At 48.2% G+C, this 288,358-nt stretch overlaps 1 protein-coding gene across 3 annotated transcripts; it reads right to left on the bottom strand.

Annotated features, from left to right (window-relative positions):
- Window positions 1-36,942: 36,942 nt before the first annotated feature.
- CCBE1 (collagen and calcium binding EGF domains 1) lies at window positions 36,943-214,859 on the bottom strand. 3 transcript variants are annotated; one of them, XM_045850311.1, is made up of 12 exons: window positions 214,739-214,859; window positions 212,123-212,608; window positions 211,640-211,720; window positions 63,469-63,521; window positions 58,979-59,113; window positions 56,328-56,480; window positions 47,351-47,454; window positions 46,422-46,542; window positions 43,344-43,483; window positions 43,208-43,243; window positions 42,503-42,538; window positions 36,943-41,069 (listed from the first exon to the last, which is right to left on the bottom strand). In XM_045850311.1, the coding sequence occupies exons 2-12, from the start codon at window positions 212,251-212,253 to the stop codon at window positions 40,836-40,838; spliced, it is 1,224 nt and encodes a 407-aa protein (XP_045706267.1). In that variant the 5' UTR covers window positions 212,254-212,608; window positions 214,739-214,859; the 3' UTR covers window positions 36,943-40,835. The 3 variants fall into 3 exon arrangements, with proteins under 3 accessions (XP_045706267.1, XP_045706269.1, XP_045706266.1); XM_045850313.1 differs by lacking the exon at window positions 214,739-214,859 and having other exon boundaries at window positions 36,943-40,940; window positions 212,123-213,228; XM_045850310.1 differs by lacking the exon at window positions 214,739-214,859 and having other exon boundaries at window positions 212,123-213,228.
- Between the last annotated feature and the right edge of the window lie 73,499 nt (window positions 214,860-288,358).

Below are 288,358 nucleotides of genomic sequence, written 5' to 3' on the forward strand. Positions count from 1 at the left end.
GTATTAGAAAATGCTAGATTATTCAATAAATGGTTCTGGGAAAAATTATCAATTCATTTGAAATAAGAAAATAAAATGGACTCTTACATTCCACCATAAAATTAAATTTCAGATGAATTAATGATCAATATGTAAAAAAGCAAAATTATAAATATTTTAGAAGAAAATATAAGTGAATATATTTATGACTTCAGTGTAGGAAAATATTTCCTTCATACACAAGAAGCTTAACTCATAAGGAAGAAAGATTGATACATTTACCTACTGCAAATTCATAAAAACTTCTATTCAACAAAAGACATATTAAAGAAAATGGAAGAAAATGTTACATACAGGAAGAGTATTAACTTCAGTACATAAACCCAACAAAGGATTAGAATCCAGAGCACAAAAAGAACTCCTTGATATCAATAGGAATAAATAAAATATACAACATAATTAACAAAACAAAACAAAGAATAAGAACATGCCATCCCCAAAAGGAAATTTGAATTGCCAATAAATTAATGTTAAAATATTTATTCCAAGTTAAATGAATTAAATCAGAGAAACTTGAATTTAAAAAATGAGGTACCATTTCCTAGTCATTACACTAGTAAAAATTTAAAAGTATGACAATATGAAATATTGTCTAATATATAGAGGAATGGGAGCTCTCAACACTCCCTTCACCAATGGCACACATGTTTTTTAAAGATTTTATTTATTTTTAGAGAGAGGGGAAGGGAGGAAGAAAGAAGAGGAGAGAAACATTGATCAGCTGCTCCTCATATGCACCCTGGCCAAGACTGAACCTGCAACTTAGGTATGTGCTCCAACTGGGAGTTGAACCTGTGACATTTCTGCTTTGTGGGAGGATGCCCAAGCAACTAAGCCACACTGGTGCAGCACGCGTTCTTGATGCGTGAAGTCAGAGGTAAAATCGATGGTCTGAAAAACACCTCAGTAGCCTTGTAATTGACCCTCATTTTTGCTTAGGCCAGCTGGAAAGGGTTTCACTTAGCTGTAACAAAAAATGTTAAAACTAACGTTGTGTAACAATTCATTGTTTGCATTTGTGGGTTAATTATTATCGAAACCTCATAATGACTTTGAACCAATCATATTTTGTAAGAGTAATGAATGTATCTGCTTGCTCCTTCAGTGTATGACCATTTTTCATTCCTGCAATATACTCTCTGGCATTCACTCATCAAAAAGTCCCGAGTGCTCCACGACCTAAGAAACAAGGCAGTAGAAATACAACCTCCTTGGAGATTTCAGATTTAATCTTAAAAATTAGAAAATTATTATACATATTTTAATAAATGGGATGTTTTAGGCTGCAAGAATAAAAAAAAACCTCAATTCAAAGTGGCTGAAACAATGGGGAAACCTGTTATCTCACAGAACTGTAGGTGAGAGGTAGGACTGGGTGAGGGAGGGTGCCAGCAGGCTCTGCTCTGCATTGTTGAAATGCCCTGCCTCCACCTGGCATGACTCAGTCCTCAGGTTTCTCTCCCAGTTCTAAGACGGCAGTTCCTTCCTCCTGATGAAAGAGAGAGAGAGAGAGAGAGAGAGAGAGAGAGAGAGAGAGAGAGAGAGAGAGAGAGAGAGAGAGAGGGAGAGAGAATATTATCTCTTCCAACCTTGGAATACAAGTTCTACCCTTCATCCCGATGAGGTCACCTTAGGTGACACACCCATCTTTGGAACCTGAAGAGGAGCCGGGAAGGCCACACACTGATCAATGACTGGTAAAGAGCCTAGAATTGCCAGGTGTGGTAAAGAACAGTGGTCCTCAAACCAGTGTGATTCAGAATCCCCTGCAGAGCCCATCCCCCACATCTCCAGTTTGGTAGGTTGAGGATAGTGCCCACAAATTTGCATTGCTAACACGCTGCAGGTGGTGCTAATGCTGCTTGTCCGAGGACAACTCTTTTTGGAGAATCGCTGGCTTAAGACAAATGGGGACGTATCCCAGGAGACGGGGATAGATGCACCTCCCCACTCATGACTCACGTGGGCGTGGTGTGAGAGGGGTGGACATCTGACCGGAGCAGTTCAGGAAGAAGATTGAGATGAAGGACGGAAAGGCAACCAACAGTGTCTCCTACACATGTTTAAGCAGAACACGGGAACGCCTTAGGTTCGTATACATTATTTATTAAGGGTGCAAAACGCAAGAGTGATCTAAGTTAGGAGGGAGGACATGGTAACAGGAGTCCAAGAACAAAGAGTCTTCAGCTCAAGATTACACCACAGTTCAGATAATCAGACATTTTTAATCAACAGAAAACGAGTGTCGGAGGAGGTGAACACGGAGCTGGGTCGAGTCTCCCCGGAGAACAGCCGCTCCCATCTCTGGACCGCCTCTCCTCCCAGCCTAGGGAGCTAAGACGTCTCTGCAAGTCTAGTATGTAGCTGCTGGGGCAGGGCTGCAAGCGATTTGCTGAAACTCATCTCAGAAGGCTTTTCAATAAGGTACCTTTTTATAGGTGAGGACGTGATAACAGAATGCTTGATTCATCAATTTTTTTTTAATCAGTTGTACCTGTACCTAGGAGCCAAAGCAGGATAAGAAAAAGAAAAAATTGTTTCTCGAAGTGTGCTCCTTTAAACTCACGGGTTCCAAAAGCTGCTATGAGGAACCACGAGAGCAAGAATTCTAGAAGCAAATACGTTTGAGACTTGATTTTCCATATGCACGTTGAAGCGTTAGAAGCTCATGGAAGTTCTCCAGTGGGAGAGCCCAGTAAATTTTGTGTTCGTACATTTCCTAAACTCGTTTGGTCACGGAATCCCTTTTTGCACACCGATGAATAGGTCACAGGACTTCTGTTTTGTGGCACACACTTCAGGAAACATGGAACAAAACTACTTCAAAACGCTGTCAAAGAAAATCTCAGTTTCTGTTGGTTACCACCCCAAGGTTTACCAAACTTCTCCTTAAAAGGAATTCACTCTGACAACTAATCTAAGTGTGCCACAGTCCAAGTCAATTTCCTGGTGTTTCACACACATGGGATGGAGCTGTGAGCAAATGCAATAACATGATTTTCATAGGACTTTCCTGCTAATTCTAGCTGTGGTGACTGCAGTTGAACAAAATGAGGGCTGCACGACGTCTTATACACAATAGATGCTTAGATATTTTTAAAGGTGGTACGCAGCTGAAGGATACAATCAGGCACACATGCAGCTTTATATGCAATCAGCCAAGCATTCTGATTGAATAGCACTTTAGCAATTTGTTAACGACTTCTTCTGAAATCTGAATATGTAATTAGAGGTGTTGGGTCACCGATGTTTATTGTTTATTTCTGACACATCCAGGTCACATCAGTTTCCTAAAAACGTTTCAGATGGAAGCCTGTGAGATTCCAGGCTCTGGGCTATTTCTAGTTTGATACTATAATGTTGAGGATTGTTCATAACATTTGAAATGTTATGAGCTTTTTTTTTTCTTAACTTCTGGAACTACATTCTATCATTTCATTATAATCTAGATGAATAAAAAGCCAAGTAACACTAAGTGTAACTTCTGGTAATTCTCCATCAATACCTGCAATGACTCATATTTTACTTATTTGCAAAAACCATTTGAAGAGACACTCATTAGGTGCATTCTAAGAGCCCCTCCCTCCCACTGACCTCCCTCTGAGGCTGTAATGGGTTAGGCAGGACACTCCAGTGCCCAAATCTTTTCTCCTGAAGTGTTTACTTTCTGGTTTTGAAGAGTAGCTTCTTCAGTTCCCCTGTTTGTCCAAAACTGGTACATGAAGCCTTGTAATTGTGTAAATGCAAAGAGCAAAACCCTGCAATTATGATTAGAAAAAAATAGGCCCTTAAATTTAAAGCAGTTATCAAAGACAAGTGGACGCAAGATCTGACCAGAATGAATCTGCTCAATATTGACATAGCGAATTGTCCCGGGAAGATTAAACCGCAGCTAGAAAAGTGGGTGGAGGAATGGTGAATGACAGGGCCTTTATGGGGGGGCAGCACCTCCCGGGGGAGAGTTCATCTTCTTACTCAAAGAGACGCCTTCAGGGATCATGTAACTTGAATTCCTGGTGAATTCAGTGTCATCTTAGCTTGACCAGCTCTGGAAGAACATATTAACCTCTGCTTGTGATTTTCAGAAAACCATTCTAATTTAGCAAGTAATTAAGGGTCACATGGAGGATAAAGAGCTAGATAATCTTGGATTACCCACAGGAAGCTTTGTCTCCAAGGCAACCCCCGATGGAGGGGCTGCTAATGCTAAGGCCAGTCGGTTAATGAACTGGGAGTGGTAACTGCCTCCCAGACCCGTTTGAGCCAGAGAAATGGAAATAGCAATTATATGGCTATTGAATGATTCAGCGATAGAAAATAAACGCTTCAAAAGTCAGGGGAGGTGACACATTTAGAGAAAGGATATAATTGTCACTGTTCTGCTAGACCAAGCCTACAGATCTGAAATGAGCTTATCTTGAACTCCAGCTATGCCAATCCTTATTTCTGAATTTTAGCCCGGTCTCCAGCTGAATCCTCTGGTCTCAGTGTTTCCTATGACCTAATTACTCGACAGCCTCGTTTCTCCAGAGGGACAGCCTCAGCAGCCACACCAGGCTGGGAGATTGGCCCTAGGGACCTTTGGAACAGGAGACAAAAGTGGCATTGTCCATCAGAGCCTTTGATTCCCTTGCTGGGCTGAAAAATAAGATAAGGTTGCACAGATAAGCACGGAAGAGGCGTTTAGACCAGGTTGGTAGAGGTGGAGGAGAAACGTGCAGGGGACCTGATGGGAGAGTATGGAGACCTAGGAGAGGGTGACAAAGGCGGCAGCCCCACACAGAAACCTGGGAGAGGCAGAGCCGAGCGCTCAAGCGCCCCCCACCCCCGGGTTCCTCATCGCCTTCTCCCTCTTTGCTCACCAAAGACCAAGCTTGGGCCTACATGCCCCACGAAGCTTTCCACAGACTCTGGGAGCCCTTATTCCTCCCGTTCTTCGAACACTTCCTGAAGCTCATTTCACACTCACCTGTAGGTTCTTTTTCAGTGTTCGTGAATAGCCTCACCTGGTTTATGTCTCCTGACTTGTAAGGTGTGGTATATGTGTCCCATACTCTGTGAACATTTTCTAAGAGTCGACTGCGAGGTGGGCGGTGGGCTAGGTGCTGGAGACACAAAGATGCATAAAGCGTTGCGTCCGACAGCAGGTGCTCAGTCTAGTGCGAGGCAGGTGAGTGAGCAGAAATGCGCTGGGAACTCTGGGAGAGGAGGAGGCAACCGCCAGAGACACATCTGGTGCTGGACATTCTTGGAGGTTCGGTAACAAGACAGAGAGCTAGTAACATAAAAGATGACTTATCACCACGGCTGATAGCACGGTTGTCGGAAACCCAGCACTAGAAGAAAGATTTTTAGGAACTAGTGGCAGTGAAGATTTTTAGCTCGTGAAGATTTAATCACCAAATCAAGAAACAGATGAATAGCACAGAGCACTGAACTTCTGGGTTAAGGCACAAAAAGGTAAAGAGCAAGGAAGGTAGAGTGGCGAAGGTTTACTACGACCTCCTTACCAGGAAAATAAGCCCAGTGCGATGTTTGCAGCACCCGAGAGGGGCACACCCTTCTGAGCTAATTCTGCCATCAGGACCAATTTGAGTGTGTGAGAGAGGAAAGTGATCCCAAACTGACCAGGGTGAGATGACAGGAAGTGGGAAGAGACAACTTGCTTCGAACCTAACATTAAATCGGAAACGGACTGATTTCACAGTCTAGTTAGGGGACGGGCCTGAAGATTTCCTGAAACAGATGTGAACCCTGGTGGGACTTAGGAAAGTTGGATGTTCATTTAGGAAACTGATTTTAAAGAGAAAGGAATGAACACTCACAGTTGTTACACACACACACACACATACACACACAGAGGGTCCGGCAGGAGTAACACCACTGAGTGTGGTTGGTGGGGTACGTGAATGTCTCACAAGATGGACAGCAGTTTGAACATTTCACCTAAAATGTCACATGGTGTGCTCGAGCATGATATTGTTATGTTACAGATTTACGTGCTTACACTTTTGTAATGAAAGACTTGGTATAGATCAACAGAGGGGCGTTATTTGTGCTGGACCCTGTGTTCCTATGTTTGTGTGTGTGTGTGCATATCAGACAAAAGGAAGCCTCATAGAATAAAGCTCAAAATATTCTGGGAAGTTCGGACCCACATAAGATCACTGACCGAGAAGTAGGGCCCCAGACAAGGTCCAAGCAAATTCAGAGTCTTCAGGTCCAAAGGCAAAAAAAAAATAAATAAAAATAAAAAGAAGAGACCCAGCTCCAAAGGAAGTGAAGAACACTTCCTCGTGCAGCGAGGAAACCGTGCCACGTGGTTAGCTGACCCGAGGGACAATCCTTCTGGAGAGACGACACTCAGCTGAGCTGTTCGTACAGCTGTGGACACGAGATCGCTGTGTCTGGAGAGGTCCTGATTCACGCCACCACCATTTCTTGTGTGTAACGCTGGGCAGATCACGTGACCTTGTGTGCCTGTTTTCCCATCTGTAAAATGGGGACAATGATTCGGCGTTGTGATAATTGAGTCAATACATGAAAAAGGCTCGGAACAATGCCTGGGACCTAGGAACCCCTCGGCCCTGTTAGCTGCAATCGTTGCTACTCAGCGGGGCACTGAGGTCGTGGAGAGAGTGAGGTGTTCTTCCTGCTGTGGCAGAGCCCCCCTCTGGCGGAAACAGGCTGCCACACGTCCTGGCAAACACGAAGGAAGAGGAGGGCACCACGTGCCTTTGTCTCCCGGAAGAGCTTCCATTCTGCCCAGGAGGAAACGGGAGTATGTTACAGAACAGACCCAGGGGTCGGGTGCGAATGACACACTATTCCCGAATGGACCCACCCTTGTGCTCCGGGGGTCCCCCGCCCCGTACTAGGTTTGCCTTGCCTGCAGCCAGGGAAAGACGTCTCTCAGTGGCAGAGACTGGTGCAAAGGACAGGGACTATTTATTTAAAGAGTTACACAAACTTAAGAGTAATAACTTAATGTCTTCACTGAGATCCCAAAGTCCTTTAGAATACACAGTCTTTCCTTCCCCCCTCTGCCCAGTCTGGGGTACTGTATCTCAGAAAAAGAAATTGAAGTCTGGGGTTCTTCTCCGCCCAAGCTGCGTGATCCCAAAAAGATGCCACGTGGCTGCTGCACCCGGGTTTAAACCCCAGCGCCAACCTTCCTCTGACACACAATTTCCGGCTCCTCCCACAACTGGCCACAGCTGCCAGCATTCCCATTTTTTCCCAGCGTTACTGGGCTGCCATAGTAAGTCTGGGCAGGTGTGGAGCCAATCATCTCCAAGCTCCTACACAGGCTCTGTAAGCAGGGGCAGTTGCCTTCCAGTTACATCATGGGTTGAAGCTACTCCCATCCTCCTGGCTCAAAGCAGGGCCACAGCTGTTTAACATACCCATGAAACCAGTTAAAGGTTATAGGTATGTTAAATGACCGTTCTAAAGGTTAGCTGCAAAACCACTGCTATGCAAAACAGGTCTCAATGGCCCTGCTCCCTGCATCCCATCCCCCAGCTCAGACTTGTGGGGGTGACGACATCCTATATATATTTATATATTTTTTCTAATATTTCCTGCACCCTGAGTTCTGGACCCCGTTACAAATCCCTACTGGCCCCCCCCCACCTCCTTGGCTGCACCCTGTTACAAGTAGGCACCTGAGCAGATCAGGGGAAGGATGACAGTCACTGTAGCCAAAGAGGACAGTGTGTGCAAAGGTCAGAGGTGTGCAAGACCTGGCTCCCGCGTGGAGCTTTGGCGCAGCAGGTGCGGGGTGGGAGGGAGGGGCCCTGCTGATGAGCTGGAAAGCATTTTTTGGCTGGTGGCTACGTCATCCCTCAAGTTTCTATCTCTGGGTTCACAGGGTCCTCTTCCCCTTGTGTTTCTGGGTCTGCATCTCTTTCTTCTTCTAAGGACCCCAGTCACTGATTACAGTCTATCCTAATTCAGCATGACCTTGTTTTACCTTGGTCGTATCTGCAAAGGAGGTCACGTTCATAGGTACTGGTAGTTAGCTTTGGGAGGGGAGGGGACACAATTCCACCCACAAAAGGGACTGACCAGTTGGAGCAGAGGACAGAGGCATATAAATATACATTGTATAGGGATCACCCTGGAGGTTTGAGGTGAGGAGGCTTAAAGACCAGAAAATGCTGGCAGATCACTTGGGAGTTTATTGCAAAACAGGAAGAACTGCTAAGGCCTGGATAAAGGCCATGTGGGAGCATGCTGAGCCACCAGAAGCACTGGCCAGCTCCGTCAGAATTTCTGGCAAGAATAGTTCTCATTCTGTGGGGAATGTGTACTTCCTTCAGCCACCACTGACGGTTATTCCCCCAACCCATGATTTCATTAGGTTTGATAAGATGGTAATCTTTTTTTTTTTAAGTTAAACACATTTAAAAAATTCTTACACAAGGACTTTTGTTGTCATTGCTTTTAGAGAGAGAGGAAGGGAGAGAGGAAGGGAGAGAAAGAACCATCGACTGGTTGCCTCCCATACACACTCCAAGTGGGGATTGAACCAGAAACTTAGGTATGTGCTCTGATCAGGAATTGAACCTGCAACCTTTTGGTAATGTGTAAAATGAAACAATTTGTTAGGTTATGTGTTCTGTATTTTAAAATGATTATTAAAAAATATGGTCGCTGATAGTGGCCACATTGATAGACACTTCTGTTTGCTCCTCCAGCAGCTGCAGCCCACTGGCAAGCCGCTCCTCCAGCCTCCTGCCCAACCATCTGCTGAGGCTCTCAGATGGCTGCGGGGGCGGGGGCACCCCCATGCCCAGCCTCTTCACCCTCCGTCTGCAGGAGGCTCATTAACTCATTAGACATCAGAGCTCTCCTGTTCTAATTTGGTTTAATGGGCTGGGGGTGGGGGGGGGGTGTTCTCCTGTCTGCTGATTGCAGCTCAGGGTTTTCAAGGCACCTGCCTCAGTGTGGCTTGGAGACCTTGGCTAATGACTGTCTCCCTGCTCTGACATCGTACCCTGCTTTCCCTCCGGGGCACTGAGCAGAGTATCAGGAACCTTTGCCCCGAGCCTGCCTCCCGCACTGGATGAGAAGCTCCATGAGGGCAGGCTGTGTGGGGCTGTGTCGAAGTGTTGCTCACCTGCAGATCCCCAGCACTCAGCGTAGGGTGTGGTGCATTGCAGGTACCCCAGTGTTTGCTGGATGCTGAATGTGTGGGGGCACCAGTGACCGAAGAGCCACTCAGACATGGAGAGACTTTCCTCTTGGTGTTCAAGTTGTCCATGTGGGTTGAAAGAAGGATTTCCCCCCAAACTGGGGCCAACAAGTAGGTCTAGGTGTTAATGTGTGTGTGCAAATGCGTGTGTGCGCACACAAGGACACCAGAGCCCTCCTGTCCTTATCTAGCATTCTGAGGAGCTTCGGAGCAGGAGGCTGGCCGGTTCCTGGTCCTATGGGGCAACAGAAGCATGGACCGGGGAGGTGCAGACTCGGCCACACTCGGTGACCTACCTGGGTGACTGTGAGCACATCACTTCTTCGTCTACAGAGCAGCAGCACCCACAGGGATCTTTGTAGCATGGTCATCCTCAGATTCGCCACGTGGGGAGCGTGGTCCCCCGTCCCGGAGCTGAGGTACCGGCAGGCTGCCTTCTCAGCCCATTGACGCCATCAATCCTGTCCATTCCAAATATCTCCCTGTAAGCCAACCTCTCCCTTAGATTTACAGTCTTCAAACCAAACGCAGCCACCTTGTCCCTTGCATGTCCTTCTTGCCTTTTAGGGCTCTGTCTGCTTCCCAGGGTCCCCTCTTACTCTCCGTCTCCATGTGTCAGCTCTAAGTCACTGACCCCTAACTCTGCGTGCCAGGCACGGTTCCAAGAACTTGACATGTACCACCTCATTTTGCAAAGGATGAAATGCGATCCCACTGGGGTTTGCATCACGTGCTCGACCGGCAGCCTGTCAATGTCCTATTTCTTTGACTGATGGTCTACAGCATGGCTGCATTTCACATTAGGTAACTTAAGCACTTGAATACTTCAGTGGAGATGGAAACTGCAGGGTCACCACCTAAGGTAAGTTACAATGTGCCAGGAAATTAGCCTTCAGGAAGTGTTTGACAACAATTGGAGGTACTGTATATATAGAAAGAGCTAAATCCCTTGGCACACTGTACAAATCTGCCAAGAGGCCGGGGAGGGCTGAGGGTGCATTGGAGGAGCCCTCGGCTTGGCGCTGATCTCTGCCCATCTGTAGTGTCCTCGCATTCCCCGTGGTCCTGTCACTGTTACTTGGCAGGCTCAAGCAAACCGGCGTGGTGTCCTGCTGCACAGTCCTTCTGACGTCTTTGCTGCGTACACATTTTAAACACAGTTACCTACAGGGGAGATACTAAAATGTTATTTTTCTGGTGCTAAAACTTATCCAGGCTCAAGCTAAAGATTTAGAAAGCAAGAAAAGTATAAAGGAAAAGTCCCCTCCCCCCTACCCGCCCCGAAATTAGAGCACATGCAACGCTCGGAGGCACTGTGGGAAGTTGATGCTGCCCTCTTTCCCCAGCTCTTGGTCTTGAAAGACGGTTTCCTGAGCACGTTTCATTTCGCGCCCATGCGGCAGGGAAGGGTTCTCCACTCTGTGGCCCGAGGAAGTGGGGCACGACATCCAATGAGAAGAACCTCTGCCCGGACAGGAGGGGCAAGGTCGGCACGAAGCGTGCGTGCCTGGCTCCATACCCTCTCTCCTGACAGTTCTGAAAGGGAGCCCGAGAGCTGAGCTGCACATGCTTGAGCCTGAATTCAGGGAATGGCGAGAAGTGATTATGAGGATTAAAAGGAAGAAAGAGCTGGACGAGTCAGAGGATTCCTAGTCTAGCTAATCTGTGATGATGCTTCAGCCAAGATGTGGAAGCAGGCCGAGGGTCCATCGGCAGGTGAGTGGATAAAACAACTGTGGGGCATTTACGCAGTGGAATACTACTCGGCTGTGAAAAAGAAGAGAGTTTTACCCTTTGCGACAGTATGGATGGACCTGGAGAACATTGTGTTAAGTGAAATAAGCCAGTCAGAGAAAGAGAAACACCATATGACTTCACTCGTATGTGGGATCTAACGAACAAACTGAACTAACAAGGAAAATGGGGCAGACTCGTAGATGGAGAGCAGGATGACAGCTGGTGGGGGTGGTTTGGGGGGCAGGGACGGAGCAAAAAGGAAAAAGGACTCACGGGCGTGGACAACACTGTGGTGATTGTGAGAGACGGGTATAAGGGGGATAAATGGTAATGAAAAAATACAATAAAAATTGTTTTTAAAAAAGATGCTTCAGAAAGATCTTTAAATATCTCAGCTGCTCACCTTTCTCTCCCATCAAACCTTCCTCCGTCACCCCTCCTAGACGTGACAAATGACAGCTTTATTTTTGTCCAGCTACACTTTATAGGTTTTCTTTCTTTCTCTCCCCTTGTTTTTTTTTCCTTGTCTCATTAACTCCACTCCCTCAGCCTCCCCAGATTTTCCAACGATTAAAGTAGTGGGCTTTTAAAGAAGGCCTCCAATTAGCGCCTCATCAGCTCCAATTAGGGGAGACAAAAGCCGTGTAAAGATAACTCAATGAGAGAGGCCAGCACAACCTCATGTAATCACTTAAGACAAGCATTGAGCATTCTCTCTGCCGACCACGCTGGGCCCATTCACCTTTCTTTCTTCCTTTTGGATGCATTGAAGACTGTTTTGCTGGGAAGACAGGCCTCCCAGGAATCTCATAATTCCTTATTCAGAGGCTACCTGTTTACGGCTCCCAGGGCTCAAGGGCCTACACAATCCTACATTGTCCGCCCAGCGCTTCCTTAAACCTCCGCCTCCCTAATGGCCGGCTCCCTGTGTGCCGACCGGGTAAAGAGGCTTTCTGCTCACAGAGTGTTCTTGTACTGTCTTCTAATTACACGGGGCGGCCACAATGTATTTTTTTTCCCCCAATGAGAGTTCTTTGGAGCAGTTAATTTGGTGCCTGTCCTAAATGCCCCCAAACATTAATTAGGGTGGAAGGAACCCTAATTTCCTCCACAGCTTTCCCCTCCACTTACTCCCCTCAGTTTTCACATGGGCCTGGATGAGTCTCTGTAATGAAATTACCTCATTAATGCCTTTATTCTTCACAGTGACTCATTCAAAACCAGCCATTTAGCTTTAATTTAATGCTGTCAAAAGGAAAAAGGTGCATTCATGGCTTTGATTAGCAAAAATTCTTCCCCCCCCCAAAGGGGTGGACAGATTTAAATTATGAAGATGGTAAGTAGTGAGTTATAATTGGGCACAAGCAGCACTTTAGGGGGGCTTAACTGCTTTCAAAGCCCTGCCTGGCCGGCCTGCAGACTATTAACTGTGTCCATGGCCTTGTTCTCTCTGTTTGAATTGATGGCAACTTAACTAGGAAAAAGAAAACGGGGTTTAATTTTTGTTTAATACACAGTGGGGTTGTATTTACCCACAGAGCAATAGCTTTTCGATGAGCTCAGTCTTTGTTCTCTTAATAATTTATTATCCGGGCTTTCTAACATGAGTTTTGAAGGGGCGCCTTGCGGGCCCGTGTTTCTAGGGGAAAATAAACCCTTAAGTGCGCAGACTGAGCAAGTGGGTGGCTGACCTAACACCTCGGCCAGCCCCACAACCAGCCATGTGGGCTCTAATATAATATTTCACAGTGATTTTTAAAGTTACAGCCCTTTGGGGATTTAACCTTTAAGAAACACTTCCCCGGCATTTTCTCATTTGATAGAGCGATGCTATAAAGTAAGGGTGAGGAATCGAGGGCCTACGAAGAGAGCAGAGGTTCAGAGCGTCTGAGGGATCTCCTTGAAACTCCTGGTGAATGGCAGGTGCAGGGCCAGAGGCCACACACTGCAGGCTTGGGGATGCACACGGCTCTGATCCAGAGGACAGAACTGCTTCTTTGTAACCAACCCCTGGAGCATCAGGCATGTTTGGATTGGCTCGGTCTCAACTCGTATATAAAGAGTCCATAGTACCAGGTGATATTATCCTAGCTGGGATAAATACACACACACACACACACACACACACACACAAAATCATATAACACATGGTTCATTACATGTCAGTGAATCATGAATGGACGGGGTAGGTCTTTCTGGGTACAGAGTGGCGTTCCATCATTAAGCACAACCAACTCGAGAAAGGGACGGAGAAAGAGGCCCAGATCTGCCATGATGGGACACAGATGTCAAACAATGTCGAGGCTCAATGGAAACAATGTGGAACTTGGGGCCAGATGGGTCTGCTTTAAAGATCCCCCTCTACCACCAGCAGCTTACTTCCAGCTTCTCAGTCTGAGTTGCCCCGTTGGTTTATCGGGGATAATAAAACCCATCTGTGACAATAAGATAACACACGAAAACGGCAAACCTGCGAGCAGTGCCTTGGAGTTTCAGAGAGTGAGTGGTGCTGCAAAGGGAAAACCTATGCTCTGCCCTCTTAGGGTCTGGGCTTGGGGCCTGCAGATCAAACAGACAGAGGGTAGATCACCGGGAGAAAAGCCAGATTTTTATTGGTAGAAAACTGTGACTGAAGGAGAACCCTGGGGTTTTCATTTTAATAGGGGGTGGGGAAGGGCAGGGAGATACTTCTGGGAGAACAGGGGACTTCTTAGAAACAGGGTTGGGGCAGAGGGAGAAAAGGCTCTTCCGAAACACGACATGGCTTTTTGGGAAGATGAACGGGCCATTGGGAGAAGAGGTGGGAGATGCGGTAATTTCACAGTGTCTGGGGGGAATAGAAAATCCTCTCTGGGAAGAGGTTGGCTCTCCTGGGAAGGGGGTTTATGACCATCAAGTTCTTTTAGAAGACTGTCTTTAGGCAGATAAGGGTTGTGGGAACTTCAATGCTTTCAGCCCCAAATCATTTTTATGCCACATGCCCTGGCTAGTATGGCTGGTGTGGATTGAGCGCGGGCCTGCAAACCAAAGGGTGCCGGTTGGATTCCCAGGCAGGGCACATGCCTGGGTTGCAGGCCAGGTCCCCAGTAGGGGGCGTGCGAGAGGCAACCACACATTGATGTTTCTCTTCCTCTCTTTCTCCTTCCCTTCCCCTCTCTCTAAAAATAAATAAAATCTTAAAAAAAATTTTTATGCTACAGTGGCTTAACCATTTCTTGAACCAAGCTAAATGCCTTCCATGCCTTGGAAAAGACCCAGGATGCATTAATTCATGTATTTTTGCATTAATTCATATATTTAATATTTATGAGACAATATTTTAAGTAGAACTATTTATCTATTTATTGAATTAATTGGCATGACATTGATTAATAAAATTACATAGGTTTTGGATGTACAATTCTTTAATACAATATCTGTTTCATTGTATCATGTGTTCACCACCCCAAAGTCAAGTTCCCTTCCATCACCCTTTACTACTTTATATCCAGCAGATATTAAAGCATGGCATTAGAATACTTTATACATTTCTGAGAACTTGAGATTTAGGCAACAAACATCCAACACAAGATTCCTGACCTTGTAGAAAATACCAGGGGAGATGACGTATTTTCCTACATCTAATCAATGTGACTCATTCAGATCATCCACACATATCTAACTTTTTTTGTTGTCACAGTCAAGCATATTCTTTGCAAACCTGTTTCATAATCTAAGCAAGGTATCTCCCTTAATATAATATTAATTGTTTTAGAAAATAATCCATCCTGCCAATGTAAGAACCCACATTTTCCTGGCTTTAGGTTATAATTTGCTAGGCTTGGGCGTTGTTGAAACGGCCACACTGTTCTTGGTCAAGACTCTTCTTTCTGGACTTGAAAACATGAAACACACTCAGGTTTGGGAATAGCTGGGGAATGCCAGATTTTCCAAGGTCACTGGAGAACAGGTGCTACTCTGGGTGGACTTGTGTTCCCTCCAAAAGATATGCTGAAGTCCTCACCCCCAGGATCTGGACTGTGACCTTGCTGGGAAATAGGGTCATTGCAGATGTGATTAGTTAGGATGAGGTCTTCCTGGAATAGTGTGGACCTTAATCCAGTATGGCTGGTGTCCTTATTAGAAGGGGGATTTGGACACGGAGACAGACCCACAGGGAGGACAGGTGACATGGTGGCCCAGGGAGAAGACCACAAGAAGACAGAAGATTGGAGTGATGGATGCCTCTGCAAGCACCAAAGACTGCTGACGCACACCCGGGACCTGGGAGAGAGGCCTGCAGAGGGAGCTCGGCCCTGCCATCTCCCTGACTTTGGGCTTCCAGCCTCCAGCACTGGGAGATCAATTTCTGTTTTGAAGCCACACAGCTTGTGTTTTGGCAGACTGAGGAAATTAGCACAGCTTCAATGCAAATATTTTTAGAATTGATCATTTAACCTTGTGATAAATGCTGGGCCTTGCCTGTATGTTCTGATTATCAGTAATACAGTGATTTATTATATACATCATGTTTGCATGCTTTTCTTAGAACAGCACTTATTTTTTGTTCACGTAGTCTTTGGTTCCCAAAGATCTTTAAGCAGTGACAGTTTGGTCATTGTGAGACATTTATTAAAAAAAAATTATTCCCAAGCCCTGGATGGCGTAGCTCAGTGGATTGAGCGTGGGCTGGGAACTAAAGTGTCCCAGGTTCGATTCCCAGCCAGGGTACATTACTGGGTTGCAGGCCACGGCCCCCAGCAACCGCACATTGATGTTTCTCTCTCTCTCTCTCTCTCTCTCCCTCTCTCTCTCTCTCCCCTACTCCCTTCCCTCCCTAAAAATAAATAAAAATCTTTAAAAAAATTATTCCCGAGGCAGTGCCTGACACCGTCCCCTTCCTCACTCCCCAAACCACACAGCCTGTACACAGGCCCCTCCCCCGTCTTGCCCTCACTCTGTGGGCCGCTTGGCCGTAAATAAGCACCAGATGTCCAGGTGACCTTCTCACTAGCAGGAAGCCATTCCCATTCGTGTTCAATGAAGATAGTATGTACATTTTGAACCTGATAGTAGAAATACTCACAGCATTGACAGAACCGAGAACTGAGGAGTAAATGAAAAGCCTCTCCGTGAATATGTGAGAAACAGAGTCAAAAGTGTCTAGTTCAATGGCTGGTACATGGTAAGCGCTTAAGGGGCGTTCACGTCCCTCCTCCCCGCCCCTCCCTTTCATACACCCTGGCACCGGAACCGCTGTAGCAAAAGCAAAGTTCAGGCAGCAAATTCACTTGTGATACAAGAGGTATGTGGGAGACGAGGGAAGAATTTTGTAAACTCTTTAGACAAAAACATAAGTTAGGCGCGCCCAGGGCGCTTGGATGTGACCTCTTCCAGCTCTGAGTACTCATGTCACCTTGCTGTTCCTTTAAGCACTGCCGGCCTCAGACACTATTTACTCGTGTCCACGAATGAGCTCCTCTAACCTACGGCAAGCTCCTAGAGGGCAGGAGACCTTTTACTCATGTTTTGTTTCAATCAATACTTACCAAATCACTCTGTGTCTCACCCCAGTGTTCTCCTCAAGGGCAAGTGCAGACACACAGGTACATTCTCATTATTTCCTGCTCTTGGCCCCTGGCCAAATTCATGCCCGTTTCAAAAATCACTCTTGTTTCCAGCAAACCCTTCCTGGATCTGCGCTGGCTCCCTTCCATGGGTCAGAGCTGAGAATTCCAACTTATTCCACATGAAGCGTTTCTACAACATAACTCAGTACTGGGTGCCTGGTGGGTCAGTAAATAATTGTACGCATTATGATTTGGCATATCATAGTTACAAATTGTGCAGTCCCGTGACACTTAATCGTCATAAAAGCTCAGCTTGTCTACAGAGAAAAAAGCCACGATTGTATGGCAGTATAGGGAACGGCATTGAGAACAATTAACAAATAAGAAAATAAGGATGCTAGCCAACACTAAAAAAAATACTATTTTCATTTCACAGGGCACAATTTTCTAATGAGTAAATGAGACTCTGAGCCTTCGGCGGGGTGGGGGGGGCACCTCCTTTGATTGCTGGCCTGTTGGATTCATACCAGACCAGGGGCTCGTTTTGGAGAGCAGGGGGGCAACTTTATAATGATGCCTTGGAAAGACACAATTTTCCTTTCCTCACCGTGGCTGCATGGAAGGAAAGCCGAACACAAACCCCTCGTCGCTCCCCTTCCTTCCGTGTTGCCTCTGGTCAGTTCCCAGAAACACCGCTAATGACCAGGCTGTATCGGCATTACCTAGTCAAGTAGCCATTCAGTGCGCTCCAAGGGGCACGGACATAATCGAGCATTTGGCTGAATGCACAATTCACACTGAATAGGGCAAATATTTGGATTCAAGTATAGGTCAGCCACAACCCATTGAAATATTAACCGAGGAAGCCTGTGGGAACGAAGTGGACATAAAGGGAGGACAGGAGGAAAGGAGGTTCTCACAGCGTGAGCCGGGGCCACCGAGTCCGCGGGGGCAGGCTGTCCCTTCCACGGGGCGGTAGGTACCTCCGCTCAGGAGGCGAGCACCGCCAGCCCCGACTGGCTTATTCCGGCCTCAGCAAGCAGTACGTTCAAACCGTTTTGTTTGGTTCCAAAGTGGAGCTCATAATTCGCTATACATGCATCATGAACCTTTCTCATAGGAACCCCCCTGCCTCAGGCACCCAACTTTATTTAAAAAGAGAATCAGGCTGGAGCCCCTGTGTATGTGTATGTGTGTGTGTGTGTGTGTGTGTGTGTGTTTCTATCGTCCTAGTTGGCTGCCAGGTCACGCCAGGGGAGGTCTGACGGGCCTGCAAACCCTCCAGAGCACCGAGAAAGCCCTGGTCACTTCCTTGGCTCCCGCCCCCGTCAGCCACTCACCCGCGACGCTCAGTAAACCCAGACCTCCGCGGCCCAGAGCAAATGTTTGCCACGCTCACAGCTCATTCATAATGCCTTGCTTTATGGATGGTTTAATTCTCAAACACCCACTCTGCATGTGGGCGTCACCGTGCCCCAGTGCCACACTCAGCCACATCCTTTTCCTTCCCACGGGGTCAGAAATCCCGATCTCCGAGTTCGCTGGAACACTTGGCTCTCTTAGCAGCCCCCCACCCTGCCCTGTACCAAGTGACTGTCCCCACTGGCCCCACTCCCGGCTCTTTGAAACCCACCAGGAGCAGTGATTGGAAGGGGCCCCCTGCCCTTGGAATTGTGGTGGCCAGAGAGACACTGCAGCAGTGCGTGCCCCCACTCTGCCCTCGGAGCTGGGCTGAGCTTGCAGGGTTCCGGATCATCAGCGGGCAGCCAGGGCCCTCTCCGTGGAAATGAAGACTCTGCCTCCAGCCTGCCTGCAGCCCTGGCAACGGTGACGCGCTTCAGAGAGGAGGGGGTGTTCCGGGCTTGTTCAGGTTCGTGGGGGACAGGGGGAGGGAAATGACCTTGGCCTCATGCTATTTTTGGAGGAGATATAAAGCTCGAAGCCAATGAAAGACACACCGAAGATACAAATAACCTCCCAGAAATTTCTCCCAAAACCCAGATAGGAAATGCTGGTTACGTGGCACTCTGTTAGTCAGGCCTCTTTATTAAGCCAGCAGTTTTAGCCCTATTGGATGAAGTCAGCTGGTGTTAAGAAAAAGCAGCTATAACACCCTGCAATGTTAAACTGTGCTCAGAATAAAGTGTTTTGTCTAGTTCTCTGATTTTTCCCTTTTTCTGTGCATGTATTTTATCTAATAATCAGGATATTTATCTAAGTAGACCACCTCTTGCTCAGTCATACCCTACAACTTATTGTCCTTGACTTACATGAAATGATTATTTACACGCTAAGTGTCAGTGTCTTACCCCAAACCACAGGTCAGTCAGTGGAGAGGCCCTGAGCGGTTCCTAGAGAACATATACATGGAAGTCTCATGTGGAAGATTCTAGCTCCCTCCCGACCTCCACCTTTGTGTCCTGGGGCTGTTAGAAGCTGGGACAGGAGGCGGTGGGTGACCCAGGAGAACTCACGACCATACCTTGAGAAAGAGGCTACGTCTGAATGGGAGAAGCAGGCCGATGGGGAGGCTCTACCTGCTGTAGTCATGGCTTGGCAAGACTGTTATCATGGTGAGAGGCAGGGCCCCATCACCGAAGAAAGTGGAAAAGGGAGGGTGAGTTATGACAAAGACAAAAGGTGTCTCAGAGCTGGGCCATGCATGGAGGAGAAATCCTGAGGGGCCCTCTTCTCCTCCGCCCCCCACCCCGCCAACTCCTTCTGGGGCAGCACGGTTTACAGCTCCGCCTCCCATGGGGTCTGTGGGTATCCGTGTGATTTCGGAACAGTTACATCATGCTGACTTCATCTGTTCTTTTTAGGAATAGGAAAGTGCCATGCCTTATCCCTTCTGAGATGCCTTAGCTGATAAGACTCAAATCTCACGAAAAAGGCAAAACCACTGCTCCGATACCATTCCAACAACAGTCCTTTGCACAAATTGATGTCATTGGCCCCAATGGCTTTGGCATTTCTTTCATCCACTCTGAGGAACTTGGCCCTTTCTTCTGCCTTCTGTTGTATTTGTTGGAGCCTGATAAGCAATCTTTTCACGTGTATCTCAGTAGACAAAAGGCGACAGAGCTTCACTTGTTTGTGGGTATCTACATTTCTTACACCTTCTAAAGTGCCTTGCAAGAAACTGTAGACTTGTGATCATACTGCCATCGAAGAGTGTTTGCTTTGCTAATAGCAAATCCACGCCTGCTCTTCTAGTTCTGTGCCTTTGTGTGGATGCAATACTCTTTTGTTTCAAACGTGAATCAGACTGGATTTTTTCAAAGCCATCCTACAGGGCACAGGAGTACCAAGAACACAAGTGACTCAGGGGAAGAGATGACGATGGGAACAGCTATGGGTAAGCTGGCAAGTGCACAGGTGATGACAGGTACCTGGTTGACAACGATTGTAAATGTCTTTGCTTTGTAAGAGGCACATGATTTTGTAGATGTTAAAGTGGGAAACAGTGTGTGTGCCATGGAGGAGTTGACAAAATATATTTGCATGTTAGAGGTTGGGAATGGAGGTCTACCCAGGGGACAAAGACCAAGGTTCTTCCAGAACGTAACTGTGCAGCGCTGTGAGGAGTCTGCCAGTGAGGAGGGCGCACCTACCACTGGCGTTCAGAGTGACCCCGGAGCTTTAACAACCGGTCTCTGTGAACCTCAGACTAAGACCTCAAAGTGGCCGTTAGGACCTTTGTTTAGAGTTGAGGCATTGGAGCAGCAGAGAGGCCAAGGGCCCTGCCCCAGTCACACCATCCACCCTGGGGTGGCAGGGACAGGTTGCACAGCTCAGGTCTGCATGGTTCCAGAGTGTGTGCTGTCCCCATGCCACCGGGGCAGCAGGGGCGGGGAGAGTGGGGCACAGTTAAGGGTTTGCAGGCAATTCTGCAGGAATGAATTAACCACAAAAAACAGCTTGGGGCTGGAGGTGGGCCTTCGATAACTCAAATTTTTAAATGAATGCTTCCTTCAGCAGAGAGTAACGTTGGTGGCAGCCTGAACACCCCATCGCATATCTTTGGGTAGAGAAGTGTGAGTAGAGAAACTAAGGCTGATCTCTGTTTTGGGGGTCTTGAAACTTATATGTATATACATACATCTTTTTAAAAAAGATTTTATTTATTTATTTTTAGAGAGGGAAGGGAGGGAAATAGAGAGAGAGAGAGAAACATCAATGTGCGGTTGCTGGGGGCCATGGCCTGCAACCTAGGCATGTGCCCTGACTGGGGATTGAACCTGTGATGGCTGGTTCGCAGCCCATGCTCAATCCACTGAGCTACGCCAGCCAGGGCTTATCTACATATATCTTTGCTGTGGAATCAAAGAAGACCATCTATGATTTTGGCAAGGTCCTAAAACCACTCTTAACAAATATTTATGGAACGAAAGGATCTAACCTTGACCCTAAATTGACCTTCCTGTACTCTTTTGGTCCCAGGGACATCTGGTTTTTTTTTCCTCTCACTATTATCTCATGTGAAAAATAGTGGTAAATGCCATTGTACCGTGTGTAACACACGCAGAAGCCTCCCAGGGTCAGAGCAGTCGGTTGGCTATTGAGAAAGCCCATCAAGTCACAGACTTCTAGAAAAGTAAACACCTTCATTTTGCTTAAAGCATAGATATGCACCCTCACATCGATCTTGTGATGTGAGCCTATCATCTTTGCAAAAGATCCACTGGTTAGAACTCTTTATCATTAGCACATATCATATCCTTAACGTGTTGGCTACCATGTCTGGTTTTGGTTTCTTTAAACTGCAGAGATACTACAACACAATAACAGTGCAGAATTCTACTACATATTAATAAATTTCCCCTAAACTTGATAGCATATCTGACATGATCAAAATATGTCTTAGTGACTACACATTTGTTTTTACCAAGTGTCTTCAAAATGTTCAATTGTTTTCTTTTTTTCACATACTCCTATGTTCACAGATTTGGTTGATATTTAATTAGTTACACAGTGATACGCTTGCACAATGGGCTGACCCCTCTGGACCAGTCCTGGCTCCTTCCTCAGAGTCTCCAAGAGGCCTTTCCCCTAATAGAACCCATGTCCACCGAATTCCTCCTTTGCACCTGCTTCCGGGAAGACCGCCAGCCGACACAGCACACACTACACTCATTGTAGAAAAACGTCCGTGTGGCAGGGACACACATAACAACTGAAACAGAGAATCGATGAAGCTTCCAGGAGATTTCTTGAGATCAGAATCCACACTAAACACACTCTCTGATGCCTCCACAGGCGCCTTCGGCGGTGAGAACTTCGGAAAGAGGAACCTGAATTTCAGTATTCTTAAACTTCATGAAAGCTCAGTGCTCTTGTATGTATTATTCACGAAGCCAAGAAACTGGACGTGGGTGTTCACTACCTGCGTTTCTAATTTAGAAATATTATAACCCCATGATGTGAGACTGGAAGAGAGGAAGGACAGAGGAATCTTACCTTTGGTGCTTTGGTGAAGGGTAAGTTCATGAATTTTACAAGGATCAAAGCAAACAGAATTGTGGATTCACTGTCAAGTGCCCAGAGTGCCCAGTTAGTTAACTAGGGCCCAAAGCAGGAGCGCCCCAGGTTCCCACGTAACTGCAGAGGCTGCTGGAGGCCGGGCCAGCCCTATTCTGAGGGAATGTGCTGCAGGCCCGGCTCCCAGGCCTTGCCTTGGCAGCCTGGCAAGCTGGTGTAGGGTGGATACAGGGGGTGCACCAGGGGATACGCCAGGTGGCCCCTTCACACTGCATTTTCCAGGGTGACTGAGGTGGGCTGCAGTTTCCATGTGAGGTCTGAGATCATAGCTGCGTACAAGGCTCTTGGGCACAACCACCCACGATCGGTCTCCACTCTGCATTGTAATCAAATCCGACACCAGGTGTGCAAACGTGTCAGGTTTTGCGGTTGAGACAGGTGCTAGGTAATTAATTATCTGGCAACGCTGATGCTTTCTAGGAGTTCTGGAAGGCAGCTAATGGCACTCCCTGGCCTCCCACACCAGTGTTCTCAACAGTGGGCAATACTGCCTCCTAGGGGTTGTTGAGGAAATTATGAATGTAGTGTGTGTGTGTGTGTGTGTGTGTGTGTGTGTGTGTAGGAGGAGGAGGGGTTGTTGTCTCTAGGAATGGAAAACTTTTTTACATATACACACAACTTATCTTTATGGCCTTAATCCACAATAACTCTATATAAATTAAGGAAAGATTGTATTTACATTCCATCGGAACTTGACTGGGAGTTATTCACCAGTGCAATGCTGTTCATGGCATTTGGGTCACCCCCACTTTTCTGCGTTGGTGGCTGTCATATTTGCGTGAGTCTGTGAGCAGGCACAGGCCTCAGACTACTTCCTCGTGTCCCCTGCCTATAATCATGCCTCAGCATTTACATACTGAAACAGTATGAATTTATTATAATGACTTTGTGTTTGTTCTTTATAGTGCTGTTAGAATATTAGAGTGAGAAGGATATTACCTGTGCAGGTGAGTTGTATCTGTGCGTTTCATTTTAGGGCACGGTAGGGGAGAGTCATACCGCATCTGCTATGACAGGGGGGCGCTGGGTCTGGCAGGGTGGGGAAGTGCTGTCCCAATGGGACTTACAGCCCCTGCAATTCTGCTGTGCTGGAATAATCTGGAAATCAGCTGTGCTTTAGGCTATTACCGCCAGGGGCTCTGCCCTGGCTCGTGGTAGTGACCATGCATGAACTGGATGGTCTGCAGCTGTTAACACAGGTGTCCCTCACTCCTCAGGTGGGTCCAGCACTTACCCAGCTCCTGGGAGCCGGGCAGACCAGGAGATGTTTTTGGAGCCTGGAAAGGTAGGTGCTGCATTCAAGTGCATGAACTTCTGAGGACTGGCGTGGGAAAGATGGTCCTCTACAATGAGCTGCCTCTCCATGTCGCAGGCTAATCTGTATCCAACTTAGAACATCAACTTCCCCTCACCCAAGTAGACCGAGAAATGGGGAGCCAACATATTCTGCTTGATTCCAAAAGCAAAACCAATCTTCACAAAACCCAGGCAACTAACAGAGTCTTCCTGAGAGACAGAGTAATTATTGGCATGAAGTCGGCTCCCGAAGAAGTGCACCCGTGCCCTGGCAGGTGTGGCTCCGTGGCTTGAGCGCCAGCCTGCAAACCGAAAGTTGACTGGTCCGAGTCCCATTCAGGGCATGTGCCTGGGTTTCAGGCCAGATCCCCAGTTTGGGGTGTGGGAGAGGCAACCGGGTGCTGTATCTCTCATGCATGCATTGACGTTTTTCTCCCTCCCTTCCCCTCTCTCTGCAAATAAATAAAGAAAATCCTTTTTAACGATTAAAGAAGTGCACCTGAGGCTTGCCCGAGAGCCTGCAGAAAAGCAGTAGGTATTTGGCCTAACTGCCGCGGGCAGGGAGAACAGCTGACCTGCATCTGCGGGGGCCTGTGGGTGGCTGGGTGTTTCCTGGAAATGTCAGAATGCGTTTGGACACTGTTCTTCCCACCAGGACAGTTGTCCTCATCAGATGGACATTCGAGAACGGATGTAAATGAACAAAGAGAACAGACACAGACTCCTAGTTACAGAGAACAGACGGACAGTTGCCAGAGGGGAGGAGTTCAGGGGACGGGCGAAAAAGGTGAAGGCATTGGGAAGTACAGATTGGCAGTTACAGCAGAACAGTCACGGGGACGAAAAGTACAGCCTGGGGAATACAGTCAATAATGCTGTAATAACTGTGTGTGGGGCCAGGCGGGGGCTGGAAGTATCAGGGGAGGAACTTTGTCAAGTAGATGGTTGTCTAACCACTATGCTGCACACCTAAAACTAATGCAAAATAATACTGAATGTAAACTGTAATTGAACAGAATTTTTAAAAAGAAATGTATTAAAGTTTATGAGTGACTCTAATATATCCTAAAGTAATAATAAAAAAAAAGGATCGGAGGTTTGGCCCCAGTGAAAGCAGCACAGGGCGGCTGCTGCTAGGCGGGGCCAGCTGTGCGGAGACTCATCCTGCAGTTCAACTGCTCCACCTGCCGCATGAGCCGGGAAATGCAGACGCTGCTGGAGAAAGGAAGCCAGAGACAGGAAGGGCACCGGAATGCCAAGATCACTAATAATACTATGGTCCCATACTGAGTTGTTCACTTACTGTACAGAGAAACCCATATGTAGAAGGAAAATATTGTGATACCCGTTTCACAGATGAAGAAACCGAGACAGAGGTTGAATTACTTTGCTCAAGTTTACACACCTGTTACCCGGCATGCTGGACTTTTCAAGGCCTTCCCCTCACTGTAGTATGATCAGGCACCGGGTTAAATAATTTCACTTTTAATATCTTCTTTAGTACAGCAAGCCTTTGAAGCACGTGTTTTCCTGATTTTGAGAAAGGTGGAAGCTGAAACTTAGAGACACGAGGTAACTTACCCAAGGTCCCGAAGTCACTGAACAGCAGTGTCCTGCCTGGCGCCAAAGCTTGGCCCTCGTGCGTGGAGAGCGGAAGGTGAGTAAAGAGAGACAGAATAACATCACAGCTGCAAATAAGGACCATGCTACTGTATTAATTCTGGGCTTGCTGCCATTCTCACCATTTTTCCATGAGCTGACATGCTTAGCTTCGCGCAGCACACGTAAATGAGAGAAGATGTGTGTGGACAGAATCAGGGCTAGCCGAGTGCTCTGGGAAGAATGCTCGGGACACATAGATTCCATTGCAAACAGTTTTGCTGCAGAAAATACTAGAACTGTAATTTAGCTTCTTGTAAAAAACGGGTTTTTGTGCTTCGCATTTGCTTTCGATTAAAAAATACATTTCACACGCATGCATATGTATGTTTTCTTTATACAAGTGAAAAAAATTACAGGTAAAGCCGCTTGACTCCCGTCCCACAGCACCCCCTCCACGCTGCCCAGGTATCGTCCCCAGAAGGAAATGGTGTGTATCTATGATCTTTTTCTATGCGTTTGCTCCCCAACACTGAAAGTATGTAATTGGATTCTGTGTATCTTTACATAAACAATGCGAAGTCCACACATTGCGGTCTCCCCCTGCGCCCCAACTTAACATGATTCGGAGCCCTGTCCGTACCAGAGCGTACAGGTCAGCCTCACTTTTCTTTCAGCGTGCACGTGCTCTATAGAATGGCTACAGCACAGCACACACAATTGTGTTCCTACCCATGGGCACTGAGTTTGCTTCCAGGTGGTTTTTCCTACTGTGAATGTTGCTGCGTTGAGGGTCATTGTACACACCTCGTAGTGCCCTCGTGCACAGTTCTTGAGGACAAACACAGGATGGACTTGCCAGGCGGTAGGGTGGGCACCTTAAAATACTGACAGAGCGAAACTGCCCTTCCAATCTGCGCACACTGACCAGCAACGCCTGCCTTTCCCGTCACTTTGCCAACTCTCGTTGTTATCGCTTTAAAACTTGGGCATTATTTTGCATGAGATTATCTCAAGTTTTAAAAACAATTTGCATTTCTCCGATTCTTAGTGAGTCTGAGCATATCCTGCTTATCAGCCAGTCCTGTCCTGACTTGCCCTTTATGCCTTTCTTTCCATAAAATTGTCTTCTTTCTTATTGTTATGCATTCGTTTTTTCATTTTAAGGAAAGTATGACATTTAAATATCGTCAAATGAAGCTTTTTCCTCTATGAGTCTTAATTTTTTTATAGGTTGATTAAAAGGCTTCACATACTGTAAGGCCATTACCTATAGCAGGGGTGTCAGACTCATTGTCACCGGGGGCCACGTTAGCCTTGCAGTTGCCTTCAAAGGGCCGATGTAACTTTAGGACTGTACAAATGTAACTACTCCTTAACTAGGGGCAAGAGCTCAGTGTTGCTACTGGGTAGAAACAAGGTGCCAGGCCGGATTCGGCCCGTGGGCCCTGTGTTTGCCACCTGTGCCCTATAGGTACCTATAGACATTATCTTTTAACACTTTCAAGTTAAGTTTATATTTAATCTAATTGGATTTAACTTGTGGTTAGTGATGTGAAGTTAAGGACCAAACCATTCTTCCAAATAGAAAGCCTATATCCTAATAACATATATTAATGGTCTATCCAATGATTTGAAGTGAAATTTCGTTATGGACTAAATTTCAATACAGATGTAAGTCTATTTCTGATACCTATTATATCCTTGATTGATTTTTCTATTTATTCATCTATCGATATAAAAATACTATACCCTTTTCATCATGGTAGCTACATAATATGTTTTCATATTTGATTGGACAAATCTTTTGCTGTTTTGTTTTCAAAATTGCCATGACCAATTTTGTGCTTTCACTTCCCTTTAGAAGTTTTAGGATGAGATTGTCAAGTTTGAAGAAACTTACATTGACATGTTGTTTGACGTTGCTTTGAACTTATATATTAGTTTTGGGAAAACAGGAAACCTTACAATACCGCGTCTTCTTATCCAAGAACATGTATTTATCACCATTTGCCCAGTTTGTTTTTAAATGTTAGGAAAGTTTACAGTTTCTATATAAAGGCCACTTACCTTTCCCCCAAGTCTATTCCTGGATCCTTTATAGTGTGTGTGTTGCTATGGTGAACAGAATCTTTTAAAAATGATCTTATTGCTCATGGCTGGCACATGGCGAATAATAGTGGTTTGGGCAAGTCTTTCCCACATTTGTCGTTTTGAATTTCCTGGAGTTCTTCAATTTTACTATTTATAGGTAGTTTTTCTACATAATTGAATTTTATTTGGCTCCCTGAATCTGAGAAACACTGCCTTTTAACAAGTTAAAAGAATCACAATAACATAGTTAATCCTTAGCTTTCCCCCCAATTTCCCCTTCCCCTGCCCACCCCACTGCCCTGTCCCCAGGACTGTGCCTCTGTCCCTTGGTCATGCCTCCTCAGAGCCTCTTCAAAAGGACCATTTCCTCCCACTCTCAGTACTTGTAAAAATGGGACACACTCTAAAAGATTCTCTTGGTTCACCCTTCTCATCTTCAGTTCTGCTTTTGGGAAGAATACCTTGATTCCTGTTGATTATTTTTGCCTGGTTACACTTCCACTGGTTAATGAGAAAACCGATATTGGAAGGAGCCACCTGTTTGTCATTTCTGTTGATAGTTGAAGGCAGGGGTGCTCGTGGAACTTGTTAGAGATGCAGATGTTCTGGCCCCAGCCCAGACCTGCTGGCTGGCCAGCTCTGGGGGCGGGGTCCGGCAGTCCGTTTTTAAGAAGCTCTTCGGGTGACTAGGGTGCTCACTCAAGTCGGAACCACAAGGCTCCTGTGTCCGTTTTCTCCTTTCCTTCTCTTACTGGGGTGTGTGCAGCCCCTGGGGTGCTGACCAGCACTGGAGCTGCTTCTTCCAAATGCTGGGTCTGGAGAGAGGGAATTCCCAAAGAGCAGCACATAGATGTGTTAGTTTAGCTTCTCCCCACCACCCCTTCCAAGACTAGCCTTTGGATGGGAAGAAGCTCAAACCTGAGAGCAAGCAGCTGTTCAAAGCTACTCCATGCCACCATCAAAGAAAGTGGGGTATGTTCAGTCCCCATCTTTTCAGAATCTATCTCACCAACCCCGGGCAAAAGGCAAGGGTTGACTGACTGTCTCCTCTCCACAGAAACACGCTATGAAACGTTGACCATCCCAGGCCTGAGGCAGGATTTTTGAAGGTCTCCTAACTGGGTCTGAGGGGTTGCTAGTTTACCCTTGCAAAGAATTTGTCTGTTGAGGATTTTATCAGATAAGATTTTTCACTGCATATTACAGACAACTAAAAAATATTAGGAATTCAGTAATTCATGTTTGTTTTCCTCACACATAAGGCCAGAGGCAGGCAGCCAAGGATTAGTGTAATGGCTCCAAGGTTGTCGGGGATTCTGGCTCCATTTCCTTTATGTTTCACAATCCTTAATGGTCCAATTCATGAATAAAATAGCTGCTTAAGTTCTCAAACTTACATCTGTGTTCCAGCCAGCAGGAAGGAGGAAAAAAGCACAGGTTTGGAAGTTAAACATAAGATTTTGCTTACTGGTACTTAGTCATGTGACATCTCTAGTTGCAAGGGAGTCTGGGAAATGTAGTCTTCATTGAGGACGGACAGGAGCCCAGCTACAGACTAGGGTTTCTTACTAAGGAAGAAGGTCAAGGACAATTAACAGTCTCTGTAGAGGTCCAAATGTAAGGGCTGTTGGTCACAACTACATAACTTCTGGCTCTTGCTTGAGTTTTTTCAGACTCGTTCTGCTGATAGACTTATCTCTTGTTTTTCTTACTTCTGATTAGAACCACCAACTGAAAGAAATCATGTGGGTCTTTTGGGTAGTGAGGAAATTCAAAATTGCTTATTAATTCTTTACATTATTCTATGCAACTCACTTTGGAGACTTTCAGGTGTGCAAGGATTATTCTGTGGTTTCCCGGAAAAGAGCACATTGTTCTAGTTTTTCCTGTCAGAACATGAAAGCAAAACAGTCTTTGCTGGGTCACAGATATCCAATCATGAATTTGACATGGATTCCACCCACCGTCAAGTGTGTTCTAGGGAATTAAGACAGTTCTGCTCAAAGCTTCTACGTTCATGCCTTATGTTCAAAAGCAACTCCTAATGCTTAGTATTTGTGAACGTAGCTTAGTATCACCACCCTGTCCCTGAGCCTGTCTATTCTTAAAGTGCCTTTGCACTGTATTCTAACCACTACTCACAGCCTTCGGTCGGGTTCACTATGTATCACAAATATCATGTCTCACACACTTCTCAAATTTCCGATGGCAGCCAGCGCATATTAGAGGCCGCAGGGTCCACTTCACTGTAAGTGCCGCAGCCATGTGGACCCGTTCACGAAGCTCGCTGAGACCCAGGAGAACGTACGTGCTCAGGAAGGAGTCATGACGATACGGCCTCAGCTGTTCTGCAGCAACCACCCACTGCAACAGAAACCCAAGTCACCTACTTCAGGCAGCAGGGGAAATTCCTGGCTCACATAACTAAAGAGCACTGGGGTAGGTCTTCTCACTTTGGGTCTGTTCCAGGTGTTCAAACCATACTGTTTGGTTTCTTCTTTTTTAATCTCTTGGCTCTGCTCCTCTCTATGTTGACTTCATTCCCAAGCAGGCTTCTCCGTGTGGCAGGAAGGACGACTTGCTGCCGTAGTGGTAGTTCTTCTGGGTCCTCAGTTGTAGGTAAAACTACGACAGGTGTCGAGGTGTTCAAGTTCAAGAACTGCTGGGATACATCCTTACTAATTAATCAGTCACTGGAGCCAGGATTTCTTTCACGGACAAGTGTAAGTCTTATCCATCCATTCATTTAATGATGAAAATTCACACATGTGCTCTGTGCACTGCTTGGCATCAGGGATACCATGTAGACAGGCCTGGGTCAAATACGGGTCCCGCTCTGTGCTGCAAGTGGGGGTCGGCCACGCTCCAGCCGTACCAAATGGGTTCTCCAAAGGGAAGCCCATTCTGTGACCCGAGTGGAAGAGCTGCTGGATAATCAACAACGGAGATACACTCTCGCCACCGCAGATACTGTGTTTGTTTACAGAAAACCAAAGTTTCTAATTGGTATAGAATAATTAGAGCTTACTGAGTTGACCAATGGGATGAGAAAAAACAATGGGAAATCTTTGGGATCTTTTCCAATGAGACCCAGAATTTAACGCTACCACGTGCCCTTAGTCCGGGGTCAGCGGGAATGCAGAGAAGCTGCTGCAGACCCGAGGAGCCTGGTCGTGTGGAAAATGGCCCCAAGCAAATTCCAGGTCAACACTTCTAACTTGCTGAGACTTGAGAAATTCTTTTCTCTAGGAACCGAACCTAATCCTGGTGTTTTGCCTGTGGCTAAGGGAAGGTCAGGGAATGACTGTGACCAATCCCCATGTAAATAGATTAGCCCATGAGAAATTCTTAGAGGAAAAACCCTGCCCACAAATGGCAGCAAAAGGTACACAACTCAGCTTCTTCCACAAATGTTGGGCTCATCAGGCAAGAAAACAAGGAGGGAAAACAGAGATGGGACTTCCTTTCATCCAAAGTGGGCGGCTCTGATTTCCCTGGGACAGAGCCAGTTCCGTCAGATGGGGACTGCTCTAAGGAGGGGGAGGGCCCCGAGCTGCCCTCAAGGGACAGGTCCCTGCAGCCCATGTGGATGCCAACCACGATTCTCTACCTTAGGGTAAACGATGCTCCCATTCGTTAACCAACAGTGATTTTCTAAAGCTATGAAGTTTTCATGCAATTTTGAAAGGCCTTTTCTTTGTATAGACATTTTCATTTTCAAACATATACCAAAGCAGAGGGTATATAATAATGAACATCCATGCACCTACCGCCCATGATTATCAACTTGTGGACAATCTGATTTTATCTATATCCCCACCCATTCCCTCTACCCCATGGGATTATTTTAAAGATATGTAACAGACATCATAACACTTAAAATAATTATTTAAAAAATAGTTTTAGCCCTGGCTGGGTGGCTCAGTTGGTTGGAGCACCATCCCATACACCAAGAGGTTGCAGGTTCGATTCCCAGTCAGGGTACACGTGTAGGTTGCAGATTTGATCCCTGAATGGGATTTGTATGGGAGGCAACCAGTTGATGTTTCTTGCTCTCTCTCTCAAATCAGTAAACATATTCTTGGGTGGAGGTTAAAAAATTACAAGTCTTAAAATCATAATATTCATATACGTTTTAACGGTGTCAGGGACTGACCTCCATAAACTCATCAGTCAGAATTAGATAAACCTGGCCAAAGAAATCAATCTGCTTTTCTCCTTCCCACCTCTCCATGCACCTTCCTGCAAAGTGAGTCATCTCGGTCAGGAATAAGTAGGGACCATTTGGACATCCCCTATGTCCAAGTTCCAAGGACTGTGGATCTTTGCAGGCAAATCCACACCAGCACGTGCCCCTCCCATTTGGAAACTGAATAACCTCAACATTTGGTTTCCCGTCCACGTCCTTCCTTGCCACTGCCCAGGCATTGGAAGGACATCTTTGCCCATGTCTGGAATTCCTCACGTGCATCCCTCTGGGCAACATGCATTGTGAAATGCCAGGACAGTTATGGCAGCGATGGCTCTCTCCCGCTGAAAACAGTGCAGAGTTCTGACGGACGGCACCAACGGCGAAAAGATGCTGTGTCTTACACAGATGAAGGGACGTGCCTACATTTGCAGATCCACAGCCTGGTGGGCACTTGTGTTAGATTGTGACTGGACCCTTGCAGACTTCAAAGATGAAACAAGATGGTCTCCAGTAAAAATAACTGGGAAGGCCTTGCAGCTTGCTAAACCCACCTGCAGTAGGTGCTTAGTGGGGGAAGAGGCCGCAGGAGGAGAAGCCTTCTCTTATTGGCCAGCGTGTAAAGGTGGTTCCTTTTCCTTAAAAGGGAGAAAGTCAGAACAGGTGGTGTTATCTAGGATGAAGAATCCAGTTTTGAGTTGTAAAATAAAGATGCTTGAGGAAATTCTGCACAGAGAAAAACTAAAAAGGTGATACAGCTTCAGTTAGTATTGACACAGGCCTGTGACTTTAGTCACCAGACTGTAATGCCATACACACAGGGACTGGTGCTGGTCTTGAGATCTGCGTTATTTCCGGTGCTCATGAAAGTGTATGTCGCATCGGGGCAGTCGGTACATGCTTGCTGGATGATTGAATGAATAGAAGTAATGGGGGCCATTAGTGGCTGTATTCTTAGCAATTGGTTGCCTCCTGAGAACAATTCCTGAACTCTTATTGTGCACTGAGTATTGTCCTAGGTTCCCTAGGAGCCATGAAGGTGGTTAAGTTAAAATTTCAGTCCTTAAGTTTATGGGTAAGGGTAGGAGACAGATTGGCACAACTACCTACCAATAGAGCCTTCCAATTCCATTCAGAAGAAAGTAACGACTCCGTCTCTGAAGCTGGCAAGGGGTGGGAGATGGAGCACCCCCTGCACAGCTCCTCCCTGGACACAGAGTGACCCCAGTGGTTTCAGGTGAGGCTGAATCCTTCCTTCATATTCCTCTCGTGTGACATGGGGTCACCCAGGTAATAATGAAAGTGAGCCGGAAATCCCCAAATCTAAAATGATGATTAGTGGAAAGAACATTCATTGAATTGGAAGAGAAAGTGCATTTGAGATGACAAAGCTCATGGGTTGTTGGCTTGGCTTGTTACAACCCACCCTCCTTCCCTGGAACTAGCAATGCCTGGGTTTAGCTCTCAGGTGGAACCGGTTTCTTTCTCCTCACCTTCTCCCACTAATTCCCACACAACTGCTTTCTATTGGGTCTTAACATGGAGTCATGACCTTCTCCACGGACCCCCTGGTTAAGGGCTAAACCAGTATTCATGGCCAAAAGCTGTAGCCCAAGTGAGTGGTCCCTAGGAAGGGAAGTGAGTGGTGAGAATTGCAGACTTGAGGCAGACTCTTAAGGGGGGCTTGGTATTTTGGGTTGTTAGTTCAGAGTCCCCATGCCCTCAGAGGGTGGTCCTTCCCTTCTGTGCAGATAGAACGGGATCCCCCTCTTAGTTCTGAGTGGTTTTCTGGGGCGGGAGCAGGCAACTCTCCCCTGAGAACAGTCACCAGATTCCTTGGTCTCACTGGGGACTTTGGAATCAAGAAAAAGGCAAAAAAGAGACTAATTGGCCTGTGACCTCTGTGCAAAATGGGTTTTGCACAAAATGGGTTTTGAGGGACATCATGGCTGCAGCCCTCCAGACCTCTCTGACCATGGACAGGTCCCCCAGTGCAGCGACCAGAAGGCCCAGGAGCAACAAAGTGGGTGTCGGTGGTGACAAAGGCTCGCTGAGACAGCGCCCCGCTCCATGGTGCTGAGCTCCACCTTAACTCGGCAGGGAGACGCCCGTGCAGCTGGAACAGCCAACCCTTTCTTTCTTTCTTTTTTTTTTGGAACACTAAAACCAAATCATATCAACCCAGAGGCTTTCCTCCCACCTCGTGTGAATATTTATACATAAAACGTGTCAATCTGGTGGGTGGTGTTGGATCTCAGCCGCCAACAGAGCCATAGAATCAGCCCGGAAAGAAAAATGTACTTGGCTGCCGTCCCGGGCAGCCTGTTTTGAAGAGGCCTCTTTTTGAAATGTTTTCCAGCTGTTGTTTTCTTTCCGAATGATCTGAGCCTAATTCAGTGTGTGGCACCTTTCTCTCTTCCAGCCTGGTTTCAGAAGGCCCATTACCAACCATCCTACAGCTCTCTGCAGTCACCTGTGTGTCCCCTGGTCTGTCCAAGACTTTTACCAAATCTTACATCAGAGACCCCGTCCATACAGAGCAGAAGTATTCCACGTTCTATGGTCTTTCAATTACAGGGCGCGATGGCGGTCTAGCGACGTGCCGTGTGTTACTGCAGGGTGCCAGGGGGAGCAAGGTCGACAGCTGCCCCCGAGCTGACTCAGGGCAGATCCAGCACATTACTGGGTTTCTGTGGGGGAGACAGGCCAGGCAGCGAGAGCCAAGAACGCCCATGGATTTCGGTGAAACTCCCCCCAACCCCCAACACAACAGAACTTGACTTTGGAAAGAGTTCCATCCTCATATATCATAAAAACTACTTATAAAGCAAAGCGGGGCCCCACGGATATGACTTTCCCTCTGGTTTAATCATTTCCCCTCAGCCCCGTTCCCGGGGCGGCTGGCAGTGACATCAGAGACGGAAGGGCATGAAAAGTCACAGAAAGTGGGCTGGCGGAGAAGTGAGAGCTCACCACATAAGCTGTCACCTTGCCAGAAATGGGCCATCGTCAAGAGTCCCTCAGTCGCCCGGGGATGCGGGTGAAGACACCACACCATGCGGGAACAGGAGGCGAATCGAGTTCACCGGACCTGATGGGGTGTGTGGACTTGGTCCCATCCCTGGGAACCAGCCTCTACGGCCACGTGAACCAAGTCCTTAAAATAGCTCCCTCTCAAAAAAAAATAGCTCTCTCTCTGTATGAATAAATCCACACACATCTATATCTATCCATCCACATATAGCAGAAACATATACTCACAGTTGCGTGTGCATGAAACACGGGGTCTGTTCTTGTATGACTGTGTGCTGTTGTGCTCTTTTCCGTATGAACAACTGTCAGCCTACGGTTTCCCCACCCTGTACACAGGCATCCATCCATCCTACTGGCCCCATTTCTCTGGAGAACCCCAACGAATACACGCATTTGTCTGTTTTCCTGGACCAGGACACATACTCTGTGAGAGCAACAACACCCTTGGCCCTCGATACATTTTTATTGAGTGAAGTGAGCAAATACACATTTCAGATGGGAAAACTATCGAAGGAAATAGGCAGGGTGATGAGGGCCACTGGAGAGAGAGAGAACTCCCCTCTGGTACCATGTGGAAGTGCCTACCCCTCCATTCATGGCCGCCTGGAGCCCGAAGATGCGACATTTGGAAATAGGATCTCTGCAGATGTAATTGGTTAAATTGAGATGAAGTCACCCTGGATTAGGGTGACGTGTCAGCAAGAACACCGTGTGAAGTCAGAGACAAACAGATGTGACGGAGGAACAGCACGTGACGTCAGAGGCAAGTGACACCGGGGTGGAGGGCGACCACCAGAAACTGCAGAGAGGCTGGGGAAGGCTCCTCCCCCAGCACCTCCAGGAGTCTAGGCGCTGCTGACACCTCTTGGACTTGCAGCTTCTGTTGTTTGAGCGCCCGGTGGTGGTGCTTTGTGACGGCGGCCCCAGAACACAAACGCATGTCTCTTTCCCACGTGTCAGCGGTCCCTGAGGTCAGCGATATACAACCGATGCGTTGCAAGAATTTTTAAAACACGCAATACGTGACTGTTTAGTCAGGGACACTGACCTCTTTTCCCTTAGAGTGACAAATTAAAAAAGGACTATAGCCAACATGACAGCCACCACCTGTGAATGTATTAGAATTATACCTACCTTTTTGCCAGATCATTGAAGAACATATTTTTTGGTGTGCTGCAGACTTTTAGTGAGTTTACTTGTGCCATGAGACGAAAAAGGTTGAAAAATCACTGCAATTCAATTGCAGTTGCCCCCACATAACCCTCACAGGATTCCTGGTGCTGCTCCCACCTTGTCCTGCCCACCCCCCACCAGTGGCTAAGCTCTGGTTCGCACTTGGCCGCCCTGGAACCTGGTATCTGGACCTGAGCCGGTGGGGACAATCTGCCCTTGGAGGTTTTCGGTGCTGAAAATCCTGAGGGTGTTTCTGAAGCATGGCAAGCTTTGCTCAAAACCGCAGCCTCCCAGGTGGGAAGACACCAGCCTCATATTCTGCTGGGAAGTCACAGCAGAGCCCAGGGGGTCACCAGCCAACCATGCCCACGGCGTGTCCAGAGGCAGTGAGCAGTGTCCACCCAGCTTGGGGCTCATCAAGCCACTTTTTAAATGAAGAAGACTGGAAAAATTACATAGGGAGGGGTCTCCCAGGTTCCTGTCGGCTGCTGTTTTTCCCCCCAGAATTCCGGAAGCTTTTCTCTGCGAGGGCCGAGGCCTCGCGTGGCTGTGGGGGGTGGGTGCTTCGCATGTGACTGGGGAGTGAAGGGCGGGTCCTACTGGCACGAGCTGCTATTGGCTCTTGCAGCACCGACTGCTCTTCACAGCACTTATCAGTTTGTAGTTGCATATTTACATGATTAATTTATTTTGCCTGGAAGGATCCTTGTCTGTTTTGCCAAAAATCCCCAAGAGGACGGGGATGATGACTTTCATGCTCCCCATTGTCTGTAGTGGGTAGCAGAGCGCACAGCTTTCAACAAGCATTTGACAAATGCTGGCTAGAGGAAAGGGAGGCACATAAATATAGGTGAACTTCAGGATGCTAGAGGCACCTGCTAGGGAGCAGAAAGTCCCTTAGGAGGAACCTCCCCTTTAAATATATAACTTCCTCCCACATGACCCAACTGAGGAAAGTTCCCTTCCTCTTACCCTCACATAGGGGACTTCAGCTACCAACGCATAGGGCTCCTACATCCAATTCTATTTATTTTAGCCTTTTTTTAGGCAGTCAATGTTTCCCCCTTCAAAGGAAGCCTTATGAGCAATTCTAATCCCAACCCCACTAAAACTGAGTTGCCCGAGATGCAGTGGAAGTAGGAAGAGGTGGAAGCCCCAACAGCCTTCCATCTGTGAGCTCCTTGGGACCCCTAATGATCCCCTGATTCTTCCTGGTTTGAACAATGCCTCCCCCCAGGGGTCCCAGAGGACGCCCTCACCCTCAGCTGCGGGGTGTGGGCTTCTGAGACTCAGAACTCAGTGGAACCTAGGCCTTCAGCCCTTGGCTCGCACTCGGACGTTGGGACCACACTCCCAGCCCAGGACGTGGCCGGCCCAGAATGCAGTGCTGGCTCCAGGGAGAACTGTCTCCCTCCGTCTCCTTGGATTCACCTTGGAAAAAGAGAATGAGTTCCATGGGACTGGGTATCGGGACAAAACACAGTACCACCACATAAGAAAAATAATTTTGTTATTAAGCATGTACAATCTCGTCAAAAGGACTTCATAGTATCACATTCATCATTATTTGAATACTAGCTCCACTGTTATATGGATCTGTTATAAATAATGAACAAAATGGCTAGAGAAGAATATGGCTAGTCACTGGGAGTAGGAGTCATGACATGCACGACACCCACCAGGGCTCTTGCGCTGGGGACATAACCAAGAACACTGAGCTCCCTGGGGCAGGTGCAAAGGGGTCTTTTTCCCGTGGTTTCCCTGAAGCACTCCTCTTTGCTGGAGGAGCATGCGATCCCAAGATTGTATGCTTTAACAATTATGGTCATGGCTTTTTTTTTTCCAAATAGTAAATCATGGTTTTGATTTGCTGTGAAACACACATGCTGACAGTGCCAGGAAAAACTCATCTATTTCTCTGAATTCATTAATAACGTCAGATGGCTCTATTCTGCTAGCTGTTTGGCCCGGGCTCTTTGCAAATAGATGTCTTTGTCAGGAAGGTTATCTGACAGATGTTCAGTTTGCACAACGAGGCTGCTGTCTCTCTCTGGGATGGGCTGGAGTGGCAGGGGTGGGGCCGGGATGGGGCGTGACACCCAGAGTATGATGAGGGATTTGCTGTCACCCCGGGGAGGTGTCTGGCATGGAGAATACCTCCCCTTGCATGTCTAGAAACAGGCTCACAAAGCCAGAACCATGGAGCATGGCCAGACCTGAGATGCCCTTCACCTAGGATTTGGTGGGGTACACCTCCCCCAAGCTGATGTGCATTTGCTATTGACCCATTCCACTGTGTGCACACCTGAGTGTATACAGTAGACATGACTTCCGTGGGTCTGTCCACTTTGTGGCAGGTGTTGGAGAAAACACAGGAGAGAGAAGACAACATTCCCTCTGTACCCCCATATCCTTTGGGGGTACATAGTTTCTTCTGGAATTGGGAAGGGCGGAGGATATTCTCAAAATAAAATGTGTGCCTTCCCTCCACTATTTTCAATCAGATTTTTATTCCCATTGCTTTCCCGAAATGGAAGCAAACTACTAAGTCCTATTCACGAGTCCCAGTTATCAGGGTGCAAAAACCCGCAGCTGACGTTTCCGCTGCAGGGTTGAAGATGTCTACAAAGACCTTCCCCCCCCACCCCCACGATCCATGGAGGGGCTCAGCAAGAGTCCAGCAAATTTGACCCCCCAAATGGCTTTTCCATTCAGGTTTGAGCAGATGGGCCTGTTTAGACAGTGAAGCTTTGATTTCCTACCCATAACTAAAAGATACATTAGAAACAACAGTGCCTTATAATGTCTTATCTGTGAAAAATACAATTTGGGCATGCAGAATACATAATTTTTAGTCCTGTAGGCCTTGTCCAACTTCTGAAAATCTGAGCCTGAATAATTATTTTATACATTGACCCAACCCAGCAGATTGAGATGATGAAATAGAGGTTATTGTGTGTTTTGCTGGTGAACATTATCTAGAATAGTATCAGGAATCCCAGATATTACCACCATCGGTTCATTCTTTTAATGTATTTATCCTAGCGTCTGCATGTCCAATGTGCAGTTGGCTTGCGTTTCATGAGCACTTAATGATAGAGAAGATTATATTTCTAAACACAGTTTACTGTTAAGGAAAAGAAAAGGTAATATAATTCCTCATAAAAAAAAAATCAAAGACAGGCCCAATCACGTCTCACAGAGCCTGTGCATCATTTCCTTGAGCATTTGCCCACCCACACCCTTCAAATACTGTGTTCCGCAAGCAGGCAGACACTAACTACATTCCAGACGGGAAGCCACAGCTACTCTGTGCATTGGAAACCGTGGCTGGCGAGGCTGGGGAGGGAAGGGACGAGGTGAAAAGAGGAACATTGAGAATGCGATGGCTTTCAGCAGTGACGTTTTGGAGGACAGGCACTGGGGATTTGCCTGAGGAAGGAGGAGGGGCGTGTTGGTGAAAGACTCGGCCGCCAGGCCAACTGACCTGCGCCCTGTGTTTCTATCGTGAACGGAAGGAAGGCGGTTGTCCCTTGAGATCTGCCGGCTCTCTGCAGGAAGATTGAAAAGAGGCAGGCAAACACCAACAGCAGATCTCTTGAAACAAGTGTCCCAGGAGGAATGTGAAATGATGGGAAAAGAAACCTAAACACAAATCTCCCAGAAATATAGGGGGGAATCGTAGGATGGGAAATGGAAACACCAATATAAGCAAACGTGAGTTGTTGCGGGGTAATTGGTGGGGTCCGGTGTAAGGGTGAAGGTCTCCTGCACAGGTGGGTGCAAAGCCATTCCATGTGTCACATGCGAGCGTGTCCTTGAAGAAACCTGCAAGCTGCCCATCAAAGCCAAGAGGTTCCCCAAGAATACTACAAAGGAGGGGATACCTCTGCTCATCTTCTGAGCACAGCCTCTTGCTCCTGACCCTGGGGACGCAGAGGAAGCCTTTTCCAGAATACGCTTCCCTGGGGACGCAGAAGCGCATGAGCACACACAGACCGAATGGGAGGTTCGGCAACATGCCCCTTTCCCGACTGCTTCTCGTGTTTGCTGGGAGAGGGAAGCCACAGAGAAGGCCTGCAAGAACTGGGTCTTGAGTTACATTATGGACAATTAAAGAAAAATGGGACCAGTGGGAAGGAAATTTCTGCCAAACAGGGGAAACTTGTTTTTTTTTTCCCCTCCACATCTCGGCGAACTTTCAATAGTGTATAATTCTCTCTGTTGGCAAGCCTGGCTGGCCCCAGACGAGGACTTCTAATTCCCCACGAGAGCAAACTTACTTGCCTCTGCCTATTAGTGGGGGGTCCCTTCCGGAGGTTCCCCTTCCCCTCGGCCAACAACCCAAGCTGGCCCTTCGGGCTCTGAGCTCCAGTGTGCTCTGCTCCAACCTGGATCACGGCCTAAGGACACCTCTGGGCACCCGGTCCGAGCCTAGGGGTTTCTGCGCCTCTCTAAGGGTCGGCCACCCTCGTCCAACAAAGAATCTGTGACTGACTGAGTAGGCCCACTCATTCGATCAAACGGCTTTAACACGTCCTGGCGAGCCAGGAGCCCACTGTCCTAAGGTGAATCAGGGCACTTGATTCCGTTTTCTCTTTTGAAAAGAGGACTCAGTCCTACACCTGGAGCAACTTCCTTTTCTGAACAGGATACAGATAGACAAGTGTCACCTGACCCCTTACTGGTCGGTTTTGAGTTTAGAGTGTGGCAGCCTCTGTGACAGTACGTATCTTCTCCACCCTTCCCAGTCTCTGCTCCTGCAGGACTCTCTCCTAGCTTAATCGAAACTGGGAAAGGAGGTTGGACAAGAGGCTGAATATTTAAAATCTACTAGATCAACCATGGAAAAGAATCATCTGCCAAAGGACATACACATTGTTGTTCCTCCCTTTTCATTGAAAAGGCCTTACTTTGATACCAAGGAGCAAAAGCCTCTTTGGGACACGTATCTAATTCTTCTTTACAAATAACCTCACATTTCTTTGAGCTCACCTTGCCACGTTTCCCTCTGCTTCTGTCAAATTGAAGATACTGTGAGAATCTTAAGTCAGAAAGCCAAAAGTTCTTAAAAGAAATAAATAAACAGGGGAGAAGTTCCGATGCCGACCAGCTCACCTGCTCTTGGGCGGAGGCACGTGAATCATTCGTTTACTCCCTCATGGCCAGCTCGCCTAGCAGGGAGCCTCTGAAAGCAGTATTTGGAAAACAAGAAGTAGGGAAAAGGCAGGAAAGAGTAAAGAAAATGATGTATCTTGTCCAGGTCTCCAGTGGTGGGGTTTAGTGTTTTTTTTTTTTTTTTGTCTTTTCTTTAGATGATTTGACTGCAGGTGTGAAAACTCTTCTCTTCCTTCTGCACGCAGATGTTGGAACAGCATGACACGTGCTAAGGATAGGAGTCTCTGGGGGTCCCCAGGTCTCTCGCCTCGGTTCTTTCCGCGGAGTCGTCTCCAGAGCTGAAATCCATGGTTTCCGGATAGCTGGAGAATTCCTGTACGAGAGGGAAGTCCTCCGCTGAGGGGCGGGTCTGCGGCCTGAACACCTTCTCCTGTAGCTCTGTGATGTCGTTGCGGATGTCCGCCAGGATCAGCAGCAGGAAGTCGAAAGAACCGGGGGGGCCCTGTGCACACGAGAGGGGTCACAGCCAGAACACCGCGGACTCAGCCCCCTGCAGAGTGGGGGCTGCCGAGGCGCCATCACTGGCCATGCCTGCTGTGGGCTGGCAGCTACTTAGTCTATAATGCCATGTCCCGAATGGAGAAAACACGGGGCTATTATAGTAGCCCCAGGGACTCCTCCCCTTGCCTTCTGACACCCTCATCTTCTGTATGACAGAGTCACCTCTTCCCTCCCGATTCTAGGTTGCACCCCATGCAGCAGAATGACAGAACAGAAGAACATTCCCAGGCCACTTTCCAAAGAAATCTGAAGATACTACGGCCACTTAGAGTAGGGGTTAAGGGGTTGGGGTTCTGTTGGGGTTGAATCTCAGCTCTGCCACTTACTAGCTGGTCCTGGGCAAGTTACTCAATTTCTTTGGATTTTCCTCTCCGCATCCCTTAAAAGGCGATAATAGTCTCAACTTCATTACGTTTCATAGGCTTCCAAGTGAGTATTTAAATGAGCTAATGCAGGCAAAGGGCTGAGACCATAGCACATGCTCAAAGACATGATCTTTTAAAACTAAGTCAGAGTACTGGTAAGGCTGCTTGACTGTGACTGCAGCCTCAATGGAGCTGAGGGGCCTGTGCCATGGAGCTGGAGAGAGCAGCTCCCGCCTGCAGGTCCTTAGTGACGCACGGTATTCTGACCTCCGTGGGTGCTCACTGACTCACGGCAGGTCAGATCCCACTTGGCCCCCCACACAGACGAGGGCGCAGGGGCCCAGGCGGCTGTGTGACATGGCCAAGGTCAGAGAGCTGGCAGGTGGAAGAGCTGAGATGGGAACCCAGACCCCCTACCTCTAACACTGAAGTGACCTCTCTGTCCTTCTTAGGAAACGACAGTGACCTCTTCCAAAGCAATGGAGTTGCTTGACATTTCTGTGCTTTTTGGATACTACGGACTGGCACTGTTGATCTCCCAGGCACCACACACATCTCCAGCTAACTTCTCAGCGGCCCCGGCCGCCCTGCCCGTCTCCGTACTTTCTGGAGGGGATGGCCCCTGCCCTGCTGGGGCTGTAGCAGTGGCTAAGTTCTTAAGCCTTCAGAGGTAGGACTTAGCCCATAAGAGTTTTTTTTTCCTTCCTAGTCTCTTCAGATGTTTTAGGACATACCTGGAAACAGACTCTTGGCATACTGAGGTTTTGAATCTTAAGCTATTTCCAATAAGGGTTAGCCATGATAAAAGAAAGAACAATAGAAAACAAATTGTCAAGATAAATCCCAAGCAGCTGCTGAAGGCCCCTATGACTTTCCTTCTAAAACCCTCGCACTGTTCGGGTGGGCTGCGCATTGGCTGCGAGAAGCCGGCTTCTGCTAACGAGACCCAGTCAGGGCTGCAGTCCCGAAAACATTCTCATGGGGAGGCGAGACAGACGGCACTACTTACAGGAGATCCTCTGGGTCCAGGGGCTCCTCTCTCCCCCTAAAAGCAGAAAGGTCAATGTTAGCTTTCTGGACCACGTAAATGCCACCCCCACAGTCTCTATTTACACGCCCACCACGACCATGCCCCCGCCCGAAACAACAAGTGTGCTCCATCGGAGCAAACGGAAGCTTATGCTGGACTCCTGGGACCACTTATTGGAACAGAACTGCTTGGGTCAAATGTCTCTCATCCAGATTTAACCCTGAGGTCATATATTTTCAAACCAGATGTGGCCAGAGGAATGCTTGTATTTCCAGGCAGTGTGCGGAATACTTTAGGAGCTCTCTAAAGTAACTCGCACAGACTTTACAAGGCGGGTAGTAGGACGCTCTCAGCGTGACGAGCTGACACAGAATGGAATGTGTCTGTTCTGGACTTAAACGTGTCACACGCAAAACAGCCCTACGGAAGGACACTGGCCGGAGAGAAAGACATCCATGACCATGGCCACACAGGGCTTTGTTCCAGATTTACAGGACGAACCTCTCTCAGGCGTGGTTTTGGTGGCTGTTTTGTTTTTATGGGTGTTTCACATGTTGAAGAAATTGCTTTTTAGATTTTCCTGGGGGAAAAAGTCTATCTGTGCCTCAGTTTCTCCATGCAAAATGAGGACAGCACGCAGTGCTAGAGCTTCCCAGAGGCGGAGGAACCACTCGTTAGACTGACCTTAGAGCCGTCTCTTCCTGGGGCGCCCGGCGGGCCCTACGGGACACAGGGATGTAGTTTAGCAGGAGGAAAAAGCAGGGAACAAGAACACGATTTCCTCAACAACAGTTGAGAGGGTCTCTGAGAAAATACTGACCACAGGGCCCCTCCGGCCTTGCTTAACGTGGGACAGGTCAGGAGATGGTCCCATGGGCCCCATGGAGCCCCGTGGGCCCGGCTGCCCAGGAGGGCCCGGCACACCGGGGAAGCCGGGGCTGCCCTTCGGTCCCGGCGAGCCTGCAATCAGAGAACAGCTCGTTAGCGTCTCATCCTGCCAGGAAGAGCAGGGCACAGACTCTCCAGAACCCGCAAGCTCGGGAAGACGATTCTCTGTGCACTCTGCCCTTGGCCTTCTGACACCTCTAGTGGGATGCCCCGTTGGCATTTCAAACTCACTATGGTCTACATTGACTTCCGCATCATCCTCTCTTTTCATGAACCACCAGTCACTCGTCTACTCAAGCCGGAATCTTGCCCATCTCCTATAGATTTCCCTGTTTCCACACCCCCTTACCCAATCCGCAACCAGCTCCTAAACAGTTTGCCTCTTCCACGTCTCCTATAACTGTCAGTTCCTCTGTATTCCCCCCCCCCCGGTCACGGCAGGGCGGCGGCTACCACACCTGGATCGTGGCCGACGGCACAGGTGTCGGCATCTGAGACCTCGGTCTGAATCCTGGACAAGCCGCTCGCCCTCTTGCACCCTTCGCTTCTCCTCTGAGAAGCTGGGCTGATATAAATCTACCTTCCAGAGTGGCTGCGAGTGTTCAGTGAGATTTTAGATACCTGCACGCGTCACTCTGCAGAGCACCTCGCACATAAAGGCACTACAAACACTGTTAGGCTTTCCTTGAATAATCAAGCCAAGGCCAGAGGCGGTCGATATTCCATCCAGACCTGTTTCACACCTCTACCTGCAACGCTGCTGGGTCCAGGTGCATCCTGCAGAACTTACTGGGAGGGGGACCAGACACCTCCCATAATGAAACACTTTGCCTCTGACAGCACGAGGACAGGCCAGAGACCACGCTTTACCATCATTTACCAACGGTGCAACCAGCGACTTCAGAGATCACTGTATGCTCGATGCCTTTCAAGTGTGGGGCTTTGATGTGCAAGTGGCATACATACCACCTGATACATACGAGTGGGGGCCAGGGAGCAGCAGCCACCCCCTCGCCTCCAAAGCCCAAGGATGATTCCAACTTAATGTAGTCTCTGGTGTTGGTGCCCCAAACGATCACAGGCCGAGGGCCTGGACTTTTAGTTAAGGGGAAGAGAAACCTTATTGTTTCTCTAGCTGCCCTAACACCTCTCAATGAAGGGCTGATGCTAGAAGTGAGGAGTGAGAAAGAAACAGGATTGGAAGACAGAGCCGGGGCAGAGTCCTTCATCACTTTCTGCTCCGTCAAGGACCCTGGACAGCTCATACCATGGGAGAAACCAGATGGCAGACTGGGAAGAAAGTCAGCAGGTCATTTACTAAGCAGAAAGACAGCCAGTGAATGGCTCCCCTGTTCCTAGCTCGTCCCTCTGGGAGGACACGTGGACTGGCCTGGAGATGAACTCCCTGCAGGTTAGCAGAGTAGGCGCATCCTCTTGGAGCAGCGTGGAGCCCGCTGTGCTAGGGATCGATTTGTAGGAGGAGACCCAAGTCTACTCAGCAGTGAGAAGCTTCCTTTGTGAGGCACCTGCTGGAGAAAACCCCACTCTGACTCAGAGCACTGCAGGCCAAGGGAATGAACAGGGGTCTACACCAAAGTCCTGGACCAGTTCTTGTTCTCTGTATAGACTGAGACCCAGGCCACCTGTGTTTGATGGCCACCGGGAGACTAAGATATGAGTAGAGAAGAAAACCCATAAATAGCTTGGGAAGAATTTTGAGCCTTTGTTCTTGCTGGCCTTCCAACCCAAAATCTGCCCGTGCCCTCCCTGTTTGGACAGGTCCTACCAGTCTTCATTTCACATCCAGCTCAAGTCCCGGGACCCCGATCGGGGCAGGCTGCAGCGGTCCCCCTGCTTTAAGCTCCACAGCAGGGAGCACTGTGCACTGAGGCCAGGCCTGCAGATCCTGTTGGATGCTATTTGCTTTTGCTCTGTGCCTTGTCTGCCCACTGAGCATGTCGGGAGGTCTCTCACAACACCTAGTGCACTGCTGAGCAACGGCAAACAGGGATAAAGCCCTCCGTGTTTTAGAATCACTTGCTAGCGTTTATATCATTTCCTTTATGGGTGTGAAAAAACCTATTGATCTATCCATGGAGTAAATCATAAACATATAAAATGCATTTCATATTTGTAAGATAGAACATAGAACATTTGGCTACTAATTTTTAAAGTTCTCATTGCATGTATTCTGATGAAATGATAGGACATTTGACATTTTCTTCAAAATAGTAAGGGTGAATCTCCAACACAGTATGGTGGATGAGCAAAGCCAGACAAACAATACACACTATGAGGTTCATTGCTATGCAGTTCTAGGACGAAACTGCAGTGACGGAAAGCAAGTCAGCGGTGGCCTGCGGTGGGGGTGGGGACAGACTGCAAACGGGCACAAGGGCGTGTTTCTGGGTGACGGAAACGGTCTCTGTCTTGATGCAGATGCCGATACAGGGCGGGGTTAGCGAGGGCTTGATACAGGGTGTGTACATGTGTCAGAAGTTGTAATATAAATGGATAGTTTTATTGGATATAATGGTATCTCAGTAGGGTCGACTTACAAAGAAAAAATATATGTGGAAACCAACATTGATGCAAATGTGTTCACAAATAGCGGGGAGGAGGAAACGACCGGGGAGTAGGGGAACCCAGCCGGTCCTGCACTGTTAGGGCCCACAGGAGCTCACGAACCAAGTCTGCTTTTGTATGTATTAATGTTAAAACGTAGTTTCCACGTTGTTTCTCTGTAACTTAAAATGATCTCTAAGAATCTTATCCAATGGTGGGACCACTGACCTTTGTCCCCCAAATGACTGCTGGCCATGAGGGTTTCTCAGGCTTGGGGACCCCATTTCCCAAGGCCCTCTCTTCACACAGGTGTGGGTGCCCCCTGGGTTCCTGCTCCTGCCCCCGCCCATGGCAGCCACACAGCTGCGCCCAGCCCCCACTAAACATGAGCTCTTGGGAGGCCCTGGCTGGTGACTGTCCCCCTCGATGCCCTGCCCACACTCACCTGGAGGGCCCTGGCCCCCTGGCAGGCCGGGAGGTCCCGGCAGGTAGGCGTTGGAGGCCAGCACCTTGTTCCCAGTCATGTACTTGTCCAGGTCCGCGGCGCTGTTGGGGAGCAGGGCAATCTACAGAGAGAGAGAGAGAGAGAGAGAGAGAGAGAGAGAGAGAGAGAAGGAACCTGTCAGGGAGCGAAGGCCCCTCTGCTGGGACATTCTTCACATGTGTTATTCACAGTGGCTGTGAAACCTTTTCACGATAATGTCCCTTTGTCCGAGCCAACCAGCTGAGCCACACGGGTCGGGGCCCCAGGGGACCTAGTTTAGCCTGGGAGGCTGGCTCCCCAGCCTGGAACGTCAAAGCAGCAACACTGTCTCCCAAAGAGCCCCTCAGTGCCCTCAACCCTCGTGCGCATGCACTCCTAGGGAGCTTGGGGCCCTTTAGCTAGAGGGAAAACCCTCAGGGAAGGACAGCCTCACGGGTCCAGGGCCTCAGAGACTCCTGACTCCCCCACGCCTTCCTCCACAATTCAAGAAGACCTGGTATTTCTCTGAGAGACAGATGTAAGGTGCCCCGTTCCCCTGTGATCACTACTCAGAACCCTGCAGGAAGACCATCAGAATCCAAATCCTGTGCAACCTGAAAGTCAGCTCGGCACACCTTCAGGCCGGGGCTCACCGCGTTCCAACAGGCACCTTTAAAAATGCCCCTCACCCAGGGGTCCGTTTTAATTCGCACCCACTCCACCCACTGCCGTCACTGCGTTCCGTCAGCTCCGAGGCTGGTGGGCGAACCGCTCCAGTCTAAGCCTAGCTGACACTGACCTCGGTGAGCGCTCCAAGAGGTCGTGGGTTTTGTTACTTCTCAACATTTCCCCACCTCGTCTCTGCCACGCCCTCCTACTTTGGGATGGTTGCTAACCCGCCGGGCACGCACCTTTTGCTTCAGCTGCAGCACCGTCTGCTTCATCTGGTGGAACTCCTTGCACGAAGCGCAGCAGGTGCTGGCTCTCACCGCGTTCTCAGACTTCTCGTCGTGCCCTGAGAGGGGGGACGGGCGCTGGTCGGTCGCCTGGGAGGCCGGAGGACTTCCAGCTCCGCAGAGACAGCATCGCGGGAGGCAGCCCTGGGGCGGACTGGCTGACAGAGGACCTCGCAGGGGTGTGTGTGGGGGGGATTCTATGGTTCTCAGGGCACCGGCAGCACGCCCCAGGTCAGGGAGAGAGGGGGAGGGACGCTGCAATGGTTTGGGCTCAGCTGTTCCCATTTAGGCAGCCCAGCCTCTTTCTCTTTGATGTGGGAAAACATGAACCCTGGCCCTTTAATCGGGACCTTTCCTGGAGGCAAGCTGCAGCAGCGTGACATGGCTGTACTCCCCTCCGAAGGCCACTGTTCACACGCCATAAATTCCCCCCGCACTCAGGCAGCGGGGCTCACGGAGCTGGTCCTTATTGTCTGGGATCGCCCAGCTGATCAAAGGCAGAGGCCAGGCCAGGCGGGGTCACAGACCGGGACTGGGCACGGGCCTTAGTGGAGATGTGAAGCTGGGGTGGAGAACCTGCCGGTGCTCTGGACACGCCCACTGGGCGCCAGGGGAACAGGCCCCACCCAGAAGGCACTGCAGCCCCACCCAGCGGGAAGGGTCCCAATGCCACGTTATGGAGAACCGGGAGCTCCAAGGGCTTTTCATGAAGTCATATTTTGCTAAGGGAAAAATGGGTGCGTTACAGGGTGACGTGGCCCAGAATTCATGCAGCTCTCACCCTACAACACTGAAAGGGCCGCAGACACCTGAGTGCTGGGCGACAAGGCACCGGAGGGTCACCTCGCTACTGACGAGAAGGTGAAGACCACCAGGGCTGTGGGGAAGGTGGCGGTGGAGTGGGCCCAGAGTGGGGTCACAGGGGGCATGGCGTTTTGTTGGGGTGGACAGGACGGTGCGACAGTGGCTTTAGGGGTCGGGCCAGGCGTGCTCTTCGTGTGACAGGTAACACCGCGATCTGGAAGGGAGCCCGGGGACAGCAGAGAAACGTCTCCCCCCCCACTCCCCGGTCATCTCTCGTGCCTCTTGGCCCATGTGCTTTTGTCCCCACGGCTCTGTCTTCCGGGACGCCCCCTATGGCCTCCAGTCGTGGAATTCTACCCCCCCGGCGAGGCCCAGCTCAAGCCTTCCGTGAAGCCCGCCTCCCTGTGTAGGGAGACGCTGCTGTCTGCTGAGGTCAGGGGGCACTCCCCACGTGTCCCCCTCAAATGGCAGGTGTTCCAGGCCTCCCTGCAGAGGGGACGCTGGTGCCGGAGTGGGGGCCACCTAAGAACTGGGGTCGCTTCTCGGTAGCTCACATAGTGGGTGCTCAAAATATGTCTGTGAAATAGGGTGTTCGACGTCGAGTTGTCCCCGCCCCTCCCAATTCATAGGTTGAAACCCTGGTGCCTCAGACAGTGACCTTATTTGAAAATAGGGTCATTGCAGCTGCCACTACTTAAGATGAAGCCGTGCCGGAGTACAGGGGCATGTGGTCGAACAGGACTGGTGTTTTTACACAAAGGGGAGCATTTGGACACACACGCCCAGGGAGAGCACCATGTGGAGACGAAGGCAGAGGTCAGGGCGATGCCCCGGAAGCCCAGGGGCACCGGAGGTTCCAGCGAACCTCCAGGATTCAGGGGAGAGAGGGGCACGGAACTGACGCTCCTTCACACACCTCAGGGGCCAGCCCTGCCCACACGCTACTCCAGACTCATAACCTCCAAAACGGTGACAGTGCACTTCTGTCCTTTAAGCCACCCTTTCTGGAAGTCCCTAGCAAGGGAACAACGGATGTGGGTTTACCACGGAGATCGCCTGAGTCCGATGCCTTTCCCACGGATCACGCCGTTTCCTCTGGGCTCCTCCCCACTGTTTAAGGTACCGATTCACAGCCCTATTTGCCTGTAGAGCTTGAACTCACCTGAGGCAAACTAGAGTTATTTAGGCTCAGTCTCCAGCGCCTGAGACACAAGGAAATTTCCGTGCACGAACGTACTCAGAGGTAAATGACTGACACCTTAACCAACCTTGTTTGTGCTCTCGGTTTTGAATGGCGGCTCCTGGCATAAACAACGGCCCCAGTGCCAGGTCTGTTACTACTGAAGGGCAGCTGGGTAACCTGAACCTCTCCCAGCCCAGCATCCATCCACAGCACCCCACCTACTAGCCCACGGCACAGTCCCCTCCCGCAACCTCCCTGTCCCATCCGTCCCGTCTTCCCACCCACTTCTGTCTCTCTCACCCTTTTTGCGGGTCTCTCTGTTCACCCACGCATTCCTCCACCCACCTCTCCTCCCTAGTCTATCTCTGGAGCATTTGCCACTTGCCAGGCCCCGTGTGAGGCGCTGCAAATGCAAAATAAACGAGGACATCTGTTTAAAATGCTTTGTGAATGGCCTTCCTTTTACCGAACTGGCGGAGCAAGGCCATCATGAACAAGGGTTCAAACCCCATGCTTTCACCTCTGTTTTTATGTACTTGGTTGAACTTTCCAAGTGTTGGTGTAGTTAAGGCGATTTGATATTTTCATAGTAGTAAACCTCTTCATCAGCTTCTAGACTATTTTGTTTACCTCATGGGGTGTTAGAACTAAAGTATCTTTAGTTCAATCTTCTTTACAGAGAAGGAAAATAACTTCGGTCTCCCTGGGTGCTGGGGGCTGAGGCTGGGCGCTTACAGCCTCTGAACTGGGCACTGTGGGGGCCCAGGGAGCCTGCTGCTGGGAGTTCTGTTCTGAACACCCGGGAGCCATCTGCCAGGCTGGCCCCTGGCAGTGCCCGGTGTGCTCACCAGACCAGCAGCGGCACCAGCACCACAACGGCACGGGTGCCTGTTCTCCCAAATCCCAAATCCCAGGAGAGGGCCTGTGCACCCTTCCAGCAAAGCCCCCCGAGTGCCGCAGAAGCACATTGGCTGCTCCAGGGGGGCAGTTCTGCTGAGCGGCCTTTGACCTGAGCATGCCTGGCCTGTTTTCTGCCCCTTTGTGAGATGATCAGAGCAGAGGTCAAGGTGAACTTCGTCCCCAGACTTCTGAGGCTCCCACAGGCAGGAACAGAGTGGCGAGGAGTGCCGGCTCTGGCGGAGTCCGACCGTCCGGACTGAACCCTGACGTTGTCGCTCGGGCCCTTTCCGGGTGGAGGTCGCGGCTTCTGTGAGCAGCCGTCCTCTCAGATGTAAAGAGGGAGGTGGCATTCACCGTCTGGCGTTGCTGTGAGGCGTCAAGGACACCTGCGAGTTCCCAGAATGGTGCCTCGTACGTGACAGGTGCTCCATAAACCTTAATGTGATTGCTATTGTTGGTATCTGTTGGGAAACTAAGCTATCTACAAAACGACAGAGGCGTGTCCTCTGGAAGGAGCTCTCAGAGGGTGTGACGATACATCGCCGTGTGTGGAGATGGGCGCATGCAATCCGTCCTGAATCCAGGCTCCTCGATGATGCTGTTTGCCTACAGTACTGTCTGACGTGGAGCTAAAATAACCCTGGCTATGCTACATTAATCATTCATCTAGAAATCTGGCTAGACCTCTTAGACTTCGTTTTCAGTCCTCTCCATGCAGCCATTGAGTGTCTCTGACCATGACCATGGCCATGGCCATGTTAAGGGAGGTATCTCTTAACATCTTGCTCCAACCCTTTCTGATTGTAAAGGTGCAATATTACCAATTAGCCACATGGGGGCAGATAGCTCTAATTTTTACAGATGTTGGGATATGCATATAGCCTAAGCATTAGAAATAGAATTCCTTACATACCGTACTAGTATTAATAAACTTAGAAAAACTAAAGAATGTTCCCGACATATTTCACACGAGCAGTGTCAGAAGCGAACAAGGCGTGCTTGCTTTTAAAAGCTGATGGTGCCGATTTGTGCCCTGGCCGGAGTTCTCAACCCCGATGGCACCTTACAGCCAGGTGGGGGGCTTTGAGGAATCCGATCCCCCGTGCTGCAGCCGCCCATCTGGGAGCCACCGCAGGGGGACGGCATCAGCACGTTTTAAAGCTCCCAGGTGGAGAACCACCATGGAGCTTGAAAGTTATATGAAACACCTGGCCGCCCCTGACACTTTGAACTGTGATAAGTGACCCTGGGGGGTCGCGGTCACGTTATCAGAAAGTAAACAGAAGTTGAAAAATAGAGATCTGTAGGCTAATTACTGTGGAGCCAACACGCCCTTCATGTGTCTCCTCATCGGGGGCTGCACAGACTCCCTGGAGCGACTGAGCTGGCGTGATTCATATTCTCAAAGCGAGAATCAAAGTGGCCGAGCGAGCCGAAGGGGTCGCCGTGCCTGTGCGCAGGGTGACCTCTCAGCAACCAGAGGCCATTCCTCCCTGGCCCCTGCTGCTCCCCTCCCCCCACGCCCGCCTGCTGAACAAACAGCTGAGGCTGTGCTTGCTTTTAAATCCCTCTGACTATAACATTACAGGCACTGCACAATGCAAACTTTAAAAAAAAAAAGGAGGAAAAGGAGGTTTTTACTTAATAATAATCATTACCTCCTCATCCCCCAAAAATCGACTGTGATGAAACATTTGGCTTATTAATTAGTCCCAAACACATGAAACTGCTTAGCTGCCTGTGATATTCCAGATGCATGGCTCGTCTGGCCCCTGGCTTTTCTTATGGCTGAGCGGAACAGCTGAATGTAGATTATTCGTCTTTTAGATACAGTAGGTTCTCTGTTTTGGTGGTACAGCTGGGCACGTCTTGGAGTCTTGGCACTCAGATGCAGGACAAAGCAGTGACTGCACAGGGACTCACGGGGCTGGCAGGGCTTATATTACTTTTACTTAAAGCTATATTGCACCAAATTGCAAAAAAATATTTGCAAGGGAAGAAAGGTCTTCAGCGCCACCTCCCCCCCGCCCTTTCCCCTTTAGTTTACAGAGGAGGAAACTGAGGCCCAGAGACCCTCCTGATGACACTCGGCTGGTTAGTGCTAAAGCAGCTACCAGCTCTCCTCCAGGGGGGTCCCCCCTTTTGGCACCTCTGGGCCACACTAGAAGAAGAAGAGTTGTCTTGGCCACCCATTAGATACACGAACACTAAAGAACACACACAAAAATCTCGTAATGTTTTAAGTTACAATTTTGTGTTGGGCCATATTCATAGCCATCTTGAGTTTCATGTGGCCCATGGGTCAGAGGTTGGAAAAGCCCTGCCTCGAAGTCAAGGAACTTTCTGGGGCATCGCCATGATCAAAGAAACGCACCCGGGGCACTGTATTGTTTTTGTGGCCAAAGCCGTCGAAGCCAGCCTCTCGCCTCTTCAGTGGCCCATCACTCGAGTTATGACTTGACACTCAGGGCAAACAATGTGCCTGTCCTTTGTCTTAGTTTTGTGTATGAATCACTCCCCTCAGTCTGTAACTCCCCGGTTTCCTTGGTAACCGGTGCTGGAATGTTTTCCTTAGTACAACACTAAAACCGAATGCTCGTCCTCTGGGGGTGCATGTGGTGAAATCCACTGAGACCCGTTACTAAACATGAAATACTGAGTTCTTTTATAACGCTGCTGCTGGTGGTGGGGGAGTGTGGTACAGCAAACAGTGGTATTTGAGAAAATTATTTGGGGCTGTTATATTTAGAGGAGGCAGGCGGGTGGGGGTGAGAACTGGCAGCTGAGGCGAATCTGTGCAATAACTCTGTTACAGTGAGCTCAGCAGTAGGGCCACCGGGAAGTTCTTTCTGATTACACAGAAGGACAGCTCCCTCCCAGTCCCTGTAAAAAGGATCATCCTGCCTCTCGCAATGGCAGGATGGAGGAGTTTCGCCCCGTTTTGTTCATCAGATGCTCTGCTGTCTGCAGCAAGTGGCTTCCCACTGGACCTTGAGGCTGTGTCTGAAAACATCCTTCCCTGAAGGTTGACCAGATGACCTACCGAGTTTAGCCCCAGAGCGCAGAATTTTGAGGCTAATAACTTAGAATTTCCAAACTCTAATTTTTAGGACACTTTCCTCTCGGAGATCTTTATAGGTTTCTTAAGAAACTAATTTTGGGAAATTTAGATTTAATAAAAATGAACATTTCTTTCTTTCAGAAATGGCAATCTCTCTCAGACTTTTAATGCACTCACATCAGGAATCCTTAAGACGTGGGCGCAGTAATGCCTTCTTGCCCAAACATCTGAACACAGAAACTTCTACAGGAAGAAAGGCTTAGCAACACCCAGGACCCCGCAGTTCTGTAGAACACAATGTGGAGAAATGCTGTCATAAGTGGTTGAGATAAAATATGCCTTTAAATGAGAGTAACACTGGAGAAGGTACAGAAAAACTTGCAAATATATATCCCTTATAATTATGTCCACTTAGGGTTTTTTTTTTACTGAATTCTCAGCTATGGAAGTCAAACTGGTCATCAAACTGGCCACCTCTTCAACACAACTCTCGATCTCTTGTATGGAAGCACTTTGTGTGTGTGAGAAATGTTTATGAAGTACAATTCATTTCTCAGGGAAGGACACTGGAGTCTGGTCTCAGGGCGGACTGAGCACCCCGGGCTGCTGCTGTCACAGACGCAGAGAGGTCTCCCTGTGCCGCTGCCCGGTGGCCGGGCCCCTCCCTGGGTCCACACTGCCCCAGCACGAGGCAGGCGGCGAGTGCCACCGAGGCAGCCTTGTCACTGCTCAGGGTCATCGCCAGGGAACCACACAGCCAGGCCATGGATGGGACTGAGGAGGGAGGAGGTCGCAGAACCCAAGTATTGTCATAAGGGGAGGAGGCCACGCGGGACCAAAGAACCAGTAAATTCCACCCATAAAGCCCTACCCTGGTCTCTGCACATGGTGTCAGCTAGTCGAGACCAGTCCGTGGGCACCAGGGGGAAAATGCCCCAGGGGCAGGACGAGGTCTCTTCATTTGGCGATCCCTACCGCCCAGTGCCTCCCTGACACTCAGCAGTAAGGAGGGGTCCCTGTATCTGATGGTCATGCTCTAGACTGGGCTGCTCACCACTGCCCTCTCGCCCATGAAGATGGAGGAATTTCACCTGGACACAAAAGGGAGGCAAAGGGACAGTGGAGGTGCCGGGTGCACTGGCTGACAGCCCACAGGCTTCCTGGCTCAGAGCACAGCTGGAAATCCCATTCCAAAGTGAAAAATGAGAATGCTGCTGCGCCCTTGTTGCTAATTCTTTTTTTTAATCCTCACCCAAAGACGGTGATATGTTTATCAATGTTAGAGAGAGAGGAAGGGGAGAGAGAGGAAGAGGGGAGAGAGAGAGAGAGAGACATCCATGTAAGAGAGAAACATTGGTTGGTTGCCTCTTGTATGCGCTCTGACCGGGGACTGAACCCACAACTTTGCATCCGTACAGGACGATGTAGCAACGAGCCGAGCCAGCTGGCCAGGCCTCTTGTTGCTAATTCTTAAGTTGCCCCACACAATAATATGTCTCTCAGTGGCTAAAAGGGTACACCGCATTTTTTAAATGAGATTCTTCACTTCCATATAGGACATAATCTAAGAGTTAAGTTACACATCCTGCCCCCCCCCCGCACCATGGACCAACCTGCAAACATTTCTTTTCTCACCTGACCCCTGTTTTAAGCACCTTGGGGCACGTGGGCCCCACCTGCTTCGGGCTTTAAATAGTTTTCACAGGGCCCTCTGATTCATTCACATTATCCTAAACTACTCAGTTCTGAGCTGGCTCCAAACAGGTATTTTGCCTCTACATCTAATACGTGGTGGTGACTTCCTCATGACGCGACCCACTTGTTCCTCGTCGTTTTGCTTCGCAGTTTTTCCCATGTGAGGCAGCTGGTCCCCAGCTGTTTGCGGCCCTGAGCTGATGGCAACTGCCTGCTGCCCCTTTCTGAATCGCGGGCTGCACCTCCACCCCCAAATCACTAGCTGGCTCCTACATGCCCAGTTCCGGCCTTTCCTCTCCCTGCATTTCTTGGCACCTGGGCTTTGCCCCCTCCCCATCCACAGATGGCCCAGGCCCAGGGAGTCCCCCACTGACGGGATCCCTGATACTGTCCCCTCCCAAGGGCGACAGAGGAGACCTGGGCCCTGAGCTCTAAAAGATGACAACTGCTTGGGCTTTGTAAGCATTGGAGACACAGGAACACGAGGTCTCCCTGTCCCCTGCGCTGTCCACTTCCTCTCAAATAAGTAACCCGATACTCGAGCTGATCGTACCCCCCAAGACTGATCGGTCAGACAGCTCAGTTCAATCTGGTCAACCTAACACAAATCAGCCTCTCAAACGCTGTGAAGAAAGGCCAGCTTTAAAACATTTTCCACTTCATTGTGACTGTGTTTGCAAAATACAATGAAAATAAATTACTGGAAAAATAAGGCATAAAAAACCAGCAGAAATCTTTGGATTTAGACAAAATTTCTCTGTCAAATTGGAATAAAAATGTCTAAACATTCTTCTCGACTTCGGTTTTGATCCGTCACGACCCACATCACAAAAGTTCCCCGGCGGGCACTGGTCCTCGGACTGGGCTGATGCAGACCGTTACCTTACATGGAAACGCTTCGTATTCATACTCGGCACACTTTCTCTGAGGGAGCAGTGTTTCTGGCCTCTTCTTTGCTCATCCTAGTTTGGTCTAAGCGTGTGACTCAGCTCTACTGATTTACCCCTGGCCACTCCGCCTCTGCCTGGTGAGGGGCTTCCTCCAGTGCTCACCAGCTTGCAACCCTTGCTGCCAACAGGGATGGCTCTCACCAGGTGTCTCCGGCAGAGGCTTGACCTTCTGACCTTCCCTCCTCTTACCCAGGTTCCACCTACTGCTCCTATAAATGCCCCTTCCTAGGGCTTATCTATCCATCCATCCACCCATCCATCCACTCAGCCATCTGTCCATCTACCCACCCATCCACCCACCCACCCAATTAGGGGGGTAATTTTACTTGCCCTACCCACCGGTGTCATTGGGGTATTTGTCTCCCTTGATGCATGTCCTCCCGTCGTCCTCCTGGATGTAGCCCTCCCGGCATTCGCAGCGGTAGCTGCCCAGGGTGTTGACACAGATGTGTGCGCACAGTGTCTCGTTGCTGGTGGCACACTCGTCGATATCTGGTGTGAACCAAATGCAGACAACACTCAGTTTCCAAGAACTCACTCCCAACACCACAGGCGACAGGGGGCGTGGCCCTTCTGTGGGCGTCTGCCAAGCACGCTTTGCCACACCTCTCCCAGAGAAGCCTGGGAAAAAGCAAGATGTTAGAAACGGGAGTGACAGGAGCACTTCAAGGCAGTGTCACCATGGTAACAGGTCAGCGAGGGGGTTCCAAGTCAGGTGGCCGGTGCCCGGGCATTGCTAGCCTTCCAAGTTCTCCCCCATAGGGCTCCTTGGAAGAGAAGAGGAGATACCCTTTGGCGACACACTTAGAAAAGCGAGCATCATAGAGAGGGTTTTCTGCACGGGCCCCCGTGTGCCGAGGGCTTTATGTTCCAAAGAGCATGTGGTGACCCAAGGTCACTTAGGAAGGGCTCCTTCCCAGTGAAGAGACGTGTTGGTAGCTGGGAAAAGCCACTTTGGTTAAAAGAAAATAGTCATAATGGGTCTCATGGAGGGAGTTTTTCCCACAAAATTTCAGTCTCCACAGTGACCCTAACAGACTCCTCGTGAGCTGTGGAAATGAGCCGTGAGGCCATCAAACAAGTGACCGGTAAGGCTCCCCGTGAGCCGGGCACATCACAGACGTGCCCCCCACTGAGCGGGGTACAAACGAAACTGTCTCCCACCAGGAAGAGGGGAGGGAGCCCCAGTCTGCTCCTGTTCACTGGCTGAAGACACCACACACAGCCCCGGCCCGTGCACGTGTGGTGGCCGAGAGCGCCCGGCCCTCGCTCCCGGGCGCCGGCAGCGACTCCCGGGGCCCGCCTGTGGCAGGCCCTGCGTGTGTCCAGGGGAGCGTGGTGGCTTGGAGGTCCCCCCTGGCGGTACATGCTATGGCACCTGTAGACAAAGATGTCACAGCTGGAGCCTCCCCTGCCGTTCCTCAGGCTGACCACCTCTGTCCACGTGTCCCTGCCCTACACCTGGGCGTCAACCTGCCTCCCTGTCCAGAGGAGGGAGGACGAGGTTGGCAGGGGAGATAGAAACGGATGGAGACCTTAGCAGAAAGCCGGTTTTGCTGATCCCCAGTTGAAAAGGACAGGGCGTCACAGCACGGAGCCCTTGTCCTGGGACCTGGGGGGTGCAGGGTGGAGTACTGTGCTCTCAGCAGGAGAGGCCGTGGCCCCCAGTCCATTAGTTAACATGGTGGTCTCAGCCCCTTCCTTGTCAGCATGGGGCGTCTTCCCTTGGGGAGAGGCCAGGAGACCTCATTGCTGGAACTTTTTTTATTTTTTTAATTTATTTTTATTATTTTTTAAAGATTCTATTTTATTTATTTTTAGAGAGGGAAAGGAGGGAGAAAAAGAGAGAGAGAAACATCAGTGTGTGGTTGCTGGGGGTCATGGCCCGCAACCCAGGCATGTGCCTTGACTGGGAATCGAACCTGCGACACTTTGGTTCGCAGCCCGCGCTCAGTCCACTGAGCTACACCAGCCAGGGCCTGGAACTTTTTTTAAATGGTGCTTTCCCGAGCCCCTGCCCATCACAGCTCCTTTGTTTTCCACTCGGGCCTGTGTCCCAGCCTCCTCGGTCCACCTCAAGCTGGTCCTCAACCTTGACTGTGCTGGTGAGTCCCCAGAGCAAGGGTGTCAAACTCATTTTCACTGGGGGCCACATCAGCTCTGCAGTTGCCTTCAAAGGGCCAAAATAATTTTAGGACTGTATGAATATAACTACTCCTTAACTGTTAAAGAGTTAAAATTACATTCGGTCCTTTGAAAGCAACCGAGAGGCTGATGTGGCCCCCGGGGAACATGAGTCTGACACCCCTGCCCCAAAGGCATAAATGCAGATTTCTGCGTTTCTCCACCAGAGACTGGAGGGGAAGCCAGGATTTTTTTTTTTTTTTTTTTAGACAGAATCCCAGGTGTTTCCAAGACAGGTTAGCTGTGACTGACCACACTTGGAAACACATGGCTCCAGGGGACAATAAACCTGCCTCGGAAACTCAGAGAGCGCAGGGGGGCGGGGGCAGGGAACACACCGTGGGTGGTGCTGATTCTGCCGAGCTGCGGTCTAGGGGGCGGCTTCAGCCCCCCAACTCACGCCCAACCTGTCTGCCACCCGGACAGTGCTCTGTCCCAGCCTCTCCTCCTAGTCCTCATCTGACAGACCGCTCACTCTGTTTCTGTTTTTACATCTCTGCCCATTTACGTTCTGTGTTACAGTCTCCTAGTTCACATTTGATAATGGCCCCTTGTCCTGCTCCTACACCTCGTTGCACAGGAGGGCCTGCCTGGAACCAGCTCCCTGAAGGTTTGCTCGGCCGGCATTTGTTTCAGTAATCGAGGGATCCGCTAGGATGATGCTGGCACACGGCACGCGGCAAGAATCAGGGCGGAGGGGCAGGAATCGAAGACCAAAGCGCGTGCTCAGCGCCGCCCCCACTGATGCAGAGCGTCCCGCACGGCACCGCCAGGAGCTGCGGATCACGCGCGTTCGGCCAACTCACCGAGGCAGTAGGGCTTCTCGCGCTTCCGGTACCTGTCGCGGTCATACCGGTATCCCGGGTAACACGTGCACAGCACGCGGCCGAAGTTATCTGTGCACTGCTGCTCACACGGCGCCTCGGAGCACACGTCATAATCTGAGGAGGGAAGGTGTGAGCTCCATCAACCCCAGCCCGTCCCGAGGCGGAGGTGCGTCACCTGGCTGAGGTCTAGGACAGACTTTCTGGGCGGCACTCGCTCCGGGGGAACTGGGAAGTGGGACCGCCCCTGTCTGCAGGGGAGTAGCTTTTCGGGGCCATGGGGAGCCTCTGAGAAAAGTGGTGCCCCGCTTCGCAGTGCTGAGAAGCAAACATCACTTGTGACCCCCGCTCTCCCGCCCAGAGTCACCTCCTCCTCATCCTTTGGTCTTCGTTGCTCATCCCAAGAGCAAAGGTGCCTGGATGGGCAGGCTCTTCTCTGCAGCACAACCTGTGCCTATACTTTTCTTTCTTTTTTAAAACCAACGGCTATAGAGAAAGGAAGTCCCTTTGGCCAGCCCTGGTGATGAATGTTGTTGTCATAACATGGGGAGCAGGGCTGGCAGTCAGGCCGGCTCCAAGGAGTGTGAGGCAGGCTTTGGAAGGGAGGTGCCTGTGAGTTGTGTGTGTGTGTGTGTGTGTGTGTGTGTGTGTTGTAGGTGGGTATGCCAGAGGGCTGATTCTGCATGCCGAGAAGGGGCTGGACAAGGTCGAACGGCTAGAGATTGCATTCCAGCCCTGCGCCCATGTGCACTGGGGTGGGTGGTCTGTTACTTGTGAAGACTCAGAACATCTCCTCCTCCCAATCCTTACAAACCGATATCTAACAAGCCTCTGAAGGGACTTGGCTCCAAGTCAGGCGCTCAGGCTGAATGTTTCCTTGCCGACTAGACCCGGCATCTCATTAATCCCTGCACTGTCTTCCCTGGTGCTGACAGACGAGCTCTCCGTGGACGTGGTCGCTCTGCTACATGTGAAGGTGGAACAGGGGGCTGGCAGCCCTGCTGTGGCACGGGCAGTGTGACAGGCTCATGCCATTCCCATGATGACCTGGATAAATGCTTCGCCCTGTGGTGGAGAGTCCAGGCCTGCTTTGCCTGTGTGTGTCCCTGGCCAAACGTGTTTTCTGAACTAAGTCGCACCTCTGGGCATCAATGTTCTGTGCTCTACGTGTCTCATGCCCACAGGCTCCCACGTGGTTACTGAATGCCTACTCTGTGCCAGGCCTGATTCTAGGAGGATCAATGTTAACATTGTATGTGGGAAACGTTTTTATATGTTTTACCTTGACTGGTAGTAGAGCTCGAGATAAAAACTACCCACAAACAATGTGTTAAGGCAAAGAGTTGGGAGCCAACCCTCCTAACGCTGCCACAATTTCTGTGATCTTGGGTCCTTTTAAGCCTCAGCACCCTTACCTATAAAATAAGGTAACGATAATACTGACTTCATGGTGCATTTAGGAGATGACATAAGATGACACATTTGGCACAATGCCTGACACAGTGAATGCTTTACCTGCTCTTCCGCTTCTTCAATTCCTCACTCTTACACTTGTTTAGGGATCTTTCAGGGACTGTGTCCCCTGGAGCAACAGTACTATTCTCTTCCTGTAGTTTTTGCTCGATTGGTAATTGTTGAACTAGAACCAATCAGATCACCCTACTACCTGGCTGATTAAGGTAACACAACAGGGATGGGGGGAAAATATATCTGGTTGGCCAGATAATAGTTTTGGCTTTGCAGGCCTTTGTTGCAACTCCTCAGCTCTGTTGTTCTAGGCCAAACACAACCACAGACAATGGTTACATTAATGGGTATGACTATGTGCCAATAAATCTTTATTTACAAAAACAGGCAGTGGGCCAGGTGTGGCCCACAAGCATAGGTTGCTGACTCTTAGAGTAACAAGTATGAGGCAATGACACTTTTAATTATAGCTTCTATTATTTATTTAGCATATGATTATTTTAAAAGAAATTCTAGTCTCTTTTTACTATCTATAATGGTTAATTTTATGTGTCAACTTGGCTGGGCCACAATACCCAGGTACTTGGTTAAACATTATTCTAGATGTTTTGGTGGAGATACATTTTTTGATAAGATTATCATTTAAATCAGTAGGCTTAGGATAAAGCAGATTGCCCTCCACAATGATGGTGGGCCTTGTCTAATCAGTTAAAGGCCTTACTAGAAAGAAGACACACCTGCCCTGCTGCAGAGGGAATTGTGGCAGAAGACCGTGTTCAGGTTCAAACTCTAGCTCCCCCCTGGGTCTCCGTGTTGCTATCCCACGCTGCAGATTTTAGAGTTGCCAATCTTGTCAACCAATTCCTTAGAAATTAATCTCTTTTTCAAGAATCTGAACTATTACACTATCTTTTCTGAGATTCTACATGAATACTTTGCATTTGGGGGCAATAGAGACCTTTGTGACTACAGATATCTTTGCAAAAGACCAACAGTACTGACTCATTCCCACAGATTAAAACGAATCAGCTGTCGAAGGTGTTCTGGTGAAAGCAATGGGGCAGAGAGTTGGTTACGGCAGAGCAGCTTCCGGCTCCTGGACCGCTTTGCCTGGAAGCACCCAGTTCTAGGTTACGATAGTGCTGTAATGACCATAGGTGCTGTGGTCCACTTTAGGGTCGGGGGGATTAGTTTTAGGCCTAGACACACAATACCTAAGGGGTCCTAATGCTTAGGACCCTTAAGTAGGTGGTATCCACGTCAGGCATTTTTAATGAGTTTGGGCAAGGTCTTTAGCTGGGATCTTAAGTGGATTGGCCTAAACTTAATTCTCTTTCGGTAGCTGCCGCACAGAAATGTAAACGACACAGCTGGGGACTGGGAAGAGCTGGCTTGTGACGGAATGCAGTTGCTTTGACTGTTGTGGTTCCCCCACCGAGCCCCAACCACTGGAACTGGCTGGCAGTGGGAGGTTCAGTCTTGCCAAGGCCCAAGTCCGTGTACACTGCCAGGAACGCTGAGACTTCCTAACGCAGCTTTCTCAGAGGTCACAGCTATGGATTCATGGCCTCGGCCATCCTCCCACTGAAGGGAGCAACCAACTGGAGGGACTCATTTACTTCTCACTGGTAAAAAAGTTGCTCTCCATGGGGTCACGCCACACGAGTTAGCCTGGCTGGGCTCCAGTCCCCTGTGGAGATGCGGCTTCACACGCAGCAGCGAAGAACTCCATTTCCCGTCCCCGCCCGTCTGTCCTCAGCCCCGGGGGACCTGCCCTCAGGCTCCTCAAATGGTCCTTAGTGTCTCCTGTGTCAGCGCTGGGGACCCTGGCAGCCTTCATGCTCCTGCCTGTCCAGGGCCGGGGCAGCCTCCCTGGACAACCTAGCTCGGGTCTCTGCTCCTCCTACAGACCACCTCTGACCACCCCGGTCCTTCGTGCCGTGGGCCCCTCTGCACGCTTGCTGCTCTGAAGGCCTCTATCCACACATATTTCGATTATTAATAATAACAACAGCAACCCCACTTACCAAGACTTAATAAGGGGCAGCCTCTCTTCCAAGGACTTTATATGTGGTAATATTCTTAAAACGACCACGTGAGTTAAGTGCTAATACTTTCCTGCAAAAGCTGAGATTTAGAAAGGAACGTGCCCAAGGTCATAGCTAGTAGGATGTGTGTGTTCTGGGACGAATGTTTGCATCTTGCTGAAATCTGTATGTTGAAATCCTAACCCCAATGTGATGGTATTGGTGGTGGTGATGGGGGGGGGGTGGGCTCTGGGAGGTGATTCAGCCGTGAGGGTGGCGGCCTCATGAATGGGACTAATGGCCTTGTAACAGAGAGCCCAGAGAGCTCCTCTGTCCACGTGAGGGCCCAGCAAGAAGACGGCTGAGTGTGAACCAGGAAGCTCTCGCCAGATACTGCATCTTTCAGCACCTGGGTCTTGGACTTCCCAGCCTTTGGAACTGTGAGAAATAAGTGCTTGTTATTTAAGCCACCTGGTCTATGGAATGTTTGTTATAGCAGCCGGAGTGGATGAAGGAAGGCAGCATGGAACCGTGACGGACATCTGGGCCTCTCTGATTCTGCGCTGTCCGGATCTCGGCGTGCGGGTGGGTGCCTTGAGGGCTGGGTCTCTATCACTCCAGGGCTGGGCTGCACACAGGGCTTGTTGACAGTCATGTGAAGGGGCTTCAGTTTTAACACGTGACAAGCAGTGAGATGGGTAGGGGAGGGCGGTTGTGTTCTGCCTGTGTGTGATAAGCTGATGGGAGAACTGTTCCACATACGTATACACGTTGTGGAATGATTTAGATAGAGCATGCTCCATGTAACCAAACTGAAATTAGAAGAATTTAATGCCCCAAACTAGAAATTGCATGCACACATGCACAGGTAATCAGACACAAATAAGATACATCCATTCCAGGCACACCTGAACTGTATAGACACCTGATGAAGAGTCGTGAATAAGGTGAGAAGATGTAATCTTTTATGTCACATACCTTCTGGGATGCATTGTCCAAGAACAAACTTATACCCTTTGCAGCACTTTTTCCTAAGAGACAAACAAACAAAAAAGCATTCTAAATGGGATATGTTAGATAAAAAGTACAATTCTTTTCATTTGTGGATTTTGAATGAAATAACGTGTGCCCAGGAAAAGCTGAGGCACAAAGCCAGGGTGAGTTAGTTTAAAGGAAATTGGAGATTAAAATAAAACATATCACCAATATCATATGACCACATCTTCTACTAGCAGAATGTCCTTCTCACCACATAATACATGAGATTAATCCTTTGAAGCCTGTGACAGGAATTAACTCGGAGATTTTAAGATACTTATATTAGACAGTTACAGGTCTGCGGGATATAAGTATGAAAAGAACCTTTGGGGCTGACCTATGCACCAAGGAGTCACATGACTAGCTAACTACAATAACTATTAGCTAAGTATAATAATCACTGGATAATTATAACATAAGGATGGCTAATTTCAATGTAAGACTGGGACAGGCACCCAAGTGTTCTGACTCCCACTGGAGTGCTCTTTTTCGTGCCTGTACCACGCATGGCACTAAAGGGACCCGAACCATCTACGGCTGAAGCACGGCCATCAGGTGACTCCTGATGGAAACATGCTGGTCTCCCATCTCTGCCTGAGGGAGGGAAACGGTGCCATCAGTTCCAACTGTCGGTCTGCCCTGCAGAGACTCCAGCTCAGCTATGGGGTCATGCGCTGCTAACAGACCAGCCCCACTGCCGGTCAGCCACTATCAGCATCAGCTCTGGACGGAGCTGAGTCAAACTACCTCCTGAGAGCTCTGGAGGGTAAGTCAGAGCAGGCAGAGTTAGGAGGAGAGCTGAAATTTTCAACAAGAGGCCAACACAGTGTAATTATTATTGTCATTGTTATTATTATTATTAAAATAATGAAAGGTGAGAACTAAAGCAAGTGTCCATCTTTGTGAGCGACCAGAACCTTCAGCCAGGTTAGACAAGGGTTCTGTTGAAGGATAATTTGACACACTTAGATGTTTTTTTCCCACCACTAAATTTCTTAGTCGAAAAATTTAACAGCATTATTTTCTACTTATGCAGTATTAGTATGATCCAACCATACTACAGGTAGAATCAATTCTTGTGGACCCGCCTGCAAGGTGGATTACCACGTGCCAGGTGACAGGGAAACTTCAGCAATCTCTTCTTAAAACTTTTAGAATTTACGAAAGTTTTATTCAATCCATCACTGAAACATTTTACATCAAATTTGTGAACAATGTATACAACTTGTAAGCATCCCATCTGGCAGGAGAACGTTCTGAGGCCCCATTGGGTACAGCAGGCCCGCCTCCTGTAGAAGCCCCGCCTCCTGCAGAAGCCCCGCCTCCTTCCGCCCTGCTGCAAGCCTCCCCTGTGCAGCCCAGCTGTGATAGATAAGCTTCTTCAAAAGCGCAACACAAGGGCTTCCACAATAAACACTGGTGGCATTTGGGATGCTCTGGAAACAGGCTTAAGTGAAATAGCTCAGGACTCCCACTGCCCTGCAAGGACACAATTGCCAGCCTGTACCTGTCTGCTCAATACGGACTATCCTGAGTCTGTCTTCAGCATATTTTATGTCAAAAAGGTGTGTGTGTATTTAATACATATATTTTAATGTACATTTATATATATTTACTCACATATAAATAAAATGTGCTGATATGCACATTATGTGACAATGCCCAGAGTTGCCCCATTCGGCATAATTTCCCCCCATCTCTAGCTGAATTACCACTTTACATGGCCAAAGAAGCCCATGGGGTATACATTTATGATAATTACTATTTGTAACAGAGGTAGAGGATCTACCTTCATATTCTATGAAACTTAAACTCTGCCTAGCTTTCTGGGGTTTGAGGAGGCCCAACTTCCTAACAACCTAAAAAGAAAACTGGCTGAATAGAGCATCCATTACAATTTTATGGTCATTACTCACTGTATTATGTGAGGCTGTCAGACCTAACACTATGTGAGGAAAAACAGTGCACTTGATAGTCTGAAACTCAAGTGGTTCATGAGAAAGTTGGATGGAGGGGAAAAGCATGTGTTTTTGATACTCACATCTTAAGGATAACACCACATTTACACATATGGTTCTACTTGGCTCTTTCTACTTAAAAGGCGCGTCCAAGGTATAACCTCAGAGATGTTCATTGGTGTTTTAAAGCTCATGCAGGTGGGTGCAATTCTCACAATCTCTCTTCCTGTGTCTAGGCTATCAAATTTGGGCATCCTGACCCTTCCTGAGCATTTCAAAGGCTTGGGATTGTCCACACAGTGGAGTCAAAAGTATCCTGTCCTTTGCCTTTTTATGAAAATACCTGAGATGTGTCATCAAAAGGCGGAGCTCTGTCAGGAGCAGATCTGGGCTTCAGGATGGGCACATGGCATTTAAATTCCTGCTCAGCTAACAATTCACTTCCCCTTGGCTGCTTCCCCCTAATTGCACGACGAGTACCGTGTCCCTGCTCCAAAGAAGAAGGTTTGAGACTCCTCCGCACCCTCCTGTCTCCCCCAGACTTCCTGGGGATGCAGCATTATTTTGCATGAGAAGCACCCACCCATCATCGATCTCCATTTAAAACCAACAACGAGGTATTCCAAACTATTAAAAAAACAAACCCAGGCTACACATGTCGCACTGGTTCAAAGATTACTTAGGACATAATTTATGGATGATGCAGTCAAAACAGCCCAAGTGGAATCTCCTCCCCATTACACAGGCCCTTGTTAGCCCTGACTACAAACGAGGCTGTGTGCGTTTTATCTCTAAGCAAAACAAACTAAGACTGCGAAAGTTCATGTGGATTCCGGGGAGGCCGCCCTTCTTAATACGCTTCACGTGTCTCAGCGCCGGTTTCCAAAGGCAAATGCTTTTCTCATTTCTTGGCAAGAGGAAGTGGTGAGTAGATGGTTGTTACATGGAAAGGGCGACATCTGGTAATCAGGAAAGGCTGTGGAGGTCTCCCCTGGGTGCCTCTGAGTAGTAACACACAGAGAAAACCATAAATAAAAAAAACAGTGCGGCTCGAAATAGAGCCCGTCAACCAATGTGTGCGAGAGCTGTTGGAAGGGAAAGCTAAACCAAGATGATGAAGATAACATACAGTCATCTGACTGTCTGCTATTCGTTATCAGATTCTAAAAAAGAATTTTTTGGGGGGGGGGGGAAACCTGCCTGCAGAATCGGAGGACTAAAAGGGACTCCGAAAGGTCAAGTGAGTTAGTAGGCAAGAAATATTTCAACGCTTGCTCCAAGGCAACGGTAAATTTTCCTAAGATTTACTTGGGATTTCCTTTCCATAACTTTCTAGCATGCACCTGATATATCAGACTTTTTTTTCTAACAAAATGAGAAAACAAACTGCACTTTTTAGAGTTCTGGGTGCCAAGCCATGTGCAGGAGGCTTTAGAGCAAGCGACTCTGCCGGACAATTCTGGCTCTGTCATTTGAAGAGCTCAGGATGTGGCCTTGGGCTCATTTCTTTTTCTTTTTTCAAAAAAATTTACATACTTATTTTTAGAGAGAGGGGGAGGGAGGGAGGGAGGAAGACAGGAAGAGAGCATTGATGTGAGAGAGAAACATCAACTGGCTGCCTTCCACATGTGCTCCAACTGGGGACAGAACCCGCAACCCAGGCTTGGGCCCTGACTGGGAATCGAACCAGCGACCTTTCGAGTTGCGAGATAATGCCCAACTAACTGAGCCACGCTGGTCAGGGTGCTTGGCTTCGTTTCTGAAACTTGCTGAGCTTTAGATTCTTCGTGGATAAAACATGAATAATATTTGCTTTACAGCATTATCATACTGATTGCAGAAAATAAAGGTCCCTAGCACAGGGCCTGGTTGAGGGTCAGAATGGTGTTCTAGCTGCAGCTTTATGAACACAGTAAGAAAACAACAAAAGCCATTCTTTCCAGATTCCTCATCTTAAGACTCCTCCATTTCTTTCACTTCTAGTCAATGGCAGATGCCATCTCTTCTTCTGGGGGAAAGGAGGGAAACCTCTGATTTCGAGATGATGGAAAAGTAACATTTTTGTCTTTTTCTTCTATAGGTTAACCTCCCATGAGCCCATGAAATAAAAATGGAAGCTCCTATTCCACCGAATCAGGAGACCTCCCTGATTTGGAACGTGGTCAGTGGGGGGAAGGAAGGGAAGGGCTTTGCAGGGGGAGTCACGCCACACCCCAGTGTCTCCAGAGGAGAGCAAGGCACGGGGATTGGAACCTGCAGACGCTGAAGCATGCGGAGGCCAGGCCGGAGCAAGATGAGCTGGAAGGCTGGTGTGAGCCTGGGCTTCCAGCCCTCCCCAACCCCATGCAGTCAACCTGACACCATTTGACCACTCCTACAAGATGCGGAAGGTTTTTTTTTTTAACTGTATCCAGGAGGCCCAGGTCTGGGACACTAAGCCAGAGAACTGAGCAGAACCCAGACACACACAGCCCACGTGATTATAAAGAATCCTTCGATGTATTATTTCTCTCTAAAACAATGAAGCCTTCCTGGTGATGCCTTCGAAAGGCACATTGACGGTGGCTTCCTCACATCACCAGTGAGTCAGGCCCGCAGGAGACTTTTCCCAGGAGGAACACAGAACATGAATCCCTTGCGGCTGTGATTAAATGCCTAAGGCTCCCAAAGAGGCCCTGAGTTTCTCTGTAAACTCCTTAGCGTGAGGAAGCTCTCCTCCCTTCCTCTTACCCATCTTGCTTTCCAAGACTTTTATTGAGCTTTGCAGAACTTCGCGTGAGTTGCTAGAATTCCTTTTACACCAGATGCCCTGAGAACAGAACCCAATGAAATGACTTACCTCCCACGTAGACCTTCTCGGTTCCAGCCTTTAAACCAGAATGTGCGCCTCCACACCCCCAGCAAGTGGAACATATTCATGTTTATTATAGTGATCAGTAAACTAAGAACCAAAAGAAACCCAAACAAATCTACCCATTTGTTCATCTATGTTTAAACTTGTTACTGCCAAAGCCGTGACATTATTAAGAGGATCATAAGGAGTATATTAGGTACAACATGCTTTTTATGTGCACAGTTACTGATGGTGGAGATCAAAGGATGGAAGGACCGAAAGAGTACGGTGGTTCCTAAAAGAATTAAGCAGAGTTACCACGTGATCCCGCAATTCCACTTCCGGGTGTATATCCAAAAGAACTGAAAGCAGACTTAAACCGATACTCGTTCATAGCATCTCTTACAATGGCTAAAAGGTGGAGACAACCCAAATGCCCATCATCAGACAACTGGACAAACACAATGTGCTCTCCACATACAGTAGACTATTCTGCAGCTTTAAAGGGGAAGAAACCCTGACACAGGCTACAATATGGATAAATGTTAAAATCATGATGCTAAATAATACTAAAGGACAAATATTAGATTATTCCACTTGCACGAGGTACCTAGAATAGTCAGATTTATAGAGATAGAAAGAATGGCAGTTGCAGAGGCTGGGGGCGGGGTGGGAAGTTACTGTTGAGAGGGTACAGAGTGTTCATTTGGGAAGATGAGAAAGTTCTGGAGATGAATAGTGATGGTAATTGCATGACAATGTACAAGAACTTACCATAATGTCACTGAACTAAATACCTGAAAATGGTTAAAACGGTAAATTTACACTGTGTGTATTTTACTACACAAATACAAAAAGGTCAAATGAGGAAGGAACATTGTTGAAGTCACTCCTCTAACCATTCATGACCTGGTTGTGGTATCGTTTGGGTTTTAGCTGGGTGAATTACAGGGGAAAAAGTTTGTGTGTTTATTCTTAAATGGAGCTAAGGGGACCAGAAGGTATTTACCCCTACAAGGCTGTGATGATGATAATTTATTCATTCAACAAACACTTTAATTGCATCTGCCCCAAAGGCAGAACAGCTGGTGGTTAGAGCCCTTGCCCTTGGGGATGTACCTCCTGGGTCTGAATCCAGGCTCTGATGCTTTCCAGCTGTGGGACCTCAGGCAAGCGATTTCATCGAGTTCCTCTGCCTCGATTTCCTCGTGTGTAAAAGAGGAGAGTATTCGTACCCACCTCGGCAGCTTGGTGTGAGGGTTCAGTGAGTCAGGGTGCATGGACCTTAGTGCGTTAGTGCTGTCATACATGAATCCTAACAGAAACGTCGGAATATAAAAAAATGTGCTGCTTTTCCTGCTGTGTCCCTGCCCTGGCCCCCACCATCAAGGACCCTGGAGTGTCACAGAGGAGGGAGTGTTGCAGGGGAAGGAGCATCCGGCAGTCAGCAGCCCCGCCATAGTCTGACTTCCCAACGGCTCGGCTTCAAGCGAGAAGCAGCCAACGCTTACTGCAGAGCGATACATGGGCATCATCTTGGCCACATGTGTTCCCACGCTAACACCTGCTCGCCGATGATTGTACTGGATCATCTTGCGGGAGAAGTGAAGCCCTAAAGCATTCCACCTCCCTCTCTCCGGTCAGCACTGGAGCCCTTCGCAGAGATGAAACCGCATGTTTGGGTCTCTGTTTACTCACAGCCGGCCCAGGGGCCCACGGGCTACTCAGACCGGAGCCCAGGCTGTGGGCTGGGACCATGTGCGGTCACCTCGGCGTGGTGTTTCTGGCAGGGCCTCCCTATCTCCCTGCCACAGTGTTGCTCAGACTCAGCAGGTCCAGGACCTCCGCAGAGGGCCGCCAGGGTCCGGAAGGAGACCAGAACCTGGGGTCGATTAACTCCCTGTTCTCGACTCTGCCAAGGGGAGACTTCCAGCCCTTTTCTCTCACAAGTTTTCCTCTTCCTTTGTGTCCCCAAGTGACACACCGACCCCAATTGTCTTGTTTGCTGGCTGCCTTTTCCCAATTTCAGATGAAAAGTTGACCATTGCAGAAACTTATGAAACAAATGATAACAAGGTAGAAAAAACAGTGTGGTATTATCTTTGTAAAATGATGAAATTGTATCTACGGCATATTTTTACATGAAAAAACAGATTAGGTTGGGTAATTATTAGGTTGACTTATGTGGAGGAGATGGGTTTTCTGGAAAGAGCAGGTGTTGGTTTTGTAGTGGGAGGACACAGAGGAGATAATAGCCTAAAAAGGTCTTCAGGGATTTTGGGGTGTTTTGGTGCATTTCTAATGCCAACCTTGGTGATGTGTCAGTAACTCCGGTTTTAAATGTTGGTTGGGAGTGACACTCACGAGCCCGTGGTTGAGTGTAACTGCCCACAGGGTTACTTTGCCTGCCCAGAAACCAAGGACTTACATTCTGGACCAACTTGAATGTAAGCCAAGCTTGGTTTCAACCAAACCACTTTGACCAAGTCGCCTGGAACCCACATAGGGCACTCATCAAGAAACGGCCTCAGGGATTTAGCGTACCGTCGGTCAGAAGGTTCCTTCTTACCTTTTTCACCTTCCATAACTGGTTTGATAGAGGTTCGTCTTAGGGAGGGTTTTAACGGAACCAGTTTCCCCACTGGTGAGGCACGTTTAAACCAATGAGTCTCTGCACCTCTGTAGTCCCACAGGTGCTACTTTTCAGAAGCACTGTTGCTGTGAGTTCAGCAGCTGTGAACCGTGTCTTCCTCTGTGGGTCACTGTGCACCGACAGTGTGGTGACACTGTGGGACCCAAAGCCCTCGTCACTGACCGACTTTTATTCTAACCTTCACTTTGAAAGCATTCTAGGAACACCTGAATGGTTATGAATAACAGGCTGCAATGACGTTCATCCTGAAAGTGGTATCTTCAAGCACTGAGTTATTCATGATAAAACAAGCAATGTGGGGCACCCACGGAGGTTACCAAGGCATTCTGGGAAGTTTCCTGACTGCTCCTCTGCCTGTGCCTCCCGTGTGGGCTGTCTGCAGCTCAGCCATTGTTACCTCACTCCTCTCTCTTCTTCAAAGGGGGGCTCCGGCCCAGGATGGCAGCTCCCACCTCTCTGCTAACACCTTTCAAACTGCAAATGGCTGAGTATCTTCACTGCCTTCATTTTGCTCGCCTATATTTTCTAAGTTTTCTATATTTATCAGATGACTTTTGTAATGAGAAAAGGCTCTACTTTAAAATTAACAGGAAAATTAATTTCCCACTGCCAAGGTGGAATAGGATATCATCCTTGATGGACTCAGAGCCTAAAGACAAGTAATCCGCAATTCTGTTTTATAACTATTGTCCTCTAATTTTTTTTCTAGCAGAGGCCCCACCTTACCCACAACAGCTGCCCTTTCAGAAGGTCGGTGCTATAGCAGAGGCAACCAGCTGTTTTCCTAAATGTACTTTCTGCTCTGTGCAGTAACAAAACCCCACATTACACCTGAGCACGTAACAACCCAGAATAAAGGAAACATTTCCCTGCCTCTTGGCCCACTGGGCATGGCCTTGTGGATAAGCCTGGCGAATGGGATGTGACCACGATGTGTGCAACTTTCAGGGGCCAGCCCTAGGTGGGCGGGGCACATGCCCTCTGCATCACTCCTTCCCACGGGCGGGAATGTGAATGAGGTGGTCATGAGCCACCTCGGACAACGAGATCAGCACCTTTGCGATGAGCAGATGGCCATACGAGGAGATGAGCCCGAGGTGCTCTTCTTAGCTTACTACGTGAGCTAAGGACTCCTGACAGTTTTGTGTAAGAGAAACAAACATCCATCTTGTTTAAACTATTATTTTTGGTTTCAGCTCCAGGAGCCTAATACACCCTCAAAGCTAAAATAACTGAAGTGCAAGGTTAGTAAGCCAAAAGGGGCCCAGAGAAGACATGGCCTTTCATTTTGCTCCAGAAACAAATGTGCATGGAGCCCTTGAGGCTTATGAAATGCTGACCCTGGAACAGTAATGCACGGAACCTTCTCAGTAACTCATCCAAAGGTCAAGAGCTCTCTGCTCCGACGGGGAGTTCTCTCTGCACAGCGGGCAGACTTTCCTGGGTGCTCAGCCCTGTCTCCTACACTTCCGCAAGCAAATGAGGCATTTCCAGAGAGAACTCAGTCCGGGAACATGTAAACACCGCTAATTCAGAGATTTGCCCTCGGGGTCAGTCACGGAATTCAACGCTCGTTGGGGATTAAACGAGGTGCTCTTCAAGTAGAGAGTTTGACTTCTAATGACTTGGAAAGACAGAGGGGACCTGATCTGAGATTTTCAGAGTTTTGCTCACAGGTCAGCTTTGAAACAGTCTGAAACTATTATTAGACAATAATCAAGTAACAATTTCAATTCAGATTAGTTAAAAAGTAATGACTTGGAAAGACAGAGACCCGATCTGAGATTTTCTCTTAGGCTAATTAGTCCTGATGTGAGACAGCCCATTCCTGACATGCACACAACCCTTGTGGACAATGAAGCCCAACCAACATTGACTCAGGTCTACATCCCCGGAGGGAGAAATTGATGCAACACGGAAAGTGGGATTTCTACCTGCAAATTATTTGCAGGTAAAAGCGGGAATTTTCTGTTGGTTTTAGATAATAATCAAGTAACAATTTCAATTCAGGTTAGTTAAGAACTGGAAGTCATTAAGTCCAACCTAACTCAACACGCACTTAATTGAGAGCTCACTTACATGCCAAGCCAAGGACTTTCTGTAGATTGTTTAATCTAATTCTCCCAACCACCCTTTTTTACAGATGGAAGAACCGAAGCACAGAACACTTCAGTAACTTGTTCCAATCAGTGGCTGAGCTGGACAAATTAGTCCCAGGCTGCAGGACTGCGGAGGCCACGTCTGCCCCGAACTGGGTGTCAGAGGGAAAGTGGAGATGATTAAGATTTGCATTTAGTCCCTGAAGACAGTGTGGGAGAAATGTATATGCACAGCTATGAATAACACAGGAGGAATTAAAACCATTCTAACACAAGTATAACGTGTTCTTTCAGAGCACAGAGAGGAGGATGAACTCAGTTTCAGAGCCTGCAAAAACTGTGGCCCGCTGATTTGGTCCTGCCTGAGAAATTAATCCGGACCCATATAAAGGGGCACCCCCTCACTACCTACCAGTCTTGCCTCTCCAGCTTAGCCCCGCATACAATTTCTTTGTCTCGCTATCTCAGCTTCTCTCAGGGGAACATTTTCTTGTCTGGGTTCAGGGATAACATTTAGGATGTGCCTCCTAAGCCTGAACATTATTTAAAATTTTATTTATTTTTAGAGAGAGGAAAGGGGAGGAGAAAGAGAGGGAGGGAAACACTGATGTGAGAAACATCGATTGGTTGCCTGTCATGTGCGCCCCCCACTGGGGATCTGGCCTGCAACCCAGGCTTGTGCCCTGACTGGGAATCGAACTGGTGACCTTCTGACTGAGCCGAACCAGTCAGGGCAAGCCCAAACCTTATCTAACCTGCAGGTCAGAGAGCCACATACAGGCCAGGAGGAGAGGTAGAAAAGACAAGGCTATAGACAGAGAAATATTTCCAGCAAGACATTAAGCAGGTCCAAAACAGGGCAGTGGGAACAGGAAAAATGAGGCCAGATTTTAAAGAGCTGCTGGAGGCAGCATCTGTAGGATTTCCCAACCCACTGGCTGTAGCGAGTGAGGAGGAACAGAGAAGTGCAGGACCAGAGATTTCCTTTGCTGCGGCTGCCTGGAGGACGAGGTCACCCTTAACGAAGGCAGGTTAAACTGGAAAAGAGCGAAATACAAAAGACTTCTATGGCACCAGTCTGGGGATGACTAGGAGGTATGAATTACATTTGGTTAGGGTATGTTCTTTAGGATGTTTGAGGCCTTGAGCAGCTCAAGGGTGAGCCAGGGGTAACCCGGGGGAGGTGTGCTGGAGACAGTCTCACAAGCGACAGTGAAGCTGAGTGTAAGAACGCCCGGAGACTCTGTGAGGAAGAGGTGGGAGGGGGGACGCCCAGGGCCGCGCTGTTTTCGGATAGCTCCTCCATTCTAAGCCCAGGCACCCTAAGCACGGCTCCCTTTACTCTTGATATTCAAGTGGCATTTCTGTTCTTTGTGACTGAGTTCATGTTCTCTCCCAGTTATCCTGGTGACATATAAAAGCTATAATTTTTGGAAACAAAAGGCTTTTGATTTGGGGGGTTATTTACAGGCAGGGTTTCCATGATTGTTGTGTGTTTTATCAAAATTACGCATCTCGACCCTGGCTGGCGTAGTTCAGTGGATTGCGCACTGGCTGCGAACCAAAGTGTCGCAGGTTCGATTCCCAGTCAGGGTACATGCCTGGGTTGCAGGCCATGACCCCCAGCAACCGCACATTGATGTTTCTCTCTGTCTCTTTCTCCCTCCCTTCCCTCTCTAAAAATAAATGAAATAAAATCTTAAAAAAAAAAGCACGCATCTCTGTCTCATGAACAGAAGTCATTCATGGGTGGTTCAAACAGAAATGTTTTTATTAACCTGTAGACACAGGCCTTGTCATGTGGAGAATTAGATTCTGTCAATAGCAGTTGAACGTCCAGGTGTCCTTGGCATTGGTGAATTATTCACTGGTAACCTTGAGGAAGAGTTGTAGCTGGAGTTTCAGACAAGAAAGTAACTGTTGGCAGAGCAAAACAAGCTGAGAAGTGAGGACACTTGTTTTTCTAGCTATTAGGGAAATGCAAATCTAAACCACAACAGATGCCACCTCACACCTGTTAGAATGCCTGTTATCAACCAGATAAGAAAGGAGTGTTGGACAGGCTATGGAGAAAAAGAAACCCTTATGCACTGCTGGTGGGGAATGCACAACGGTGCAGCCACTATGGAAAATAGTATGGAGGCTCCTCAGAAAATTAAGGATAGAGTTACCACCCTGGTTGGTGCAGCTCAGTGAATTGAGTGTCAGCCCGTGAACCAAAAGGTTGCTGGTTCGATTCCCTGGTACATGCCTGGGTTGCAGGGTGCGAGAGAACTGATGTTTCTCTCACATGTCGGTGTTTCTCTTCCTCTGTTTCTCTCTCCCTTCCCCTCTCTCTAAAAATAAAGACATAAAATCTTAAAAAAAAAAAAAGAGAGTGGAGTTACCATATGACCCAGCAATCTCTCTTCTAGGTACCTACCAAAAAAAATTGAAAACACTTATTCACAAAGATTTATGCACCCTTATGTTCACTGCAGCATTATTCACGGTAGCCAAGACGTGAAGACAACCTAATGTGACCTCCAGGGGAGGATAAAGAAACGTGGTACGTAGATACTACTGCTCAGCCACAAGGAAGGATGAAATCCTGCCATTTGTGAGCACACGGATGGATCTTGAGAGTATCATGCTAAATGAAATAAGTCAGACAGAAAGGGACAAGAACCATAAGATTTCACTCAAATGCGGGATATAAAGCAGAAAGCCACAAGTGAACAAACTCACAGAGGGTTGGGAAGGGATAAGCAGGGTGGAGGGGGCCAGTGCACGGCGATGGAAGAGACTGGACGTTGGGTAGTGAGCACATAATGCAATATACAGATGATGTGTTGCAGAATGGGACACTCGAAACTTATATAATGTTATTAATCAGTGTCACCCCAGTAAATGTAATAAAAAGAAAGCGTGTTTTATAAATGATCTTGTGTGGCAGTTCTAGTGTCTCTGGTGACGTGCACACATAATTCACCGTGGTGCCTCGCCACTCTCTGTCATCTGCCTGGCTTTCCCTGGAGTCTGGTTCCTCCCTCCCAGCCAGAAGAAATCCTTCTGCGGGTTCCGTTGGAGAGAGGCAGTCCGACGGATACACAGACACACTGTCCCGTGCATTTGCCCATGCCTTGCTGTCAGATTGCTAACGACGCCCCTCCTCCAGGGCCTCGCAGTGCCGTCTCATCTTGTCTCCCAATGTAACCTAAGGCCACGTGGCTCTGGGAAGTGGGAGACAGCAGTTTTTCTTCCTTATCCCAAGTCTGGCATTTAGGAAAAAGAGCAAATAGGGCCATGTGATTGAGTGTGATACATAGCCTTGGAAACTTGCCACGTGGCTTTCGTGTGGTTGATGCACACATCCCAAAGTACTGCTTGAAAGTCTGGTGATGGAGAATTCCTCTCATTAATTCTAGGGGACACACACAGGTCCCCAAAGAGCACTGGGCACTCCAAGAAGAGACGAGTATTTTATTTTGAGCACCGACTGTACAAAGCATGGCGTTTGGCTCGGAGGAGCGACTCTGGCGGAACTGCAGGCACTGTAGTGAAGGAGAGAATGCAGGTCCTGTGGCGGGGGGTGATGCTTCCAAGCTGAGATGCAGTGGGGGTTGTTGTGGGAAGTCTCATAAAGGACCCCAACAGCGGGGTTTCCATGCAGAGCTTCTCCAAGGGCTGAAGTGTGCTGATGTGCGGTGGCGAGACACGGTGATGGTGGTAGGAACGCAGGCATAGATGAGACAGGCCCTTCCCATGGAACCGCAGTTACTCTGGACGGTTCCCTTTGCGGCCAGTACCTTGCCAGGGACTGGTGCTCCAGATGCTTCAGACAGCGTGAAGGAGGCTATTGAAGGGCATAGGCTGTGAAATTAGGGTCCACTTCTAGATGCCCCAGTTCTACAAGGTAGGCCTTGCCCCAGCAGGGCCTTTGCTGAGTCAAGAGCTAGCTCCCAGAGCGGAACCAGACCACCCATCCGCAGCAGCCTGAGCGTGACCCTCCTCCATGGCTGTGTTGATGGGCTCGGTGTGACCGGCTGCACCTCAAGTACCAGGCTTCCCCACAGGTCCTGGGAGACCCCCACAGTGCCACCTTCTCACCTGCGACTCATGACGGGAGATGATGACACAGCACCTTTCCCTGTCCTTTCTGTATGTCCATTGTCACAGAGAGGGCAGCTCTGACTGCAGTGGGGACCTTCTGAAGGTCTAGCAGGTCCCAGCTATGTGACTTCCGTCTGGCTTGTTGGCTTTTCTCTGCTGACAGTGACCATAACTCCAGTCAGCCATGGTCTCTTGGGCATCCTGCTCGGAGGAGCCTCCCCGTAGGGGCTGGAGTCATCCAGCGAACTGCCAACAATCCCCTTCCATGTCCACACCCCACCTTCCTAACGAGAGGGCTCTGCCTGGACCCTCCGTCTGACAGAACCTGGGGAGCAGGCCTTATGTCGAAGGCAGTGGTGATAGAAACCGAACAGTGGGAGCGTTCACTGCTCGCGCTCTGGGCACACCCTGGTGCCACCGTGCCCTTGGGCAGAAGCCACAAGCCAAGGGGGGATCACACAGCCAGGACCTGCCCACCCTTTCTCTGAAGACTGTGTTCCTTCTGCGGCCGGGGCTTCTCCCACGGGGTCTTACATGGGTCACAAGGTCAGACACTGCCGCCTGCCTTCTATGGTTTCAGCAACTTATCACAAGGAGCAGCAAGACCGTCTGTGATTGTCCCCATTTCACAGGTGAGGAAACTGAGGGACAGACAGCTAAAGAGCTTTGCCCAAGGCTGCATTGTGACGAAAGGAGAGAGCTAGGGTCTCAGTCCCCAAAGTGGGAGGCACAGTGTCTGCCTCTGAACAGTCGTTAAGATCTGAATGCAAAAAAAAAAACAACAACAACCTAAAAACAAAAAACGCAGACGTGGAAATCCTCACACCCTCATCAGCAGAGCCTGCGTGAGCCCAGGAGTGCCAGGGCTGCTCAGCTGGAGCCTCAATCTGATGGGACCGGCCCCTGACTGCTCTGTTCTCCCTGGGGACAGCACCCGTCCTTCCAACCGCTGCCTCTAGGGGGCGAGCTCTGGACACACGGTTACTGAATTAGGACACAGGTGAGTAAAGCCAGTTTCTCCTTCCCAAGACACAGGTGAGGATTATGGGCAGCTAGCATTCGGACGGGGTGCCAGCTGAAAGTGAGAGACTGCCAGAAGCGGTAGAAAACCTGCTGAGGTATGAGGAAACCCCTCAAATCCCGACTTGGTGAGTTAAAGGGTGAATAGTCCTCCCTACTTGATCCCGAACACGTCTAATGTCCCCTTGAGAGGCTCAGCACGACTTCCTCCTGGTCCCAGCGGCCGTCCTGGAGTTCCCGCCCCCCGGAAGCCTTCCCACTTGCTCTGAACATGCACATTCTCACCATCTGTGTCTGTCTCAGAATATCTAGGAAAAAAACCAAATCCCCAAAACAGTGGCTCTTAATCCTGGCTGCATGCTAGAAATCTACTAGAGAACTGCTTCAAGATAAAAAGTGGAAAAACATGTATGCCCAGGCCCAACCTCGAAATATTGATAATTAAATCAGAATCCCTGGGGCTGGAAGCAGAGACTCAGTATTTTAAGAAATCGGCCAGGACTGAGAACCGGGGCTAGGACGCTTTGAAATTTGTCCATGCGCTGTTTCCCACCCAGCTGGGCGGCCCGCAGGGTGGGGCCCCGGCCTGGTGCGGCGGCTGCCCTCGGCAGTGAGCCCAGGTCTTGCCCAAGTCAGCGCTGGTCAGATGTCTACTGAGTGACAACATCCTCCTCACCTGAAAATCGAAACAATCCCCCCGAGGGAGAAGGGGCATGTTTTGCTTTTTTTTTTTTTTTTTCCGTAAGGCAAAAGTTGCATGTATGTCATCCTCTGATTTGGGCAACCCGAGAACACGAATTCCAAAGAAAATAAATTTCCCCGTGTTCACATCCTGAGGGAGGAACAGGCTACGTTGTTGGTTATCTGCTGCTTTCAATTAAGGAGCCGGCAGCCAGATTCCTGTGCGGGTCCCTGAGCCCTGTAAATGGCGCACTCTCAATTATGTATCCAAACAAAGGTGAGCCAGAGGGCAGCACGGAACACTCGCCTGGTGAACTTGAGCCCAGCCCCGCGCCCTTGGAATTCGCAGGCTCACACGACTTGGCTTTGTGGACCCAGTATCCTCAGTAGGAAAAGGGGAAAAACGAGGCACACTAGATGGGAGGCTGTGAAAGTCCATTGCAGAGAGAAAGTCGTGGCAGAGCGGAGCTGTGAGGACGCGTGCTGGCTGGGTGGCTGGCGGCGATTCCGTCGCGGGCCTGCCGAGATCGGACAGCCGTAACTCACTGGCAGGGAGGTGGTCTGCTGAATCCCTTCCAGCTGTGCACGGTCTGTCCCCTCAAAGGACACAGAGCATTCGACATCACCAGCGAATAATAAATAAATCCCCCTAAAAGGAACAGGACCAACCAAGCGAGTCTGGCGATCTGCAAATGGAAGCACCATGTCTCACGTGAGAAGGCAGGCTCCTGGATCACTGTCAGCAAGACAAGTGTCACCAACTGTTTGTGGCATGGGTTTGGGCCTATTCCCTTTAAGGACCAGCCTATGTTGTGCATTTGACAGTCTGCGGTGCTGTGGGTACAGTTGGTGGCCAAGGGGTGGGCGGTGAGAGCTACCCCTGTGGAAATCAGGGGTTCCCCCTTCACCTGCCGTGAAGTGTCAGCTGCTGTGAAAGAGGGATCTGGGGACCATAGGCCAGCTGGAAGTAGGACACCTGGGTGTAAGAAGACCAGGAGCAGTAGCAACGACAGCTGCTGTTTGATGAGTGCATACTATGTGCCTCGTCACCTGCATTTATAGTACCATGGAGAGACATCCTCCTGACTGTACAGATCCAGAACCTGAGGTCCAGAGAGGTTAAGCAACTTGCCCAGGCCACACAACTGCTAAGTGACAGGGCTGGCATCTGTACCCACATCTTCTGACCCCAATGCCTAGCCACCTAATCATGCTATTCTACAATCTCATCAGTGTTTCCGGGATCCATCCCTCTTCTCCGTTCCTGTTACCACCTCGCTTAGTTCAGACCTTCGAATCTCTTATCTTTACCATTTTTACACCCTCTGCATTCATCTTCCTGCTTCCGGTCTTTCCCCCACCCCACCGAGTGCAAATATTTTTAAGTACATCTATTTGATTACTCTATGTCGTACGTCTCTGGGCTCTCACTGCCTGTAAGTCAAGTCCAACCCTTAGCAAAGCGCAAGCGACCCGCTCCACCTTCCCAGTCTTTTCTCTGTCATTCCCCGCTGTGCTCCAGTCACATCAAACGCCCAGCTCAGGAAATCCCATCTGTAAAATACGGTTTCCTCCTTCAGTCCCATTTATTTACACATTTGTCTTTCCGCCCGAAGCGTGAGCTCCTAGGATGGTGAACAAGAGGCCTGTCTTGTTCGTCTTTGTCATTTCCTCGGGCGCAGCGGAAGGTACAGGCTCCTATATGTCACACAGCTGACGCGCTCACTGACCAAAGGCACACAGTCTCAGGGCTGGAAAAAATTACCCAAGATCTTTGAGTTTTTGACAACCAACTATATGTGCATGGGGTCACAGTACGGCCACTCTTAATTCTTACGCTGAGATTTTACAGATTTTACTTATTTCTGGAATAACCACCAGAAAGCCGATTTTAAAATTTAGCTAAAAACCTGTTTCTTTGATCTTTTATTTGGGATTTGTTCCACTCAAAAGTATAATCCTCGAAAGTAAAGGTTAGAGTAGTAGCTGATCCGAGGATGCCTACCTTTTCCTTTCTTAGCCCAGTGTCATTTTCTTGATGAACCGAGGCGTCTGGCTGACCTACGGATCTCACTCGTTTAAATGAAGGGCTGGGGACTGGATTCAGTTGACCAGAACAGTAAATTGGGAAGCCTCAGATGAACATGTTTTGCCCTGGGGTGGGCAGACTCCGTGGCAGATACTGTCACATGACAACCCGCTGGGGTCTTTGATGTCTTCCTGCCTTCCCCATGTGGACTGAAACATAGCTAACCTCTGCCCACACTCCCAAGTTTATTTGATTTCTTCTTTCTCTTCCACTGCATCCCTGGGTCTTGGAGTGAAGCGGGAAGTGACTTCCTCTCCCCTTGAACTTCACTGCCCTCGCTCTCTGTGCCACTCAGACCCGGTCAAGGTCACAGGGGAAGGGATGCTTCCACGAGAACATTGTCGCTGCTGTAACAGGAATGCATCATGGGGTGCTGGGTGGTGGATTCACCTCTCTGGGCCTTCATCTAGGTGTTGCAAAATAGCGGGGTTACACGGCCTTTCTGCTTTCTTCCAGCTCTCACATTCTATGAAAAAGGCCGAATAGCATGACACTATTGGAAAACTCCCTCGTGGGGTGGATGATGAAGTGCAAAAGCATGGAACTTCTGGGACACAGTCAAACCATCGAGTTGAAAGGATGTGGGTGTTACATTCCTCTGCATTCTCCAAAGGCCCACGTGATGGCATTCTCCAACTGAGCATGCGACCGAGAGACGGCCGGCCGGCGGGGCAAGAGTTACTCTCACTGGGCCTGATGCCATGGGTTGTGCAAACGATGCTGTGAAAGGCGCATCATTAAAAAGTCAGGCTATCACAATTATACACAAACTCAGAATTACACACGGAGAAAAAAACTACTTAAACATTCCTTTTAGTCATGACCTACCCGTGTGCATTTCAGACATCATGCTTTAGATTAGCCAAGTGTGCATTCCCCCCAGAACGTGAAAAATTGATGCTTGAACATGATTCCTCTGAGGATAAGCTTTCAACCATAAGCAGTTTGGCAAGAGAAAGGAAAACTTGGGGAACCAGCCATTTTCTTACTAAATTACACGATTTCGTATCTTCTAATGTAATTTATAAAGACATGTTAGAATAAGATTGAAATAAGAGAGCCTTTGAAGGGAAAAGGGAAGGAGAGCAGGAATTTAAGTAAAAGAGAACTTCTATGGTGGAGGACCATGTTTAGGGCTAATTTTTCTGGCAGCTGATCCCAAAAGGGGAGCTGTGATGAGTTAATTCTAACATAGGTCTGTACAAGGGGTAAGAAACTTGCCAAAAGGGTGTTCATCACTCAGATCTTCCATGGGAAACAGAAGGCATGGTACAATTAGGATAACCTGAGGAGGGGTCATTGTACAAAGGGACTCAAATATAAGAATGTGGGCAGGCGGCACAGGAACCTCGAGGGCAAGCGCAGGGACTCAGGGCTGGCTGCAGAAGAGCTGGTACCTTCTGTCACAGGTTGAATAGTGCCCTCATACCTCCCTGCCCCCCATTCAGGTCCACCCCAGGGACCTCAGACCATGACCTTGTTTGGAAACAGAGTCTTACAGGTGTAAGGTGAGGATCGAGATGAGATTATATTGGATTAGGATGGGTCCTCCATCTAACAACAGTACCCTTGTAAGAGACAGAAGAGGACACCCAGAGACAGAGACGCAGAGAAGAGGACCATCTAAAGATAGAAGCAAAGATGGCAGTGATGCATGGACAAACCAAGGGACACCAAGATGTGGCGACAACCAGAAGCTAAGAGGGAAGCGTGGGGCAGTATCCTCCTGAGGACACCCAGAAGGAACGGGCCTGGACGACACCTTGGTTTCAGACTTCTGACCTCCTAAACTGCAAGAGAAGGGATGTCAGTTGCTTTAAGCCACCCAGCGTGCGCTGACTTGTTCTGGCAGCCCCAGGAAACCAATATGTCACCCCATTTCTCCCGGGGATGAGAGGAGGAACAGCAGCAGCCCAGCGGGAGAAGACGTGTTGAGTGGACCGCCTTGGGCAGAGCAGCGATCTCCAGCCGAGGGAAGGCTAATGGAAAGGTTATCTACGGAAGCACGAAAGAAACATTACGTGCATCTATTGCAGGAGCTGCAGTGGACAGTACTCTAGTCAGATCAAGAATTTTAATGACGTGCCCTGGCTGGCGTAGCTCAGTGGATTGAACGCGGGCTGCGAACCAAGCATTGCAGGTTCGATTCCCAGTCAGGGCACATGCCTGGGTTGCAGGCCATGGCCCCCAGCAACCACACATTGATATTTCTGTTTCTCTCTTTCTCTCTCTCTCACCCTCCCTCTCTCTGTCCCCCTCCCTTCCCCCTCTGAAAATAAATCAATAAAATCTTTAAAAAAAGTTAAAAAAAAGAATTTTAATGACGTTATCTATAAATTATTTACTGTCGCTGAACACATAAAGGAAAATTCTGGTAATTTTATTTTTATTCTTACTGTTGTGCATTCACAGATACATAGGAAATACTAAGAAAAGGGTAACATTTTTGAGTGTAATTAATACAAAGGGACAAAAAAGAGGAAACAAAAGAACTTGACCCTTAACCTGAACGCTCACGGGCACACGCTGAAACCGTGAGCCCGTGGACGCGCTGGGGAGCCGGCACGTTTCTGGAGTCTGCAAGCAGCGCACCGCACGCACAAAAGGGGAACTCAGTGCCCAGTGGAAGCGCGCCAGAGCCATACCGGAGGGGATTAGGAAACGGCTATTTCATGTGAGCCGTCTAGTGACCTTCCTGAATTCCAGATGGTTCCTTTGAACTGCAAGTATTCGCAGATCGGCCTGATTTATTGAATGTCGTTATTAATGAGCTGGGTGAGAAGAGAAATACTTGTTAAAGTGACCCGACATACTTTCAAAGCAATGGCATGGTGGTTTTCGGGGGGGGGGGCGGGCTGGGGGAGGGGGCGGCTGTGCACACTGTGCTATATGAGGACGCGGGGCCGCCGGGGGTGGGAAGCCAGCAGGAGAATCTGCGAACCTGAACTCCCAGCCAAGGCGACGCTGGGAGGTCACATGGGGAAACGTGAGCCCCTCCGTCCCCATGGAGTCGAAGAGCTTCCCACCCCCAGCCTGGGAAACACCCTCCTCTTTGGCCACGAAGGACAGAGCTTCCCCGGAATCCTTGCCTTCCGTTTTGCAGAGTGACACCTGTTCTTCCGCATGCCCATCCGTTCTTGCGGTTGGGTGAATGGCAGAGGATGCGGGGACCGCTGGCCATATTTTACTGTACGAGTTTGGAGGGAGAGCACATGGTGATCATATTCATGAGGCTTTGATTGTATTTTAATATTGTCTCCACCTCTACCCCAATCTTCCCTGTCTTCAGTCCCAAACCCTTACTGACCTCTGGCCTGCCTGCCTTCACTCCCTAATACCTGTGTGACCTTGTGTTCCCAGTAAATGGGATGCTCTTTAAACATGTCCGCCACCCTTCTGCTTAAACGGAGTTCAAACTCCCGGCCGTGGCCTGCAGAGTCCCGGGGGAATCCGGCCCTGGGCTCCTCTCCACAGGGAGGTCCCCCCTGGTTCCTGGAGCTGCAGCTGCCTTGGGCCTGTCTGCAGCCCCCCCCTCCCCGGGCCCCCACCACTCCTGGTGCTGTTTCCTTCTTAGACTTAGAAATCTGGGCATTCTTATACAAAGTGTGAAAAAAGGATTCTTGAGAATGTTGCTGTGTTTATGGACTCGTCCCCCATTATGTCCATAAAGACAGGCTTGATATGCAAACACAGCCCCAGGACAGGTCCCTGCCATTCCTCCCCGCCCCCCCCCACCAGACCCCACCCCCGAGCCCCTGCTGTTTGGGATTCTGCAGCCTCTGCGGTAGTGGTAGTGGACACTGTCCTGTTTCATTGACCGCGAGGCCCCGTCAGCCGTGAGACCCCCCATTATCTTGTGTAACGAATAAGTTTGAAGTTGCCAATTAAACTCTGACACGATGCATTATCACTGAAATTCTTTCCACTTAACTCAGGCTCTTCTTTTAATCCAATTAGACACGGATACTCCCAGGTCACTTGTGTGGGTGCACGAAGAAAAACAAACATCAGAGATTGGTTAACGTGGTCTTAAAATGGCTTCACATCTGAAGTCTGACTCTTCAGAGTCATTCTTTTAACGGAGAGTCACCAATTCCTGTGCTTCACCAGAACGCACTGTCCCCTTCGTGCCGTCAGGAGCCATGCAGAAAAGAATCAAGTCGCCGGTGCCGGCCTCTGAGCTGGCTCTGCGTCCTGGAGCCTCCTTCTGATTCCCGCTTCGGGAATGCAGCTGGAGATGCCCGATTCCCTACCTACCTCCTCACCACCTTCTGGTTTTCGGGTGTTCAACGTCAACTGTGTACATTGAATAATGCTTTCCTGTGTCTCCAGGCCTTGATTCCTAGCAGCTGGAACCTTCGATGCGTGTTTTGATGCTGGCCTGTGTAGTCACAGGCATCGGCACCAACGTCTAACTGCTGCCTAGGCATCGTGAATCATCCCAGTTTTAGAGATGTTGAAATGCAAAGTGAAAAAAAAGCATTCCTTAGAATTGATGACATTTGATCATCATCATAATACAAATGTTATTACATTCTATCTAGTTCTGGGGAACTTGACCTTCTCATTGTTCCTGACCGGGGTGCCCAGGGCATCAGTCCAGAAGCCCTCCCTCCCACCATCAGTAGACACCAGCCTCGAAGGGTCCCCCTCACTCCCTCGTAAGCTGGCTCCGCCAATCAGTTTTGCTCAGGAGTTTCAGCTGAGAGACAGGAGACGGACGGAGGTGGCACAGAAGATCCCCCGAGTTACCCTGCACACTGGCAGAGGCTCTGTGTTGAGAGAAACGGGGAGACTGAGTGATCTCCAGCTGAGCGAGGAGCCCGAGTTAGAGATGAGGAAGCTGGGGCTCAGAGCGGGGGTTCACACCCATGTTTGAGCGGCCCCAAGCTCCTGCCCCTTCTGTCCTTCCCCATGCCTCCTCATGAGCAAGCACAGGGTAGATCCCTTCCTCTTGGAGGCAGCCTGCACCCCATGCGTGGGCCACCATGGCTGTGTGGGCACGAGGGACTTGACTGGCCTTGCTGACCCTTGGACTGCCGCAGTTTGAAGTTTGGGGACACTGGTAACCATCACAAAAACAGCAGTATGACCACCGCCACCTGGCACGGGGCTGCCGCTTAACTGTCCTTTTCAAAGAACATTCACACGCCACACCCCTTGTCCCAAACCAGCTCTTCCAGGGAAGGACCACTCCTGCATCTTTTGCAGCATCTCGCAGACTGCTGCTAGGCAGTCCTGTACACAGTGGCACTTAATAAGTGCCGATGACCATGCCTGGACTCTTCGGAGGTCCCCTCACTTGGCTCCTCCGTGGGCAGCACGTGGCCCTCCCAGGGAGTGAACTTGAGAGAGCGTGGCTGCGCTCTTTGATCTGGGGCTGTGTTTTCCCCAAGCTCAGCCTTCGGGGCAGCCAAGACCAGCAACCCGACTGGCCAGCCGGACTTGGAAAGGCCCGGGTGACACTGTCCACTGGCTCAGAGCCCCGTGCGTGGAAGGGTAACTTCTGGCTGGGGCTTTGTTTGCTATGAAATACAGGCTTCCCATGGGGAATTCAGGCATGTTTTCTTTTTTTTCTTTTCTTAAAAAAAAAAAAAAAAGCAAGCCAGCCAAAAGCCTGCAACCCTAATCTAAGTGGCATCTGCAGACTTTAAAGCACACACACTTAATCCTCAGCCCAGAGCACCCTTGCCATGACACAGAATGCCTTTTGGTTTTAATCATTAAACCATATGGGAAAAATCATCCGTTTTAGGAGATACATTTGAAGTCATGTTGGCCAGAGTCCCTTCGCTTTTTCCGTGGTCGTTGATAAATCTTTATACTGGAACTCCAATCCCTGGCCCTCCTGACCCTCAGTTGTACTTATGGATGGCGCCTGGAATTACAACCAGGGGGCCGGGTTCACAAACGCGAGGTTTTACTTTCATGTTTGCAAAGCCGGGAAGCAGGGAGTTCTGATATTTATTTTACTTTTAAAGTGAATGCACTTCATCGCTTTCTCCGAAGATGGTGTGCAGTCATGGAAAGCGATACGTGACGCTCAAGAGAACAAAGGTGAAAAGCAGGGGTGCAGAGAAAAGCCAGGTTGGAAGAGCCAAGGTCAAGCCGCCCTAGAACGAGGCCCGAAGGAGAACATGCAGGACCACGACAACCCACCTACTCCAGGCCATGGCGGACCACGTGCCTGCCTCTAACGCGTTTAAGTTGATGTTGACGTTACGCAAACAATAGCTCTAGAACAGTGGTTCAGGAGTCAACATAAGAGATCATAGTTATTCAAACAGCAACTGCTTATTAAGTGCCTGCCGCATGCCGGGAATGACACTCCACATTTTCTCTACAAACATGCAGGGCTGCTTCTCCTAAGACGGGCCCTGAGCTGAAATTTGCCCCCAAATGGCCTTATTCTCCAAACTGGGCTGTTAAGGTTTTCCTCCACCACGTCTTTTGAGGCTCAGAGCTCCCGTGTTCTGGGGTTCAGAGGCCGGCAGCTCCTGGTGTTCTGATTCTATCTCCGAGCAGTAAGTAGTTCTTTGGGAATGTCAACACGGACCCTCCTGAAAGCCCGTCTTGGACGCCATGTCAGGCTAGAAAGCCAATGTAATCTTTAGGCTGGATGAACATTAATTAAATCATAAGAAAGATGATCTTGTGGGTAAATAAACATTACCTTAAAAATCACACTGGCTCTAGGTTGCTCTCTTTTAGTTCCTGTAAAAACATCCTTGGAGGGAGGCAGGGGAGAGAGAGGTTGGTTGGGTTGCCCAAGTTCAAATCCCACCTCTGCCACTTTCCAGCTGTGTCTCTGACTAGCGAACCCTCCTGAACTTCAGCTTCTTCATCTGCAGAATGGGTACAACAGGGTCTACTTTACAGATTTGAGGAGAGGTCGAAGGGACCATGCACGTAATGCTTAGGGAAGGGGCCTGCCTCTTCTTGGTGCTCAAGACATGTTTGGGATTCTTCTTCTTGTGAACTTCGCAGAGCACAGCTGCTCTTATTCACAGAAGCCATGCTGCCAAGGACAGGGAGCAAGGTCAAAGACCTTCCTCTTCAGAAAGATCTGCACTTACTCTTGCTCTTCAGCTGGGAATGCAAACATCTCCAACTCTCCATTAAGGCCGAGGGAGGAGGAGGAGCCAGGGGACCCGGGAAGGGCCGGCAGGGCTGATAGTAGCTGCCAGTGTTTGCTGCTGCCATGGCACACGGTGGATGGGTTTGAGTCACTCGCATTCCACGGAGAGGGGGGCTAATGGTTTGTGCTGGAAAGCCGTGGAGTCACCAACATTTATCTTTGTTTACCTTCCTGTTATGACTCATCCTCAGGGTCTGTTTTTCCTCTTAGGAGTTGATTCGGCTCATTACCATAGACCTTCCTGGCTTGCTAGCCAGAGTTCTGTTGCACTGGTTTCCATGTTGTGATCTTGTTTCGGAGACGCCAGATACTTCGGTGGCCGGCCCTCGGGCTTCTCGGCAGGATTACAGGGTGATGTGGTTGCGTGTGTGTGACTTCAAGGCGGCTGCCAGGACACCCTCGCCGACACTGAGAATGAGCTGGGAAGTGTCTGCAGTGGCTGTCCACCCACCACAGGCCGGGACAGAGCCTGTGTCCAAACTCAACATTTTCCCTTGGTCTCCCGTAGAAAGCATGGTGTGGCTGCCTTTCCTATCGTATATTATGTTCAGGTCTTGAAATAAACTAGATATTGATTAACATTCCTAGAGCCAGCCAGATCAGCTGGATAATTCCCCCCCCGCCCCCCACCTGGTACATTAGCCTATACTATCAATTTAAACTACACAAGATCCAAGTGTCTAAATCAAAATTACAATGACCTGGGACAGGTCATTGGAGATGAGGTCTGGTACTACCTACAGAGGTCATTTAATTTCAATGCTCCCATGTCCTTGTTTCTGCAAGAACAGGAGTAGATGAGGTTGATCAGGCCCTTCCAAGCATGGAATGCCGAGAGCATGGGGCATACAACTGAACTGCATCACTGAGAAAGAATTCAACGGCTCACTCACAGACAAACTGTTCTTCCACACCTTTGCTACCTAACTGTAAGGAACCCTGAGCATGTGGCATTCTAAGGAACCATTCTTTAGCTATCTTGGGGGCAAGGTTCCCGTATGCTGGGATAGGAGGAACTTTCACCTGTTTAGGTGTGTTCACAAGGGTGAGCCTCAGTGGTGGCTATTTTGGCTTCAGGTAAAAAAGCAAAGCCATTTGCTCACATACGGAGAGTATAATACCACAAAGGTATTACATACAACCTACATACACCTCAAACTGAAGGTCACCGACTCCCCTGTGCCACACACTATTATCTCATTTTTGACCTGCCAGGTACATTGGGCTCCAGAGTCCCCGGGTCATATGGAAGCCTCATTGAAGATAGATGAGAGTGTGCCGATGAGGTGAGGCCCTCTGATAAATTCAGTTTGTAACTTCCCAGAGTCGTCTGTAACTTTCCCTTAACACCTGGTGTCCCTAACAGCAAGCATGAGCAGCTGGCTAGGCTGGGAGGGGGTTAGAGCCACTGATTCTCAGAGTCCCGTGTCTTGGGCTTGAAGCAGCAACAGACAACTTGACCACACAACACACACAGTCCTGGGGGTGGGGAAGTCTCAAAGATTAAAAAAGATGTGTCACCACCAGATCAACAGGTCTTAGATGGTTGGGTGGCACCTCCCACGACACTGTCCGTGGTTCTGAACCCGGCAGGGTGCCTCTCTAGGAAGCTGGGGCGGCCTGTGATGAGCACCGTGAGAAACGGGGAGATGATGTTCTGTGGGTCTGGGCACAGAACAGTAGGATCCAGAGAGCCCTGGGACTCTCGGCTGGTTCTCAGCATTTTTCCTTAAACTTTGTAAAAAAAAAGATTTAATTTATTTTTTAGAGAGAGGAGAAGGGAGGGGGAAAAAGAAGGAGCGAAACATCAATGTGAGAGAAACATCGATCAGTTGCCTCTTGCACAGCCCCACCTGGGAACCTGGCCTGCAACCCAGGCACGTGCCCTGACCAGGATTGAACTAGCGACCCTTTGGTTTGCAGGCCAGTGTTCAACCCACTGAGCCACACCAGCCAGGGCTCAACATTTTTCTGATAGACTCATGGTAGCTCCATCAAACACCATTAAAAAATTAAAGCATAATTGACATATATATATTCTTTTCAGGTGTACAACATTGTGATGTGACATCTCTATACTTGTAGAGTGGTCAGCACGACAAGCCTTGGAACCTTTTGTCACTGTACAAAGTTATGATGCCCTTACTGCCTGCGGTCCCTACGTTGCCCATCCCATCCCTGGACACACTCAGAGCGAGCTCCTCCGTGCTGCTTTCCGAGAATACTCATCTTCCCCAAACTCTTCCTGGTGAAGAAGGAGTGTCTCGCACTGCGGAGTCCCCGGCAAAGGCACTCTGTCCAGCACGCTGCTGCCTAGCATGGAATCAGAGTGACTGTTGCAGCATCTCACCAGTTACTGCATTTTCCTATCTGGTTTCTGTACCAGTTAGTGTTCACTTAGCCGAAATAAAGTTGAATCCAAAAAGGAGAGCAAGCAACAGGGAAACGTATTGGCTCAGACAATGGGAAAGGTTCGTTTTAAGGGATGGCTCAGTCCAGGGTCCGAGTACCTTCAGGCTCCGCCTCCCAGCACCGCTGCTGTGGGCGGACGCCCTGAAGCTTCAGGCGCACATCCGCACAACCCAGATCCAAAGGTCTCCCACAACGTGCTTACACATCCGGGGGTTTGCTCTCTTCCCCTGGCCCAGACGGGTCACGGGTGCAGCTCGGCACCAATCGCCGTGACGTGGAGGCGCTGACCCTGGGACCAGCGTGGGAGGTCTATACAGCCTGATGTCCTCAGAGTGGAGAGAATTGCCCCAGGAACAATGAGGGTGAAGTCACTAGGAAGAGAGAAGGGATGCTACGCAGTCAACAACTTCGTTAACTAAAATGGACCAAATGTTTTAGAGGAAAACAAATACTCGCTTAAATATAGTCTCTCCGGTTAGTTCTGAATGAAGTTGACAGGCATTTGAATCAATCCGGGAATATGTCTTCCCTGTTTTAAGACATAGTTTGACTTACGGCTCATGCACAGATGGATGTGGGTGAGGAAGGGTGTGTGTGTGCAAATGTTCACCTGCATGTGCAGGACGCAAAGCTGTACATTTTTTAACATTTGACTTCTGTTTGTAAAATGTTTAAGAACTTTGTAATTTTCATTACCATTTTATAAATACAAAATAATAACACCCATGTCTCTGAATGTGTAAATTTTACAAATGACAGAAAGAGATGAAGAACAAATAATCACCCATAAGGCTACAACCCAAGAATATCAAGAATTGTGGCAATTACCTTTTCGCTTTCTTCTATGCATTTGACTTTTTTAGTAGCTGGTATCATCCTGACATACAATTGTGTACACGGCTTCTTTCACTCCATTTCACAGCGTAAGTATTTCATCTCAAAATTTTGAATATAATTTCTAATGACTGCAAGTTATTCTGTTTTTAGACCAATTTTACTGCTATGTTCTATGTGCTGTATTTAACAGAGATTTTTATGACCTTTGGCCATGATCTTTAAGATTTTCTTCAGTTCAATTACTTGGATATTCTGAAGGTTCTCTCGCAGCAAAAAAAAAAATGACTAGAAAACCAGCTTATTGTATACATTTCAATTGAAAAGTGACTCCTGAATCTACAAACTTTTACCTAAATTAATAGCTTTTATTATGGTAAATATGCAGCAGAAATGGTTTCTACAGGGAAGCTCTCACTTCTCCCAAAGGCAACAAGTCCCACATTGCCTAGGACTCCTGCCATTACCAAGATTAAGGTGTTAAATGTACACTCTGGTCCAATTAACAAGAGAAGCACTGGATTAAGTGGAACTCAACAAAGACTGTGTTTACCTGCTTCCTGATGAAACAGTGGCCATTTCTAAGCAAGCGCGCATGCTCCAACTTTCTCCAAGTTCACTTCTTGCAATGGGGACTTTTCAGATAAATATCAAAATATCCATACAGGACAAAGCAAATTTTGCACACACACAAAGTAGTTGACAAAGCCCACAGGAACAAAAAAGGTTGACCCCAAGATTGAGAACAGTATTTGGGCTCACGTTCCCTGATACAGCAGCATCCACCAGAACCATGTATCCGATTTCCACAAAGGTCTTGAGCTCAGCTAAACTTGACCGATTGCCAACATGAGCACCATGGTCACCATCATTTCCTGCTCTGAAAAACATTCGTCCACAGCCTTAAGATTCGGACCCTCATGGACACAGACGACAGTATGGTGAAGACCAGAGGGAAAGGGGGGTGGGGGGAGGTGGAGGAGGGTAAAGGCGGGATGAATGGTGACGGAAGGAGACTTGTCTTGGGCTGGCGAACACACAATACAATACACCAGGGGTGTCAAACTCATTGTCACTGGGGGCCACAGCAGCCTCTCGGTTGCCTTGAAGAAGGGCTGAACTAATTTTAGAACTGTATAAATGTAACAGCTCTTTAACTGTTAAGGAGTTGAAGTTACACCCGGCCCTTTGAAGGCAACTGTGAGGCTGATGTGGCCCCCAGTGACAGAGTTTGACACCCCTGCAGTACACAGAGATATATTATAGAACTGTACACCTGAAACCTATATAACTTTGTTAACCAATGTCACTCCAATAAGTTCAATAAAAAAGGTACAGAAGTGTAAATATAGATGTGTGTACTCACTTGGTCTGTTTATAAGCGTGCCTTTCCAAGAGGCTAACATAAGACACTCTGAGTAGAGCTCTGTAGAAATTCTCTATAATATTTTTGCACCTTTGCTGTAAGTCTAGAATGATTTCAACATAAAAAGTCAAAAGAAAAAGTGAAAGACTCATAGGTGGAGAGCAGATGACAGCTAGTTTGGGGGGTGGGGAGGTTGGGGGGAGGAGGGATCGAACAAAAAAGGAAAAAGGACTCATGGACATGGACAACAGTGTGGTGATTGCTGGGGGGAGGCGTATCAGGGGACTAAATGGTAATGGAAAAAATACAATAAAGATTATATATTTTAAAAAGGAAAGAAAAAGTGAAAGGCTAGAAGAGGCCATTTGAAATGTTAAAACGTTTAAATAAACAAAAAACCTTCTAGGAGAAAAAAGATCTGGATATAAATTCATCCAATTTGGCACAGGGCCTCCTAACTGTAACAGTGTCACACGGGGTATTTCGTTGGAGTAGTGCTGTTTAAAAAGTAATAGATTTTTGTTTGGTTTTCATCAGTCGTGCAAGGACTGTGAGGCTCTCTTTCTGGCACATTATTCTCTGAATGCCGAACTTGTCCCGTTACTCAATCGATCTGCCTTCATCCCGGGCCAGAGGCGCAGACTCTGCAGTGCAAAGTGGGACCTTCACCCCCCGCCCCCCCCGCCAGCACCGAATCCCACGCATTGCGCTCGCCTTCGACTATCGCTGCATAAGAGCTGAGACGGCTATTTCAGGCGCACAGGAATTCTTACTGAGTTGAAAACCAAGAGCCAAATTCTCAAGAGCATTGTGCACATAAAAATCCCCCAGCTCTCACTTTGATACGCATCAGAGCTGTGATTTTGGATTTATGACGTGATTTCAACACCACTGTTTTTTTCAATTCAGATTTCCCTGTTTCTCGGTTGTGGTGACAATGAAGAAATGTATTTATGAGTTATGTGGACCACAGAGGAGGCGGGGTGGAATGCATCCTCCCACGGAAAAAGAAGCCACTTTGGGGGGAGAAGCATTTCCCAAAATACGGAGGGTCAGCAGGGAATTCCAAGAGGACGTTGGACACGGCCAAGAGTTTCTATTCTACACTCGGTAGTGGACTCAAGGGCTCTTGTGCAGAGTCCGAGCCGACTTTCCACCCACATCTCTGGGTCCAGCTGCCGGTCAAGGGTTCCTCCTGCACCCATCTCACTCCAGGTTCAGGCGGAAAACACGGATGATTTAAAAAAAGCAATTCTGTTGGCATTGACCTCTTCTCCTAAGCCAGGCCAAGCCATCACGCCCCTTGGTTTTCAATTTTGTTTGTTTGCTTTTAATGTGGAGACAGTGCTTTAGGGAATCTCTAGGCTTTACACAATAAAACATTTGTAAGATGGGCCCTGGCTGTTGTAGCTCAGTGGATTGAGCACGGGCTGCGAACCAGGCATCGCAGGTTCGATTCCCAGTCAGGGCACATGCCTGGGTTGCAGGCCATGGCCCCCAGCAACCGCACATTGATGTTTCTCTTTCTCTCTCTTTCTCCCTCCTTTCCCTCTCTAAAAATAAATAAATAAACATCTTAAAAAATTTGTGAGAATTTCTACTTTTAAAAGAGGACATTCATCAGACTTCATGGACATTCTAGTGAGAAAAAATTTAAAGAATTGTAAATTTTTAAAAATATGAAACAGCTATATGGTGATTCTATAAATTTGGGAAATGTAAAGCATGGATAAATGGCAAATGTCCCGTAATCCTACTTCACATATATGCATAATATTTACACGTTACTGTCTAAGGCAGACTCACACATTAAACAAAATTAGGACTGTATCCTTCATACTGTTTTACTTCTGGCTTTCATTTGAAAATCTTGCATTTTCTGTCGTTAAACACTTTGTGAGCACATGACATTTATTGGCCCCATTCTGTTCTTCCTGATGGATAAATGATGGTTTAACACGTCTCTAACTGTATATTTGCGTGGCATGAGGTTCTATGCTAAGACATATAATCCTTTAATAGAGACCTTTTACACGAATCCTGATTATTTTCTTATTACACGTTCCTGCACTGGACTTAAAGGCCGTTTGCTGTCAAATGGCTCTCCAGAAAGTTCTATCAACGAAAACTGTCAGGATGATGTAATGCTGCCCACACCCCGCTCGCCCTCCCCATCAGCACTGAGGACTGAGTTTTGAAAACGGGTTGCCAGCGGAAAGGCATGTACCGAGATCCCCTCCTGCGGTGCAGGAACGGCGGTGGGATCAGAGGAATGAAGCCGTTCCGGCTCAGAGACCCTGCTCGGTCGAGAGCCTGAGTGTGTGCCAACCGACAGCCCAGTCTTGCAGGTGACAGGGTCTGGCTTCAAAACCCGGGTCTTGGCCAAGCCATGTGACCTTTCTGGGTCTCCACGTCTTCAACTGTGTGATGGGAATTGTCACAGTATCTCAGGAGCTGGGAAGGTTAGGTTGGATAACACATATAAGGTGCCCTTATTGCTAACTGACAAAGTGCCCTCTGACTTTCCCAGCGAGAAAGCCACGGGAAGCCGGCGCTGCCTTCAACAAAGCCAGCCTTGCTACTGGCTGAGCAAAAAGTCTGCCGAGTGGGCGAATGGTTCAGGGAGCACAGGACATGGTGTCCAACGGCTCAAACCCTCGACTCACCCTGGGCCTGCGGCTTTTGTTTGCCTACCAAGGACACCCTGCTCTGCGGTGTCCTCTGTGGAGCCGGCCCTGTTTGCTCGCGTCTACTAAGTGCCCTTTTCAGGCCTGACGCTCCCCGCCCAGACTGCTCTTATCTAGCTAAGCTGTTTAGAAAAGGGATTTTGGGCGAGGCCTGAGTCCAGCTTTAGCGTCTGCTTGACCAGTTAGTGATAAGGGTTAGGAGAGGTAAAACCACACCACGCGGCTCTGGCCCCGGGATGGAGACGGCCTTTCAGGTCTTGAAGAGTGCCAAGGTCCTTAGTTTCGCAGCCTATGTGCAGACTGTTTTTGGAGCCAAGGAACCAAAAGTCAATTTTTCTCCTTTGCATTTAGTTGGCTATGCGTTAGGTTGGCTCATGCTATTAAACCCTCCTGAAGAACATCTAAGCACCAAAACAAACCCAATCAAGGAAACTCAAACCCCAAAATGACAGTGTAACCTTGTCCCAGTTAGCCAATTAAACAGGTTTAATCAGTTAATCGTTGGGTTTCAGATAGCGCAGGTTCCGGCTTTGTTTACAGCCACTAAGTCTGGGCTGAGTTTTGAGAGTCAGGGAGGGGTTCCTCTAATTTGACCCCCTCAAAGAGGAAAAACAAACAAGGCTTCAATAGCTTTGTGGCGCAGGGTCCCAAGGCCTATAGCTGTCAGAATCTGGCTTAAGCTATGGTCGATGGCACAAAACAGAGGAACAAGGAATGAGAACAGTAATAGACACCCCCCCCCCCCACCCACACACACAAAGGGAAGTACCACTTCCCTTTGTTCTGAAATAGTTTTCTTAAAAACCATATTAATCAGTACTACTAAGTATTACTATTGTTATTGTAGGTACCGTTTTCCAAGTTATTTTTGGTATTGTCTTATTCTGGTACTGGATCAAATTATTTCTTAAATTAGCCATCATATTTTTCTTAAACACAGTATTTTAATGGGATGTTTTATTACAACGAGCAAATTCTTCCATTCTGACTCTGCCAGATGTCTCAGGGATGGCCATGAATTGATGGGTTCGAAACTGTTCAAGCGCAATACCAAAACCCAGTTGGAGCATCCGCTGAGTGAGGCTGTCTTCGTTAAACACACCCGAGAACTTAGTGTTCTTCCAACACAGTAAGGGATCCCAGGGCGAGCTGAACGATCTGATATCCCTTAAATCAATTTGCTGGTCACGCAATTACTGAGCAAAACAGAACCCCGGCATTCCACAAGGCACGACCCAGACACTGGAAATTCGGCCTCATCAGCGCCCTGCCGGGGCGAAAGATGAGAAGCCACGGTCAAGATAAAAATAAAAACCACTGTTACTTTCAACCACATCTGATCTTTTGCCTTCTGTCCAAGCTCTCATGGGCTATTAAATCAGGCTGTTATTAGAATAAAAGAAAAATCCGTGTATGAGTGTGTGTGTGTGTACGTGAGAGAGACAGATGGAGAGAAACAAAAACATGGTTGTCCCCAAGAACAAAAAAATGACTGAATACCTACCAAGTATGTAAGGGACTCTGTATCAGGGGATGGTTTCAAAGGGCTACACATTTGGGAACCAAGGCAACCACCGGCATAAAATAAGGAGCGGCTCCAGCTGGGGTCCAGCCAGCACAATGAGCAGCAGGGACCGGAAAGGAACAGGCCTTCTGAGAAAGAAGGAGGTCTCAGAGGGGGCAGCAGCCACGGGAGAGTCTCAGGAGACATGGGAGGAGAGTGGGAACTTGGGTCATGAGTGATGGTCAACCACGTCTATGACCTTCCAGAAAAGGGCAGTGGGTGAGCAAAGGGGCAAGTCTAAGACGGTACAAAGTTTCTCCGGGGTTTGGCGAGAGCAGACGACGCAGAGAAGAGAGATGGGGATACATTAGAGGGAAGGGTGGGGCCCACGGCGGACGAGCCTTGGGCCAAGTTAGACATTTTTACATGAGGGTGTGTGTGTGCACATGCGAGTGCGAATTAGTGGTAGTAGAGGTAGTACCAGTAGCTGGTGAGCATGCTCCTTTTCCTTGTCATTAAAATCCCATTTTGTCCTCACTAGGGTTTCAGAAATATGTAACAGTAAGTTAACTAAAGGGAGATAGAGCCTGAAAGATAGACAACCTAAGGACAGTGTAGTGTACTAGAAAGAACCGTGGGCTTCGAGTCAGGCTGTGTGAGTCCCAGCCGCCTCTCTGCCGCTGCTCGCCCCGCTGACCCGAGACGACGCACTCCGCAGAGGCGACGTGGAGTCTGAGGACTGCTGAGTCCGGCACCCAGGGTTTCGTGCCACAGCATTCACCTCGCACGGTTTGGGGAGCATGAAGTGGCGTGGCAGGCAAAACACCTGTCACAGTGCCTGGCACACAGTAAGCACGCTGAACAATGCCAGTTGCCTTTGATGTGGTCGTATTAATAGCTGTTTTAGCACTGGGTTGCTACATGCGATTCTATGGCACTCAACACAGAATTCAGCAGATGACCTGTCCACTTGGGGGCTGAGTAATAAACCGCAATGGTTGGGAGTCTGCCTGCAAAGGTCTCATAATTCTACATATTTCACATTAAAACAATTGATTCTGGGGTATTCTGTCTTATATGAGGGGGAGCCCCCCCCAACTGTAATTTATTTATAAAAAATTGTGTGTTTATTCTTACACATTTAAACTTCAGTCACCTTCAAAGTACTCTTCATCTGATGCAATACACCTATCAGGATATTTTTTCCACTGTTTAAACAGAACAGTTTTTGTACACGTCAGTTCTGACGCCTTTTAGTGCTTCTGTAGTTTTTTGTTTCACCTCTTCCACATTGGCAAAACGTTTCCCTTTGAGGACTTTTTTCATCAAGGGAAACAAAATAAAAAGTTCCTCGAGGCAAGACTGGGTGAGTAGGGAGAGTGGGGTATGGGATCTTGCTGTTTTTGGTCAAAAACTGCTGAACACTTAGCATGGTGTGGGCCGGTACACTCGTAAATCACCCATCATGAAATGGGCAAATGCATTGAAAGGGTCATCAGAAAAATTCACTGAAGCAGAACACAGCCTCTCACAACATCACCAGCTGGTACACTGATACAGATCATTTCCTAGAACACTCCTCTAGTGGGGGGAGCCTGTGCTATAAGGCGCCTGCCCTCCAGGAGATAATTCTGGGGTTTTTGGGGGGTCCCCTTTATACTTTCCAAAGTATCACTAGCATCCTTAACACCTGAGAAAAGCCCATAAGCTCCACATTGTTAGGTGTTAGCAGCATGCTTGGCCCACAGCAGCAGGCATTCCTGGAGTGCTCTTCCTATCTGGCCACTGTTGGCAATGACGGCCTCCAGCCCATCATGGGCGTGCCGCCCGCCTACGACAAAGACAAGGCGTGAAGATGTGCCGTGAGCCCCTGGTGTCCTGACTAATTGACACTCAAGCAACAAACAAAAACTCAGTGAACTAAAGAGATACTGAAGAAAAGAGGCAAGGGCCCCAGATGCGGTCCTGAAGGGCTCTGCGGTCCTCCACTCCGCTCTAGAAACACGCCCCCTCTCTGAATTGGTGAAATATAAAAATAGGAAACATGTTTGCTGGGGCAAACCTACAAGCCATCCACTCCCTCCTGTGCTTCACCCTGCTGATGTGCTGAGGACCGGTGACCTCTGCGCTCTGAGGACTGGTGGGGGAGGACACACACTCAAGAGGGAAAGACAGAGACCTGCCAATCACTGAGCCGCCTGCTCAGTGTGGCCTCCGAAAGGGACCCGGGGGGAGTGGCATCTCTTCTCAGTTCGGCCCCCAGTCCGAGCATGTGCCACACCAGTTGAGTTTGCCTTAAACACCTATTTCCGTGTCATTTTCATCAACTGGGCACTAAATAAATACACACGTGACCAGATACGTCTCTTCATTTAATGTTCTTACATTGTCATCTTTTTATGTGGACCGTGTCTAGGAGGCAGGACTTGTGTCTGAACACGCGGTTAGCAGGGCATTAAATTCATCCGGTGACAGGGCCAGGCCACGTGGACCTGGGCCAACAGCCTGCCTCCCCTGCAAAGCCGTGGGCTGGGGGGGGTGCAGGCACAGGCTCTGAAGACCAGGTTTGGGGAGGAAGGGGTGGGAACTCACATGTCGGTAACTTGCCTTCATTTTCTCACTCGGTGACCCCCCACAGCCCTCAGAATCCTGGGACATATTACGACACCCGCTCCGCAGACTGAGGAAGCATCCTCGCCACTGGTACGGAGAATTAACTTGGATTACATAAAACAGAGCCGGGAGGAGGAGGGAGTGGAGCGTACATATCTGTCTGGTTTCAAAGTCCATGTTCCTTCCAGCCCAGCGAGCTACTTCAGGAGTCAGAACACAGAGATTTCAGAGGAAACATTCCTCCCGAGAGAACAATTCTATACAATAAAAAATTATTCTGGAGGCTCTGTAGGTCTTGTGCACTTTCTCCAGTTCCCCTCAAGGCCAAGGCTGCCCGGGAACTGCAGCCGTCTGTCCAGCAGGCCCCCAGGTGGCCACGGGCTTGAGAACATGTCGCCAAGGGCGGGAGTCAGGAACCAGAGCCCGAAGACCAACATGAAAGGGAAGCATTGTGTTTGATTATTTCCTTCCCACAATATTTTGAAACCTTGATCTTCGTTGTTTTTTTTTCTCTCCCCCAGCTATTCTTGGTTTCCATGTCATTATGTTTAACATATGTTCAAATAAAATCTTGAAAGACAAGAGAACAGTAAGTGGGTGACGACTAGAAATTACATTTTATCCTCCGCACAGTAAGTCCAAAAGAAACTGGCTGCTAGGATTGCTACATTAAAGTGAAACGCTAGTGATATCAGAGCTCCATGCATGTGGATTTCACATGACTTCAGATTGTAAATCTTTGTCTTTGGAAATAAAGAAAATAAAAATTGGAACTGGAAACCAAGGCAAACTTTCCTGTTAGAAAACTTAAAATGATTAAATCCTCCCACATCTGGCCAGTTATAACAAGAGAGATTATAAAGAGAATAATTTTATTTCCTTATATTCTTTTTAGCCCACATTTTCCACATTTTATATTCACACATGCTTATATATTATATATTATATTATATATTATGTATTATATTAATAGTAATGATGACATAGCTTTTCTAAAGAAATATAAGCAATATGGAAAGAAAATCATTTACATAATTTGGTTTTGACTTTGTGTTTAAAGCATTTTACTGTGAAACATAAAACACATACAGAAACTAGTATATAAGTTATATATTCAGTGTAGCAAATGTTCATCAAGAAAGGCATGTGTAAGTATCATCTGGGTTAAAACACAGGCCTTCCCTGGGATTCTAAGCCTCCTTTTCCCTACTGCGCGTCTGCTCAGTAATTTTTTTAAACAAAATTATTAGATCTCCTTGGTTGTAATGTCCAAGTTACTCAGCTCATCCATATATATATGAATTATACAGGTATGTGTGTGTCCCCATACACCCAAGGAGGCAAAAACACTTTTATCCTGCTAGGTAAATAAGTCCTAACTGCCCTTGGCAGTGGGGGTCACCAAAGGTCTCTACCGTCACAAGCGCTGTGCATCCATCCGTACACCTGAGCTGCTCGGGAGGTCCCAGACAACAGAAAACCTCTGATGCAGAGAATCACCCTTATGACTTCGTTCCTCCTTTTAAAAACTGTCATTCACTCACCCTGCACAGCCTGGGCCATGAATGGGGACAGTTAAATGTGGGCTAGTGATAAGTAAGTGTGTGACCATTGTAATCTGAAAAGCTGTCTGCCCACCACACCTTCCTAAACGCGTATTGGCCTAAAAATAACATAAGTGCGACCTTTGTATCACATCCTAAAACCTTTGTTGGAGTTCTAAGAATTCAAAGGAAGAACTAGCTGTTATTTATTGAATCCCTAATTGGCCCCGCATTTTGTAGAGCCTGGCGCACAGCACTCAGGAAACCTCTGTGTCCCTTCCCTGGGCTCATGGTCTGTTTCCTTCCTTCTCTTTCTCCAGCAACACGGCCACTATCATCGCTAGCTCTTCTCCTTTCTTATCAACGAGACTCATTCAAATTCTGTAGCATGTGCGAGCGACTGGTCTGTATTCACATATAATCAAGACAACCAACGCGAGAGGGGGGTTTGTACGCACGAGGGGAGAGAAGGCTATCTCAGGCTGGGGAAACGTCAGCTTTCCCAGGAAAGTCGGGGTGAGAACAATGAAGTGCCCTGAGAACCCCAACTGGCTAATGGCGGGGGCGCCGAACACAAATGGGATGAACGATGGACGCGAACTCACGGAGCAAAATCGTACAAAACGGGCATCTCTCCTCATGTATTGACATGTAATCAAAATAACAGTTTGTATTTTTCTTGTTTTTGCTAGTTTAGACAATGGAAAAAGCAAAATAATTCTTAGGGACAAGTCTTGGGTACATTTGGGAGGCCTCTGAGCTCATCGGCTAAGACTTACGAACTATCTTTTGGGCTGGGATTTTTGAGCAGTTAATTCCATTCCTTTATATTCGCTCTGATCCATTTTCAAGCCCTCCTTTCTAATCTTGTCCCTAATTTCAAACTTAGATTTTGGAGTGCTCTACATTATATTCATGGTCTCTGTGGCACAATGCCGGCTACACCGAGATGGCGTATACTTGGAATGCAGGTGCCAAGTTTCTTACTTTAGCAAGAAAATAAAGGCCACAACGTTCGATGTCTCTGCTCAAAAGGAACTTGGCTGACACTTCTGTTCTCAACACATTTTTTCCTTTCATCCATCAAACATACACTTGAACTACATAATGCACCTTAATGAAATCTGAGTCATATCTCCACCCCTTCCCAGCCATGTGCCCTTGGGCAAGTCGCTTAACCTCTTCTATGTCACTCACTCCATCTGGAAAGTGGAGATAATAGTTCTTACTTCACAGGGGTATAATGGGGACTAAATGAGCTATTATTTTAAAATACCCTGAAGAGTGCCTGGAACGTATAAATGCAATATGTATTTCTAAGTCATATGGTTATAAATGAGCCACATTGGCAAGACAATGTGATATTTAACGTGAATCTTAGTTTTCATTAAATATGTCCAATAGATGATGTGTTTGAAGATATATGGCTCTGCATACCGAGGATGTCAAGAATGATGAGCACATTTAAGTGTATTACAGAACAGCCAGAGTAAAGGCTAGGAAATGGATGAGTTCATTCTCAAAAACTCCATAGTAAACTTCAGACACTCCCCAAACCTCAAAGAACTTGAAAGAAATGTTCATCTTCGGTTGCCAAAATACACATGCACATTTGATTTCTCAATTTCCAATCCTAAATGTCTCTGATAAAGCCATTATTCCTCGGAACTTAGCTCCATTAAATATAAACTCGAACAGATCTGTACATATTATTAAGATCCTTTCAAAAGGAGCAAAACAGTGCCGAAGGCCAAGTATTTCAGCAGACAGCTCTCAAATCCGTCCCTCCTGCCTTCTCTCTATAGCACATACACCTTTTCTCGGCTAGCTTCCTAAGTCACACACATTTCCCAGAGGAAAACTTAAGGGCATTGAAAGAGTTGTACTTAATTACGAGAACTACTAGCCAAAGGGCACTGCATGTGCCGACCTGAAACCTCAGTTCCTAACATCAGGCAGGGCAAGAGAAAACAGCCAAAGGTGAGCCGCACATGGAGGAGACATGAGTGACACCGGCAACTTCTTAACTCAAGGACGGATCGGCCCGACAGGAAGGAGCTCAGAAGTCTACAGGGGGCAGACCCTGCAAGGCCCTGGCGAGTAGTCCGGATCCTGGTGTTTACGTCCTTTCGGAATCCCTTCCCGTCGGGGGTAGGCTGGGGGTTGTGACTTATTTCTAACCAACAGACATAGCAACACTGACGGATGCCACTTCTCTGATTGGACCATAAAAGACTGTGCCGTCCACCCTGCTGGTTGACCCTCTCCCGAGTCTCCTTGGTTCGCGTGCTCTGACTAGGCACAGGGAAGAGGCCCACCTGGCAAGAGTGACCAGGACTGAGGCCCTTCGTGCCACGGCCCACGGGAAACTGAATTCTGCCAGCCACCGTGTGATCCTGGGAGCAAACTCTTCCCTAGCTCAACCTTGAATAGACCACGGCCCAGCTGATACCTCATCCCAGCCCGAGAGGGACTCAGAAGAATAGAAACCCGAAGAAACAGTGTCTGAATCGCTCACCAACAGAAACCAGGATAGAAAATACGTATTGTTTTAAGGTGTAAAATTTTGGTTATTTTGTTGCACAGCAAGAGGTGGCTAATAGGAAGTCTCTCAACTGATGGTGCAAGTCAGACAAGGTGTACAGCTTTGTAATGAGACCATCCTGGTTCTCCAGGGCAATGTGAACTGACCATACCCTTGGGTTCCTCAAAACCTCCAAAATTCCATTTACTGGCTTGAGAACTAAATTCTTGCTCTCCTGGGTTTTGTACTGCCAAATATGCCTTAAAGCCCACATAATAGGCAAAGAACCATGATTTTCAACTAAAAATCATGTCCTATCAGACTAAGATTTCTGTTAAGCTTTACTTTTGTCTTTTTTGAGGGGGGAGGTTGAACCATAAAATTATTTTGTAATAGTAAACAGGCTCTTTCCAATTCTACATGCCTTTGCCCCATGGGGGTTCGACCTGGTAAATGAACTTGTTACATGTCTAACCGTTCTCATGCCTGACGCCCTACCTCCAGAATCTGCTCCAATGCACTTGGTTGACTTTGAAGATCAGTGTATAATCTTGGGCCCATAACATTCTTAGTTCTGAAATAAGCCTCTCATTTCCTGTGATGAATACAATAGTGGAAACTAGGAGGCATTTAAAATAATGAGGGTATACTTAATTCCTCACGACTATCTCTGAGAAACTGATGCACTTACTACAAGCACCCCTTAACATTTCCTCTACAGAGGAAGGCAGTTGGACATTAGAATTGTGGGTTTGTTTGTTTGTTTACTTGTTCTGGGTTTATGTGTTGTTTATATTGGCTCTAACCTGAAGGAGCCAATAGCTCGATTTTTTAAAAATTAAAAAAAATTTTTTAAAGATTTTATTTATTTATTTTTAGAGAGGGAAGGGAGGGAGAAAGGGAGAGAGAGAGAGAAACATCAATGTGTGGTTGCTGGGGGCTGTGGCCTGCAACCCAGGCATGTGCCCTGACTGGGCATCGAACCTGCGATGCTTTGGTTCACAGCCTGTGCTCAATCCACTGAGCTATGCCAGCCAGGGCTCAATAGCTCGATATTTTAATCCATGATCTGAAAAAAATTATATGCAGGACTCAGAAGGCAGTGCAACTTTGGTCTCCTACAGAACAACTATATTGGAGTAATTCAGAGTCGAGCATATTCCGGTGAAGGTGAGCACACATTTTGTCCACGTTTTAGCTGGACCTAATTTGGTATTAGGGGCATGGCAATGGGGAGAGTGGGGAAGGGAGGATCTGTTGTCATTCTGGTTCTTTTTGGCAAGAAGGGTCCTTTTTGACTTCGTATAGTTTCAAACAGTAGTGGCTACGGCGAAAGTGCCAGCTCAATCCTTTTCCCCCATTGATCTTCTTAACATAAGCACCTCCACAGATGAAATCTATCTTTCTGTGTTGCAAGGTCTTATTTCTCAGTGAATTCAAGTTCTGAAACCGGTGTCAGCCAACGATGGCCCTCTGCCCGTTTTTATAACGTTTAACTGAAACGCACCCCACACCCTTCATTTAGACGTCATCTGTGGCAGCTTTCATGCTACAAGGACAGAATGAAGTAGTTGTGACAGAGACCACGTGGCCCTTCAAGCCTGAAGCATTTAACACCTGGTCCTTTACAGAAAAGGTCTGCTGACTCCTGCCCTAGAAAATCACGGTAGAAACTCTAAGGGACAGACGGCCTGTCCAGCCAGTGCTTTGCAGTAAAGTAGATAAAACTGTTAGACACAGAACGAGTTAAGCGCTTAGACTAGTTATCTCTTCCCTCAAGGCGGGGCTGGGTTTGGAGCCCAGGGGACTGCAGCTGCGTCTTGACTTCCTCCCCGCTGTCATGGGAACCTTGGGCCGCGCACATTTAAGTTCTCCGAGGGTGTTGTTTCTCATTACACAATGAGATTCATATCTGAGCCATTTCTCAGGGTTGCTTAATGACATAATTTATATGGGATAACCTTAGAAAGCAGTCATCTCTTTTTTTTATTGTTTTCTGGTATGATATCTACTGCTCAATTTGAGGAATTATGTACAATTGTCTTGAGAGGATTTATTCCCTTAAATTCCATTTGGTGTCCTTTAAAAGTACAAAAGAACAGTCATGATAAATGTGCTGAGGGTAGGAAACTGAAAATAAGAACAAATGCGAGAAGCTGAAGTTCATAACCATATGCCAGGAAGATTTACGACCATCAGAGGCAAAATTCTAGATTAAGTTGTTTACTTGGATCTTTGTAACAATGAGACAGGGATGTAGGAATAATTTGGAATCAAAATGGATTTACTAACAACAAGCATGTTCAAATATCATTACTGTCTTGGAGAAGGCCACTAGCCTAGTGGAAGTGAACGCAATGTATTGTCAGCATATCTGGATTTCAACAAGATATTTAACAGTCCTTTATGATCTCCTTGAGGAGAGGCTGGGAAAATGCCATATTGTGGGGGGAAGGTACCATTAAATCAATTGTTCCAAAGAGGACCAGTAGATTGACATTCATCCTTGGCCTGGAATTGTTCTGCATACCTATTAATGACTTGGACTAAATAAGTGACAGAATTGGGACTTAATCCCATATTCTAGTGACAAATCACGCATTCTCTACTGTATGCATGAGCTGAGGCAGGACCTGAAAGGATCAACAAGCTGTAAAAGATAAGCCAACCCTAACAAGGTAACAAATGTACTGGATTCTAATAACCGATTTCCGAAGGTTAGAATGGGAAAGACGGGGAGGTCAGCCTGCAAAAAGTTCAAGTTCTTAGCTCACCGTAAATTAAATGTGCGCTGCTCTGTGGTGCACCTGCCATCAGCAAGGAGTCACATTATTCAGCCATAAACAGGAAGGGAGTCCTGCCACCAGTGACAACATGGAGGGACCTTTAGGGCGGTATGCTAAGTGATTAAGTCCTGGAAAGACAAATACTGCACGATCTCACTTCTGTGTGGATTCAGAAAGCCAAACTCACAGCAACAGATCAGATTGGTGGTCGCCAGAGGCTGGGCAGGGCGTGGGGGAACTGGGTGAAGGTGGTCAAAACGGATGAACTTCCGCTTACAGGATGATGATGAAGTTCTGGGGGTGTGACACACAGCAGGGTGACGGGCTGTCGTAACAACACTGAATCGTGCATCTGCAAGTTGCTGAGAGAATAGATCTTAAAAGTTCTCACCATAAGGAAAAAGGTAATTGTTAACTACGTGAAGTGATGCATGTTAACTGAACTTATTGGTGGTCACCATTTCTCAATATGTATCACACATGTGTCAAATCATTATGTTATTTACACACCTTAAACTTATACAATGTTGCACATCAATTGTATCCCAAAACAACTGAGACAACATAGTCAAGGTTACTTCAGCAGATGTGGAGAATCCATCCAGGAAGGGGATAGTAGCCCTCACACTTGCTAGGGGACAGGACGGAGTCCCAGGTGTCCCTATGTAAGGGTCGCCGACAACTCAAGCCACCCAGCCTCCATCGGCAGGAGGGAGGGGTCACGGGGCTGGGCTATGGGAGGAAGCGTCGAGGAAAAGAGGTTGAAGAGGGGGACCAGGATGACGCACTCACTGTGTCTGAACAGGTTACGTGACGTGATGGGATGGGGAAGACATTAGGCTTCGTCCGGTTCTCATCAAGCCAGGCCAGAGTAAGTCAAGAGGCTGGGAGACAGATTTCAGATTAATTTTTTAAAAAGCCTGTCTTACCATTCGAGCTAGCTGTCCCTGAGAGAACTGCCCTTTCTGAGGCAGCCTGGGTGCCCTGTTGCTGAGTGGTGTCTGTGTTTGCACTGAAAGCCTTGAAGAATGTAGGGGGTCTTGGGATAATATGAGATCTGGCGACCTTTCCGAACACGAGACTCCAGAGTTTCTATGAACAAGTTGTCCTTGTAACATAGTGAATTATTAGTTCTCACACAAAGGCAGAACTCTGAATCTCCTCCACCACAGAGATGAGAAATTACATAAACTGAAGACAATAGATTTTTAAAATTACGTATTACAGATGTTTAAAAATAAAGATGTTAAAAAATAATACTGCAGCCCCAGTTGGTGTGGCTCAGTGGATTGAGTGCTGGCCTGCAAACCAAAGGGTTGCTTGTTCAGTTCCCAGTCAGGGCACATGCCTGGGTTGTGGGCCAGGTCCCCAGTAGGGGGTGTGCAAGGGGCAACCACACATTGATGTTTCTCTTCCTCTCTTTCTCCCTCCCTTTCCCTCTGTCTAAAAATAAATAAATAAAAATCTAAAAAAAATTAAAAAATAAAAATAACAGCATAAAATATCAGGAACAACAATACTACCATTTTTTTAAAGATTTTATTTATTTATTTTTAGAGAGGGAAGGGAGGGAGAAAGAGAGAGAGAGAAACATCAATGCGTGGTTGCTGGGGGTCATGGCCTGCAACCCAAGCATGTACCCTGACTGGGAATCGAACCTGCGACACTGATACTACCACTTTAAGAGGACTGATGAGAAAGTCATTCTTAAGGTTCTGGTGCTCTTTGCTCATCTGCAAATGAGATCTACTAACAGAGGCAAGCACTGCTTTATTTTTTCCCCGTAACTTTTTATTTTGAGTTCTTGTTCTCTTTCAAGGCATTCTGCTTTAAAGAATGTATGTGTTGTTGCTGGAAAAGCAGTCACACGGCTAGTAAGGGTCTGGCCAGGACAGTCCACGAGAGGCGGGGCAGAGAGGGCCGTGCAACGGCGTGGACGCGTCACCACCGACAGAGCCCTTCCTCCCCGGGGCAGGAGTTCCGGCACGCTGTCCTCCCGGTGCCCCAAGTGCCATTGCAGAAGTGCCCCGTGCCACTGAACCTTCTCCGAGGCTCCCTGCCACTGTCCCTCTTCTCATGGCCACAGTGGGTTGCCTCATCGCCACAGCCCTCCTGAACTCCATGCAGGAGGAAGACCGGCTCCTCCGAGATCCCGCCAAACCCAGGCCACCCAGTAGTGACCTCTTCCCTCTTTTTGGAAAGTTATTTGAAAATTTTTAAGCCAACAAGAATCATTAGAATTCTCTGTAGAATGTTGGCTTCCTTCTCAGGAAGTCCTAGATTTTTCTAGTTCAACTCTTGATGTTTCGTGCTTTACCACACATCGATAATTACCCGGGAGTAGTTTAAAATGCAGAGTCCAGGGCCCGGTCCTTGACTTGAGGTGGGGGTGTGGCCAGGATTCTGTAAAAGTTACTGTCCCCTCTGCAGGGCCTGTGGGTCACTCCTGCAGAAACCCTGCTAACACATCAAGAACTCAGTGCCCACCTTCATCAAATACTAGTTAGGGAAAGAGCTTTCATTTATTTATTAAAAAATATTTTTATCTTCACCTGAGGACATGCTTATTAATTTTAGAGAGCAGGGAAGAGAGGGAGAGAAGCACTGATGAGAGAGAAACATTGGCCAGTGGTCTCTCGTATATGCCCCAACTGGAGACCACACCTTCAACCCAGGCATGTGCCCTGACTGGGAATCGAACTCATGACCTTTCAGTTTATGGGACAATGCTCCTGAGCCACACCAGCCAGGGCAGGAAAGAATTTTAAATAAAAGATGCAATATTACAGCACTTTCACTATTCTTTCTTTCCATCCAGAAAAACTTAATTTGCTCTATGGCTAATATTTTAGTTTGTGAAAAAGAAATGGTTCCACTATGTACACCTGATTTTCAGATAAGTTAGGCAACTTAGCCATCCTCATGGTTTCCTGAGACTGAACATTGCAAAGATTGTATCTATAAAACCAACACGGAGGATATAATGTGTATATGCACACACATGTGCGCGCGCACACACACACACACACACACACACACACAGTGAAGGGGCCTCCATTTTTCTCCATCACGAGAGCCGTACATACTCATCATAAAAGATTCCAAATAATTACAAATACACAGGAAACCCCCAAAGTAAAAATGCATTCCCAACCCAGTTTCCACTACTCATTCGAGATCTTCTCTGTGTCAGTGTGTACAGACCAAAAATTTCTGTGCTCATGAAACTGGTGACACACGGTGCAAATTTTTCCACTCAGGGACTATCTGGATATTATTTCCCACAAGTACCTGCAGGTTTAACTAATCCTAATGAGTCCTTAACATTTCATTACATAGATTTACCGTATTTATGCATTCTCTTTCTGACAGGCTTTTATGTCCCAGTTTCCTGCCGTTACCAACACCGATATAGAAACATGCCTATGAAACACACTCTGAGGAACTTGTAGGAGTATTTTTTCCAATGGAGAAGTGGAACTTCCTGAGTCAGGCACATTTTGTATTTTGGCATACGCTGCCCAATAACACGTTAAAAAGGCCATGCTGATTTACACTGTCATCAAAACATGTGAGAGTCTCCCGTCACCTTTTCTTTTTTTTTAAACGAATTTTTAAAAAGATTTTATTTATTTATTTTTAGAGAGGGAAGGGGGGGAGATAGAGAGAGAGAGAGAGAGAGAGAGAGAGAGAGAGAGAAACATCAATGTGCAGTTGCTGGGGGTCATGGCCTGCAACCCAGGCTTGTACTCTGACTGGGAATCGAACCTGCGACACTTTGGTTTGCAGCCCTCGCTCAATCCACTGAGCTACACCAGCCAGGCTGTCACCTTTTCAACACTAGATATTAACACTAGAGGCTGCATATTTGTCAACTTCCTAGTAAAAATAGCCTCTCATCATTTGCGTTTGCATTACCTGGACTACAGATGGCACTGCATTTTCATGTTTACTCGTCATTCCTGTCCCTTCGGGGAAGCGCCTGTCATACCTGTAATAGTCTGTCACGTCGGTGGCCTCACGCTCACGCTCGTGCTACTGCTTCCCACACTGGCACTAGCCTTGGCCGTGAGACGTGCTCTGATAGGGCATGTGTAGCAAGGGTGACCCAAACCGAGGTTGCGTGAGTGCTGGCACAGCGGGGCTGTGCCCTTTGGGAAGCTCAGCTCATTCTCAGAACCAGCCCTATTCAAGCCGCCAACTTCACTGCAGGAAGGACCGCACGGAGAGAGAGATCCTGGCTGTTCCAGCACCCCCGGCTGAGGCCCCAGACACGTCTGTGAAGAAGCCACTTTGGACATTCCAGTCCCAGTGGACACCGCATGGAGAACAGCCGCCCAGCTGAGCCCAGCCCCTGATTGGAATTGTGACACATAATGAATTAGTGTTCACTGAAGCCACTGCATTTTGGGTAGTTTCTTCAATGACGGCAGATAACTAAACTAGTCCTTGATCCTGTTTTCTATTTCTTCTTGTTAATTTGTAGAAACTTGTTATATTTGAGGAACATTAATCCTTTGCCCTATTATATAGTCTGTAAATATTTTCCCAGTCAGCATTTGAAACATGCTAATCTTCCATGGGACAAAAGTTATGTAGTCAAATGTGTTACTCTGCAAGGTTTTATGTCTATAGAAATTTTAAGGCAATTATTATCTAAATGAACAGAACTTTGAGTTGTCCATAGTAATCCCATTTTATATCATCTCTAAGCCACTTCTTTCCTTTTCTTCTAGGAAAATGCCTTGAAAGTGTCTACTTTATACTCACTGAGGGAGAGAAGAAGCTCTACATTATTTTGAACTCCTGCATTTATTGCCTGGCTTAATGCTAATATTTTATGAATTCATGGATATTTCTAGACAAAGATATAAATATCTGTAAGGTATATAAAGGGTTCTTAATGCACACTTCAGACATTTTCTTGAGAAAAATACAACTAAAATTCATTAGCTTATTCCAGCCACAGTTGTTCACTGGTGCTTATCATGGGTAAGATGCTTTGGGTGGCCAGATTCACAAAGGATGGCAACATGGTCTCTGACAATCCAGATGGACTGAAGTGTGATGACAAACGATCGTAAGTCAAGGTTGGAAAGGTGGTCAATGGAGGGGTCAGGCTAAAGAGGGGGGAGGTGGAGAAAGAACTGGGTTCCTGGCGGTGGGGGACCATGTGGCCTCAGCCTGGTGGGACGATGGACTTTGGCTGTGAAGGTGGTGCCTCTCTGAGTCATTAGGCAGAAGGAACTGCAGCACATGGTCCCCCAATAAGTGTGTGCGTGTGACAGCAACCTGTTCACTTTGAACCTCAGAAAGGTCACTGCGGGCCAGCCCAAGGGTGCCATCTGATGCTAAATTAAAGAGTATGGACTTAATGAGTAGGGAGTAGCTTAATGAAGATCTGGTTTATGAAGGCTCACCCAAGAGTAAAACAGATTAATAGAAAAAGGTAGGCAACTCTTAGTAAAATATTGTCAATGCCCAGGCGAGAGGCATGCAGAGTCAGAAGCAGGACCACGAGGGCTGAGGTCAGGGAATGGAAACAGCAAGATGGAGTGGGGCTCAGGGCGGGGGAGTGGCAGGGACGGGGCAGGGCGGGGGCAGAAAGCGAAGGGAATTTGCGTGGGAGAATCAAACGCACTTGGTAGAAACTAATTACTTGTGGCCTCTCAGACATCTGAAAGGCACAGCAGAGAGCCATCTCAGGAATTTCCATCTGTGATAAGAAATCACATCTGAGAGAGCACAGCTTACACACCTTTAGACAATGGGGCACTTTCGATTTCTGAAACTTGGCAGCTGGAGTTGCTTCGTGCCACTTCAAGTCGTGGCGCTACAATGTCCATTGACTTTGGGGGTTATCTGCATTTGGTGGCCCAGCTCTCTGTGACACTGCAGAGGCAATTCCTAACGGGGAGCCTCAGGAAGCGGTACCTGTGCAAGGGGGGTGCCCTGCACACGCAGCAGTTGAATTAAGGATGGCCAGTATGGATGGAGGCAAAGACTCCAGTCTGCCTTCAAGGGGGCGGGTATACATCATCCTCACTAGTCTCACACTTCAGGAACCATCTTTGTCCCTAGGGGACTCTAGAACTGAAGGGGACACCCTCAGGAGGCTTATTCTCCCAATACTCTGAGGCATTCCCTAACATTAAATGTACTCCACCCCCCTCATTTGGAGTCTTGCCCTCCTACCAACCCCTCCCCGGGAAATGTCCCCAGGAGAGTGACAGCCACACGTTGAATTCATCTAGGGTGGTTTCCTTGTCTCATGAGGCAAGACTGTGTGGCTCGTGAGTGATCCATCTGGGACAAAACTTCACTCTCAGCCCCCAGTTCTCTGCCCGAGAAGCAAGGCCTCCTTGTTATCAGACCAGTGGGGACATTTGCCCCGACATGAAAACATAAAATGATATGGGTACTTCCAGGTTGCTCCGGTTTCCATGAGTCAAATGTCGTGACCCATTACCTGTAACTTCAGGCTGCTGTAACCCATTACCATAGACTGGGTGGCTTAAAGAACAGAAATTTCTTCCTCAACAGTTCTAGAGGCTGTAAAGCCCAAGATCAAGGTGGCAGCAGATCTAACGTGTCCTTCACATGGCGGAGGGCGGAGAGGGCACGCAAGCAAGCTTTCTTGTCTCATCTCATGAAGGCACGGATCTCATGCATGAGGGCTCCGTCCTCACGACCTAATCACCCCCAACACCAGCACACTGGGTGCTAGGATTTCAACACGTGGATTTTGGGGAGGATTCAAACATTCAGTCCATAACCGGCCAGGTGGTCACTAGGATTCCTTTTCGATCTGGCAAGGAACAATTACTCAAGAAGGAAAGCCCTCCTGATAAGCCCCAGGTAAGCCAAATCAGTGGCTGCCACAACAAATGGAATCATGGATCAGCAAACTATTTGCAGGCAGCCCTTTAAACCAACAGCATAAACCAAAAGAAATATACTTTGCACTGTGCAGCTCTTTCATGGCACTGGCCCATACAGACAAGACTGTGTTTGGTGTGTGCTTTTAAAATATAAAGTAAGCCACACTTTGAAATGGCCACATCTGATTCAAATATGGCAGCATTCCAGAAATGCAACATCGGTGAAAATAATCCATCACACTGAATGTACATTTCAACTAAACTATCATTATTCCACTCTCTGCAGAAGAATTCCAGCAACATCAATCAAACAAACAATAGTTTGAAGGAACAAGCAATACTCAGGGGCACCCCCATGGAGAGATACAAAAGAGTCCCAAAGAGCAAATTGAATTAAGAGCATGTAATATTTGATCTCAATGATTGAGGCTGATCTCTAAAATAAACCAGCTGGTGCCTCTGGGCCCAAGAGGGTAACCTCTGTCAATCAGCTGCCTAACCCCTTGGGGACAACAGGCACCGAACCCCCACTTGCCCTGCTGCCTTCTGTTACCAATTCAGTGAATGGCCACAAGGGAGATGCCAAGACTCAGACCATTAACTGACCGAGCAAGGCCAGCAGCGAGCAGTGTGGCAGTGATGGTGTCTATTCGGGCAAGCAGCGTGCCCCTAACGACACGTGTGGGCAACAGCTAACGACCTACAGCTGCTCTCTACATTGGGCGAAGATAGCTCTGAGCTTGACTCCTCTTTTTTGCAAACATGGGGTGAATACCAGCGTGACAAAGAGCCTCCTCCTTCTGCAGAGTCTGCTCCTTTTTATTCCCTCCACTGTACGGATACCCATGCTGAGAGTCAGAAAGACTATTTGCCCAAGGACACATCCATTCCAGATGGCCGTCTGCCTGCCACCCAGCTTCCTCAGGAGCCCACTGGGATGATGGCACTGTTGGAAGGAGCTCTTCTTCCACCAATCCTTGGAAAGCAACTCTTGATTTGATCCTGTGGCTGTATGTGCCCCCAGCTTTAGCTTGTCTGCACAGCAACAGCCCGGAAGCTACGTAGTCACCTGAACCCTACAGACCCCAGGCCAGCAGCATAGCCACGGGGCCTCCTGGGAAGCAGGCTTCCGCTAAGTCATGGGTAGGCAAGCTATGACCCATGGGCCCAATTGGACCTGCTGCCTTTTTTGGCAAATAACATTTTATTCAGACACATCTATACTGATTTGTTTACATACTACCTATGGCTGGTTAAGAGCTTCAAAGGCACAATGGGGTCATGGTGACAAAAACCATTCGGCCCTTTGCAGAAGAAGCTCCCTAACCCCTCACTGGTGGCCCAGCTCCTCAGAAGGGCCCTCACCAGTAAGACTTTACCAGGTTCAGAACACCGAGTTGGGCAGTGGGGCGGAGTTCCCGGTAAATCTCTTCCTTCATCAAGTGCATTGGCCTAGAAAAGTCCTGTTCTTAAGATGCATTGTCCCTGCCCGAGCCCCGTGATGTCAGAAAATCGATGGCCCTGTTCCCTCGGGACCCTGTTCCCGAAGAGCAGGTGACACATCCTCTAAAGGTGTTTTTGGAAAACGCTTCCTAATGGAGACAGAAAAATAAGGACTCAAACAACACAAGATCCTACCTAACTAGTCTGTATCATCTGTTATGAGACGAGTCTTTTAAAAATAATTTCTCATATTCAGACGTTTTCACTGAAGTGAGGTGGCTTTGACATGAACAAGCAAAGGAGAACGTGAACTCATAAAGACCTAGTTCAAATGACAACTCCACCACCACTACTTCTACAGCTCTTGGGCAAGTCACTTAACCTTCCCGATCCTCAGTTTCCCCATCTGTACTGTGGAGTATGTATCCGTTATCTATGGCTGGGTAACAAGTCACCCCAAAACTCAGTGGCTTAAAACCACCACACCTTATTTGGTTGTCACTCTCCATTTGAGTTGGGTAATCCTTCTTTCTATGAATCACCCCTATGGTGACATGGAGGCCCGAGGAAGAATGTTCTGGAAGTGTAAATGAAATATGTCGGAGGTGTTTGTCAAGGGTGGCCAATGATGTTGCGCCTTCTATTCCCTTCAGGCTTTGGATGAGGCACTGTTGTGGACCACCAGCACCAAGAGAATTTGGTTACTTATCAATGTTCAACAAGAAGAGTACACATCTTTCCAAACTGAAAGCTTGATCTGGAGTAAAGGAATTAGGAAGGGGAGCTGGCTCATCATTTTTGTGACTGTTCGTCTTTTCTGTTTGATTTTAAAAACCTCACTACAGTTCATCACATTCGATCATACCACTGTGTGTGGAACGTGTTACATATGGTCCTTCTGCATGATCATCTGGCTTAAAACAGATTATCCAGCGCAATGCATTTCTTGACTTCCTTGTGGGCCAGGGCTGAGCAACCAGAATGGCTCTACTGTATCGATGGCCTGTATGTCATTCCCACTTTCCTCTGGGTCACTGATCCCCAGACGCAGGGAGGCCAGGAGACTCCCAACAAGAAAGGAGCTCTAGTGTAAGATGACAGGACAACCTACGCAACCCTAAAGGACTCAAAAGGTGGACCTGCCCGATACCCATGGGCTATGAGAGTCTCTTCTTTCCCCGTGACATCGGAGACTTTGCATGAGGAGGTGATATGAAAGTGTCCCACAGTCCAGCAGGTGACCAGCCTCCTCCATGCTACCCAGGGCACTCCTGTGGAGGCAGATGATGGAGAGCGGTTTCTGGTGGGATGGGTTGTGGTCCAGGTACCACCTAGGAAGTTACTCAGAAAGAAGTGGGACCAAGGGTCTCCAACCGGATGCCCATCATCTGGAGAGGCTGAAGCGGCGTGGAGGTCCAGTGGGGAAGGGGCAACAAGTCCTGGTCCTCTGCCAGTGACCAGCGTGAACCTTCGCAAAGCCAGCGCTGGTCTGAAGTCACTTGTATGACAAGGCAGTCGGGGGACGTGATTTCTTAGTTCCTCTGGCTCTGACATTCATTTTATTCTCTCTCAGCCACCTCAGGAGGCACAAGTCTCTCCAGATTCCCACATATAAGTGAGAAGGGTTGCCAGTCGGGGTGTCCAGCCTGAGGCCCGCAGGCCGCACGTGGCCCGGGGTGGCTACGCATGCGGCCCCACACCACATCGTAAATTTACTTAAAACCTTTTTTTTTGCTCATCAGTTTGCCTATGTGTATTCAATGTGTGGCCCAAGGCAACTCTTTTTCTTCCAGTGTGGCCCAGAGATGCCAACAGGTTGGACACGCCAGCTTACCCCATTCGACTCTAAAAAATGAGAAATTCAGTGATAAATGACTACGGAATTTGAAACTTTCATTCTTGAAATGACACATATTAAAAAAATCCTTTACTAAGAAAAGCTGCTGATTGCCCAATACTCAAAGATAAGAGCCTAAAAGTTTAAAAGGACACGTGGATCCTTGGCCGTTTCTCCTGGGAGGGGGAGGGGGAGGGGGAGCGGAGCTGGAAGGTGGGTGTGAACAGGGACGTCACAGCCACTCAGCGCTGTGCTGGTGCCCACGGCCTACGTCCTCAGCTCCTGCTGTTTCTCTTGTTAAGCTTGCCAACAGGTCGTGTTCCGCTGCTGCTCCAGACGTCCAGGTCAGCGTGATAATTCAAGAGTCTGGCTCCCGTGCCAGCTCCTTGGGTTTTTATTTCCGTGGCCGAAGTGGGCCGTGCGGTAGCCTTGGAAAGAGCAAGCCCCCGCGCTCACCGATGGTGGACGTCTTCCTTCGGAACGTGCAGGAGTTAAACACTGCCGCATCACACATACATGCCAATGACCTGGAGTCATTTTTTTATATCGGGTGAGGAAGTCAGTGTTCCAGTCACACTGGGACATCCTGAAGACACAGACCGACTCCAGCTGTTATAAATTAAGTCCTCCTTGGCAACGAAACCACAGCTCGGGAGCCGGGGGAGGTCACAGAAAGCCTTGGAGGGAAGATTTGCTGCCTGCAGCCTTGATAACAAAGTGTAGTTGCTACAGCATCTCAGGCGTGCAGACTGTCACCATTTTGGGGGTTCACGCAGAAGCACGGCACCCAGGTCTCAGCTATGCAGGCTCCCGGGTGAGTCACATCTGCCGCAGGACATCAGTCCTTGCTTCCTGGGACACCCAGCCTCCTCTCTGCCTCCTGGCTTGCACGACATCTCAGCTGACCGATCTGCTGTGGCTTTGGTGTGGGCTGCTTCAGGAAATGCGTGGAATGCAGACAAGGCGCCTTGTCCTCAGAACGTCCCTGGGATCTCCGCGGAGCCAAAGCCCAGCTGTGGACCAGTCCCCGGGCTGTTTGAGGTCCAGCTGTGTTCTGTCTTCCAGGACCCAGGGCAGAGGGTGAGGAAGAGACCTCGGATCTCAGGACGGATGGGGGAAAGTGACCTGCAGTAACCTTTGCCTCCCCAGCATTCTTTCCTCAGATGATGAGTGGCAGCTTGGGAGTGACCTTAATCAGATGTGCTGTAATGACTCCTTGACTGTGACCCCGCAGCAGAAGACAGAGGTTTATGCAATGTTAAAGGGAGCTGGAGGCAGCGTGCCCGTGGCAGGGAGCAGGTGGAAGGCAGAGCCGTGACCTGGTGTGCCGGAATTTAATTAAAAAGCTTCTTTCTGCTCAGAGAACCAGTCATTTTGGGGAGGATCTAATTAGTTCTGAAATGAATAATTATTTGGAGGATCAATAATACATCAGCAGTGGGTAACTTCTGCAACTCGCACTGGGATTTTTGTTTGTTTGTTTCGTGAATGTGGTGGTTTCCAAGGAAGAAGGTATTGCACATGAATCCATTTTATGGACAGCTTCCGCTTTAAACAAAGACAAAACTCATTGCAGTGTTTATGGGACTACTTATACATTTTCTGAGTTCACTGAATTCATGCCTGTCAGCTCAGCTGGGCTGGGCCTGCCTTTCTCAGAACTCCCAGCGCAGAATGCTTCTGCGTTAACGCTGGTCGCCAGAGGAAGCTTGCGAGCCATTTGCAAGGAGAGGTGCAGCGGCAGCCATGCTGCCTGCTCTCAATGTAAAGGCAGGGCCGCAGGAGCTGCTGCAGCTTGTGGGGCAGCCACTGGGCCCCTGCTTCCTCCAACTAGCACCCCCCTGTCCTTCCACCTCTCTGTATCCTGGGCCGGCATGTACAGCTTCTCCTGTAGGTACTGCGTCATGAAACCATGGCGCCCAGGGACAGCAGCAGACAGACAGAGTGGTTCCAGCCCGTCCTTGCTATTGCCCACTTTGTGTCCCTCCTCCTTTGGGATGCCAGCCCCACAGGGTCAGGTTCAGCACCAGGTGCAGAAGCAACAGCTTTACAGAGACTGTGTAACCACCGTCCACAACTGCGTACAGTGAAAGGCTTAGAATTTTATCTCATCATTGTGTTCCTGCTCCCCTAACCCCTAATGGATACACGCACCTTCATTAAACTGTACATGGGGATAATTGAGGATTTCTGGTGTGTGTGGCTATGTTATTAACATGACCGCTCCTGCATGACAAAGATGAGGTGTGGTAAACTGTTGGGAAGAAAACCCCTGCAAACTCTCCCAAGGAAGAACAGGAGGCCGCGCTAGATCTGGCGACCCAGGTGTACCTTGTGTTTCCTTTCTAAATAATTTACAACACATGTTTCTTCTTCAAATTTCTTTCTTTTTAAACTGTATTTTTACAGTGTAAGTATGTATGTATGCTTGTGGTTATTTATTATTATGTTAAGAACACAGCATGAGATCTACCTTTTTAAATTTTGCAGCACAGAGTTGTTAACCGTGGGCATGAAGGCGTACAGCAGATATCTAGAATTTATTCATCTCCCATACCTGGGACATGACACCTGTCGAACCGCACGCAACTCCCATCCCTTTTTCTTGACACCATTCCCGGTTTGCTAGCTGATGGAAACACCATCACCTGATGCATGAAATCATTCAACTTAATCTCGCAGAGACCCAAGTCTACGTTGCAGCCCAGTGGGAAAACAGTTAACCTCAGTGCAATGGTCTGCTTGGATTGTCTCTAGTTTTGTAGTTAGTTGAGTCGAGGGAGAACAGGACCCCTTGCCCAGGGCCACTGATTGCATTAAAGCTGAAAATCAAAGAACCCAGGACAAGATGAGTATGCACTCTTCCACAGACTCACTTGTGAATTCTCAGCTCCGTGAAATATGTAAGGTCTGTGTGTGAACACGACCTGATTGGCTTGGCATGAGCATCTGACCCATAAGAAACCCATCCATTGGTTAACTGAGGACCAATCCGAGTCCACCTTTCTAGAAAATAAGGCACTTAGAGATGTAAACCTGGCATGGCCGGGAAGGAGAGTAGTCCTTTTCTACAAGGGGCACATTGATGAGTTTTCAGAGAGACAGGGAATCGACGAGGGGCAGAGAGAAGCAGGAACAAAAGACCACGTGGCTTCAGAGAGACTGAGATGGAGACAGTGTGGTCCAAGGGGCTCCGATTCCTGTGTGATCCGGTGTCCTTCCTGCACATCATTTCCAGGACAGTCCCCTGTCCTTTCAATAATTAAACAGTTTTCCACCTGAGTTCCTTGGAGGGGATCTGTTTCTTGGAGCCAGTAAATGTTGGCCAGAGCCTGGGTGTCCCTCCCTCACCCATACAGTGTACGGTTTCGTTACTGCAACAGCTCCTGCCCAGGGGTCAGGGTCCTTTACACAGGTACCGACCTGCCCCTCTGTGGGACCACGGACAGCTTAGCTGTCCTACCTGAGATGCTGTGGAAAGCCTTTCATGTGCTGTGGTCACACATTATCAACGTGGACAGCCCTCTGTGACATCACCAAGCCTGTGGTGAAGTCATCTTAGATGTTGCAACCTAGTCTGCACTTTGTTGTCTCTGCTTGTCTAACTGAGCCACCGTGTTCTGGAAAGGGACCTTCCACGTGGCTGGTGCGTGTGGATGGCTTAAGCTTGGAGCAAAACCAAAACGGTTGGCACGTGAATGGGATTAGTTACCTATTTTATTCTCTGGTGGACCTGTGTCCATGGGGAGGCTAGGGAGGCAGAGGTGACCAGGGCCCCTCACCCCGCCAGGCAGGTACAGCACCAGAGCCACTGGTGGCAACCACAGGCAGAGGTGCTTGCCTGACAGAGAGTGGCCTGCTCCAGACCACGAAACACGGCTTTGTCTTGTTTCCAGTACAAAAGCTCAACAGTTGTTTGAGAGACAGGAAGAGAGTTGGGGGAGGGGAGAACCAATCGGCTGAAATGAACACGATTGGCTGTTTCTGATTTTTTAAAAAATAATCTTTGTTTGCTACTTGTGCATTCATGTGGCCATTGGGCCAACACTATAGGCAGGCAATCGGAGGTAAACAGGGTGTTTTGTTTTTTTTTTAAATTGAGAAAGTTCTGCCTGACCATTTTCCCCCTGTGACTTAGGAAAATAGTGCCACTGTTTGATTTTGGCTGTGGCCTTTCTTGGCCCGGCTCCGGGGTCACAGAACCCTGAGCAGCACCTGAGAACCCCGGGGACCCGACAGGGTGAAGTCTCTCTGGTGCACGTGAGCCGGCTCTGATGGGTGCTTGCACGCTAAGCTCCCTGGGGTTCAGTTCAGTCCTTGTTGGACACCAGCTCCATTTCTGCCAGGCCAGGCGCAGGATGAGAATGGTGGGCCCGTAGTAAGGAATGATGAGGACTTCTCAAGACGGTGACAGCAGAGCAGTGAACTATGCCTGGGGCCCTTCTGAGCACCGGGCCCTGGGTGACAGCAGAGGCTAGCCCCGCCTGAAAGGGGAGGACAGACTCAGACCTTGTGGCTGAGAGGGGCAGATGGGCTGTCAACACTAGATAATTTCTCCTACAGCACAGAGAGAGCCTGTTACATTCTCACACATGCTGTCGGGTTTTCAAACTGTTTTCTCCCCAAAGGGGATCACATGAAACACCCAACCTCACGCATAAAATAGCCTAAGGCTGCTGCATCGGAACTCTTGCCTACACTCACTCATCGCACCAGCAAGGACCCCTGGGTCATGACCCCCAACCTCTGTGCTCCCAAAGGCACAGCTTGCAGACCATGGCGGCAGGCTGTACCGTGCTCCAAGACAGAGCCCGTCTGCAAGGGGACTCCGATGGCAGAGTGTCCAGGACACACACTGCAGCAATTATGGCAGCCAGGTGCCCCAGAAGCAGCAAGGCGGGTCAGGAGAGCATTCCATCCATAGGAATGTGGGTCCCCCCCACCCCGCCATGTGGTAGCACAGAATGCCTCTTCCAGGCCCACGCATAACACATCCACTTCCCATTATTAAAAACACCAAAAAGGCCCCGGGGCAATCACTTGCTTCTTGTGACCATTTACGAGGGGACATTTCTGGGAGGCAAAGGGGGTACTTTACACTGAACATGTCCCCTTAAGGTTGATCTGTATACTAGTAACCCTAACTACACTTGTTTTTAGGAATGCCATAAAAGGTAAGCAAAAACATAAAAAATTAACCTAAAAGATAGGGAAGTGCTATGTTATTAAACAACTGTAACTTTAAATGGCCGTTGACAGTGAGACCCTTGCTACACGCTCTGTGGCCGCGGGCTGGGAAGAGGCCCCCCTAAGAGAGCCAGCAGGGAAAATGCGGGGCGGCCCTGAGAAGGGGCGGAGCCACGGGGCGGAGCGCTGCCCGAGGCGTGGCATGCTGCGCCGGCCTTACCTAGTCGTGTTAATAAAACCTCTAATTCCCTTGTTAAGAAATACCGTCACCGATATTGTGGCTGACTACCATTTGGTTCTCACGAAATATCACTTCCCCTCCCCCCCCCCAACCCCGCATTTTTTCCCCCCCCTGCCCACCCCCCCCCCCCCCCGAGAAAAAAATTAAGGACAGAGGTGAAAGTCAGGGTGAAAGGGGCAATTACGACGTGAGAGGTCCACTTGGTTTGAGACCTGCTTACTGGGGCGCCCACGTGACCAGCACAAACCATCTGGCACTTTTCCCCTCTCTCTGTCAGGGGAAGAGGCAGAGGGCTAGGTCAAGTCCAAGGTCTCTCCCCGTTCCAGCGTTCTGGCTCTACGGCAACAGGCACTTTCTTTCCCTCGCTCTCTTATGTCGATAAATCTTTCCTGCCTGTGTGCATCTCTGGGGCGTCACACTCTTCAGCCCGCTAACAGGGAAACCCAGGGGGAAGTGGTGGGACGCGGGTGATCCCGGTTTTTGCTTGACTCCACCCTCGAGTGTCCTCAGCCGCCACCCACGTGGATCTGGCGATAACGCGGTGATGCTGCGAGGCGGGCTGGCTCTGCTGCTGTCTGATGGGCCTTCTCTGTGTCAGCTCCCAGGACTCGCTGTCCTCGCTTTGCCTGCAGTCGTCCGAAAGCGGATCCGAGACTTGCCAACAACATGACTTGACCTCACAACACACACACAGCGCGGCCGGGCTCCCGACAGGGCTGACAGTCACTCAGGGAGGTGCAGGCTCAGAGCGGAACCGACTCCGGCTTTCATCAATGGGCTCGTGTTTCATGCACCAGCATCGGTCCAAGACGTCCCTGCGCTGGTGCTGTTTTTAAATTGTTCTATTTTTAAAATAGTTTCACTTGTTTTGAACTCTTAATTCTGTGGACGTACTCAGAGGCTTTTGGAAATATTGCTGTTGTGGTTTAATATTCTTTTCTGAACTTTTGAAACCTGAATTCGTACAGAGAGAACCACAGTGAGGGAATCCCTCTGGGGTGAAAGGGGGGGTCCCTGCAGGGGTCTTCTGGGCTCTCTCCAACGCCGAGCCCTCCTGCAGCAGTCTGCTCAGGCTGCCACAGCAAAGGCCCGGGGGCTGGTGGCTGAACCAACAGAGGTTTATTTTCTCCTATTGTGAAGACTGGAAGTCCAAGGCCAAGGTGCCAGCAGGGCTGGAGTCTGGGGGGACGTCTCTCCGGGGTGCAGACAGCTGCCTTCTGTGTCCTCGCATGGCCTTTCCCAGTGCTCATGCAGGGGCTGAGCGCGCTCTCCCCTCTTCTTGCAGGGACACGACTGGAGGGGCCAGGGCTCTGACTTTATGACCTCATTTAAGCTTAATCACCCCTATAGAGGCCCTTTCTCTAGAACAGTCATATTGGAGATTGGGGCTTCAACACATGAATTTTGGTGGGGGTGGGGGGCACAACCATTTAGCCTGTACCACTCCCCAATCCTGACATCATAATTCAATTACCCGGGAGAAGCGAGAAGCCAAGATTTTCTTCAAAAGAATGTTTGATTCTGCTCTGCCGTCACAGTGCTGTCGTCTCACAAGCTGTTCCGTTGGTTTGCAAGAAGAGATTTGATCCCAAATCCCCCCTCTGCTCTGTGTGCTGACTGGTCACTTGCATGGGCTGTGCACCTGGGCCGGGACCTCCAGAGCAAGGTGGGTGGCAAGGCCAATACCGGTGTGGCTGAAAGTGAGTAGTGTTATTTCTGCCCCCCAAATCTTCATGACACACACTGGCACAGAGCCCTGTGAGGGGTTTTCCGAGCTCCCCTTTTCCCAGCCGGCCTCCCACAAAATCAGTCAACTGACTTTTTACTTTTCTTCTCAGTAGTGTTTCAAAAGAATCTCTACTAACGTAAGCCTTTCAATTTGTGCTCCCAATAACGTAACCCTTTCTTGACCAGGGGAACTAAGCAGAGCTAAGCAGTGGCTGAACTGCAATGACCAGGGGCCGGTCTCTCACAAGCCAGGCAGCATCTGGTCGGTTCACCTGCACCGAGGAAGACAGTGTACGCTGCAGGCCGCCCGGCCACCTGCTCAGGGCCGCAGAGGTCCTTCTGCTGGGCATGTGCTCCTGCCCAACTGCAGCCCTCAGCCTCTCAGGTGGGTTCACTGAGCCCAGGGGGGTCCCAGAGGTGGGCCCCTGCGCACCCCAGCTCACCTGCAAAAGGTGGGCAGGATGCCCACTGCTAGGGCCAGACTGGAGTGGTCCAGCAAGCCGACTGACATACAGGATGCGGGCAGGGCATAAATTCTCTCAGTCCAGGGACATCCTCGCCAACCAACCCTCTCACTCGCCGCCTCCACTCCTCGAGTGGGCCCTCATCTGTGGACCTTCTCCGTTCACTGGCTGCCGCCACGTGCTTTCTCGACGGCTTCCCCTTCACGTTTCCTCTGCGCAGCGAGGCTCATCTGTGGTTATCTTTCACCAATGTTTGCTTGCCCTCCCTCCTCCTTCTGTGCTGTAAGAATTCTCCTCACCGAAGTGGCTGCCCCGCAGTCTGGCTCCCCCCAGCCCCAGCCACGCAGGACAGAAGGCTGCAGAATCCATGACGACAGGAAGGGCTGGCCAGGCCATTGCCCCATTAAGAGGGTTTCAAACACCTCACTGCACCGGCTTGTTGAGAAGTCCAAGACTTTCTCCAGTCTCTTTGTTGCCTCGCTCTATGACTTTACTAGCATTTTACTCTAAAATGATACATCCAATAACATTACTATAAAAAGCGGATATTGTTTTCAGAACATCTGCTGTATTTCAGGCTCCAACTCTTTGTGAGTTGATTTATGTTTGCATAGATCCACTAATTTTAATTTATGCCTAATCTCTGTAAGGTGGATTTAATTCCCATTTTACAGACAAAAAAAAATAGATGATCAGAGCAAGAAAGTAAATTAACCAAAATCACACAGCCAGTCAACTGAAGAGTAAAAATGAGGCAAAAAGCCCAATTCCTGATTACAGAACGTTGTGAACCCATTATTTTTAGCCGACCAGCTCCCTTTTTGTAGGCAGACACCGTCTACAAAAACAGGACGGGCAAACTGATTTTCAGCTTTTTGTAAGAGTTGGTTGCTATTCATTTAATCTTTCACTCAACATGTGCTTACTGTACATCTGCTGTAAGCTTGACTAGGTGACTAGATACCACAGGGTCAAGTGCAATGTCTTCCGTTGGGCGCTTAGCAGGCTGGGGAGAGGAAGTCCCCCAGATGTCTGGAGAGGACAATGAGGGAGGAAGCGCTGTGCTGAGACCGTCTCTGCAAGCCAGGACAACTTGACAGCCCATGACTCCTAAGGGAGAGAGACGGTCGAGTCTGCTGGGAGGTGAGCAAGGAAGCTGGACACAAAGGAGGGACAAGGGCTGCGTGAGGCCAAGGAAACCACCCCCTGAAGCAGAGGCTCCATGCATGGTGGGCAGGGCCCTGAAAGCCAGGCTCCGGAGACAGACCTGAAGGCAGCATGGGCTTTTAATCGGGGGAGGGCAAGGCATTTCAGGAAGCGGCTCCTGGCCCCAAGTCTGCTGGCCGCCACATCTCTGGCTTCTGCAGAACTCTGCATACATTCCCTTGGACCTGACGTAAGCCCCAGACAAACAGTTGTGAGCAAGGATAGTAGCTGGGGCGGGGTCTCTGCAGTCACAGCCAGGGAAGAAGAGTTCTGTGCCAGGTGGCCAGGGCAGTGACCTCCCGGAAGATGAAAGGGAAGTGCCCTCAGGGATGTGCTGGGGAGCCAGGACCTCCCAGGGACCCCTGCAGCTCATGGAGCCATATTAAAAGTGCTCTGTGTGGTGGGGGGCAGGAAGGAGTGAGTTTCAGGAAGGACCAAGGGCAGAACTGCTGCCGGGCAAAGGAGGCAGAGCAAGAGAGCAGGACGCCCCGGGCTGCCTGCAAACCAGGATGGAAATCCAGGTATCTGAGCCTCTGTCATTCACATGCCCCCCAGCAGTGCCCCGAGCCCAGATCCCACCCAGCTGGTCCTTCAGACTGGGGGGCCAATATTGCTGCAATGTCACGCTCCATCCCAGGGGTGAGCAGGCTGCCCTGTGGGACTACGTGAGCTTGAGTTAGACATTCTCGCCACCACTTCTGATTACAACAGTCAATCCCCAAACATGAAATGCGCTCCTTTTGCTTTTCCGTTCACCGTGGAACGAGCCAGGGTTACCTTCTTTCCTTGTAGAAGTCAGTTTGCTCGAGGCATCAGGAAAGGCTGCAGTGCTGGGCACGCAATCAGATGATGCTTTGCATCATCAGGTGATTCTTCTTACGTGTGTTTCTTTTTGTTTTGTTTTCAAATACATTGTAAGGTCTCTGGTGACTGATTTTTTTTAAAAACATCTATCCATATAGTAGTCCCACTACATACTCAAATAAATGAATTAATAGACATAATGGACAATCGGTAACACTATCTGGTTTTATAACAAGGCTGATTTGACCTCCTCCTATGTTTTATCTCCATTACACGTAGAAGACTGAGTCTCAAAGTATGTTTGGAACCTGGGACTCCGTTGGAAATTCTCATTCTCGGTCCCCACCCCAGACCTATAATCTGAGCCAGTTTTACAGTTTGTCCGGACGCCGGACCCAGCCCACACTTCAGGCTCCTGCAGAGTCCAGTCTAGACCTGAGTCACTGGAGAAGCCCAGTGACACCCACTTCCTTTTCAGAGCCATCTCAGGTCGACACCAGAATGGGTCTCTGTTGTGGCTGTGTTGGCAGAGGTGGTATCTGGGGAAGAAAACAGAACTGACAAGAACTCATTACTTGGCGTCACCTTGGCATTTTCACAGTTACTGAGCATGAGAAGAAATAAACCATGAAGCTCCTGACAGTGAGTGAACGTGTGTTTTTTAAAAAATGTCTTGCAGCATCAAATCAGTCCCCCGATCAGCTTGCTATTGAGTTTAATCTAGCCAAGGCAGTATTATTGTAGCTGTCACAGATTTTAGTGTTTTTTTTTCTTTTCCTTGCCCAGTGAAGCTGGAACCAATTGCTATTATAGGGAGACTAAATAAAAGAGGTCCTGAATTTCCTGCTATTACAGGAGATGCTAGAATAATATCGTATGGGTGTTTGGGGGGTTTTTGTAACATAATTAAACCCATGTGAAACGGCACTGCACAGACTTGGCTGTGGATTGTTCTGACAATGTTTTCCAAATGAAATACTTCAAGGAAGAGAAATGACCATCTAACAGTTTTTCTTTCCCCTTCACATCTTCTATCATGAATTTCTATCATGTTGATTATTTGAAACTAAAATCTGTTTCTTTGCATGGGTGGGAAATGTCAAAACATGTAAACCAATCAAGATGTTTTTGATTGCTTGGGCAAGCCTGGATGGATGAACTTCATGCACGTTCAGACCTGAGCCGGTGGAGGTAGGCGGGGTGACCCAGAGATCTTGGGACAGCCCTCAGGTGGCAGGAGGCGCAGGCTGGCCCCCAGGTCAGGTTTCGAGAGAATAAACCACAATCTCTTGGGACATCTGCCCGTCGCTCAGGACACAGTGTCCCGAAGACGGTGAAGACCGTAGACAGGGGTTTACGGTTGTGAGTACATGAAATGGTTTCTTCTTGCATTATTTACTTGTATTTTTCCATATGAAAAACTGTCAACCTACTTTTGCCCACCTCTGATGTGTGTGCCCCTGAGAATGGTGCTTTTGTCTGTCATCTTGGCTAGACCATGGTGACGGGTTGTTTGGTCCAATACTCGTCTAGGTGTTGCCGTAGAATTATTTTTTAGATATGAGTAACATTTCAATCAGTAGACTGCTAGCCTCGAGAGCTGTGAAACAATAAATGTCTCTTCTACTACGAGCCTCCCAGGTTGTGGTGTAATGGCAGCCCTGGCACATGAACCCATGCTCCTGCCTGCAGCGCCCCCCGAATTCACACACAACACACGGAAGGGCAGACTCCAGAAGGCACAGGTTACAGTGCAGAAGGTTCAAGAGCAGAGCGAGCTGATAGAGCAGTCACTTTCCTTACGTTACTCCGAAGGCCAGCAGCCACTATCTTACCTAATTCATTATGGACACATTTTTATAAAAGCAACCTCAGACATGGAGAATGTTCAACAAATTATAATCAGCATTCTGATGCCAGGAATATCTAACACACAGTACGTGGATGATAGACTAACAGACCAGCACAGTATGATGGATGCAGACAGAGGGTAGCAGGACTTGGAAGTGAAGAGCATGGAAAGGTGATTAGATGACCCCTGTAGAGCCTTGGTGTGTGTAGTTAATGGCATAGTTCTCATTCCGTTCACGTGCCTTCACTTTTTCCTAACCGAAGACTAACAAAGTCGTTTGTGAAGTCCTGAGTTAAAATGGTGGGAGAGAATCACCTGGAAGGCTGGACCCATCCCACTTGGGCGGCCACAATCCTAATGCCCCAGGTGGGTGACATGCCCCAGGTGAGGGCCCTCCCACCACACACAGGTGGCTTCTTCTCCCTATCCCCACCTTTGTTTTCCTTCTATATATTAAGGCATAAATTACACGCGCTAAAATTCACTTTTAAGTGTATAGTAGCCACAAATTTGGTAAATGCACACATTCAGTGACAGCCCTCACCAGACACAGAACAGTTCCATCGCCCCAGCTCCTCCTCCCACGCTGCTTCGGTGAGCCCCTTCCACCCCAGCCCCGGGCAACCAGCCTTCTCGCGCCTGACTTTTCCTCACTTAGCATCATGCACCTGCTTTTACCCGTGTCACGGCCCCTTCTGTTCAGTGCCGAGTCGTATTCCACAATATAGATGCATCACCGTTTCATGTGTTCCCTGCACGAAAGACGATCGGCTTGCTTCTCGTTTGGGGAGGTGACAAAAGCCGCTATCAATATTTGCATGCTGGTTTTTCTGCGAACACAGCTTTCACACCACCTGGGTGAATGCTGAGGTCTGGAATTGCTGGGTCAAATGATGAGCGTACGTGTTAACTTGATAAGAAAATGTTCAAGTATTTTCCAAAGTGGCTGTACCATTCAAATGGTTGTTTTTAAAGGAGTTTTCTTTTCTTTTTCTTTCTTTTTTTTTTAAATAACTACATGGGCTTTACATTACCCTGGACCATCAGGAAAAGATTAAAGTCAGTCAGTAAATATGTTTTTGTCAGTGAGCAGGTTCATTAGAAATGTCCACGCTAAATGGGGAAGATTGTCAAAAATTGTGATATTTATGATCAAGGCAAAAAAACAAATGGAGCAAAGCTGGAAGTGGACAGAGGCTTAAGTGCAGACTAAAAGCTCCTTCTTTCTGCCTCTATTTTGCTTCTGATTACATGTGGGATTAAATCACTTTTGCTATCTCCCCCGCGGGGATGGGCGGTGAGTGGAGCCAGGACGCAGTTCCCACCCTGTGCGTCCCTCTCTGCGCCCTCCCTCCTGGTGCTCTCACCGGGCGCCTCACCGCGGCCTCTGTCTTGGTGCCCAACAGTGAGTGATCACCGCAGCGGTGCTGAGGAGGTGAGACGCGCCCATCTGTTAGGAGTGCCTGCGTGTCTCGCCCACACCGCCTCTTCCCCCGAGAGGCTGGCTGTCGTTGGAAGTGAGTCTCCAGCAAGTCTGCAGAGTGGTGTGGCCTGACTGGAGAGAGGTTTGCTTCCTGACTGCTCCCCTCATCCCTATTTTCTCTCTGAACTTGACTCTAGTCACGGACGTGCCTCTATGTGCAGGACCACGAGAGGTCTTGGTAATAAGTCCAAAGGCCAGCTGGCTTGAACACAAAAGAAATCCAACACCCTTGGTCCTTCTCTGAAGGCTCCTCCTGTGAGCCTGCGTTTGTGGGGGAAGCAGGAGTGTCCGGGAGTATTTACTGATCCTGGGCCTGGAAACTTCTAGAGAAGGAGTGCAGAGTTTGAGAGAGAAAGGCGTGACCTTAAGGACACACGTGGGCCACTGCACGCTTAGGGGGAGAAGGGCTTACAGGGTCGCCAGGCAGGGCTGCTCCATCTGGGAGTCGCTGCGCAATGGCCCCAGCTGCGGCTGATTTTCTCTCCAGCAAAAGCCAAGTCTGGCAGTGCGGTGGGGTTTAAATATGGGCTTAATTGAAAGGAAAGCCCCCCTGGAAAGACTCGAGGGACCAGCTCAAACTACCTTTGATTGATGGCACTTCTGCTATCCCCCAAGTTCTAAAGCTAAATCATCAGAAATCCACCCCAAATGTCTTCGATCACATTTGATGAAAATAGGCTCAAATTTGTTTGTCCTATGGAAAGAAGTGTTAATAAGACTTGTGGATCTTAACAAATCAATTCTATAAGTATCTATGAATACATGTGGGCGCACACTTGTATAATGTAAGCCAGTGCCCACATGCACACCATGTATCTTACTGGGAAAACACACAACAAAGGCAGCAGCTGTAATACTACGGTGTCGAATTAATTTTGAACAGATGTAAAGAGGGAAAAAAAAACAAGGATGTGGTTTATTTGACTGAAGGGAACTGGTCACCCAGAGAGCCAGTCTACAGAGCCACAATGGTTTAAACAGAAGATACTCGCTCTTCTGATGAAGAACCAGAAGGTGCTCACAGCACAAACGGCTTAAAGACAGATCAGTTTCAGCTGCATTGACTGAAGTCTAAACACTGAGTCCTGGACTCCCAGAGACAAAATACGATGTGATTTCTTATTCAGCTTCTTGCAAAACCAAGAATCTCCCTGACAAAAGCCTGCCAGGCAATTCATCTTTTTTGACAACTTCTTGAATCCTTTTTTGACCACTGCTATAACTACATAACTGGCCAACGCACTTAACAGCCTCTGTGAAATTAGCTAGGACAGAAAAGGAAAAAGGACTTGTGGGCATGGACAACAAACAGTGTGGGGATTGCTGGGGGAGGGGGAGGTATAAGGGGACTAAATGGTCATGGAAAAAATACAATAAAGATTAAATAAAAAAATTAGCTAGAAAAGCAAAATTAAGCAACCGTTCAGTTCCATGAACGCATGAACAGGCCACAGGGCATGTACCTGATGGACAATTCCCAAGGGCAGCCGGCGCAAGCTCGGCTGCACGCTGGAGTCCCATGGGAACTTAGAAGCAGAGTCCTGGGTCTCGCTCTCAGAGACGCTGATTTAGATGCTGGGCTGTGTCCCCTGGGCAGTGGGCGCTTAAAAAGCTCCTCATTTAATGGGCAGCAGAGGTTGAAAACTACCAACTGAGGGCAATGCTAGGGGAATCGCCCTTCACATACATTCGTCAACATTTGTAACGCCACTTTCGAAAACACTTCATTCTGGGGTCCCTCATTATTGCTCACCTTGTGTGGTGCCCCCCTGCCTGGAGCATGACAGTGAAAGGGAGGTTTGGGTCCCTACTGTACTGGAACGCCCTGTCTGAGACCCACCTGGGGACTGTCCCTGCACGGTGGCCTGTTATTCCCCGCCCAGGAATTTCCAGGTATTTTTACCAGCACACGCAGACCTGACCCTTCCCTGCTACAACAGAACGTGGCTTGCGTGAGCTGAGTGACCAGAGCCTGCCTTCACGAAACAACTGGGGACGCTGGGCACGTAGAGAAAGAAAGATCCAGGATCTGAAGACAGGAGCACAGAGCGTAAGGAAAAGTCTACCGAAAGCTCCTCCATTTTCCATTATTCAAGGAAGGCAAATCACATCTGATTTGAATAGAATTTATTTTCTATGGGGAGAAAAAAAAAGGTAAGCCCTACTAAAAGTCTAAGAGGGTCAAGCCTGTTGTCAGTCTTCTACAGAGAGTCTTCAGGTCAGAAAAACCTGGAAATAATTTAGTCCCACGGGCTCCCCTGTGACACTCGGTCATGGAGTCCTGAAACGCAGTGACTTGTCCAAGGTACCGGCCGGTGCCTGGGCCAGGGCGGGACTGGGGGCCCTGTGACTCAGTCTGTGCTTTCTCCATTGGACTATTTTCTGCTTCCAGCTTCCTGTCCTGGCTGCGAAGCTGTGCCAAAAGCTAGGGACCTGAGAACCCTGATGGATCTACCACGTGTTGGCCGGACTCGGCGCCTGATGGTGATTTTAATCCACCTGTGCGTGCTTTCCGTGCGAGGCTGCCACAGGGGTGGGCGAGAAGACGCGCCAGAGCTCTGGGCTGTTTCCTCTGGTTAGGTTTCTTTCTTTCCTGTAATTCGAGCAACCGTTGCCAACACAGCTGAGACCGAAGTGACAACTTTTCATGCTGCACTTGACACCGAGAGGGGGCCAGGGAGAAGGCACGTGGGCAGGGAGCTATAAACTTACTCGACAGGCTTTCTATTTCTGGTGGAAAACGTTCCAGGCACTCCCACTCACGTCTCCTCAGCTTTCTGGAAAATTCCCCAAGTCAGGGCTATTGGATACTGGGAGGAAGAGTTATGCCCATGGGTGATTAACAGGCCCCAGCCTGCAAATGCCCAGATTCCCTGGGTAACAAAGCACACTCTTGTCTTCCCGTATTTAGAAATATCCACGGTCGTTACCATTTGGGGCAACCTAAGGAAGAGAGGGGTCGAATGGGGCTTTCTGGACCCTCCAAACATACTAGCGCATGCTCAGCCTCAGGACTACTGACATTTGGATTTGTCCTTGTTGGGGGCATTCCTGGCGGGGGTGGGGTGGTCTGTCCTGCACATTGTGGGACATTTAATAGTGTCCCTGGCCTCCATTCATTAGATGCTGGTGGCATCCCTCCTCTGTTGGGATGAGCACAAGTGTCTGTAGACATTGCTGACGGTCCTCTGCAGACCACTGAGAACCATGTCACTAGAATTTCTTAGCCAATCCCATTTGTGGTTCATTTCATGTTGTAGCTTTTCCATCCTTGTCTCATTGCTGCTAATAATAATAACAACAACAACAACAACAACAACAACAACTCTCCTTGTCACACTGGCCAGGCATGAAGATCAAATGAGACAGCGAGGAAAATCAGGGGTTACTATCTGACCCAACCACACCCTCCCCTCACCAAATTAACCAGCCTGCCTCTGTTCCTCACTCTATGACTCTCTCCCTTTTCTTCTGGAAAGCTCGCCTCCTCCCTCGTCTCCTACAGGCCAAATCCCACCCTCTCTCTAAGACCCACGTCAAAAGCAACTTTCCCCACGAGGCCTTTATTCATATCTCTCCTTCCTTCGACTTTCTTTTACTTTCTGTTGAACTTCCATTCTTGCAGGGATCAAAAAAACTGCACTGTGACCTAACACAATGGAAGTTCCATTGTTTTGTTTTGTTTTGTTTTGTTTTGTTTTCAGTATAAGACCTTGGGGTGTTATCAGCCTCTCTGGAACCACCAAAGCAAGATGCTAACACCAAGTCCTTGATGAGGAAAAGCTGGATTTAAGTGAGTTTTGTGCAAACAGACTTGGAGAGTTTGCTCGGAGGCTCTCAGCTGAGACTGAGCCAAGAGACAGTCTTGGCTTAAGGACCCAGGCTCTTCCGCTCAACACCTCGTGCGCCCCGGAGCTGCTGAGTCCTGGAGCCAGAAGGCTAGTCCCCAACAGCCAAGGGGTGACCAACAGCACCGCAGGCAGAAATCCGCCCCCAACACCCCTGATTAGGATTAGGACCACCTGGCTCGCTTTTATCCCGCTCATCAGAGAAAGCGAATTCTCTTTTACAACCAGGTAAAAACCACCACTCAGCTTGCTAGCTGTGAAGTGATTATGTACTTTTGTGAAGGAATGAGTCACGCTTGAAGGTGCGCACCAACCATTTTTAGGCTAAAGTTTAACCCTGAGTTGAGGTTCATCACCTGAACTCAGCACATGAATGAGTTCTCCCAACTAAGCATCTTTATTACATTGGAATTTATGCCTTCAGCTTTAATTGTAAGTCCATGGGGCGGGAGGGGTGGGGGAATAAACTACACAAACTTTTCCTAAATTTATTAAAGATATAAAATTAAAGATTCCCACAGATGGAAGGGAGCTTCATGACAACTCTCCAGCTGTCCATTTTAATGTTCACTAATTCTGAAATTTCTTCCACGTACCTGACCAAACATTGTCTCCGGTGAGGGTGGAGGACCGACATACTCCCGAAGACAGGGGGCACAGGGGTCAAGCTGACAACAAGGACGATGTTGAGTTTTGCTGCCACTAGATCCCTCATATCAAAGTCAGGGCCTGGCGCGTCAGAGAGGCCCAGAAAATAACGGGTGGATGAGTGACCCCTGAATCGAATCCACTAAAATCTGCAGAGAACCGGCTTCAGATCCCTCCAGTTGTGGCTTCTCCAGTCAGAGGTGGACGCGTGGTGAAGTGTCTTATTCTGTTAAGTGTCTACAAAACAACTCTTTAGCCATCGCAAACCCACGTGGAGGTGACACTACAGATAGACCCTGGAAATGCCTGGCACCTTAATTCATTCCTCGCCCAGTGCCACCTTCCTCATCGTGTGTCATGTGATTGTCCTATGGTGAGTGTGTGCGAACCCTTTATGCTACCCATGCGGGCAATGGTTTTCTTTAAAAATTGAGGTAAGAGAAATCACTTAATAAAGGAAGCATACATTATTTCAATAATTTTATTATTTAATTGCACACATATGTTTCAACAACTACTTCTAAACCCACTGCCCATCATTTGGAATGTAGAAATTTTAAATGTGTAAAATAAAATTTTAGGTAAGAGTAGTAAATTTGGGTCTTGAAAAACACTTGCTGTGAAATTGATATCAAAATGGAGGAAATTCTCTCTCTGCGTCTCTCCTTCAATATTCACCTTTTTGTAACAATTTAAGTTCGATATGTTACTTTATATCTAACATGGCGTGCGAAAACTGATTTCATGGAAAAGTGCTCAGCTTACCCTTAGAGTAATGCTCTGCTTCAGTCACATGAGGTTTCTCACCACAATTTTAAGTAAAAATACAGAGAGTTGTAAAGTTACATGATAATCATTGGTGAGCTCTGAATTATCCTTTTCCTTCCATTTCAGACACACACATGTACATATTGCGGGGATGGGGACTGAAAGTCTTCACATCTGGGACGAGAGAGAAGAGCATAGTGTTGAGTGGCTGAAACCCCCTGGCCCATGTTAAGTGGTCCTCACTGGATTTCGGAAGTGCAGCCATGCACTCTTCCCAGCACGCTTGGGGACAGGACCAGAACTAAGCTCCCTGGGAAAGTCATGAGCCAAGACTAGAATGACATTAGTCCTAAAATGCTTCTGCATCAGCTCCTAGCTATGTTCAGAAATGTAATATTCTTCTGTGGCCAAGGAGGAAAGAGCATCACTTCCGTCCAAGAGAACCTGCCCAGCCCTGCAAATGAGCACAGTGTCCAGAATGGATCTCTTTTTGAGTGACAAACCCCACACTTCACAGAGGTTCAAGCCACGTCTGTGGCTTAGCAACTCCAGTGGACAGGCTGAGACAATCACGAAAACACATAAATTCACATAAGACCAGGGAGCTTAACAGGAAGCCCCATAAGGAACACACAGCAGACACAACAAATGGGAGAATTCAGCAGATGAAACATGATGAAAAAGAAATAATGAAGCTTTCTGAAAAGGACTTTTAAAAGTATTCTTTATTCTTAGAGAGAGAGAGGGAATAGCAAACTTCCAATATGTCTGAAGATTAGAAAAAACAAAAGGTGGATATGAAGGAGAACCAAATGGAAATTATGTGACAATAAAATCTTAAATAATAAGGGTAGTTATTTCATCAGAAATAAAAAATGGTGAACTTGAAGGAAGAATTAAAGATGGCTTTTTTTAAAGATTTTATTTATTTATTTTCAGAGAGAAAAGGAGGGAGACAAAGAGAGAGAGAAACATCAATGTGCGGTTGCTGGGGGTCAGCCTGCAACCCAGGCATGTGCCCTGACTGGGAATCGAACCTGCAACACTTTAATTCTCAGCCCGTGCTCAATCCACTGAGCTACGCCAGCCAGGGCTTAAAGATGGCTTTTGTATTGACCAATTCACTCTGTAAATCTTAATGGCTACAGCCTGTGAAGAACATATGAGAAAAGACACTAATGTCAGTTATGAACATCAATGTGAAAATCCTGAACAAACTATTAGCTTTCCAAACCCAGCAACAAATAAAAGGAATAATACACATGACCAGTTTGGGTTTGTTTCAGGAATAGAAGTTGGTCTTCACATTGGAAGCAATGAATACAATTTGCTATATAAATAGATTAAAGAAGAAAAATCACATAAGCACCACAATGGATGCCCCAAAAGCATTTGCTAGGATTCAGTTCTCATTAGGATAAAAATCTTCCAGCAAGCTAAGAATGGAAGAGAACTGCTTAAAGCCAGTTGTATCGGTTGTGACAGGCTATGCTGTAGGAACTAACAAACCACGTGTTCAGCAGTGTAACAGTAAAAGCATAATTTCTCTTTCACACAAAACCTTCTTGTAGGCTTTTCAAAGAGCCTCTCTCCCAGCAGGTGCCTCACACCTCGGACGGGTCTGCCTATGGCTCTCACCACCACATCTAAGCAGCATTTTCCCCAAAGTCTCAGCTATTGGGTCAGGCAAGGGGGAAAAAAAAAAGAAAAGATGCAATCATGGGAAAAGAAACAAAACTTTCATTAATCATCAAGATTATAGAAAAATCCAAAAGACTCTTCAGATCAATTTCTAGCATAAGGAACATATCATGTTTGCTAGATACAAGTTTATTGCTGGGATCAATTTTGCCTTTTTTTTAATAAAGTGGTAACAAACAAAATAAAGAATTTTTGAAGATATTTTTAATAGCATTAAAATATCAACTAACAAGCAATAAACTGAAAATAACTCTACATAAAAAACACAAAACTTTAAGATACGTTAAAGAAGGCTAAAGAAATAGAGGCTCATAATAATGAATTGGAAGGCTCATAAAGATGTCAGTTCTCAAATTCACCTCTAGATATACAGAAATACTAATAGATCTCTTTGAGGGTGAAATTGGACACATTCTAAAATTTACATAGAACTCCAAAGGATCAAACATAGCCAAGGTCAACCTCTGATTTTTTAAATACGAGATAGGTAGGGTAAACTAAAAGTTGCATTAACTTAAGTGTACACCCATAGTATTTTCCCCTCGTGTGCAGCCCACTGTTCCGATGAATATGAAACCATGTCCAGCACCAGCAAGGGTTCCTCGTGCCCTTTCCAGATTTCAATCCCCCCCAAGAGGCCACCATAATCCTGCTGTCCATCACAGTTGCTTAGCTTTGTCTACTTTTGATCCTTGGGTCATTGGAACCAGGCAGAACATTCTTTTTTTAACATGAAGGACAACAGGTAAATTTTCCACCAGGTAGCAAGAACTGCACCTCTGCCTGGTTCTGACATTGGCTCTTGTTGGGACACTGCAGCACGTGGTAGCTACACGGTAGAACATGTGCGGCAGTGGGGGCCTGGGGCTTGTCTGGTGTCTGGCCCTTCAGGGAGTTGCTTCTCGGTACCAAGCTCCTGAGGGCCCAGCAGTGCCCAGCACCCATCGGCTTCCCGAGCATCCCCTCAGGCTGCTGCACCATGGAAGGCCACCTGGGAGGCACCTCAGAAATGCTTCCCAGACATCTCAGGAGGCTCTGCAGCAGAGCACCACTGGCGAGGAAGCGCCCCATGAATGGCTTCCTCACTATCCCCTTGGGTGGCTCTGCAGCGACCTTCAAGGTATGGTCTTCCTCATGGGTGACTTTCCTCAGCACCCTAGAGGGAGGATTTCCAGTAAGTTCCACTGCTACCACATCTTAGCAACCTCCCTACCATCTCCTGAGCCACAGCCATGCCCTTTCAGCAAGGTCTGGGTCCCACCCTGGGGGTGCCCTGCAGATGTGGGGCTCTCTTCCCTGAGAGCGCTATCTCAGCCCTGGGGGTGGGAGCTACTCCTTGTACTGTTGGTTCACAAACCTGTGTGAAGTGTCTACTTGTGTAGGCAAGGAGAGTTCATCCATACAGACCATATTAGTGATAGGCAACTTAGGCCAATTTCATATAAGAAAGTGAGTTACCCCCCCACAGAATGGTTTTACTAAGGTATCCTACCAAACTATTAAAGATCAGATAGGTCCAATGTTATATAAATAGCCTGTTGTTGATAGCACCAAGAAAGAGTGTTGTGACCCACATCACAAAAGAAAATTGATATAAAATTCCAAAGACAATAGCCCATAGAGTCTAATATCTCATTAAAAAATAATGCACTGTGGTCAACTGTATGTAGAAAATCCCGACGGGGATTACTCCAGGAATGCGTGTTAGGTTCAATAGCAGGAAATGCATTAGCAAACACAGTGCATTAACAGATCTAGGGAAAAGAACCGTAATTTCCATAGAGGGAAAAAAAGTCTGACAAAATTCAACACCCATTCTTGACTTCAGCACACACGCACACACTCATGGGTTTGTGCTCAAGCAAACAAGAATTGATGGACATACAGCTTAGTCCTAAAACCAACATCTTAACACCTTTCTTATTGGAGAAAGGGGCATTTCCACTCTGACCAGGAACAAAGCACAGAAGCAATCTCTGCTACTACTGAACATTATTCTATTTAGCCAACTCAGACTAGAGAAATCAATTACAGGCATCGAAATTAAAAAAGGAACTATCTCTGTGTGCAGATGATATAATAGTATACCTAGAAAAACTAAAAGAAACCATGAAAAAATACCTCCAAAGTAAAAAAATTTAGTAAGGTAGCATATAACTTAGCTACTTAAAAGATAAGCTTGATGAGAAATTTGCAAAGCTCGTGTGAAGGATATTTGAAAACATACCTGGAAGACAAAAAAGTCCATTAGAACAAATAGGGCACCCCGTGTCCTTGGATAGGGTGACTAAACATCGCACAGATGTCAGTTCTCCTTAATTCATAAATTCCAATATAATTACCAGCACCAATAACAAAATCAACACAATTTTTGCTCTTATGGAGCTATATGAGATGATACCGAAGTTCACATGGAGAGACAAACATGCAAGGATAGTTAAGAAAACACTAAACAAGATAAGCTTGGGCAGGGGGTGGGAGGGAACAGCCCTGCCAGATAGTAAACATACAGCAAAGTTGTAAAGATTTAAAAGAGAGTTTGAGTTACAAATGGGCAAATTCTAGGGTTCAGCAATGCACATGCATGTGATAGGGTTATGAGGAAATGCAAGGAAGTATTAGGATAGCAGTTATTTTTAGAGGGGTGGAGGGCTTGTATTTTAGCATGTGGAGAGACTTCTAGGTGGCGGACGAAGTTGTATTTCCTGACCTGGGTAGTGGCTACAAAGGTGTCTGCCTCATGTTAAGGTGCACAGTTGTTCTGCGTGGTATTCTGTATCTGTACAGCATTTCATTTTACAATGAGAAGGTCTCTGGGAAAAGACGACATGCTTGGCCATTTTTCAGTCGGCCATGGAACACTTGTCTGCAGGCATCCTTACATCTTGAGCGTTTTTCTGCCACCCAGTACAACCTCCTAACGCACTCCTTCCATCCAATGTTGCGTGATTAAAGAGCACATTCTAATTTTCAGATTAGCTTTAAAAAAAAAATAGAAGGCTTTGACTATTGCCAACAATAACTTTTATACTGCATTCCAGTACCAACTATAAATTCTAAATTGTCTTTGCACTATCAGCTGTTTTAAATTATCTGCATTGCCATCCTCCCTCAATAACACAGACAATGAAAAAAAAAAAGAAAATGGAACCTCATTTTCTTAAGTAAAAAAAGAAAGGTAAGAGAGACCTAGTGTGCTTACATAAGACAAGGCCTGAAACTTTGGAAACTCGCAGGACACATTTATAATCCCAGCTGCAGGCAGATTTGGCTGGAGTATTCCCAAGATTCTTGATTTGTGCTGACATCTGAACACTTAAAACATTTTTTGCGGGGGAAGGGGTGAGGAAAAGAGCAAACTCAAAGCTCTTCACGTCGTCCAGCTTCTATCAGTCAGTTGTACAAACCGTAACTGATTAAGTCTGGCACATGGGCCATCCACTCAACTGATCACTGAAGGAGGCAGCATCTGTCAAAAAAAACAAAAAACAAAAACCACCCAACTTCATGGGTACCTGCAGGGGCACCATTTTACAATGGAATGGAGGTCCCATTCTGGCGGCAATAGTATGTTCATTGTCACCTTGCCCATTCCAGAACCACGGCCCCTCGTAAATCCAGACAGAACTACACGGGCCCCCTCTAGCCCCAGCACCCCGGGGAAATCAGGTGAAGGAAGAAGAAATGTCTGCTTTCGCAGAGACCAGCCAGCTGAAGCAACCTCATGAAAAATAAACTCTGTCTTTGCAGGGTTCCTGCCACTTTGGGGCCCTAACAAAGGCCAGTGTGATCCCCTATCCTCCTCCTTAAGGAAAAAATAGCCACTCAAAAAATTACCCCAGTGTCTTCCTTGGGTCTTTCTTCTATTTTATCAGTGAAGATTCTATGACAGTTTCTGGAAAAGTTGAGGGTTAAAACATTTAAAAGTGTCCACTGCTGGGTATTTACTCAACAGAATTGAAACTAGGATCTCAAAGAGATATCAGCTCTCCTATGTTCATTGCAGCTCTTCTCAGAATAACCAAGGTGTGAAAAGCAAACCTCAGCATTCACAACAGATGGATAAAGAAAAGGTATGTACAGTCAGTGGATTACTGCTCAGCCTTAAAGATGACAGACAGTTCAGTAATATGTGACAACCCGGATGAAACCCAAGAGCATTGTGTAGCATTCAAAATATCTCAGTGTTTCCCAGTGAGTGAGGCGGGGTTGAGGGAGGGAAGGAAGCTCGGGCGGAAGGTCCAAACGTCAGCGTCCACTGCCCCGACTCCAGGCCAGCTGAGAACGGATTGTAACGACATGGGTCTACTTTTCAAAAATAATTTTGTCAAATAATTGTTTGTGTTCCTCGTTGAACACTGAAAAATAAGGCGTGCCTGGAAATGTCTATGGGAATTGACCCCTTTTTGGAAATCTTTCAGTTTCAATACCTGGGTCACTTTTAAGAATATAATGTTTCAGACGCATGCCAGGTCTAAGTCGACAGGAAATCACTCTTGGCTCTGACGGATGACAAGGGGGAAGAATGCCCTAAGAAGGAGCAAACAACCTCAATTTTACCCCAGATGCCGAACTCCTGTGCCTGGTGTGCCCTTCCAAGCGCAGGCTCCTGCAGTTGGTCGTGAGGAGCACACCTACGTGCAATTCTCCCATTTTATACCATCAAGACAGCGAGGGTGCTAAGGAGCCTTTTGTCTGTTTTTATGATGTAGCGATGGCTTGGGAGTGAGCCGGCCATTGACAAACCATTGAACTGAGAAGGCAGTGCAGGGTGGACACAAAGCCACAGGGATGACATTTAAGGAGGACGACCAGTATCACACGGACAAAGCCTCTGTTCCATGGCCAAGGGACACACGCAGCCACTACTGCCTTGTAAACGTAGGCAAGCAGTGACGATGACAGCCACGGGAGAAGAGCCTGCGGATGCCTCAGTGCCAGCAGACCAACACAGCACAAGAGGAAATGTAAGTTCTGGAGATTTGCTGGTGAGACCCTCTTCAAAAAGGAATGGGGGTACCTCGTATTCCATTGTGTAGGGCGCTCACATTCACTTGATTTGGGCTCCCAGAGTGCTGGGAACACAGCAACAGTGCAGCCCGTGGTCTGGGCTCTGGGGCCAGACTGGTGGGTCTACATCCCGAGCCCACTGCTCTCTAGCTGTGTGTTAGCCCACCCCTCCCTGCCCCCACACCCTCGTCTGTGAACTCAGGGCTATCAACATAACTGTCTCAAGGGCTTGCCTCGAGGATCAAACGAGATAACGTATGGTCATATGACTGGGCACAAAATTAGTGTTCAATTAATATTAGCTATCATTTAATGCCATGTGGAATCAGGAAGGGAACAAATGGGTAAGAATAAGGCTTAAAAGAAGTATTTACTGGCACATTCACCGAGTGCAACGTATGCACACTGTACTATTTAGTCCTCACAGCGAATCCAGGAGGTCTTGTCCCTTTACACACAAGGGGATTCAACCTCAGAGACAGTAACCAGTTATCCAGGGTCACACAACTAGCAAGTGGGGGAGCAGAGGGATAAGCCCAAATCTGACTCCAAAGTCCGTGATAGTTCCACCGACCTTGTCTTCCACTAGGAAACACCCAGAAGGGCACGGGCACGGAAGCTCAGGGGGCGCTCCAAGAGCCTTGCCAGCCCAACCCTATTTCTGCACAGGTTTCATTTAAGCACCTTAGGAATAAACTATCTGCTCTTTTCTTCAAGATTATTGAAGGAATAGTGTTTTGGAAGCTCTCTTGAGGAACACAACTTGCAGACTCACAGCCTGAATTTCAAAGGGATGGAGGGAGAGAAGCGAGAGGTGGGAGGGAAGTGGAGCGTAGGGACCCCGGCGGACATGCGTCGTGCTGCTCCCCCAGCGTCCAGGTCCTCATCTTCCGGCAATAGCGCCATGTCAACTGGGGATCCGTGAAAATAAGCAGAGACCACACTAACTAATTTGAGCAGAGAGATTTTTATTGCCACGTCTTAAGGGATTTGTAAAGCTTGGAATAGCACGCTCTAGGTTGAGCTGCCAAAAAACTCCCCTAGTTGCAGAATCACACTCCCTCTGCCGTGATACAGAAAGTCGCCCGACCCTGGTAGGAAGCTGTCACATGATGAACTTGACGGATGCTGAAGCACACTGCCATGGGTGTGGTCAGCACCCGCCACAGGCGGCCTGCTTCTTTACCTGTCTCACCCACAGTTCTACATTCAGGCTTCACCTGCATGCCCATGACTGGCAGGACCCAAACCACAGCCAGAATCCCAGGTACAAGGCATGTGGGAATGCTCTTTCTAGCTCTCTGTTCTCTGAAGCATGTGAGAGTAAACCAGGTGGTGGCTGGAAAGGCAGTTGAGCTAAATGAGGCCACAACACTACCTCTGCCCCAGCTCTCTCTGGACGATCACTGTTCACACTGTTCATCCATGTGGCTGAGGGCGGGGTGGCCCCACACCTGTAGCCAAGGGCGGGCATGTGATTCGGGCTAGCCAATGGAAGTCCTACATTCTCCTGGACTCAGTGATTGGTTCTCAGGTGGGCATATGACTCAAGCCAGGGATGAGGCTTAGTTCCACGGTCTTTCTGAATTCACTGAGAAAGGAAATACCTCCTCTTCTGATAGATCTGAAGCTAGGAGGAGGTGAACCAGGCATTTCCGGAGGCTGTTGAACTGACACATGGCAAAGTGTGCCTGAGCAAGAAACCAATGCAGGGGCGAGAAGAGACTAACTAAAGATGGAGAAGCATCAAGTCCCAATGACACTAACTGGATCCCCGAGTCTAGCATGGCTGAGGTCAGAGCCACTTTCAACATTGTACTACTTTTTACTAATTCTACTCCTGCCTCTCCTGTTAACCGGACTACCTTTTTCCTTCTCCTTTTCATTTGTTTAAATTTATTTCTTCCCCCAGCAATCAAATGAGTCCTGAGTCATACAGAGAGGACAGAAGGAAGCAAGAAGGAAAGAGGGACAGGTGAAGGATGGGTGGATGAAGGATTTAGAAATTACATTACGAAGATTTAGAAATTATATTATGTGTCAGGCACCACACTGAATGCTATTAGTTCCGTGATCTCATTTAGAGCTAATTTCAAAAATCGTGTGTGACAAATAGTCACTGAGAACATATGCAGTTTGGAATCCAGCAGGCCTCTAAAACTAATATAATTATCATGCCCAGATAGAACAGAAGGAGCCATGAATTTCATAAAGACTAAAATTAAATAACTATTCTGTCGTGGTGCATTTCCTTAACTAGCATCACTACGGTGTCGTAAAGAGCTAGCTAAATGTGGGTTATTCCCGTAGGTCACATATTATCCCTGGGCCTTCCTGAGGTGTATCACTGTGATAGCAGGCCTTAGGGCATGGAGACTCGGAGCCCAAAGCAGGGGGTCGGATCTGGGTTCCAATGTCAGCTACGCCTCTTCCTGGCTGTGACAGCTCAGCGGGTCACCTTCCATGCCTTAACTTTTCCACCTGTACCACTGGGACAGCAGTTCCTGCCTAAAGAGTCGATGTGTGGTCTGGGATCTGCAGATGGAGTCCGGACACAGGAAAGACTTCCAGATGGAATGAGGCATTTCTAGAAAATGCAAACTGTCATCGGTGGCCATCACATCAGATTCTCATTGGAGTCAATGTCACTTCAGTTTATGAACTAAAAATATCACATGGTTTGGGACACCTGCTGTTGGTTTAAAATAAAAAAAAGAAGACACCATGTCATTCTGACTGTCCATCATATGGAGAGGAAAAAAATTTTTTTGTGAAGATAAAAAATGTACCCTAACCCCATACAGCTATGGCGTTTCTCAATGAAACAGGTCATTTCAGAGTGAGAGCTCGCATCTCCAGCTGTTTTGGGGTTTTTTATGTCAGAGGAGACTTCAGGCACTTTTGGTTCTTTGCATGAACGAGGTAGGTGCCACTGAGGGATAGGAGGGAGATGAAGGGAAGGGTTCCAATGCACCCCGGTCAGCAAAGCCCCCCCACCCCGTACCCTGAGGTTCCTCTCCTTCCAGCAGCACCCCCCCCCCCCCGCCCCCCAGTGCCCCTGGCTGCTCACCGCCAGCTCTTCCCGCATATTCTCCCCTCTGAGCAGCGGTTCCCTTTTCTGACGTAGACCAACTGGGTCCTCTCCTGATTTCCCCAGTTACCGCTGTCACCCGCACCCTGGAGCCTTGGAATTGGTGTTCCTTCAAAGACTTCAAGCGTGGCGAGGGGTGGCAGGCCGGAGAGTGTCACTAGTGACGTGCCTTTATGACACTTCGCTAAACCCACTTCCCCTGCTGGCAGGCAAGAAGGGCCCTGAGTTCCACTTAGAACAGCAGGTTGATTCATTAGCTCTGTCTTTTTTTAAAAAATTTTATTTATTTTTTAGAGAGAGGGGAAGGGAGGGAGAAAGAGGGAGAGAAACATCAGTGTGCGGTTGCTGGGGGTCATGGCCTGCAACCCAGGCATGTGCCCTGACTGGGAATCGAACCTGCGACCCTTGGGTTCACAGGCCTGCACTCAATTCACTGAGCCACACCAGCCAGGCTGTCTCAGTTTTCTTTTAATTACCTATCCGCTAACAGCGACACTTGTATTGAGGAAGCCTATGGAGCCCAGAACCTGATGAAATTGGGGGAGGGGGTGACTCCACTTTTGTTAAGCCAGATGTTTTAATTGAATCAAATCTTTGAAATTTTAGAAGAAACTGCCTTTGTCCACACACACACACACACACACACACACACACACACCCTTCATCACCTTCTCTGTCCTGTTAATTTTTCCAAAAGATTTTTTCCCACTTTGCCCATATTTAACTAATTAGCAAATTCAACATCTGATCGCTTGCTTATATAAGAAAGTTAAACCATCCACAAATTTGAAACATTTTTAATATCAACAATATATAAGATGAAAATGGACAGCAAAAAGGGGTGCACCACAATTCTCGCGAGTGCTCCTGTCTCACAGAGACCATTTGTTACTATAAATGTGAATGCTCCCCGCTTTCTTTTGCAAACGCCACAGACTGCGTCCCCTAAAGCGACTGAAAACCTAAGAAAAGCACAAGCTCTTGGCACCAGGACCCCTCTGTAGGGTGACAAAGAGAGGCTGGAGGAGCAGAATGAGTTGATTCTTTTTCATGACTTCCTTTCATCTGTCTTTCCTTATTCTGCTTTTGCCTTTCAACACCCATGTCAAGAGAGAACATGACGTGACAAGCATTATTGTCGTCCTGTGGTTCTCCCTTCCTTTCTTCCTTCTGCCACCAAGATTCCTTAGCATGGCATTAAAGATTCAAAGCATCAACCTTTCCCTCATATTCCATGTGTATCCTCGGTGCTTATGCACAGAGTGTGAATTCAATATCAAACCACTGGATGGGTGAATGAAGAGGTAAAGGTTCCCATCTACAAAGACCTAGCTAGAAAAGCACCACACTGTGAAAACAAAAACGAACGTACGGTACAGAAAGGGGGTGTGTGTGAGAGAGAGAGAGAGAACACAAGGGGTTGTATAAAGAGAAAATCCTTGGAGTTCTGAGGGGGGAGGAGTCTCATGAAGCAGTGACTGCAATACACTGGAATGCCCGTGACAGGCTGTGTGGGAACCTCGAACGTGAGTAGGACTTGGAAAAGGGAGGCGAAAAGAATGGGCATGGGGTTCCACGGAGCGAAGCCAGGCCTGAGCAAGTGGGCCGTCCCAGGGGACAGCAGATTGGTCCGAGCAGCCCCAGCGGCTGTGGGACACAGACTGTCCTGCCCGACAGCAGGAGGACTCTAAGGCCATGGACAGGAGGGACAGGAGGGACAGCAGGAGGACTCTAAGGCCATGGACAGGAGGGACACAGGAGGGACATGGACAGGAGGGACAGGAGGGACTCTAAGGCCATGGACAGCAGCCCCAGCAGCTGTGGGACACAGACTGTCCTGCCCGACAGCAGGAGGACTCTAAGGCCATCACTTCCCATTCCAAATCAGAACACGTGGTCACACAAAAGGAGAGACTGATCAACCAAACGGTAAAGCTCAGGTTCAACGTCAGACTGAAGATCGACACCTGGCTTCACGTGCCCGGGCTCTGTGCCCTTGGACACCTTGCTAAACCTCTCTGGGTCTCACTGTGTTGAACTGTAGAAGGCAGTGATAATACCTACCCCCAGGGTGGCTGTGGGGCCTTAGAGGTGAGAACGCTTAAATGGTGCTCATGTGCTCCCAGGAACACCACACACCGAATTTCTGAGTCTCTTACTCTTCTGCGTGTAACAGCTAGTAGGACAAGACAGATTCCAGGGTGAGTGTGCACCAGGGCCAGGTGCTGACCGCTCGCTCAGAAGACCCTGGAATGACCAGTGGAAGAAAGGAAGCCGTGACTCCGGCAGCTTCCAACATCAGGGCCCAGCAGTCAGCTCCTGGGGCGAGAAACGCTTCTTTTGAAGAGTTGAGGGAATAGGAGAAGCGTGGCATTGCAAGGATGCATAAATAAATGTCAACCAGGCCCTTTGGGCCCTTGGCTGAAAGGTTTTTGTATATTAAATTATTGTTTCTAAACAACCTTCCTCCCCTACCCCTGTGAAGGGCGGAGCTGGGCCTTGACAGATGGTGAGGGCTCATCTGTCCACGGAACATCGGATTCAAGTCCAGTCTTTGGCGCCCGTGAGGGAGTACATCTCTCTGCTTCAAAACCTTTCACGTCCTGGGTCACAGTCAAGTTTCTGTTCATCCTTAAGTGATTACAGAATTGTCTTCCAAGTAATTATGTGTGTTTATCTTGTTGTTATACTCAACAGGAACACAAAATGAAATTAGTGTCCTTTCCCTGCTACAAACTAGTCATTTTTTCCTCCCATTCCAGAAAGCCCCCCCGTATCCTTTACAAAGAAGCATGCCAATTGTATTTTAAGAGAAAGAGAATCTCTTGTCCTTGTGAAAGTACTGGAGACTGAGCGAATAAATCACCACGTAAGAAAGAGGCAAAAAGCACTTCAGACACTGTCAGGGGATCTGAGGTAGCACTTGGAGCCTGAGGGGACCTGGAAATTTCTAGTCTGACTTCCTCAGCTGAGAGGGGCTCAGCCTCTCTGTGCCTCAGTTTCCACGTCCAGACAAGCGTGGCTTCACAGGGCTGTTCTGAGATGAGGGTGAAGCCTGACACTCCACAGATGAGACCAACGGTATTGTTCTCGATCCCTTTTGTGAAGTTACAGTGGGAAAAGGTCTCTCCTACTTCACTCTGGTACTTCACCTCCTCTCTGGCAGGCCAAGGGGGAAGGGCCCAGTGGGGAAAGTGGGCAGAGGAACCTGAGAAACTTATCCAAGTGGGGCCACTCGTCACTCCACAGAGAGGTTCCGGGCTACAGAGTCACACCAGGCCCAGCATTACTGGGCAGAGCCATGGTGCCGGCCAGTGTATGTGGGTGTATGCGGCCCCCCTTCCCAAAGCTGACAGTACTGGGAGGATGCTGGAACACAGATACTTACCCAGTTGCAAGTGAAAGAGGACCTCAGACTGACCCTTACATAACCCACTCTGCTGGGCAGAGAGAAAACAAAATCAGCACTATTCACTACGCTCTTGTCATAAACTAACATCATCATCATCATCATCATCATTATTATTATTATTGGGTTGGGCAAAAAGCTCATTTAGTTTTTTTTCCACACAATGGCTCTAGCAGTGCTTAGTTGTCTTCAACTTCATTTTAAACAATTTTGTTAGATTCTATTGTGACAGCTGTCATATCAGCGTGCATGTGAAAAAAACTGATTGAAATCGGTGAATTTTTGTACACCATTTTAATATTGAAGATGGAAGAAAATATGCAACATTTTTGGCATATTATACTTTATCATTTCAAGAAATGTAGAAATGCAACTGAAATGCAAAAAAAAAAAAGATCTGTGCAGTGTATGGAGAAGGTGCTGTGACTGATGGAATGTGTCAAAAGTGATTTATGAAGTCTCTTGGCACTATTGACATTTTGGCCAAATAATCCTTTGCCATGGGGCTGTCTTATGCATTGGAAGATGTCTAGCAGCCCCCCTGGCCTCTACCCACTAGAAGCAATAGTGGGAGATAGCCGACATGCTCAAAATATCCAAATCGACAGTTATTAGTGAAAATGAAGAATGTGTCTATTATTTTGTGGAAAAAAACTAAACAGACTTTTTGGTCAACCCAATACTGTTGTTGTTATCATCATCATCATCATCATCATCATTATTATTGTATCTGGCTATATCACCTGTATTTAAGAGGAAAGCTAATTCCCTCTTCACCTTTTATAACAGAAAAGTGTTAGTTCAACAAGCAGCTATGGCAGATTTAGTAAAGAAACCATTTCCACTGCACATAATTGCTTCCATAGTCACTTGCTCCCGTGGCCAACTTGAACTACTATTCCTAGGGGTGATTTTGACGTGCGCTCGACCAGAACTCCTGATTCTTAGAAACTGAACTGGGTACAGCCTATTTTTGCCAGCTTAGCATTATAGGTGTTCTTCAGATATATTACACGTCTTTCAAAACGTGTCCTTCGCTCTGTGTCAGCTGCCGTGAAGATGTGTATGAGGGCAGAGGGATGACAAGACCCTCGTAAGTATCCAGTGACCGGCTTGGATCCTGGCAGCCCCGGACCTGCCTCACACCGGAGGGATGGGGGGGTCTCCGTGCTCACTGCCACCTACACTGCGTCTGTCCTGCCTCACGATGAAAGCCACGCCCTCACCACAGTGGCCAGGGGGAGAGGCGCTCTGGCCTGACGGGATCGCCAAGGGCAGAGGAGGTGCCCACTCAGGCGCCTGGCCGGCGGTGCAGGAGCAGTGGACCTGCCCCAGCAGGGGGCCGCCCCTGGTGACGCAAAGTGAGTAGAAATAGAGAAAGAGGAGGAGTCTGGCAGCACCGTGAGCTTTGGTCTTTTTGATAAGATGCCTCTTGGAACACTTAAAGGTAAAAACTGAACTTCTTAAGACCGATACAGCCTGATGATTGCCCTGCATTTGCTGGAATCTAGTCACCACACCAGGCGCTGAGAGGCCACAATGAAGAGGACACGGTCTGCCCTCAAAGTGAACAGATGGGCAGGAGGTTAGATGGGGTGCAAACTGGGCTCCAGAGCAGCCTAATGGGAGCTCCTCATTGCCAGGGCAAGACGGGAGGGCTTCATGGAGGAAGCATTGCTTGAATCGAACTGAGCCTTGAAGGACAAAAAGTGGTCCAGGTGGATGTTGAGTGGATGGCAAGAAGAAGCAACTCTGGACAGAGGTGACTATGTCCTGTGTCCTCCTCAGCATCCCCACCCACCAGCCATGGTGGATAATTACCCAGTAGGTAGTTCCCGATTGTTTCTCATGTGCTAAGATTTTTTTTTTTTTTTTTTGAGAGAGAAGGGACAGGAGGGAGAGAGAGGGAGAGAAACACCAGTCCATCGCCTCCCACCGATGCCATGCCCAGGGACTTAACCTGCTACCCAAGCATGCGTCCTGACCAGGAATTGAACTGGTGATCTTTCGCTTTGTGGAACGATGCCCAACCAACGGAGCCACCCCAGTCAGGGCTTATGTGCTCAGATCTTGCTGAAAACCCAGGAACCTAAAGAAGACACAGAGCCTCCTGTACCTCCAAGCAGCCACTCCGCACCTCATGCTTTTAGGGACACTGCCCCTGCCTCCCACGTGGATGACAAAGCACCTTCTGTTGCCAGGATACCTCAAGCAGAGTTAAAATGTACCTGGGTTGTCATCAAAGAGGAGAAGTGAGAGGAAGGCTCACCCGTTCCAGAACCAACCGGACAGCTGCCCAGGGAGGCAGCCTTGAGATAACCTGCCTTCCTTCTGGTCATTTCTATGGGAAAAGGTGAAGGTGGAAGTGACCTGCTGTGCTTGAAACCGGCCTTGGCCAGGCCCCAGGAAACCGGGGTTGGAAGTCAGCCAAGGATATGAACCAAAATGCTTGAACTTCCCAGCTACAGCTTCCTGCCCAAACCGTGTTACACACACCACGCCCCCACCCACCAAGCAACTGATCTGGGCTCCTACTGTGCTTTGGGCTAAACTCCAATTTACCCCGAACTTACAGCTGGACGAGGACAGCTGTTTTAGTAGCGCATGCTTAGTCGTTAACTGCTCATTCGCTGTCTCAGAAAAATGCTTTGTGCAGCGCTCAGAGGGCAGGGGTCACGCTTGCGTGCTCCGTGACAGAGCTTAAAAAATTGTTTTCAGTTACTCAAGATGAAATTCCTCAGAAGTGACAGTTAGGGACACAGCGACCCTTTTGGGGAAAGCAGACAGGCATCTGTGACAAGGAAAATGTCCACAGGGCAAACCACCACCAACTGCATGCATGAAATGCTGACTTCCTACGTGCCTTTTGTTGTTGTTTAAAAAATCAGACTTTGTTTTAATGGTCTACATACTTAACAAAACTGTTATTACATGCCATTACAAACTGTCTTCAAAGAAGGCAGTGACATGACTGTAGTCTCCAAAATAGCGTCCTTCTGGCATGCCTCCCTGCCAGCTGAGCATCTGGAAATCAAGTTTCTCCGCCGGGCCCCTGGGTGCCACCAACAACCTCGGGGAGGTGTCAAGACACGACAAGATAATCTTGGATCTTCCACACTCTTGCTCTTTTACCATGAAAAGAAAACCCAGTCAAGTCTTTTGATGCAAGCATCCTGACTTTGAGCCCGACCACTTTCCTAACTAAAATGGGTTAACCTCACCTTTATGCACACACGAGCTGGTCCTCTCACTTCCCACGTGAGCGGCTGCGCAGAGAGCTTTGCCCACGGACGCCTGTGCTCTGAGTGAAAACCCTCAAGCCCGCCCACCGCCTCAGTCCGACCGACACAGGGGAAGAGTGGTCCTGACTCTTGAAAACGAAGGTTAGTCCAAAAATCCTTCCCAGTGCGCGTGGAAATGCACGGTGTGCTTGCGACCATGGATTTAGCCCTCTGATTTTGTGGGGTTCGGGCTGACGCTTACACAAGCAGCTAGCTGTCAGCACGGTGCATGGTAGTTCACGAGCTCGTGGAACAACATGGGGACCCTCTGTTTAGTGCCCCGAATCGGACCACCTGTGAACCAATGGACGCCCGATACTTGTTGGAATGTAGCCGTTCTTTGTCGTCCAACCCTCTGAGCCCAGCCCAGAGAAAAGCACAGCAAATTTTTCAGCACAGAAAGCGGAAAGACGCCAATTCACAATGTGTTGCAGGAGAAGCCCGTGTGTGGGCAAAGCAGAGGGTTGTCAAAAAGCATCCCTTGGCTTACCGAGGGCAGAACAATGGTGTTCGTGACGCTGAACTAAAAGCTCCAAGCCTGAGCCTGAGGTTTAGGTACAAGGTTCAGACTGGAGTACAGAGCCGCTGAGAAAGGAGATGTCCAGAAAGTCTTGGGAGCAGGGCGAGGCCCGGCCGGCGGGCTGCTGTAAAGCTGTTGGGTTGGGCCCTGCTCAGAGGTGGCCGACCGTGGGGCTCAGCATGATTTCTCACACTCCTAAGCTAGCGGAGACGCTTGAAGAGGTTCTGGAATCCACAGGTCGGAACAGGAAACCCACAGTGTGGGCTTAAAGACGCTGTCCCAGTCAACAAGTCTTTGCTCACCTTTGAGCAGGTTAAGAGTAAATTCCAAATGTCACATAACATCTTAGTCCTTGGGCAGAATTGCTGGTTCTTCACACTCCCTAAGCCTCCCTCTGCCCAGCGGCATGGTGGTGGCAGCTTAGAACAGAGAGGACCCCAACCTCCCTCCTTCTCTGGGGCACAGCAGGCAACAGCAGCGTTTCCAGGGCTATAAAAGGGGGTGCAGGTGCTGCCCCAGCTGCCCGTCTTCCCTCTGAACCGCTCAGAGGAGAGCAACCTCTCTAGCCGGAGAGGGAGCCGTCCCTTCTTCCCCACAAGGCAGGAGCTCTGGGCAGCTGGCGTTACCAACAGCAATGCATGTTTATGGAGCTTCAGTATTTCCCGGCCCTGGACGAAGGGGCTGCGGAAACTGCAGACCACGCAGCCCAGTGCATTAGCCCAGTTCACACAGCTCACAGGTGAGTGATGGAGCCAGATGGGAGGCAGGTGTTTTGAAACCTAAGCCACATGCTGTGCCATGCACATGATTCTTAAAATACACCTCGCTCTGGCCAGGTGGCTCTGTTGGTTGGAGCGTTGTCCTGTACAGCAAAAGGTGGTGGGTTCGATTCCTGGTCAGGGCACATGCCTAAGTTATGGGTTTGATCCTTGCTGGGGTATGTACTAGAGGCAACCAATCAATGTTTCTCTCTTTCTTTTTCTCTCTCAAATCAGACGTATCCTTGAGTGAGGGTTCAAAATAATTTTTCTAAATGCACCTTATGTGATTTTCTTGTACCCGAAAGTCTCCAGGGGAAGAGAACTCAATGCAGTCAAACACTTGTAGGCGTTTGCTCTGTTATTCATTCCTTCTTCTCTTTTGAAACCCACCTATTAGAAGGCAGGCTGGAGCTTCCATGGGAGGACTGCAGAGATGATCATTCCCGCTCTGGTTGGGAAGACTGGCCTCACTCACGCTGCAAGAATTAGACTGTGACCACAGAGCATCTAATTAAGTGCTCAATTGCACAGTATGGATTTTAAACCCTAAAGGAATTCTGAGAAGAAAGACCCCAAGGAAATTCCTTGAGGTGGGGGATGGGACGAGAAAGGGCAAAGACCTGCCCTTGGGGGGGAGGGATGACTAGAGAGAGAGAGAGACAGAGAGAGAGAGAGAGAGTGAGTGTGTGTGTGTGTGTGTGTGTGTGTGTGTGTGTGAGAACACAAGCACAGAGGCCATCGGGGCACAGGAGCCGCTTGTCACCATTGACACCATGCCAAAATACAAACTGCAAGGCATTTTTTCTGTCAGTGTGGGTTTTGTACTCTGGAGAGTGGTTTCTGCATGCAGGAGAGGTCATTCAAAAGTTCCTTTTGGGCCCTGGGCAGGTAGCTCAGTTGGTTGGAGCATCGTACCTATGCGCCAAGGTTGTGGGCTTGATCCCTGGTCAGGGCAAACACAATAGTCAATCAAAGAATGTGTAAAATAAGCGGAACAACAAATTCATGTCTCCCTCTCTCTCTCTCTCACTAAAGTCAATAAATACAAAAAATTTAAGTGTTACTTTTGAATTTTTACTAACTTTAGTATTACTATTAAATGTACTCAAGTTAAATCCAAATTCCTCTTTAAGAAATGAAGTTCAACATACAAATCTTCTAGACAAACACATTGTAGCAATTATTTTTAATGGGGAAATTATATTCTCTGCAAATTTGTTAAACTGCATTCAGCAATGCTTGGTGCCCCACTCTCTTCCGAGAACTTCATGGGTCCGACAACTCAACTCTCAGAATTTTAACTTGAGACGTCATTGTGACTAGCTCCTCCCATCTCTCGTGTTCCCATCCTCATAAACATAAGCCTGAGCCACTTACTCAATAAACTATCTTAAATTTAAGCACAAGGATACTATTTCTCACTCATGGGCAACACTTGTATAAATTTTAATTGTCACTAATATTTGAAATAGCAGATGAACACAAATTGGTCTTCACAAAAAAAGAAGTGCTTGGTTTACTTTATCTTTTTTTTTTTACATAGTTTTCACTTAAATTTAAAACACAGTCTACTAAGTAAACAATCAGGCCTTCCCAGATGACTTCAGAGTTGCCGTCGTCCTGAGCTAGTTCTGGGGGAGAGTTTCAGCTGGCTGGGTGCGCGTGTTTACCAGAATCCAGAGCGGTGAACAGCTGGGGCGATTTTCCAACCCCTCACGTCACAGTCCTCACGTCAACGTGATCTGGGAGAACAGCCTCGCGGCCCTCGGCCCCAGCGCTTCAGTGCGGCTCCGACTTCTTGACCCTGCCCTGTCTCTGGCTACCTTCCTTCAGTCCCAGGGTGCAGAGTGCACTTCTCTGGCTATGTTTAAAAACATTTAGCTTATTTATTTACTTGTTTATTTTCAGACAAAGGGGAAGGGAGGGAGAAAGACAGGGAGAGAAACATCGATTGGTTGCCTGTTGCATGCCCCCCCAACCGAGGACCTGGCCCGCAACCCAGGCAGGTGCCCTGACTGGGAATCGAACTGATGACCCTTTGGTTCCCAGGCCGGCACTGAATCCACTGAGCCGCACCAGCCGGGGCTCAGCTCTGTGGCTCTTAACCCTTCTCTCTCAGGGTTATGTTGGCTTCTGTGGCCGCTGTCCTGAAGTGGAGCTGATGGCCGTTCTCCTGACTTCCATTAAGTTGGTATAAAACTGGGGACATCATCCTACCTCCATATGACTCGGGGGTGATTTCAGAACCATGGTTAACATGTGAGGAAGAAACATGTGTCCCAGTCACAACTCATGATGCTCCAGGCGAGAAGCCCGGGACTTCCTGCTCCTTCCGTGACTTGCTTAGCACGTGCACGCACCAGCGGCGGACTTTGCATCCTTCTCCGCTCACCCTGTCTGTGATGGAGACCAGAACCTCGTCGTGGCGTGATTCTACTACCCACAGGGAGACATCCTAACTCTTCTCCCCCCCCTGGCCAGGTAGCTCAGCTGGTTAGAGCATCATCCCGGTACACAAAAGTTGTGGGTTCGATTCCTGGCCAGGGCAGTACAAGAATCAACAATGAATGCATAGAGAAGTGAAACAACAAATCAGTATTTTCCTCTCCCTTCCTCTCTCTCTAAAAATCAAAATCAATCAACCAGTCAATAAAAAGAACAACAAAAAGGGAATACTAGTCTTCCCTATACATGTCCTCCACGCTACCGAAGTGACCTTTGGAACAAGCCTTTTAAACCACTGACCTTTAAAAGCCAGGGTGGATTCCTATTATCTACAAGGTCATCCCTGAGGAGTCACAAGGCTGCTCAAAGCTTTGTTTCCATTGTACAACCCAGTCAGACTCCCTCAGTCTTGTCTACTCCCGGACACCGTGCTCAGCTCTGCACTTTCACCCACTCAGCACCTCCTGGACAGAACGCCCTTCTCTCTCTCTGCTCGTCGGACGCCAGTCCTCGTGCCCAGGTCATTCCCAGTGTCATTTGCACAGGTCATTCCCAGTGTCATCGCACGGGTCAAGGCTTTTCTAATCAGCTGTCAGGAAAAGGAGTGGCCTGCCTCTTGCACTGCATTTATGATTCACTTTGACCATATTAAACTATAATATTAAGTTTATCTCCTGAATAGGTTGTGCGCAGAGGCCAGGAGCTGTTGTATTTTTTATCAACACCATACTTGGTATTTATTTCATCTGCCTTCTTCCACAAAGCAGGTGAAGTTACTCTTGGCACAAAGTGGGTGCTAATAAATGTCCTCCCCCACCCTGCCCCCCGCAGACACCACCGTGGAAGGCAAGGCCCGCACGGGAACTTTGTTCGCTGACATGGCTAAAACAGTGCATATACCAAGCATTCAACATTTGCAGAAGAGGAAGACAGGGGACAAGAAAAATGAAAGCAGAAAAGCAACCTCCTTTCGAAGAAAGGGGACACTTTCCAAGGGGACTAGTTGCAGTAGGAAAAGCTTACTTGAAAAAAAAAAAAAAAAAGCTCACTACCCTGGTCAACGTCAGGGTCAAGTGGAAATTCTAAAGTCACGGAAGCCAGAGCAGCCAAGCCCCGCTGTGGCCCCGTCACCAGGTACAGATCCCAGGAATGGGTGGCCCGGCCTGCTCCAGGCTGGCACACACCCAGTGCCTCCCGACCCAGGGGCCTGCTTGAGAGATGGGGTGGCGGGGGGACAAGCTGTCAAGGACACTCCAGTGCTGGGAGGCGGGGACAGCCGTGTCCAGCAGGTGAGGGCTGCCTTGGGGCCTGTGCCGGGAGCACATGGCACTGAGTGGAGGAACAAAGACCTGGAGATGACGGACTTGGGAAACACTTGTTTTCAACACAAAGTTGGCTAAATGGGGGTGGGGGCATCCACAAAGGTGAGCCAGAACAGGTCCTAAAAGATGATGGCTAACTGATGTATGGGGGTCCCCCGGTGTGGTTAATGCAAACTCTGGGACCAGAAACTTCAGGTTCAGTAGTGTTATCTGAAATATTCGGAAAGTTGGATGGGTTTCAGTTCTAGACAGCACGAGCTGACAGTGAGGAGCTGCCCCTCTGCCTTCGCTGGGGCTGTGGCTCCCTGGGGAGGAACCAGGTCCTCGGGCGGAGGGAGGCAGTGCCGCCTCGGCTGGAGTTCGTCTCCGGGGAAACCGCTCAGAGGCTCGGTGCCCAGCCCGCTCCTTCAGTCCCGGCCCTCCTCTTCCTCCCTCCCTGCAAATGCTCGGCGCACGGGAGCGCGTCCATTAAGGTTGGAGGGGTTCCAGGACTTAAAATGTTGCATTACATTTCCCAGAAGCGGATTCTTAATGTAATAACCCAAGAATTTCACACGGTGTGATGAATGGATGGCCAGACTTCATCTGAAAGCCCACGCCGATGGAAGCCTTTGTCTCTCCTCCCCACTCAGCCACCGACTAAGTGGGTGATGTGGGGTGAGCCGGTCCATCACTCCGGGCTCCGGTTTCCACATCTGCTACGGGAGACGAGCCCTGCCTGGCTGGTCAGCTTCACGGGGGTGATGCGAAGCCATGGATTGTGCCACCACCGTGGCTGCACGACTCTAGCTGCCCAGGTTTCACCCTGGACTGGTGACCTCAGCATCTTCGGACATGGAACCCAAGCATCTGCATCGCTAAGAATTTCCCAGGTGACTCGAAGGGGAGGCCCAGTCGGGAACCACACTGCAGCACACAGATTCCCAGCGTGACGACAATGACATCATGCTCAAGGCAGCCACTGGACTGTGGCCTCTCGGGGCTGGAACATTGAAAGAATTATTCTGGAATCTTCTTAGAAATGGCAACTGCATATTTCTTTGGTGTTTCTTATTGTTCTCTACCAACGTGAAGCATTCAGTCCCTCCTTGTTTGATGTTACATGTGATTTTGAAATGCTTGCAGATTTTAGTCTGAGATTCTTTGTTTAAGCAAAAGCACCTTTGAAGGTGGTACCTGCGGGACCACGAGCCCAGACAGTGGCAAAGGCATCACCTGAAAACACATTCCTTAGCCCGGAGGTCAGCTGCGGACCTACAGGACGGGACCCGTGGGAATGGAGACTATTTTAGACGGCAGGACAGGCAGTTTTGCCTGTCTCTATCTGATCAAAAGCAGGTCACGGGACAGGAGCTGAGACAAAAGGAGTCAAATGCCCCTTGGGTACTTTTTCAGAGATTTTTCTTGGTGGGTTGGAAGCAATGTCTGTCTTGCCCTGGCTGGCCTTTAATGCAGAACAATACCTTTTCATGGAGAATTTTTATCACCAGGGTTTTCATTTTTAGGCTCCTAAGGCCACCGCATTAGCAGAAACATTTCTGAGCTGGCACTTATCTGACTCAGGGGTTGCTAGGGTCAGATCTGAGCCAGGACGACCTTGGAGTCTCCTGTCGGGTCCCACACCCTGCACCCGAGAAGGACAAGGCGCGGTGCCTGAGCTAATCGAGTCAGCATGCGACTTTCCCGCCATGCAGGGTGAGTCAGACACCCGATAAATTAACTAACGGATCACACCGCGCACCACACAGTAGGATTTGCATACCTGGCTCTGGGATCCATGTATCTTTCAGAGTTAGGTAATTAAACATCTAAGCAATCTCAGAAAGGTAATCAACTCAAACTAACTATACATAGTTGTATATAAAAGCTAAATGTCCCCATAACTACAGATTCATTTTTAATGTTAATTTTGGGGCGGTTTGTGTGCAACTTAAAGATATAAAATTTGGAGCAGCCACCTCTTATTCCAGAAGTCTAACTGTGCGACCCTCACAAATCTACACCCAAGACCCCCTACACAGAGGAATTCTCCTTTGGAACTAGACCCTGAGGGCTGCTGAAGGGTGTCTGTCTCTACTTGGGATGAAAGTGCTCAGCATTCATGATCATGTCCCTGTGAACTATGCAGGTTACTTTTTTAAAAAAGCACTAGTTTTTGAAACACTTGGTGTGAGACAGAGAACGTTTACGTAACTGTCCTCGGTGTCTGTGAAGGTGCAGAGACACGCCCAACCAGCCCCTGCTCCTTTTGCACTCGGGGCTGGACCAAACCGCAGTCCTCCTCCTGGATGTCTCTGCTGCCCGACGACCTGCTCCGGGGCCGCCGAAGTCGCAGATTTTGTCTTAGCAGCCACTCGGGGAAGCTGCTGGCAGACAGATGGCATTGCTGGGCCCTCGCGCGTGAAGGACAGTAAAGAACCATAAATAACAACGGCCACACTTTCAAGCGTCCACTGCCTGCCTCACATTGCATAGGTTGTAACCAAATCCTATACCACCCCTCGAAGAAAAAAGGGATTGTTTCCATTTTACAGGTAAGGAAAAAAGGGCTCAGACAGGTGAGAAGCCTGCTAGTCACGCTGCTAGTGAGTGAACTCGGGTCTCTGTGACTCAGCCTATCCAGCCTTCCGTCTCCTGCAGGGCCCAAGCCCCCGGATGAAAGAAAAGGGCGGGCCTGTGTTTTGGAAGGGGGTGGAGGGTTGGGCACAGCCACTGTCCCTTCATTTTTTTTTTTGCCTTAACATCAGAAATATCAGCTTAATTCCACACAGGAACCTGCAGCACGAGTGGTCAAGCGGCAGGCGACTCACTGACGTCTCCCTTGGTTACAGAGTCCAGCCATACACTTAACTCTCACGTTCTGAGTGAGACTGCAGCACCATCAGACCATCCATAAGTGCCGTGCACAGAACCCTGCCTGAGCGTGTCCTCTCGGAGCCCAGCCCCGGAGCCGAGTGAAGGAAAGCCTATACCTTCCCTCGCATCTTTCCACCTTGTCTGCGCCTGGTCCCTTCTTCCCAGGTCCAGATTTTCCTTGGTATTTTCTCTTCCGTGGCAATGCCCCAGGATGCTTCCTGCCCCTTATCAAAGTGTTCGAGAGGACCCTCATCTACAGGCCGACGTGGGGCCCCTCCTTTGAAATCCCGTGGGGATGAAAGAATGTGCGCAGTTCTTCAGGCTGATCTGCCCAAATGAACAGCCTGCCTTCCAGAGTAGAAATGCAATTTAATACAATGTGGAGCTGCCTGCCTGCTTCTCAGAGTTTCTGATGGAAAAGCCATTCCAAGCAGTTGCGTATTGATTGCAATAACCCTTCCATTGCTTAGACAAATGGGGAAATTAATCCACTGAAATTATTTTCATAGCCCGCAACACAGTCTTTTAAATATTCTCATGAGTAACAGCTCTTTCAGATTTGTTTAGACTTTGAAGAGTCAAACGTTATCCAGGGCCAAAGCTGATGAAAACATGATAAACTGAGCACTGTTTGGGATTTTAAAGGAAGTACCAACTGCAGGAAGAGGCCAGCTGGCTGATTACGTCGACTCCTGTTCGTCCGGTTAACAGCAGCATTGCCGTGCGTGCCTCCGCTAGGTCCTTTGAAAGGCTTCTCTGCTCTCGAATCCACTGGGAACACTGTCATTGCCTTCCATTCTGCAAAAGGAAACTGAGGCATGGCGTGTGGCCAAGGCAGGTGGCCAAGGCAGAGAAATAAGAGATGGCAGAGCAAATATTCAAACCTTGCCCTCGTCTCTCTCACCAGCCATGCCCTGTGCACCGGCCACCCTGCTCCTTACTGAGCAAAGTCTGTATGAGGACAGGGCACCTTCCTGGGCCAATACTCTGCAGGTCAATACCACGCCCACGGAACGTGGGATGCTACGTAGCGGTGCTGGGTCTTCAAATCTCCTACGTCTCGTCCTGGCCACGCTGGGAGCCCACTGGCCTAGAGCCGGATGTTGGGGCTCCACCTTTGCCTTTAAGCAATAGGACCCTGGGGGGGATCTGTTTACTAATGATTTTTTATTTTTTTTTTGCCATTCCCTCCACTCTGCAGGATAAACGCACCCACCGCAGCCACAGAGAGGGGAAGAGTCGTGCCACTGAAAACACAGCTGGTTTGTTTAGAAGGACACACATGAATTCAAAGGAATGCCTGGTTTTGCAATAAAAAGAAAAAAACCCCAACACACAAACTGAAAATAGAAGCGAGTAAGTCACGAGCAGCAACTCACTTTGGGAGCAATGGGCCAAGGCTGTCAAAATGAATTGTGTGGTTTTCATTACCCATGTTCCCCGGTGCATAAAGACCCAAACCACAAGGCCACTAGGAATAAGTTATTCCAAATGATTGGGGCGGGGGGTGACGGACAGAACTTAGTAGCAGAATTACCTTTCGGCATAAAAAGGAGGGTGGTCTGGCCAGGATGAGGTCACTAGAAATGCAATCTAAGACGACGTGTAGCCGCCTGCCCGCCTCTCTGAGCTTCTGGTAAAGAAGTGCTTTGCAACTCTAGCTGCCCTAACTCCTCGCTGCAAGGCTGGAAGGGAACATTCGTGCATTTCCTTCTCATCGGCCAGGCAGTAACATTTCAGCCTCAAATTCTCTCTGGTCTGTGATATAGCCAGTCCAAGGTTATGACAGAATATCTGAGACTCAGCTACAAACACGAGGGCATCCTCGAGTTGAAATGAGGAGACCCGAAGGGCTGGGAGTAGGCGCACGCAGGAGAGAGAAGATGTAGGCAGCACTTCCGGAACGTGCGATAGACTTGAACTGTTTTCTACATTTTTTAAAAACATATTTGTGATTGTTGGAACTACCAACGACAAGCGAACGCAACTTTCCAGCCTCGTTGTACTCCAGGGAGGAGAAGCGCAAACCACAGCGTCAGGCCTCCTGACACTTAGGCAGCAGACACAGGTTTTGAAATATTGTCATGAGGTGGTGACGACAAAACAGGATACCCGAGGACCAACACGTCCTCCGCGCTCCGTGAGGATAAACACACCGCCACAGCTGTCTCAAGTCCCAGAGGCCTTGGGACATGGCAAAGCAGGAAAAAAAGAAAGTGAGTCTCAGGCAAGCTCAGAGACAGACTTTTGCCACCGGTGCCTGTTGTGGATTGGCCGGGTCTGTGGGTTGGCTACCTCCCGGCCGCATCAGTGTTGGCCACATCTCACACCTCATTCCCGCACCTCCAGGCTTCTGCTCCTCAGAACGGGAGGAGCACGCTTCTGTTGCTGTAAGTCACCCCGGGGGACGGTACCTCACTGCGGCAACCCTAGGAAGCTGAGGCGTATCGGCGACCACCCCTGAACGTGGATCAAACATGCCAGGTTTGCACTTCCATCCTCTGGTGATGCTATTTTCAGTTAATAAATGTGATACGAGGATCCAACTCAGTGAAAGCCACTGTGTTGCATTTGAAAAGAGAAGAAATAAAACAGAACAGAGCACGTTTTCTCATTGGCTTCTCTCGGAGTAAAGTGGTGTTTTTCCTAACTGTTTTTTCCTTCTGGTCCCGGTTCTCCTGCCCTCCACGTGGCACGTGGTGACGGGAAAATCTGTGTGCGGGCTCTCCAAACAGAGATGTGCATGTGCTCAGAGAAGACAGTGCTCTATCTGATTGTGCCCCAGGCCAACACCGTCGTCACGGACAACCCCGGCTGGTGCTGTGAGGCACCTTGTGTTTCTGTCACCACCGCGGTGTCCACAGTTCTGTGGAAGACACGGTGGCCCTAAGACCAGATGGGCTGGAGAACGTCCTGAAACCTGGCGGTAAAGCCTTGTGCCCCCTCTGCTCTGAGCACTGATCCGGCCCAAGCCAATGAGCCCCCTGATAGGCAGAGCCTGGCCCTCGGCTCCGCCCCCACCCTGCACGCACCCGTGCCTCCTCATCGCTCTGCTGAAATGGCCAACAGCCCTGGCTCCCTAAGGCCGCACGGCCCAGGATCAACGGCTCATCTTCTCCCCAGACCTGCTTTCTCAGCTGCCCCATCCACCTAGGTACAGACCAGGCACTTCAGAGCCATCCTTGACTTCTCTCCCCACCCCAAATCCCAACACATTAGCAAATTCTGTTGCCTTGACCTTCAAAACACTCTCGAAATCCCACTACTCCTCACCTCTCCAGTAGTTACCTCCATGGGCCCCACTGCCATCGTCTCTCACCTCTATTATTGCAATGGCCTCCTACACGATCTCTTATGTATACCCCTGTGCCCCACAGTTTATTCTTTTTAAGTCTTCACCTGAGGATATGGTTATTGATTTAGAGGAGGAGGAAGCAGAGTGGGGAAGGGGGGGAGGGGGGAGGGGGGAGGGAGGGAAAGAGAGACAGAGACATTGATGTGAGAGAAACATTGATCAGTCGCCTTGCGTACGAGCCCCGACCAGAGACTAAACCCATAACCTAGGCATGTGCCCTGACCGGGAATCAAACCCAAGACCTTTTGGTGCATGGGATGACACTCCGACCAACTAAGCCACCCGGCCAGGCCTACGGTGTATACTTCAGCAGCAGCCAGAGTCATCTCTCTGAGACACAAGTCAGATCCTGTCCTTCCTCTGTTCAAAGCTCCAATAATAGCTCCTGTGTCTGTCACAGGAAGAGGTCCCTACGATGGCCCACACGACACTCAGAGACGCAGGCTTTCTCGCTGCTACCCATTTAAGGCCTTTGCACTGAGAGTGCCCTCTTCCCAAAGTGATCCCCCCCCTCCCCCATGTCACGGAACTGGCTCTCAAATCTCTTCCAGGCCTTTGCTCAAATGCCATCTTCTCAACGAGAGCGCCTCTTCTGACCACACTACGGATCACTGCAACGCCCCACCCATTCCTGACCCTGCTGTGGTTATTCTGCATTTCGGTTACAGCTTCCTAACATCCAGCGTGCTTTACGTGCTCGTTGTTCATCTCCCTCTCCCTCTGCCCTACTTGAGAAGGCAGTTTCCACAACCACAGGAATTTTTGTCCACTTTGCTCGCATACATATTCCCGGAGTCCAGAGCGCCCGCCATCTGGCCGAGAGCGTGAGCTCCATGGTTACCGGTTGATTGAACAAGCGGGGAGGGGGGAGAGGGTGTTCTTTCCACAAGAGGTCCCTTTGCTTTTGCTAAGTGAGAAGTCGGGGACAGAAGACAGTGCAGTCTCTAGGGGTCCCAGGGAGCCCCATCCAGGAGACTGCTTCCTAAGGAGGAAACGGTGAGCGCGCACACGTGCTTTCCGGCTCTGGGGGTGGGGCCTGCAGGTGGCGGGAGAGGGCAGGCCGGGAGGGCGGGGCGTGGCGGAGGGGGTCAGGCCTACAGAGTCCACAGACCCTCCCAAACCTCACCCTGGCTCTCCTCTGCCCAGCTGTCAACAAAACTGGAGAAAAGAGAGGCAGGGGGAAAAATGAGTCAAAATTCCAGAAAGGGAACCTACTTTCTATTTTGCAACAGCGCGAATGGAACTCATTTCCCCGGCCCGGCCGCGCAGATGCAGCTGCACGAGGAAACAGAAGTTCTGCGGGTCTCTGGGGGCCTGTGAGCCGGCAGACCACCGTGCGCAGGGCCGGGACAGCAAGCGCCACGGCCGCCTCTGCCTCTCGCTCTCCGCGCGCACAGTCCCCGAGACAGAAGGAGGCAGCCTGCCAACAAGCTGCTGGCAGGAGGAAGACATTTATTTATTCAAATTTATTATTTAAAAGCCTTTCGCGGGGAGGGGGGGAGTCATTTAATCTTTCTTCATAAACAGCTCTTTTTATAGCACGTTTGTGCTGAGATCATAGGGAACGTCACGTGAAGTGTGTCTGGTCTTCTCTCGCTGTGGAAGGTTGTTGAGTCGACAGCCGTTTGCCCCGGTTGTGCTATTACTGACTCACAGACCATCCCCAAAGTCAGTGGCTCAAAGCCACCACCACCTTATTAAACCTGATACTTCGGGGGGCCGGGAATTCAGACAGGGTTCAGTGGGTGGTTCTTCGGTCCCGTGGGGCATCAGAGGCTCCCTGGCATCACTCAGCTGGTGAGGGATGGAGGGTCCCATCCAGCTTCACTCTCAGGTCTGGTGCCTTAGCTGGTGCAACTGGAAGGCCGGACTCACTTGGGACCGTCCACCAGAGCATGTACATGTGGCCTGTCCGGCACGGCAGTCCTGGCCGAGCTCCTGCGGTGGACCTAGGCTCTAAGATCAAGTGCCCCAGTGACCAAGGCTGCAGGGCCTTTTATGACCGTTTGTTGGAAATCTTAGTGTCACTTCTGCTGTGTCCTGTTGACTGATGCCATCCCAAAGCCGCCCAGATTCAAGGGGAGGGAACACGGACCCCACTTCTTAGTGGAAGGGGTTTAAGGTACTGGATGCTGAGTGTTAAAACCACTGCAGTTGTTTCCGAATTCACCCACCCAACCTATCCTTAATTTTCTGCCCTCCCCCTAGGTGCCCAGTGCCTTGTGCTCACTGGCCTCCCTTCCCACCTATTCCTCAGTCATTCAGCCATAATTATTAAGTGCTTATTAGGTATCTAGCACTGTGCAAGTGCTGGCAGGTATCAAAGTAAATGACATGCTGCCCATGATGGACTAACAAATACAACGGCCAATGTCATAGGCACCTGATCTTTTTGCTCATCTGGCATCCAGTCCACTTCCTTTTGGAAATCATACTTCTATTTTCCTTTGGGGAAAGATCACTTCCCTTTCAGTTCTTGTGATTGGGACGGGCAAGTGACCAAGATCTGGCCAACCAGAGTTCAACTTCTTCCCCCACCTGCGTCCCTCCCCACACTAGCTGGTTCATGGATTGTTACATGACCTAACAGTAGTAAATCCTAGGACTTCTGCACGATTTGGAGGAGGAGGAGGCATGAAGTAAGCTGTGGGGGAGGGCAGAAGGCATAAGGCGAGCCTACCCCTAGGTCAGGGGTGTCAAACTCATGTTCACCGGGGGCCACATCAGCCTCACGGCTGCCTTCAAAGGGCCGAATGTCATTTTAGGACTGTGTTAATGTAACTGCTCCTTCACAGTTAAGCAAGAGCTTGGTGTTGCCGTCAGGTAGAAACAAGGTGCCAGGCTGGACAAAACAAGGCGGAGGGCCGGATTCGGCCCGCGGGCCTTGTGTTTGCCACCTGTGCCCTGGGTTTTCCAGTTACATAAGCCAATACACTTCCCTTATTAACTTTAAACAAGCCTGAGTTGGTCTCTGTCAGTTGTCACTCAGAGTCCTGACTTACATCCTGGAGACAATGAGAGAGGGCAACACCCTGTTGCAACCAACGGACAGAGTACAAAAACTGAAGAGGTGTTTATGGAAAGAACCTCTGACACTGGACATGAAAGGTCACCGGGATAAGGACTACTGAGCAGTAGAGCCCAGGTCACCTCCTTCAGGTCACACGATGCAGACTTCAGCCTACTGTGCTGTGTGTAAGGACAGCCAGGTTCTAGTCACATTGCTGTAACTCACTCCCAAGTGCCTACTTCTCATTCTGGTTAATTAAAGAAGAAACCTGGGGGCCAGGGTAGGGGCGGCCATGGCATGGCATAGCATAGCCTACAGTTGCCATTTTTCCCACTAGGTGGCAGCACTGCATCAAGGGAGGCAGAAATCTGGGGTTTGATAAGTAAACTGACTAGATTTAAGACCCCTAATATTAAGCATTGGTGGTTTGAATGGGACTCTTAGTGTGAGAAGATAATAGAAAATATGAGACAGCAAAGATCTGGAATAGACACCATTTTTTTAGTGCCCACTCTACACTCAGCACTGGACTGCCATCGTTTGTCCAGGGGATTAAATAAAATGCGACATGGCCGTCCACGAGAACGTAATCACCATGTGAGGCCAAGACCAGCCTGCAATTCAGGAGAATGAATAACGAGCACCGAACGCTGTGCCACAGGCTCAAAGGGCGGCAGGGATCGCCAGAGGCCCTGGGCCGGAGGGACCATTCCGAGCTGCTCATTTCACTGACGAGGAAACAGGGGCCCACAGAGAGGGTACAAGGGCATCAGCATCCTGGGACATCACTGGGGGCTGGGGAGTCAGGGAAGGGCCCATCACAGGATCTGGGCGGTGACCTGACATTTGGAAATAATCTTACAAAGTGGGAGGGGATAGAGTGAACCAAGGAGAGGATCCCGAGGAAAAGGTCAGGCATTCATCCTTAAGGCTATGCAATTTTCTTAATCCTCATCTGAGGATAAGTTTTCATTGATTTTTAGAGGGGGTTGTGAGAGAGACAGAGAGAGAGATGTGGGAGAGAAACATCAATCAGTTGCCTCTTGCACGTGCCCTAGGCAGGGACTGAACCCGCAACTCAGGTGTGTGCCCTGACTGGGAATAGAACCTGCAACCCTTTGGTGCACAGTATGATGCTCCAACCAACTGAACTACCTGGCCTGGGCAAGACTGTGCAACTTTTTAAAATTGTGTTTAAGCATTCTGTGCTTAAGTGACGTCATCTTCAAGAGGGGATGATCCAAACAGCCTCCTCCTTTCCTGAGGACACCTCTCGGTAATTCATACTCCAGGAGCTCACAGAAGGAATGTCTTATGAAATCCAGTTTATGGCAGAACTAATCTATGGTGATGAATGTAAACAGCAGTAAAGCACTCTACAGGTATTTATACTGTTACACAAAAATAACAATTCTTTTCTCCTAAGGAAGACTGAAACTGCCTTCCTCCCTGTTGCTCAGCTTATGACCGGCCAGCCGAAAACAACTCCAGCGCAGCTCCCTGTCCGTTGTTCTCACATTTCCTCCCTGGCTCCAGTTTTCCCTCCAGGGTCGCCGCTCTGAGCATCGCTGCAGATCGGCTTTCGGAAGATACATTAATTTCCTCGAGTCCAAACGCAGGCGTAGTCTCTTGTTTCATTATTTATGGCCTATAACATGAGTTTTTCCTGTTTCTATCGAGCTCCTGTCCCCACGGAGAGTGGAACACGTCTTCCCTTTAGCATCATCTGTACATTGCATTAAACAGGTTTCCAGGTTCTCAGTCCCTGAAGCTGTTAGGGAAGGACCACTCAGCCAGCAATAGCCCTTGAGGCAAAACATGGAGAGCATTGTCTCAATTATTCAGAGGTTAGGGAGCCAGGAGAATGAAGGGCCTGCCAACCCATCCGAGGCAGGCTGCTTCTTCCTGTATTACACACTCTCTGACATAATTTAGATGTAAAAAAAATCAACTTATGCATAAAATTTTATGACGGAATGTTAGATTTCTTTTATGGTATCAGCGTTCTATTGGGCATGGAGCCCAAATGTAAATAAGCTGTAGAAATGCACCAACACCAGAAAAAAAGGGTCAAATCTTGACTTAACATAGGAAGAGCATAATCAGGTTGTGGATGAATATTCATGACCTCAAGGGCAACATAGCCAATATGGAAGTAAAACAGGATGGACAGATGTATGTGCCTGCAAAATTGCAGGAATTGCAGTCAATGTATAAAAAAGAAGTAAAGAACTTCTTGATAATTTAGGCCTCAATAACCTGAACATATTCAAGAATTGAACCCAAGTGGGAAGGAAAACTTAGAACAAACTCAACATGCTAAACCTCACACTGAAGTCAAAGACAGTCATTTTGCAAAATGGCAACAGGCCCCACCAAGATCTGCATTCCCAGTGAAAGGCCAGGCTAGGAAAACTGCTGGCCAGCAGCAGAATGCAACAAGGAAACTTGTCTGGGCCTCGGTTCAGAGAGAAAGAAGAAATCTCCCCTGTGAATCTGTAATCGTAGAGGATCTGTGTTCACACGGCTTCAGGGTTTGTGTCTCATCCTGACTGCATGAGCTGGGATTCCCCTAGCTGCAAAATTAATTGAAAGCAGTTGCAATTCAAAAGCATTTCAGGATACCTGAAAGCCAGGACTTTGGGGATTTCCATAGATTACGATGACTAAACATGAGTTCACAATAAAAAAATGACAAAACACTGAGGAAACAAAATTCCTTGGGTTGGAATCAACAGAAAACAAAAGCCATCAAAATTAAAAATGAGAATACCTTAGGATGTCAACCTCAATCTTCACATGATAGTATAAAATAACCAAGTGTAAGATGTCATTTATTTGAAGAAACAATAGGTGGAATTAAAACATGAGCAAGAAACAAAAGGTTCAAAGGGCCAAGAAAATTTGGAAAAAGAGACTAGAATTTTTAAAATATATGTTAAATATGTAAAATATATAATCACTGATAGTAATGACTCAGAAATGAGGTAAATAGGCTATTAGACACAGCTGAAGACTGAGTTACAGTTATCTGTGGCAGCATCCCTGTGCATAGCACAGAAACCAGAGAAGGAAAGAGGGATTCACAAACAGGAGGTCTCTGAGCCTGAGAAGGTCTAACCCCATCTAATTAGAAACCCAAAAGAAAGACTAGAAAAACAGACGGCATTTAAAGCCCTGACCACAGACAATTCCCCAGAATTGATGAAAGACAAAATCCTCAGATTCTGAGACCACAACAAATTCTAACTAGCAGGAAAAAAGAAAGGGAAGGGAGAGAGGGAGGGAGGGCGACACGGCATAATAAAAACATAGAGCGCAAAGACGGTCTGCAGACAGAGGCAAACAGATCACTTCAAAGCCGTGACAGTTTGACTGACACCAGACTGCAGCGGCTATAAATGGAAGCCAGATGACAGTGAAAACAACAACTTCAAAGCGCTGCGCGGAAACAACCATCAATCTAGAATTGTGTGAACAGCTAAACTGGCATTCGAGAAATAAAGAAAAATAGAACTTTCAGGAAACAATGAAGGAGAAAGTTAAGTATGAAGAGTATGTCACCAGAGGAAATGCTAAGGGATGGGTTTCATCAGAAAGAACAATTACCATCTTGAAAGGGAGACCTGAGATGCAAGAAGGAAAAATGAGCACAGACAGAATAAACAAGTGGTGAAACCTAAAAATATGTCAGCCACTGTAAAAACCAGTAACAAAAGTGTGGTTTCAAAGATCAGAAGAAACATGCAAGATACTGATCAAAGCGTACGAAAGGTATGATAAAAAATTTAAATATTCTAATAAAACAGTGTCTTTATTCAGGAGGAGAAATAGGTACCTATTAACAATAGACTTGAAGGCCAGTGTACATATTAAAAATTTAAGAGTGACCCACCAAATGACTATAAATGGAATGTTTAACTTCCAAAAAAGGTAGAGGAAAAATATTTTTAAATGAAAAATCCAAGTGGAAGACAGAAAAAAAAGGCAGCAGCATCATAAAAAAGGGAGGTAGAAATGATGTGGTAGAAATAATTTTTTAATATCAAAAGTCACGCCCTGGCTGGGTGTGGCTCAGTGGATTGAGCGCCAGCCTGTGAACCAAAGGGTTGCTGGTTGGATTCCCAGTCAGGGCACATGCCTGGGTTGCAGTCCAGGTCCCCAGTAGGGGGCACGTGAGAGGCAACCACACATTGATGTTTCTCTCCCTCTCTCTAAAAATAAATACATGTCTTTTTTAAAAAGTCACAATAGATTTTTTAAAAGTCACAGCACATTTTAAAGACTAAAGTCTACCTACATGTACCTTAGAAAAGAGACACCTAAAATATACAAAAGAGGTGCAGGGTGGAAGATGATGAAAAATGCTGTATTAAAGCCAAAGAGCTAGATATTAACATAAAAAACATTTAGAATAAAGACATTCCTTTTGATCTTGGCAATAGATGGGGAGGAGAAATAAAAACCACTTTGCACTCTTTAACCACAGAGCTGTCCTCAAACCAGTTTGCGTGAAAAACACAGGAATAAATTTGTTTTCAGGTGGCCTCTGCTCTAGGCCTCTGAACATGGGACACCAAGTTTTCTCTGATGTCCTTTGTCCGAGGTACATCTTTTGGAACTTCTTTTTAGAGGCCTGTTGATAGTAAATAGTCTCAGTTTTGCTTCTCTGCAAATGGTATTTGTGTTTTGGAAAGTGGCCTCTCATGTCTTGAAATATTTAATGTTCTCATTTTCTGGATGTGATAAGTCTGACTCTGTCTGGATGCCTCCTTATGTTTTGCAGTGTTTGACTGCGAGCTCTTGTCCCTTGCATCCTTAGCTGTGGGAGTTCTTAAGGCCTGGGCTAGAGCTGTTTTCCTCCAGAGAGAATAAGGAGCCGTGAGCAACGACCCCGACTCGATGTGGGTGCAGCTGAGCACAAGCCTGGGAACAACCCGGATGTCTGTGAACAGCAGAATAAACTGTCATGTTTTCACACAAAGGCAGGCTATGCCACCGTGACAATGAGTCAAAGACAGAGGAAAAAAAACGATTCTTTAAAACACAGTGTTGAAGAAATAAAGCAAGTCACAGAGGGCATACTGAAGATAACACAATTTAGGACAAAGGTCCTAAATTTAGGACAAAGGTTGTGCATTTAAAAATTAGTGTGTTCATGAGTGGATGGTTGGCGGTATCAGTCCAGACTGTGATAACTTACTATCAGTGGCTTTCCTTTCTGTCTCCTCCCAGATGTCCTTTATTTTCTATTAAACTCCTGTATATTTCTTTAAAAATATCAGTTACACTGAAGCTAGGGACCAGCCATAGTTCTGACCTCAATGTCTTAACATAAAGTGTAGTAATAAAATAACTAGTTTTATTAAAAATGGAAGACTTAGATGGACTGCTTTGGTAGTTTTTTTTTTAATTCTATTTTATTTTTTCCGTCTTCATTTATTCCCCCACGCCATCTTCCACCACCCCACATCACCACTGTCGTCCATGTCTATGAGTTCTTTCTTTCTTTTTTCCCTTTTTTGCCCTCAGCTCCTCTTTCACCCCAAGACTGTTTTATTTTAAATGAGTTATTTATTATCGTGGAGTCATTATCAAAGTCTTATGAAACTTCTTTTTCTTAAACTGCATTCAAAGTCTGTTGTGTGTGTGTACACATATCTAAACATGTTTATGTGCATTTTATGTATCCAGTTATTTCACATTAGCTACCCCTATCTAGCATTACATGATGCTGTTTATCTTTCTTATCAGACCTTAACTTAAATATGTGGTTCTAATTTCAAACTGACCCTTGAGGTAAAGAAAACAAACCACCATAAAGGCCACTAGAGCAAATTTCCCACTGGTTTAAAGCAATTTAACCAGGGCTTGGAATGCACCTTGAGTCATGGCAGCTGCCTTGGAAACTTAGAACATTCCCCAGAGTTGGAATGCTCTGCATCCCAATGGCACAGGTCCTAACACTTGAGGGTGGGGGGTTCCTTGGTTATGGAACTTTGGGAAATGCTGCTTTAACCCAGTGAGGCAGGTTCCTAAATGGCCAGTCTTACTGGATCCCTCGATGTGTTGAAATGTACCACGCATGCCCAAATCAGGCGTGCAAGTGGTGCTTCCCAGACATGTCTTACTACAGACCCTTCCTCTCTCCGCCTCTGAAACACTGTGTTCTGTGGGACATAACTTGAGACACACTGACCAGGATCACCTCGAAGGGGTCTCTACCGAGTGAGGGTATAACTTCTGCCGTCGCTCTGCTCTTTGGCTATAGAAAGCACCCCTCTGAGACCCAGTCCCAGCAAGCTGTTTCAACCTGTCCTCATGCAAAGAGCCGCATGCTCCAAAGCTACTATTCTTTTAGTCATTCTTTCTTTAGTGCATCCACCCTCAGGAGAACAATTTGACTTTCTAATTGAACAGCCATGTGGCTAATCCTCTTCAAAGAGCATTTGGCATTTCAAAGATTGTTAAGTGAAAAGATATCTAACTGGTACAACGTGTGGGGAAATGGTCCTGTGTACAGATGCATCCCTAATACCTCTTATCCCCCCTCCGTAGCACCACTGACTCCCAGCGTGGTGGGGGGAGGCTCTTCTTCACCCACCCATGCACACATGGGCATATCCTTGCCAATTCCTAGAGAAGTGAATTAAAATCTAAAGAAAAGACATTTTCTATTTCCCACAAGGTGCCAGTGAATAAACAGGTATCTCAAATTCTTGCTCTCAAGTCTCTCGGCTTTTACTACTAGACATAAAGAATAACGATGAGAAATTACATCCATCATGTCTTACACCGCTCCCAATGTAAGTCATCTGTTGGTTTAGAGGTCCCAGGGGTGTCACAGGTCCGCATGTGGCTTCTGAGAATCAGGGTTTCACATCTGGATATTTAACACGTGCACTGTGACAGGTCACGGAAAAGGCCATGCTGATGTTGGACACGTTTCTTCTGCGTGAGAGAAACTACAAGACTGCCAGGTTGAAAAACTACCTGTTCCCTTTCAGAATCATCGCTGCAGAAGCACATCCATTACACTTCCTCCAAGTTCAAAGGCATTCCCCCGCATATGTCAGCCCACTGAGGCTCCTACTTCTGGCCCTCTGGAAAGAGCAATCCAGGTTCGGGTGTTAAAATGGAACACTTTCTGTCTGAATGTCCATAAATTAGGACAAAATCATCTGTGGCCAATCCCTCCTGCTTCGTCCAAGGAAGCAGCCGACATCCTATGCAAGACACACTGAGTGGGTTTGCAACCAACTCAACTAGGCTTTGCCCATCACTTACCTTGAGGGTATCACAAGAGAGCAGTTTGAAAGAGAGGTATAGAGACTGTCTCTGCAGGAAGCTAAAGGAGTCCACCACCCTTCCTTTGCCTCCAGCCCAGTGAGAGGGGCTCCAGGGCACAACGTGGATGTAATGTGTGTCCCCTGGAGTTTGCAGGCCACAGCGACTTGTGCTGAACTCACAATGCAAAAGCCTAAAAGGTTACCAAGATGGACGATCGTCCTCAGAGTGCGTTGGGGCCAAGACAGTGAGAGTTCCCTGCCGGCCTAGAGAAGGGAGCAGGACTGGCCTGTCCTGAGAGGGACCCCACCGAGAGGGCCCCTGTCTGGAGGAGGAGACCATCCCAACCAAGAAGGGAAGGAGCACGGTCCCCTAGAGAAGCCAGAGTTCCAAAAACACGGGTGTCGTGCAGGAAGAGAGCTGAGAGTGTCTAAATGCAAGACTTTCCAACTAGGGAAGAGGCTTGGGTTTTGGGGGACACCCACCCTGTGACAGTAACACAGAAGTTCCTGTGCACGTGGCTGGTCGTTTCAGCTCTCCAGTGGGCTGTGACCTAGCGTGGTTAAGGACAGATGCCCTAAAGACGTAGATATCCCTCCTACAATCTCCCAGCAGGCTGTGCTTGAACCTGTGCTGCTGCTTCTACACTGGGCTTCCTGTTGCAGCCCCGTGTGCAGGGGCAGGGGGCGTCTCTGCTGCTGAGGAAGTTCTGGTCCCTACGCTTCGACCGCCAGCCACGCTTGGAGGGGGCCGCCAGTGACATCTGAAGGTGGGACACCCCAAGACAATGACCAGACCCCGGCAGCACTTCCCCCCAGAAAGTCATTTGGAGCCCATGCTCACCCCTGATCGAACACTAGCGACCACCAGCCTTAGGAGGGCAGAGCGATAGGCTCTGACCCTTCTGTGTGTCTGAGGATGGGAACGTGAGTCCTAGAAGAAATGTGCTGTGTTGATTTTATCTAATAATAGAAATAGTGACTAAAGCAAAAAGTGGATGCTGATGCTAGACTCTTCAAAAACCAAAAAACCCGTGGTAGCAGTTTCCCAGACTCTTGTTTTCCCTTTAATCCCTATTTACATTTGGTTTCATGTCTGCCTAAAAATACCCACCATGGCTTCAATAACAGAACAAGTTCCGCCTTAAAATGTTCACAATAAAATGGAATGCGTTCAAAGTCATCCCCAAGTATAACTGTTCCACCATATTTTAATGCCTGTATGATTCATGACATGGGAACTATCTACCCTATAAGAAAAACATAAGATGAGCAGTATATATATATCGCAATAACAAGAAATGAACATGCACACATATACAGAAACAAGACCAGAAGGCTACGACCTAAATACTAACAAGGCTGCCTCTGTGGGAGGCAATAACGGTTGGGTTATTTTCATACTTTCATAGTTTTCTGTATTTTCCGAGTTTTCAACAGTGACCATTTTGCTTTTGTAATCAGAATCTGTAATGGCCCAATGGACTCTGCAAGGCTCGCCTCTCCCAACTGGACTGGCAGAAAACTCTGTATGTGTTCATCCTCTCTCCCTTTAGAATCTCCTGGCCACTTTGCACAGGTGAGTCCAGAGTCACAGAAGTAAATGCATGCGTTGTACTACACACCCCCCTCCCCACCTGTGGATGACAACCTCCAATTTATTCAAATGTGCAATTTCCAGCTGGTGCTTGTGAGGAAGAAAGGACAGCATTGTCACAATTATTTGGGTACACATGTCAATCGAGACAGAAACGTCAATCTGCTGCTTCTTGTATGTGCCCTGATCAGAGATCTAACTGGTGACCTAGGCATGTGCCCTGAGGGGGAATTGAACCCTCAGCCTTTGGGTGTACGGGATGATGCTCCAACCAACTAAGCCACACCAGACAGGGTGCCTTAAAGAGTTTTAAGTGATTAAAAAGTTAAAAAGTGCTCTTACCGTATGAGAGAGAGAGAGACAGAGAGAGAGGGGGAGAGAATAAATTGGGGATTATACTGGACTATTCCCCCAAACTGAAACATATTTTGGATTTTGTATATGCTATCATCTCCAGACCATCTCAGAGAGCTACGCTAGGAGCAAATACGAGCCAATCCTTACATCGAAACTGAAGTGCATGACAACGAGGAGTGGACCGAGCAGAGGTCGATGAAGGCAGAGGGGAAGACTATGTGGACACAAGATGGAAAGCCCAGGCTGCCCCGTGTCAGGTCTGCCCATACACTGTGAGGAAGGATGCACCCAGCTGAGAACAGCTCACTCGGCAGACCGACGGGTCAGAAGCCTGCTCAGCAAGTGAGAAGTAGCAAGTGTCACTCCCGTCCCCACCTCCCCTCAATCCAGCGATGGAGAAGAGAGAGGGGCTGAACCAGACAGAAGACCTGGTGATACAAATGCTTGGAGTACCTGGTGGCTGGGCTCCCAGAACCCATGTGAGAGACCATGAAGCTCAGGTGCTTCCCTCCCTTGGCTGACGGGTTTGGAAACCCAGGTATCAGCACCTGGAACTGGGCAACTTCGCCACAGCCTAGAACGTGGCTGTGAACAGGGCCTGACCTGCCAGGCTCCAGCTACTGTCCTTGCCTCTGTCATCTCCCATTACTTCCTCAGCCAGGGTTAGCCCCTCCCAGATATGCGCAGGTTTGAGCTGTGAGCGCCTGGTGCTGAGTGTTGTCACGTGCTGACACTGCTTAGACCTTTAGGTCTGATCTCTCTTGACACATACTTCAAATTCACTGCCGGAGTTTCCACACGGAAAGGGAGAGTGCCTGAGAAGGGAACAGATAGTAATGCAAATGGTCCGTCAAGACCGTTTTCCTAAAGGTCAACGTGTATTCCTAAGTGTGGATGGGAAGATTCATGGAGTACAGCACACAATTACTGTTTAGTTGGCAGACGCTGGAAACTTCGGGCAGGTTCTGCCCCCTCCAGGATCTTCTGGAGAAGAGTGGCCACCAGGAGACCTGTGCACTGCCCCCTTGGAAGCTGGTGGGCGTGTCTCTGGGCTCAGCCTTTCTTGGCCAGTTAGAACAGCCCAGAAAACTCACCCTACGTGGTTGGCAGCCCATACACTGAACGCAAGACAAAATCCATGCCCAGCACTCCTGCTTAAATTCCCCAAAATGAAAAAGTCATTTATAACTTAAGGCTTTATGCAAAACATTGGCTATTGTTAATAGAACACTTTAAGAACACACGATAGGCATTGTATACCCAAGAGCTGATTTTGGCCTCCTGACAGCCATTTGCAGAGGGGAGAACCGCGCCTCTGGGAGGTGAGGACAGGGCCCCCTGCCCTTTGTAACTCCCGAGCGGCGGAGCCTGGATTCCACCCACGTCTTGCTGCCTGCAGAGTGCGAGCTCTTCCCACCACCTCGGCTACTGGTGGACTTTCATGGGGCACACACCCTCCAGTCCTTTCTCACAAGAGGAAAAGGGGGGCCAGGGGACAAAGTGTCTGTAAATCTAAACTTCACGGGGCTGCAGAGCGTGGTGGCAGGGGCCCCGCTAGCCCAGGTACAGGAGCTCCAGCAGTGACTAAGCCAAGGCTGTCGTGAAGGAGCTCAGGGCGCCGTGGTCCCCGATGGCAGGAAATGACCGTGACAGGGTGGCCTCGAGGGGCACATGGGAAAGGGGCTCCGGGCCACGGGCCGGCTTTGTCCACTTGTTTTTGCACCAGATTGGGAGGGGGCGTGAGCCATGGTTACCCAGCTGGGGCCCTTTCTTCCCAGCTTCAGCACCATCGCCATTGGGGTGATTTCAACTGTGGCAGAATGCACAGAACTCCCCCCAGAGAAAGGCTTCTGCTACAGAATGAAGCTGAGTCTCCCAGAATTACCTGGGAGAACCCGCTTTTGGAGAAACAAGAATGATGCATGGTGCAGAGGCTCGTTTTGGACTCGCCTCCGCCTGGCCAGCCCTGTGGAGTGGGATGGGGAGGAGCTAAGAAACCCAGTGCATCTGCAGAGTGGGGTCCAGGCTCTTCACGCGACCCAAACAGAGGCCCCAAACCTCCAGAGAACCCTGGGGCCTCCCCAGGGCCCTCCCGTGGACGGCCTTTAACTCCTGCCCCCTCAGCTTGAATCATTCTGCGGAAGACCTCCCTCCCCACGGGAGTGGGTTCAGACAGTTTGGCATGTTGAAAGGTGCCTAACCCTCCCAGTGTAAGCAATCATTGCTCCGGGGGAAACGTCAGCACCAGGGTCCCCCAAGTGCAGTTTCCTCTGAGGTTTTTCTCCCAGCTGGAACGTGAACGCGCAGGCCTTCCTGGTGCCCTGGGAAAGCTCCCCAGACATTCTCGATCAGACCAGATCGCCCTCTAACCCACTCTGCTTGCGTGTTACAGCCTCTCCTGTGGGCTACTGGGCATCCGTGTTTACCCTGAGTGCCTCCCCTCTGCTGCTTTACAGGTGCCACCTGAAAACACACCCCCATCCCCCCTCCCCCAAAGCTGCCCTGGGAGCGGGCCTCTGAAGTTGAAGGAGGGCTGTGCATCTGAGGTCAGGCAGCAGCAGGAACAGATGAATTACGAGGAAACACAGATTGTCTTCCTGTGCATGGGGAGTAGCCACAGGCCCTCGGGGAAGGAAAGCCTAGCGCAGCTTGAGAAAGTCTAGTACTTAAAGGTCAAGGTGAATTTTATGAGAGTTTATAAACAATGGAGACAGCATGGATGGACCTAGAGGATATTATGCTAAGTGAAATAAGTCAGAGGAAGACACATACCATATGGTTTCACTTATTTGTGGAATCTAAAGAATGAAACAACGGACAAACAAAACAGAAACAGACTCATAGATACAGAAAGTGAGTTGGTGGTTACCAGAGGGGAGGGGCTGGGGGCAGGAGAAGTGGGTGAAGGGGATTAATGGGTACAAACTTGCCGTTAGAAAACAAGCTATGGGATGTGGTGTACATGCAGCATAAGAAATAGAGTCGGTACTATTATAGTAACTCGGCATGGTGACATACGGTAACTAGACTTATCGTGGGAATTTCATAATGTGTATGAACGTTGAATCACTAAGATATGCACCTGCAACTACTAGGATATTATAGGGCAATTAAAGAAAAATGGGTGGACTGCTTCCAGGCCATGGCCAGCTAACGAAAGCTAACGAATCTGGATACTACGTGGTATTTCTTAACCTCATGCACATGGACAACGTTTTTTATTCAGTTTACTGGGGTGACATGGGTTAATAAAGCCATGCAGGTTTCACGTGTGTGAGCCTATGACACGCCATCTGTGTGCATCGTGTGCTCCCACCCAGGTCAAGTGTCTTCCCACCACCGTTCAACCCACCCATACCCTTTCCCCCCTCCCCCGCCCCCTCTGCCCCCAGCAATCACCATACTGTTGTCTTTTTAATTTTTTATAGTTTATTGAATTTATTGGGGAGACAACATTGGTTAGTAAAATTAGACAGGCTTCAGGTGTACAATTCTACAACAAATCACCTGAATATTGTATTGTGTAGTCAAGAGCCCAAGTCAAGTCTCCTTCCATCGCTGTTTATCCCCCTTTCACCCTCTTCCACCTTCCCCCGCCCCCCTTTGCCTCTGGTCACCACTGTATTGTTGTCTGTGTCTGTGAGGTGTGGTTTTGCGGGTTTTTTTTTTGTTAATTCCTTCACCTTTTTCACCCAGCCCTCCAGTCCCCTCCCCCAATAGCTGTCAGTGTGCTATCTGTATCCACGAGTCTGTTTCTCTTTTGGTATTTTGTACATTAGATTCCACATATGGTTGAAATCATGATATTTGTCTTGCTCTGACTGGCTTATTTCACGTAGCATAATGCTCTCCAGGTTCATCCATGCTCTTGCAAAACATAAGATTTCCTTCCTTTTTATGGCCGAGTAGTATTCCATTGTGTAAATGTCCCACAGCCTTTTCACCCACTCACCAAAAGCCACTCCTTCACCAAAACTCTCCACACCCAATTAAGGATAAACGTAACCTGGTCACTTTTTTTTTTAAGTCCAACCGCTTCATAAAACCAGTACATTTGAGGACTCATCACAATCTAAATAGAAATCCATTAACCCATCACATAGCCCGAAGACTTCTATTTGGACTAGTTACTCTAGGCTGCACATAGTACTACGTGCTTTTCACTCATTCTGCCAGTTTTCTCCGCACAACAGTCCTCTGAGGTGAGTACCATTGTTCCGCATTACAGATAAGGATCGGAGCAGTTGAGAAAATTGCCCAAGGTCATTCATGAAGCCCCCAGATCCATTTTTAATGCAGGTGCTGCTCTCAGCAGAGTAAGAGAGTCCATGCTGACAGTGAAGAGTAAGACAGTTCAGAACTAGGACTAAAAACTGCCCTTCACTGGGCCAATCTGTTCTTTTGCTCAAAATCAAATATAACTGTAAATATTAGTTACCATCCAATTTAATACTGATCCCTCTCATGAGAGTAGGATATTACATCAAAAGTGGATTATTCGATGACCATGTGAATTACAAATTTTAAATGCTTATGATACACATACCATAAAGCAAAAATGTCAGCTCTCTAAGGAACATGGAGACGTAAAACTGCTGATTCTACAAGTTATATATGTAGCCTGAAGGCTCCAGGCATTGCTGACATAAAATATTAAAAAAAGAAGCATAATTTGATGGTTTAGAACTAGGCTAGAAACATGGTTAGCATTATAATCACTGACAGGAAGAGTTAAAGAACACATTTTACTCTTTTTGATGGCTAAATCCTGAAGGAATAAACAATGAAGTAAAAAAAAAAGAGAGAGAACACTACACATGGCCAGCATTAGCAGGAGTTTTGCTTTTTCTTCTGAGCATAAATCATCTCTCTGGCCAACCTGGATGAAGCCACATATGGTAAAAATGAAGGGAGAAAATGTTCATGTGAAACAAACGCCTACACAGCACGTGTCTTGTTCTGGCAGGTGTGCGTGTGTGTGTGTAGCAACAACATGGCATCTGCAGGAAGAGAACTGGAACCAGGGCCGGGGGAGGGGGACCCGATGGCCGCTACCAGGATGTGTGACCACGAGCAGGCCCCTCAGCCTCCTGGGGTCTTGACATGGCCCTCTACACAAAGAGGGAACTTGACCATGAGAAGCTGGCCTCTTCTGGTTCTAACATTCAGTTTCACACTTTCAGATGTTACTTTGTGACTGTGACATTGTAACTGAAAGCAGGTCCAGCTGCCTGTGGCAATAAAAGCCAAACCTACGAGACAGGTGCTGGTGAGAAGGAAAGTGGTTTAATCAAGTGCGGGCTCCCTGAGAAGATGAGGGGCTCACGTCTCCAAGCCTGTCCTCACGTCTCAGTGCAGGCAGAGGTTTTTATAAGGAGGGGGAGGGGAAGCAGAACAAAGAGATCAAGGTGGGGGGCAGGTTGGTGGAAAAGCTCTCTACGTGCAGACAAGCACAACCCATTCTAATAAGGCGAGTGCTGGCCCGGTACATGTCATCCTGGTTGAGACATCCGGGCTCCATGTCATCCCGGCTCCATGACTGAAGGTCAGCAAATCTGCCAGAGCTGGGATGTCTAAAGGTCGGAGTCTGCATCTTCTGAAGTTAGTTCCTAGCATTCTTATACAAACATGCTGTTTATTTACAAGGTATATATATTAGTCGGAGTCAGCCCCTACAGAAACAGTGACACAAGAATAGTGGGGTGGGTTACAATTCCCCACTGTTACAACTCCGATGGGCTCCATTCGGCATGGAAGTCCAAGGACAAAGTCTGCGATCACAGGTTAGTGAGAGAGCCAGTCCCCAAGCACAGCTTCACAGGCTGGTCACGCACTGGGAGCAGTGCCAGGGAGAGCAAGGAAATAAGGCTGAACCACTGAGCACATACAGAGAGTGCCATCAGGTGGCAGAAGACAAGTTTCAAGGACTCGTTAAAAAACAAATTGAACATAAGGTCTCTTGGCAGCTCTTCAGTAAAGGGTCAGATGGCAAATCCTTTGGGCTCTAGGGGCCATATGTGCTCTGTCCCAGCTACTAGATTCTGCCCCTGTGGCAGGAGAGCAGCCTTAGACAACATGTAAGGAAATGGGTGTGGTTATGTTCCAATAAAACTTTATTACAGGAGGAAGCAGCCAGATTCAGTGCACGGGCTGCTTGCCAGCTCCTGAGGATAGAGGATGATTCCTGAGCCAAAACATCCCACAGGAGGCCGGGCGGGGGGTGGGGGGGCTGCAGAGAGACCACGGGCCACAGCGGGTGGCCAAACTCGTCTCCACGTGAAGGCACTGAGGACTGCCACTCAGCCATCAGACATGAAAGTCCCATGTGAACATGCCAAAAACAAACACACCATCACTCAGAGAGCAAAAAAGAACGTCACATTCACTTTCTCAGGAAGCCTGATGATGATTCTGGGATGTGTTTTATAAACTATGAACAATCTGGTCTGGTGAGTTCTCCAAATATTGGCTCCACTTTAAAAGTAGCCCCCAGGATCGCAGAACCTGAGGGGGTGGCGGGAGGAAAAGGTGGAGGAAATGGTGAGGTTCCCTAAATATCACATCTACTTTGGCATCTTTATGAAAGACTGATGACCATTCCCTAGCAAGTGAACTTGCGCACTGTAATTTTACAATCGGATTTTCCAGGAGCAGGTCCATTTCAAGTGAATCAGAGAGAAGAGTGTTCATTTCACTAGGACGGGGGTAGGCTTTCAGAGGGCACAACAGCTGACTGAAATTCTCATACTTCATGACAAAAAAAAAGAAAGGCAATTGCATTTTGTACTAGTTTTAAACAGTAGAGAAGAATTTTTAAAAACCTCACAGAGGCCCCTGGCTGGCGTAGCTCAGTGGATTGAGTGTGGGCTGCGAACCAAAGCATCGCAGGTTCGATTCCCAGTCAGGGCACATGCCTGGGTTGCAGGCCACAGACCCCAGCAACTGCACATTGATGTTTCTCTCTCTTTCTCCCTCTCTAAAAAAACTAAATAAATAAAATCTTTTTTAAACAAAAAAAAACAAAACCTCACAGAGCAATCATGGTTGTGGCTCAGCTCACTGTACATTAGATAGAGGATTTTAAGTTACATTAAATCTTAGGAAAATGACTAACTACATAAAGACTAAATTAATTTCCTGGGTATTTGGTCATTACTGATTTGCAGTATGTAGATGGAGGTTAATTTACCTTTCGGAGAGCCACTGCTTTAAATTGGTCTTAAATGGAGAACTTAAGGACGCCACTCTGAGGACATGAATTCCAGGTCATTAGTTTCATTTCTTGATCATCAGGAACAGCATCTGGAACTAATTATTTGCAAGTGTATCTAGTGGGGTATTGCTTGGCTAACCAATATATTTTAAGAGGTCAGCATCTTTAATGGTGGAGTTGTAAACACAAGGCTTATTATTTTGTCTAAAGAACAAAGTTTCTCATGTACCAAATGCTACAAGACTTCCTTTACTTACACACTACTGTTCGTTCAGGAAAACTGTGGACTAACGTGATCATAAATTGTGGTTCGAGTGTGGAGAGGACAAAAGGCATCTATCTCAGGCGGCTTAACAGCTGGAGCCCACCGTTACAATGTGTCGTTAGTTATACCCAGAGATTCTGAAAGGGAGAGAACAATTACAACCGGGAAGATGAATCTAGGGTCTCAAACTGATTACCGGTGTTTCCCTGGGGCCACTGCGGGGGACAGGCCAGGGCCCCCAAGTATGTCTACCCCTGTCTTTCGCCTTAAAATTCTACCCTGAGCCTTCCATTTCCTTGGTCTGGTCATCTCTAGCAGTCCTATACAAAAAAGAAATTACTTTCAAAAGCCATCCATCACATACATATATAAGCTACACCAAGTGGTTCAGATTTGCCCAGCTACCCAGCAAAGCATGCAGGAAACAGGAGCTCAGGCAGGTTTGGATGCAAGTTGGGGTGGGGGTGGAGGGGGAGGCGGTGGGGGAGGATGTTCAGGCTCTGAGGCACCCCTGGGACAGAGCAGTAGTTCTTCAGTGAGAGGTGCTGGACAGCCAGGGAACACCCAGAAGGGTGCTGAGAGGAAGAAGAGAGATTGGAGAGCCCAAAGACAAATGTCATCTCTGCCACCTGCATCCCACCTGGTGGAGCCAGGGCACGCCACAGCAGTGGCACATACAAGGTGCATCCAACACAGAATCTGCAGTGCTTTTTGTTTTAAAGATTTTATTTTTAAAGAGAGGGGCGGGGAGGGGAGGGAAACAGAGAGGGAGAGAAACATCAATGTGTGGTTGCCTCTCATGTGGGCCCCTCCTGGGGACCTGGCCTGCAACCCAACCATGTGCCCCGACTGGGAATCAAACCAGCGACCCTTTGATTAGCAGGTCAGCACTCAACCCACTGAGCCACACCAGCCAGGTCAGAACCCTGGGGTGCTTTTAAAAAAGAGGACTGCTTTCATTCATTCTTCGGATTGAGTATTAAGATGATTGGCTCCAATATTTTGACTTAGCAATATAAGATGCTTTTTAAAAGGGAAGTTCTCATGAAGTAAGAAATAGTAACACATTAAAGGCCCTACACAACTTGGTCATAAGGAGGCTGCATTATAGCTTCGGGGGCTGTGAAGGCAGGGGCCCCCTTTTTAAAGTACCCTGACACACAGACACTGTGTGACTTTGGGCAGAGCGCCTGACTTTCATGTCACAGAGTTTGCTCACCTGTAAAATATCTACAGCAACATTGCTTTCCTTATAGGGCCAGCAGGAAGTATTTCAAGGCACACAGAAAACACACGAGCACAGGTACTCAACGGCATTGCCTGGTACCTTCTACCTTTATTGTAAGGGATCACGTTCAAGGAAATGAGACGCGATGCTCGGGGCTGTGCAACCAGCAGGGCTCAACCAATCGGTATTTCCATCAGCACCACACTGGAGCTTACACCCCCACAAGGAATAAACTGTAAAAACTGGACAAGAAAAGCACCCCAAGCCCGTGCACGCCTCACATGTCTGCGCAGGGCTTCCGCATGCATGACAGAGGTCAGCGGTCATGAGACAGTGACCGCAAGTCTTCTGAGCTCCTTGGAGAAAGCTTCCATGTCAGTACTGAGGAGCATACTGCTGGGGAAATTACATATGGAAATGAGGCCTCCCACACTGCAGTGGAAGCGTATTCCATAAACGCTCTCAATGCGCCAAATTAAAAAAGTCGACATGATCTTTTTTTACAGCGGCCAACTCTGAATGAAAAGCCAGTACAGACACTGTTAAATCCAACGACACAGGTTTCTTACATGGCTTTCGGATAGCCAACCAATTCTCCAACGTGCTGCCTGATGCCGTCTCTCGGGCACCAGAAGACGGGGCGGTGGGCAGGCAGAACTGACTCTCAGCATTTCTAAGGGCTTACAAGAAGTGGGCAGATTGTACTTTTAACAATTTTCATTCATTGCATGACAAACCGAAAGAGAAAAAAATGACGTGAAAATTCATCAAGTCTGCTCATGTGTAGCCAGAGAGAAACACATCATAGCTGTGCCTGACCACAGTGTCAGGACTTCTAGAGAGCCTGGGTCCCAGGACAGGGCTGGACCCGGCCATGGTGTCTGCTGACAGGTGGCTGTGTGCCACATGGAGGCAGAGGAAACAGGAGGTCCATTCCGAGTGGGCCAAAGCAGAGACCTTTCCCTCTGCAGCAAGGAGCTGCGTGATCAAGCCCACGGGCGAAAGATTCCTGGACCAGAGCTTGCTCATCCGTGTAGTGAGAAGGTTGTACAGACAAAACAGAGCTCAGAGGTCCCCCCACCCCAGGTCTAAGTGTCTGTGACGCCGAGTCCCTTTATCCCTAGCACCTCCCTGTGGAACACTTTCCTCTTCTCTTTAGCTGTGTCCTTAGGTCAAGTGGGAGACAGTGCCTGAGTTCACTGAGCCCACGATGACTCTCCAGACTGTCCCTTCAGGACTCGTGACCTCTGCGTACAGCTGCAGAGCTGCGCCTAGCCCATGGCGCCCCACTGAAGCAGCCACGAGGGGCCGACCCCCAACCTGCACTCCCCTGGGCAGCAGCCGAAAGGAAGGGATGCCTCTTCCCAGTTCAGACCAGAGCATCTTCCACCCTAGCTGCAGCCTCCCCTGGAAACATGAACCTTTCCCAAACACAAAATGTATAAAACTACCTCACTGAGCAAATGATCAGTCCAACACGTGAGTAAAAAGAATGAAATGCCCTTTAAAGCGAGACTGTGACTTTGTATATAGCCCAAATCTTCATATTTTACTCATGTCTTATTTACTAAAGGAAATCAGAGTTCCATTAATATTTCACGCTCAGTGACTGCATCCCAATTCCTAACCACCAGCTTCCATTGTTCTTTTCAGAACATTTCCTCTGCGATATTCCGGGTAGGTTTGTGCGGAGGGCACAGCCTTTTTGAACCTAAGATAAAGCATTTGGTGAGTAAACTTGTTTGAACCCCACGACGTAAATGCCACGCACGCTTCAGCTTTTGATGTGTCTGTGTGTGTTCTTCTTACTGCTTCCTTCATAGGGAAGTGCTTGTACAATGTCCACCAAGTCACAGACTCTACCTCTATAAGCAATACATGAAAACCCAGCCCAGCCTGGTTTCCAAAGATGCCATGAAGTAATCCAAAAATTCCTCCTGAAGTGCTCAGAGAGTTCGATTCATGGGAGTGTTCAGCTGGAACTTTCCCTCACTGGAATAGCTTCATCGTCCCATGGCCAACCACAGATCTGCCAATGACCCTCCCCCCCGCCTTTTTTTTTTTGCCCAGACATCCCAATACCTGGCAAACTTCAAGATGAAGAAGAAATGTGTACATAAGTTCACCTCTGTCAACTATTTCCCCCCACGACTACTTGACGGGCATGGATTTCTGATGTGTATTTTTTTGCCTCCTTGACCAGAGCTATTTCCCCTGGAGGTGTTCCAACAACATACTGCTAACATACTCCCATTGTGGAATTCATCTGGAAAATTTTGCAACTTAAGAAAACATCGCAGCCATCTAACGGGCGTCTCTGTGGACCTGCAGATTGGAGACCAAAAACAGACAGTAAATATTTTCGGTTGAGCTCAAAAAAGGTTCGGTATATTTCTGCAACTGAGCTTATTTGTTTACCGTAATTTACTGATGAAGTTAGGACACATTGCTCACATCCGTTTGGTTTGAGGGTTAAGGGTCCGGAGGGTCAAATGTATGCAGTTGCTGAGTCAGAGGAGGGGGGCTCCATAAATATTTGTTGAACGAATGAAAGCTTTGAGTCTCGCACTTGCTAGCTGTCGCTGCCTTGATGCAAGGCATTGAAATTCTTGAAGCTTTCACTGTCACCATTGAAGAAACGGGGCTAATACAGTCGATCCTCACTATCCATGGTGGTTATGTCCTGTACGTTCACCACAAACATCAAGTTAACCAAGACTGACCACGACTCCGAGGGGAAATGCAAAGGTTAGGCTTCTGAGAGCCTCTGGTCGCTGCATTTTTGCCAACTCATCAATGCGTAACCTTTTTTAAAAATGTGTTTCTGCTTAAAGACACCTTATTTAATAAATCTTGTTGAGTCACTGACATTGAAGGCACAGCCAACAGCGCTGTTACTCGTGCCTGAAGACAATTTCTCTGACACACGTATTGTCTCTGTGGGGCACATCACGGCCTTCTTGCGCTTAGGACATTAGACAGCGCTACCCTCGGGGGCCATTTTCAACCATAAAGTCAACAACACAAAAAACACAGAAACGCAACAAACTTGGCGCTACGAAAGGACACGTGTCTACGGTCTGAAAACTGACCCGGGAAGGCAGAGCCTCGCCTGGTTCGGCCTCAGCTGGGAATGTGCACATGGGGACACTCCGGGTTTTCCCTGGTCTGCGTGCGTCTGCGAACCTCCACGGCAGTCCCACGAGGACTGGCCGGGGGTCACAAACCAATGCCAACGTGCAGGCAAATTTGCACAGGCACACGCCGCAAATACTGAGGATGGACTGTGCTTTATTCGTTCCCTAAACATCAACTGAGTGTCTCCTTGCTGCCAGCCTCTGTGGTAGGAAGGTGCCCAGAATGGACAGGTTCTTTCCTGATCATACTAACAGTCCAGTGGGGGGAAAATTAAATTAATAATCACCTAAATATATGATTACAAAATATTGATAACAGCATGATACAGAACGTATGGGGAAGTGGAAAGGGGGCCCATCATCTACCAGCAGGATCAGGAGGAGGGTGACATTCAAGCCCAGCATCAGAGCAGAGGCTGGAGGTAGCCGGGTGGAGGGGAGGGCGCTGGCAGACAGCGCAGATGCAAGAGGCCAAAGGCAAGTTTGGGGGTAATTAAGTCAGGTCACAGATACTTAGGAGATATAGCAGGTTCCACTCCAGACCACCACCATAAAGCGAAGACTGCAATAAAGCAAGTTGTCTTTTTTGCTGGTGAAGGAGCTTGCAATAAAATGAGGTATGCTTGTCTACGGCAGCAGAATGAAACCCAGAGAAAGGCTCCCAGTTCAACGTGCTTAATTTAAAAAATCTGAAGGACTTTAGTTAAAGATTTACTGACTATCTCCCATGAGCCAGGCACCAGGCATAGTGGTAGGGATACCAGGCAGAGTAAGACACTGTCTCACTGTGGCTGAGCCCAGCGTCGCCTGGGAGAACCTTTGTGAGAGGCAGAGGCCCCAGTAACAGCAGGGAACGTGCTGCCGGGCCTAGAGCGGAAACGGGCATCTTTCTCCGGAGCGGTTATGGGAGGGTGAACAGAGCAGGTCATGTCTGAGCTGAGTCTTAAGGACGACAGTGGGAATTTGCTCAAAGGGCGGGAAGGTCATTTCAAGGGGAGAGGCAACATCGAGGGAACATACGTCCTGTGTTGCCCTGGACAGTCCCCGTGTTTGCTTGTCACGCTGGTGTAATTCTTCGTAGTCCCCCTTTCATTCTCAAAGGGGCCCTTATTTGGATGGCGAAGTCTTCGGGGACACGCCACAGTTCCGTGACTCTGGGACTTGGCAAAGGAGAGGTGACAGAGATGAAGTTGTGGTCTGGTGTTTGTGGTTTGGCCAAGCGAAGAGGATGTCTCCTTGCAAAGCTGAGCCCTGCGTAGCCTCAGGTGATAATGGGAGACTCAGGAGGAAGACAGTTCAGAGGCTGCAGCCAGACGACATGATTTAGGGCAAGAGGCGATGAGCTGAGTGGCAAAGGGGATGGACCAAAAAGATCAAGTTCTCGAGACTCTCGTGGGGCAGAAGGGACCGACCAACCTCAGCATCAGCTGAGTGAACCTGGAGAACTTTGAAAGGCAGAGGAGAGCTAAGAAGTAATGCCAGCGATTCCAGGCTGGAAGTGTGGGGAGATGGTGGAGAAGCCACTAACCGAGAGATCTAGAAAACAGGGGTGGAGGGAGGAGCACGGCCAGAGCCAAGAGCTTTGCTTCGCACAAACGTTGTTTGTGGAACCTCCAGGGTGATGAAGGCAGTGGGTGGCTGGCACTCTGGAGAAAGGAAACAATGGTCCATATGCATTTGGCTGTGGGGAATCAAGCAAATGGCAACAGATGAGGTCACTCTGGGTGGCGATGGGGGAACGTAGAGAAGAGACCCACTGTGAGAACCCTGAGCGTTAACCCACCCCCTCCGAGACACACCCAATAAACACACATCTCTACCCGAAAGGGACCAGCAGGCTGTGCAAACACGGCTCCGAGGCAAACCCTCCCCCTCCCCCCCTTTAGTAGGTTGCCACCATCAAGTGCCTCCTCCTCTCTAAGAACTACTGGCCCTCTGGTGATCTGTCAAACACCGACATTTAAGGGTGAATTGAAGCAGAAGTGAAGTAAAATAAACTGATAATAAACAAGAGGAACAGGCTCTGCATTCTTAAGTTGCCTCCCATTTGGCTACCTGCCTTGGGGACTGCATTTACTCAGACAAGTCAGCCCTGACCTCAAATAAGATTCCACTGCAACGGCCTTCCCATGGTTCCTGCGTGGCAGTGACCCCACATAAAGGCCAAAGGGGCGGTGTGCAGCCGCCGGCACTCCCCTCCCAGGGCTCCTGATGCCCTCTGAAAACCCAGACCAGTTGGGTCCCTGCTGCCAGGGTGCTGTGCCCCCCAAGGCAGGAGCTCACTCATGAGGGCGCAGGCAAAGACCTCTGTCCATGAGCCCACAGTTGTATCTTACTAGCTCCAGAGCAAGTTCCCTGTCTCAGCATTTTAAGGCCGATTTTATTGACTCCTGCTCAGTTTATCAGCATTAAAGGCCCCACCCCAGTGGTAATAGCAACCAAAATGCCAGATGACATGGCTGGTAATCATGGGAGAGGAAGGAATCTGCAGTTTTTCAATCTCATTCTAAGTAAGTGTTGGATAATCACCGTTAAGCTTACAGATGAAGCAATCTAATGTGAAAATGATTCAAAAAGTAGGGGTACACCACATCATTTTTACCACCCATCTATCTGGCTGTGCTCATATTTTATAGACCCAATGCCAACCACCTCCATCTCACGGAGATATTGAATACTTTGCGTAGACAACAGGAAGGTATGTGGTTTTCTCCTGAAGGCAAAATAAAAGCTAACTTCTGGATGTCAAGGAGCATTACACTCAAGAGCAACGATGTTTTATAGGTCCGGGTTCCTTCCAGGCCAAGCTCTCCCTGGTTAAGTGTTTCCCACTGGAAAGCACATTGCTCACCAGGAGGCAGGGCAAACGGCTCCAGTGAACATCTGTTCGCTTTCTGGCTTTTAGCATCAGCTGAGGACCGTGGCTTTAACTGAGCAGGAACACTGTGGGGCTGGAGTTAACCCATCAAGTTCACCAACACGTGAAGGATTCAGAATGTGCAACCTAGTCCAGCAAACGTGCCAGAGGTAACACCAAAGACCCAGGGAGCAAATGAAGCAGACCGGCCTCAGGGAGATTGTAGGTTGTTTTTTCTTCAGAGAGCAAAAGTACCAATGTTTCCGTGGCCTGCTATGGAAGTTCCCTCTATTTTTGTTAAAGCCAGAAACAAATGACGTTGTGTAGGAGACTACAGCCAGGCGGCATGAGCCAGACACTGTAGTCACTCAGTAAATATGAGGAAACTGCCATAGGGACAGGATTTGCTATTAGCATAAAAGTTGCAACAGCGACAGAGAGGTTCACGTGGCCAAGGGCTTAGAGAGAGGAAGACCCACGATGCCCCAGACATCACGACGGGCCGGGCAGGACCAGCCTGGGTATCACTTTGACTTCCCCTCAAGTCTTCCCACGAACTTCCGGATGAATGGGGGGCCAGCGTGATGCAATGAGAAGTACCTGAGCTGCTATGTCACCTCCCTCATGGGGGTCTTTGTATAAAATGCACTCACACAGCGAGTGCCATAGAGTACACTCTCAGTGATGGTGGCATGGTCACCGTCACTAGAGATGATGCACGAGCCTGACGATCTGGTTGGCCGCTACAGACTCAGACAACAGTGATGAAGGTAAGACAAGCATCGGCTCCTCTCACCGTATGATGTGCGTAAGCACAGGCTGATGTGATGAGGGTCTCTGCTTCTCGTTCTCCAGCCCCGACGTGCACTTCTATTTTAGCTCCTGCACCGCGCCTGTGGTGCCGGCAGTGGGAAGGTAGAATGGGGGTGAGAGGAGGTTTTTTAAAGGGCAAGAGCCAAAAGTATCATGTTTTTGATTGTAAGTACAGTTCAAATGGCCCCCGACTTATGATGGTTTGAGTTAATGATTTTTCAATTTCACACTGGTACACAAGCAATACATGTAATAAATTATATGTGATATTTAATACTTTCTCTAAAACAGGCTTTGTGTTAGATGGCTTTGCCCCACTGTGGGCTAAGGGAGGTGCTCTGAGCCTGTTTAAGGTAGGCTGGGCTAGGCCATGATGTTTGGTAGGTTGAGAATAGTAAATGCATTTTTAGCTTATGATAGGTTAGAGAGACCTAAACCCAACATACAGATGCTTAATTCTTTTATCCTACAAGCAAAGAAATGGATACTTTCATAGGAACTATTTCTGTCTCAGTCCTTCTGGGCGTCTATAACAGAACACCAAAGCCTGGATATTCTGGGCTTCAACAAGACACACTTATTTCTCCCAGTTCTGGAGGCCCGGAGGTCCAAGATCCAGGTACCGGCAGATTCGGTGTCTGGTGAGAGCCCGCTTCCTGGCTCACAGGTGACTGTCTTCTCGCCGTGTCGCCGCAGAGCGGAAGGTTGAGGGAGCGCGCTCTGGACTCTCCAGAGAACAAACTGCACTGGTGGGCACCCCGCCCTCAGCACCGGACCACCTCCCCAGGGCCCCGCCTCCAAATGCCATCATACTGGGGATTAGGTTTCTGCACATGAATTTTAAGGGGATACAAACATTCAGTCCCCTGCAATATCCAGTCCGTACATAAGTAATAACAGATTCTTCCCTCCTCTAAGTGGGGGGAGGAATAAGACAGTGCAATGTCAACACATGGCAGAGGTAAGAAAGCGTGGGCCGAGGAAGAAAAAAATGACCCTACGGGAGAGGTCATCAGCCTCCTTCAGAGGGAAGACTTGCCCCGAGGGCGTGCATGTGCGTGCATGTGCGTGCACAGGGATGGGCCGGCTCATACCCGCCACTCGGGAACAAGGCCCACTCCCGCACAGCTTCAAGTACGGAACCGCCTCCACTGGGCCCCGACTTCAGAGTAGACCCGCTGGCCTCTTCCCTAGTAAAGCATTCTGCTAACTGCCGGGCACCCCACGATCCCACGTCAATCTGAAATAAAAGCCTAAACCCAAGGCTGGCCGTCCAAGCTGTGCCACCGATTGGCTTCAGGAAGAGCCCTGCAGACAGTGGCTGAACAGTGGAGAACGCTCGCTTGACTATCGCTGCGCTGGGGGAGGCAGGCTGTAGCTGCTGACAGGCCCTGGCACTAGGAAAGCATTTCAAGCACCCAGCAATAAGACATTACTGGTGGGAGGGGAAAGTCCTTGAGGAGGGAAGTGACAGAAAGTAGGTTTCACGAAGAGCATTTGCAGAGACCAATGGTGGCTGCTGCAGGAAGGAGAGAGAGGAGTAGGGGAGATAAGGCGGGGAGGGCTGTCTCTTTTGACGACACTGTGCTGAGTGAGGGATGAGGTGATATAAGCCTGAAGATGAGTGGTGGAGGGTGGAGGAAAAGGCTTGTTCAAAGGCTCTTATTAGGGCTGGATGAGATAGAGGAAAGGAAGGAGGGAAGCTAAGAAAGGGATCAAGGCTCGCTCCGAGATAGCGGGTTTAATGAGCCCCACTGGCAATAACAACAAGGCTGGCAGAACACTGGTTTGGAGATAATGAATTACGAGTTCAAGCAAGAGAAGAGTGAAACGTGAACATTCCAGAGGACAGGAAAGAAAGTAACAAGGCGGTTAGCTGTGGGCATGGGGACTGTCTTTATTCGCATAGAATAATCAGTACATTAATCCTGGCATAATCGGACTAGAGGTTGGGGCCAAGGGCTCTAAACTGCTCTTTTGTACAGAAATTAAAAGGGGATAGAAGATGTAGCAAGGAATGGTTGAAGTGGCGGCCATGGAGAGAATCAAAGCAGCCACATAAGATTAAAAGTCAAGAGAAAAACGGTGTCAAGTTAAGGAGGATTGTGGTTCAGGGGCTGGTGCTGAGAGACGTACAGTGATGCTTGTCTGCAGTCATGACCTCCAGCAACCCTCCCATTCCTCTCTGCACAGCCACCTCAAATCTGGGCTGGCCCTGGCCCTTGCTTTGGTCAGTAGCATACAGAGAAAGTGACCTGTGCTGGTTCTGGTCTTCAGTAATTTAGGGCTTCAAAGCTTCTACCTCTGACTGCTTCCATCTCTGTTCTTGGGATGCTTATACCGCCACAAAGGAAGCCCCATCTCGACCTGTGAATGGTGTGGGAGCAAGTGGAGAAAGGTCACTTGGAGGACAGCCGGCAGCCAGCCCCAAGGCCCCATGCGGGCATGGGGCCCATCTTGGCTCCTCCCCCAGCTCTGGCTAGCTCTCCCCAGCTAGTACCACACGGAGCAGGGCTGACCCACACCTGTGAGGCCGGCCCGAATCGCAAACCCACACAACTGTGAGCAAGAAAAGTATCAGTTTAGGCCACTAAGACAGGAGTGTGGTGTTATGCTGCAATAGATGCCTGATAAGAATAAAATTCTGTAAGAAATGAATAAGAATAAACTCTCAAAATCACAAGCACCACTCCACCATGGCTCATCTGCTTATGAGCTGTGTGAATTTGAACAAGTTGCTGGCCAAGCTTAAACCCTAATGTATTTCATCTGTAAAATGAGGAATATGGACAGCTTTTTGTCTCCTAAGATTGCCAAGAACATTTAAGAAAAGCTTCTATATTGCTCAATACAGCACCTGGGACATGGGGACGGTTCAATGCTTATTACTTACAGTCATTACCATTAAAATGTGAATCAAATATTTCTGAACATCACCAAAACTAGCATGTTATTATTAAGTGTATACTTGGCACTGTCTAGAAAAATTTAACAAACACAACCCCGTCTGCTGTTTTATACGGCACTTGCATTTCTAAGAAATCTTGTGTACTCAATAATTGTGTTATAAAAATAACTGCTCCCCCCATAGGGAAAAGGTGGGGGCTCAGGGTCTCTGAAGTTTCAGATTTACAATAAAAGTTATTTTCTGCAGGAATTTAATAAATAACAATAGTGTACAGCTGTGAAACTCAAACATCCCTGAGCACATCTAGCATTTAATAACATCCAGCCTGTGCTCAAAAGGGCTTTCTCTATCCCCACCAAGATGACCCACTTGCACTCTCTGCACGCATTATCTTGGTCACCGATGGCTTTTCATAAAGCACAAATGAAAACACGAGGTTAATAAAACCCCCGAGGTGAACATCAGTTGCGGCTTGGAGGAGAAGAATGTTGACGGAAGAACCCAAAGCCCGTCCGTGAGCTGCCCGAACCAAGTATCCGCGACAACTCTGCTTGCGAGGAGTGTTCTGGTTCCTACGTCATCACCAACACTGACAGCACGTGATGGAGATGGCGTCCTCTAATTGATCTGTTGCATCATATCCAATTTATTAGATTAAAACTGAGCCTGTGGGAAATTCTTCTGTATTGTATACCACCCAGGGTGCTAAATAAAACATGTTGGTTCTGCTTATCATCTAGAATAATCATTGCTTTCTTTGATGACCGATTTCATTTTGAGCTGTTTATGGGGAACACCAAGCAGTAATAACTAAAATCTACTGCAACTTCACCTGCCCCCCCCCCCCCCCCAGGATCATGGAACTCTCAGGAAGGCTTCTGCCCTCAATACAGTTTTGCTCCGAGCAGTCTCCTTGTATGTGGACAGCTCCCGCATAAGACTTACTTTTCCTGCAAAGCCAAGGAAAAGAACTCGGCATCTCCATTCTCCATGGAATCCCAGTGACCATGAATGGGATGATATGTCAGCACTGCTGAGTTCAAGGAATGGCCCCTCAGCATTCAGGAGTTGGTCCATCCAGAGAAAAGTGATACCAAACAGGACAAAGAAGGTTCAGACATTCTCAAAACGCTGTCCAGGAGAAGCTAGGAGATGCTACTAGGGGAAGCGTGTGCCAGACCCAGGATGGGCTGAAGGAAGGGGCAGAGAAGTCTGTAAGCAAAGGAGCGGGCCCTCTAAGCTGTTTGGCAGAAGCACAGAAGCAGTAATGCAATGCTAAAGGTCAGCAGCTCAGGTCGAAGAGAGGAAGTCCCAAATAACAAAAGCCAAAAGGTGTTCCCTGCCCGCCCCCCGCCCACATGGGTAATCTGAAGCAGCGAGCAGGGGAAACCGAAGCCGCAGCAGCAATGCCCTAGCGCGTGGAGCACCTGGACCGCGTCACACGGAGCCCCATCAATAGGCCTTAGCTATGCTGCCCTTGGCAGGCCAGCAGCCGTCTATACTTGAAAGTCATTACCCTGGGAAACTTAGCGTGTCCACCAGAGGGATGATCATTATCACTGTGACCCTTGGGTGACATTTCTCTTTGGTCTGAAGACCAGCTGTCGTTGTCCTGGGCGTGGCTTGCGTTCCACCAGATGGACCCGCACGACATCTTTTCTCGCTGGCTGCCGCAGAGCTGGGAGCCTAAGGACGCGCCGTGCCAGCCCGTGCCAGCCCGTGCCAGCCCGTGCGTCCTACGGCGTACACACACCCTCACCCCCAGTCCTGGCTCCCTCCCTTCAGTCTCCAGTTTTGCTTTGGTTTTTTTTTTTTGGCCTCTTTAATTTATGCTACCTTCTCATAGTTAATGTATTGTCAACAGCCTTGTAAACCTGGCATCGGTCCAAGGTGAAATTTAAACCCACAAATAACAAACATGGCTCTGTTTCAGAGAATGACCTTACTACACAGTAACCACGTGGACGCACTCAGCCTTTCGCAAACATTTATTCTGCACGGAAAGTGGCCCAGGCCCTGCGCTACAGGGGCTACAACACCAGGTAGGACAGGCCTGGCCCCTGCCCTCACATCCAGCCAGGAAAAGACGCACAAGAAGCTACAGATGGTGTGAAGTTCTGTAACGAAGTCAAACAGGGACCTGCAATGGACAACACTAGGGACAAGGGAATATGCCTGGAATAGGGAGTTTGGGGGACAGCTCGCGGAAGTGGTGACAACTGCAAATTCTGAAGGATTGAGAGCTGGGATCAGGGTTGTTTTTGTTTAGCTTGGCTTTGAAGCAGAGAAGACAATGTGTTATCCAGGCAGAGGGGACAGAATGGGCCATGACTTAGACATGTCAGAGTGTCACCTAAAGAAATAACAAAACTGCCCCTGGCTGCTGTAGCTCAGTGGACTGAGCATGGGCTGTGAACCAAAGGGTTGCCAGTTCGATCCCCAGTCAGGGCACATGCCTGGGTTGCAGGCCAGGTCCCCAGTAGAGGCCACGTGAAAGGCAACCACACATTGATGTTTCTCTCCCTGTCTTTATCCCTCCCTTCCCCTCTCTCTAAAAAGAAATAAAATCTTAAAAAAAAAAAAAAGAAATAAAGAAACTGAGCTAAGCCGAGGGAGGGCAATGGTGCAGCGAGGTTGACCAGGCAGGGGTCAGGTGACTCAGGGTCGCCCAGGCTGGGGTACAGACTGTAGATTTGGTTTCAGGGGCAAAGAGAGGAGGCCACGAGAGACTTTAAGCCCAGGTTGGACACAATCCGTGTTAAGGTTCGGGACTCCCCGCCCTACTACAGATTTTAGAGCGTGAACAAGAAGCGACGAGAGCAGTTACGAGAGCCCGGGCTGCAGGTGGCAGTAGCCTGACAAGGAGAGTGGCCGCGGAGAGCCCAAATGTGGATGCGGCCGATGGGAGGTCCCTGTGGGGGGCGGGAATGGGATGACCCACCGTGGCTTCTGGGTCCAGGGGCGTCCAACCCGCGGGCCCGGGCTGCCTGCGGCCCAGGACGGCTGTGGATGCGGCCCAGCACAAAATCGTAAATTTGCTTATAACATGATGAGAGTTCTTTGTGATCATGTGTCACAAGGTACTTAATGTGTGGCCCAGGACAACTCTTCTTCCAGTGGGCCTCAGGGACACCGAAAGGTTGGACACCCCTGGAGAGCAACTCTGGGTGTTCCCACAAGCAAGGGCAGCAGGGTTGACGTAACTGAAGTGGAGGTGGACATTATGACCTGCATTTGCATGGGTTACATCCAAGTGCAGAAGAAGTAGGCAACCAAATACGAGAATTTCTGAAGCTCAAAAATAGCTCTCTCAAGACCGTTTTTCAAGAAAGTACTAGCCTATACACCTCACCGGAACAGTGGAGCAAATCAAGACAGAGGCAAAAACTACAAGCATTTCCCATAAGATCGGAACCAAGACAGGAATGTCTGCTTCCGCCTCTCTTACTCCACACAGTGCTGGAATCCTAGCCACGGCGGCCAGGCAGGGAGAAATAAAAAGCATCCAAATTGGAAAGGAAGAAGTAAAACTGTCACTGTTTGCAGATGACACGATGCTGTACGTCGAGAACCCTAAAGATCCAACCAAAAAACTACTAGAATTGATGAATGAATTCAGTAAAGTACAGGATACAAAATAAATATCCAGAAAATTAAATGTGGGCAGCTTTTCATCTTAAAACAAAAAGGGTTAATTTGTACTTTTTCCTTCATAATTAATGATGTGAGTAAAATCCATTGAAAAACAAAGGCTGCAGTGAAGATTCACTTTCACTTATGACGTCATGACCACGACCTCATTAGAGCTCTTCCAGAGGGAACACAGGTTGGCACGCGGACGAGGAAGGCCAGCACGCAGACAGATACCCTTAAAGAATCTGCTTCAAGCCCTGGCTGGCATAGCTCAGTGGAGTGAGCGCGGGCTGTAAACCAAAGTGTCGCAGGTTTGATTCCCAGTCAGGGCACATGCCTGGGTTGCAGGCCATGACCCCCAGCAACCACACACTGATGTTTCTCTCTCTCTTTCTCCCTCCCTTCCCTCTCTAAAAATAAATAAATCTTTAAAAAAAAAAAGAAAAGTGAAAATCTTAAAAAAAAAAAAAAAAAAGAATCCGCTTCAAACTAACAAGGAGCCTGTTGACCTAATGCAAAACTCAACTGGGCCACCATTCTGTTAAAAGAAGACCACCTAAAATTTGGAAAAGGATATAAAAAAAATCTGACAATTATCTGGATAACGCAAGAAAAGCCTCATCCTTGTGTGTGGGTTATTGGCTGGGGGCAGGGGGGAAGGGAAAGGCTGCTGTCTTGGTTACGGAGCTGACTGCCTTGCTTCACCCTCTCCCCTGGTGTCTCTAAAGAGCCCAATATGGCCCCAGAGCCAGGACAGCAAGCTGGGGACAGCCCGCTGCGCTCCGACCTACAGCACATGAAGTCTCAACAAGAAGGAGGCCCTTAAAGGAGTCAATTGGAAAGGATACACACATGTAGAAAGGTGAGTTTCTAATACCTTGTTCTGTAAGTATAAAGACACAAATATTAAGATGCGAAAAGATATGAAATTTTATAAGAAAGCCTTCTCATCTGATGTCATCTTTTCTTCCCGCTTTCTTTGCATCAGTCTCCCCCAGTGAAATAATTTCTCCTTTCCAGAAAGGGGGAGGTCACCATGGGAACACAGGTCCTTCCTGAGGACACCGACAGCTCACCCTCCCCACCCCGTTCTGTGGGAAGCCCGTCCTGAGACACAGCAGCAGAAAGCAAAGTGAGTGGCGGGGGACGGTGTGTCCCTAACACGGGTGCAGAACAGAACGAGGCCTCCTGTGCTCACCCGGCGTGTGCTCGCAGCCAAGGCAGGAGCTGGCTTGCAAAATACGTATCTGGAGAGTAAAAAGACACTCTCTTTCCTCTTTAAGTAAATAACTGGGGTAAGAAAAACTACCAAAGGCCCTGAAGAGACGCAGCTGACAGAGTGTGGACAGTCGTCCTGGTTTTAAGGCAGATCAGAGAGAGAAGTTTCCGAACGCCCCATAGCATCTACAGAGTCAACATGGTCTTCCCTCTGTCAGACAAATCCCCTGGGCTGTAAACTAAACCCACTTCCGTCCACCCTGCTCCAACCACCAGACCCAGAAGGAACTCCATCAGAGAGCCCCCTCCCCGTCCCTGACCAGAGAACCATGGGGTCGTGGGGACCCACAGCTGCCTGTTCTGGGAGGACGGCAGCGTCAGGGCTGTAGCCCAAAGGCCAGATCTCAAAGCTTCTAGACCCACCCACCATGTGCTATCCAGGGACACTAGATGGTTTTCTTCTTCTGATTCATTTAGTCGGCACTCGACATATTTGAAGTCTGCATCTGAGGTTGGAAACATGAACACTCAACATCAGAGAGGGCCCCCTTAGCATCTGCTGATCGCCCCACAAATAGCGCTCCAGGGAAGAGATGAACTCTGAGGCATCCATATGTATGGGAAATCCCACGCTATAAAAGAATACCACACCGTAAAAATGAATTAGCACTCTGTGTAATGATGAGTAAGTGTTCCTCACCTATTGTTATGTGAAAAAAGCAACTGCAGAACAATCCCGTATCTGTGAGTAATAACTACAAGTATGTCTGTTAGTTGTAACAGGTACGGAACAGTCTGGGAAAGGTGCTCAGGTCCCTGGGCAGTCATCCCGGAGGATTCTGGGAGACTGAGATTCGGGAGGACCCGAAGTTCTAAGCCATACATACATTGCTACATGTAAAACATGCAAAGAGCAAGCATTGCTATCATCATCATAAAACAACATTGAGCTTTAAAAAGGGAGGGTTTCCTCATTTGCCCCTTTGCCTGCAGAAACTGCAAAGCATAATCCCATCCCTCCCCCACCACCGCCTTTATAAATTCTTCTCTAGAAGAAAAGAAAGCATTTCCCTCTCATCATGATGGCAGTTCCCGTCGGGAGCCAAGCGCTTCAGCTGCAGAGCCCTAAGAAGAGCTAATGATGAAAACCCTCTTCTGCTCGGGACACAGGGGCTAAATATGGCCCCAGCAGAGCCCCGGCCGCACAAAACAAAAGCTGCGTCCCGTCAAAGGTACGCAGGCGAGCACATACCGATGTCAGGGCAGTCCGGCAGAGCCAAGCTGTGGATAAGGGAACGGGTAAATACACGTCCCAAGATGACACGAGTCATATTTTAAAGAACGGATGTGAAAGTTGTGCCTTAAGAAGGACTCACTGGAGAGGCTGGACTTGGAGATGCAGCTTGAACAGAGCTGGGTAGCCAAGGGGGTAGTCTACACGGGAGCTTCCCATGGGACCACACGCAGCCCCCTCCCAGCCCAGACTGCCCAGGAACAGCTCCAGGCATGCCAAGGACTCAACCCCTCCTGCCCTAGGACGGCAGGGTGGCAGCTGGGCTGCCAGAGCCCCCGGGGCCAGGTGGCTCCAGCCTTGAGTGTCCTGTTCTTGACCTCCACGTGCCCTTTAGAGATGATCATTTTTGTGTATGCCTGGATTTGAAAATGTTCTTCCCAAACACTGAGGGGTCTCTGGGAAAGGACTTGAAGAAGATAGTGGTGGTGGCAGAGATGTCCATGGTGGCAGAGATGTCAATTAAACTGTTGGGACCTTGCCCTGACTGCTGTGGCTCAGTTGTGTCCCACAAACTGAAAGGTTGCTAGTTCAATTCCAGGTCAAGGCACATGCCTGTGGCTGTGGGTATGCGAGAGGCAACCGGATGTTTCTCTCTCTCCCTCCCTCCCTTCCCCTCTAAAAACACATTAAAAATCTTTTAAAAAGTTGTTGGGATTCTTGCATGCCTTCACTTCAGATTTTGACTATCCATTCCTGTGATTTCCTCTCTGATAAGGTACCGCACTCAGAATGCTGTCAAACTCCGAGGTCACTTACGAACCACTTCACATCCTGCCAGCCTCCAGTTTAAAAAAAAAAAAAATCCTTCAGTAAGAACCTCAGGGGCACCTCTATCCCCAAAATGCAATTACAGTTCCTTTATTTCTTGATGTATAGTAATTTCTATTTCTATGATTTAATCCGCATAATTGCTGTTATTACACTCAAAAGGTACAGTCCTGTGTAACTATGCACTACATTAGACATATGCTTGGGACTGCCGGGTTTAACGCCATAGGGTAAGTATAGGTTTGGGATGATAACTATACAGTCAAACTGCAGAGAGCTTCATCTTATGCTGCATAAGGTTAATGCAAGCCTGTAAAAAGCATTGCATTTCCTGGGGGCTGAGGAGGTCTTTCAGTTAGCATAGGGGCAGGCTCAAGAGTTGAAGAGAAACCAAACCGGATGGGAAGAGACTCTGGGGCCAGCACATAGGTTTTCTATCACACTATGTGGGAAAAAATGTGTTTGTGTTTGATGCTTGCAAGGAAAGAAAAACACAGCTTGACACTGAGAAGCTTTCATTTATAATATGCTGAGCCATGTTTATATCTCGGGAGAAGGTTCACGCAGTGCAGCAACAAAGCAAAAATATTTTTCTAAAAACGCACTTAAGGTCACTAAGTAGCTGGAGACACCAAGCTGGGAGCCTGCGATGGGAAATGAAAAGTGACGGGATTTGCACCGCGGGACTTAGGCCCGATCCGCTTCCGGAACTTGGAACTCTGTACCCTGTGTGATCCACCTCGGCCACGCCACTGCTCCCCTGGCGGTCCCTCACCATCCCTCACCGGGAGTGGGAAGGAGAGTCCCGCAGGAAAGGACTGGGACCCAGCAGACGAGGGACAGGGGACACCAGGCTCCCACTGCCCACCAATGCAGGCTCTAGCTGTGCACTTCCCCGTCCGTCAAGGGGCACGGAGCCGGAGCAACTGTGAAACAAAGCAGGACCCAGGCTCCGTGGCCACAGAAGAAAGAACCAGGCTGCGCACCCCTTTCTGCTGCAAGGTGTTCATCCTTGCTGCCTGTTGGAATCATGCAAGGGGCTTTCAAAACCCCTGGTGACCAGCACGCGCCTCTCGAGTTTCTGGAGTGTCTGGTGTGGTCTACCTGAACACTGGGCTTTTTTTTTTTTTTAATCTCATCAGGTGATTCCAATGTACAGTTCAGGCTGCCAATCACTGCCTTCGGCTTTGCAAACAGGAAGCAAGGAAGAGCCAAGTGAGAGTGAGCAAGCCCTGGACCGATGCAGGGACGGGCGCCCGGACCATGCGTGGGAACTGTGCCGGAACCTCGTTAAAATGCAGATTGTCGTCCAGTGGACCTGGAGGAGAGTCCCTGGTGTTAGCAATTCCGGTGTGACATCTGTGAGGCGCCACCCTCAGGCGCCACTCTGGAGAGAGGGGTTCCACGGAAGTCAGTAGCAGGAATGTTATGGTTTATGCGTGCTTTTTTTTTTTTTGGTACAATTTAATCCCTTTCCTTCTGCACGGGATTGTGGAAGGTGCTTTAATTTCATTGGCTGGCTCAGGAGCACCAGGGTGGACAGCAGTTCCACGAGGATGATAGTGTGTATGACAATGTCCCCTTTATTACACGGCCCCAGTGTGTGCTGGGGTGTTTTTTAGGGGGCACGTTATGGGCTGAACTATTCTTCCAACATTCTTATGTTGAGGTCCTAACTCCGGTACTTCAGAATGTGAGCGATTTTAGAGGTAAGGGGTCACTGAGTTCCAATGAGGTCGTTAAAAGGTGGGCCCTTATGTAACGAACCCCAAGCAGGTGGTACCCTTATAACAAGTGGACATTAGGACGCAGACGAGGGCAGAGGAGAGACCACGTGATGACACGGGAAGAAGACAGCCACCTGTAAGCCAAGGAGAAACCCTTTCAAGGGATGGATCTCGTCAGCACCTTGATCTCAGACTTCTAGCCTCCAGAACAGAGAGGAAATAAGTGCCTGTCAGTGAAACCCCCAGGTCTGGGGTAGTGTGTTTAGGCAGCCTGAGCAAACTGACCCGGGGCGGAGAGGAAGGGGTCGTGGGTATAGTTTTGGTAAATGGTTCGACTTCCGTCTTCACTAGTCGTTACCAGTGGGGCTGCCCTCCCTGTGGCTGGCAGTCCTTCCTCCTGCGTCTACATGCCTCCATTTAGATACTTTCACTTCATTTCAACATCAGCATAAAAACATTTAAAGCTAACTATTGTATGAAATATTCTATTTGTTATTTAATAGGAAGATATTTAGAAAACAATGTATTAGCAAATTTTTATACCCATGTTTTTCCTCTTTGCTAGACCCTACATCTTAATCTTCCCCATATGGCCACTGGTGTATTCCAACATTCTTCTTTTCCCTTCTCCAAAACACCATTAGCAGACTTGCTTCTCTCCCTTAGAATATGTCTTTCAACTCGTTCTCCTCCCCTGTCCTCATCACCTATCCCCATTCTCAGTGTCAGAAGGTTTCGCTATGTAGGACTCTCCTGGATCTTTTACAGGAGAAGGGAGTTGACGTTATGTGATAAACACATGGTACAATATACAGATGATGCCTTATGGAATCGTACACTTAAAACCTATATAGCTTTATTAGCCAATGTCACCCCAATGACATTTTTCAATTTCAATAAACATTTTTTTTGAAACACCAAAAAAATGTTGGCCTTGTGGAAAGGCAGTTGAGAGTTTAAATTCAAGTTTAATTACTGATATACAGGGTGGGACAAAAGTAGGTTTGTCGTTGTTCATATGGAAAATACAACTAATAACACAAGAATACACTGATTCACGTACTCTCAGCTGTGGTCTTGCTTTGCCCCACCCTGTACTGTACACAGTGCCACCGTGAGATGGTGTAACACATTTTAGCCACGTAAGGAAAAATGTAGTGTTGCGACTCTGATTTAGAACACCTTCATTGAAAATGACTTTCTTGACTTTCCTCAAATAAAACATATGTTATCATTTATTTTTTGAATGTGAAGTTTTCCCCTGCAGAAATTCAAAACTAACAGGATGTTTATGGAGAGGTGGCTTGGAGTCATCAGAGCATGTGCTGGTCAATATGCAAGTTCAGGAAGGATGAAATTAGGGAGGGTTGTGGGCGCTCAGCCAAGACAACCCAAGGGCTGCTCAACGGGAAAGAAGGCTGGCGGTTGGGATGCAGAGAGGCAGCAGTGAGTTAGGGCCTTACCTACCCGCGCTGCAATCCGGCTTCTTACTGTCCTGACAAGTTATGTTCATTTACAGTGTCACTTAGGGGCGATGGCTCAAAAAAGTTCCAGCTCTATAATGACTATAATTGATTCCTGGAGATTCAAACCAAGTCACAGTCAAAGATGCTCACTCAGGACAGTGAGCATCCACATACAATAAAATGAGGTGATGCAAAGGCAAAGGACCCAAAGACCAAGCCGACTCGATGGCCCCAAAGTCGCCTCTTTGAGGCCTCACAACTGTGGACGAGGTTACATGCAGACGAAGAGACCTGCTCCCGGTCTTTGTAGTCAGCTGGCTCTTTAGAAGCTGGCAAAGGGCCAGACAGTAAACAGCTGAGGCTTTTGGGGCCAAATAAGGTCTCTGTTGCATAGACTTTTCTTTTACAAGCCTTTAAAAGTGTAAAAGCATTCATAGATGATGGGTTGTATAAAAACATGCCACGGACCCGACTTCGCCAGTTCCTGCTCTCTCACCCAAATTCCGGGACCCGATCTGAGTGTAGAGGGCCCACCAGTTCAGACCGACATAAGTCCTGGCTGTTCCCAGAGGACTGAAGATGGGCCCTTCACCCCAGCAGGGATAAACCAAATACCCCACAGGAGCAGCCAAGACGGAAAGGCTGAGAATGCACATGACGACTGAGAACGGATGTGGTTCAAGTTTCTGAGACCATAAAGGGCATGGAAAGGCGGTTTAGTTCATGTTCTACCACCCAGAGCAAGGAGGCAACACACAGACCCAGCCAAGCTCTCCCACACCTGTTATGGACTTGCATGGGCCACACCCTGAAGCTGGGAAGAAGATAAAGCACTACTTTTGCTTGACGGGGATTATTATGTAGACATCATAAATCACTCTGCCCTCTACAAGTGTTCCAGGATGGAGACAGAAGTTGCCCAGAAGGTCCTGATCCATTTATGACAAAACATCTGTAAGGAATTATTAGGAGAAGCAGGGATGCTGGAGGGGCATGCACGTTGCTTAACGTTACTGCTGAAAAACACAAGGTAAACTGACCAAGGTATTTGTCCCAACTGGGCCAATTCTGATGCCACTGTCCACCTGTCATGGCATGGGCCAGAGAACTTGCCACCTCTCGATAATGCTTCCCCCTTCCAATAACGCCTAGAAGAAACTCGTTGCACATGGCTGTTTCTTGCTTGCACCTCTTCAGAAAAAACCTTTGGTTCCCACCATCTCTGGGTTCTCGTGTCCTTGTTGGGCCTGTGGGGTTTCTTGGCCTGAAAGGATGCAGCTGGGCCAGGGGATGTTTCAGGCTCCTAGCCCTCAAAACATGCCATTCATCAGATGTGTTCCAAAAACAACTTTCTTTAAAATGTACCAAAGGTCACCTTTTGCTCAAAATTCCTTTATTGAAAGATAAATTGAATTAAAAGTCCCTAAATCCCATGACAAGGAAGATTTGTTTTCTGTTTTTTATCTGCTCTACTCACAGATGTAGACCAAGGACACCAAAACGGTGTTCAGCTCCTGTAGCAAAGCTCCCAAGTATTTGTTGAATAAGTGAGTGAAAATCGTTGGTAAAACTTTAAAACGGGAAAACAGCTGCACAGAAAAGGAAGAACTTGGCTTGGCAAAAGAGAAGCTGCAGAGGTTATAGCTGCTTACTTTTTCATCTCCCCCACTCCCCAACAAAAGCAATACACCGAACCAGAATGGCGACTTTGTTCTCCCAATGCTCTGCAACGCCCCCTCCTCCCCCAGCAGGCAAACCCTCTCGCACACAAAAGTGAGGGCCCAGCTGAGCAGCCGGGGCGGTTGGTGGTTTTGGAAGCTGAATGCACTGACATGGAAACCACTGATTGAAATGCAAGCTTTCTCCTAAGAATATAGAGTCTTCTAGAACAAAGAAAGAACACCCACCCCAGCTTCACTTAGAAAAGATGAAATGAAGTTAACGTAGGAAGTCAGGCATCAGCTACTTCGGGGACAATGGGAAGAGCTACCGGACCCAGTCTCAAAGGACGCACCAGTGAAAGCACAGCCCTTTGTGGGGAGCTCAATGGTTGGCTGTTTCCGAACACTTCGCGTTGTGTCTCCAAGAATGAGTGAAAAGTGATACGGAGGCTCGCCTTGGCCCATGCCCTCTGCCTTCTCTCCTGACACCTGTTCTTCAGGTTAAAAAATCAGAGGGTGTGGGAGGCAGCAGGATCCCCTTTCAAGCTCTCATCCTTCCCGTCAGAGCCAGGGTCTACGCGGCAGTTGTCATGTGGGCAGCAGTGCCCACGTCCTCTTCAGGTGTTCTTTAAAGAGCCAGCTCATGGAGTTCGCCAGAGCTGCCGGAATCAGCCCTGTGCCACAGCAGCAGTTCAAGTTCAGCGGGTCAAACTGGGAACCAGTGCAAACCATGGCCACATCTCACGGGGGTGCAGGCAATCTGACGTCTAAAACAGTCTCCCCATCTCTGAGCTAGAAAACGAGGCACACTAGGATAGCAACCATTCTGGTAAGGCCTAAGAAACTGAAGTCAGATCTCATCATTGTTTGCGTGTAATGATCACATATTCATTCCCTTGACCTTCAACAATGTGTGTGGGGGACTGTCCAGGAACGGGGCTAACTTCTGGGGACACAGTCGTGGATGGAGGGACAGATGGTTCAGGCCCTCAGCGGGCCAGCTGCCCAATGGGAGACAGGGCCAGCACGGGGGACAGAGGCTGCCCCCAACACGCTTGTGGTGTAGGCAGTTCTGCACAAAGCCACCTCCACCCATCCCCCCACTCTCCTCTTCACGCTGTTCATTGCACCACTCCCTTCTTAGCATTAGGGTATAGACGTTTCAGATACAAGTGCTTTCTGAAAGGGGCGCCACGTGCCCTAAAATAGCACAGTCCAATGCTAACAGCTACTCAGAGCTACACTCGATGCCCGTCCGAAGCTATGTGTCCCACGAGACAGGGAGGCAGCAGAAAGGAGAGAGACCAGAACTGGGCTGAGGACCTAAGGATCTGACTTCTAGACTTCTCTCTGCCAGGAAGACTCCTTCATGACCCTAGGCAAGGAGTCAACCTCTAAGAGCCTCTAAAATGGGGTGACGATGCCTCTACCTGATCTAATGGTCACATGTGTAGGGCACCTTGACTAGTCAGGTAGAAGGTGGGAAGCAAAGCTGTGTTCCCTGTCATTGCCCCAGTCGGGCCTGCCCCCCATTTGGAAAGGCTGCGTTGAGAAACAATAGGCGGGTGACTGGTACGTAAACACCCTCAGTATTTCTGGCTGTGGTCTGAATTTGCACTTTCAAAAGTGTCTACTGTAAGCCCTGGCTGGCGTAGCTCAGTGGATTGAGTGCGGGCCGCGAACCAAAGTGTCGCAGGTTCAATTCCAAGTCAGGGCACATGCCTAGGTTGCAGGCCACAGCCCCCAGCAACTGCACATTGATGTCTCTCGATCTTTCTCCCTCCCTTCCCTCTGTAAAAATAAATAAAATCTTTTAAAAATGTCTACTATAAAGCCCCAAACTCACAAATAAAATTCACCGAGTGACCACGGAGCATGTACCACGTGCACTCGCCACACCAGACGTCGGGAGATGCAGCAGTGATCAGGAGAGCAGTAGTCGTTGAGCACTTCCTACACACATTGACTCATTTCGCCTTCACGGCAACCCTATAGCTCCCACACTAACGCGATCCTCACTTTACAAAGGAGGAAACTAAAGCACAGAGATGGAGAAACTGCTCCAGGTCACAACACAAGTAGTAGAGCTGGAACTCAAACTCTGGCAGAGTTTCTCTTATTGTGTATGTTTGACGTTATTAAAGCCCTCCGCAGGCCCTCGTGGACCTACCAGATAGTGCATTCCCCAGTCCTTCCCCCAGTGTGGGCTCAGCTGCAGTCCGATGCTCTCAATTTGGTGATGCTATTCTAAGTGACCTCCTTGTTTTCCAAGTTCCAAGTAAACACATTTGCAGAAATGGCACATTGACTTCCAAGTTTTAATAGGCTTTGGCAACACTGTTGTGTTATCTCAAAGGAAAGCAGGAGGCTTTGCATCCCTGTGTCATTACTTCCCCTGGAAACAGGACCCTGAGCAAGAACAGTGCCTGGTAAGATGGCACTGCCTGGACAAGCCCAGCTGAGGGGCGGCTGGGGGCTTCCCCTTGGAGATCCATGAACTGCGAGGCTGAAAATCATAGCTGATGCAGCTCAGACAAACCCTGAACACATTCTATGTTAAAGAGCCATGTTCAAAAACAATATCTTCTCTTACTCATAAACCCGTTCCTAGCTGCTTGAATCTTGTCCCCGTAATTGATAGTATAACAGGGCTGTCAAACTCACGTTCACCGGGGGCCACATCAGCCTCACAATTGCCTTCAAAGGGCCAAATGTCACTTTAGGACTGTGTACATGTAACTGCTCCTTAACAGTTAAGTGAGAGCTCGGTGCTGCCATTAGGTAGAAACAAGGTGCAGAGCTGGACAAAACACAGTGGAGGGCCACGTTCGGCCAGCGGGCCTTGCATTCGCCACCTGTGGTCTAGTCCAAACTATGACTTTGAACTCAATCACGTGTCATCGTGTGTTGGTTACAGTTTCAAAGGCGTTGGTCTAAAATTCAAGTCTGTAAACCAGGACCAGAGACCACGGCTCATTTTCTAGGACTGGCTGAAGCTCGTAATAGATGTTCAATAAATCCTTAACAGATCAAACAAGTTAACTAGGATGCTTATTAGACAGACTCACTTAGTAAAAATTGGATTTTATTGACATTTCCTACATATAACATATGTATTCTTTTTCCTATTTTTAAAAAGGTTTTAAGATCTCATTTTATTGATATAAGATATAATAAAGGAAAGGTAAAGTAAACACAAACCTTTCATTCAAACTATATGGTTTGGGGGACAGAGGAGAGGAAAACCATCTCGTAGGAAAAGGTTTAATAGCTACAAAAGGAGTAATGCCAAGATAAGTTCACATGCTTGGTGTGGCTATAATAAACTCAGTTACCGGTAGATAAATCACACACCACTGCTGAAATCTTAACTGGAAAAGTGCACGCCCTATGTCAGATTATAATGCTGAGTAAATATGGACCCCTATCTAGCTGTCGTTGCCACTCATTCCATGCATTTATTAAGTTTGGGGCATGGCCCCATGCACATTGGGACAGGGAGGTCTCTAGAAACAGACTGTGATTAAGACAAAATCCTACAAAGGAGGAAAGCTATACATGTACGAACCAATTTTGTGTATAGCATGATACTATCAAAGTTAATTGTTTAAGACAGACTTCAAGGGCAAGGGTAATTCAGAAAAACCACTATGATCATGCTGGATGCTGGGAGTTTTCTATTAACCTGTCTTTTGAATGTATAGTCATCTGCATGGACAGTCCTCTTCCTTACTTAGACCCCAGGATCTGGAAAGTTCAGCCCCCTCTGTGGATACCTCTGGGATGAAGAAAAGGGCCCAGACTTTGAAGTTGGACGAACCTGGCTTTGAATGAATCTTGGCTCTCACATGTATTAACGTTGCGGCCCTGGGCAGGTTTACTGAATCCCTCCGAGTCTGGGTTCCCTCCTCTGTAGGGCCCAGACTACAAATGCTGCAGTGTGGCTTTGAGGATTGGGGGTAACACGTGTAAAGTGCATGGAACAGTGCTGAATACATAGTCCTCAAAGGGTCACTAAGTGACGTATTACCACAGGCTAACAGAGGGAGGGGCTGCTTAGGGGAAGTCACGTAGAAATGTACAAGGGGGGGTGGTGGGGGGAGAACAAAGATTATCCTCAACCCATCTTTTCGTCTCCATATCCTTTCAGGTAGAAAGTCATATTTATGACCTTGACCGTAGCCATTTTAATATTAAATCCATCCTCTATATCAGCAAATGATTTTAAGTCAAGTTCAGAAGTGACTTCTGGAGTCCTTTCTCTTGTGCTAAAGCTCCCCACCAAGACATCTGGTAAAGAGCGGACCCCACAGAACCAGATGGCGTTCGCCGAGCAGTAGAGCTTTGCTGTGGTACTGACAGCGGAATCAGGGGTCATGTAAGAATCGGAGAGTCTGTTTCCCAGAAGGCCCATTCTCAGCCTGGTTTACGGTGGACGTGGTAGAAGGGCTGACTACTTGTCCATCTGCAGAGGCCCCTGCCTCCGAGGGCCTGTCTAGATGGGTTTGCACTGTGACCTGGGTTGGGGACCCTGGATTCTACAGCAGACGCTCCCCCCAGCCCCCCAGCTTTCATGCACCTCTCATTAGCTGCAGGTGCTGGGTCAGGAGGTCCAGGACTCTCACCAGCTTCCAGACGACACCCACGTGGCTGGTTTCCAGACCACAGTCTCACTAGCAAGATGTCTACAGGGCCAGGACAATCAGAATTCACAAGCCAAGGGACACACAGTATTCCATTCTTAGGGTTTGCAAAGAAAAAGGGGCGCAGCAGCTGCCCACCAACTTTGTCTTTAAGAAAATCGCTGACTTAGTGGGGTGTACTCCTTGGTAAGCACGAGTGAGGCTTCTCGAGCACCAGAAATACTCCGCACTGTCCCCAAGGGGAGGCTGCATGGGTGCATGCATTTCTAACCAAACAGTGTACACTTGTGTACTTACTGTCACCTAGAACTCAGTTTTGGAGGGAAAAAAACCCTAAAATAGAAAATGAAGGAATAAGAATGCAAAGAAAAAAATCACTACATTATGGAAGTCAAGCCAATGAACACACAGAGCTCTCAACTCCCATAAAGGGAGTAACTTAAACCCCCCAAACTTAATATTCACAGGGACTAACTACTCTCTCCAACTAGAAATATCCTCTTCCATTCCTCTTAATGAAAACACATCAAGCACTGCTAGTGTCTCTTGTGGAGGCTCTAGGTGTGAAAGAAACCCTGTTTGAAAAACCTGGGGGCAGGGCGGAGGGACACAACAGCAGCCTAGTGAAGGAAGTCGCTTAGAGCGTTCCCCAGGCACCCCTGGTTCCTGGAGACCGGACGTGCATTCCATAACTGTCGCTGATTCACGTGCGGTCTGGCCTTCAGGGACAGAACGAATGAGCGAACCATCTCAGGGACACTGTCCCCATTAAGCTAGAGGCTTTAGGTGGTGGGGAGGGGAAAACAATGTGTCCAGAGAAACGCTGTGGTCATGGGGGTGACACACAGGGCCGGACCCAGGCAAGCGGTCCCCGTGCCAGCACCACGAGGCCACCTACGTCCCAGGAAAGGCAGCCCTTCCCAAGAAGGGACCTGTTGAGTCACCTAAAAGGTCATCATTCCACCGCCGAGGACAGATCTTAAAGCACAGTAGTGATGTACTGATGGCGTCTCTGTACCACTAAACGGAGCAGCCCTGAACCACCTACACCTGTGCCTTTGAGTGCATGCTGCCACGTTTCTTGCAGCTGAAAACACTGTGGTTGATTAACACGCTATAACATGATAAATAGCAAAACTGCCTATTAGGTTCACTCCTGGGGGTTGCAGTGTTACCTAGTACAACCCAATACCTGTCTGGGCACCCCAAACAGTCTATGGTTCCCAAAGACAGAGACAGAGTCTGGTGTGGGTGTGGGATCCCAGTACCTTCCACAGGCCCTTTAAAAAAAGCAGGCTGCTCTTGAAGGCTTGAGGGTGCGTGCCTGCTCCATCCAGCGAGAGCGGGGAACAGAAGCCAAGACTTCAATGGTGAAAAACACATCAACCCTCACCTCCGAACAGCTGCGAGCAGCCAACAGCGCCTCCCTCCTTTTCTTGAGAGTAAAACCACCTGGGGAGCATTTTCCAAACTGCAGGCTCCCCCGCTCTATCCAGGCTGAGTTTTAACAAGCGCCTGGGTGATCTGCGGGGCCGTATTTCCCCAAGGCTCTCCCTCTGCTCAACAATCTCGACGTTTTCTTCTTCTCACTCAGCACACCCCATCTCAACCGCCTGCAATCCTCCCCCCATCCCTTTGCCCACGGAGGCGGGGACAGTATTACACTCTGTCCCCGCAGAAGGTCACAAGACCGCGGAGCGCCAAGGATTTACTTGTTGGCGTTGTGTTTTCAAAACAAGACAAAAAATTCGTCTTTGCCTTACTGTTTACACCCACAGTTCAGTCCACTTTCCTTATAAACTTTCCATCTTTTCCTCTCCATTTCCTCCACGCAAGCATTCCAAAGACCTGTGAACAGCCTCAGGACCTTAGGACACAGACTCCAGGGACAAACTCCAGGGTGCCCGTGGTCGCCCTGGCCCAGAAATCACGGACAAAAGTGTGCACCACGGAGAGCTTATCCAGAGTGCTCCCAGCACCACTTTGGCCACCTGGTGCCCCAAAGCCGTCCTTTGCAGAGCCGCCCTCCCACCAGCCGGGCGACTCCGAGGCTTACCTGAAACACGTGGTGAGCTCGCCTGAAGCCTTCAGACACGGGTATTTGGTCGTGGTGATTTTGTTTTCTGAGCAGACTTCTCTACGAAAAAGAGGCAAAGCCGTTGGTTCTCCGCGTGGGAGCGTAGGCCAGTGCGCTCTGGGGGATCTGCGTCCCGGAGCGCGGAGCAGGCTCTGAGCCCCGAGCGCGGACGCCCAGCGAACTCCCGGGTCAGGGGCGGGCCAGGCGAGGGTCCAGCCCAGGGAACCCAGCCCCGGGCCACAGGAGCTGAAGAAGCGGATCACATGAGAGCAGCAGGAACGGGGGCAAGGCGGCACGGTTGGGGGAAGCGCAGCCTGAGGGCGCGGAGGTCGTCACCCGGGACAGTTGAGCGCCCAGCGGACCGCTGACGGAGCGAAGGTGCGCGGATCGCTGCGGAGGCGGGGGACACCGCCTGCACCCCGACAGCCCGGCGTGCACCAAGCAGGAGCTGGCAGTGCTTACCTGTCACTGTTCTCGGGCTCCTCGCGGTAGCTCCACGTGTGTCCCAGAGCCAGGAGCAGCAGCAGCGGACCCAGGCTCTTGGCCAGCTGCCCCCTCGCCGCTCCTCCCCGGCTCGGAGGCGGCAGCACCATCGGGGACGCTCCCGGCTTCTTCCCGGCGCCTGAGCCCTCTCCCCGCCCTGCACCCTGCTCCTCCGCGGCCGCCGCAGCCGTCCCTCTCCCCGGCAGGGGGTGCTAGAGGGTAGGGGCTCTTGCGCCACCTGTGCGAGGCAGAGGGGCCCGGAGTTGGCGAGGCTGGGGGGCCAAGGTAGAAACTGGGGTGCAGAGTGCAAAGTCGGTAGGCCGGCAGGTGAACGCGGCTCACGGAGTGCCCTGTTGGCGCGAGGGTGGCAGGGTGCAGGTCGTCTCGCCCAGGACTGGCGCGCCGAGTTGACAGACTTGCTCTCTTCAGCTTTGGGCTGCGCCCTCCCTCTGGCCTCTTCCCGGGCTGCGAGAGAAGGGCAGGGTGCGGAGAGCAGGCGGCTGCTCGCATTTTACATCAGGGTCGCCCGACCAAGAGGAGGAGGAGCCGCTTTTCCCCGGGGGAAAAGGGGGGGCAGAGGGGTTAATACGCTTCCTTCCTGTCGTCAGTTGATTTCTAATGACCAGGGTCAGGACGTTTGCTTTCTCGCCTCGAGCGCCTGCCCCGGGTTTTCCCGCTGCCCAGTTTTCTCTGCGCGGAGGAAGGAGTTGTGGAGAGACTGCAGCGGCTCTCCCAAACGGCCTTGCAAACCTGAGATAGCACGACCTCCAGCCTGCCATTAAAATCCCTTAGAAGTGCCCCCGGTCGCTCCTTTTAAGAGCCGCTAGCTTCTTCCTGAGATCGAAATAAGTAATGAGCTCCTAAGGCCTCTTTGTGGGTATTTAAAATCCTCTTGCCCTGAGCTGCTTTAATGCTGTTTGAATGCCACGCACACACGTGAGAGCTGGAAACTCCTGGAAGATCAGCTGAGAGGGTGAAGGCCCCCGCCCCCACCCCCAGTAACACCGTGGTGTTTAGGGGTAGCCTGAAAACCAGGCTGGGGGAAGTCAATCAGCTCCTTTGGAGGGGACACAGCTGTAAATTCGTATAGGTCTGCATCTTAACACTTCATCGCACAGGGGAGTTCCCGTGCTTGGTAAAGAGAAACTCATGATGTAAACGTGCCCCGCAGAGCCAAAGCAAGTGGCCGTGGCCCGGTGAGAACCGGAAGAGCAAGAGGCTGCAATGCCCAGCCTCTAACAAACGCCCAGCTCTGCACCTCCCAGGACCATGAGATGAAAGGGTAGTCTGGTCACAAGTCACGGGTGTGCTACCCGGTTAGGCACACAAGCGTTTTCATTCAAAATATTCTGATCAACTGAGAATTACCATACACAACCCATACACCTTGACATTTTTAATAGCGATGGCATCCTCATTCCCCTGCAGCATGCATCTATATTTTCCAAAGGTTTTTCTTTTCACATTTATGATTTTTGTTAGATATTCAAAATAGCCCTTGAAGCTAGGAGTCTGACTTCCTAGTTCAGTGAGGTGTTTTTTTTTCCCTGCGAATCTCACATAGACATGGAAGACCATAAAACACACAAATATTAAAATATGGAGCTAAACAAAATTAATTTTCTCGTGGTAATTCAGAAGCCTCTGCAAAGCTTGCGAAACCCGAGAGTGATGGTTGTGGAGTAAGGAAAGAAAACCCACACTAGATTTAAACCCAATTTGTGGGCTTCCTAGGTATGCGAACTTGGACCGGGCACTTAACTTTTCTGAAACTCAGTTTTCTCATCTGTAAAATGGGGAAACCTCTTTCCTAAATGCTTGTGAGTATTAAACGGGGTGACGCATACAAAGCATTTTCATAGTGCCAGGCATGTATTGAGCGCTCAGGAGACATTGTTATTTTTAGCCTAAGTTATTGTGCAGGCTTTTCAGCTTTAGCTTTTAAGCTTTCACTTTCTGGGTATCTCGGAGTTTATTTCACAACAGTTGTTTGGGGTCCTAAAGAGGCAGGTGTGTCTCTCTGAGCACATGAAAAATGAACCCACCCTGGAGCTCGTGGAAACTGTTATCACTTTAAAATGACCCACAAATGTGTTTATTCTTTATTTTGCAGGGAAGAGGCCATCCTATAAGCAGGTCCTGATTTTATTTTACCAATTGTTCTATTTTCATACCTTTTTTCCTCATCTTTACTCCTTTCGTTTTCCTGCAGTTGCGTTGTGGATGTCAATTCCACAAATAATAGAGAATGGTGTAGGAGATTAGCTATCAGCTTCACTAAATGGTTAATAAGCCACATATGGGGACATGCAGGCTTGCAGAGAAAGTGAATCAGGCTGCAAATGATAAAAGTAATTATGCACAGCTGTGTGGCAGAAGCTTGGGGACAGAGCCAGCTTTGCCACCTCCTTAGTGTGAGCCCCCCACACTGAGCACAGATCAGAATGAGGCGTCAGAGAAGGTGCTGGGGCCAAGCGAACAGCCCAGATTTGCCCAGGGAGGCAGTCCCGAGGGTGGGTGGTCAGAGCGTTTCTGGAAGAGGTGAGCTGCAGCAGAGACCTTTTGAAAACCTTTGCCTGGAGGCCTGGAACTTACACTAATTGGCAGCTCCTGGCAGCATGACCTTCGGTGTCCGGCTTGAGGGGCTGGCTGGAGGGCAAAGCCGAGCAGAAGATGAGGCTGCCAGGTGTGGCTACCAGTCCCCTGCGAAAGTGAGCTCTCCTATGAAAGACAAAGCCCGCGTCTGCTCAGGCTGTGGCCCCAGTGGGACCTGTCAGAATGAGGCTGAGTGTGGCAGGGAGGGTCGTGCTGGGCGCTGATTGGTCGAGGTGAAGTAAGGGGACGAATCATTTCCCCAGGTCGTAAGGACAACTCTGAGGTCCTTCCCAGCGTCCCTCTGTCTGGTCTCATGGGAAAGTAGCCAGGCGGTTGCTCCACCTTAGGGCTCAGGAGCCGAAACATAACCTAGGTCAAGATGTTATCTTCAGCCTGCCAGAGGTCTGGACCTTGTGACAAATATTCAGGTCCCCGGCTACTGTCCTCTGCTGCCCCCTGCCCAGGGCTGCTGATTACTCGGAGGAAAGGCTAGGTCTCTGTGAGGGGTAGCCATGTAGAAACAGAGAGATGATTTCTAGAGCCGACCTTTGAAACTAAATTTAATCAAAGACACGAGGCCCCTCGATTTCAACCTCCTTTATGAAACACCAGATGAGCACACTCACCTCCTGCCTCTCCCGACCAAGCGTTACGAAGATTAATGACATGGACCTAAATGCTCCTCCGGGAGGCCCTGTATGATTATTTCTTTTCAGCATACCACTCTCCACGATGTTTTCCACATCGGCCTGTCAGCTTCCCTGAAACAAACCAGAGGGTGCATAGTTATACAATTGACCATGGCCTGGGCTGCAGGCCTGCGTCAGGGGCTTGAGGGCCTGGACCCCTTGGTGGCCCCGGTGTTGTTGAGGATGGAGGAGTGTTGTGTGGGGAACATGGGGGGTGGGGGAAGACGGGAGGTGGGCTGAGAATACAGAAGCCAGCAGGCAAAACTGGAGTGAAAGAAAAAACGAGAAGGAAAGCTATGCATAGAACAGAGAGTATCCTTCTAAATAAAACCAAGGACCTCTTCCCCTCATTTTCTTAGCCTTTATTTATTTTTTAATGGAGGCAAAATCTACATATAACTTACTAGTTTCAGGGGCACAACCTAATGATTCACTCCATAGAGAGAGAGAAATAATCACTACAATAAGGTCAGGTAACCTCCATCACCACACAAAGTTGCAACTTTTTTCTTGTGATGAGAACTTTTAAGATCTGTTCTCCTAGTAACTTTCAAATCCCCAATACAGGATTATTAACTGCAGTCACGTGCTGTGCATTCCAGACCCATGACATTCATTTTATAACTGGACAGTTGTGTCTTCGTATCACCTCCGCCAATTTTGCCCACTCACTTTTAAGCGGCTCCAGCATCTCGTTGGGAGAAAATCAACACAGTATTAGAAAAGAGAAATCACTAAAAAAAAAATAATAAGTTACTCTTTAAAAAAAGCACCAGCCATTGGGGGCACAAATCATTTCACTAGTATTTGTTTTACATTTTCCCAATTAAAAGGATTTCTGGCGGCTGACAAAAAACACATACTATCTTACAGTATGTATATTTCTTTATATATTCTGTATAGTATAGAGCAAGACTGAATAAAGCAATTAAGGCAAAGGGAGAAAATTAGGGTTGAACGATAAAATGAAGCTGACAACCCGAGGTCCGCGGGCAGGATTGTATAAGCAGAAAGTCCTGTGCTGTGTTTAAAACAGACCACCAATCAGGTCTCAGATTCTCAGAAGTCCATTCAGGGTCACTGCATGATCAGTTACAAGATTCAAGGTAGCCATAAAGGAAAAACGTGTACACTCCTAAAAAAAAAATGACATATTTTTTCTTGTAGGCCTTCCTGAAATGTCACAACAGCTATCTACTGCCGGGAAAAGGTCTTCTGCAGAAACAAGACTCGACAAGTGCGGGGAGAGTTCCCACTGACTTGTGTGTTACAAAACAACATCATACCCCGACAATGAACAGGCTGCCTTGATGCCTTTCCTTCAGTTTCAGTTTTGATTGACATAAGGCCAGGTCAGCTTAGAGAATCAAGGTTGCACCTTGAAAAGTATTGAAGTGCACCAGCCTCCAAACCATCAGGAGGAAATGCTCGAGGCAAGAACAATCAAACGTGTTCATACAGATAGAGGGTTCCTAGCCCTGCTTTTGGGGCGCGTGCATTATCTTTGCACTTAGTCGACCTTCGCTTTAACCTGCAGTAGACGGAAGCTGTGGGCCTCTGGCATTTTCTCCCAAGACAGGAAGACAGGAAGAAATATCTGATTCCTATATTTATGTCAAAATCGCAGTTTTTTTTTTAGCTGAACTTTGAAGTAAATGCAATTTTAAAAGATTCGTTAGCCCTATGTATATACAGGCTGCTGGAAGAAAAAAAATCTATGAACCATACAAAAAAGAAAGCTTTCTTGTTACTTGGTTAAATGTTTCAAAATAATCAAGAAAAATTATTCATGGGATTTGAATGTCACGTTCTTGGAAGCCCTCATACAGCAGCCATGTCTGGCGCTCCTCCCAGAGGAGGAGCTCCTTGAGGCAATCCGTGCTGTCAGGCTTCTGCACCAGCGAGGGTTTCTAGACGTGGGTCCTAATACCACCCGATTCTGTGGCTCCCCCTGGGAGAAATGGAGACCAGACTGGAGGACATGCGGCTGGAATGGCCCCATCTCCCGGTCCCCACAGCCTGAACCAGGGAGGGGGATGGGTTGGCGCCAGAGGTGGGGCTGCCCGCCCACACCACGAAGACTCAGGTAGAGAAAGGCTGTTGGAATTCTCCCAGGATTTATGAACCGGCTCCACTGAGTGTAGGGGCTCCGATCCCACAACTTCTCTGCTTCACTTGTGTAGGGCTGATTCTGTTTATGTGCCTCAGCCCCATGAGGGCAAAAGTTCTTGTTTAATATTTATTGAGAACTGGGAAAGACTCAGCTCTGTAAAAATTGTATTGAGCTAAGGTGACAGGTAATAAGAATGTTCACTTTAAAAGTTTCCTGGCCTGAGCCAAGATATCTTTTATGGTGAATAACTCTATTACCCGTGTCGGCAGAGCACGGGTACGGACCATAGTTAAAAATATTTTTTCCCCGGGGTTTGAGTCTGACTTCACCTCCCTCCTTTAAAACTGCACTTGGAGAAATAGCACTGGGAAAGTAAAAAGAAATTAGACTTAAAAATCAAGTTTGAAATTCAACTGTACCACCTAGAATCTCAACGACCCTGACCAAATTACATAACCTTCCTGAGACCAGGTTTATCCATGAAAAGAATTATAGAAGCAACAATCTCCAAGTCAGGACTGTTGAAAAGAATAAATGAGATACAGAACAGGCATGAAGTCACATCAGAGATAATCAATAATAGTAATATTTTCATTGCTTTTCTTCAGTAATTTGGATGCAATTATGCAGCATCATCCGCGCTGTCTCATCTGATTTGTTTTCCATGAGAGATCCTTGGTGAAACAGACGGCCAGGAGCAGAGATGCCCTGTCACAGAACAGACTCAACTAAGTAGCGGAATTGATATTGGGGTTGTTACCATTGTGCTTTAATTAGACATTAGGGAGTGACTCAGGCTCTGGGTAAGTTAAATCAATAACAGTTGCTAGAAATTAGTATGTATATACTTCCCCATGGAGAAGAGCTGTGCTTCTGGGTACCGTGTCTGTCTGACTTTCATATATTTTAAATCAAATCATGGTTTAAATGTATCCCAGGAGCTGGCTAGTTAAAACCCAGTGAGGGGGCGGGGAGGCTGGGTGAAAAATCTGAAGGAATTAAAGGGGAAAAAACCTCATAGACAACAGTATGGTCACTACCAGAGGAAAATGAGGTGGGGGGAAGCAGGAGAGGGGAAAGGAGGGATAAATGGTGATGGAAAGAGACAGGACTTGGGCTGGGGAACACACAGGACAATGTATGGATGATGTGTTATAGAATCGTACACCTTAAACCTATGTAATTTTACTAACCAGTGTCACCCCAAACATTCAATTAAAAAAAAAAAAGCTGTGGTCAGTCCGAGAGTGGAGGAAGCCCCGTCTTTGAATCCTCCCATTGGTGGGATTGTGTTATTTCCTGCGGGGCTTTTCCAGTGGGGTCGGGCCTGGGACGTCGGCCCCAGTGTGCGGGGGCCCTGCCTGAGGAGGCCGCGGTCTCCCTGCAGGGCAGCTAGGTTGGTAGAAAACGTGGCAGTCCACATGGTACAGCTTAGAGTTCAAATTAAAGGTTGTTAGATTCCAATAGAACGTGGGATAACATTTCTTAACTGACATGGAAACTTTCCATAATATAATACCAAAAAAAGCCACATTCCTGCCAACTTTTAGTGGATAATGATAATTTCCCAAGAATTTGGCTCCTCAAAAAACCAGCAAATACTTGCTGAGCACTTGGTACCTGCACAAAGTATCATCTCATTTAATCCTTATTATAGCCCTTGTCACTGAGTCTATTACTGCCTGCATTTTACAGATGAGGAAACAGAGGTAGGGATTTTCATGAACTTGCCTCAGGTGCTGAGTTATGAGTTACTGGGCAGGGTTTGAACTGGGGCACTGGGGGCCCCAGGGCTCATGCTCTCAGTACCACACAAAGCTGCCCTCAGGGGAAGTCAGCACTGGGCAGTTTTCTCCCAAGAGCCAGACTACATCCAGGGAGTTTGCCCAGGGATGTAACAAGAACCAGAGAGGAGGGCCCAAGGGCCCCACCATAACCAGTCACCCTGAGAATCTAGGATGGTTCATGCTCAGGCACAACCCTTCTGCTGCTGTTCCATGCCAACCAGCCGGCCGTAAGTTCTCACCTTTGTGGGTCAGCTGCCCCCTCTCTTGGCAACACAGCTGAACTCTAGCCACCAGGCCTGTTCTCAGAGAGCCGGACAGTCTGCTGATGTATGTGGAACTGTGGCCTCGGGTTTCTAAACTCTTGGAGCTCTGGCCCTTTTGCAAACCGTGCTTCCAGCTCTGGAGCTGATACGAGTCTTCCTCAGACCTAGAACTCCCATGGAATTCGGACATTAGGAAAGCTCTTGAGGGAGGGGTGGTGGGTTTCTGTTTTGAAGACTTCAGAGTCCAGCATAGGCCCATACATGGTCCTTCCAAACTGATTCTTCTCGACGATCCAGAAAGAACAGAGGAGGGTAAGTAGTGGCAACCCAGGTTTGCTCCAGAAAACTGGACAGGTTTTCTCTTCCAGTGTGGTATTGATCTCACTCTCTGCCTCCCTCCCATCCTCCCTTCCCCCACCCCCAGCTCTGGGAGTTTGTTGGCTCGTCTGCAGGGGATGTTTACGATCCGCACGGGTCTGCATTCTTCAGTTCTAATCTTCACCAACAATGCAGAAGCCCCAAGGAATGCCAGATAAAATAAGCTGCCTTGGATCAGATTCGCTTTTTGTTTGGGGCCTATCTGGGCAATTGTTTACCTTCTTGCTGCTGGCTCAGCGATGTTTAGACCCGAGTGTCTCTTTCTCGTGTTGTTTAATTGGTTTGATCACTGGTGAGCGTCCTGACGATCCATCAGAAAGGGAGTTAAGACCTTTGGAATCTCTCCTCCAGCGTTTATCGGTGGCATAATTATAATGAGCCTGAAAGTCACGTGTATGCGGTTTGACATGCACTTGGCTCTTGCATCTTCGCCGCCTGATGGATGAATGGGCCCCGACCCCTCATGTCAGGGCCCCATCGTTTAACCCCAAGATTGACCTGCTTGGAAGTCAATCCCCTCTTAGGCTGCATCCGTCCTTCTGGGCCTGTCATCCCAACATTCCTTTTGGGTCCTTTTCTCTCCTGTTTCTGCTTTTTGCTTGCCTTCCCGTTTGTTTCTTCCTGTCTCTCATCGGTCACTTTTCTATTATTCCTCCTTCGGCCAGTTTCGGCCCTTTCACCCACGGACTTTCACTTTCTGTCCTCTGGCTCGACCAGCTTGTCTGTGTCATCTTCTTTCTGTTACTCTGCTCCTCCTAAAAGTCCATCCTTCCCCAAGTCTCCAAGTCTCCGGTAGACGCCGTCCTTGCTCCTCTGTGCCCCTCAAAATCGCTGATTCCCAACTTGCTGGCAGTGGGGAAACCAGGCTGGGTATTAACCTTTAGCAACCTCAGTCCTTGAGTTCTGGCTAAGAGAATTCAGAGCCACGACCCCAATTATAAGAGACAGTTTATTTAGAAAGTCACAGGGGCAGAAAAAGTGATCCGTGGAGGAAGGGAGCTCAGGAAACAAGTTACAACTTAGGAAGAAGAGAGACAAAGAATAGAGAAAATGCTCCTTGAGGAAGAAGAAGGGGAAAGATGCAGGCGGGGTGGTGGGGGCACACCGGGGGTGCATTCCTGCTGGGGCAAGAAGAGGGTGGGCAAAGGCACAGGCATGCTCCACAGAGAGAGCCCAGGGCCCCCAGTACCAAGGGCTCTTATCTGGAGGCCTCAGGGGAGAATCCCAGCAGAACATTCATCAGCGTTCCTGGTAAGTCCCCCATCAGGTCTCTACTGATTAGACAGTGCCAGGGGGTCACTGCTCTCTGCAGCTGGACCCGATGTGGGCCATGGCGTCACTCCGTCTGACTTTGCTGCTCCTCTGGGCCTGCAGCTGAAACACAGCTGAAGCCTGGATGTCATCTTCCGGGGAGGAATGCTCAAGAGAGTGGTCGTGCAAGGGCTTGTCGTCGTGCCCGTTGCTAAGCACCCGGGGTTGTCCACCCTGGTGACCGTCTGCCCCCGGCCCGTTGTCCCTGCCCTGCTCATTCCTACCCAACTGCTGCTACAAACCGGCAGACAATCTGTCACCCAGCAATGGCCGGGGACCTTCTAGTTGTCCCAGCTGGGGGAGGTGGGTGCTGACGGCCTCTAGTGGGTCGCTGCTCAACCTCCTGTAACGCACTGGGCAGCCCCGCTGCGCCGTCTCACCACAAAGAACCGGCAGCGTCAGAAGCCAGTTGCGCCCGCGGCGGAGAGACCCTGCCCGAGGCAGACCTCTGTCCACCTCTCAACTCTATTTTCATCCCCGGTTTCCAGTTCCCAGGTGCTTAATCCCTTCCCTGCCCAGCCTCCCTTTGAGTTTATTTCCCATTTTCCTGTTACCGCTTCTTCTGGCCACGGCAGCTTCCCCTTGGCCGAATCTGCCTTTAAACTTGGTCAGATCTCACCTCCTAGACTCGCCCTCCTCCGGCCTCTGCGCTCTCCGTTTATTTAGTTTGGCAGCTGCCTTCGCCCTCAGCCGGAGGAGCTGTGGAAATATTTTTCTTAGGATTCCGTTGCAGCTCTTGGGCTTCTGGATTCAAAGTCTGTTGAGCGTGTCACATGTGCCACGCTCAAAGGTGCCACCAAGCCGCCACCTACTCTGAGCACCCTCCCTCCTTCCCACCACCCTTCCTCCCGCTCGCCTGCTGCTGGCCACCCAGGCTGCCGCCAGGTCTTCATGATGTCGGTGGCTGTGTTGCTTGCACGGGTGTGGCACAGCGGCACTTGCTCTTTTCCCGCTGTAAGAGAGGGGGGAGAAATACCTTCCCCTACCTTCATCCATTCATTGAAAAACAAACGAGTGCTTGCTGTATGGAAGGCCGTCCTGGGTGTGTTCGTAATTGAAGTAAATGAGAGAACGCTGCCTCTGGGAACCCCAGCTCTCACGGGGAGACACGCAGGGTGACCCGCACGCGGACTCGGCGCTGCGAGCTGTGACGGAGCTCCGCGTGCAGGAGGGGTGGGGCTGCGGGAGCGGAGAGGAAAAAGGAGTTTATAGTAGCTCCCCGCGGCTGTTCTGAGGAGTTAGCACAACTCGGTACCTTAAAACAACCCACACGCACTGTCTCGGGGTTCTGGAAGTCGGAAGTCTGAAATCCGTCTCACGGGGCTGAGCTCACGGTGTCAGCAGGGCCGCGTTCCCTTGGCAGGATCTGGAAGCAGGTTTCGGTGGGATGCGGAAAGGAAGGAACTGAAGATCTTACTCGTTTTCTTTCAAGACTCCAGGGTGGAGCTTATTGATGAAATGCTCGCAGACAGAGAACGCTGGATGAGGGAGTGAATGAAGGAATGGCGGGCAACCCTTCCCGGGGGCGGCAAGGGCACACAGCAAAGCCAGGACCGAGAAATCGGAGGCCACTAATCACCAGTTTCCTTTGAGCTGGGTCCTGGTCTCTAACACCCCTCCTTTGCAGACGATGGGCGGTGAACTACAGCCATCAGGTTGGACACAAGGTAGCTGGGCAGAATCCTCACAAGAACCCAGGCATGCCGCCTCCCTCCCACTTCCCCAGTACCAGCCCTGAAGCTCCCCTCTGACTGGAGATCACTGTGTTCAACCACAAAGCACGAATCGCTCAAGACTCTTTAAAGAGGTCCTCCGAGGGTCGCGACAGCTCCTTCTGTCCGTGGCTCTGTGTTTATTTACTTCTCACTCCCTGAAAAAACTCGACCCACATTCAGTCAAGCCCCAGAGAAAGGGGTCAGAAGGCAAGTGGCTTACACTACCTCCACTTAACAGCCCCTTCCTACAAACAATATTTTCTTTCTCTAAGGCCATGCTTGCTCTCCAGACCGGGAGCATGAATAAATCAGTGCAGGCTGAGCTGTGTCGCTACCGAAGGAAACGCACCCCCCCACCCCCCCGCCCCCGTCGGCAGGCACCAAGGCCTCATCTCCAGAAATCAAGACTTTTATGAAAAGTGTGAAAGTTGCTCCTGCTCAGGGACAGGACGCCTTCCTTACCTTAAGGAATTTGTAGCCAACGGTAACTGTTTTGAAGCTGGCTTAATTTTTCTTCTGGCCTGAATTCCCTGGAACCTACAAGGTCAAGGTTAAGAAAACTTAGAGCAGCAATTTAGGGGATTGAAGGAAAACAGTAAGATTTAGCATAAGCCTTCAAACCCCCCCTTGGCCCAGTTCTGCTGGGCGGCCTAGTGGGAGAGGTTGGAAGTGATGGCTAATGAGGTGCCGTGATTGTCGGGAGGTGGCTGCAGTGGCAGGGAAGTCTGCCAGAAGCAAGGACGAGCAGACAGCACCGGGATGGGGTGGGGGAGGGGACCTCTGTGCGCTTCTTCCCCAACACGCCCCCTTGCGGGCAGCACCCCTTCTTGGGGAAGCTGTGGTCTGTTTTTCGTTTGTGTGTTTGTTTTAAATCCTCACTGGAGGACATGCTTATTGATTGTGGAGAGAGGGGATGGGAGGGAGAGAGAGAAACATCGATGTGACAGAGAGACATCGGTCAGTTGCTTTTCGTCCACGCCCCGATGGGGGACTGAACCTGCAACCTAGGCACGTGCCCTGTCCAGAAATTGGGCCTGTGAACTCTTGGTCTGTGGGACGATGCTCCAACCCACTGAGCCACACTGACCAGGGCAGGGTGAGCTCAGTTTTAAGGATCAAAGGAACAAACATTTTTGTAAGTATCAGAAAGGAGCAGCGCCTTCCCCATTCTCCAAGGCCAACAAACCACTGAGCCCAATTGCAAACGGCTGTGTCCTTCCCTGCCCCGCTCCCCAGTGGGGGGGAGTCTTGGGAAACGACTGTGCGGTCGCGGAGTCCGGAAGCCGGCCTTCCGCATCTCTTGCATTCCCCATCAGTGAATGTTACCCGAAGTCCTCTAACACCTCATGTAGTTCGTTCACGAGAGTCGGCTGTTGGGTTATTTCATCTGGGTTTATTTTGCCTCACGGAGAAGTGTTTCTGCGCATAAATGACACATTTTAGAAATAAACCAGAGAGAAACAGGTCCCCGCAGCAGCTCGCTGTTAGAGTTAAATTGCAACGCTGTAACCTCAAAACGCCATGTTCTGGCACAAGGCACAGCTGGCCAAGGTTGCTCCTACTTACTCATCTTCCTCCAGGCTCCCACAATGTTTTCCTGGAATATGCTCATGGCGGGGCGTGGGGGTGGAGTATTATTTGTAATCTCACATAATCCTCCTCCTCATGCCGAACACATCCAGGGGTGCTTTCCACAGGAAGAACAACAGCTCGTGTGCGCCGGGAGGAATGCGAGGGAGGTGCTTGGCTGTCCGGCCACCTCCAACCTGCATCCAATTTAGGAGAGGCTTGGCCGTCCGGGGAGGGCTGCGCAGGGCCGGCCCCTCCCGCAGACTTGTCTGAGCGCATGCTTCAGTGCGTGCCCGACCTTCAGCAGGGACATCATGGGCGATGGGTGGCAATGGCAGTGACAAGGATGCTGGCTGTGATCGGATGTGGTGCTGCTCGTTGCATCTTCAAACCTTCACTTTACGGCTCACGTAACTACGGTCACCCTTGAACCCATGATACATCCAGGAATGAGCATTGGCTGGAAACACAGCCATAGGACGTCTGCAGGAGAGGCATAAGAGACAACTGAAGGATGCTCTTTAGTTGTGGGAATAAGCCAGACTTGGGAAGAGGACAGATTTTGGAATTGCCCCCATGGGTTCATACCCATGCTGTACCCTACTAGCTAGGGGCTGTTGTCAAGTCACTCAACCTTTCTAGTCCTCAGTTTCCTTATCTTTGAAATGGGGACGATAAACCCCATTCCATAAGGTAACTGTGAGGTTAGAGAATGCATGAAAGTCCTACCCAGGGCAGAGTGCTGGGCACATAAAGCGTGCTCAGTGAGCACACCGCATACGTGTTTCTGTGCGTGTGCACTTAGGGATGACAGGAGTCCAAAATGAGAATCCTAATTTTGCAGAACACCAATACTATAAGAAAGCCACTTAATTAGCTCTGTGTCTCAGATTTCCCTCCCGTAAACTGCTGTGCCTACCTCAATGACAGGGGCAGTTAATTAAATAACATTTAGATAGTGCTTTCAAGTCTACCAAGAGGCGTAGTGTTAATACAAAATGTCACCCTGCTATCCCTCATCCGTTCTAATGTAAAGAGAAATTATCTTAACATTTGTAAGTATCTTTGTTGAACTTGTTCTAGGAGGATTTCATAAATTATTCTGCCAGCAAGCTTATTTTACATACTACAGACTCTTGATCCCACGACGGGTATTCTGCAAGCACAGTTGGTTAAGTGCAGCGTGCACGGTTTGGCTACGGACAACGTCTGTGTGTAATGAATTTATTAAATGACGATCAATCAAGGAGCTTCGGGTTTGAATGAGTGCTTTCTGAAAGGTCCTAGTGGCCAGCAATTACTTATCAAGAAGGCTTGGGGGAGGGGAGATAAGGAAAGCCACATTGCCGTGCTCTCTCCGCTAACTCGGGATGCTGCCAGTTAGCCTGTAGCTGGAGTGCCTCGGGGCAGACTTTTCTAATCAAGGCTCATTCTGGGAAACATCTTCTCCTTTGGCTCATGTGCCGCTGAGATGGACTCAATTAGCCAACTCGCAGATCAGACGAAGAGCCGGGGAAATGTGTCCTTTCCAGCCATATCGTTCCGTGTCGCCCCGTACTGCCACCCTGTGTCGCATCGCTCATGCTGAAATTCAGAGAAATCTGGGAGACTCCCAGAAAATGGTAGTGAACTCAGGAGTGCCCTTACTACTTTTGTGACCATTACCCTTTAGGATGCTCTCCTCTCAGCATGCTCACATGATACCCTTACAGTCTGGAATTTAAACAGAATATGGGTTGGTAAGTGACTAAACAGAGAACTTTCCACTATTCTATTAATTAAAGCCATCCCACAATGGCAGAAACGTGTTTTTTATTATCTATTCACCCTTTCCAGCTAAGCAAGAGGAGCAAACACTCATGTGGGGAGTTTCGGTTACTTGGGGCTTTGACGTTTCGTGTTCTGGTGCAAAGGATTGGGTTCCGTCCTTCAGAAAGATGTATTTATGTCCTAACCCCAGGACCTCAGCGTGTGGCCTCACTGGGAACTGGGGTTCTTGCAGATGGAATCGGCTAAGATGAAGTCATGCTGGAGTAGGAGGGGTGCTTAATGCAGTATCTCTGATGTCCTCATAAAGAAAAGTCACAGCAGGAGACACGGCCATGTGACTGGTCACAGAGACAGAAAATTGTGGGGATGCATCCACAAGCCAAGGAATGCCAAGAACTGTTGGAAAACACCGGAAGCCAGAAGAGGCAAGGAGGACCCCCCCCGAGGGTGTCGGCAGGAACACGGCCCTGTCCACACCTTGCATGTGAACTCCTGGCTCCCAGAGCTGTGAGACAATGCACTGCTGTTGGCACAAGCCACCTAGTTTGTGGCACTTCGTTAGGGCAGTGCGAGCAAACGAATCCCGGTTTGTACATGTCTTTTAATGCTATCCGATGTCACTTGGTAGTATATAAAGGGTTAAGTTAAATCTTCAGAAATTAATCCTTAAACCATTTGCACCTGCTAATGCTTCAAGCCTCATCAATAAATAAGTCTTGCCACATCCCGACCTCAGTGGCTACACATGGCTCCCTCAAATGCTACACGCAGCCCTAGAAGTCCTCATAATGAAAAGCACCTGACACTGTAAACTGAAAATTCTATGGGTTAAAGCCTTACTATGTCTCTTCATCTAGTTATACAGTCATCAGATGGAGTATTTATCAAACCGTCAATCCTTAGAAGAAAATCTCTAGAAAGTATCACCAGACAAGCATATGTTACTGCTAGTTCCAGGATCATAAATAAGCCAGGTATAGACTTTTTTGCTGGCACTGGTGAATTTTGGCTCCCATCCTGATTGCTGGGAACATTGAGTTGTTTTAATCACTGTGTCTTCTAGTGAATGTTGCGTAAAACAAGAATTTGAGCACTCTCTGGGATATATCCCTTTTGGCTTTACCTGTTTTTTAAAGATGTGCTTTATAAACAGCGCAACAAGCATTTCTCAAGAGGATGGGCAGATAAAGATAAAAACAATTTAAATGAATGATTTGATCAAGGAACTTGCTGTGATGGATTACTTGACTAAGTCAATATCTTGTTTGCAAAGCACATTTAATGACATGGGGAATGCTTAATATATATTTTGGTGAGAAAACTCAGAGCGAGACATTCATGTGTAGTTTTATATTAATTAAGTAAAACAAAATCTGTGCACAGAAAAATATTAATGGGGACAACTCTTGTGTGTGGGATTTCAAGTGTTTTTTTTTTATACTTTATACTATATATTTTTGATACTTTCTTTTTTTAAAGATTTTATTTTTATTTATTTTTAGAGAGGGAGGGGAGGGATGTAGAGAGAGAGAGAGAAACATCAATGTGTGGTTGCTGGGGGTCATGGCCTGCAACCCAGGCATGTGCCCTGACTGGGAATCGAACCTGTGACACATCGGTTCTCAGCCCACGCTCAATCCACTGAGCTACACCAGCCAGGGCGATACTTTCATTTTCGATACTTTCCATCTATACTATATCCTTTTCCAAATTCTCAACATAAGCAAAAATTACCTCTGTAATCCAAAAAATAATCTAATGTTAAAAGTAAATGCACCAAAACATTAATAGTTGTTTTCAGCATATTGTAAATAATTTTTAATTCTAGTTTTGGGGCTTTCTATGTTTCCCAAAATAAGTTTTTAATTAATTTCTCTATGGAAGTAAATTAAAGTTTTTTTTAATTACATAATTTTATGGGTGATCTAGACATAATGGGGGTCTCTAAGGTGTCAGAGCTGCTGGAAAATGACCTGTGAGACTTTGGAGGTGGTGTCAGAGGACCCACCATCCTGCTTGTCCTGGATTGTGTGATGGCTCCTCCCATTTCCATACTCTTTGCCCTGTAACTTGGCAGTTGTTCCTGATGACGGGGCAGAGAACATTCCCCCACCCCCTCATGCCAGCTAGGCCTTGTGACTTGCTTTGGCCAGTGGAATATGGGCAGGAGCGACAGTGCATCGGTTCGAAGCCCAGGCCTTGCGATGCATCACCTGCTGCTCCCTGACTTGCACATGTGCCATCACCGTGAGCGGGTACTCCCGGGAGCAGCTGCTGCTCCCCCAGCCCAGGTGAACCCAGGTCCAACGCATGGTGAAGAGCTGAGCCCAGCGAGACCCCCAGGCTGAGGTAGAACTACCCGGCTGAGCCCAACTGCATCAGCATCCAATCACCCCCCTCGGCCCACGAGCATGACAGTAAATGTCTATTGATGAAAGTGGTTGAGTTCAGGGTGGTTTGTTATGCAGCAAAGACGAACTGCTAAAACCACACTGACAAGGACACAATATTGAGCTAGATGAACAATGACCAGTATGAGGACTGACAAACTATGGCAAAGTGTGACATCACACCCAGTACTGTGAAAGATCCTTACAGTGTAGCTTAAAAATATAAATGGCTCTGAATCTTGATGAAGCAGGTTTTTGAGTATGTGAATTTCCAATGTGTGTCTGTGGCAAAATTATTGAATGCTATGCCATCCCCATCAAATACTTTGTTGATATTTGTCTTCTGTGGCTCTCAGTTAAACCATTAATTATGCATTTTTCACTTTGGCATATTCTGATCCCCACTGAAGAATGTTTTCTTTTTTTGTGTGTGTGTTATAATCTCCAATGTTTATTTAGCAATACTCTAAGAATGCTAAGAATATTAGCCATTGCTTTAACCTTTGGTCTGCAGACCAAGCCTTTTTTAGAGTGAGGTTTCTCAATCTTGACACCATTGGTATTTTAAGCCAGATAATTCTTTGCTGAGCGGAGTTGTCCTGTGAATTTTTTAAAGATTTTATTTATTTATTTTTAGAGAGGGAAGGGAGGGAGAAAGAGAGAGAGAGAGAAACATCAATGTGCGGTTGCTGGGGGTCATAGCCGGCAACCCAGCCATGTGCCCTGACTGGGAATCAAACCTGTGACACTTTGGTTCACAGCCCACGCTCAATCCACTGAGCTATGCCAGCCAGGCTGTCCTGTGCATTTTAAGATGTTAGCAGCATCCCTGGTCTCTACCCACTGAATGACCACGGCACACACATCCGCCCCCCAGTTTTGAGAATCAAAAATGCCTCCAGACATTTCCAAATGTCTCTGGGGGTGGCAAAAGCACCCTTTGTTGAGAACCACTGCTTTAGAGAAAATGGGGATGCAGTGTGGTTGAATCAAATTTACAATGGTAGACATCGCTGGCCATGTTTGCAAAGTCTAGGTTTATAATAATTCAGAGCGGCATAAAACCAGAACAAGTAGAACTTCTGATTCTCACGGTCATTACAGGTATATCGTTATCGATGAGTGGGGGGGAAACCAGAACGTATTGGAGGTCTGACAGGTCGGTTTTCTGAACCTATCTGCACCGACTCTGAAGTCAGACAAAAACGCCCCCATTACACACACCAGCAGGAAGCTCGGTGGGCAGGCAATACCCCGGAAAAGGTTTTTTACACTATAGCATCATAGCCAGCTCAACACCTCATAAATATCAGGGAGCAGCGAAAATCTGATCTACATGAGAAACTTTGAATACTACCTTCCTCAGAGGTTCCATTCCTATCAGACAAAGGATGGAGCAAAATTTGATTTCCTGACGGTTTATATGCTTCAGCAGGAATGTGGCCAAACACCAGTTACGACGATGGGGCATGCGGTGAAAGTGGCAACAGAAACCAGGGCTTGTTTTCCAGACTGCATCCTTTCCAGTGGAGCTCGAGTGACTTCGAACTGCACTTGAACTTTGGAACGCTGGGATAAGCTCTTCTGGCTCTCCATGCAGTTTGGCTGTGAGATCTTTTATTAAAGTGCTTCCCAGATAAGGTCAAGTTAAAGGAGTTCATCATCACCAAGCCCTTATCATATGAAACGTTAAAGGGGCTTATCTAAGAAAAAGAGGAAGAGCAAAACTATGGACAGTAAAAGGACAACAAACTCAGAACTATCAATAACTGAACCTAAAAACAAAAACAAAAACAAACTAGAACAGGGGCAAAATCACAGAAATGGAGATCACAAGGAGGGTTATCAGTGGGGAGGGAGGTGGGGGGAGAATGGGAGGAAAGGTACAGGGAATAGGAAATATAAATTGTAGGTAAGCAATAGACAGAGGAGGGTAAGAATACTACGGGAAATGGAGAAGCCAAAGAACTTACATGCACGACCCATGGACATGAACTGGGGGCGGGGGGGGGGGCAATGCTGGAGGGAGGTGGGGTGCAGGGCAGAGGGGGATAAAGGGGAGAAAAAAATGGGACAACTGCAATAGCATAATCAATAAAACCCATACTTGGAAAACAAAGTATCTGGTCCTCAGTTTGCTCAGCTGTGGAATGACAAGGCGGGCCTACCCAGGCTGTGCCACCCCGTTGGATGAGAACCTGCTCTGAGCTGTGTAGCAGTTCGTTCATCAGTGCGCACCGCGGAGGGCCTGAGCAGCGCTGGGAGAGTAACAACATTTGACGTATGCTTTAAGCAACTTGCCCAAGAAGATTTTTACACAAAACAGCAAAACGTGCCGAAACCCAAGAGACTGAACCCTCCCGTTTGCACTTGAGGCCGATGAAGAGACCCAGATGAAACCCATAAAGAAGAAAGAAAAGAGCCATTGATTTGTCATTGCAAACTCAACAGAGGTAAGAAAATGATGGCAAAAAAGACAGGTCCCTGCAAGATGGAGTAGAGCAGGACTGGGCATGTGCTAATGTCCCTCGGTCACTAAGTAGAATGAGGAAGAAAACCCAGGGAGTTAGTAAAGGGTGATCGGGGTGGATGTCAAAAACCATCAGCCCACCTGTGGAACTTATTAGATAGGAACATGTGTGTGCAGGCGAAAGGAAGAATTTTGTTAACGTGTGGAAGAGAAAAGTGGTGGGAAAACTACATTTCTCCTCAGAGGGGTTCCTTGTTGGTGCTAGTATATGCTGGAAGAGAGGAGCCTCTGGAAGATACGGGGGGTCGGGGGGGGAATGCCCTCCTACGTGGTCTTCACAAACCGAGAGCAAGGCAACTCCAAGGGGCCTTTACAACATGGTTCTGCTGAGAAAATGGAACATGAAGAGCCCTTCAGTCAAGTGGAGAAACGGCCTGAGCTACACCCTCCACTGTGGTCACGCCCTCACCCCGGGCATCGGTGGCTGATCCTCTGTCGCTGTGCACCGTGTGCCGAAGAGAGACAGACCCCGCCTGTCTGCGGGACAGGAGTCCCCAGGCTCTCCCCCCCCAGGACGCGCTGCAAGGTTTGTTTGCTTCGGAATGAAGATGTAGCCATGGAAGTTCAGCGCCTAATTTGTTCGCTTCTAAAAGTTTCTTCCAACGCCCCCCCAAGGGAGTTAGAATTTGTATCCAATTTGTGTCGTTCAAGATACTTTAAAAAAAAATGCGAATACACTGATCATGGGGAAGTGACCTGAGGGAGACATGGGGAATCTTTTCTAATGCCTGCTTCCCCAGCTCCGCATTCTTGTCTCTCATGGGCATACCAGAAATACTTTATTTAGCTTAAGTGAGTGGAAAGATCCAGTGCTTGGAAAGAATTACTACTAGCCTTGTTTGTTCCAATAAACAACCAAATTTCTCGTTGCTCAATAAAAATCAAAACTGACATTGTACAAAAAAACCCCAGAAAACATGAAATCTTGGACTGTGTTTAAGGCTGATAGATATTTCCAGACTCTCTCGATGACCCTGAGGGAGAAGCCTATTTTGGTTTTCACAATGTCAGTGAAAAATACTTCTCTGGAAAACCTTCTACAAATTGGCCAAAAGTGTTTTCTGATTCCAGTTCCAATTTGTCTTATATCTATTGAAAGATTTTGGGCCCATGGAGCGGCCTTAGATGGAAGTAAGCTTACATTATTGTAAATCGAAAGACCTGTTCTGCATAATTCTAGAGTTATCAGTAATACCCAGTAAAATAGCAAGGATTCGAAATTTAATCATGATTTCAATTCTCTTAAAACTGGGTCAGGGGCATATTTTAAAGATTCACTTGATTTAAATAGACTTGCACTACGTCTGTCCAGGGGAAATACAGAATTGAGCTCAGCAAGTGTCTGAACAATGCAAGCGAGGAGAGCTGACCCTCAGGGGAGGGCTCTCTGCGAAAGATGCTGGACGGGGCCCACTGGGCAATGGGGATGGGTAAGACACAAGGACAACAACGAAAGCTTGCTGTAGACAGAATTCCAGAACGGATCTGCAGGGCTTCCTGCCCTCACCCCTAGAGCTGTGAGTAGGGTGAGAGAGTCACCTTGTGTTCACATGACGGTAGCCGGCAAAAAGAGGTTGTGCAGGTGTGACTGAGGTCATTGACCAGTAGACGTTGAGCCGATCCAGAGAGATGATCTGGGTGTGCCCGGACGAGCCACATGCATCTTTTAAAAGCAGAGAGTGTCCTGGCTGCTGGCAGTGCTGCTGGTGCCAGGACGGACAGGGTCCCTGAGCAAGGACAGGTGGACAGCCTACAGAACTGACAGTGACCCCAGTCGGTAGTCAGCACGGAAACACGACTGATTCTACAAGTGCGAGGAACCAGAGGCCGCGGCCAGAGTGACTTGCGCACCGACTCTTCCACGGAGCTCCCAGATTGCAGCCAGTCCAGCCAACACCCGGAGTCTGGCCTTGTGGGGGACCCGAGCAGAGAGCCCGGTGGCACCCACCCAGACTTGTGACCCGCAAAGCTGTGATGTGAGAATAGATGGGTGGTGTCTTTCGCTGCTAAATTCATGGCGATGTGTTACACAGCAACAGAAAACTCATGCAGTACTCTGTGGTGTTTTGGCTACAAGGTCTAAAATTCCATCATGTGCTACTGCACATACTGTATAGAGCGGGTGTCTTTGTTTTTTTTCAGCTTTGTTTATCATGGAAAATTCCAAGCCACACATTTATCATTTGTTACCCATTTGTGCGAGTGAGAGAGCGGGGAGGAGGGAGGGTGGAGGGGAGCTGGAGTATTTCAAGGCTAATCAGAAAAAGAGTTACTTGCACTGTGGCTAGGGGAAGATTTACATCAGCATCGCCTGGGGAACTTGGCAGAAGCACAGACTTGAGTCCCACTACCAGACCCACCGAGTCAAACTCTACGGCATGTGGGGCCCAAGAATCAGCATCGCTTCCAAGTCCCTAGGGGACCTTGAGAGCACTATTATGCTAAGTGAAATAAGTCAGACAGAGAAAGACAAATACTATGTGATCTCACTTACATGTAGAATGTAAAACCAAGCTCATAGACACAAAGAGCAGACTGGTGGGTGCCAGGGGCTGGAGGGTGGGGGAAATCGGGCGATGCAGGCCAAAGGGGGCAGACAAACTTCCAGTTATAAGCTCATTCTGGGGATCCAATGTACAGCTTTATGACATAGTTGACAACACTGTGTTGTATACTTGTTGCCAAAAAGTACATCTTACATGTTCTTACCAGACACAAAGCACAGTAGCCACACAGTGAGGTGACGGCGGTGTTTACAAACCTTATTGGGGTGATCATTTTACGATATGTGAGTGTATCAAACCATCACGTCCTACCCCTTAAACCTGTACAATGTTCTGTGTCCATTATATCTCAACAGAGCTGGAAAAAATTATTTTAAAAAGAAGTCCCGCCCTGGGTGGCGTAGCTCAGTGGATTGAGCGCAGGCTGCGAGCCAAAGCGTCGCAGGTTCAATTCCCAGTCAGGGCACATGCCTGGGTTGCAGGCCATGACCCCCAGCAACCGCACATTGATGTTTCTCTCTCTCTTTCTCCCTCCCTTCCCTCTCTAAAAATAAATACATAAAATCTTTAAAATTAAAAAAAAAGAGAAGTCCCCAGGGTTTACTAACAAACCTAAGGGGACTTGAAACTGTCACTGGCCAGCAACCCCCACTTCCCCCTGAAACAGTGCCATTCCTCAGCACGGAGGCAGATAAGAATCCACATGCCTGTCACCCCTCCCCACCTCCCATCCACGACCCTCCACAGAGAGAAGAGACCGGTTGCAGCGCAGAGAACCAGAGTCGGTGCTGTGGACAGCGCCGGAGAGCCGCCGCACCTGCTCTCGGGGGTCCGAATGCCTGGCTCTGCATCCCAGCCCCGCAGCTGAGCAAGCTGGGTGGTGATCCTGGGCAAGCTGCTAAAACTCTCTGCACCTGAGTGTTTCCCATGAGTCCTTGAGAATGATAAGATTACCGACTTTCTGGAAGAGTCACGAGGCTTCAACGAGTAAATACAACCAAACGGCTTCTGAGGGCCTGACACATGGGAAGCCCTCGAGAGCAACATTATTAACACTGGTTCTCTTGACCTGCCCGCCAACTCCACTTACTCTCCTGTCAGACGCCACATAAAACATCCTAGGGACGTGCCCAGAGCCAGATTTAAAATTTCAATTAACTTATGTTACAATAAACGAGCCTACTGAATTGAATATCAAACTAATTTGGGGGAGAGCTTTTGGAATGAATCATAATTGCATGAGGTATCATTTATCAGTAAGAAAAAAATACCGTTTGTAACATCGTGCCACGGTTCTCTCCCATTGTGTGCCCGAACAAATTAGCAAGGGTTTTATGTAACTGGACAGAGATGTTTGTTGTTTTTCTATAGAGAAACCCGATCATTCAGCGAACTTTCACAAATAAATAATTGGATTTATTTTAACATGATAATGTTACCACACAGAAGTTCTCTGGGTAATCCTCTTTCTAATTTAATGCCGTCAAGGCGCTATCGGGTTCTCTGTGGTTGGTTTGTTTGCTTTTCCCAGGACCCAAGGAGGAAACGGTCCAGAGGAGGAAATTCTATCTAAATAAATGTGGTAATGGGTTTGAAAGAAACTCGGTACTCTCTCCCGGTGATGACATTGTTGCAGTGTGTTCGCATGGGTTTCTCTGCCCCTCCCCGTCCTCTGTTCATTCACTCATCCTTTTACTCAAAGTCATGTATTAACAGTTGGCGATGTGCTATGTTAGGGAACAGTGACAAAAAGATAGACAGTCCCCGCCTTCATGAAGACAAAAAATAAACAAGCTAATATCTCTTGCGAGCATTCAAAATCCAGGCACTGTGTTGGGTACATAATATTGGCTGTCTCTATGCATCTGCACAACCTGAAGAGAAATACACCTCCAGCCCTGGCTGGGGTGGCTCAGTGGGCTGGGCATCAGCCTGCAAAGCAAAATGTCCCTGGTTTGATTCCAGGCAGGGCACGTGCCTGGGTCGCGGGGCCAGGTCCCTGGCAGGGGGTGTGGGAGAGACAAGTGACGAATGTTCCTCTCGCACATCCTCTCTTTCTCCCTCCCTTCCCCTTTATAAAACTAAATAAAATATATATATATTTTTTTTAAATGTAGAAATACAACTCCACTGTACAGATGAGCAGATTGAAACTCTAAGGTTCAGTAACTTGCTTAAAGTAACACAGCTAGAAGGAAAGTGAGCTGGGATTCAAACCTGATTTTGGACCCATGTTCCTCACTGCGGTACTTGTCTCTCCTTCTTCCAGCGCCTCCTTCATACCAAACCCGCTGCTCCTATGAGGGGGCTCACTGTCTGTCCCACACACAAAACCTCCCTGACTTTGCCCTTGCCGGCAGCCAGATGCCAGATGGAAACCAACCCTATATGTCTACCCAGGCCTTCTCTGGGTGCACTCCTGGCTCCCTAACCCGTGATGCTTCTTCAGCCTCTGATGCCACATCACACTCCCCACCCTCTTATGCACCAACTCCTTCTGCGTGTTCCCCTGGTGTTCCAAACTAGACCATAAACTCCAAATTAGGTTACGAAGTTCCCCAAAGACCTCTGTTTGCTTTTCTCTCCTCCTAGCCACAGAACTTAGGTAGCGAGTTAGGTGTCCAATGAATGAAATTGCTTTTTCATGGCTAAATTCATTCAACGGTCCTAAAAACATAACTAGATTCATAGACAAAGTATGTGAGCTATTTAGGAATTAGTAAATAGTAAATAGTACGTGCTTGCTTAGTGGAGCCTCCTCTCTTCAATCAATCACTGCCACTGTCGGGACACTGCCTACGTGACTTGTTTTGCAATGACTGCACAGTCCTGGTTTACCTAACGTAGACTGGGCTTGCACTGCTACCTTAAGCCTTTGGACCAGGGCCAAACCCAGGGGTCACTGGGGCGCCCACTTAGCCTGAAATTGAAGGACAGATGCTCAAGTCTGTCCTCAGTTGTCTCCTGCTCTGAAAACTCACAGACCTTTGTATTATCCCTTCGTAACTCAGCACGCACAGCCTTGAGATGTCATTGTTCATAGCTGTGTGCTCTGCAGGCTCGTCAGCAGCAGCGTGGCTGAGCCGGCCCCGGGGTCTATGAGGGGATTGCTGCCCGGACCTCTCGCATGGAAGCTGCGGTGGCGTGGCAGGTGTTGACGGCCACTGGCTCTTCAGAGCAATCCAGGACTGGCAGGAAGTCTTCCTCCCTTTTGGACGTGTGGGCTGGACTCTTGACTTCCACTACCCCACTTCCCTTGGAGTACCAAATGTTGGGTGTTTGTGGTCGCAACGTCGTAGAATTGTCTCGCCTGCTCATGGGACGGGGGAAAGTCTCAAGAGAGAGAAAAGTCTACGGGATCTCACTTATTCTCCGTCCATCTCTGTATTACTCGCCATGTCCTAAGCTCCGCTGGAAGAGCTTGCATTTCTCTTCCTTTCTGTGGAAGAGGACTAGGCGTGGGCTACTAGGATGACCTGCTTCCCTGGGGGAAAGAGGGACTGTTGGCCCGAAAACAAAGCGGAACTCCCCGAGATGCCTTCCTTAGGGGACCTCTGGGGGCTGTTTGCCACTGGGAGACTGAATGGGAACTAGAAGCTTGTCGCTGGCTGACATTTTACCTCCCTCCCGCCTCTCCCAAAGCTGTCCCAGGTCACGTGTCGACAGCTTTAGGGATGATGTGAATTCAATACCCCGACACCTCACTTGATCCCTTATCCTCACACAGGCAGATGATAAAGTGTGTCTTGATGCTATTGGAAAGGGTTTCACAATGAATTCTCTTTTCCATCTGCCTCTCCACCCCTTGGACACTCTGCTAGATAATGCAGTCTTGATGTCCCCTCTTAAGGACTAGGAGCCCAAGTGATCACACAGCAGGGAAATCAGAGTTCCCTCTTCGAGCGCTGCTTCATTTTACATGAATCTTCTCCATTTCCTCGCTCTGATTCTTCACAGACTTGCGTTCCTTGAACAGCCTTGAGCCACTTTCTGACCACAAGTTTCCTCATTTGGAAACTATGGCTCTCACCCTGGGTCTTATTTATCAACTCTTTTCACTCATCCCTGGTTCAGTCCCGAGGCTTTTTCTCGGCCTTCTGTGGTCAGTGGTCATTATTTCTGGAGCAGAACAGATTTGTGACAGGCCTCTGGGGTTCCTCTTCTCCCTAATTTTCTCTCTCCCGATCGTTGCTGCCTCTGAGGAGCTCTCAGGAATTGTGGTTAATAGTCAGGCCTCAGGCTCAAGTGGTCAGACGGGACATTAGGTCACACTCTTAATCATCATCAGAATAAAAACCTGTTAAAGATTTAATGGAGACCCCACCAACTCTGTTGGCCTTGCCAAGAAAGATGACTGTTTGAACACAGGCACTTATCCAGCAGACCATCAAGAAGGGGGGGTGGGTAGTTTAAAAGTTTAAACTTTTAAAACAATGGACTCCATATAAATGAGATATCAGTTCCTTCAAGCATGCTCCCAGTTGAGTAACTCTGAGTGTACTCCCCATTCTGTGGCAAATGCGAACCATTTGCAGGACAAGGCGGTGACACATTAATTACTTAATGGTGAATAAATCTGTTTTTTTAAAAAATGCTTCTAGCTCTAAAGTGTGTGTTAATATTTTGTACGTGAAAGCTGACATGTGGAGGGCTGCATAACTCAAGAGTTAGGATAACCTAAGAATTATTGCAGACTGAGCATTCTACAGGGTGCCATCTTGGTCTCCGTTTCACTGGTACTGAGCAGGAAACTCTATGTGGGAGTTCCTCAGACACAGGTGACCTGAGCTTCCTTCCCCACCATGCGGACAATCTTCACAGTCACCCTCTGGGGGACACACATGTGAGTCCCACAACTGCTCCCCAGGAGCTGAGAGGGCAGAGCCGTGGTCCCTTTCTCTCTGTGGGGTGACCCCAAGATTAGTCCTTGTTTTGGGTGAGTGTTCATTGTCCTTTCCTTCCCCTGATCCCATCTTAGCCTCCCATGTTTTCCTCCAGCAGTCTTAAAATGCAGATGGGCGAAGGGTCAAGGAAAATTTGGGGCAATTTCCTTTTTGAGGTTAAAATCTTTAGCTCTGTTTCTCTTATCCAACTTTCACTGCAGCCAGCACTGCATATGAACATGAACTTTCCAAGGCTCTTTTGCTACTTACTTTGTCATCATTGTATTTGACATCTCCTGACATCCATAGAGCTAAGTCTTTCCAACTTTTTTTCTCGTGCATTGGTTCATTTTTAAATAAAATAACCAGGGCAGGTATAGAGAATTAGAATTTCTGGGCTGAAGACAATCTTAATGTTTCCCAGTTGCACTTCCCATCGAAGCCCAAATGCACTTGTAAAATCGGTGGCCATCCATCCCCGATTGACCCCTAGTCATAGGAAATGCACCATCACACAATCAAAGCACACCATTTCACAAATACCTCTGCTGAAAAAAAATCTTTGTTGATCTGAGTCTTGTCACTTCTACCCCTTAGCCCAGGTTTTAGAACTTAATATCTCTTTTCACACAATTGCTCTTAGAATAGTTGATGAGAACTATCATGTCCTCTGAAGTATTCTTATATTCAGGCTAAATGGGTGTGGATTTCCATCCCCGTCACCATCCCTTAGTTCCGTTCAATTCTCTTACGTGTCGTGCAAAGAGCTGACTATGCTTCAGCTGTGCCAAGATTGCCATCACCTCTTATTGTTTCCATTTCACAGATGAGAAAACTGAGACTACCCGGAGAATGACTTATCCCTGGTCATAAACTAGACCTTGAGCTTGGCTCTCTATTCTCTTTAGCAGAGAAAAGGGATCCCCTGTGATTTAATTTTTGTTCATATTTCCTGATAAAACTTTACCATCTGGCCAGAGACCCCATTTAACACAGGTAAAACCACCTGGGATGCTACTGGTTTCCATGTCCATGGAATGGTGGAAAGGGGCTGAGATGAAAAGCCTTTCTAGAAGTGTCTGTTGGTTCATCGACCTAAGACAATAGCCTTAAAGTTGGTGGCTTGGATATGAGTATCCTTCCCTCCCTCCCCCCTTCCTCTGTCCCGCCCTTCTTCCCCTCCTCTGCCCCCTCCCCTCCCCTTTCTTTCTGTGGACACCATGCCCATTGTGTTTGCCGGTCACCTGTTCTGTGGAGCAGCCTGTCTGTGACTCAGCGGGATGGTCACAGCAGGTGGGTGCCGTTGCCCCAACACACCAGCTGGAGACTAGAATTAGGAAAATGCTCCTATTGATTTGAAACTTCAGCTTTGGCCCGTCCAGACTTTTCACTCTTAGTGACAAGAGACGTAACACGGAAATATTCTTTCTGAACACATCCAGTTTAGAAAAAGGAATTCTAAACTTTAGAACTCCAGATGATCTCAATGGTTGCAGATGGCTCAAAGCAAAATAACTATTAATTCATTTTAAGAAATAAACGCATTCTATCTGGAACTTTAAAAAGACCCAGGAAATCAATCAATCAATCATTGTGTCACACTTCCAGAAAGGATAGAGTAAAATTAATAGAGCCACTCTGTGATGGCTGGATATCTGAGGGACTTGTGGCTCAGAGTCTAGGAGACACAACTCAAGAGTGGGTTGTGCTTGACTTTGGAGACAATTGTTTTCTCAGGTAGTGGCCAAGAAGGCTGGGCATATTTCCCAAGGAAATAAAAACAGGACCTCAAAGAAATATCATCACTCCCACAAAAATTGTGGCATTATTCACAATAGCCAAGCATGGAAATAACCTAAGTGTCCATCAGTGGATGAATGAATCAAGAAAATATATATACATCAGTGATGTGATATATATCAGTGATGTGATATATATCAGTAACATGATATATATATGCCATGTAAATGTATATATATATATATCATCATGTGTGTGTGTGTGTATCACCATATATATAAAATGTTGCTAACAGTGACAGGAACTGTCCTTCCTGCTCTACCCAAAGGGAAATCATGGCATTCTTTACTGTTAAAGTAGTATTTGGGGCTTACTTATTCTACAGGAGGTAGGTCATCCTTTGCTGTTCAACTAACCTATTAAAACCTACTGTCATCTTACATGCATATCTTCTTCAGCATGTAATGGGATGCCAATTCAATCCAGTAACAGATTAAATTTTTTCTCCTTTTTTTTTTATCAGGGGTCCACAAGCTTTATCTGTAGAAGCCTCAATCATAAATACTTTAGACCTTGGGATCCGTATGGTTGTTGTTGCAACCACAGAGTTTTGCTGGTGTAACAGTGGGGAATTGGGACTCACCCCACCATCCTTTTGACATGGTTTTTGCAAGTGCTGACTCTGACTAATATGTATGTTGTAGATAAACAGCATGTTTGTATAAGAATCCTAGGAACTAACTTCAAAATATACATATTCTGACCTTCAGTCATCCCAGCTCTGGGAGGTTTGCTGACCTTCAGTCATAAAACCAGGATGACAAAAACCAGGATGACGCATGCCGGACTGTCACTCAAATGGTTTGGAGGTGCTTATTGGAACAGACTGTGCTTGTCTGCACATAGAGAAGTTTTCTCTCCCCTCCCTTGATCTCTTTGTTCTGTTTACCCACCCTCCTTATGAACTCCTCTGCCTGCACTGAGATGCGAAGACGGGCTTGGAGACGTGAGCCCCTCATCCTCTCATGAGGCCCGCACTTGAATAAACCACTTTCCTCCTCACCGGCACCTGTCTCGTGGGTTTGGCTTTTGGTGCATCAGGAGGCCAGATCTGCTTTCATTGTAGTACACAACAGCCATAGGTAATTCATAAATGAATGAGCTTGGCCATCTGAATTCTAATAGAACTTTATTGATGGACACTGAAATTTGAATTTCATGTAATGGTAATAATGGGTCTGGAAATATTATTCTACTTTTGATTGTTTTCGTGCAATGATTTCAAAATGCAAAATTCATCCTTAGCTCACAGGCCTCACAAAAGACAGGGCCAGCGTTGGCCCACAAGTCATACACTTCGCCAACCCCCGTTCTAAAGGCTTCTGGTGGAATAGTTGGCTGATTTACAGAACACTTTCCCCAGTGCATTTATTATTGGAAGTTGATGCAGATAGTTTTAAGTTACATGATTTTAATCGTTTACATTATAGGTCATTGTGATGGTAATTTTGTGTGAACTTGGCTACCCTGATATTTGGTCAAACACTAGTCTAGGCATTGCTGTGAATGTATTTTTTATTTTTTTATTTTTTAAAAGATTTTATTTATTTATTTTTAGAGAGGGAAGAGAGGGAGAGAGAGAGAGAGAAACATCAATGTGCAGTTGCTGGGGGTCATGGCCTGCAACCCAGGCATGTACCCTGACTGGGAATCGAACCTGGGACATTTTGGTTCCCAGCCCATGCTCAATCCACTGAGCTACGCCAGCCAGGGCTATGAATGTATTTTTTAGATGAGATGAATATTTGAATCAGGAGACTTTATCTAGACCAGATTACCTTCCATAATGGGGGTGGGTCTTATCCAATCAGTTGAAAACTCTAGTCCCCACCCCCACCCCCAAAAAGTCTGCTCCCCCCCTCCCCCAAGGAAGAGAGAATTCTGCTTACAGTTGGCCTTCAGACTTCACCTGCAACATTAACTCTTCCCTGGATCTCCACCCTGTGGGCCTGTCCTGCAGAATTTGACTTTCCCAACCTCCACAATTGTGTGAGCCAGTTCCTTAAAATCAAACACAATCTCTCTCTCTCTAAGTATAAACCTTATTGTTTCTGTTTCTCTGGAGAACTTTGACTAATACTGTTATTAATCCATATTTTATGATCTTTTAGGACAGTGTTTTGGATGTCAGCAATATTAATCTCCGAACATAAATTGTTTTTGCATTAATAATTGCTGCTATTGTTCCCTGGGCCCTTTCACTGAGGTCTAGGAGAATTCCTTTTATCTGAAGTCTTTTCACAAGTTGAAAACAATAATGCAGGCTTATTGCATGCCTAAGAAAATTCAAAGCTTCTTTGCGTCCGTATGAGCAGGGCACAGGCTCACTCTTGATCTTGTCGCGCACCACGGGCAGTCAGCGCCACCCGCTCCCCCTTGGCACCATGCCCCAGTCACGTGCCCCCTTCTGGAAATCAACACACCCTTTAATACACTGGGTCTAAACGTGTGGCAGCTGCAGTCGGGCAATTTAAGCCCATTAATGTTCAGCAACTTTAATAATAATGCCTTTGTTGCTTCTTTATTCGTAGTCTAATTTTTATTAAACGGTGGTCTGTTGACACCTAGGCTCCTTGCCTATAATCTGGCCCCTACAAAAAGGAATTCTACAGGAAAAAAAAAACGGTTTGGGAAGCACTTACAAGTTACATACCACTTACGAAGTTTCATAATACACACAGCATTTTAAATGTTGGGGAAGTCCTGGAGCAGAGAAACCTGTTTAAATTAGTTGAATCCAATGCTTCCCAAATGTATTTGACCACAGAACGTTTTGTATTCTGCAACATCTATTGGAACACAATTTGGAAAATGCTGGGCTCATGTTGTAAATTATCATCTTTTCGAGGGGTCATAAAAACGCTAGAAAGAATGTTGCCTTGAGCAAAGAATAAAGAAAAGCACAGATTATTTGAGGAAACCTACGAAACAATCAAAGCACTCATGACCCTTGATAAAGAGAGCAGTTAGTTAAATAAACTATCCTTTATTATATACTAGTTGTTTGTATTTTAATACAGTGTCTCATCTTTAAACCATTACCAGGGCTGGCTAAGTGGACAGTCATTTCCTTTGTAAAGCTAAGTAGTAGTATATTTGATGCCAAGTCTATAAAAAAAGAATGCAATGTTTCTCCGTTTGCCTGTTTCAGAAATGTCCAATAATGATAAATGTAACTGGACAACCCAAATGAAAAGGGAGTGGTCCCTATCTTGCAAGAGAGGAGGAAATAAAGTCAGTTGCTTAGTGTGGGCCTTTATTTGCTTCTCTGTTTTTCTCCAGCTTCACTGTAATGTAATTGACATATAACATTGTGTAAGTTGAAAGTGCACAATGTGGTGATTTGATATATGTGTCCACTGCAAAATGATTACCACCATGAGATGAGTTAACACATCCATCACCTCACATAATCACCCTTTTTTTTTGTTGTGGTGGCGGTGGTGGCCTTGGTGAGAATGTTTATGATCTATTCTCTTAGCAACTTCAAGTTTACAATACAGTACTGTTAACTCTGATCGCCATGCTGTACCATCAACTGCCGGAACTCGCTCATCTTCCAACTGGAAGTTTCCAGCCTCTGACCAACACCCCTTCGTTCTTTCCAATCTGTGCAGAAAGCAGCTGGCAAAGCACCAAAACGATAAAACTATACAAACAGGAATAATCACGCAGTGCTGTGAATTGAAATCAAGACTAGATGAGACCTTGCATAGACAGATTCATCAGAACAGACAGTGGAGACCCTGGCTGGCGTAGCTCAGTGGATTGAGTGTGGGCTGTGAACCAAAGTGTCGCAGGTTCGATTCCCAGTCAGGGCACATGCCTGGGTTGCAGGCCACGGCCCCCAGCAACCGCACATTGATGTTTCTCTCTCTCTCTCTTTCTCACTCCCTTCCCACTCTAAAAATAAATAAATAAAATCTTAAAAAAAAAACAGACAGTGGAACAGTGGCTACTGCAAAATGCAACCACCGGGGGGACCAGGTGAGGGACTTGAGATCACTGTGTACTACTTTGCAACTTCCTGTGAATCTATAATTATTTCCCTCCAAAAATGGTAACATAAAAAGAATACATCAAAGGAGGAAGCCACCATGACCAAGAAGTATTAACCTGGAAACACAAAGAGGACTGATATTTGAAAGTTTAATAGTATTTCACACCTAGAGCTGAAATAAGAAAAATCCAATGATCTTTGCAGGTGCTTATAATGCTCTCATTAATGATAAGGAACATTCTTGTCATTGATTTTTTTATCTTAAAATCACCAAAAAGACCTATCTCCTATCTAGATAACAGAGGCTTAACACTCAAACATTTGAAGTATTATTAATAAATCAGTGATTATTCAAGGATGCCCAATATCATTGTTATTTAACATCTTTTAGAAGTTTGGGTCCTTTCATTATCTGCTGGTATAAGTGAAAATATGGACGCAGAGTAAGAGGCTATTTTCTGTTTTTAAATGTTTTTATTGTATTTTTCCATTACCATTTAGCCCCCTTCACCCCTCCTGCTGCTGCAATCTCCACACTGTTGTCCTTGTCCACGGGTCCTTTTTCCTTTCTGCTTAGTGTCCTGGATGTCTTCCTTTAGGTTCTCAGCCTGTTCTCTTCTGTAACACTAGAGGATTGATGGGATCAACCCATCACTTTTAATCCTTTTTTTTTTCTGTTTCTTAGCACTGGACACTTTCCTTCGAAAATATTTTTCCGATGGAATACCAGAATATAAAACAGGGAAAACCGGAGCTGCTCCGGTGGAAACCCAAGCAGGGCGCCTGAGTCCCGGCCCGTCCTGATCCTCGCCTCCATCTCCGCCGGTCCGCAGCTGCCTCCGCACGAAACAACTGCCAAGCCAGTGGAGGAGCCAGGCAGGGGCCAGGCTTGGGCTAACGTGCTAGGGCTCTTTGAAGCACACCAGGTGGGCTAACTCGTTGAACTTGGAGTAGAACTCAAGTGCTACAAAAAAAGCAAAAACACTAAGTCTGATCTCTGGTGGCGTGCTCCATCCTGGACCTGGTACAGTCTCGTTCACTTCGTGACTCCCAGGGAGGGCTCTCTCCTCTCTCAGCTTTGACTCCTTGTCCGTTCATTCAACAAAAATCATGCTATTCTAGCCTTGTCACTGGGTCACTTTTCTGTGGCTGCTGACATCGGAATGGACCTCCTTCAGCTCTTGGGAGCACAGGTAGAGAGCTAACGCATGCGACAGGTCTCAGCTGGGGCTGCCTGTAGAATCCCCAGGAGGACCTTTGAAGACGGAGCGACACCCAGGCCCCGCTCTGTCCCATTTGATCAGAACCCTCCCCGTGACACCTGCAGGATCACCGGCTGGAGGCGTTCCCCAGGTGGTTCTAATGAGCAGCCGTGACGGAAATCCATTGTCCTAGTGAAACCACGGGATAGGCTTTGGGTAATTTCATTTAAAACCAGTCCACATGACCCCATGGTGATCTCTTCATTGTCCTGGTGACTGATCAGTCACACTCGCCCTTTAAGGTTTTCAGGTCACACTCGTCCCTGTCTTGCTTCGTGGCAGAGAACCAGGAGCTCTTAACCAAAGACCTGCCCACACACCTGCGCAGGTTCAAAGGCCTGTCTTGAAAAACAGCTCAGCCCCGCCAGAGAAACGTTAGCACCAGCAGAGGGTTGTATTCCCCTAATTCCTCGCACAGGGGACATACCATGGCAATGATTCCCAACACCTGCGAGAGTCAGAGGCGAATCCTCCTACGTTAAGTGATTAACTAGCTTCCCCCCGAAGGATGTTACAGATACTGCGCTTGAAAGTAGCAAGTGTGTCCGTGTGTGACTTTGCCTAGTAACTGAGGCACCGCCTGGCTGATGTCATGAGGCTGTCCGGCTTCCTGTCGGCATTTATGGGGTCCCGAGCGAGGAGACCCATTTCTGTGGCGGGGAGGCTGGTGCTAGCCTGTCTGTGGGCGCTCAAGGAGGAAGGCAGTGTTTAGTGGGGTGCTGTCAACGACTTAGACCTTTTAAGGCAGTCCTCGGTTTTTGGAGCAACCCTACATCTGCCCTAGCTTTCGTATCCCCCTTGTCTCTGCCCTGGTTTCATGTAGACCGAGGTTCAGAGAGAGACTGGAGATGGGAGTAAGCTGCAGAACTCCCTAAAAAAGAGAGAAGAGAACTGAGCACAGAGGATATTTAGGGCTCGGTGAAGCTCTTCTGCTTGATACCGCAATGGGGAACACATAGTGTATTCTCGCCCAACCCCAGAGATGTACAACGCCGAAAGTGAACCCAAATGTAAACCACGGACTTTGGGTAATAATGCTGTATTCGTGCAGTTCGTCAACTGTAACACATGTAGCGCTGTGGTGGGAACAATGATCGTGGGGGAGGCTGAGGTTGTGGGGGGGGGGTCTCAAACCCTGGGAACTAATCTAGTCCCCTTGATAAAACGTTCTATCATATCTGACCTTACTGATACTCTGTCCCCCATCCTTTGCTCCCCTCACAGTCTCCTCCCTACTGATAACTTGCATAAGTCTTTATCGGACCCAGAACTATCTCCTAAGCTCCAAAGGTCTCCAAGAAAGCTCTATGTGTATGTCCCTTAGGGACTTCAACAGCAACTATTGTCCCAAACAGAAATCATTAGCTCCCCACCCTAACTCTCCCTACCACGTTTTTATGTAAAAGAGCTATGACCTTCTTTTTTTTAAGATTTTATTTATTTATTTTTAGAGGGGGAAGGGAGGGAGAAAGAGAGAGAAACATCAATGTGCGGTTGCTGGGGGCCGCAGCCCACAACCCAGGCATGTGCCCTGACTGGGAATCGAACCTGCGACACTTTGGCTCACAGCCCACGCTCAATCCACCGAGCTATGCCAGCCAGGGCAGCTATGACCTTCTATGTGGACCAGAACTCCAGTTGTCCTTGTAAATTTTCACACTAAAATAACAACGGTCCTCACATCTGGTTAAATTTAGTGAATTAAATACTTGTGGGTGTTTGTGTCCCCACCAAAACCCCAACATAATTGCATTACAATAAAAGGATTTAAAAAGAGGCATAAACCCACAAGGGTAATGAGACTGTGAAGAGAGGACAGCGACACAACCTCAGAAAGGTGGCCGAGCACAGGGACAAGTGGTCACACCAAAGAAAACCAGAACCCAGGTTGGCAGAGGGGAAAACCCAGCGACATGAGGATCAACGTGTATCAACCCGGGATGGGGCCAGGAAGAGATGGCTCTGGGCGGCTCTTAAAGAAAGCAATGAAATAAATAAAATTGCAGACATGTGAGATCTCACAAACATAGCCCTCTGCCTCGTGTTTACTTTCTTGAAAAGCATCTGGAGGACGTGTTCCACCAGACTAAAAGGGCACGCCAAGAGCTGAGATCACAGGGGATTTAACAGAACGGAGAGGCACGAGGCGCCCTGGGTTGTTGACAGAGGACCGTCCGGGGGACACAGAGCGTTAGTTCTTTTCCTTCTTTGCACGTGAGTTTAAAGAAGCGAAATAATCTGTCCAGGGTCCCAGAGCTAGTCTAGTGAGATTAAAGCTAGGAATCAAACTCAGGTACGTCTGCTGCAAAGCCATCCCTAGGGCATTCCTATAATTATGGGATTCTGAGCAAAAGGATGCCCAGCGCGGACAGAAACAGTTCCAAGACATATGCTTACCATGAGACTCAAATAAGGTAATTACCTAAAGTGTTTACCCAGCGTCTGGCACAATGGGAACCTAAATATTATTGTTTTACTTCAAGTTAAAAAAACATAATCTATCATTATCATCATTGCCCCTGTCCAGTGTTCCACGGAGGATTAGCATTTTAGCCGGACCTGGACAGACAAGAAGGGTTCTGGTGGCTGGGGAAGGAGGGGACACTCCAAGATGAAGGGGCAACATTAACGAAGGATGAGAAGACAGGTGAGGAGGCTCACACGTCAGGCGCTTGTCGAAGAACCCCGTCACCACCTAACCGTGGCTCCCCACTTGCCAGCTTGCTGAAAGCGCCTGGGAGTTAAAGGAAATGCATTAATTCTCCATTTCTCTAGATTCTGGAAGCCCGATCCCTGAAGTAAATTAAATCGTCAGAAAACCACAAACCTGAACTGTATTATCTTCACTCCCCACCGATTAAATTTCACAGAATTAAGATTAATGTTATATCCCTGAACTTTAGAGAAGAGGAATAAAGCATTAATCTGGAGAATATTATCTTCTGTGAAATCACACACACTCTAGACACTGCGTACTATATTATCCATCCTTAAAGAATCTGCGAAAGACTTTTCCCTGGACAAATTTGTATTCTTGCTGTTATCAAGCAATGACAACTTTGTAGCCCAATGCCAGGGGCTGATTTAATGCTCAAAAGCAGTGCTTTAATTCACACCAAATGTCTTAGGACACCTCTCTTTTTTCCTATAAATCTATAAAAAGATGTTTGTTTAATTGCCTTCTTACGTGTATCTAAAAAATGTTGTGTACTATCTTGGAAGAGGCGAGCTTTACACAAACAAAACTGAACATAGTGTTGAATTCTGGTGTAACCCAGGCTTCTGAAGTGGGCGATGGGAACGTGACCTTCCTCCACCCACTTCCTGCTCTTAGGTGACTGGAATCCCAAAGTCTCAGGGCTCTTACATAAGCACCTCTCTTACATAAGCATCATCACGTCCAGAGCGATGAACACTTTTGTTAGTACAACTCTGTGAAACACGCAGCTCCTTGCGTACTTTCTCCCAGCCAGCTCCGTGTGCCAATAGCTGCATTTCCTTTGGAGACATAACGCCCCTGTTGGCTCTATTTCTTCGCCTTCTTGCTCCCATATTTCTCTTTATCCATTGAATTTCAACTCCCTGGGGCTTCGGGCTTCAATGAGAGAGCCATGCACATAGTTTCTCTCTTTTCCTGAGCCATGTTGTGGCAGTGAAAGGATTTTTTGGACACCCTGCCATGAATGGAAATTTTACTCAGAGAAGTCTTCATTCATTCACAGGTTTTCACAATGAGTATGACTACTATACCCTTCGCTTGCCCCTTGATGCAAGGCTGCGCGTTTTAATTAGTCTTGGCCACTTTAAATGTCCTTCATTTTATCATTTGCTATTTAGGATTGAGTCTTCTTTCACTCTTATAAGTCTTTGAACTCCGTTTTTTTTTCTTTTTCATTCCTACTTGAAAATGAGCCAGTTCCTTTGTGAGCTCACCACTGGCTTTGTCTTGCCGAAAAGTCGCCAGCAAACAACACACGCTACCAACAATAGTCTTCCCCCTCCCTTACTCTTCCCCTGGAGGTACAGCCCATGGGCGTCAAATCTACATCCCACATTAGTGCAGACACGGGGTCCCGGCCACCCACCACCTGGCCCTCTCATCAGGATCATTTGCTCTCGGCCTTTGCCACGGTGGCAGCCTCTTCCCTGGGCCAATTTTTGTGATGTTCAGCATCTGCGAGGTCACCCTGCAGGAAAAACAACCCTGATATGTCAGTAGCCTGGAATAAAATTATGAGTTTTGCCTCCTGCTACGTGTCCATTCCAGGTCAGTGGGGGGGCCCTTCTTTCCATTGTCCTCACTCCTGGGCCCATGCCGTCAGGGTCTCTACCAGTGGCAACATTTCCAGTTGTTGAGGACGATGAGAGGGAACACTAAACACCGTGTCTCTACCCCAAAGCGGCACACCTCACCTGTGCTCGTATCTCAGCAGCCAGCCTGAATGTCTGGTGGGCAGAGAGGTGATGTCTTCCCCTGCCCCGGAAGGAGGAGATGCAGAAACATTGGCAAATGACACTAGTGATTCCCTTTACGCCCATTTAGTAAAAACATAAGTGTACATATATGCCCTCCCCTCTACACACGCATTGTTTATGTTGTCTCTGGGGACCTGTTACTATGGTAAATTAAAGGGACCAAAATTTAATTCCCAGAGCTTCCAGTTGCCAGTGGATGTCATCGGCACAGTCGACACTTTATGGAGAAAATAGCTAAAATGGAGAGGAACGTTCATCAGTAGACACTGGAAGGGGGCACCTGGAGGTGTGAACATTTTACTTGCCAAGTGTCATACGAATGTACTTCCTTCTGCCCGTGCATCTTCCCCTTTTCTGACCGAGCAGACCCCTTCCTGAGCTCCAAAGCAAAAGCAAAACATTCACAACCTCAACTGCCCAAAGGCTCTAAGGCATATGGTATAGAATGCAATACGGTCCAAGCCTAATTTTTCCATTGTTTGTCTGGTTACTTGATAAATATTTAATTGATTGAGTAATCCCATGGCCCAGACAAATATTGTGGCCACAGAAGGGAAGGACAATAAGCCAGACGACAAAAAATATTTCCACTCCGAGCCCAGTTGGCCACAGGCACACGAACTGGATCGTAAAGCTGGAAGTGCTTCTCCAAGGTCGATCTGGAACTGATAACCAGGCGCTATTTATAAACTTTGGGAAGATTTTCTAGAGAAAGTGTTTAAATATGCTTTTGGAAAGTGAACGTCTTTGTTCAGTTTGTTGTCCAAACTCTCTTTGATCCATTCATTTCCCTTTTCCTTTGATTTCCCCCAAAGTCTCAACAAAGTTCGTTCTTTTCATGTGGCCAGCAGCAAACCATTTGCTTATGACTGAGAGACCCTGTGGACATATAAAACGGTGCTTTCCTTAGCACGAAGCCTAGTGTGGTGGAGCACCAAGCCATTGCCAACAACGTCCGCCTCATGTAGTTGCATACAGCAGAGGTTCCCTAACCCCAGTAGAGCCTGCTGACTCAGGATGGTGAGGAAGGAGGGGCGATCCCTCCTGGGAAATAAATGCAGCGTCTTCTTTGAGTCTTCCTCCCGGTGAGAACGTCAGCTCAGCCAGGGCTGCAGCAGCGGCAGGGCAGGGCCTCTCCCTGCCGGACGGAAGTAGCTGTAGCTGTGTGAATCGTGCTGTAAATGAATATTTAAGAAGCCACTGGTGGGAGGCACAGAGGTCCACGCAGGGTCAGTTGAGTGGCAGTTCAGCAAGTGCTCGCCTGGTAGGTCAGGAGTTGAACTGGAGAAGAATGACTGGGAGGCACGTGGGAGTCGGTGGGCGGACTGAGGGGCACAGGTGGGGACTGCCGTGGGACAGGCAGATACCGGAGAGCAGCAGCAGGATCCGTGTGCCTTGCTCCAAACGAGCAAAACCCAGACCATAGAGGGACCAGCCCACAGTGCGAGACCTTTACCCAGACTTCTTCCGGGGAGGTCGGTTGCACTGCAGCCTTGCGGTCAAGGCTCCAGGGCCAGGGCTCCTCTGAGGTCCCTGGGGGGCCTGGCTGTGCGAACGACATCCTGCCCTCGTGTTCGTGGAGCACAGCTATGTCAGGGCTCCCATGTGAGCATGAGGGGCTCTTGTTCCGCTGAGGAAGGAGCATCATGCCATTTGGTCCTAGATTCCTCTCGGTAAGACTTGGGAAAACAGGGTATCAGGGCCTTGAAGAGAGAGGGAGTGACATTTCCCGCAGATGGTACCTGGGTCCCTGGAGGGGCCTGGAATGGCTTTAGGTGACCCAGAAGGAGTTGTTGTCACTGGTGGGGCTTCAGGGGACGGGGGAAAGGCAGGAGGGAGGGAGGGAGGAAGAGACAGAGCAAGGCCAGGTCAGTGGCACCATGGTTCATGGTCAGGCCCTGTGACTTGGAGGAGGCTCCTCCCCAGAACCCACCACACCCATCCTCCTGACCCCAGACCTAAGCCAGCCAGTGGCCGAGCCAAGGCTTTCTGGAACAGAGTAACTGAGCAAAGACGGGGACCCAGGGCTAGTGTATGAGGGAACTCTGTCTTCCCCCCACCCCAACCCCGCCCCCACTATCCGACCCCTGCAGGGTGCGGGGGTGCCCAGCTCTCGGGGACATGAAGGAGGGGACCTGGCGACCAGTGATTCCTGCACAGCTCTCAGAGAGGCAGCGGAGCTCTCAGATTAGAGAGTGATTATAAGGCCCAGAAAGTGAGGAGTGTTCTGGAATAAACAGATAGCAGGAAACTAACTGTATTCTTCAAAAATGTCATTGTTACAAAAGACAAAGCAATGTTCTAGCTCGAAGGAAGCCAAAGAGGCCGGACAAATGAATCCAGCACCTGACTCTAGACTGGACCCTACGCGGGCAGGGGTGGGGTGGGGCGGGGCAGGGCAGGGCGGGGTGGGGCGGGGAGGACAGGGAGGCTGAGCAAAAAGTTATTAGGTCAACTGACAACATCCTAATTTGGACAGTCGATTAGATAAAAGTATTGCTTCAGGGGAGGGCATGAAATCAATCACTGCTCTGTGGCTACTTAAGAGAGCATTCCCACGGTTAGGGAACACAGAGAAAGAGCACAAACGATACAGGCAATGGGGTAAAAAGTTAACCATGGGTGCGCCTTAACCATTGGTTAAGTGTATCGTATTAGTTATCACTGGTTGGAGGGTGACCGTATAATGTATCATTCAAACCAGGACACTCGGAGAGTGAAAAGGAATGCGATGAATAGTTATGCCAGGACAATGGGTAAAAGACAGGGTGGTCCAGGGTACACCAGTACCCGTGGCATTGGTGGCCTTCACTAGGACAGCTGTGGCAGCCTGTTGGGCCCAAAAGCCTGATGGATGGGGTTCAGGGGAGAAAGGAAATCAGTGCATGTGAACAAGTGTATCGAAATGGGTCTTATTAAAAACAAAAAAAGAAAGGATGCCCTGGCAGGGTGGCTCACTTGGTCGGAGCATCATCCCATGCATCAGATGGTTGCAGGTTCGATCCCTGGTCAGGGCACATACATAGGTTTTGGGTTTGGTCCGTGGTCAGGACATGTATGGGAGGCAACCAATCCCTGTTTTGCTCTTTCTCTATCTCTTCCTCTCTCTCTCTAAAAATCTATAAACAAATCTCTGAGTGAGGGTTAAAATTTTTTTAAAATTAAAAACAGGAGCATGGGCTGCGAACCAAAGTGTCGCAGGTTCGATTCCCAGTCAGGGTACATGCCTGGGTTGCAGGCCATGACCCCTAGCAACTGTACATTGATGTTTCTCTCTCTATCTCCCTCCCTTCCCTCTCTAAAAATAAATAAATAAAATCTTAAAAAATTAAAAACATGAGAGGAGGTAGCAGGAGCATGAGACTAAGGTGGGGCTACATCTATCACATCCTGGAGAAACGAGACAAAACACCTTTTAAAGTCTTCCCATCTCTACCAACACCAATGGATAACAAAAAATACACTGCCACTCAAAGGCACAAAGGAATTTAGGATTAAAGTAACATTTTTAATCACTGGGAGAAAAGTACATTGTCGAATGAATCAAGTTGAGACAATTTACACTAAAAAAAATACACTGTAAAAAATACAGTGAGACTATTTCACAAATTCCAGATGGATTATCTTTTTAAATTTAAAAGACGAGCTATAAAAATACCATAAGAAACCTTGCAATAATTTTCTTTTATAATCTCAGGAAAGGGGATGCCTTTCTAAGTACAGCACAAACACCTAAACAGTAAAAAAAGATTACATGGTTAAAACCATCATAAGCAAAGTCAAAAGACAAATGATGTGCTGGAAGAAAAACATTTGCAACTCATAGCTCAGATGAAGAGCTAGTTAACCTAATATATAAAGAGCTCTTTCAAACCAGTTTTTAAAAGACTACCATATTTTGTGATGTATAATGCGCACCCTCATTTCTCTGTGCGTTATACACAGGATTATTATACCTCATGGTGTGTGCTCATTATGCCCATGTGTAATGTGCATCCTTACTTTTCCCCCAAGAATTTGGGCAAAACAGTATGCATTATACATGGCAAAATATGGTACTAACTCCATAAAAAATTGGCAAAGTATTAGAAAAAATCAGAGAAAAAAATCAAATGAAAAATCTCATCTACAATAAAAGATATGTAAAATAAAAATATCATGAGCTTTGTTTGTTTTACCTATCAGATTAGCAGGAACAAAAACCTTAGTGTGGAAGTAAGGAAAAATGCACTCTTGAACATAAGTCCTTCACACTTACAATAATGGTTAAAAGATTCCTTTATCTTTCCTTTTATATAATTTTTCAGTATTGTGGCATTTGGCATATTTGTACTTTAAAATGCAGTAAAATTTGCTAATTTCCTCCTCAGCTGAGCGTACCTAGTGAGTAAAGTCTTTAATTCTGAATCACTACCACCACTTGGTGACAGCATACACTATTTCATGCTTATACCTTCTGGATAATAAGTCAACCTCCTGAAAAATAAATTTATAGCAGCTTAAGTTGTCTCACACACCAAAGTCTTTCTTATTTTTCTCCTATTAGGCCTGTCCTCTATATTCCCTCCCAAACACACATAAAAAAGAGAAACCTAAATCTTCAGATGCAATATCAACAGGAATCTCACTGAATTCTCCAGATTTCAGCATGGAATTGATCCAGGAATCAGGGAGGTATTTTTGTGGAGGTTTTGCCCCTTACAGTTAATTGGAGAGCCTTTAGCTCCAAGACTGTTATCACTGGCCACTAGATGTCACTCTCACCTAAATTAATAGTGCTCTAAATCCTGCACAAACTCCCTTTGCAAGACTAGACTCAGACGGGACACCAGGTTGGTGTCATCAAAGTATTCATCAGCATTACAGACACGTACACTCTGGGGGTAGGAGACAGGGTTCCAGGATCTTTGCGACGGGAGGGCTGCAAAGAATGAGAGAATATTATGGATCTGGAATCTGAGGTGGTTGCTCAGTCTGTAGCTACATGTACCTGAAGGAACTGATGAAACCAGAGAAAAGGGAGGGGAGGAACATACCAGGAAGTGAGCACAGCAGGAGCGAAGGGCCTGGGGCAGAAAGTGAGAGCCAGGAGCCAGCAGGGAGGAAGCAGGGCCTGTTGGGCCCGGCAAAGTGTGTGAATGTCATGCCCAACGCCACGGGCAGCTGTGGGAAGAGCCCAGGGTCTTCCACTTTCCATGGAAGAGCCCTCAAAGTGAACACAAAGATAAGGAATCACCAGGCTTCCCCAAATGGAGAAAGTTTCTATAAAATAAGTGGCCTGTATTCTTAAAAATGTCAGCGTCATAGAGGACAAAAAGAGGCTGGGAAACTGTTCCGGAGTAAAGGAGACTAAATAATAACTAAACACAAACGAGTGCTGGGCTGCGCCCTGGACCAAATGTTGTAAAGGACATCATTTGGACAATGGACAATGCTGGAATATGGATGATAGAGTTGATACAATTATGGTAGTAATATTAAATTTCCTGAAATTGACAATTGTGCCATGGTTATGTAAGAGAATATCTTGTTTTTAGAGTAAACCGAATAAAGCATCCAGGGGCACAGAGGTATGGCTTTGGGGTTCTGACCCCTGTTAGGCAGTGGAGACACACAGTCTGCTACCCTCGGAGATGAGTGCATATGTAAGTATGCAGTGATCTACTAAACCACACCCCAAAGGGGGTAAAAACCTCAGTAAGGAAGCTACAGTCTAAAACCATGAGCCTCACCACCCTCAACTTATACACTATTGTTATATTTCCGTTCATTTATTTTCACTCCATCCCCAACGCAGTTTCTGTGGTTTCTGTATCCCTAAGGAAACTTCTAAAGAACACACACTACCCACTTGGGAAGACTTCAGGTGTCCACTTCTTGTCTGTGTAGATGGCGGGCACTCTTTGGCGATGTGATGAAAACTTTGCTCAGGTAGGGAACTGCTTCAAATTTTTCCCCGAACCGACATTCCTAAGAGCTCTGGCTTTAAAGGCCAACTCAAACCCTGGCTGGTGTGGCTCAGTGGACTGAGTGCCAGCCTATGAACGGAAGGGTTGCTGTTTCAACTTCCAGCCAGAGCACGAGTCTTGGTTGTGGGCCAGGTCCCCAGTAGGGGCTGTATGAGCGGCAACTGATCCATGTATCTCTCTTTCCTCCTCCCTTCCCTCTCTGTAAAAATCAATAAATAAAATCTTTTTAAAAATTTTAAAAAGCCAACTCAAAAACATGTCAAAATGTTAAGCCTTCAGTCAATAGTGGGTGTCAATGGCATTGGTTTAGAATCCACGTTTGACCCGTTTGCTAAACGTGAATGTTGGAGGACACGGGGAATTGCAGCAAGTGAAGAGACGGCTGGGGTTGAAGTGGCCATTCTCCGGCACCAAGCATTTTAGGAGCACCTTACATTCAGACAGCGTGCTAAGGGCCCTGGACGATATACAGGCAATTTAAACATGAAATCGGACCCTGACTTTGTTACCTTTATACTAGAGGACTTCAGCAAGATTTGGGGAAACTCAAGAGAGACACTGTGATTCGGTTGTTTTATTTAAAAGCTTAACGTTTGGGGAGGTGTGCCTGCTGACCGGCAGGGTCTCCCAATGGGAAAAGGGAGACTCTGTTGACGGGGAAGTTGTTGTCTACACCGGCTGCTGTCTTTCCACATGAAACAGCAACAACCAGGCACAACTTTGCATTTAGATATTATGTGAAAAAATGGGGCAAGTCCAGAAAAAGGTTATGGTAGTGCTAAAGCAGTGCCACCAAGTTTGCTTATTAAGAGAAATCTAGAGAAATTGAGGTGATATTTCCCAGAGAGGGCGATGCCTAATTACTGCCTTCCTGTATATGAAGCTATGCTTGGTGAGAAGAGAGGCAGCCCATTGCTGCCCTCTTCCCTGAAGACAGAAACAAGAAAATGAGTTCCAATTTTAAAAGAAGACTTTCTAATTCAACATTTGGACGTATTGATTGATCTTGGAAAACCAAACCCAGAAAGGAGCCACCTGGGTTGCTGGAGGACCTTCTACCGACGGCGCAAACACTGACGAAGACGTCGGCTTCTCTCCGGAGGAGCTCGCGGCCACCCTTTGATGGCGTGGGAAAACGGCGATGGAAGCTCATTACCCACACCCCACTCTGCTTTCCCATGGGCCCTCCTATGGAGCCGAGGTTCTCACGGAGCCACTTCTTTTCCTCTCTGATTAAGGCATTCAAGACCTCAATTAACATGGAAATGGGACCTGCTGGGGATGAACCGGGCTGCTATTACCAGCCATTAACACCTCTTCTCATTCAGCGCTCAGGTTAGTGAGTCACACTCCTCTGGGACCCTGAGTAAACAAGGGACAAAACAAGTAAGTTTGGATGATGGAGGAGCAGTGGGAAAAGTGTAGAATTTTTCTGGGGAGGCCAAGTCGGGGTGAGTGGTCACTGTTAGCGAGCTCAGAATTTACAGGACCAAGCTCTGAGCGTCTGGGGTGTCTTCTTACATCTTCTACTTCATACTCTGCTCCCCCTCCCCAGCCCTCCTTACCCCCTCTCCGCGTCCCTCCCCAGTCTCTCCCTTCCTGCCTTTTGCACTCACTTCCGGAATTGTCTCCAGACCTACCCTAGATATCAGAGGCATGGTCCTCGGGTCTCCACGCCCCTTGGACACCTGTTGTGCCATTTCTTTCCCCGAAAGGGAATGCTCTTCTCATGCACCGCACCCAGCTCAGCCGATGCCCCACCCGCTCTGGTTCACGGCGACTCTCCGTACGGGGGGGAAAGCCTTCATTTCCCCCTGAGGCTCGCGCGCCAGCAGCAGCACTGACTTGTGACACCCCTGTGCCTTAGAACCGGCCCACGTGACTCCTGCCACAAAAATACTCATACCCTGTAAGTGTCAGAACTACATGGAATGACTGTCTACTTTATTTGTCATCGTTTATTAATGGGTTTTTTTGCAGTCTAGTGAGTTTACTGTTTGTTCTGTTCATCTGAAGATGGGATTTGAGAATCTTTCTATTGTTTTCTAGGTTCTTGGTACGCAATTAATGTGAGAGGCAGGTAGTGACTGTTGCAGCCTCTTATGAAGGCTTTTCATTCAAAACAAAACAAAACAAAACTCCCCGTAGGTGTGTTTAACTCAGAAAGCTCAACTGAGCTATTGAATTTTGTACTCATTACTTCCGAAATAAAGTTTAATGCAATATTATTGTGCTGAAAACATTAAAATCACTTTAGTATTAGAAACAATTATTCTGAACAAGATATAGCAAAATATAAAGGATTAGACGCAAACACTCAGCATTTGAAAATTTTCCTCTCTAACTCCTAATTACAATTAGTTCATTCCACACATTTTTCCTTGAGTGCCCCCTGTTCAGGCTTCCAGCCAGGCACCGAGCACACAGTGTCAAGAAAATCAAGGCCAAGGTTAGCAAGCCTCTCCACCCATGCATCTCCCCAGAGATGAGTAAAACCAGGCGCTGGAGGAAATGGCTTGTACTCTCAAGGTCCAGTTGTCAAGTTGCCCGCTGGACCCTTGCCACCTAATTTCTGCTGGAAGAGGGGTATGAGGGGCTGTTAGCTTCCAGCACAGATTACAGACGTGATGTGTGTGTATATATATATATACATCTGCCCCTGTCCATTCTGGAGGGACCTGCCTCCCCGCCCTCTAACCTCGATCCAGACATCAGTTGGAGAAAACGCTGTGCAAGTCGGGAGAGGAGGGACACGTGGGTCCCCGGGATCTTCCGAGCTAGGACGGAAAACCCAGAGCACAGCAAACAGCGTCAGGGCCCCCGCTGGCATCGGCGGCGAAGGCATCTCTCAAAGCAAACAGTCCTCATCTGGTCCCACTTGTGGATCAAAAAGGCCGCTGATCGCGGGGAGGGGGCGGAGTGAGATCATCCCCAAGTGCGTGTTTACTGCTCTGGGGCTGGAAGTCACTAAGCCTCTCGCGCAAGTACCTGGCACTCGGTCCAGGCCACCCCAGCAAGCGCGAGCTGCGCGGGTCTGGGCCACGCTGGCCGGCCGTGTGCGGTTAGTGACTCATCCCGGGGATGGCCCGCACCGGTCACTCTCCGCGATCGCGTGCTCTCTTTCCTCGGGTGCACTTGCTCTTCTCTGCGTGGATGGAAAGATGGGGAAATTGCCCCCAGTCTCCACCGGCGTTTCCCGGAAGCTGCAGGCAGTTTAACCCTTTCTCCACCCTTCCCCCTCACCGGTGAAGCCGGGAGTAGGCACTAGCTGGGGCATTTTCTCGGGTCCATTTCCTGACCCCAAAACAGAGGAACAGTCACAGCACCAGCTCCATCCTAGAGTTGCTCCCCTGCCCAGGCGTCAGCACATGGTGGCAATCTGTATGATCTGACATAGATTCATATTGTGTCCTCTCTGCGTCCAAAAACATCAAGGCCCATGAGACACTGTTCTCTGATACAGAACATCTTCTCAAAAAAAAAAAAAAAAGGAAATTACTGTAGTAGGCTTAAAATTAAATTCGAAAAACAGAATTAAAGAAAATTTGGAAGGACTTAAAGGAGATACAAATTGATTTCTCACAAACTGTAGAGCACCATTCTAAATAATATTAGACCTAAAAACAATCTTCTTAAATTCAGATTCCAAAGCCAATGTCCAGAAACATTCTGTTCTTCATTTCTCTTACTTTTTTGGCTAATGAGGGTCTTAGTCATACTGAACCTGTGTATTACTTTCTATTACACCTCATAGGACAGTATTCAGTATCAACTATATTCATTATTAATCAGGTAAGCCATATAAGATTTTGCATTACTTCAGTGCATTTATACTATTGACTTGGAATATTCGTTTCTCTGCAATGGACTATCCTCCTTGTGCTAAAGAAACAGCGTGGGATCTAGAAATTCAAAGTGTGAACAGTAGGAAAACTGTATCAGATATGTTCATTGTGCATGACCACACATGTGTCACGACTGGACTAATTTTGTGGTAAAATCTATGAATGAGATAGCTTATGTCACTATTGTTTTACAAATGTCTCTAACTGGTCTCTAGCCATTTTCACTTTGGCGATCTCAGCTCGGGCAGAGACTCCTCCGTGCCTTAGTCCTCGCCGCTGCACGTTCATGCTTGTGCCGCACAGGATGATGGGTACAAATCGTCCGATCATCTCGAGAGATGCAGAAAAAGCACTCGGCAAAACGCAACAGCCTTTCACAGCAGAGACTCAACAAATTAGATAGAGAAGGAACGAAACTTAGTGTATTCAAGGCCTTCTATGTAGCATGTGTGAATACCTGATTCTATATGCCTTTTGTAGATATTGGCCATTATAATATTCTAATAATACTTTGTTATAAGTACAATTTTATTATAATACAATAATTAGTATAATCATATATATTCATAATAGTCATTTTATAATATTTACCAATTTTACATAAAGGCATTATGTAAAAATAGGAATTTTTGAATCCTAATTGTCATTGCTCTAACATTTCTGTAAGATTATTGTATTGGCTTTTTCATTTATTCTTCTGTTTATTTCTTTACTGGTTTTCCAAAAATTCATCTGTAAAAGGTTAGGAGCCAACGGTGTCCCCACACGGCTGTGGTGGTCACCATTTCTGGCATCTGATTTGCCTGTGAAGCCCCTTTTCCCCTGTTAATGCCCTGCAGTTACCCTCAGCAGCATCTGTTCCATGTGACCACGGGCCCCTGGCCATGGCCGTCTGGGCTAGGAGTTTACAACTGGAGAAATGGGCCCAGTAACGTTTTCTGTTATGGAGACAAGGAAGTGCAATGAAAAGCCAGCTCCCGTGTGTTGGTGGAAGTGAGGACCTGTGAGACCAGGAGCCCCTAGGTGCGTGGAGGTGGGGGGAGGAGCCCGAAGGAGAAAAGGGGGAGGCTATGGTGTAGACCACCGAGAAATGAGTGGCAGGAGACGCTGTCACTCAGGGCAACACTGAGAGTGGCCACTTCGCTCCTTCATCACCTTCATCCTCACGGCCTCTCGTGCCCTGGTTCTCAGTTTCTCCTGGGGTCCGGCTGCGCCTGTCCTTCAGTGTGCAAGAGACCCCGACATGTTCCCCTCTGTTCTTCTCTTCTGTGATGAGCTACCTTTCGGTGGATTACGTGTAACCCCAAGGCAGCCTGAAGAGAAATTTGTACACTTTCTTTCCAAGTTGGTTTGTCTTTGCTTATAGTGTTTTTATCCTGAATAGTACATTACTTAACTTAAAGTCAAATCTACCTGTCATTTCCTTTATAATTTTTGTTGTTGTTTTTACTCTTCAAATGGCCATTTGCACCACAAAATTACATACATATTCACCTGTATTCTTGTTTTGTTTTTCTTTATTATTTTCCCTGCATTTTCCTGCCATTCTTATACGGTTTTATTTTTTTACATTAAAAATCTCAAATTGCTCTGAGATATACTTTAGTATAAGATGTGTGATACAAGAGAGGTATCAATCTTTACCTTTTTTCCATGGTTAAAGAAAAAAACAGCACGAGTTTGAGAAAAAGCTGTGGGAATATTGTTTCATAGCTAGACCAGTTCTTATCGTTTGTAACTGAGTTTTTGTTTTCAAAAAACCTTGAATCTATCATACTTCTGAAGTTGATCCTTAGTTCTTGGCTTGTTCTGTCTTCATGCATTCCTGGACACAGAAAAGAATTAGTAATTGATTTCCCTCTTAAAGTTTGTTCCATGAATACTGGTAGCCTGGGAATGGGGCCTGTAGCTTTTCTACTTCTAATCTGTCCATCTATCTACGTAAAACCTCCCAGTCTCTCATGCCCGAAATGAATTCATTGCAATCCACCTCCCCACACCCTTTACCATATTTCTGGCATCAAGAGCAATAAAGCCTGCCTCTCTAGCTAATAACTGAACGAGGACACTGTGTTAGGACAAGATGCATGTTTCTCAATGAGAGGCAAATCCTTCATGTTAAAAGACTGAAGGGGGGTATTTACAAAACAGTCCAGCTGGTTCAATGAAAGGCACTGACAGAAGTCGCCACAAACCATCTGCTTACTCTGAACCCACGGCCTGCTCATTTGAGGGCAAACTGGAGAACTTTTGCTCATCTGAAGCTCGTCTCTCACTGTTTCGAGGGAAGAGGAAAATGTGTCAGCAGCCACGTTGGCTGCTTCCAACCTGCCCAGTGTGAGCGGATACTTCTGTGTAAGGCAGCTCCATTCCCACAGACAAGTCCTCAACAAGTAGGTGTGCTAAACGGCGGGTAGTGTCTGAGCCACTTTGCCTCTTGCTCTACTGGCCTGGCTCCCATGTGCTGCCTTTAGAAAAAAAAATTTGTTTATCTCATTGGGGTGACACTGGTTAATAAAATTACATGGGTTTCAGGCACACGGTTCTATAATACATCATCTGCATATTGTATTGTGTGTTCACCACCCCAAACCGAGTCTCCTTCTGTAACTGTTTATTCCCCCTTTCACTGTCTTGTACCTCCTCCCACCTCCTTTCTCTCTGGGAATCATCATACTGTTGTCTGTAAGGGTTTTTTGGTTTTTGTTTTTGTTTTTGCTTAATCCCTTCACCTTCTTTATCAAGCTCCACAACCCCCTTTCCCTCTGACAGTTAGTTGTCAGTCTGTTTTCTGTTCCTATGATTCTCTTTCTATTTGGTTGGTTCATTAGATCCCACATATGAGTGAGATCATATGGTATTTGTCTTTCTCTGACTGTCTTATTTCACTTAACATAATATCCTCTAGGTCCATCCATGCTGTTGCATAGAGGTAAGATTTCCTTCTTTTTTATAGCCGAGTAGTATTCTGTTGTGTAAATGTGCCACAGCTCTTTTATCCACTCATCTACTGATGGGCACTTGGGCTGCATCCAAGTCTTGGTGATTGTCCATAGCGCTGTAGTGAACATGGGGATGCCGATGGTGCCATCTTCCTGTGGATGCTTTGCCCTGGTTAGCACTTCATTTAGCATCGGCTCCATTCCTTTATGTCCACTTCTGCGTCCTGCCTCCTTCCTCTGGCTGCTTTAACTGTCTGCAATACACAATGAAAGTGCTACTTAATTTTCCTATGGCGCGTAGGATTCCTAAACAGTGCTCCCTCTTACATTTATGTCTTACAAATGTCTTAACATTTGAAATGCAAATACCCAAAACATTTTCAATTCCTCAACTGAAAAGATAAATCAGACTGTTTAAACTGATATGACCCAAACTGACAGTGGGTGAACTTGGGGTTTATTTTATCTTACTATTATTTTATAAATCCCAAAGCTGAGGATGAAGAATGGATCCTGGACAAAGATGATAAATTGTCCCTATTCTATTCCTCCTGCCTTCCACTAAAGACTGAGGTGATTCCTTCTTTCCTCCCTCTCCCCTGTCCCAGCCCACACCCCTGGCTACTGCCCAGCTCCCATCTGGCCTCCCATTCACCCAGCCTTTGTCTTCCTTGTCTCGGGTGGCATCCCGATGCCAGCTGGACAGTCCATGCCCTTCTGTACTGTTGGCCTTTGCAGCCTCATTCCCACGTCATGGTGCACAGTCTGACCACAGTCATCTCCTCTCTTAGCTACATGGCTCAGACTCCAACGGAGCACTGTTCACAGAGTCACAAGCCTCCCAAAGCAGGAAGCCACTGGTGGCCTGTTGAAGCTAGCTGGCACTGCCAGCCCCCTCCCAGGCCTGCTCTCTTTCCAGCCAATCACCAGGCAAGATCGCAAGTGCTCACAACCAATATGGTGGCAGGGACTGTCCGGAATCATTTCCCTTGTTCGTCGATACATTGTTGGAGCTGTTGGCTACAGAGCAGATGTGCCACCTGTGCTAGGAAAAAAAATCATTGTTCATTTTCTTTAGTTAAAAGAATTTGTAAAATTTTGTTAAGTTTCTTTTTGTGGAAGACAATCTGGGATTTTGTGTGTGTGTGTGTGTGCGTGGAAGGTTAAAGTTTTTGAAAAATGCAAAAATACTGAGAACTCGGTGACCAAGATGAGGGTAAGAAGACAAGACGTTTCAGACCCAAGTTGTTGCAGAAGAGAAAAGGTAGCCAGATAGGGAGAGAAGCTAGGCTGTAATTTAAATTATTCCGTAGTTACGTGGCCCTTGTGTTGATACACCTGTGGGTTCTTTTTTTTTTCTTTTTCAGTTTGAATTTTCTGTAAAACATTTCTTTAAAGAGAATGTTTGTGTTGCTTCTGCAGGCTGAAAGTGTCCTCAATATCTACAAATTCTAATAGCAATAAGGAACCAAAAAAGAAAAAGGAGACCATGGGAGTAACCAGCCAAAGGAAAAGTCTCAAGTTCAGCTGGTGAGACCCGCAACTTGCCGTGGAAGGGGCACGTCACCCAGGAGAGCTGGAAAATGAGACCAGAGTGGCCGGCATTGAGATGGCTTGATTTGACCTTTCAACTGTACGTGTCCTTTTGATTTCATAAATAAATTTTTATAAACTGTTAAGAGCATGTAGTAGCTAATAATTGCCTAACATTAGATGCTTGATACAAACTTGTTGAGTGAATGACATCCTCAATAACTTACAATTTTTTGCCAAATTTAAAACTCACTTATTTGGTCCAGTTAGGAAATTAGTTGGATTGAAGCAATATATGGAAAATGAAAGTCAGATAGGACTGTATTGTAGATGGCTCTGGAAGCCAAACTGAGTAATTTAGAGTTACTGGGGTAACAAGGGGACCCATGGCTGTGTGAACGCGCAGAACTGACCTCACAAACTTGCCTAGACCACTGTAGGATGGGGTCTGTACAGGATCAAGCTAGGCATAAAATGGGTGCGTACTCTTATGGGCAGAAGGGACGTTAACAATGGTGATGAAGAGAGACTGGTCTGCCTGTGATGCACAGGACGGATCAGGAGTGGGGACTGCAAAGGCAGGCAGACATTGCAGGAATGTGATTTGATGATCCCACCGTGCGATAAGGAGGTATCTGGCCAATAAGAATGGAAAGGCGGCCCTGACTGGTGTGGCTCCGTTGGTTGGGTACCGTCCTGCAAACTGAGAGATCACGATTTGACTCTCAGCCAGGGCACATACTGAGGTTGGGGGTTCAGTCCAGTTGGGGCATGTACAAGAGGCAAACGATCGATGTTTCTCTTTCACGTCAATGTTCCTCTCCCTCTCTTCCCCTCTCTCTGTTGTCCTCCCATGAGGATTAAAAAAAAGAAAGAAATGGATGGAAAGGTGGATTTAAGACAGAATGGGGGATTAATAGCATTTACTGACTGACTTTACATGATTAAGAGAAAGAAAATGATGTATAGATGGCAAGTTCTAGGTAGGGAGGTAAGGTAGTGTGGGATAGTGGTTAGAAGCTCGGTCTTTAAATCCAAACAAACCAAGGTTTGAATCTCACATGTAGTACTTACTAGCTGTGTGCCCTGGGGAAGATGTTTAATCTCTCCAAGCCTAATTTCTTCCTCTATAAAATAGCAGTGTTATGAGAACCAAATAAATAATGCATGTCAAGTACTTATAGTGCTGCCAGGAAAAATAGGAAGGTCAGTTATTATTTCCCCTTGGTTCTACTTATCTATCAAAGATTCTGCAGAAGGAAGATGGCGCTCCACTGTCCCCCAGCAAAGTGACCATTGGTTCTCCAACCAGTCCAAGCCAAAGACTGCGCCCGTGTGTTTCCATGGTGACCATGGTCACAGCTGCTGGTCATGAAACCTCTCAGGTGAACCAGGCTGGCCTAGCTGACAGGTAAGAATCACCACCGACAAGGAGGAAACCAGGTTCGTGTCACAGCGTGATTTATGTGCCCTCGGTGGGAAACGAGCCATGCCAGATGTGCTTTCTTTTTGGAAACCACAAATAGAAACCTTACATTCATCTCCTCCTAGTCAGTGAAAAACAAAACAAGTTCCATAATAAAACAATTGCTTTGTGGTTGCAGTTGATCAACTTTGTTATTGTTATCAAAGATCCCAGAACAAGTACCCTGCATCATTCCATATTTTCAAGAGCAGGAGTTGATGCCTACCTTTGGCATTTCTTGACAGTTCCTTCACTCCTCACCCCTCTGATCAAAGTCCATGCTTGTCTTTGAGGGGTAACACCAACACCACCTCTGCTCTTTCTCTCTTTCTCTCTCTCTCTCTCTCTCACACACACACACACACACACTGGTCTTGATGTGAAAAATACAGCTCTGTCCTTCCCTGAAATTTTGCCTCCTGCTTTTGATTAACTGAAAAGGGTCAAGACAAAGTTTTGATAAATGGCAGAAGGCAGATTATGCAGAAATGTGCTATTCTGGCCAAGGAATGGCCTCCATTTGAGAACGTGAGATAAGAAACAGGAAATGAAAAAAGAAAAGAAAAATCTCCCCCAATTGTAAAGTGTATGAACGGTCAATAACCTTCTGGAGATTGTTTCTCTTTAAACATCCAGGAATAGACTCTTGGTGACTTCTTGGCTGGTTGAGCATTACTTTTTATGAGACACAGAACCAAGATCCACGTAGATTTAGAACAGAGTTAAATGAGCCACATTTTTCCATGAGTATTAATTCTCTTCCTCCCTCCCTCCCTTTCTTTTGCTATTCTCTGTGAAGTAGTCGAGACTGCATCTCCGCAGCAAAGAAATTTTCAATTACGTTTTCTTTTATTTGTTTATGCATCATTCACTCAACACACATTTACTTTGAAGTGCCTGTTCCGAATGACACGTTTTTACTTTTCTCTCTTTCTATTCTCCTTATGAAATCACTAAAAACATATTTAAGAAAGAAAAGGGCCACGGAAGTGTGACTATCCATTAGAGATACTTGAAGACAGAGAAGAACGTCACAGTCCAGGCAGCAGGAGGCCACGAGGAGTTCACTTTAAGTGAGGTGACTTTCCCTGCTGGTTGCCTCGGATGACTCCAGTTTATGCTGGTGGTCCTGGAGTAATTATTAGTAGGTCTCCCAGCTGGCTAAAATAGGTAAAATTGCTTCTATTAAAAGACTTGACAAATCAAGATTGGGAAGGGGTAGGGCAGGGGTATGCTGGCTTTCATTTGAGTCAATGCAATTATTTTGCCCATAAATCTGTGTATGTGCATACATTTAAAATATGTGTGTGTGTATATAAATTAAATGAGAAGTTTGCTTCCCGGGATTATTTGAAGTATAACTTATAAAAGATTGGCTTTCATCCAGTTTATCAACACTTCTCCCTCTAAAACTGGTCCAAACTGCCTCCCAGGCAATGGGAGGGCTAATTTCATTCATTCATTTACAGGACGCAAACGTTTGTGGAGAGTTTACTGCTCTGGTCACCTGGCACACAACAGACAAGACCGAGACAGGCCCGTCCTTGCAGAGCTTCTCTTCTCGGGGGGAACAGACAGTGCGCTGCTGACCTCAAACATCTACGCATCACGCAGTATTTCGTGGGGCAGAACGGAGTGCAGGTGATCGGTCAGAAGTGCAGGGGGGGCGGAGAGATGGCGATTTAAAACAGAAGGGTCATGACCGATCTCACTGAGAGTGACAGCCAGAAGAGATGGGAAGGAAGGAAGGAAGGACCTCGGCCTAGAGCCGATGGCTGTTCTAGAGCGGATGGAAGAGACAGTCCACGGCCGGAAGGCGGGGGCACGCCACACGTTCCAGAAACACCGCGGAGGTCAAGGTGATGGAAGGAGGTCAGAGAGGAGTGAAGGCGGGAGTGGGGACAGTGCCGGATATTTGGATTCAGGGTGCAGCAGGCCCAGACAGTAGATGAGAGCAGACCTGCGGGGGTGGGGGAAACCCAGTAGGCAGCCGTGTAGAAATCAGATAGCCTGCCCCAGGTAGGAGAAATGGAATTCTGGAGAAACGGTTCGATCTAGATCCATCTTAGAGACAGAGCAAACAAGATTTACCTTTTGATCAAGTGGGAAGAAGAATGAGAGCGTCACGGTAGACTCCAAAGTTTTCGTGCTGAAGAATAAACACGTGTCACCTGAGATAGGACAGAGCCGGTGGTGGCGCAGATTGGGAAGGACATTGGGTGCACACCGCACGTTCAGGTGCGCAGAGTTTACGTGGTGGAGAGCGTGAGGTGCTCTGAAGGCCAGGTGCGGAGCGCGGATTGGGGAAGAGGGATGGGCCAGCTGGGCCACACGCTGCCGCCTGCCACCGACAGAGCAAGTGAGGGGGGGTCACTGGCAATGTGGCAGTTACGTTAGAGGGAATGAGAAGGAAAAGCCAAACTGAAATGAATTAAAGAGGAAAAGGGAAGAGAAAATGCAGAGACACATACAGATTACTGTTTTGAGGAGCTCTGCCTCTGAGTGATGGGTGGGTGGTTGGTGGCCAAGAAAACAGTGTCAACAGGAGAGTTTTCTCTAGTTGGGAGAAATAATAGCACAGTGGTTTGCTGATGGCGGTGTGTGAGTGTAGGGTTGAAAGAATATATTTGATGATGCAGGAGAAAGAGGAGAGCCTTCCTGAAGCAATGTATGGCGGGGAGCCCCCAAAATGGAATTATTTTCTGGAGGGTGGGGCCCTTGTAGGACAGGCTTCCCCCACTGGGTGAGTGTTCCAGAACCCATCTGGATCAGTGTGCCAGCTGGCGTTGTTGTGAGAGGCTGCATTTGGCCTTAGTGAAATTGTGTAAAGACTCAATGCATTTGCCCATTTCATGATGGGTGATTTACAAGCACACCTGCCCACAGCCTGCTGAGTGTTCAGCAGTTTTTGACCAAAAGCAACATGACCTCTATGCCCCACCCTCCCTATTCACCCCATCTCATCCCGAATGACTTGGTTTTTCCCCTCCCAGATGAAAAAAGTCCTCAAAGGGAAACATTTTTCAGATGTGGAAGAGGTGAAACAAAAAACAGCAGAAGCACTGAAAGGCATCAAAACCAATGAATTCAAAAACTGTTTTAAGCCGTGGAAAAAATGCCTCAATAGGTATAATGCATCAAATGGAGAATACTTTGAAGGTGACTGAAGTTTTAACATGTAAGGATAAATACACACATTTTTATAAATAAATTCTAGGGGGTTTGGGGTTGCCCCTCACACCTGGAGGCTGGGAAGGGGCGGGGACTGGCAGGGGCTCGTGTTTAGGAGAGGAGCTGGGAGACCTCACCTGCGCCATCAGCGAGAAAGTGGTAGCAGAGTGTGTGGGAAGAGCCAAGTACTGGGGACTGCCAACGGGAAGTCTCTTATCATCGCCTCCTCCTGTCACGGAGCGGGGAGCAGGCGTGGTAGCTGAGAGGGAGGACAGCTGCCGCGGAGTGTGGGCTGAAGAGAGGGCAGGAGCTGTGCAGCGGCCGGAGGAGAGGGAGGGCGGGCGCAGACAAGGGAGGGGAGCACACAGGCCCAGCGAAGTTCATGGTCATTGTCCTTCCCCTGCACCAAACACCACTCTGTGCCATTTTTGATCTGTTCTAAGCATCCGCGAGGAAGCCCTGGTCCAACGAGAGGGAAAAACTGAATTTAGTTTGAAGCAGTCTCTGAATCTCTGTGATTTTGTTATGAGAGACACGATAGAATACGGACACCTCCACTCCCACCCACTCTGCATCATGTGTCATAAAGGACGCAAAGGCACAGCTCAGGGGAGATCTGTGGATTCTTTAATCAAGAGCATGAATTGCAGAGAAAGGGAGGCAGGGTGGGAGAGAAAGAGAGAGAGAGAGAGAGAAGGGAAGAGCAGAATCTACTCTTTACAGAACAGTACTAGCTAAGAATCGAAAAGCATGATGAAATTAGCACAGCACCACGTTGCAGCCCCTTGTATTGACACAGGCAAAGGTCAGCAATGGACAATAAGACCATCGCGTGTGAGGTTATTGGAGAACATGGTACTCGTGCAGGCTCGAGGGCCCACGCACGTATTGCGTACTGCAGGGGAACATACATCTCTACCTTGGACAGATTGGGTGGACGTCTCCTCAGGAGAGTGACTGGGCTCAGCTTCGCCCCTGGGGGCCTCCTGATGTGATGCAGAAAGAAGTGCACAGCATCCCCAGCGTGGCGTTCTTGGCAACGCTGTCCAGCTCGACTCTGATCATAAGGAAACAATCAGACGATTTCAGAAGACGGACATTCTACAAGACCAGTTGGCCTGGATCTTTCCAGAAAAAAGTCAATGTCGTGAAGGCGAACAGAAAGTGAGAGGACTGTTCCTAATTAGCAGGAGGCTCTGGGGACTCCGGGGCCCGCTGCCGCGCGAGCCTAGATGGGGTCCCGGACCAGGAAAGCGAATCGCCGTGAAAAGACATTGTCAGGACAGTTACGGACATTTGAATATGGATTGTACATCAGATGACGTTATGGAATTAATATTCGTTTTCTTAGGAGTGGTATTTATGTAACGTTTGTGTGGGAGACAGCCTTCTTCTGGGGGGAGGTAGGCTGAAGCGCTGAGAGGTCAAGTGTGATGGTATCAGCAACTTGTTTTTGAATGTTTCCGCCCAGAAAGAAAGTAGTGTGTGTGCGTGAGGGGGGAGGGGTGTCGGTGTGGCTACATGGGAAGCTGGGCGAGGAAGCCAGTGTGGGGGAAGGTGGACAACGGCAGACTCTAGATGGAGAGCGCACCGCGTGTGCTCGCCTTCACTGTGGATCTGGAGGTTTTCCGAGGCGAAGCTGGGTACGAGAAAGCCGGCTGACGGCAGCAGGCCGCTGCAAGTGCCCTGAATGCAACAACAGCGACAGGGACAGGAGACCAGAGTCATTTGAATTCCAATTTGAAAGCAGCGATTGCTACATTGTTTTCCCGTCCTACCAATGCCCGAAATTCCAGCGCAACAAACAAGTCAACGAGTTCCAAAAGGGCCTGACTGTTTCCATATTCTGGGCAAAATATTTCTCGGTCCCCAAAAAAACAGCACTGGGAGGCAAACGAAATACCAGCTAGCCCCTGGCCCCTGGGGAAAGGAGGGCCTGAGCTTCCGACGGATGAGTGAGTGTGGGGACCTCCTTGCAGGGGTGACCGGCACCCCGCTCTCGGGTTGCCCCCGAGATAAGCCCAGAACGTGGCTCACACCAGAACAGGGCACGCATGACGTGTGTGGCAGAGGGCCTGGAAGCTGAACAGAGGGACACAGCGGAGTCTTCTGAAGCTCTTCCTTCAGAACTCAGAGCTCACCAGTGGGCGGGGCCCTGCCGTGGAAGAGGGTGTAGACAGCTTGGAGGGGGATCCAGACCCATAAAAATGACTTTAGGATTAAGGACCCCAGTGTCCTGGGGGAGTTCTGAGGGAATCTGCTGTGTTGCTAGCGGAGCAACTAACTGTGTGGCAGTTTAATGACGGTCCTTCGGGTGTGCCAAAGAAAACGGCAACCAGATGCTCCCGCTGCCACGAGACCTGGAGGAGAGGACATCGGGCTGCCGGAGGGAAGGAAGGGGTTTGTTTCTCTCCGGGACGGTGGTGAGGAAGGGCTGGGGCGTTACTGGGTGGGGGGGACTAGGTATCCTCTGAAGAGGATTCAGGACTTGGTCCCAAATACATGTAAGAGAATATTTTTAAAGCCATTTGCACAGTGAAAAATTATTTGACCCCCCCCAATTTCTAGGCTCTGTAAAACCGAACCCGTAGATGCTTTATTCTTCTCTCTGTTTTACTTTCTCTTTTTTAGACCCGCCTACCAGGGAGATGAGACGGCAGGACCTTCGCTGGGGGACCCAAACCCTTCCCCATCCGGAGAGTCTCTGACCACAAGTGGCGGGACCGAGCATTTACTCCGAAGCAGTCGATCGACCACACTGAATCTGTATTTGACGTGGGACCCGGGGTTGGGTGGTCCAGGGGTTCAGGGCCTCGGCCCGGCGGGACCACTGGCCAGCTGCAGTTCAGACAAAGTGGTTCAGTCTTCTGGTCCTCAGTGTCCTCACCTGTAAAATGGAACTGGACTAGCCCTGCAGTCAGCAAACTGCAGCCCTCAGCCTGTTTTTGTAAATAAAGTTTTATTGGTACACAGCCATGCCACCATTTGCCATTTGCATACCATCTACGGCCACTCTACACTGCGACAGGCTGGTTGTGACAGGCATTGTGTGGTCCGCAAAGCCTCACGTATCTGCTGTCGGGCCCTTTGCGGGCAGTTTGCTGACTCTTGGACCAGAGAAGTTTTTTAGGTACTGATTTCTAAGATAAGAATCTCCTGGGGCGCACTGAAATGCAGGTTGCCAGGCCCTGCCCCTGGAAACTCTGACTCAGTAGGTCTGGAGTTGGGTCCAGCCATCTCTGATTTTAACTAGCACTTTGTCACCCTCCGTTAAAGGCCTGCTAAGGACCCTCAAGTTCTAAATTATATCAATACGTTATTCAGTGTGGGTTTTTTTCACTATGGCTTTATCTTTCAAATTATGTTTACTTTGATCAGCACTCTGCTGGGCCTGGATAAGAGGATGAAGGTGGAAATGAGGGCAACAGTTAAAATATGCGTGAGGAAGAGGGGAAGTCTCTTTGGAGTAAACATCTTCCCCGCCCAGTTCCCCCCAGTTCCCCCGAGTGCAAGGTGTCCTCGTAGCTAAGGGAGCGCTGGCACTGTCTGGGGTCTGGAGGTGGCCCTGTCCCTCGGTGATCACTGTGCTCCTTACAACCTGTCTCAGAAAGTTCTCTCCTTCCGCTCTGTCAGGAGCACGTGAGAAAGTCCCTGTGACCAAGAGGAGTCGGTGGGAAGACGGAGGCTGGTTCTGCCAGGAGAAGAGCTGTACGTGAAATGACCCGCCATCGGCGTGACCGGACTCTCCGTGAACAGCTGGGCAGAGAGGGGCCCAGTGTGTCCCTCCCATGAAAGCAGAGGATGGATGTCGTCCCGGGAGCTCAGCAGTGATTGATGATGACAATTACTGTTGCTTGCTTGCTTTCTTTGGTTCATCTGTTTTTCTCTCACTCACCCACATCTGACTTTGTCCTTGGTGCCAGGCTATCTCTGGGACAGTCACGGCTTTCCAGAGAGCATTCCTCAGCCGCCTCCCCGCCCTCCCTACCCTGGCCAGATGGAAACTCACAGGGCTGGTCTTCTCCTGTACTTTTCTGTCATGTGTGTCTGGGAGCCGAGCCCTTTCTGAGGACGAAGAGAAAAAGATTCTTACATGAGAGGGCATGGACATTTATTTGGGGTTTGAAGCAACTGCTCAGGCCTTGAAAAAGCAAATTTAAAAAGCCCCAGGCCTTGTACTTTGGTGGCCCTTTATCAGGCCAGGGGTGGCTGCTTCTGTTGGGCTCACAGCGCCATCTCTTGGCCTCCAGTAAACATTGCTCTTGAGTCCTGAACGGCAAAGGGATGCCCGCCTGCAATGCGGTGTCTCCAGCTGGTGCGGGAGCTGTTGCCTCCTGTAAGCAACGCCCTGAGAGCAAGTCCTTCATTAAGCCATCCTGACAACAATAGGAGCCCCCACAGCTGCTGAGGTTGGGGTTCTTCATCCTTACAGCACCTGTACCTACGAATCTCAGGCAGTCAAGGGTCCCAAAGTATCACTTTAAAAATAGTCCGCTCAGCCCCTGCACACGCAGGTTACTTTGAGGCACCTCCTGGTCATTGGGGGGAAACTGTAAATACCAATAAGCCAAAACCACAAACATTGGCCTCTAACAGAGAATTTCAAATCTAGTCAAACAAATTCTGTTGAAGATATTTGCTCTGACACTTCAGCGACCAATGGAACAGAGACACTGGGGGTGACAAAGCGAACAGCCGGAGAATAAGAAAATGGGCGATGTCACCCCGAGAAAACAATTCCTGTTTTCTAAAGCGTAAACCTGTTTTTTTGCTCATTGTTTCTTTTGATGTTTATTCAGGAATAAATAACGCTCTGAAGAAAATAGGTACAAAGCAGCCAGGCCAAAAAACAATTTCATTTTATAAACAGCAAAATAAAAGTTAGTTTGTGCTGTTTGAGGGTCCGGTGTTTTATTTGTCCAAACCAACCAACGATACATGTTTGTGCCTAGATAAACAAGCACGGTTCTCCTATTACACACACACACACACACACACACACACACACACACACAGGCTTTTAGAATTAGAAAGGGATTGGGAATCCCCGTAATCGGATGTAGGGAGTATAGGAAAGCCATGGTCTTGTCTCTCCCGAAGTTTTCTTTCTGCAAGGTCAAGATCCTGGCTTTGGAGAGGAGAGCCCTCGGCCACACCGACGCGCCTGCCTCCCCTTCCACGGATGGCTTCCCCTTCGGGCTTCCTGCTGGAAGCACAGACCCTGGAGCAGACAGATGCCCTGTGACCTTGGACAGGCGGCTTAGGTTCTGTCTCTCGTTTCCTCACCTGCATGATGGAGATGCTACCTGTAGCGTTGCTCAGAGACTAAATGATAAAGGGAAAATGCTTAGAACATCTCAGGGTACGTGAGCACTAGGTAAAATTGCAGCTGTCACTACGATTATTCGAAAATCAGAGATTATATTTCTCGTCATGGTGGCCAAATATATTTCATATGAGAACTCAAACATGATCTTTCGCAATGATTTAAAAGCGAAGTTCATTTATATTGTCATCCATGTATCTATTTTTCCACATAGAAGCTCATGCCTCCATCTGGACACTTCATTATTATTTTTTTAATAGTGTATTGAGCCTTTCCTGTAGGTACTGTATTTGCAATACAGACATGAAAGACACAAGCTCTATCGCTAGGCAAAGATGATATAATGGGGGCTGGAAAAGGGGACAATTACAACAAAGACGACGGCCGACCTGCTATGATGTGTCCAGAGTGGAAGGGCCTCTAACTGAGGCTGAACCTGAAGGTCAAGGACGGCCGGGGAAGGCTCTCTGGGTAAGATGGTGCCTGGTGGAATCTTGGAGAAAGAAGGTTTGGACCAGAGGGAGACAGAAAGAGGAAGGAGGTAGACAGACTCGGGCCAAGGCACCTGGGTGAGGGAAGGACCGTTCTGTCCGCCCCCTCCCCCCCAGTACTGTTCACTTCCCAGTGAGGAGCCCAGGTGTCCCCAGGGCTAATTTCAGGAAGAAACACAGGACATCTTCCAAACCAGCCATTTCACTCATTAATAAGCAACATAAAACACACTTTCCATAGGACCAAGGGTCTCCGCGAGGTCAGAGCTGAGATTCATTAGCTGTCTCTCCCTTCCCCTCCGAAAGACTAGCTCTGTCTCTGGGCTCTGGGTGACACTTCCGGAGGGGCCGCGGAGCGTTTGGGGGAACCGAACAGGGGTTTGGACTTGGATGGTCCCAGGAACCCCGTGGGGAAGAACTTGAACGCCGTTCACAACCGGAGTTCATTAGGAGCATATCTAAACTTGTGGGAGCCTGATGACAGTGAGGCCATGGAGAAGGGCAATGGAGCCCCTGAGATTATTCTAAAAAAGAAGAAGAAAGCAAGCAAGCAAGCAAGCACTGAGTGAGCAGCCCTGGCAGGCTGGCCAAACTCAGCAGGAGGCGCTTCGGCCAGGGAGGGGCAGTGACTCCAGACAGTGGGGGTCTGGGTTGCCCCTCTCCCAAGACCCCTCCCTACCCCCCACATGGCCCAGGAGAGCCTCGCTGCGTATTTCACAGGACTGAGATGTGAAAGGACACGATCTCCTCCCTGTGATACAGGGGCGCAAGAAAAAAACCTTCCCCGAGGCCCAAAAAGGAACGGCCAGCCGGGCAGAAAGGGGCCCAGGGCCAGAAGAGCGCCCCCAGCTGGCAGGGCCCGGGGCTCACAGAGCTGCCAGACACTGATGTCATCTAGCGGAGGCACTCCTCCTCGCTGGCTCCGGAAGAAGCCCAGCAGAAAGATTTGCTGTCGGGACCCTCCCCCAGCGGGGCTGTTGATTCAGCAAACTTGGGGAGGAACCGTGAGAGGATCGTGGGCGTGTGAGAATGGAGCATTAGGGCGCATGCATAAATCCGCACCTCCTCCCCCACCGCCCCAGGTGTTTCCAGAACCACGTAGGGCAATAAAGCCCTGGGAAAGTCGGGACAGCAGGTGGGGGAGGGGCGGGGCTTGGCGGTCTGAAGTCCGATTGTTTCTGCAAATAGGGCCACAGTTCTCAGTGACCTATGGCGCCTGGGCCTCGAGGTTCCACGCTGCGCCACGGTGCGTGGCTAGGCTGTGTCTGGCGGTACAAATTCACTTGTGGTGTAGTGGGTGCCCATCTGGAATGCAGAGCCAGACAGCCCTGAGTTCGAGTCTCCACTCCAACCTTGCCTGGAGCAGGTGACCAAGGCTCTGGGCACAGCCATGACCAGACCTGGGAAGGAGGGTGACAACGGCATCTTCTAGGGCTCTGGTGGAAATGTCAGTGAAAAAACGGCCGTTGTGGCAGACATGGGTAAAATGCCCAAGAGGCGTCTCCCTCCACTTCCTTCTTCTAACACAGCCCACTTCCTGCACAGAGGCCGCCACTGGAAAACTTTCCAAACACAGAAACACAAACACTGGGGCTGGGCAGGGGGATACCGCTTTTCTGTCCCTGGCTCCTTGGGAATTATGCTGGCCCCCTCGAAATCCTGAGGTGCCACTTAGGTGACCAAGGCAGAGTGAAGAGGTGCAAGAGCCCAGTCCTGGAAGAGGTCACCAAGCCACTTCTGGGGTTCTTATCATGGGGACAAAACACCCCCCGGGGTTTGCAGCGTTTTCCGTCAGGTGTCCTGATGTCACTCTGACCCAGAAGCACTGCACACAAGTCTCCGCAAGAACTTGGTAGCAATAAAGGTCCTTCTTCAGGTGAACCACTTTAAATGTAAACAAAGGCCTGGGGGTCTAGACACAGCCCCGCCCCTCCCCGAGCCTGCCGTTTAGCCTCCAGGGACAGCAGAACCCAGGGAGGTTTGACCAGGTCTTGGGCCGCACACCTCAACCCTTCACACAGCCCCAAATGCAAGATCAAACTAGCCTGTTCACAAAAGTAAGAGAATTGTATTTAGCAAAACGACAAACAAACAAACCCACTAGCAACCAGTAATTGTTGATGGTATTCTAAAATGAGTATCTTGAGCCCTGGCTGGCATACCTCAGTGGATTGAGCACGGGCTGTGAACCAAAGCATCACAGGTTCGATTCCCAGTCAGGGCACATGCCTGGGTTGCAGGCCACATACCCAGTGCCCAGTGGGGGCTGCATGAGAGGCAACCACACATTGATGTTTCTCTCTTTCTCCCTCCCTTCTCCTCTCTAAAAAAAATTAAAAAAAATCTTTAAAATGAATATCTTTACAGAAAGGAACCTTCCGGGAGAATGTGCATCCTCACCCACGTGACCATGGTGGAATGTTACTCCAGGTGACAATATTTGTGAAAATTCATTTGTGCTCTTCCTCAGTCTGTGTTTTCCAATGTGCCGTTCCTGGGGAGCTGGTGGTGGCTAGAATCCTGGGAAGGATATGGGGGCTGGCACTGCCTGCTACTTCCTGTCCCCTAACCTAGCACCCAGGCCCCCTGCCTGCCTTCCTCCTGGAAAACTAACAGCCCGCCCACCGCTTTGGTACCCCCACCAATCTTTTTTCCCCTTGGTCAGCAATGTCGTGCTGTTTCAGACTCTAGGTTAAACAAAACAAAGAGAATTTTTTTCTCCCATTGTAACTCCATCGAATTCTCATTTAAATCAAAAGCAAATTTGCAAAGCCAAAAAAACAATGGTATCCTGCTAAATCATTTAGCCCAAGGAGACACTTGGGAAGAGTTTGGAGATTACAGAGGGAGGGAGACAATGGAAACACTTGCTTTGTGTTTCCCAGTTGCTTTGTGCACATTGCAGTTTTGCAAATGGTGTCTTCCCGGAGGGAAAACCGGGTTTGCAACTGGGACTCCTGAACTGGAATTTTGGTTCGCCTTCAAAATGCATCCAAGGAGCATGACGAAATACTGATTCTGGTGGCGCCCATATGAACATATTCTTTTAAAACGTATGGCACTGCACACATAAAGGGAATGGACTTTATTAGACGTAAATGTTAAACCTGATTTAAGATAAAAAAGAAGATGTCGTGCTTGTGGTAACTTCACAAGCCCAGATTCCCTCAGTTACAGTAATATCATTTTGATATTTCTTTAAATAAGGGCTGTAGCGGTGGGTTTGTTTGTTTTTTGTTTTTTTTTTTTTGAAACCTCTGTTTATTTCGTCCCAAGTCTCTTCGAGAAACCAGCATTTCAGATGCTACAAACTTGAATTCACCATGGAATCATTGTAAAATGAAAAGTTTATTCTTTATTTTAGAAATTGTTGAATGGTGGGTCCAAGACAAAGGGGTAAGATCTTCAAAGTACCACAATTACACAGATAACTGTCTGCACGTGCGATCATTTTTTAGAACAGTCTATTTTATCGAGCGCACCTCTGAGCAAATCCCTCAGAGCGGCCGAGCTCTGAGGTGACACGCAGGGCGCGCTGGACCGGCCTCCTCTGTGCAGACCCCAGGTGCAGGCAGTGCTGCCTCCAGCAGAGCGTTGAGAGACCCCTGATCGGCCCTGACACCTTCCTTCCAGTGACTCCGGCCCCAAGGGACGAGAACTCAGGTGGTGACCTCTGCCGTCCATGTGCCATTTTGGAATCTCCTGCAGGACAGTCAGCTCCCTGTGGACAATGGCCTGTTTGTTCAGGTCCCTCCTGCACCCCTAGTCCTCAGCCCCGGGGAACTCAGAAGGCGTTCTGTGACTAGGGTCACAAACGAATGCACTGTAGGGCCCTTTACAGCTCTGAAGATGGCACCCCTGACCCCTGACGGGTGGTGGCCCTGAAGTCAGGCCCGAAGTCAGGGCATTTCCCTGAGACACAGCAGGCTGTTTCTCAAGAGTCATCTGAAGACCTTTCGTCATTAGCCGCAGGGTTAGATTGTTATTAAGACAGAAACACCCCCAGGCAGTAGAAGCTGTGAAACTGGTTAAAAGAACTTCTCTGAAGGTAAGAAAACCCCGAAGGTATTTTTTACGAGGGAGAGAAAGCTGTAGTGTTGGCTGCCGAAGGTCACAGCAGGGGCGGTGGGGGGGGGGGCATGCTGATTTGGTTGGAGGGGGGCGGGGAGAGGGAGGAGCCAATCTTGCTGGTTTCACAAGTGTGTCCAGGGCCTGCCTGGCCCCGAATGCCCACCTGGAGTTGGGGGATTCCAAGTGAATCACAGTGACCAGCAGCGACAGTGACCCAGCACCTAGGTGGGCAGGTGGGCGGATCCATCTCCAGGGCACAATTCCACGACTTTAAGGTTATACACACCTGTGTGGCCACCCTCTAATCAAGACAGAGCCCGTTTCCAGCACTCCGAAAGAATCCCCACACGCTCCTTTGAAGTTCATCCCCTACCGGGGGCCACTGGCCCAGTTCCTGTCCACTGTCATTTAAATAGTTTATTTCACACGGCACCGCATGGGATTTCTGAGCCCGGGACGGCCCTCCCTGAATCAGGAGCTCGTTCCTTTTTCTTGCCGGGTAGTATTTCTGAGTGGCTTCTGTTTAAGGAAAAAACTGTGCTTCTGTTTGTTTTACAGTCTGAGTAACCAACTTCACATGGTTTGATTTTGAATTAGAACGTTATTGTTTTGTTATAAAAAAGGATATGCGTTCCTTTATTTATTTAAAAAAAACAGAAAAATACAAAGAAGACACCTTCCTGTTTATATGTGTGTGTGTATGCATACACAAATAAGCATACCCCAACACACATTTTTAAAAAAGATTTTGTTTATTTATTTTTAGAGAGGGAAGGGAGGGAGAAAGAGAGAGAGAGAGAGAGAGAGACATCAATGTGCGGTTGCTGGGGGCCGTGGCCTGCAACCCAGGCACGTGCCCTGACTGGGAATCAAACCTGTGACACTTTGGTTCGCAGCCCGCGCTCAATCCACTGAGCTACGCCAGCCAGGGCCCAACACACATTCTTAAATAAATGAAATGATAATACTTATTGTCCCATAATCTTTTATTTTTACTCAACAATTTATTCACTGTCAAATATAGATCTCCGATATTCCATCGAATGCATGAACCACATATATTTAATCAGTCATTTATTTGGGGATGTTGGTTATTTTTACATTTTCAAACTTTAAACTATGAATGTTCTCCTATATACATCTTTTGGCTTTTGTGTAAATGTACCTTCATAAGTTTCAATGATAGGATTCCCGCGTCAAACAATACCAGCATATCCCATTTCGAAACCTCTTCCCAAAGGACCTTCCTGAAAGGCTAAACCATTCTCCTCCCAGCAGTGCTGCTCGCCTGTTCATTCTCCGTGCCTTTCCTGGGTTAGGGAAGTACATATTTTAAATCTGGCCAATAAGTAAAAATAACAAACAAAAACCCTCGTCACTTGTGAGGGTTCCTCCTTGTTTTGTACTGTTGAATGAATAATCTAATAATTTCTATGAGATGATTAGGTGGCTGGATGTTTTGTTCTTCTTTGGCAGTTCTAGCTGCGCACCCAGAAATGGGAGCAACACTATTCCAGCACCTTCCCCCGGGGCCTACTTTTCTCCCCCTTCCCCACTGCCACTGTTTTGCCACTAGAGGGCGGAGATGCTGCAGAAACATCATCTTACACTGGGTACTTAGGAGAGAGACTCCCAAGAGGCCCAGTTAGTAAGGAGGCAGGGACCACAGGCTAATCCTGGCCATTCGCATGCCCAGACCATAATTAGCCCAGTATGACTGTCTTGCTTTGAGATGTCGTTTAGAATAATAACCAGTGAGAACTATGTCTAGATTTAGGATGCCTGGGTTATGTTTAGAGTTGCTCTAATAACCTCAAAATTTTTCTCAAAAACACTATTTTAAAATTTCATTTCATTTAGAGTAAGTATATCGTATGTAACACATGGTTCCTACATCAAGTCCAAATTAACATTTTAGGTAACTCCAGGCATGCAACCTAAGAGAGAAACTCAACACGAAAGAACGGGGACTCTGATAAGAAAATGTGGACCTGGGGCTTTTTAACCAGGAGCTGCGGCCTTAATTCCTTAATCCATTGTGTATTACTGACATGGTGGAGGCCGTGAAGCTGCCACGTCTGCGGCACAGCCTCAGCCTCCGATGACGCCTTTCTCCTTGACGGCGTCTGGAGTGGCGGCTCTTCTCTGCCTCTGGGGGAACGGGACCCCTCTGGGAGGACGCCTCTGGGATCCACCCTGGGCTCCATCCTCCTCCCAACAGGCTCTGAGTAAGCTGTGTCTTCCTGGCCTTTTTCCCAGGACCTTGGGCCACCCCCAGTACTAACAGTCACCGTCTCTTCCCCTCCTGCCGGACAAAACAAACCTCTTTGTGAATCAGCCAACCTTGGGGGAGCCCAATTCCCACCTTTCTTCGCTTCTTGGTAAGTGGCACTCGGACCGCCCTGTCCACAAGTAGGCAGAGATGAGGGTTACTCAAACTTGCCGGTATCCTCCTAAAAATGTCTGCGCAGATGGAATGAAGACAATACCAAGCATTTTACAAGCCTCTTTGTAAGAACACATAGCAACCTCATTAGAATGCACGTGCATGGGGTAAAAAGAGTAAAAGTGGGATTCGCTTTGTTGGCGGTGATGGAGCGGGTTGTGCGTGGCGGGCAGTGGTCTAGGAGCTGGGAAGGAAGCGGGCAAGCCCTGCAAGCCCTTGCCCTCATTGACCTGCATTCCAGCGTGGGGTTGGGGTGATGCAGAGTTAACCAGTACAATGGCAGGAGCAGCAGGGCAAGAGAGCAATCGGATGCAGGAGCAGAGAGGGGTGGAGAGAGCTGCTTTGTGCCGGGCAGGGCAGGTGAGAGCAGGGATTGGAGTGAGGAGAGGGAGTGAGCTCTGCGGAGACATAAGGAAGCAAATTCCAGGTAGAAGGGATGGCAAGAGCTGAGGCAAGGTGAAGAACAAGCCCCAGGTGGCTGGCAGGTGAGGAGGGAGCTGTCGAGGAGGTCAACGCAGAGCTAGGCCCTGCAGGAACCCCCTTGGCCACGGCAGGATTCCCGCACGTTATCCCAAGCGACGGGAAGCCCCCGAGGGCTGAGAGGGAAGAGGCGGCACCACCGAATGTCTGTCCTAAAGGATCACCTGCGTGGCTGTGCAGTAGGAAGGAGAGAAACAAACAGAAGTCGGTTGGCCTGACTCGTGTGGCTAATGATCTGTGAATGGGGGTGTGAGTAACTTGCTTCTGCAGGGGACATTCACAAAGAGTGGAGAAAGGAGGGGAGAAGAGAGAACAGGAAGATAAGGAGAACACAGAATTTATTCCGATGGCCCACTTTCCAGTCCCGTGAGACCATTGTCCGTTCTTCTGCTATGGATTTTCCCCAACCCTCCACATTCCTGCTCGTCCCCCTCTGCTAAACTGTTTCCAGTCAGTTCTCCAGTGTGCCTCGGTGGGCCCACGGTGCTAAGTGTCTCAGGGGTGCATCCTCATCATGAAATGCTTGAGGCTCGGGGGCCCTCAAAGACTGGCCAGGGCCGCCTCCTGTCCCTGCAGATGGCTGGTTTGGCACAGGGGTCTCCGGCTGTAGCAGAGGGGGTACAATTTTAATTCAGTGTCAAAGAGGATCAACCAAAGCAGTTGCTGTCTTTCTCCTGTTAAACTGGAACTTAAAGGAGTTGGAGAAAGTACCTAAATGTGTCATGAAGAAATAGGACGTGATAGTATCAAGAGACTCCAGCATGAAGTAAGAATGGTTTCTCCGGCATCTGCTGGTGTTCCCAGTGTTTTCTGTTGCCGGGCGGCTCGGGGCCTGCCTAGCACAGAGACAGAGCGGAGGGGTGCTCCCCGCTCCCCGTGGGATGGAGAGGGGTGTGGAGCACGGCCGCTAGGAGGTTGGGGCGAGGAAACTGGGGTCACTCCCATTTTTTGAGGTTTAGGTGTATTTAAAAATGAGGAAGTTTTAAAAATATTTGTGTGTTATCAGTTACAGCAAATGAGTAAATATTCTGAAATTCCTAGGCACTAAAGCTCATGCTGTGGGAGAGGTAATCTAGAAATACAGAATGGCGGAAAATAAGGGAAAATCCAATAGTGTTGAAATTCAACTGGGGGTATCACTGAAAAACTCATTATTTAGATATAATGAGCTCTGTCCACTGATAGGGCTGGGAAGCAATAAAAACCCAGTAGCAATTAGCAAACTATGCACCTTGACCTTGTTCTCTAAATATAACTTCCCTACTAAAAGGAATCAGGGATCCTTGAAGATGTGGTTGGTTTTATATCCAAGACCAAGTACAGGTGAGTCTAGAATATCTTTTCGCACCAAGAGCAATGAGGGGCTCAGAGGTCGACGGAGATGCGTGAACGGACACAGCTCAGAAGGCGTCCCACTGGCCAAATCGGGGACAATTAGAGTATCAAAAACAATTATGGCCAAAGTGTATGCTAACATTTAGAATGCTTTTAAGCCACTAAACAATTAAGTCAGCAGACGGGATCCTAGTTTCTCATTGTTGAACAGGGAGGATGCTAGAATAATCCACGTGGTAATGAATTCGAGTTGGAGACATCAGCATTAACTCACGTTTAGCTTGGTGTAGATGCAGAGAGTTACCTGTGGAAACAGTTGCAGGCAGGGGACTGCGCACAGGCTGGCGTGCATGCATGCGTGTCCTTGCTGGGCCCAGTGAGAGGATCTAGAAGTGATGACGCCGGGTAGCAACAGGCCTACCTAGCACCCAGATCTTGGTTTCTCATCTTATCCTCTAATAAAGGGAAGCAGGTCTCCAAATAAAACAGCCCTTTCGTAAGAGTGTATTTGAGCCCAACTGACAACAGACGTCAAGGCCCAAGATCTCAGATGCTCCTGAAAATAACAGTTTCGCTGCTTCTTTTATGCATTTGAAATGAAGGAGGGGACATGGTGAAAGTTGCATGAAGGCTGGATTGCAGGATAGTTAAGATTCTGTGCTCTCTTGAGGGTGACCTGTGTATTTTCAAAGGTGTGTTAACCTATATGCGCGGAAACAATTGATAGGGCTTGCTTAAGGCAAAGATAAGCCTTTTACTTAAAAAAAAAATGTTACATGCCTGGGGTGTGACGACTCACCATGACCTGCCCAGTTAGGAATGTAGGATTAGGTCACCCTGTGAAGTCGCTTCCCATAGAACCTTGCTCCCTCTCTCTCTCTTTTTTGCATTCACACCATGAGATCATTTGGGGGCTGTGTCTTTGGAGGAAACATGGAGGATCCACATGTGAGGCTCTTGATGAGTGTGAAGCCCGAGCCCCATTCCCTGTCAGCGCGGACCTGGACGCTGAACCCCGCCGGTTGCAGAAGACCCGGTTGCGGACCTCTCCCGCCCCACCCCCACCCCGAAGCCGTTCTCCACTGGGGTCTGGGAAAATCCCTCCTGAGGCGTTGAACTACCGCTCACATGCACAAACATCCCTTTTATGGTGTCTCCTTAATCCTTTCCCTTCCTCACCACTTAGTTTACAAAATCGTCCCTTTGAAAGACACAGCGGGAGAGGGTACGGGCTGGGAATGCGGTGCAGTGGGCACAGGAAACAGAAGGCCCCACCTGGCTGGTTCCTGGGGAGGGAGCCCCTCACCAACGCTGAGGGGCAGGGAAGCTGGGGCGCTCCCGTCCCCTGTGTGGCCATCCGGGATCCGAGCTGGCACAGTGGCACGGATTAAGAGGGGGAACCCTCAGGCAGAGTGAGAAGGGGTTTCTTGACTTCACCTACCTGACTGTTTCAGGTGCATTTTGGGGAAAAAATAAGAGTGTTTGGAAGGGGGCAGGGGAGGCCCCAATTTAATGCTTGGAGAGGCTGAATTCCCATCTTCCCTTGGCTCTCTTACCTGATTGCAGGAGGCCGGCTCACTCAACTCCTCGGGCACGGGTTGGCTGACTGAGCATGCGTGCAAGCCTTCAAGTCTCAGCTGCCTCCCTGCAGCCCTAGTCAATTCATAAGGAGGAGGGGAGGGTTCCCCTGTCACAGAGGACCCCTTCGCCTTGAGACCTGTTCCACCGAGGCCCAAGCTAGTTGTCTGCAGGTATAAAGTACACCTCACATGGTGGGAGGAGGTTGGGAAGGGGTGGACAGGAGAATTAAATCCTAGCTTAAACAGTTGAATTGTTCCGCTGGGTGGTATGTGACACATACCCATGGAGACAATACCAGTATTTTTGGTTTACCTGTAACATGTTACAGTGTGCTATGTTTTAGGTCGACCTCAGTGCAAACTGTGCTGATTTTAGTCCAACTCTGGAAGCATACTGCTATGGAGGAACCCTGGCTCAGGATTCATTAGACCCAGAATGTGACGTCTGTATCTGCTGCTAACTAGCCCCGCGATGTTGTGCAAAAACCCCACCTCTGTGCTCCAGCAGCCCCATCTTCCTTACAGAGAGCAGCTACCTGTCCTGCTAACCTCGCAGTAGGGTTAGGCAAGAAAGTTCTGTAAACAGCATAAAGCAATGCACAAATGCAAACCGTTTTAAGTGGTGCTTGGGGTTGGGACTCTGCGTACTGTTAAATTTATAATTGCTGGATTTGGGGGGCTGTTAGCATGAGTGCTTCCGTGGGCGTAAATGACGGAGAGAAAGCAGAACCTGGCTCCACAAGCATACACTGGGTTAGCAGGCTTCCTGCTCGCCAGGAGCCCTGCATTTCCCTCCTTATTTCTGCTCTCGCTCTCAGAGTCTCTCTGCAGAACGGCGGCGGCACTGGGGGCAACGATGTCATTCTCATCCCACCGTTTTGTGCGTGGTGCGGAGGGCAGTCAAATTATTTCCTCCCCAAGCATGCAGGTTAGAAGCAAAACGTTTTAAAACGTCTATTTCTCTTTCCCTAAGCCATCTTCACCTTCAGAAGTGTGTTTGTTTCCTGAAACTAATATCATATTGTATGTCGACTATGATTAAAAAATAAGTTAAGAGAAAGAAGTGTGTGTGTTTGAGCCAGGACGGCAAATTCACGCTGATTTTAAAATGCACTGGGATCCCTAGCCAGAAGAATCCACTCTAAAACAGCCACTCTGGAAAGCTGCACTTCTTGCCTATGATTTTTGCTTTGCTCGAAACAGGTATGAATCTCTTTGGGGGTAGCTTTCAGATCTGATTTATAAACCACGCAAGAAAATCTATTCCATGAATCCAAGTAGGGTTGTAGGCCGAACAGGTGTTACCCAGATAGACCAGCCACATGACTAAAAGAATAACCTTTTAAGTTGCTTCTGGACAGCTAAGCTTCACACAAAGAAAAAGATCTGGCATGCTAGCAGATATTCAAAGAATCAAACTTCGGTTCTGAAAAGTTTCTGGAACTCTCTTGGTTGGCAGTGACACTGTTGACCGAACCCCATGAGGACTACTTGAAGGCAACCTCTTTTTCTGGATGTCAAAGTTTTGATCTAGCATTTTTTAAAGCTGGGCTTTCAAGCTTCATAATTATTAAAATATTTTGGGGAAATACAATCTAATGAGAGCATCAGTGTTTATATAGCTCATGGGTTGAACCAGGGACAAAATGATACTGAAATTGTCTTTTGGGCAGATAAACTCTCATATTAATCAGACTGATGGGCAGCAAGAAGGAAAATGAAAACCTTAGGCAAAGATGTTACTTTTTAAAAAAGATTTTATTTATTTTTAGAGAAGGGGGAGGTAGAGGGAGAGAGGGAGGGAAACATCAATGTGTGGTTGCCTCTTGAGTGCCCCCTCCTGGGGACCTGGCCCACAACCCAGGCATGTGTCCCGACTGGGAATGGAACCTTTGGCCCTTTGCTTCTCAGCCCAGCACTGAATCCGCTGACCCACACCAGCCAGGGCAGATGTTAGTGCAAGAAACTCATTCTGGTTTGGACTTCTGATTAGGCCGCTGATGGTTCTGGGAACTCCCTCTTACTGAATGCGTTCACATTTTTTTTCTTTTTGTCAGAATTGCATTTTGCCAATTTCCGTCATTCACTCCAGATGCCTTGGGCACTGTTGGGTAGTTGAAACACCTCAACATGAGTTGAAAATCGGTTTTTCATTAAGTAAATTTTAATTGGAAAAATGATCGTTACTCTGACTAAAAAAAGCCTCAATCATCATTCTATTTACCTTTAAAACTAACATGAAGTATTTGAGTTTTTATTATAATCAAATTACTAATTATTTTGGGGGGCTTAGCAGTAGACTTTCTAAACAATGATTTGCATTTACCTTTTAAACAAACTGAATATTTTAAATAGCATTTCTATGGAAAAGCCAATACATTGAAGAGAAATTAAATACTAATAACTAGCCATGAAAAAGGAACTATTTCAAAGAAATAAGAAAATATTGTTTCCAAATTACCTATCCTAAAATGGAATTAAAAACTACAATAATAAAAGATCAAACGACCAGAAAACCTTTATAATTATATCTCTTATAAAAAGTCTAAGTGTGTGTGGGCCCGTAAGTGGCTATTAGGACGAGGCTGTTTCACTGTCGTGGGTGAGAAATCTACTCAGATCCAACAGTCCAACCTCAGCCCACCAGCCCTGGCACCAGGGCGGGGCGGGGTGACCCGGCCTGACCTCTGTGGCTGCCTGGGGAAAATTTCATCCAGGACAAAGCCCGACTCTGAAGGTCGGCTTCTTCAAGGACAACATAAAACTTTACTGTGTCTTCTGGAAACCTGGCTGAGTCAACCAGATCATAAAAGACAGATTTATAAGCCTGGCGCCTGTTGGCACCTCAGTCGTTCTGAGTTAAATAGCCTGGATTGGCTCCCAGATGCCTTACTGGATGGAGGTTTCCTTCGCGGACCAATCAGATGTAATGAAGTGGCAGGAGGGAGGCCGTGGTCCCGTGCCCTTGACCGCCTGGGCTGTGTCCGCTCTCAGACCTGGTTGCAGAGCTTACATGTCACCAGACTGTATTCCCAAGTCCTGTTTGTTCCCTAGGCCCCCCAAAAGTTACCTTTGCAGCTCCCAGAGAACTTTGGAGATTTGGTGAAAACAGCAACAGATGCACAAAGGGACACTGCCGCCGACTCCCTTTCCAGTTCAAGCCAAACTGGAATATTTGGTTCAGTTCTCACAAACCGGAGGAAAATCAGGAAACCAGGTCTTTTTAAACAAACTCCCTTCCTCATTCCCTCCCATTCACCTCCCTTCCTTCCTGCCTTCCTGCTTTCCTCCCTTCCTGCCTCCCTTCCTCCTTCCCTTCCTCACTGAGGCACCAGCCCTGACTTTAAAATTGCATTTGTCTGCCAGGTCCAGTATTGAGTTTCTGTCTGATCCGCAAACGTGGTCACTTCTTTTTCTTCAGTCCCGACTGTGTTCTCTCTCGGTCTTGGATGGCTGACCAGTGGTCAGCCTCTGCGGTTCCCTGTTGCTCTCACCAGTCCCCATTCTGAGAATGGAAGCCGTGTCC

The sequence above is a fragment of the Phyllostomus hastatus genome, unplaced genomic scaffold, assembly GCF_019186645.2.
Source record: "Phyllostomus hastatus isolate PE091 unplaced genomic scaffold, TTU_PhHast_1.1 phas_contig_80, whole genome shotgun sequence".
Classification (NCBI taxonomy): Eukaryota; Metazoa; Chordata; class Mammalia; order Chiroptera; family Phyllostomidae; genus Phyllostomus; species Phyllostomus hastatus.

Coding starts and splice junctions, on each gene's coding strand:
- CCBE1 (XM_045850311.1), bottom strand. CDS start 212,253: ATGGTGCTGCCGCCTCCGAGCCGGGGAGGAGCGGCGAGGGGGCAGCTG. Junction 43,244..43,343: donor AAGGCCGGAGGGGCCCTGTG/GTCAGTATTTTC, acceptor TGTGTCCCGTAG/GGCCCGCCGGGCGCCCCAGG. Junction 41,070..42,502: donor CTGGACCCAGAGGATCTCCT/GTAAGTAGTGCC, acceptor TCGTGTGCACAG/GGCCCCCCCGGTTCTTTCGA.